The sequence below is a fragment of the Mytilus galloprovincialis genome, chromosome 8 (assembly GCF_965363235.1).
Source record: "Mytilus galloprovincialis chromosome 8, xbMytGall1.hap1.1, whole genome shotgun sequence".
NCBI classification, from domain to species: domain Eukaryota; kingdom Metazoa; phylum Mollusca; class Bivalvia; order Mytilida; family Mytilidae; genus Mytilus; species Mytilus galloprovincialis.
This window is the reverse complement of record NC_134845.1, coordinates 13,499,570-13,787,927: the sequence shown is the minus strand read 5'-3', so window position 1 is coordinate 13,787,927 and position 288,358 is coordinate 13,499,570. Positions and strand designations below refer to the sequence as shown.

Sequence of the window (288,358 nt, the reverse complement as noted above, 5' to 3'; positions counted from 1 at the left end):
CATCACAAATAGAATACGCAAGAGGTAGAAATTCTGAAGAAAAAAAAACTTGCCGCTGTTAAGGCCAACCGAGAACAGCGCTGCAATGATGAGCATATTATCAAATGGCGAGAAGTAGGGCAGGACTCACCCTGGATTGTCAAAGACATTAAAGATGTTGACACGAAGTAAAGGTCTGCAAAATTATTACCTTGTGCTGGAAAGTGGAAACTTTTCGCACATGGGGATGTGAGAGATTAAACAAGCAACTGACTACCGTCTTGGCAAAGAGAGTGACCGATGGAGCTGTGCAAATTGTGAGCTACGTTTCACGACTTTCTTATTTTTCATAAGGATTGTAGGATCGGAAGTGTTAGGATATGATTTTGCCATGTGATTATGGACTTTCCGAATTGATTTTCCTCTAAGTTCAGTATTTTTGTGATTTTACTTTTTTGTAGACCCGAAAACTGGGTCTAAAAAACCAGTGAATTGGGGTGGTGGTTTTGGGGTGACCTAAATTGATTTTTTTTTATTTTTAGGATAAAGACATGGATCCAATAGTGAACATGGAGTTTTTAGTTGAAAACGTCAAAGCCCTGAGAGGTATAGCCAACATGAACCACCTTCGAGGGTACTCCCGGTTGAGGAAAGATCAGTTGGTTGAGAGTTGATAGAAACGAAGACAAATCTTAAATTTCATCGTCGTCCCAAACCCAACACGAGGAAGAAGATTATCACCGAGGCAAAACAATTTGGGTTGAAAGAGGTTTGCAGGCTGTCGATAGATCGACTGCTAAAGAAGGTGCAGGAAAAGATTTGGGAAGATAGGAAAGCCATTGGGGATAAAATTGAGGTACATTCGCCGAAGAAAGCCTTTAAATTTGTATTTACTACCTGGAATATGACCCCCATTATTGGCATGCATGTGCAGACTTCCTTGAGGTCTCTCGGATGTCACGGGTGGAACTTATAGAAGATTGGGATTGAACGAGGGATACTTTCACTCGGGAAACTAGATTTTCACCGCGGCCACGGACTTGGTTGAAACCCTTGAGGAGATGGATGAAAAGATCGTATAAAAGATTGCCCGGTGTCCAGCGGGGGTGTATCCCTTCTCGAATGTACCTTTCTTCTTGGTGATTCGGAAAATTGCGGTGGTTTCATGGGAGGTATGCTGCCGTAAAGGTTCCAATATACAACTTGTTTTCATGCTCCTTATGACTTGCGGCAACAGGGGCCATCTTGAAAGCGGTGTTTGGTGGTATTGTACTAGCAAACAAGATCGTCTAGGACATCGATATAGGTGTGTGTGGAGTTGGCTGAAAAGTATTTGAACATTTTCTCTTTCATGGTGCGGTTCCAACGATTAAAAATACTCGACTTCTCTTCGTTCCCGGTGGAGTAGAGATCGATACCATGCTTTTGAAGCAGCTGATTTACATGTTTGTTTTAAAACTCAGTTTCTTTGTCTGTCCACAGCTTCTTGGGCACACCGCTTGGAAGGCATCCCGCACCGTCACCCCTTTCTTGTTCTTGAGTGGTATCAGCCAGCCATATTTGGAGAAGACATCGATAATGCTCAAGATAAATTTATTTCCCTTGGTGTCCCTGGCGAAGTCACTCATATCAACGAGGTCGGACGCCCTGGTCTCATCCACATCACCCACCGTTTAATACACAGCGTTTATGAAACTAGCGTCGAACTGGTTTGTGCAACTCCTCAGCTAGCTCATCGGTCCAACGAACATTTTTGTTAACACCCAAACCGAATCGAACTTTGGTACCGATGATGAGTCCGACGATGCTGCAGTTCAAGCGTTCGCGTGTGGTAGAGTTGGGAATGGTGTTAAGCGAGGCTAGCATAGCTTGGTCACATATGGAGTTGTGTGCGGTTGCATCCATGTGCTGGGCATAACAAAAATCGTGGTTATATGCTGCCTGGTCAACTTGATTAATGGGTTTTGACCAAGCCTTCGGGTGCCATCGGAAAGTAGTCGCTTGCTAAGTTTAGTCCCTGGCCCGGTGAAGTTGTTTCCAGGTAAATGCATTTCCATGGGCAATCGGTTGATTAGATTGTTCATGAACCCTGTACCGGTTGTAGCAACAAACTGAGACTTCTTGGCATCGCACACCTTGCAGTTTCCAACCTTTCTCCGTCGCCCGTTGCTGGTCATTACCTCGCTGATGTTAACTGTGTCCGTCTTCCTACGACTTTCATGCAGAAAATCATCGCTATTTTCTTTTAATAAATGAACGTTGAAGACATTTCCTACAGTGCCAACGCCCCCACGAGGAGTAATCACTACCTCCTGCCTCAGCGATCGATAAGACGGTTGATCATTGGGAAGTCGGACTGTGGTAAGACGACGCTGCTGAACACCCATTCCTGCGTGATGGATGGCTCCGACTACAATCGATTGTACGTCTTCGGACAATCGCTTCACCAACCTATCTACCAGCTGTTGGAGCAAGCGCTGGAAAAAAGCTTCCATAAAGAAGATATCCGAGACCTCCTATAGCGCAAGGGCAAGTCACCCTACTCGTTGATAGATGTGGTCAACACCTTACCACCACCACGACACCCGAGTGGTATCGACACTTTTTTCTTCGAGCAAGGGAGCGATGTACCAGATCCCGAGAACTTGATCCCAGCCGCAAGAACCTTAAAAGGAACCCTTGGCCTCTGGGAAGTCATTGTGAAAAAGAAACCAGAATCGTTCGAGCTCGACGACCTTGACGACTATGCAGAGATCCTGAAAAGTTCCGGTTCTATGTATAAAGGCAATTCCATCCTTTCAAGAAACCGGGCCTGAAGGCGAATACGAATTACAAGTGGAAGGAAATCGTGTCCCACATCTACCAGAAGTATAAGTTTGACAGTGAGCTGCAAACCGTGTTTTTTTTCAACTTCAAGCAGCTTCTCGATCGCTTGGAACTGTGTGCTGCAGCATACCGAGCAGGAAATAATGGTGTGCGCAACGAAATTGTGTCGATTATCCATACTATGAAAAAGGGTAGACATATCAGCATCGAAGAATATATGGCGCTTCATCATAGCATTTTATAATTAAAGTTACGCCAGAAAGTACGCATACATGGTAGAGGACTGTTTGACACAATCGACAGTTTGGCTTGACGCATGTTTACTTCCTCTGCCACCCAAACTATAGGAAGGGTCCTAGCAGTCAATTCCATTATTCAAAATATCCATTTCATTATTCAAAATTGAATGTTTCTTATTTTTCACGCGTATCTTGTCATTTAGGTCCCCCGTAACCCCTCTAATGGTCATTGCGGCACATATTGTTTATTCTCAGTTTATTCCTCTATTAATAAGCTTTGTTGTGGTGTATAAATTATTCCTTAATTAAGAGCTGACGGGTTGGATCAGTCCATTATATTATTCAAAATAAGCTATTTCCAATGTTCACGCGTATTTCGATAATTAAGTCCGTCGTTACTCCTCTAATATACGTTGCCAAACATATTAACTATATACATTTTGTTCCTTTCGTAATAAGCTTTCGAATGAGGTATAAGGTATATCTATAATTAGGGCTAAAGAGTCGCATCATTCCATTCCATTATTCAAAATATATAATCATTATTCAAAATTGGCTCTATCTTAATTTTCACGCGTAATTTGTCATTTAGGTCCTCCGTAACCCCTGTAATGGTCATTGGGGCACATATTGTTTAGTCTCAGTTTATTCCTCTATTAATAAGCTTTAATTTGGTGTTTATTTTTTGCCTTGATTAGGGAGTGAAGGGTTGCAGCAGTCCATTCCATTATTCAAAATAAGTTATTTCTCAATGTTCACACGTATTTAGATATTTAAGTCCTTCGTTACTCCTGTAATATCCTGAATTGAGAGCTGACGGGTTGCAGCAGTCCATTCCATTATTCAAAATAAGTTATTTCTTCATGTTCAAGCGTATTTCGATATTTAGGTTCTTCGTTTGTCCTCTAATATGCGTTGCTGAACATGTTGACTATATACCTTTTGTTTCTCTCGTAATAAGCATTCGAATGAGGTATAATGTTTATCTATAATGAGGGGCTAAAGGGTCGCAGCAGTCCATTCCATTATTCAAAATATCAATTTTATTATTCAAAATTGGCTATTTCTTAATTTTCACGCGTATTTTGGCATATAGGTCCTCTGTAACCCCTCTAACGGTCATTGCGGCACATATCGTTCATACTCACTTTATTCCTCTATCAATAAGCTTTAATTTGATGTATAAAGTTTGCCTTGATTAGAGACTGAAGGGTTGCAGCAGTCCATCCATTATTCAAAATAAATTATTTCTTCATGTTCAAGCGTATTTCGATATTAAGGTCCTTCGTTTCACCTCTAATATGCGTTGCGGAACATGTTGACCATATACCTTTTGTTCCTCTCGTTATAAGCTTTCGAATAAGGTATAAGGTTTATCTATAACTAGGGGGTAAAAGGTCGCAGCATTCAATTCCATTATTCAAAATATCCATTTCATTACTCAAAATTGGCTATTTCTCAATGTTCAGGCGTATTTCGATATTTAAATCCTTCGTTACTCCTCTAATATGCGTTGCGGAACATATTGACTATATACCCTTTGTTCCTCTCTTAATAAGCTTTCGATCGAGATATAATATATATCTGTAATTAGGGGCTGAAGGGTCCTGCCCGTCCATTCCATTATTCAAAATATCCATTACATTATTCAAAATAGGCTCTTTCTCAATGTTCAGGCGTACATGTATTTCGATATCTAAGTCCTTCTTTACTCTTCTAACATGCGTTGCGGAACATACTGACTATGTACCTTTTGTTCCTCTCTTGATAAGTTTTCGATTGAGGTATAATATATATCTGTAATAAGGGGCTGAAGGGTTATAGCAGTCCATTCCATTATTCAAAATATCCATTTCATTATTCAAAATTGGCTATTTCTCAATGTTGACGCGTATTTCGATATTTAAGTCCTTTACTCCTCTTATATGCGTTGCGGAAGATATTGACTATATACCTGTTGTCCCTCTCTTGATAAGCTTTCGATTGAGGTATAATATATATCTTTAATTAGGGGCTGAAGGGACCTGCCAGTCCATTCTATTATTTAAAATATTCATTTCATTATTCAAAATTGGCTATTTATCAATGTTCATGCGTATTTCGATATTTAAGTCCTTCGTTACTCCTCTAATATGCGTTGCGGAACATATTGACTATATACCCTTTGTTCCTCTCTTAATAAGCTTTCGATCGAGATATAATATATATCTGTAATTAGGGGCTGAAGGGTCCTGCCAATCCATTCTATTATTCAAAATATCCATTATATTATTCAAAATTGGCTATTTCTCAATGTTCAGGCGTATTTCGATATCTAAGTCCTTCTTTACTCTTCTAACATGCGTTGTGGAACATATTGACTATGTACCTTTTGTTACTCTCTTGATAAGTTTTCGATTGAGGTATAATATATATCTGTAATTAGGGGCTGAAGGGTTATAGCAGTCCATTCCATTATTCAAAATATCCATTTCATTATTCTAAATTGGCTATTTCTCAATGTTGACGCGTATTTCGATATTTAAGTCCTTTACTCCTCTTATATCCGTTGCGGAACATATTGACTATATACCTTTTGTTCCTCTCTTGATAAGCTTTCGATTGAGGTATAATATATATCTTTAATTAGGGGCTGAAGGGACCTGCCAGTCCATTCCATTATTCAAAATATTCATTTCATTATTCAAAATTGGCTATCTCTCAATGTTCAGGCGTATTTCGATATTTAAGTCCTTCGTTACTCCTCTAATATGCGTTGCGGAACATATTGACTATATACCCTTTGTTCCTCTCTTAATAAGCTTTCGATCGAGATATAATATATATCTGTAATGAGGGGCTGAAGGGTCCTGCCAGTCCATTCCATTATTCGAAATATCCATTACATTATTCAAAATTGGCTATTTCTCAATGTTCAGGCGTATTTCGATATCTAAGTCCTTCTTTACTCTTCTAACATGCGTTGCGGAACATATTGACTATGTACCTTTTGTTCCTCTCTTGATAAGTTTTGGATTGAGGTATAATATATAACTATAATTAGGGGCTGAAGGGTCATAGCAGTCCATTTCATTATTCAAAATATCCATTTCATTATTCAAAATTGGCTATTTCCTCATTTTTACGTAGATTGTAGCATTTAGGTCCTCCGTAAACCCTCTTATGGTCATTGTGAATCAGGATATAGCTAAAGTGTCACAGTCAAATTTGTTTATATATATTTCACTATTCACCGCTTCAATTTGAATAATGAAACATACACTATTTCATTATTCATTATTGATTTTTAATATTGAATAATGAATAGTGAACTATTTCATTATTCATTATTGAATAATGAATAATGAACTATGAATAATGGACGTACTTCAGCGCGGTGGTAAGACCTTCAGTGAATAGTGAAAACTTTTTAATGGCTCTATTGGTCCTACGACTCCTATGTAAGCATTTACTCATACATAAGTGATTTTCACGTTTAGGATTTGAATGTTCCTAGGTATGTAAATTCAGTAGTGCAACTGAATTAAGTGTGTGTGGTTTTTTTTTATTTATGCTATGGAAGTGGTATTTTGTCGTTTCAGTTTCAGTCGGTATTTACTATTGCCTTTTCCTTTACACCAGAACCTGAAAGTTAACCAGTCATTGACACATATATATGAAGACAATTTAAATGAACTCAATGTGAGTTAAGAATAAATTGGTGTACGTTATAATTATCCGTGTAATCAAAATATTTATTTAGTAAATGTTCGTTACCATCTTTTAACCTTTTATGTTAAAGAACTATATTTTCTTTTTCAGCTTAAGATCAGTGTAAAACATGTGGGAGTAAATGGAAAATGACAATGACAATATATTGATAGTTCACTTATTAATAAACAGTAAGCTGTACATTTATACTCGCACCATACATATAATATAACTTTGTATGCAATGTAAAGGAATACTATAAAACAGTAATGCTGAGGCATACACCTTTCGTTTACATACTTTTACAGTAATTTCATTTCTACTTTATTAAGTCTATTAAGTGTATTGATTCATATGAAATTTCATTTGTTAAACTACATAACTCTTTTGGGAGATACACAAGACACTCCGTTTTTTTTTTTCTACCTGCTGTTCCAAGGTTTGATCCCCATGCTACATCTAACAACTTTTTCAAGCTTATAAGTATAAACTAAGTCACAGAGAAGCAGACACATTACATATACAAAGAAAAGGAACACTTACTAGGCAATTGTATTATGTGTCTTAATTGTTTCCACAAATGTGACCTAGAAAATTATACTTATCACCAGGTTTTAATACCTGTATTAGCAACACAAGGGGTGCCACATGTGGATCATCGTGTTGCTCCATCTTTAGTTTTCTATGTTGGGTTTGGTATACTGTTGTTTGTCTTTTGATCTTTTACGTTTATCGTCATGGCGTTTTCACTTTATTTTCGACTAATGAGTTTGAATATCCCTTTGATATCTTTGGCCTCCTCTCTATTCGGAAATTACAACTTTAACAAGTACAATATGTTTCATGAAACCGAATGATATTTATTTCCACAATAAAATCACAGGCAGTTGTCTCTAGACTAAAATTACCTATATACCTTAATAAAACACGTGTTATATTAAGGTATGCAAGTTTTTTATTCAGTCACCAGTGTCATGGAATAAAATTCGTTCAATTCTTAATTCTGAAAGGGGCATTGGACAAGCTGAAATTTGTTATAGATACAAGAACAAAATTAAATATCAGATCAAACTATCATCGGTCATTTTAGTTCGACCGATCGGTGAAAAAATTGCTCAAATAATGAGGAAAGCACCAATGTTTGCATGATGGTACATTTTTGTGTACTGAGCAATATTAGCTATGGACCCACCCTCAAAATTCAATATGGCGGCTTATTTCAAGATGGCTGCCGTACGTTCTAAAATATTTTCCAGTATTGCACAAACCACAGTGGATTTGATGCTGGGTGCACAAAAATCAACATATTTGAATGACTTGGTGTACTTAGCAAGATTTTGTTTTGGCGGCTATTTTCAAAATGGCCGTCTTGAAAATAAGCAAGTATTCATTATTGAGAATTGACCCGAATATAAGCATTTTATTGATGTATAGTGTCATTTGGTATCTGTCCCAGTTCTGTCCTTTCTGATTTTGCCTTGCTTGTCATTTCATACACAAAGTAGTAGCTTTCATAAAAAACTGCAGTAGTAGCTTTCATTAAAAGCTGCACTATTTGTTGTCTTGGGTCACACATAAAAGCTGTGATTGGGATTTATCTGCCTTAAGATATTTTTCAGTGCCTCTTGGATCGCAATATTTTGCAATTTAAAACATTAAACTGTGAATTGAGAATCAGTTAAACACATATCAGTGAAATGGCAAGAATTGAGGACAAGAAGGACAAGAACATTGAAATGGCAGAAACTGAATCACTTGGGGATATGGAGAAACCCACAGCTGAAGACGCTTTAACAGAGGACAGCTCAGAAATGACTATTAAACAAATGTACCAAGAATATTTAATAGATAAAAAATCAAATGCTCAAAGAACAGCTGAGATTTACCGCAATATAAAACAGAGCGAAGCGCGAATATATAAAATATGTGTTGGTCTCATTACGTTTCAAGTTGAACAGAAAGAGGCAATGAATATTGATAACAAACAGATGAAAGCAATAATTCAGCAACTTCAGCAGTCTGAAGACAGGATATACCACAAGGCTAGTAATAATTGCTTGGCGGAATTGATGGTCAGACCAATAAGATATTCAATGTTGTGGTGAGACGAATGGACAAGCTGACAAAAACTGAGGAAGTAGACACAGTTCTATTTAAAAGTGCATTTGAACAGCAGGGTACCTTCCAACAACTGGCATCTGTTGTAAATGAATCAGTGGACAATCGAAATAAAGAAGTAAATATTTCTGCAATGGACACATGATCTAAGCCAAAATTTGACCTTAGCCAGTACAACGCAAGTTTACCAAAAGTACACAACAAAATCCATGCCGTGGGTCTTTTCCCAATTGTAGTTCGCATGATCCATAAACCGCACCAAGTCTGTTGAAGGTGTCTTCACCTTAAGTCAAAATTCCTATGTCTGGGCCCTTGGCCCTGCATAAAACAGTTCAAATTATTCAACAACAATGTCCATTTACGCTGCCGTACGTTCTAAAATATTTTCCAGTATTGCACAAACCACAGTGGATTTGATGCTGGGTGCACAAAAATCAACATATTTGAATGACTTGGTGTACTTAGCAAGATTTTGTTTTGGCGGCTATTTTCAAAATGGCCGTCTTGAAAATAAGCAAGTATTCATTATTGAGAATTGACCCGAATATAAGCATTTCATTGATGTATAGTGTCATTTGGTATCTGTCCCAGTTCTGTCCTTTCTGATTTTGCCTTGCTTGTCATTTCATACACAAAGTAGTAGCTTTCATAAAAAACTGCAGTAGTAGCTTTCATTAAAAGCTGCACTATTTGTTGTCTTGGGTCACACATAAAAGCTGTGATTTGGGATTTATCTGCCTTAAGATATTTTTCAGTGCCTCTTGGGTCGCAATATTTTGCAATTTAAGACATTAAACTGTGAATTGAGAATCAGTTAAACACATATCAGTGAAATGTCAGGAATTGAGGACAAGAAGGACAAGAACATTGAAATGGCAGAAACTGAATCACTTGGGGATATGGAGAAACCCACAGCTGAAGACGCTTTAACAGAGGACAGCTCAGAAATGACTATTAAACAAATGTACCAAGAATATTTAACAGATAAAAAATTAAATGCTCAAAGAACAGCTGAGATTTACCGCAATATAAAACAGAGCGAAGCGCGAATATATAAAATATGTGTTGGTCTCATTACGTTTCAAGTTGAACAGAAAGAGGCAATGAATATTGATAACAAACAGATGAAAGCAATAATTCAGCAACTTCAGCAGTCTGAAGACAGGATATACCACAAGGCTAGTAATAATTGCTTGGCGGAATTGATGGTCAGACCAATAAGATATTCAATGTTGTGGTGAGACGAATGGACAAGCTGACAAAAACTGAGGAAGTAGACACAGTTCTATTTAAAAGTGCATTTGAACAGCAGGGTACCTTCCAACAACTGGCATCTGTTGTAAATGAATCAGTGGACAATCGAAATAAAGAAGTAAATATTTCTGCAATGGACACATCATCTAAGCCAAAATTTGACCTTAGCCAGTACAACGCAAGTTTACCAAAAGTACACAACAAAATCCATGCCGTGGGTCTTTCCCCAATTGTAGTTCGCATGAACCATAAACCGCACCAACTCTGTTGAAGGTGTCTTCACCTTAAGTCAAAATTCCTATGTCTGGGCCCTTGGCCCTGCATGAGACAGTTCAAATTATTCAACAACAATCTCCATTTAAGAACATACTATAAACCTCTAGTACTAATCAAGGATACCAGCAAACGGTTTATGTGTCTTCTTACGCACACCAACCATCTACTATGAGTCAATAATATTTGGTTCAGATCAGCACACCATTACAGAAACAATTGGCAGCAAGTGGCTTCTATCAAGTTTCTCCAATGCTGAATGCAGTGCCTACTTACGGTATCATCCCCGTCGAGTCAATGGCAAATCCCACATTTATCACTCCAATTATGACAACCTCGTCCGCTTCTGGAGCTCTTATATGCTTCCCATAACAGCAAGTTGACTCCATTGACCGATCCAGGAAAGGGCAGAGGAAAGAAAAAAAGTGTGACAACACCTCTTCTTCAGACTCTTCATTGGAGAGAGAATATACCCGATGGCAAGAAAATCTTTGTGCAAGGGACCGGAGCCGAAGCCCACAGCTGCCAAAAATGCAAAAACTCAATTGAAGAGGATCCATCACTTGGGAGGCGTTCATTTACCAATTTGAACGAACTGCCGGTAGGTGACAATGGGAAATTAGGGGAAAATGTGTGTAGGCCCCAGATTGCCAGGCCGATGTTGGCTTTGAGTACGCTCGCATGGTAAACACAGATGATGATTCCAAGGCCTTAAAAAAGCATTCATTTGGAGCAGCGCTTCAGCAAGAAAGACGATCAAACCAGATTGGAACCAAAACATTCCGTCGAGGATGTAAAGACAAAGATTCTTCAAGGCATGTAATAGAGAGGAACCCAGAAACATTCAACAAGGCGTTAAAACAATTGAAAACCTCAAAAGCAAACCAGATGGCGATATATGGATAAAAAAGTGCCAATTCTGACCATCGACAAGTCTACTTTGCTAATGGCGCAGTATCACCGACCGATAAAGAAAATATGAAAAGTCCTTCAGATTATGAGTTGCATAACCTCACACAAATTGTCACAAAACTAGGTGATGTTATGCTTTCAACTAGTCAGCATAACTTCGGATTGGTCGATCAATATAATCTCGGTTCTTCTGATAAAAAAATCATGGAAGATCACCAGTTCAATGGAAGATCACCTGATCAATATAAACGTGGAAGATCTCTTGAGCAATACAATCGCGGTAAATCGGCAGATAGAAGTACACCCAAGCTTAATGCCTATCGATCAGCAACACCCCCACTAAGCTAGAGATCATATAGTCCCTAAAGACAACGGTTAGCATCTCCACGGACAAACTCCAGAAATCCCGAATATTTCAGACAACGGTCACCTTCACCAGGATACGGAGCAAATCGAAGTTTAACCCCAACAATGGAGCAAAGGGTCGGGTCAGTAGGACAACTCAGATTCCAAAGTCTATTGGCCATGAAACATCACCTTATCACAAACTCAAACAGATGCCCACTGCCTCGTCCAATATTGTCATCATTTGAACCATTTGAAAGAGCTAAGTAACTACAAGGTACTATACATGACCAGAATTTGAGCATGATTGTGGACACTGCTGCAACGATAACATTAGTAAATGAGAAATTAATTCCGGCAGAAAATGGAGATTTGGAGAACGTAACGCTACGTGGTTTGGGTTAACAGCTTGTTATTGGGAAGATTATAAGGAACGACTCTCGACATTGATAGAGTAAAAATACAATGGGATGTGTGCAAAGAGCCATTAACAGACGATGTTATACTTAGGCTAGTTATTTTGGACACACTGATCGCAGTGATAAACCTGAGTACTCCCACAATTACATTTATACCATCAACAATAAAGTGTTAAATGTGCCATTTGTTAATAGTAGAAACGAGATTTTAACTCAGCTAGTTTGCATAAAACGAACCATCACAGTTCCACCAAATTGAAACATGACTGTTACCATTAAAACTAATAAAAGTGCTGACCAGGAGTGCATTTTAAGACCATGCTCGCTGAAATGTTGCAAATTGATTACGCACGTAGTTAGAAAAGGAAATAGTTGCCCCATAACCATTTTAAATGATGACAATCGTCTAATCCGCCTGAAGAAAGGTACACCTGTTGATTACATAGAATAATTTGACGATGTAGTGGGTACGGCAGATGAAAACGCGATAAGTGACGTAAGACGTGGCATTGAAGAGACACGAGACAAGGTGCCCTCGGCACTGCCTCAAAGTTCAGATGAGTTACCTAGTATTCCACCACCTTTAACCGACCTATATTAACGTCAATCGACTCGTTTCAACCTATTTCAGTCCAACCATTAAAACTGAAAGCGTTTAAAGAACAATTACAATAACATGTAACATATTGATTAACATTTTGAATTTCACTATTTGTTTTTGTATATGTAGCTATATTTGCAAATGTATGTGTTATGGAAATACCCAAATTATTTGTTTTATACTTTAGAATTAATTGATAACAAATTCAAGAACATGAAGTCCATTTTTAAAGAATCATGCAGTACTTTAATGTCAGAAATTATATAGAATACCTTTAGGACAATCTTGAATTTTATACTGTTTTTCCGCCATCTTGAAAATGGCAGCCATATTGGATTTTTCAGAGTGGGTCCATAGCTGAAATCAAAGGGTATATAACCAAGAACTACTATGCAAAGTTTCATGCTTTCCTCATCAAGTGAGCAATTCTGCTCTATATCTGCACCAATCGGCCGGACTATTTTAACAGTAAGCACCACATTGTGCATTGTTCAATACAAATACTTAAGTTTGAAATGCTGTATCTTTTGTAACCTGCTGAAATTTGAAGATGCCCATTAGATTCTGTATAAAATAAAAATAATCAATGGGCTATACTCAATCACATTGTTACTCGCATATAAATATTATTGTAAATTATGAAAGCACCGAAATTACAACTTTATCAAGTACAATATGTTTCATGTATCCGGATGATATGTTTTTATAGATTTTAAACGTTTAACTTGCCCAAAAGTACGATACTACAATCTAGAACGAACGGCGCAAAATCTCACGGAAACATCGGTATATATTAGTCTTGAATATATTTGAATAGATGTATTTTTTATCAAATGTGCACCAGTTGATGTCTCATTGATTTAATCACCCTTTAATACATATCTAAGCAGGAAAGTCACACAAAGCGTGTAATGCATGGCAAGTAGGATCATTTAACTACGACAATTCAATTACATATAAATTGAACAACTTTTTCTTCATAAAAGTAATATAAACTGTTGACACAGAGATATGTCTCGCCTTTGTGTAATTTATGGACATTAAATGTGCACTGTATACCAAATATCATTGACCTTCCACTAGTAATTCCCTTAAACTGATATATCACAAGTTCATACGTGTCATACATTGCTGGCGTCGCCGCTGGAACAAGCACGCATAAGTCTCGCATTCTCGACTTATACAATAAATATATGTATTGAGTCCAAAATAATGTTGTAAAACAATCAAAATCATTATAGATTGACTTCACGAATTATCATTTTATTAAATGATTAAGCATTGATTAACAAATAAAAAAATATTTAAAAAAGGAGACTGTAGAATGTTCGTACATTCAAAGCAAATTAACAAACACTCTAATAAAGGAACTTTCTGTAAGGTAGGTCAACCGGGTAATAGGGAGAGAAATTAAGACTGCCACGAAAAAAGATATTTGATAGGACAGACAGATTTAGCTGTAAAACAGGCCGTCTACGGACCATTCACAGAATTAACGTGCACAGAGATCGGCATTCTCCCAACAGCGTGCATCGGATTTAACGTTCCCATTCTGACCAGAGTTGACTGTGTATCTAAACACTCCGCACAGCCAAACGGGCAACCCCTTTTCACATGAGTTTGACAATCACTTAAAATTTAACATACAGTATATTGCTAGTATTTTGAACACAAAATAATAGCCAATTGCTGCACATATAGACCTTAGGGAATAATACACTTAACCCCCTTTGTACTTTTTTTTCTTCGTATCTACTTTATTAGCATGGTTATTATTTTAAGAATTTTTAAAATGTCCTGATCTTATTATTTTATACTGAGAATGTTTGAATACCGAACCGTCTGCTTGTTGCCGGTTAATATGTATATACCTTATTCATACAACAGTAACTTTTATTCGCTGTGGTTTTTATACACCCGTCAAAATTTTGACGGGACGTATTATGGTATACGAATGTCAAGCGTCCGTCTGTCCGTCCGTCTGTCTGTCTGTCTGTCTGTCTGTCTGTCTGTCTGTCTGTCTGTCTGTCTGTCTGTCTGTCTGTCTGTCTGTCTGTCTGTCTGTCTGTTTGTCTGTCTGTCTGTCTGTCCGTAACTTCAGAACCGCTCATCCAAATTTTTTGAAACTTAACATAGTTGTTCCTTATGATGGTCAAACGATCTGTATACTTTTTGGTCAAAATAGGATGTAAACTTTTCGAGTTACGGGACTTTATAACTAAAACAGGGGTATGTATTTTTCACATGTCGCGCTGTATCTCAAAAACGGTTTCTGATTATTGCTTTAAAATTCACACACTTCTTAATTATATTAATCCAAAGATCTGTATACTTTTTGGTGATGATTCAAAATTGATTTTAGAGTTATTGATTTTTTTGTAAAACTAGAGGCTCTAAAGAACCTGTGTCGCTCACCTTGGTCTATGTGAATATTAAACAATGGACACAGATGGATTCATGACAAAATTGTGTTTTGGTGATGGTGATGTGTTTGTAGATCTTACTTTACTAAACATTCTTGCTGCTTACAATTATCTCTATCTATAACAGTACTTTCTGTGGAAAATGTTATTGAAAATCTTCCAATTTTAAGAAAATTGTTAAAAATTGACTATGAAGGGCAATAACTCCTTAGGGGGTCAATTGACTATTTTGGTCATACTGACTTATTTTTAGTTCTTACTTTGCTGTACATTATTGCTGTTTACAGTTTATCTCTATCTATAATAATATTCAACATAATAACAAAAAAACAGCAAAATTTCCCCAAAATTACCAATTCAGGGGCAGCAACCTAACAACCGATTATCCGATTCATCTGATAATTCCAGGGCAGATAGATCGTGACCTGATCAACAATTTTACTTCCGATCAGATTTGTTCTTAATGCTTTGGTTTTTGAGTTATAAGCCAAAAACTGCATTTTACCCCCATGTTCTATTTTTAGCCATTGCGGCCATCTTGGTTTGTTGGCCGAGTTACCGGACACATTTTTTTAACTAGATACCCCAATGATGATTATGGCTAAGTTTGGTTAAATTTGGCCCAGTAGTTTCAGAGGAAAAGATTTTTCTAAAAGATTACTAAGATTTACGAAAAATGGTTAAAAATTGACTATAAAGGGCAATAATTCCTAAAGTGGTCAACTGACCATTTTGGTCGTGTTGCCTTATTTGTAGATCTTACTTTGCTGAACATTATTGCTGTTTACAGTTTATCTCTATCTATAATAATATTCAAGATAATAACCAAAAACAGCAAAATTTCCTTAAAATTACCATTTCAGGGGCAGCAACCCAAAAACGGAATGTCAGATTCATCTAAAAATTTCAGGGCAGATAGATCTTGACCTGATGAACAATTTTACCCCGTCAGATTTGCTCTAAATGCTTTGGTTTTTGAGTTATAAGCCAAAAACTGCATTTGACCCCTATGTTCTATTTTTAGCCATGGCGGCCATCTTGGTTGGTTGGGCGGGTCACCGGACACATTTTTTAAACTAGATACCCCAATAATGATTATGGCCAAGTTTGGTTAAATTTGGCCCAGTAGTTTCAGAGGAGAAGATTTTTCTAAAAGATTACTAAGATTTACGAAAAATGGTTAAAAATTGACTATATAGGGCAATAACTCCTAAAGTTATCAACTGACCATTTTGGTCATGTTGACTTATTTGTAGATCTTACTTTGCTGAACATTATTGCTGTTTACAGTTTATCTCTATCTATAATAATATTCAAGATAATAACCAAAAACAGCAAAATTTCCTTAAAATTACCATTTCAGGGGCAGCAACACAACAACGAAATGTCCGATTCATCTGAAAATTTCAGGGCAGATAGATCTTGACCTGATGAACAATATTACCCTGTCAGATTTTTGAGTTATAAGCCAAAAACTGCATCTTACCCCTATGTTCTATTTTTAGCCATGGCGGCCATCTTGGTTGGTTGGCCGGGTCACCGGACACATTTTTTAAACTAGATACCCCAATGATGATTGTGGCCAAGTTTGGTTAAATTTGGCCCAGTAGTTTCAGAGGAGAAGATTTTTGTAAAAGTTAACGCAGGACGACGACGGACGACGACGACGGACGAAGATGACGGACGACGACGGACGACGGACGCCAAGTGATGAGAAAAGCTCATTTGGCCTTTCGGCCAGGTGAGCTAAAAAGGGATGGGTTTTCACATTTCGCGCCATATCTCATAAACGATTTATGATTATTGCTTAAAACTGTACACACTTCTTAGTTATATTAATCAAAAGATCTGAATACTTTTTGGTGATGATTCAAAATTTTATAATGGAGTTATTGAGTTTTTTGTAAAAAAAAAAAGGGGGGTTCACATGTTGCATCGTATCTTAAAAACCATTAATGTCTATTGCTTGAAACTTTAATACACACTTCTTAGTTATATTAACCTAAAGATCTGTGTACTTTTTGGTGATGATTCAAAATTTTATTTTAGAGTTATTGAGTTTTTTGTAAAAAAAAAAAAATCACATGTCGCGCCGTATCTCAGAAACTATTTACATGGCGCAGCTGTTTATTAGAGATATTAAATACATTGACCTTCTTCAGTACTTTACAAACTATGTATCATTTCACCTTTTTATGTTTTTCTCCACGCTCTCCATTGTTTACATTGCAACACATTAACCCATATATTTTGACTGCAATTGATATATATATATTTAAGTGCTCTCTTTCTCTTTAACGGTAAGTACACACAAATTGCTGGTACGGATAGCGTATACACAGTATAAATTATATATATAATTGCAGTTGACTTTGCATATTCTTAAAGAGGTCAGTTAAGTATTTTATAAATTTTAGTTGATGTAAAAGTTAAAAAGATGCGTATTCAACATGTTCAAGCCTTTGTCGAATTTTAACATGATTAATGTAGCAAAATTATTTACAAATTAATATACATGCACACTTTTATAACATGTATAATAGATCGAGACTCTGCTATGGTTTAATTAAACGTATCGATAGATTTTTTTTTATTTCAAAGAGCACAAAACGTTTTGCAAATAAATGTATTATATATTCAATTTAAAATTTAACTATCCCTAAAATTCATTAAAGAGGGGGCGGAAGGAAGGGGCGAACACCATAGAGCTCAAAATATTTGGTAAACTGGGAGTGAAGGAAACAGTAGTCATATTTCAAAAGATTTTATATTCTTGTAATTCACTCCAAAGTCTTCTTTTTAATTTATCGAGTTTGACTTTATTACTGCATGGCTGCTGTGAAAACTACCCCGCCAATGTTTGAATTCAATTTAAGTTTTGCCAGATGGGGGACAGTTGGTTTACGAGATAATGAAGGGTGTATATTGCTGTTTTATTTCTTATTTAAAGCAAACTAGCGGTTAAAATTTATTTACACAGTCCATCTGTTTTATTACGGATCCTTCTTTTTTATAAATTGTAGCACACAGAAAAATAATTTGTAATAAATTTTCCCCTTTTGCTTTCCCTTTCGATTTCTATGGGTATTTAAGTCATTTGATTTATGTATAAATAGCGGCCTTATAATTATTAGGACATAATCAGTATCATAGGGATTTTCTTCGGAATTGCTTCGTCCAAAACGCAAGCAAACCTATCTCACCATTCCTGAAAACAGATGAAAGGGCTATTGTCCAACCACTCTGTCATTTAAAGTTACATATTATAATACTATTAACATGCTTGGAAAATCCATCTTATTTCAACACAAATATAATTCCTTGTTTTCAAAATTCCAATAGGGAACATACCTTTTATAATTGTATAAATAAACCAATTGTTCAGACGTTTCGGCCATTGGCCTTCTTCAGTTATTTATTATTCCTCTAAACTACATGGCTGACATTTCTTTTTTCAAACATTGAAAAGATGTTATAAATAAATGTCCTTGGAAACATCATGACGTCATAATACTCTAACGTCATAATAACATGACGTCACAATACTTTTGTATGAATGAAAGTTAAATTATATAAGTTTTGATCAATTAAAGTCATTCCTTTTTAACGTTAATTCCAAATGGTCTAATTGTATTTAATTTTTGCATCCATTGTGCCTCAATATATCTCCTGTAATTTGCGGATTTATCGTAAATCTGTTGCAGAACCTGAACTGTGATGTCCTCTTTATGATGATCCTCTTGGTTAAAATGTTCTGCCACAGCTGTATCTCTATCATGTCTGATATCTGCTAGATGCTCTTTTATTCTTTCGTTGAGTGATCTTTCTGTTTCTCCAACATAGACATAGTGGTTACATTTTTCACAGTGAAGTCCATAAATAAGGTTCACCAGTTGACATCCATGAATGTTCTTTTTGAGGTTGAATGTTTTATCTCCGAGTATAATTTTTTCTTCATGTCTTTCAATATCGCAAACTTCACATTCTTCTTTACATGTTTTGTTGCTGTTGTAGTTAGTACATTTTTTGGTGATCTTATTTAGTTTTCCATGTACAATTATGTCTGCTAAGTTTCTATCTCTTCGATAAGCTACTAGTGGTGGTTCTGGAAATATTTCTTTCATCAAGTTACAGTTATGTAAAATATTAATTCTTTTTTTCACAATGTCATGAATATCAGGTAGTAAATCAGTAAAGGTTACAACAAGAGGTATGCGTTCTGATGTTTTTTTAATTTTATTCTTTCTCTGTAATAACTCTTTTCTATTTAAGTCGTCTGCTCTTTTTAGTTGGTTTTCAATAAATTTTCCATTATAGCCTCTTTTTCGCAGTTGTAATTTTAGTTCTTGTCTATGTTTTTGATAGTCATCTTCATTTTCACAAATTCTTCTTAATCGTAATGCTAAACCGTAAGGAATTGCCTTTTTTACATTTTTTGGATGGCATGATTTGCTGTGAACATATATATGTTTATCAGTTGGCTTTGTATAAAGGTCTGTTGTTAATTTACTATTTTTTATTTTCACAAGTGTATCTAAGAATTCAATCTGATTGCTGTTGTACCTAAGTTCCACCTTTATTTTGTCATTTATTGAGTTTGCAAAGTCCATAAATTCTTTGAGTTTTTGTTCGCCATGAGTCCAAATTCCAAAACCATCATCAATGAAGCGTTTATAAAATAATGGTTTCTCTTTGAATTTTTCCAGTGCTTTGTCCCATTGTCGCATATAAGTACAAGCAAAATTTTTTCCTAGTTTTGACCCTATAGCCACCCCTTCATTTTGCAGAAAATCTCTGTCAATCAATTTGAAGTTATTCCCCTCTAAAACTAATTTTATCATTTCTAGGATATCATTGGTTGGTATTTCTTTATTTCTTCTGGTGTCAAGAGCTATTTTACATGCTTTTATTCCTTCTTCTCTAGGAATAGATGGGTATAATTTTACAACATCGAAACAAAACAATATGCTGTTTTTTGGTATTGGCTGTTTTACTTTTGAAAGTTTATTTAAAAAATCGGTAGTATCTCTAATATAACTTGGTGAGTTGATAACATAGTTATCTAGTTCCTTTTCTGCTATTTCTGCAATTTTTTCAGTGGCAGTACCTATCCCATTAACTATTGTTCTGTATGGTTTGTTCTGTTTGTGGATTTTTGGGTTGCCTTTTAATTTTGCTGGATGTGGATGTTTTGGTATCAAATAAGTTTTCATTTCCCCAGAAATTGATCCCTCTTTTTTCATTCTATTTACTAATGATTTTACCTTTTTTGTAATTTGATGTGTCGTGTTTTGCTCTGTCTCAGAATAAGTATTATTGTTTGTTATTTCCTCTTCTAGTTTCTTAAAATATTCTTCTTTGTTGATAACTACTATTCCTGATCCTTTATCTGCCGGCCGTATAACTATATCATCATCTTGTAAAATATCTTTAAGGCGAGGTGTACGTAATTAAACTACACAATGGATTTTTTAAAAATTTTACATGTAGATTCTGCTTGTAAAAATAAATCGGAAAATAAAATAAAAAAAGGGGGTAACCGTTTTCGTTTTTGAGAAACGAGCTGTTGAAGTTAACAGCATCATACACCAAAATTACAAAGGATATATAGGGAAAATCGTGAAATTCGGCAGGAATTGTTACATTTCCAAGATTTTCTATTATATTAGGCAATCGATTTTGTTTTAAATTTATGAGACGATTCTAAAATGTCTGAGGAATCGATTGGTGCAAAGAAAGTCCTTAGCAACCGTGCTACTTTTCAAGCTATACCCTGTTAAAGTTGAATCTTGAGTGTAAAAAAAACAAAAAAACAACGACAACGTTATTGACGTCGCCGCAACAGTTACGACGCTTCATATAGTTCTATACTTGTATGAAATATATACCGTTTTGTTGGAGTTCGTGTTGCTCGGTCTTTAGTTCTTTATGTTACGTTTTGTGTACTATTGTATTGTATTTGTCTATTATATTCGGGTGCGTGCAGAGATCGCCAAGCTAGAAAACGGTTGACATTTTCTTCATTATGATTACGACGCTTCATATAGTTCTATACTTGTATGAAATATATACCGTTTTGTTGGAGTTCGTGTTGCTCGGTCTTTAGTTCTTTATGTTACGTTTTGTGTACTATTGTATTGTATTTGTCTATTATATTCGGGTGCGTGCAGAGATCGCCAAGCTAGAAAACGGTTGACATTTTCTTCATTATGAACTAGAACTATTTTCGACCTTGGTGCCTTATTTTTGTTAAAATCTAAACACTGCGACGTGTTTTCAAAATCTTTGTTCCCATAAAACTTCATTTCATCAAGGTCTCTTTTCAGAATATCAGCCATCTGTCTGGCACAGGATAACAAATCAATATTTAAGTAAATTTAAGTTGTGTGGTAATTCTTAGTACATTTGGGTAAATTAATCTTATCTTTGTGCCGCATAAGCATCTCTATAATTCAACACATTCCTGACCCACGACATTATATATTTTATGCATTTCATGCGCTTCTTTTTATCACAATCCAGACCGGTTAGTAACCGTTGTACTTTACACGTCTGAAGACGAATATTTGCGTGAAACATTTTTATTTCTGGAAATCAATCTGAAATCTACAACAGTCCTTTCCCGAAAGTCGGGCTGGACCTTTACTTTTATGTGCATTCGGGATTTACACAAATTGTAACCCGAATAATTCAGTCGTATTATTCAGCTAATGTACGAATGCTACATTTCTCATGTTGGAGAAAATCGGACATGGAAAGGGCTTGAATTATTCGAGTTACTCAAATTGAAACTCTGGAATATATTTCTAGCTGTACGGAATTCGCGGAAACAAATGATTGTTTTTCGGCATTACGGTATTGAATCAATATGAGAGATACCAATTTTTTCTTTTAACAAATTCGAATACCAGTCAGTTTATAGGACTTAAGTTTGAAATAGGGGCGGTAATCCATTCATTTTATCCAATCAATTTTGGGGGGGGGGTCAACATTGATAGTCAAAAAGCCTTGAAATATTCGATAAAAAACGTTGAATGTAAATTATATGAACTCCAAAGTCTCATATTATAAGACTAATATAGTAAACCACAGGCTTCTCAATCCTTGTATGATCATGAACTAGGGGAAAACCTAGAGCTGACCGAGTGCGAAATCCTCATGGATAATCATCGAAGTCGATAAACACCCCTTACAGTAAACTTGGGTTAAATTTAAAAAAAAATAGAAATGTAATAATGTCTGAACACATTTCACCTCTCATTCCACTAAATATTAAATTACAGTTACAAGTATTACAAAACTTCCCTGACCTCTTTTCTTTAACCATAATAGAGGGAGGAGGGACGGAGGGATCCAGATCCCGAAATCCCGGGCTTAAAAACACGACATCCCGAGGTACTGAATTTAAAAAATTTTAAATCCCGACTACCCGAAATTCGGAAATAGAATTCCCGGATCCCGAAAGGGTCAATCCCGAAATCCCGAGCTTAAAAAAACCGATCCCGGAGTTCCGATAAAGGTCCTACCCCGCCCCCCCCCCCCCCACCCCCCGTAATTCTATATTCTATTCATTCATAATCCTGAATTGAGACTTGATACTTCAAAATTACATTCTCTAATTTTGAATGATGCACACAGGCACAATAAAAGAAAACAGATTTCGCTATATATCTCTTCGAAATTGGAATTTGTGAAAGAAGAAATGACATGTTATATTTTATCTTACATGTGTACTTTCAATTTCAATATGGTTCTAAATTTAGATTTAGTTTTCCCATAAATTGCGGACGGAATAGAAGACACCTGTTTTTCTGCACATGTAGAAAAAGTTGAAACTGGGAGTTGAATGACATAATTTTTACTTACTTTTAAGATAAATGTTAGAGTGAGACAACTTTTAAGTTACTGAATAATTTTTGGGGCCTAATTTGTTAATTTTTTGTTTGTTTTCCGTCTTTGTTCTTCCGACTTGTAAGTGTTGCACTAGTGGTCAAATTATTCTCTTGGTATCGTCTGATTTCTAATATGAATATAAATCATGTCCTTAAATTTTCAATTGCACAAAATACGAACATTTCAACGTCTTTTTAATTACTAGTAAACAATTAAATTCACACGTCTTTCATTAATTATTTGTAACCTATTATAAAACTTTACGTTGAGTACTGTTTTCCGTTCAAGACTACGGCTTTTTAAAACGATATTGTTGGGTCAATTCAGGTTTCATTTTAATTAATTTGATATCAATAGAAGAAAAATTGTTACATGTTTATTTGTTTATTTGTGTATAATTTTGTTGTGAGGCGTTTTTTCTTTCTGTTGATATCATAAACACGAAATGCCTTCTCCTACGCGTCTAAAACAAACAAAAAAACAGTGTTTTTAAGTCAGGCTGCACACAGAACAACGTACAGAATGCTGTGATTTCTAATTGGAGTTATTTAGATAATTTCTATGAGGTTTAAGACAGTATAGGAGTGCTTGTTGGATTCATTATAGACCGCAGAAAGTAGTTTCTCTTTCGTGTGTCCTTCTTGGAGTAAGGGAGATAACTTGCGTAACTAACGACGAACGTTTTTAATCCCGTTTTCCGCTAGAGGCGTGCAATTACGTACACTTCGCCTTAAGAGCGTTTTCTTCTTTCGTTGTAAGATTTATTGATTTGCGCTGTTTCAGACCATTCATGACATCTCCTTTAACTACCTCTATGTAAGTATCTAACCAGATGTTTTTTCCTGGTTTTGGTGTAAAATCTTTATTTTTTCTACGTGTACTAACTACAACAGCAACAAAACATTATTATGACGTTAGAGTATTATGACGTCATGATGTTTCCAAGGACATTTATTTATAACATCTTTTCAATGTTTGAAAAAAGAAATGTCAGCCATGTAGTTTAGAGGAATAATAAATAACTGAAGAAGGCCAATGGCCGAAACGTCTGAACAATTGGTTTATTTATACAATTACAAATATAATTTGCAAAAACGCCATGTGAGTTATAATTTATGAAGCTATTCGGAAGTTTTAGTTTAAATGATGTCAACCATAAAAATGTTTATTTTATTTTTTCGTTTCAATACATTTAAAGTACAATGATACACTTAAAAAAGTAATTCAAAACCTCAATTTTTGAAGGTCAAGCTGTTATATTGGATTTCATGTTAACATTTGACGTAAACACAAATTGAAGCCATGGCAGATACACAATCAAAGGTAGGTGTTTCAAATTAATCTATAGATTGATATATATTATCAGTATTATACTTTAAATTGCGCCATCGAGATGATGTAGAGTCTGCCTTGTTGTATTGATGCTTTATTGTTTCATTGACGTATATTATTTAAGAAATAATTCATGGGGGCTTGAATATATCGTATGGTGGCCGGTTAAGGCCATTTCGCGTTTTCGCGTTTTCGTGTTTTCGCCCATCATATTATATAGGGCGAAAACGCGAAAACGCGAAATCGCGAAGTCGAAAACGCGAAAACGCGAAGTCGAAAACGCGAAAACGCGAAAACGCGAAGTCGAAAACGCGAAAACGCGAAAACGCGAAGTCGAAAACGCGAAAACGCGAAGTCGAAAACGCGAAAACGCGAAATATTTTTTCTTTCCGATTTCGCGTTTTCGACTTCGCGTTTTCGCGTTTTCGACATCGCGTTTTCGCGTTTTCGCGTTTTCGACTTCGCGATTTCGCGTTTTCGCGATTTCGCGTTTTCGCCTTTTCGCGATTTCGCGTTTTCGCGTTTTCGCGTTTTCGCGATTTCGCGTTTTCGCGTTTTCGCGATTTCGCGTTTTCGCGTTTTCGCGTTTTCGCGATTTCGCGTTTTCGCCTTTTCGCGATTTCGTGTTTTATATACCAATACATATTCTTAGTATTTGACTTTATTTCATAATCTTTTTTGTTCAATTCAATATTTTATCATAAATATTTGTTGTTTTTTAAGGTGTTTCGGTTAAGGTTTAACTACCAAGGCTTTTCCTCATCAGGTATCCCAAGCCTCTAACTAATAAAATAATCAGTTTCAAAGTAAAGTTCAAAGCATCCATACGCATAGAATTTAAAAATTCTGCATACCGGGATACGACACCTGGTAACTTTGTATTGATGTATTGTATTCTAAATTAAATCAGTTTATGATTTGATATAACCATTGTCTTTTATGTTGTGATTTATCCTATAACTTGGTTTATCCTATAACTTGGAGGATGTAAGTAGATCCTTCAAGTTTTTGTGTCTTTTATATGCTATGATCGGAGGTTTTGGAAACATGGTTTTTGTGCTATCATTTTGTTCAATTAGGTGCCAATGTTTTTTAATTGCTTTATTTAGTCCATTGAAGGAAGGATTAAATTTGGTGGCTAAAACAAATGGAGGCATTGCTCTTTTGTTTTTAAGCTTGTACCTTAGACAATCTTTTCTTTCCTTATGAAGTGCATTTGTTATAATGGGGTTGATATCTTTTTCCGAGTATCCCCTTTGGAGAAGTTTTGTTCTAAAAGTTTCAATTTCTTTTAGTGTATCTTTTATGCATTTTTCTACCTAGTTCGTCAAAATCTCGTAAGAGATTTTGTTTAATGTATTTTACATCAGGACTGGGAATAAATTTTAATCCCTTTGCAAGAACTAATATTTCATAGTTTGTGAGATTCTCACGTGAAAACACTTCTATATAGTTTAAAGCTTTTTTTACATTTTCATGAAAGTGTTTTGTGCGTTTAAGATGGCCTTTGTTATTATTATGTATACGGAGTTTACTTTTGTATTTTATTAATCGTTTTTTCTTATCCCTTTTTCTGAGAGATCTTTTTCTATTACTCATAGTAATTTATTTGTATAAATTTGTTTTGTGACAAAACTATTTTGTTTGTTTGTATAATTATTTCAACTCTAATTGAGAGATGAAATGAATATATATGAACTTCAACTCTATTTGAGAGATGAAATGTATTTTATTAATTCTACTCTATTTGAGAGATGAATTGATTTGTATTTTGTTTAAATCTATTTCAAAAATTATACATTGTATATGTAAACTCTGTTGAAGTGTTTGTTCACTTGTATCCCGGTATGCAGAATTTTTAAATTCTGTGCGTATGGATGCTTTGAACTTTACTTTGAAACTGATTATTTTATTAGTTAGAGGCTTGGGATACCTGATGAGGAAAAGCCTTGGTAGTTAAACCTTAACCGAAACACCTTAAAAAACAACAAATATTTATGATAAAATATTGAATTGAACAAAATAGATTATGAAATAAAGTCAAATACTAAGAATATGTATTGGTATATAAAACACGAAATCGCGAAAAGGCGAAAACGCGAAATCGCGAAAACGCGAAAACGCAAAAACGCGAAATCGCGAAAACGCGAAAACGCGAAAACGCGAAATCGCGAAAACGCGAAAACGCGAAAACGCGAAATCGCGAAAACGCGAAAAGGCGAAAACGCGAAATCGCGAAGTCGAAAACGCGAAAACGCGAAGTCGAAAACGCGAAAACGCGAAGTCGAAAACGCGAAATCGGAAAGAAAAAATATTTCGCGTTTTCGCGTTTTCGACTTCGCGTTTTCGCGTTTTCGACTTCGCGTTTTCGCGTTTTCGCGTTTTCGACTTCGCGTTTTCGCGTTTTCGACTTCGCGATTTCGCGTTTTCGCGTTTTCGCCCTATATAATATGATGGGCGAAAACGCGAAAACGCGAAAACGCGAAATGGCCTTAACCGGCCACCATAATATCGTGATTTTACCACGGGTTGGCCCTTTATGACAAATATTTTACCCCTGAGCGATAGCGAGGGGTAAAATATCGGCATAAAGGGACAACCCGTGGTAAAATCTAGATATATTCAAGCCCCCATGAATTATTTCGATTCTGATAGGACACATACGGCAATTCTTTTGGATCGAAGCGCTCTAGGTGTAGGCAAATATTTGCCGTTCCCATAAATAAACGCACTCATAAACTAGCGTAAAAGAACGGAGCAAACTGCATTAGTGACATGCTTAAACTATTTAAAATAATGTATTTAGACAGTTTTGGATGAATTTGAATGATAATTTATTTATACTAGAACACACCCGTGATATCACGGGTCCGTGACTGAATTAAAGTATATAACTATGCGCAAGCCTTATTTTAGTATTAGTATTGTCATCTGATAAAGTCATGCCGATTATAAAATACACAGTTTTTCTCTGCTTTCAAGTCTTTCTGTTTGAACCCGTCGAACTGAAACAATAATATTAATTATTTGGAAAACAAAAGGTCCTGGAATGTAGTATTTTTTAATCAACAGCATTGTCCTATATAAGTTATAAATAAAGTTGAATTCTTTGCTTCGCTGTTTTACGTCATGCCCACTAACAAATTGAAAACTGTACCTATACGCCTTATTTTTAGTCCAGATTTTTAGTATTCGTATTGTTATCTTAGAAAGTCTTACTGATTAAAATACTACAATAGGTAACAATTTGACAATTTAGTAGTGTCAACCCTGTGGTTATGACCCGTGTATATAGCATATTAATCCTGAATACAACGTTTGGTGGTGCGCCTGTCAGATGCGGAACGTACAGATAAGGTAATAGGTAACAGGTGAATATACTATTGGTATCGGTAGCGGACTCGACCCGGAACTTCTTAATTATTGGCAATATTAATTACGTGGAAAACAAAAGGGCCTGGAGTGGTGTAATTTTTAATCTACACCTTTGTACTATATTAGTTATATATAAAGTTGAATTCTGTGATTCGTCGTTTTTACGTGATGACGGCTGACAAATTGGACCTCGTAATTTTAGTATTATAGATGTCTTATATGATGTACAATATTAAAGGGCTTTTGCCACATTTTAGCATCATTTGTGTATGTTTCCTTGTGATGATTTTCGGATTCACAAGCGTGTATTTTCCCGTAAAATGCTTACATTCTAACGTCATTGTTCTATGACGTCGGGTATCTCGTTCATAAAAAAGCATATGACGTGGGAGTACAATCGGAACAGCACTGGCAATATATTCATATTTTACCACGGGTGTGTACTCAAAGCGTTTGAAGGACGTCATGTTAGAATTACAATCATTACGCTCTACCGCGAATATACTATATTATCACAGCTTTAGTTCTTTCAAGGAATTGTATAAAATATACAATTCCTTGGTACTTTATTTCGACCCATGAATGTGCGAGTAAACAGTTATTATTATAGTATAGGCTATATACTGATAAGCTTTGGTACTTTCGACCCATGAATGTGTATAGACAAACAGAAGCATGTACATGTACAGTAATCATGAAGTGCGACATTTAACCTGAGGATTTAACTGCATTCAATTATTGTATAATAAACTAAATTTATTTATTCATTGTTATTTCATATCGGTTCAAAATAAGCTTCTCTTATTGGATAAAAAGGGACCATATGCCATTCATTGTTCTTCAGTAATAAATTCCATCGGTCATTAACAGAACAAAACGGACCAGAAAACCGGTCGTTAATGGACTTTTGCATGATAATGACCGATGGGGCGTGGTTTCCGTCTATTAATGACCGTTGGGGTGGGGTATTCATCTGTTTATGACCGTTGGGGAGTGGTTTCTCTGTTAATGACCGATGGGGCGTGGTTTTCCTGTTTTTAACAATGTCACTTTAATAAAACATATTCCTGTTTTCAATATTATATTTAAGTTGTTGAATTGCTTACCATATGTTTTCGTAAATAATAAAATTATAGAAACTTGATTAAGTATTTGTATTCTGAAAAATTGCACTAAAATTAATGACAGTATTACTACGACTTGTCTTCAATCTTTCCCATAGAAATCGATCGTTTCCCATAGAAATCGTACAACTACTCGAGTTTGTTTTGGACATTTTGAATTTATGAGAATTTTCAAAGACATGGTTCTTCAATGAAATAAACATTATATAGTTCTTGAAAACTGGTCATTATCGTGATACATAGACTGCCCGTAGGACAGTGATATTGACTGTGGCAGCGATAATGACATCGCCTTCGACTCAGTCATTATCACTATCTCAGTCAATACCACTGTCATGTGGGCAGTCCATGATATATCACGATAATGACCATTTTTTTTGTCAAGAACTATTATGTATTTAGTGTTTAACGCCACTTTCAGCACTATTAGCTATTTCGTGACGGAAATATTTGTTGGCATGAAAACTGGTAATCCTTGTCAATTAACAATTTAACCACCTGTCACGTACGGGTTTCCAACTCCCAACCTCGGTGTTGACATTACGGGTTCCAACTCCCAACCGTGGTGTTGACAGGCTTGGTATACAGTAGTTGAACTACTTAGACCACTCAGCCACCGAAGCCCCTAAAATAAATTTAAATGTAATATACACAAAACATATTCGTAGCACGAACCAATGAGACTTAATCCAGCTATCAAAAAAGTTTTACTTAAGGCCAACTTTGTCACAAAGAACTATTACTCAAGTGAAATTACATATATTTCAAACAAACGTATCATTTAATTTGTATCAGTGGTCAGTTTTCACACATTTACAAAAATCTATTTTGTTTTTTTAACATAAAGTAATCCTTAATTTTACATTACAGCCAATACAATGTAAAGCGGCTGTTTGTTGGGAAGCTGGTAAGCCCCTCTCCATAGAGACTGTCGAGGTGGCACCACCAAAGAACGGGGAAGTTAGAGTAAAGGTATTATGGCTTTTTGGAATATATTATATTACTTTTATAAAGCAAACACAGATATTTCAAAAATGTATTAGATTAAACTATAATAGGACAAGAACACAATAAACAATACACGAAGAAAAATGGTGCATGTACATGTATTAAAAAGCAGATCGACCGTGATGAAATGCGAAAGCTGAAAGGGTCTGATTAAAACTACCATTGGAGAGAATTGGCAGTTTGGATGATCAGAAATATAGTTTTGGCGATACAATGTAGCTCATTTACGAACCCCTAAAAGCATTATTGCAAGGATTCCAAATCACAGAACGTGCTACGTATAATACTCTCTTACTCATGAATATTCATGAATATATCAGATAGTAGGCATTTTGTCTTGTAATAAGTCACTAACAAATACATGTACCTACAAGAATTTTTTTGCAAGAGTTCGTTGACGTGCTGATGACATGGTACTCTCTTCAAACGTGTCATTGGATGTCAATCGGACGTGTGTGCGTATTTATACATCCTGATAGTAAAGTTTGGGTTTTGGTCTTTACAGAATTTGTGCTCCGGCTCGTTTAGTAGTTTCTACCTCACTATTGTCATCCGTCATGCTTCTTATTGTAACGTCCGGTAATTTGAAGAAATATATTTTTCTTATCCTACCATGATAGGAAACATTTTTGTTATATGAATAAGGAGATGTGGTATGATTGCCAATGAAACAACTATCCATCAAAGTTTAAATGAGGTGGATGGAAGCAACTATAGGCAACTGTAGGTACAACCTTCATCATCAACCAATACCATATAGTCAGATATAAAAGGCCCCTACATGAAAAATATGAAACATTTCAATTGAGAAAACTAACGGCCTTATTTATAACAAAACAATTTACGAAAAACAAATATCTTTCAAGATGGTTGAAATGCCTTATTGTGGTTTGTCAAATTATCCTTATTTGTCAGAGGTGTCAATCATTTAATTTAAAACGTTACCGTTATAATAATTGGAAAACATATATCATGATTCTTCAAAATCAGTTGATTTTTTTTATCGTCATCGAGAAATGAACAATATGTTTTCTTTGTGGAGTTTTTGCCCAGCGGACTTTTATTTGTATTTTCGTCGTTTTAATTTTGCCCAAGGTGGGGGTCTTTTTTTTTTTTGTTCTTGATTTATGGGTTCTAAATGCCCCTTTTCACCTTTTTCTTTTAAAAAAAAATAAAAGTAACTTGAGTTGCATTAAACATATACATTTTAAATTAGATCAAGCATTTCAAAGTATAGATCCCCAAGAATTTCGTTTAAATATTCTTAAAGCACCCAAGTTGTCTTTTAAAGTACGCGGATGTCTGTGAACCCAAATTTAGATTTATTGCAAGTCAAAGCACGTAAGTTGTCTTTTAAACTACACGGATGCTAGCTGTGAACCCAATTTTAGATTTATTGCACATCAAAGCATCCAAGTTGGTTTTTTTTTAAAGTACACGGATGTATGTGAACCCATGCACATCAAGATTTAGTGCAAGTCAAACAATTTTCTTAAACGATGATTTTTTTTTATATTTCTTTAAATATAAACATGATAAATTAGTAATATGTAATCACATAAAATTATATTACTTCATTCTTGACTTAAATGCTCTTTGCTTGTATAGATATTTGAATGCACACGAATATTAAGTGGATCCGAATCTTAATCAAACACATAACACATCATTTATAACGAGATATTTTCATATTTCATTAGGAATAAATTATAAGCTGATATTTAAAAAAAAATCGCCAACGCGTTATTTACTACGTCAAAAACACGTCAAAAACAGTATAAAAATACCGTTTATATTATTTGGCAAGATTTGAACGTTTTTGTTAAAACAAACATTCACTATTTAAGTCGTTTAGGAAGCATTTGTTTGTAGATACAAAAGTGTTATCGTATAAAAGACGAACGACACCTTTTTACAATATACCGCTTGATTTTTAAAGCGATTGAAACTATTAATACGGAAAATGAATAAATTATAAGTGTATTTCACGCATTTATTTTATTTTCCTTCTTATGAAGAACACAGGTTTACCATCATGGCAGCTTTACCTGCCCTGATGCAGACTCCACCAGATAATACACATTTCACTCGTCGTATGATTCTTATCCTGGTAGTCCTAGCTTGATCAACGACCAATCTTGTACAATCAGGGAAATATTATAGGCAATGAGGTACACTTTTGGACTGGGAGAGATGTGTTGGTCACTTGTTTTGCAAGCAACCCCGATATTCCTTTTATAAGTGAAACTCCTGAAATGTTACTTCAAATTGAAGCGGATGTTAATGGTCTTTTACGACAGAGAACCGGTCGGGGTCATATGCTTTTCCCTGGATTCACATTTGTTGTGACCATACGTTTCTGCATTTGTGTGTCGTCGAAAAGACTTTACATGATGAAAATATTATTTTTTTTATTTTACTTTGTATCTCAATTGGGATTTTTTTTAATTTTGAGAGGACCCCTTGTTTTTTGTCAACTGTAATCGTAAGTCTTAAGTGTAATCATAGGTATAGACCTTGTTTCCGCAAATGTCTACTATTAGTTGAATTAAATAGTATTATTCTTCCAAAGATGAGATTGATCAAGTATTTTATTTTAATATGTTCGATGATACATACTGTTACAATACGTCTTTTGTTTAATATCCAACTATTATCCCTCCGTTAATCATATATTTTAATATATAGTATAAATTGAAAACTTATTTTATTATTTCCTCGATCATATTCACTTTTAAACTGAAATCCTCTCACTATAAAATGCCAAACTGATAAACAAGACACTTCAACAGTTTCTGTTGACCTCAATAACCTGGTGTGATTAAGTACATGGGTGAATGACCATTAATGTAAACATGTCAAGTAGTTCTTATCAAATAATGATTATTTCAACCTTTTATTTTTTATTAGGCTGTACTTAAACTTTTAAGTAATATTCATTTTTGATAAACTTATTCATTTATAAATGCTTTTATTTCAAATTATTTTGTATTACATCAGGACAGACTGCAAAAAATAAATTTGCCTTGCTAACAAAGAAAACTACGTCTGATCGCTCCAACAGGTAAATTAGACTGAACTGATTACCGATCGAAAAAAATTGCCGGATTTGAAATTAACCAATATTACAATTCATGAACATTCTGCTATATAAACGCTGTGAATTGCGGGGCTCGTACAGTCTTATCGATGACATTCTAAAGGTGAAATCAAGTTTACCTTAACAGTATCTTAACGATTCAAAGGTTTGTTATGGCTAACAATTTGTTTATTTTAAACAACTTTTAACGTTTAATAGTAAAGGATTGTATGATATAAATTAAAGTTTTCTTGATAATTTTATTTTTAAATTACCAACTAATCTAACGAATAACAAATAAATGGAATAGACATATGCTTATTTTCAAAATAATGGGGAAAAGGGGGGGATACCGTATTTTAATTTTAAGTTCTTGAAAGTTTGAAGTACTCTCCTGCACTGGTAAGGTGTACTGACTTAGGGCAGTGTCATTTAGCTAACAATGGAGAGGAAGTGTCATGTGGCATGCCCCGCTATAGTCAAGAAGACCTCTCCGACCAAAACCTTTGCAGTCTTGCTTAACTGCGAGAGCAGCTCTGTTTCCAGTGATGGAAATGTTGACGGGTGGTGACTACTTTGGCGACAGCCTTAGTCAAATATTCTTGAATATCAATCAGATCTTTATTCATATCAGTATCAAGACTGGGAACCCATACGGTCGGTAGACAGAGGAGTCGTTTTTCCGACCCGTGGGTGAGTACCAGTGACGATAGGCTCCTTTGATATGAATAATGTCTGGTTGTCCGTATCATATTGTTCAATAAAGAGATCCACATGTCTACTATGACACAGATCCGTTCATATGACCATACGTTATATAATATATCAATCAACAAGCTGGGCTTATCCCCTTATGATGATAAAAGATACTTACTAGATGATGGAATACAAAGTTTGGCCTATCGACATTGGAGAATATAATCAGGATGAAAATCAATATTTTAATCACTCTACGTCTATCATTCGAAGGAAGCGGACGTGTTTAGAGAGCTCTATACGATGTCAAATATTTGTCTCGTGTGTAAGATAGGATTTTCAAGAAAAGATAATATGTTGTGACATCATAGAAATAAACATGGAATTAGTCAATCATATCTACAGAGCAATGGTGTATATCCACAGCCGATTCCATCGCCTCCGCCTCCTCCGCAAAAGGAAAATAGCATGCCTCCTCCTCCTCCGCCGCCGCCTCCGCAAAAGGAAGATAACATGCCGCCTTCTCCTCCTCCGTTGCCTCCGCAAAAGGAAGGTAGCATGCCTCCTCCTCCTCCTCCACCGCCGCCTCCGCAAAAGGAAGATAACATGTCGCCTCCTCCTCCTCCGCCGCCTCCGCAAAAGGAAGATAACATGTCGACTCCTCCTCCGCCGCCTCCGCAAAAGGAAGGTAGCATGCCTCATCCACAGAAGGAAAATAGCCCACAGCTGCCACATAATGTGATGCTACATCATCCGTTCACTATGATGCTGGCTGGACCTACTGGTTCAGGTAAGACGTTTTGGATGAAAACATTATTGGAGAGAGCACGGACTATGATTACACCATCACCAGAGAGGATAATATGGTGTTATAAACGATGGCAGCCATTATTTAGTGAAATGCAACAGACCATTAAAAACATTTTGTTTGTTCAAGGTTTACCTGAAAATTTGAATGATGAATCATTCATAGACTCTAGATTTCCAAGTTTAATCATTCTAGACGATTTAATGAGAGACGCCACTTATAATAAGGATGTGTGCGAATTATTTGTCGAGGGAAGTCATCACCGAAACCTAAGTGTAGCTTGTATAATGCAGAATGCGTTCTCGACGGGAAAGAAGAGTCGAACCATGAGCATCAATAGCCAATATATAGTCTTATTCAAAAACCCACGTGATCAAGTTTGCCCAGCCATATTTGCTAGACAGATGTATCCTAAAAATCCGAAGAAATTTATAAATAAGTACAGAGAGGGAACACAGCGACCATATGGGAGCTTATTCATTGATCTGAAACAGAATACACCGGAAGACGACAGACTAAAAATTTATATATTCGAAAACAAGAACATGGTTGGTGGGGGTGTTTCTGAAGAGTTTATAAGCAGAAAAGAACCAAATCCACCTTAGTTTGAAGAATCATTTCAAAGTGAGCAGACGTACTTACCAGACGAGAAAGAAATCATGCCTTCGTGTGATGATTGCGGTGTAGTCTTTGAAAGCGTTCCTGATTTAGCTAGACATATGAATAAGTGGTGCCCGGAAAATAATGATTTAAAAAGAAAAAGGGAGATTGAGGATGAAGACATACCCTCAAAGAAGCCTCGTGTAAACGAAATTGATATAGAAGGTGGAGAAGATATGGCTTTTATAAAATTAGCTGAACTTGCTAGAGAGGCAAATGTAGATATATGGGAAGAAAAAGTTGATAAATACATCGATGGTGACATGAATGAAGACCATGCCATAAGTAAGGCCAATCGCAAACTAAAAGACGAGGATATGGATCAGTTTTTGATCAGATATAGCAGTTTAGTTGAATATTTACTACAGTTACAAAAGGGTAAACTACATGGTAAAGTCATGAAAATGATTACAGAATTAGTTAACGATGGCATGGACAACGAGAAAGCCATTAAAGTAGCCATTAGGAAACATAAACCTATGTTGGAAAGCTATCTAGAAGAAGCTATTGATAACGAAACATATAATGATGGTTCTGAAAGTGCTAATAGCATTGATGACGATGAAGAGGAAGAAGAAGAGGAGGAGGACGAAGACGATGAAAGCTCAACTATATAAATAAAAGAACGTTTGAATCTGTATATCATTCTATAGTCATCATTCCATATGTAAAGATGGCCTCTTGGGAAAAGTACTTGAAAAATATTTATTACAATCCAGCTAACCCAGCAAGTTTTGCAGGGCCTGATAAACTTTACAGATTTGTTCTAACAGATGGATAATTCGTTCTTAGTAAATATAAAATACGAAAATGGCTACAACGACAGGAACCATACAGTTTACAAAGACCCTTAAAAAGGTTGTTTAAGCGGAACTGAGTTATCGTTTTTTGAATAGACGACCAATGGGATGTCGATTTGATGGACATGTCGAAATTTTCCAAATTTAACAGTGGATTTAATTTCATATTGGTGGTGATTGACATAATCTAAATACGTAAGGCTAAGACCTCTAAAGAATAAGAAAGGCGAATCCGTGGCAAATGCTTTGAAACATGTTTTATCAGAAGGAAGATCACCAAATAGAATAAGAACAGATAAAGGACAAGAGTTCAGATCAAGATTAGTAGAATCTCTCCTACAACAGAGAAATATTCAACATTTATTTGCACAAAATACAGAAATCAAAGCTAATTACGTTGAAAGAGTTATCAAGACGATTAAATCAAAAATCATGAGATTTATCACCAGTAAGCAGTCATATGATTATATGGATAACTTACAGAATTTTGCTAACAGCTACAATAAGACCTTCAATAGAACGATTGGCACGGCACCAGATAAAGTCATCATATCTAAAGAGACAAACCTGTGGTGGAAAATGTATTGGCCGAAAAGATTACAACCTAAGACAGAGAAAGTACGAAAACCTTTCCGTTTCAAAATCGGTGATAAAGTTCGGATTACATACATAAGAAATCCTTTTCCCAGGGAATACGATGAGAAATGGAGCGGAGAGATATTTAAAATATCTCAAAGAATATTACGTGGTGGGCTTCCAGTTTATCGACTTATTGATCAAGACGAAGAAATTTCAGGAACCTTCTACCAATCATAAGTGCAGAAAATGGATGTTCGAGAAGACGATATGTGGAAAGTTGAAAACATCATCAAAACGAAAGGAAAAGGACCCAACAAACAATATTATGTGAAATGGTTACACTGACCAAAGAAATTCAACTCTTGGATTAAAGCTCGCGATTTTTCTGATATTTGAGAGAGTTAACTACCCCGGAAAGACTAACTTCAAGTCTCGACAGTTTACACCCCTGCACGAAAGATAGCATACTGTTGGCCCTTTCGTGAGGTTAGAGATACTGTTGAGTGGTAGACGATTCTCTAATTCTATTATCTCGATGTATAAAATAGTTGTATATAATTTTGTTATATTGTAAAGGCATCATGTGGATGGCTCTCCGACCCATGTTTGTCTGAATTGACGGGGATATTAAATATTGTACATACTAATATTGTTATTAGTATTACTAGTGTGGTACCAAGAAGCCACAACTTAAAAAAAAAAAGGGGGGGGAATCAAATTGGTTGATTCCTTGCTTATATCAACATGAGCAAAACCTTGAATTGATACATACAAATACACACACACATACACATGCACATACACATACCCATACAAATACAAATACATCTGTATGTTATCCAATAAAATAAAACGTAATTAGTAACACTTTATAATGACCTTATCTAAAGAAATTAATTAATTAGTGTCGTAATACTTATTGATGACGTCAGAGGGTATCCTCACTGGGTATCCTCATGGGTATCCTCTCCCATAGGGTTAACATTAGACAAAGTGGCCCAGAACCCCCACTTCCCCTACTACTCAGGCACATACAGAATGTGTGTGATCGCGTAACACTCCCCTCAAGCTGGGACAGTGGTATAACAGCATAATATAAGAACAAGTTATAAAAGGCAGTTCAAAAAGGCTTAACTCGTCAGATCGATACATCAAAAAAAAAATCATGTTTGTGAGCGCTCAACCCTCCCCTAACCTGGGACAGAAGTGAAACAGCACAACATAAGAACAAACTATCAAAATAAGTTGAAACAGGCTTAACTCATCAGCTTACATAATATCAAATTGCAACATTCCATCGAAAATCATGAACAGGGATGAAAATATCAACATACTGGTACCCGTATCAATCATATCACATGCTTACCAAAAGTATTTGCTCGAACAAAATAAAGCAGGTGATCATAAAAGAAGAAAGAGTGAGGAAAAACTAGGACAAAAAACACAGTCATTCATTATCTAAATTCAAATTCATTTACTAATAGAAATGCTAACATAATAAGTTTTGTGTTCTGTCTGATGTTGAAAAGAATGTAAGGAATATTCCAAATGTAAATGTGATTTTTCGCTTCGATTTGAAGATAAAGGGTTTGCCTTTAAAATAAAGGTGTATATAATTCTGTACTTTTTGGCTGTATTGTGTAAACTGGGTTTATTCCTTGTCAACAAGTGTTCTTTTGATAAATCATTATCTCTCTCTCTATATATATATATATATATATATATATATATATCCACGCACCACTTGTATTTTTGTCCATCTGATGAGTTAAGCCTTTTTCAACTGATTTTTATAGTTCGTTCTTATGTTGTACTGTTATACCACTGTCCCAGATTAGGGGGAGGGTTGGGATCCCGCTAACATGTTTAACCCCGCCACATTATTTATGTATGTGCCTGTCCCAAGTCATGAGCCTGTAATTCAGTGGTTGTCGTTTGTTTATGTGTTACATATTTGTTTTTCGTTCATTTTGTTTTACTTAAATAAGGCCGTTAGTTTTCTCGTTTGAATTGTTTTACATTGTCTTATCGGGGCCTTTTATAGCTGACTATGCGGTATGGGCTTTGCTCATTGTTGAAGGCCGTACGGTGACCTATAGTTGTTAATGTCTGTGTCATTTTGGTCTTTTGTGGATAGTTGTCTCATTGGCAATCATACCACATCTTCTTTGTTATATACATGACATTTAAAAGAATGGCCACGACATTTAATTTAATGGATACTTATTGCTTAACTGTAACCAGTGACAAGATCACTGAAATCTGTATTAATTGCCTTGCCTGTTATTTACCATGTTTACATGGGACTGCGGTTAAATATTCACATAAGTCAGAATAGATGGTTAGCTATTGGCCATCTATTCAAATATTGTTGCGAAGGGTTATAAAGAGCACGAGTGGACGGAAGGTTGACAATCACAGCTTCTGATAATAAACAAACACATTCGTTCATTAATTCAAGGTTACCACTATCATAAAATATGAAAGTAGATGCATGTTTTTGAATGAAAATGAGACTACTTGCAATCAAATATTAAAAGGAAGATGTGGTATAATTGCCAATGAGACTACCAGCAATCAAATACAAAATGGAAGATATGGTATGATTGCTAATGAGACTACTAGCAATCAAAGACCTGATGGTCAATGCTGTAAACACAATATTCATGTTTATGCAGGTATCTAGATGAGACAACGTTTCACCTTATACATTTACAGGTGCTGTACACAGGAGTCTGTCATAGTGATCTTAGTATCCTAAATGGATCGTTAAAAATCGGTCAGATGCCTATCATCCTTGGACATGAGGGTGCTGGTATTATAGAGAGCGTGGGTTCTGGTGTTACTGATTGTAAAAAAGGTGAGACAAACTTTTTTTCAAATTCACAAATGTGGTACGACCATGTGTGAGTCGAAAGGCTGAGAGCCAAGTAATTTGTCCCTACAAGAAGAACTGTACACTTCATGCACATGAGTTTATAATTGGTTACAACAGTTGTTTCTTTTCTCTAATAAAAAATGTATAGTATTACTGTAAACAATATCGTTTTATTTGTATGAAAATGTTAGTGGTCAATCATTGGTAGACGTATTTCTCAAATTGTTTAATTGACGGTTTCTCTCAAGGTATAAAAGCTATATATAAAAGAGAAGATGTGGTATGAGTGCCAATGAGACAACTCTCCACAAGAGATCAAAATAACATATAAATTAACAACTATAGGTCATCGCACCTCCTTCAACAATGAGCAAAAAAACCATACCGCGCAGTCAGCAATAAAATGCACCGAAATGACAAATTTATGTAAAACAATTCAAACGAAAAAACTAGTCTATGAGAAAACAAACGGCCTAAGTTATGTACAAAATCAAGTTGTATATATAAATCTTATTTTTGTTTTCGTTATTCAGATATAGTTCAGCGAGTTCTAAAAGCATACACAATTTCATCAAAATAGAAAATATCGCCCAATTACGTATACTTTGCATTAACGCACAGGTTAACACGGAAGTAAACCCGCGTTTAGTTTTTATGTCTACTGAAATTGTGACTCATTGCAGAATAAAAGATAACATGAGGTTAACGCCGCATTGACTTTTTGCGTCCGTATACATGTTATGCTTTGTCTTTACCCAGCTTTAAGTTAGAAGACAGTGCATGACGTATCATGGTATATATATATATGAAACAGGGAATAGAACAGGGAATGTGTCAAAGGGAACAACCCGATCAAAGAGCAAAAAAAAAAAACAGCCAGAAGCCACCAATGGGTCTTCAATGCAGCGAGAAAATACCGCTCCCGGAGGCGGGCATCAGCTGGACCTTAAACAAAAATGTATACTAGTTCAGCGAACTGGACGCCACACAAAACTCCGAAACATATGGAATACTTTGCAATCTTAACGAATTGTAAACTATCCACGCAGTCCAACAACATATTTTTATTCCATACGTCAAAACACATGACAACTGTAAGACAAATATTCTTAAACTGATCGTCTAGAGTTATATATATATACAGTGAGAATTAACACCGTTCTAAAGATATACATGTACTACGTTTTATATTTAACCGAACAATGTTAAATCTATTTGATCTCCAACTTTGTGGTAGCAAAGTCTTCTCTTCTCTCTGGGGGATATGAATCCTGTTTATATGATAATATCGTATGCAAAGTGTCTAAATGCATCAATATAGATACATGATATATTTTATATGTGACGGGTGCCACATGGGAGCAGGATCTGCTTACCCTTCCGTAGCACCTGAGATCACCAATAGTTTTTGGTGGGGTTCGTGTTGCTCAGTCTTTAGTTTTCTATGTTGTTTCTTGTGTACTATTATTTGTCTTTTTCTTTTTTTAGCCATGGCGTTGTCAGTTTATTTTCGGCTTATGAGTTTGTATGTCCCTTTGATATCTTTCGCCTCTCTTTTATTAAACACATGTACATTCCCTACTTCCGATTGCTCCAGTTTCAATTAATGACTCTGCTGATTGTATACATGAACGTCACAGGAACATATCCGTTATATGTACGAAGTTATATCTAACCAATCATCAAAAACATTTAAATCAAAATTTACAAAAAATAAGTTTCTGAATTGCATGAACTCCAAACAAATAAGAACGACTGTGTCGACATGGTAACCGTCTCCTACGATGTATAACCCGTCGTGCGAATTTACATTAAGTCAAAGTGTCACAAAAGGAAATAAGACACAATCTGTATATCTTCCTATCGGGCTTTTATGGTAGCTAAAAGGTTAAGACTGTGTATCTTGTGAGTCGTATGTGTCGAGCAATTCGCGATGATGAACGCGTAGAACGTAAGCAGTGTCAATGTCAGTAATTCTTGAGCATTGTTTTGAGTCAGGAGTTCTTACAATAAATAATAAAGGATACCAGGCTCATTCTTTAGTACGCTAGGTACACTCTTCCTCTACACAAGACCCATCAGTGGTGCTAAAATTGAAATAGTCTGTACGCCAAATCAAATACGAAGTTGAAGAGTATTACAAGCCAAAAAAATGTCGAAAAGTTGTGCTAAATACGACTAAGGTCATCTATGATTATGGGTTGAAAAAGCCATAGTGTTTCGAATAATCAAACATTTTATGACGAAACTGAGAAAATGAACTCTTTTGAAATCAAGTCACTTAGCCAAACTCAAAGGGACGTTATGCGGAATTAGAGGATATCGAACATACATTTGCAATAATCGAGTTAACCTTACTAAATATGCGTTAAAATTTACAATTTTTAAAACATTAGTGTAACAAGCTTCGGATAAATTTTGCGAGAAAGAGAATGTGTCAGACAATTTGTATTTGCACTCATAGGATAACACAATAGAACAGATATTAAGGATCATTAAAGGGGGGATTCCTAAATAGGAGTTTATATATAAATCAAGTCTGACTTTAATCTAGCGTTATTGCAAGTGTTATGTTTCTATTGTTGTCAACTCAACTCAATAGTTATCCGACTGATGTATGATAAACCCCAACCCGACCCCGCCCCTAGATCCGCCACTGTGCTACAAAGAAATGTGGACTGTTCGCTTCTGAAGCTTATTTTCATTTTGTCAGGAGATCACGTGGTTATGTTATGGCTTCCACAGTGTAATCAATGTAAAAGTTGTAAGAGCGGCAAGACAAACCTATGCGATGAGTTTTTAGGGTAAGATCGATGTTTTAGATTTTTATGTCACGTCTCTGTATGGTTTTGCTACTTGTATCCATTACCACTTATCTGTTTTTCCATTATGTTTCAATTATAAACAATAAATAAATGTGAGCCATAATATATGAGTATAAACGTACCGAACAAACTGAAATGCGAATTAGGCAAAATATAAATGGTAACAAATAAACTTCGGAATGATTTTATTCATTTCAAATGTAATGCCTTCGCCTATTATACTGTACAATAACCGCTTTCATAGGCCGACTTTCAACTTATTCCGGGGTAAATTATAAAGTTTGCTTTTCCAAAATGGTTACAATTATATTATGGATTATGCCAAATATATTTCTGACAAAGAGCAAATATAAAATTCTACATGGGTATAAAAGATTGTTTATAGTACAGAAAATGCAAAAGTTTGACTGCAAATGAAGCAACATTTGTCTCTATCATTACTTAGAACAAACTTTGACACACAACGAATTAAAAATATTTTTTGTTCACAAAAACCGATTTCGGAGAAAAGAGAGACGAAAGATACCAATGGGATAATCAATCTCACAAGTCGAAAACGAAACTGCGAAAACTTAAATGAATAACGATCCTTTAGAATTTAGTTTGTCATCTGCATGGCATTGTTTTAAACTTCAATCTACATATAACAAGTTTTCATGACAGAATGGTGCGACTTAATCATATGGAAGACTTATAATAGGAAATCAGTCAGATGCAATTAACTTCAGTGTCTTAATTTACTATAATTTATCTTGTTTTAGAGAAATTTAATTTTATCCTACGGGATACCTATGTAACAAACATTCTGTACCTTATGGATTTAATTTATTTGTAGTGGTACTCACGGCTTGGGAACAATGTTGGATGGAACAACTCGTTTTACTTGTATGGGGAAGCAGATACACCATTTTCTAGACTGCAGTACATTTAGTCAGTACATTGTAGTACCTGAGATGTCTGTTTGTAAGGTAATATCATTGTCTGAAATATGACCTTGTTTATTTAACCTGGGCGTGATTGGTTACTATTCGCAGAATCTGATATCGATGCCAAATCAATTTCATTTTGAACGGGAGCTCAAATATATTGTTTTCCGTTGATGATATCCACGAAAAACTAGATAGATAAGTAACTTGACCACGTTCTACAAAAACAACAATAATGGCATGTGATGGATTACTTTGAGATAGTTATAACTATTATGTCCATCTGTCCATCTGTATGTCCGTCCGTCCGTCCCATGTGTTAACAGGCTTCATTTGATATGCAATGACTATTTAGCACAAGTCATGATCACAGAAAATAACAGTAAATTGGTTATAATACAATTTCTTTAAAACATAGATATAAGAAGATGTGGTATGAGTGCCAAATAGACAACTCTCCATCCTAGTCACGAATTGTAAAAGTAAACCATTATAGGTCAAAGTACGGTCTTCAACACGGAGCCTTGGCTCACACAGAACAGCAAGCTATAAAGGGTTCCAAAAATGACTAGTGTTAAACCATTCAAACAGGAAAACCAACGGTCTAATCTATATTAAAAAAAAAAAACGAGAAACACTTATGAACCACATCAACAAACGACAACCACTGAACATCAGGTTCCTGGACAGGTGCAAACAAATGCAGCGGGTTTAAACGTTTTAATAGGTACCAACCTTCACCCTTACTTGAAACAATAGTGTAACATCACAACATAGAAAGACACACTATAAAATATCAATTGAAATGGCTTAACTCAATCAAAAGACATATTAATTATTCGTAAATTTTACGGACGCCATCACGAGTTGGTTGACCGTTATGGAATAACCATTTCACAAATGATATCGGATATGTTCCTCACGTCGTAACTACAATCCCCTTCCCTTTCATGAATTTGACCTACCGAATTAGACTATTTACCGGATTTGTAATCACATAAGCAACACGACGGGTGCCGCATGTGGAGCAGGATCTGCTTACCCTTCCGGAGCACCTGAGATCACCCCTAGTTTTTGGTGGGGTTCGTGTTGTTTATTCTTTAGTTTTCTATGTTGTGTCATGTGTACTATTGTTTTTCTGTTTGTCTTTTTCATTTTTAGCCATGGCGTTGTCAGTTTGTTTTAGATTTATGAGTTTGACTGTCCCTTTGGTATCTTTCGTCCCTCTTTTAACACAAGCAATTGAACATAATATACACTGAACGAATAAATTAGATCTATGACACAATGTAAATACAAAATCAATAAAATAAGGTGTGAGATGTTAAACAATATCAGACAGACAATCATAACCTTGGACAAAATGCCGCCTAATAAAATAATGTACACAGGTAAATGACAATAATTTTGTTGTGAAGTATACAGTAATGGAGAACGGTAATATTTTTTACAAAATAAATAATTTTGTTGTTCATAGTACGAGAACAGAAGTAAAAATTTATAGTCGTACCAAACACTTATCAAAGCTGGTATATATTAAAAATAGATAGACGAGATATAGCACTAAATAAGTTAACATTAAATAACAAAAAAGCATTACAAATTGTATCAACAGGTCAAATTAACACCAAAGTACGATTTGAGAGTACTCGCAGTTACTGAAAGCTAGTTTAAAGCCAAAAACAATTAATGATAAAAAAAAAATCATGCTTCAGAGACTGATATCAACAAAAACACATCCCAGGGATTTAGTATTTTAACGTCATGGACAGTCAAAGAAGACATGACTTGTGCCATGCCAAACATAAAAGTATCCACAAGCAGTAGGATAGTTAGGAGTTAACCTTTTAATAAATTTGTATAATGTAATGCATAGATAGAGCAATCTCTATACAAAAAATGAACATGGATGTGTATTTATACATTAAAAAAAAAGAACGTTTGAAAAGAATACAAATTTAGTTATGTTTTAATTTGCCATGTTTGCTGATGACAAAATCGATATTTGTGCCAATGCAAATTATATTCCAAGATCTAATTACAACATTGGTAAGATAACCTTTACTAATAAGTTTGTTGAAAGGTTCGATAAGTTAACACCGATCACATAGTGGTTTCCGCGCTTTTAGTACAATATTACCGTAAATTTTAGGATGTGAAATACCGTTTTTAATAAGTTTTCTACAGGTACAGCCAAATTTACTAATCAAATCTTTGTATCTATGAAAGAATTTAGTAAAAGTTTGAAGTAATTTATGTTAACGAAATCCCTGACTTATTAATTTACCAGTGATGCATTGATTACGTTCGGTAAAATCTATGACATCACTACACACACGGGCATAACGAACGAGTTGGGATATATAAACATCGTATGATGAAGCCAAAGTAACATCGCCGTCTAAAAAAGGAAAATTAACAATGCATGTTTTATGTTGTTTTAAGATTGAAACATCAGCTCCTTTGGACAAGGTATGTTTACTGGGGTGTGGAATAGCTACAGGATATGGATCTGCCCTCAATACAGCCAAGGTAAAAAATTATTATTTTACAACGATTTATATTTTTTTGTAGGTCAGAATATTTGTAGCGAAACACCTCATTAATAATATATTGCTATGACTGTTTGCAATTGTTGAAACATAAAAACAGTTGTATCGACGATAGAAATCATCAGCAGTGATACAGCGTAAAGTCTGCTGAAACCTCTTTCAGATCTTATGACGTATATCCAGATAGTTCGTTAGGCAGCAACCATTTGATTTTCTGGGGGGGGGCTATGGTTTTTTATTCTGTGCAAACTTTTTTTTTCGCCTGCGGCGAAAAACAATCTATTTTTTTCGCGACAAGTCGAAAACAATTTTTTTCTTTCAATTTTAGCATTACATATAGTGGCAGCTGAGGGTGAAACAAACATTTTTTTTTTCTCAGAATCAAAAACAAATTATTTTTTTCTCCAAAAACTGGAAACAAACTTTTTTTTCCAAAAAAAACCATAGCCCCCCCCAGAAAATCAAATGGTTGCTGCCTTATATAGAGGTTCACCATAAGTAATGTAAGACAATTCCCCACTCAAACACCGCCATAATCTGCTACGGATTATAAAACATTCCATAGTTTTGTTTGAGTTTTTCCTTTCGATAAATTGTTAACATCATCAAATATCGAAAAACGTATGCTCAAGAGGAACATAGATTTTGTAAAATTTGTAAGTTTTTTGATAGAAATAAAATTGAGAATAGTTGTTGATTGTTGTTGATAATTTTGGAGTCAGACAGAAGTCCGTCATCAGTGCTACTCTCACCACCTTTCTCTTCTTGTGATATAACAGGAGAATCGATCGATCGATAAAGTTCATAATCATAGTGTCAAGTCACAATCATAAATATCCAGTCAGGGATAAAAATATTTTGGACGTCAAATTAAAAGTAAACGTTGACTACCTGAAAAAAAGAACTAACAAACATCAGTTACTGACTCCTGCAAAATTGTTACTGCCCTTTATGTGAACTAAATCGATAAATGTTTCTTCAGCCAAAAATAACCGATTAAAAAAAAAAGTAAAACGCAGATTCTTTTTCAGCTTTCTCTTTTTCCAATATTATAACAATGAGAAAATTTAATTTTGTGTTTCATTTCTTCTCTCCGTTTAAGCTTTCAAATACACCTGATTTATTAATAGGTGTTGACACTACACGTTAAGTTAGTCCCAATAATTTGTTTTGTTATTCAAGTTTTGTAAATCTATATTAATTTTTATTACAAATTGTCTTTGTTCTTAGTGTTTTTATTTATTTAAGTATCTTTTGATCAGGTCAAACCGGGTTCCACATGCGCTATTTGGGGCTTAGGAGCAATAGGCATGGCAGTAATAATGGGTTGCAGAAAAGCAGGCGCTTCCCGTATAATCGGTATCGACATAAACCCAGACAAGTTCAAACAAGGTAATACTGTTGGCGCTCATAACCAAAATTTGTATACATTTATGTTATATGATAGTTATAAATGCCAAACAACTTTAGTGCTTAAATACGGATATTGTGTTACAAAATTATACTTTGTGTCCTTTTAGTTTGAATGACGATCCTTGGCTAGCGAAGATTGGTTTATAATATTTTCTTTCTTTTTTAACTAAATTTTTGATTTTCAATTAGTTTGGCCTTTAGCATCACTGAAGTGTCATTTATTGTTAAAATGCGCATCTGGTGCAGTTTTGGTTTTTAACATTAAATTGTAACCAAGATGCCATATTAAAATTCTTAAATGGCTTTAAATGGTGAGACTGACACGAGAAATGTAATGATGAAATGGTTGAAATTAATCTGCTATTACGAAAAGGTTTTTTTTTTGTGCTAACAATATCCCAGTTAAATCTGTCCAGGATTTGTATTTCATAGCCTATTGCTCGTGATACATGAATTGTGCTTAAAAGGAAGCCATTGATTCCGATTAAGGGTTCTAAACCGAATATCAGCGTCACAAATGTTTACGGATATATTCCACCCAATTGTAAAACACAATTCAATCCTCTTTTCTATGTTTATGTTATCACCGAATGGAACGTGTTTTAGTATGTGTCACTGTTTGTCATGGATAAGCGAAACAATTGGTGTCACTTATGGATCACAAATTGCTTACCATTCTATTGTCCCTGAGTTCATCCGTTGATTTTTGGTGAAGATTTCTCATGTTCTTCTGCCTTTCTGTGCATGCAGTATGTGAAATATCTTTTTTACTGACTTGCGAGTTTTGATTAACCCTTTTGTACTTTCTTCCTTTAAACGGAAATAAGAATATCACACCTATCATATGTTTCAGGTAAAGTTTTTGGTATGACAGAGGGCGTTAACCCAAAGGATCATGACAAACCACTCCATGAAGTACTAACAGAAATGACAGGAGGTGGCCTAGATTATACATTTGAATGTATTGGTAACGTGAAATGTATGGTAAGTCTTATTTAAATGTGTAGTATTGTTTTGAAAAGATCAAACTCTCAAAAATATATATTGTATTATATCATAGAGATTCACTAATACCTGACAAATTTCCATTTCAGCAAACCGCCTTTGAATCGACACATAAGGGCTGGGGTAAAACCATTATAATTGGCGTTGCACCGGATACGGATGAATTTTGCACCAAACCATTTAATTTTGCAATGGGTAAACGAATTCTTGGATCATTTTATGGAGGTAAGGCATTTTGTTCACAATTCACGAGTTTAATAACAGTTTGTTTGTATAAAATGTGTAGCATAATATGTTATTACAAAGCTGTATAGTTTCCCAGAGCCATAAGGAGATCGAATTAATCTCAAAAGTTGTTGTAGCATGCCTATTTTTGTTCAAGAACGCTATTTTGATTCGGAAAGTTGAGTTGAACTTTTAAAGATGTGAGATATTCTTGAGATCATATATAATTGGTACAAACGCTAACTATTTTCATTTCGTCATTGAAAGTATTACAGACCAAAACACAGGGAAATAGGCTACTTAACCAGAATAAACTTAATGAAAGAACATGTTTTCCTGGATTAGACATATCATGTAATGCAACATTAGATGGTTATCAAAGTTAAAAATAAATCTCGAGTCACCCAATTATGCGTTGTATCAAAACTGTGTTATTAAAAAGTGAAACTATTGAAAAGCTACAATTTGTCTATTCATGTCACTTGTTCATATATAAAAACACATTTTGTCTAGGTCTTACAAAAACCTAATATCTGAAATTCATGTTTAAAATAAAGGGAAAATCAAAGCTTTAAACTCGTCAAAGATACCATTATTATAATATGTAATATATGATTACAAGTTGATTACGAAATTCAACCAACAAAACCTTCATTTGAGCTTTGGTTAGCAATAAGGTCGAATGGCAGCAGAAAGTAACTTTTTTATTTTTTATAATTCAACTTTCTTGTCACTTCTTGTGTTCATTTGAATAAAACTTAAGCACCAAAGAGTGGCTGGGATAATAATATAATTCATAAGATACCCTTGATTTCATAATGTAATTGCGTGAAATCTTTGTTGTCGACAGCCAGTTTTACACAAGATCACGTTTAAATACCACCTGTATCATCAACGCTGTTATTAGTTTTATACTTCTTCGATGTTATAAGCAATTGCAGCTTTTGCGTATCCTTCAATGCATGCATTTATCATACTTAGAGTAAATAACTTATAATTTTTACAGTATGATAACACCAAGTAATTTATTACTCTAAATTATAGGGATTTTCTGGTAACTTAACGGAAAACCCTTGCCGTTTTTGGCACAACCTTTTTGATCTTTTGGTCCTCGATGCTGTTCAACTTTGTACTCGTTTCGGCTTTCAAACTTTTGTATCTGTGCGTCACACATAGGTCTTGTGTGGACAAAATACACTTCTGGCGTATTAAAATTTTGAACTTGTTGCCTTTTGTTGACTGTTGTTCGTGTGATTCTTTGTCAATTGTGTTCTCCAATTTATTTATATTGTAGTCCTGTGTTGTCATTTTGATGTTATATTTCACATGGCCATAAAAGTGCGAGGTTTGGCATGCCACAAAACCAGGTTCAACCCACCATTTTTTCCTTTAAAAATGCCCTGTACCAAGTCAGGAATATGGTCATTGTTATATTATAGTTCGTTTCTGTGTGTATTACATTATAACGTTGTGTCGTTTGTTTTCTCTTATTTTTGAGTGTAAATTCACATTGCGATAAGACGTGTCACGGTACTTGTCTATCCCAAATTCATGTATTTGGTTTTGATGTTATATATATATGTTATATTTGTTATTCTCGTGGGATTTTGTCTATATGTGTTACATTTTAGTGTTATGTCGTTGTTCTCCTCTTATATTTAATGCGTTTCCCTCGGTTTTAGTTTGTTATCCCGATTTTGTTTTTTGTCCATGGATTTATGAGTTTTGAACAGCGGTATACTACTGTTGCCTTTATTTATGTGAATTCCATATTTTCCGAATTGGTGTTCGGGCTGATATGAAAAATTTATCACATGCTTCAGCTATTATCACATGCCTTTCCGTAACGTTATCATATGCCTTTCCGTAACGTTATCGCATGGCATACCGGCGCTACTCGGCAATTTCCGGAAAATACATCACAACTGTACGTTTTCAGTGAAAAAAATAACAAAGTAGGCTACAAAACATATATTAGGAAACCAAAAAATGTATTATGTAAAATGCCAAAAAAACAAATGATACAATAAATGCATTAAATTTTCTTTTACATTTCCAGCATAATTTAGAAAGTTACTTTACAAGATTACTGTTGACCTTTCCAAACAGTGTTCTTTATATTATGTTGAATATTTTTTTATCTATAATATAAAAATATATTATACTGATGTTTTTCTCCTCTGTTGATGTATATGATGGAAAGATCTCATATCGGGTGTATTATATTTATCGTCCGACGTCCGTAAACGTTTCACTTTTTTAACTTATAAGGATCAATACATTAAACTGTTATTTTTCTCCATTGTTGAAGCATATGATAACAAGATCATAACATGTCATTTTTCATATCAGATGTAATATCAGCCCTCGGTCAATATCAGCCCTCGATCCTTCGGCTCTTGCTCTGATATTGAACCTTGGGCTGATAATACATCTGATATGAAAAATGCCATGTAATATGATATTATTACGTAAGTATTGCTGTATTGGCCTGAGGCGAAGCCGAAGGACAATACAGCTGGCCGAGGACCAATAACAAGGCCAATACAGAAATACAAGTAATAGTATCTTTATTAATTAACTACAGTGTTACAATATTATTTTTATTTTATTTCACAAGAGATAAATATTTTTACCTTGAAGTGGAACTATCCAAATCTCAGTTTCTTTTTATGATGCAATATATAATGATCTGGTGCTGTTTCCAGGTGTCTTCAGCATTTTCTCATCTGATGAATTTTTCTACCCTTGCCAGTCACTATAAAGTGTTACAATTAAATTTAAACGCAACACATAAATAGTAATTGGAAAGGTACTGCCATTGCATGTGTTATGCAGAAACTTATTAAATATATTTTTTTTTAAATAATGTAGGAATTGAAAATGATACAACTATCCATAAGCCAAATGACCAAAGAACGAAGATTTGCATATTTACAGAATGCATATGCCTGGTTCGGGTTTAAAAATTAATGATAGTTTACAAAATAAGCGAAAGTAAACAGTTAATCGATTTGTAACATCGGCATCGTGAAATTTAATCCGAGATTACTCTGACGTCGAACGACTGTTTTGCCAGACAAGCTGGGGCCGTGGGACGTCAGAGCTCGTCCCATATCAAAAAGTGGATATTTGCCCACCCAAAATAGATGCGCTGCTTCGTCGCTTCTGGTGCCGACTAGCGTCCTTGGAATTATATAAATCGGGCATCAATCTGTTTATTTTTCATTTATCTCTTCATTTATGTAAGTTTCACCTACCTGCCACCCTTTATTTTCTCATATTTAGACAGATTTCACAGTCACCCATTGATTCAGACATTTTTTTATTTTATTTTCAAATGGACTTCAAGTTACGAGGGATTTCGCGACCTCGAGACTCAACTATGCAAATAATTATACTTTTATCACCTCCTTTATAGGAGATCGATATTTAACATTTTGTAACCAACCACGATTTTCCCCCTCCTTTACAGGAGATCGGTATTAAGCATTTAGTGCCAACCACGATAACAATCGGAAGCTCTCGGACATTTAGATTACTTGCATCGTAAATGAACGAGGTGTTAGAATACGGTCATTTGCATAAATCATCACTTGTTTTCTCGTGGTCACGTGATAATCTTTGAAAATGGAAGTCAAAATGCAGAAATCGACTGGTCTCTGTGAAAACTGTTAAAATATGGAAAAATAAAGGTTGGCAGGTAGGTGAAACTTACATAAATGAAGAGATAAATGAAAAGATTGATGCCCGATTTATATAATTCCAAGGCCGCCAGTCGGCACCAGAAACGACGAAGCAGCGCATCTATTTTGGGTGGGCAAATATCCAATTTTTGATATGGGACGATCTCTGACTTCCCACGGCCCCAGCTTGTCTGGCAAAACAGCCGTTGGACGTCAGAGTAATCTCGGACTACGTGAAATTATGAGGTCGTCAAGAAACGAACTTTGTGATAATCTACTCGTTCCCCAAACCTGAAATAATTTCAACGTCTGCTTTCAAAATGCTTTTTAAATGAATGTGACCTTCTTTAGCCTGAAATATATGCCATAGTGAACTTTTCAGCATGTTAATGATGACTAAATGAAAACTGCGTCTTCCAAACAACTATATACTTTATGTTTGTATTTATCGTGACTTTCGATGTAAAAACTAGAGACCTTCCGAAATCCTGTATTTGTGTCAACTCGGCCAATATAGAATTACTCGGCCAATACAGAAAAAATTCTATATTGGCCGAGTTATTCTGTATTGGCCGAGTTTACACCTTATATTGCATAGGCAGTTTTCATCATATTCTTTTATTCACAATATATACAATGTATGTGGATTTTAGCTTGATTCTGACCAATGCTTATATTCCAAATATATATGTATATGCCTCTATTGTTGTTGTTACCAATTATGTAAATCAATTGTATCTGATTTTATGCCCTTTATGGGCCCTGTAATTTGGGAAATAAAAATATTCTATTCTATTCTATTCTATTCTATTCAGTCCAATAACAGTGTAGTTAATTAATAATATTCTGATATTATCATACCATGAATGTATAATGACGTTGTCCTCCTCAGTCAATATACTTATTTTTGGTACAAACAACCATGTATTGACCTTATCAAAAAGGTATAACTGTCTGTTATTTGCATTTCCTTGTAGATTATAAGGGTAAAGACGATGTTCCTGGACTTGTTGAAAGTTATAAGAATGGCGAAGTGTTATTAGACGAGTTTGTAACACATAAAATGGCATTAGATAAAGTAAACGAGGCATTTGACCTCATGCAGGAATCTAAAAGGTGAGATACATTTCTAAGGATAAAATAATCAAGTTCTTCCAAAGATGTTAACATGTGAAATATCAGAAAATGTTTGTTTGAATATTGAGTTCTACGCTTTTAAAAGTCATTCAAATTTCATGTATGTGAGGAAAAATTGTAAACTTTTAGATCTTTCTATTTACATTTAAATGTGAGCAACAGTCTTACCAAAAAACGTTTTTGTCGCATTTTTACAAATTTGTTAAGAAGCATGTAGTGTTACTTATGATTTGGTGCTGCGATAGGGTCACCGATTCATGCTCCACATGTGGCACGTAGAGTGTTACTTATGATTTGGTTCTGCGATAGGGTCGACGATTCATGCTCCACATGTGGCACGTGTAGTGTTACTTATGATTTGGTGCTGCGATAGGGTCACCGATTCATGCTCCACATGTGGCACGTGTAGTGTTACTTAGGATTTGGTGCTGCGATAGGGTCGACGATTCATGCTCCACATGTGGCACGTGTAGTGTTACTTATGATTTGGTGCTACGATAGGGTCACCGATTCATGCTCCACATGTGGCACGTGTAGTGTTACTTATGATTTGGTGCTGCGATAGGGTCACCGATTCATGCTCCACATGTGGCACGTGTAGTGTTACTTATGATTTGGTGCTGCGATAGGGTCACCGATTCGTGCTCCACATGTGGCACGTGTAGTGTTGCTCATACAAGTACAAATCCGGTGATTTTGAAAAACAAGCTATGAAATATCGTATCAACTGGGAGATATATATTCCTAGTGACACATAAAAAAACCTTTCTGTACTCAAATGACAAGAATATATTATCATTATCATTAATCACAAAGTTAACTTTTCAAAATACTTTTGTAACTCCAACCGTCCAAGTATGCAGGCTTCACCTCCTAGGCGAATGAAGACTCAGTATAAAAGGTTCACTATTGGGAATATGACCTTAACAAATAAAGAGAACATAGCATGTACCAGCCGTACATCGCCAAGATAAAACATAGTGTGGATGAACTAGGTGTTCAAATCAGATATAAAAAATGCAGATAGTAGTGTCTAAGACTTGTCTGACAGTTGTTGTCCATTCGTTTGATGTGTTTGAGATTTTGATTTTGCCATTTCTTTAGGGACTTCCGTTTTGAAGTTTCCTCGGAGTTCAGTATTTTTGTGATTTCACTTTTTACTATTGCATTTTCATTTACACCAAAAAAATAAAGTTAACCAGTCATTGACACATATTATAATATATGAAGACAATCTAAATGAATTTCAATGAAAGGTAAGAATAAATTGGTGTACGTTTTAATTCTCCGTTTTATCAAAATATGTATGTAGTAAAAAAATTATGTTCGTTTTCACCATTTCATCTTTTATGTTAAAGATCGTTAAAGAATTGTATTTTTTTTCAGCTTAAGAACAGTGTTAAACATGTGGGAGGGAAGTGAAAAATGAGGAGGAGAATGACAATACATAGATTGTTTACTTATTAATAAACACCAGGCTGTACATTTATACTCACACCATATATATATAATATAACTTTGTATGCAATTTAAATAAAATCATCATAGATACCAGGATTGAAAGTGTATATTTGTGCCAGACGCGCGTTTCGTCTACAAAAGACTCCCCATTGACGCTCGAATAAAAAATGTTAACAAGGCCAAATAAAGTACGAAGTTGAATAGCATTGAAAACCAACTATTCCTAAAACTTTTGCCAAATACGGCTAAAGTAATCTATTCCTGATGATTACTACAAAACAGTAGTGGTGGGGCATACACCTTCGTTTACATTATTTTACAGTAATTTTAATTCTACTTTATTAAGTATATTTTTTTCTACTTTATTAAGTACTAGTATATTGATTCATATTTAATTTCATTTGTTAAAATACATAACAATTTGGGAGACACACAAGACTCCGTTTTGTCTACTACTATTCCAAGCTTTGAATCCAATACTACATCAACAACTATATCAAGCTTATAAGTATATCTAAGTCACAGAAAGGCAGACACATTTCATTTGCAAAGAAAAGGAAAACTTACTAGGCAATTATATTATGTGTCCTAATCGTTACCACACTTGTGACCTAGTAAATTAAACTTATCTCCAGTTATATACTTGTATTAGCACCACAACGGGTGCCACATGGGGGCATCGTGTTGCTCAGTCTTTAGCTATCTGGGTTAGGTTATGCATACTGTTGTTTGTCATTGGGTCTCTTACGTTTTTCGCCATAGCTTTGTTAGTTTATTTTCGATTGATAAGTTTTTTTATATTTAGTCGTCAGTGTCTTGGAATAAAGATCGCACAATTCTTTTACCATTTTTACGGCAAATATATAACTAATAGAGGGGCGAAAGATGCCAGAGGGACAGTCAAACTCATAAAATCGAAAATAAACTGACAACGCCAAGGCTAACAAATAAAAAGACAAACAGACAAATAATAGTACAAAAGACACAACATAGAAAACTAAAGAATATGCTATATTGTACATCATTGTCTATTGACTTTGATAAATTTAAGAATAATAATCCCGGTACGTGTATATTGAAAAAGATATGATACGATATCAATTAAAAATTAAATATATTGTTTTGGAAGTTGAATAGGTTTAAGATTACTTTGAATATATGATTCAGGCTAGCTCTTCATCGATTATTTGCGCAAACAAAATATATGGTACATGAAAGGTTGGCAGTTTAAATATATTGTTTTGGAAGTTGAATAGGTTTAAGATTACTTTGAATATATGATTCAGGCTAGCTCTTCATCGATTATTTGCGCAAACAAAATATATGGTACATGAAAGGTTGGCAGTTGTCTCGTACATTTTGTACTATGCTTTTTACATCGCGATGACCTTGAAGTCATTTCGATGAATTGCTATCGCCTAAATTTCCATTGTGCATTAATTATGCAAATTAGTTTTAGGTTTTCAACCGATCTATGAAAATTATAGATCCGCGGTCATTACAAGTGAAAACAAAGTGCATTTTTATACATCCGATTCCGTTCTCCGCTCATACGATGTTTCAACAAAATACGGAATCATTTCAGTTGTTGATTTAGAACTGAAAATTTGATTGAATTATCTCTTATTAAATACGGTTTTATATGTTTAATTGGTGTTTAAGAAAGAGGTCAAGTGTTCTTGTTCATTCATAAAATTATCGCTCATTCATAAATTTATCGTAAAATAAAAATCACTACGCAGGTCACACAGGTTATAAATACGTAGTGTCAAATGATTATCTGTAATCTAAAAATAGACAAACTTACAACAACAAATGGAAGTTTTTAACGACCTTGACTGGATATACAGTCCTTGCACGGCCGGTTGACAAACTTAACTGACTCCCCTTACAAATAAAATGGATCTGAAATTTATTTCACATGTTTTCGAAATATTGAAGATAATAATAATAATAATAATAATAAAATTCTTTATTGAACGAAGGTAACACATTTAACAAGATCATTTTTCGCAATGTTTCCTGAAAATTGATAAATATCAAAGCAGCATAGTGCTGCTTGTTCTTGTTCGTATAATGACGATTAAATGTCACGTTTGTCTGCGATGTTCCCCCTTTTCGGGATTGCATCAGAATTATAGTTATCTCGTATCGCATGAGGATGACACATATCAACTGAGGAATTATGTTTGGGACTTAATTAGTTTTAAGAAATGATGTCAAAGTAACATTATGAAAATATTTTTTGTAAGCGGAAATATATATTTATTTTTTACATGTTTAAAGTCTTATAAGATATTTTATTTTTGTCCCGTTTTTCAACATTTGCGTCTGGAAAATTGAAATGTTTTAACTGAATGGTTAATTTAAATTAATTATGAAAATTGTTAAAATTAAATCAATAAAGGAGATTATTGCCCAGTTACAAACACCACTACCAGGGGATAATCCATAATGATTTCTTTTTGAGTTATATTTTTCCGCACATGTATAATTAACCTCAACTCTAGCCTGGTAAACTTGTTGTCTCTTTGTGAAATATAAAAATGTTTTTCTTCTAAAGTCTTTTATTGATATAAAGTTAAAACCTTCTTGCTTCTTACTAGACATGCACACTTCTGTCCTGTCAGGTTTAATTCTTATATATGTGGATGAAAAATAAAAGTCCCCAAAACATTTACATGACAGCAATTGCTTTTACAGCCTTTAAGGCTTTGATTTTTTTTACAGAAGAGTGTCCACCACGCACTTGCACTACACTATAATAATAGTAGAATAGAATGATGTACAAATAGATGAAAATTATATATATATTCATGCAACCGTAAAATTAATATAATATATAACAACAAACTAGTGTATTCTCTATATCATTATGTCATAGTAGGTACTTGATGAAAATGAATATACATTTTTATAGTTCGTTCTTATGTTGTACTGTTATACCACTGTCGCAGGTTAGGGGAGGGTTGGGATCCCGCTAACATGTTTAACCCCGCCACATTATTTATGTATGTGCCTTTCCCAAGACAGGATGCACGATGTATATTCAGTGGTTGTCGTTTGTTTATGTGTTACATATTTGTTTTTCGTTCATTTTTTACATAAATAAGGCCGTTAGTTTTCTCGTTTGAATTGTTTTACATTGTCTTATCGGGGCCTTTTATAGCTGACTATGCGGTATGGGCTTTGATCATTGTTGAAGGCCGAACGGTGACCTATAGTTGTTAATGTCTGTGTCATGTTGGTCTTTTGTGGATAGTTGTCTCATTGGCAATCATACCACATCTTCTTTTTTTTATATTAGTATAATAGTGCAAGGTATACAGATTTGTATCACTACAATATAATAGTTATTACGGTAAGGTTGAATTTCCTGTCATTTATTCACCATCCGAGCACAAACTTGTATCAGACAAAAATATCTCTGTAAATTAACCTCAGTTTCAGGTATAGAGATGTGATTTGTTTCTGTGACATGTGGTTTTGACCATCCACAATCCTGCGATCATCCGATGTTCAGTACTTCAGTACTTGTATTTAATATTACAGTATTATACTTGTAAAATATAATGGAATTCTATGCAACTGTCATACAAGTGAGAGCTTAAGCTATTTATTCCACCAGGTTTATTCAAGATTTAATTATACACATGTTTGTTTACGGGCCAACTGAGGCTCGACGTGCTGGGCTTCGGTTGTTTTCTGCTTTAGTTGGGTTGTAGTCTCTTTGCATATTCTCCTGTTCCATTTCCATTCTCAATATAATTTTAATTTTCCATCATTTTCTACATAAGGTATTGCATGTACCAAGTTAGGACTATGACAGTTCATTGGGCTGTTTGATCTTTTTATTTTGCTATTTGAAAAGGGACTTCGTTTTGAATTTTTTTTTTTTTTTTTTTATTTTATCACACCAGTCATTTTACGGACTTTTTTCATTGTTAGCCTGTCAAAATACCATTATCCTCTTAGATTGGCTTGAATTGTTTTAACCAAAATCCTGATTATTTCCCCCGATAGCGACTTAACGGGAAAATATTCTCCATCGAAATTCAAGCAGCAGAAAGAGTTTCGCATCTGAAACATGATTTATCATATACTTAGCATTGATATGATAGCTTTTGCATATGTGTAATGAGCGGAAGTACACGGCAAGCCATAATTTCCCACCCGGGCTGATAACCCATATCAGGGGCATCTCGTGCACCGAACTCCGAAACAGCGGTTACGTCCTCTTTGCAATACGCAGGTGGCAGTTAGGTCCGCTGCTGTATGCCCTGAGGTAATCGGTGCCCTCAGGTAATCGTGGCAATAGTGCCCATTATGCGTAGTAATAACATGATCTAAAAATAAAATAAACTAAAAATACATCATTGTACTTTCTATTTCGACTGACAGTATATGTGCGAAAAATAGGAGAAAACAGGAACACATACAACTTTTGACAATAAGTTACGACAAATAATTCACGAAAAAAAACCAGATATTTGGTTAATTTGTGATCTTTGCAACGTGAACAGATATTTATTTAGTGAAACGTAAATGACTTAAAATAATTAAAAAGAAAACCCTTTTTGAATGGCGATTTAAACTTTTATAATAATAGTTGTCAAAAACTGGTTTCATAAAGATTTATGTAAATAAATGTATACAATTATTTAAACTAACTATTAAAGAATAAAAGTTATCCACACATGCCTAAGGCAGCAAACATTTGATTTTCCGGGGGGAGGGGGCTATGGATTTTTTTCCTTCGGCAAAAGACAATATTTTTTGGAGACCAGTCGAAAACATTTTTTTCTTTCATTTCAATTTTAGCATTACATATAGTGGCAGCTGAGGGTGAAACAAACATTTTTGTTTCCTCAGGGTCAAAAACAAATTATTTGTTTCTCAAACAATTAGAAATATACTTTTAAAAAAAATCTACAGCCCCCCCCCCCCCCCTGAAAATGAAATGATTGCTGCCTAAGTTTCGTGAATGTCCTGTTGAAACTTTGACTATCATTGTGTTTGGTAATATATGACACTTACATATGGACAGATAACGCATATATTGATTTTGGTTACTTCTTTTAAAGTAACATAAGTAGAAAATGATAACATTTGATAGATAGGTTTTTGAAAATCAGTCCATCTTGTCCGACTGCATGAGGGGCAGTGGCGGATCGATCCATTTAAAAAAAGGGGGGTTTCCAATCCAGGACACAAGGAGAGGGTTCCAAAAAAAGGGTTCCTATCCCCAGAACACCCTGGACCCGCCACTGTCCATTGTTCAACTACTAAATTGTCTGTTTTACTTATTAGCACACTTGGTACAATAAAAAACCAGATAATAAATTGTTGAAATAAGGCCTTTGAAAATAGTGGAATTAATTACTTTTGGAGTGTCAAAAACTCGTTGGAAGTACTTGATAAATTGCATGCATATATTGGTGATTTTGAATCTGTTCAAAGTTTTGATTTTTTACCCTATATACCACTTTGCCTCATATTCTTATTAAGAAAAATTCACATCCCTAATTAACTGGGCATTTAAAAAGTCGGAATGCGAGTACATATGTTCAAACTCTTTTTGATCATTTTTTAGTAGCAATAAACAAAAGAACTATGTCAATTGAACATGCTTTGATACTACTTATGCGCTTGAATTTTTACTTGATAACATTTTTGTTCGCTTTGGAGATTCCGTATATCGTCAAGTTATTGGAATTCCAATGGGGACTAACTGTGCACCACTTATTGCGGACCTGTTTTTGTATTGTTATGAGTTACAATTTATGACTAAAATTAGCAAAGACCCATCAAAACAACATTTGATACAAATATTTAACAATACTTTTAGATATTTGGATGATATATTGGCTCTCAATAATGACGACTTCCGTATGTATACTAAAGACATTTATACTGTAGAACTTACTTTAAATAAAGCTACACATGTAATACTAACAATGACCACTGCCCATTCCTCGATCTTGATATTTACATCATAAACGGGAAGCTGAATACAAAAATTTATGATAAAAGAGATGATTTTTTATTTCCTATTGTTAATTATCCGTTTTTAGATGGTGACGTATCATTGTCACCATCTTATGGTGTTTATGTATCTCAACTTGTACGATTCGCTCGTGTATGTAACAACGTATTAGATTTTAGCGAGAGAAATTTATGTATTACTGAAAAATTATTACACCAGGGTTTTCGATATTACAAACTGGTCAAAACATTTACTAAATTTTATCACCGGTATAAGGAAATAATTCGTAAATATAACTCAACATGCAGACATCTTATACGTTCAGGTATTTCACATCCAATTTTTATGGAAATATTTTTTTGTAAAGCACAAAAATGTCAGTATTCTTCTCAGAAACTAACAAAACCTTTAAATAGACTTATTAAAAAGGGATATAGTTACGATACTGTTGTCAGGTCATCAAAGATTGCATATTTTGGCTTTTTTATTGATTCTCTGATAGGGTCTTTGCACCGGAACTAAACACATTTATTTCTAAAAAACAGTTGTTGGCATGACACGGGTTATGTTCTTCTCATATATTTTATGATAGTATGATACTAAACCCCTAACGGGAGGGATTGTGCCTGATATTCATATGATGAACACATAATCTTTCAATCAGTTTAATTGAGGTCTGGAGCTGGCATGTCAGTTAACTGCTAGTAGTCTGTTGTTATTTATGTATTATTGTCATTTTATTTATTTTCTTTTGTTACATCTTTTGACATCGGACTCGGACTTCTCTTGAACTGAATTTTAATGAGCGTATTGTTATGCTTTTACTTTTCTACATTGGCTAGAGGTATAGTGAGAGGGTTGAGATCTCATTAACATATGTAACCCCGCCGCATTTTTGCGCCTGTCCCAAGTCAGGAGCCTCTGGCCTTTGTTAGTCTTGTATGATTTTTAATTTTAGTTTCTTGTGTATAATTCGGAGTTTGTTTGACGTCCATTATCACTGTACTATTATGCATATTTTTAGGGGCCAGCTGAAGGACACCTACGGGTGCGGGAATTCTCGCTACATTGGAGACCCATTTGTTGCCTTCGGCTGTTGTCTGCTCTATGGTCGGATGGTTGTCGCTTTGACATATTCACCATTTCCTTTCTCAATTTTAATAACTATGTTTGTGATCTAATTTTGTATTCTATAAACGGCATCTACAAATCTACAACTTTCAGTCTATGACTTCACGTGCTGATCTTATCTATATTCATGCATACTATTCATTAGCTGTGTATGCGTATCAAAATCGCATCATACGCGATGATGACCAGCCAGTACACACTGTAAGGATTTTATTCACCAGTATTAAAAAAGAGAAACATTACAGTACGAACAGTAATCTATATTTTTTTCATTTGACATTACTTTGAAAGTAACGTAGTAACAAGCACAGGTTATATAGTATATAACTGCTTTTTTAAAATGTTAATTGTCTTAATTAATCTTATTTGTACAGATGTTGGATATTTTCAAGAAAAAACCTCACATCTCCAGTGTACTTTTGTACATGGTCAGATAACCTTAGTTCATCTCTAAATAACTGTGTCTTGCCTGTATCTCAGATCATATCTATGATTGCTCACATGGTGAGGTTACCTCAGGTCACCTCTGTATGATTGAACATTGTGAGGTTACCTAATATCACCTCTGTATTGCTGTACTTGATGAGGTTACTCTGTATTACTGCACATACTCGTATTACCACAGTTTGTATAAACTTTACAAAACACTATTCTTTTAGTTTTCCTCAGGGCACTTCTGCATTTCTATACATGGCCAAGTGCACATGTTAACTAATGTCATCTCTTAACTACTGTATATGAATATGTAACCTCAGAATACCTCTGTATGTTAGAATATGGTGAGGTTACCTAAGGTCAAAACTTCATGGTCATTGTACGAGCTGCATGTTACCACAGATAAACTTTGCAAAACGCTTATTTTCTGGAAACCTCAGGTTACCACAAATGAATGTTCATAACTCCCTTCGTCAGCTTAGTCCAGATTATATCTATGTTCTTTTTTTCACGGACAGGCTACCTCAGGTCATCTGTAAATCACTGTACATGACCAGGTTACCTCAGGTGATCTGTAAATTACTGTACATGACAAGGTTACCTCAGGTCATATGTAAATTACTATACATGACCAGGTTACCTCAGGGAACCATTGTACTACTGTGCATGGTGAGGTTACCTCAGGGAACCATGGTACTACTGTGCATGGTTGGGTTACTTCAGGGAACCATTGTACTACTGTGCATGGTCAGGTTACCTCAGGGAACCATTGTACTACTGTGCATGGTCAAGTTACCTCAGGGAATCATTGCACTACTGTGCATGGTCAGGTTTCTTCAGGGAACCATTGTACTACTGTGCATGGTCAGAGTACTTCAGGGAATCATTGTACTACTGTACATGGTCAGGTTACCTCAGGGAACCACTGTACTACTGTGCATGGTCAGGTTACCTCAGGGAATCATTGTACTTTGTGCATGGTCAGGTTTCCTCAGTAAACCATTGTACTACTGTGCATTGTCAGGTTACCTCAGGGAACCATTGTACTACTGTGCATAGTCAGGTTACCTCAGGGAACCATTGTACTTTGTGCATGACCATAATACCTTAGGAAACCATGGTACCACTGTGCATGGTCAGGTTACCTCCGGTAACCATTGTACTACTGTGCATGGAAGGTTTACTCAGGATATCATTGTTCTACTGTTCTTTGTCAGGTTACCTCAGAGAACCATTGTACTAATGTGCATGGTCATGTTATCTCAGGGAACCACTGTACAAATGGGCATGGTCAGGTAACCTCAGGGAACCATTGTACTACTCTGCAGGGAACCATTGTACTATTGTGCATGGTCAAGTCTCCTCAGGAAATCATTGTTCTACTGTGCATGGTCATGGTACCTCAGGGAACCATTGTACTGCTGTGTATTGGGAGGTTACCTCAGGGAACCATTGAACTACTGTGCATTGTCAGGTTACCTCAGGGAACCATTGTGCATGGTCAGGTTACTTCAGGGAACCATTGTACTACTGCGCATGGTAGGTAACCTCAGGTAATCATTGTACTACTGTGCAGGGAACCATTGTACTATTGTGCATGGTCAAGTCTCCTCAGGGAATCGTTGTTCTACTGTGCATGGTCATGGTACCTCAGGGAACCATTGTACTACTGTGTATTGTGAGTTTACCGCAGAGAACCATTGTACTACTGTGCATGGTCATGTTATCTCAGGGAACCACTGTACAAATGGGCATGGTCAGGTAACCTCAGGAAACTATTGTACTACTCTGCAGGGAACCATTGTACTATAGTGCATGGTCAAGTCTCCTCAGGAAATCATTCTACTGTGCATGGTCATGTTACCTCAGGGAATCATTGTACTACTGTGCATTGTCAGGTTTCCTCAGGGAACCATTGTACTACTGTGCATGTTCAGGTTACCTCAGGAAACCATTGCAATACTGTGCATGGTAGGTTTAATCAGGGAATCATTGTAATATTGTGCATGATCAGATTACCTCAGGGAACCATTGTACTGTTGAGTATTGAGAGTTTACCTCAGGGAACCTTTGTACTATTGTGCATGGTCAAGTCTCCTCAGGGAATCATTGTACTACTGTACATGGTCAGGTTACCTCGGGGAACCATTGTACAACTGTGCATGGTAAGTTACCTCAGGGAATCATTGTACTACTCTGCATTGTCAGTTTTCCTCAGGAAACCATTGTACTACTGTGCATGGTTATTTTACCTCAGGGAACCATTGTACTACTGTGCATTGTCATGTTACCTTCGGGAATCATTGTACTACTGTGCATTGTCAGGTTTCCTCAGGGAACCATTGTACTACTGTGCATGTTCAGGTTACCTCAGGAAACCATTGCAATACTGTGCATGGTAGGTTTAATCAGGGAATCATTGTAATATTGTGCATGATCAGGTTACCTCAGGAAACCATTGTAATATTGTGCATTGTTAGGTTACTCAGGGAACCACTGTACAACTGTACATGGTCAGGTTACCTCAGGGAACCATTGTACTACTGTACATGGTCAGGTTACCTCAGGGAACCATTGTACTTTATGCATGGTCAGGTTACCTCAGGGAACCGTTGTACTACTGTGCACAGTCAGGTTACCTCACGGAACCGTTGTACTTTGTGCATGGCCATGTTACCTTAGGGAACCATGGTACCACTGTGCATGGTCAGGTTACCTCAGGTAACCATTGTACTACTGTGCATGGTAGGTTTACTCAGGATATCATTGTTCTACTGTGCATTGTCAGGTTACCTCAGGGAACCATTGTACTACTGTGCATGGTCATGTTATCTCAGGGAACCACTGTACAAATGGGCATGGTCAGGTAACCTCAGGAAACCATTGTACTACTCTGCAGGGAACCATTGTACTATTGTGCATGGTCAAGTCTCCTCGGGAAATCATTGTTCTTCTGTGCATGGTCATGGTACCTCAGGGATCCATTGTACTGCTGTGTATTGTGAGGTTACCTCAGGGAACCATTGAACTTTTGTGCATGGTCGGGTTACCTCAGGGAACCATTGCACTAACGTGCATGGTCAGGTTACTTCAGGGAACCATTGTACTACTGTGCATGGTAGGTAACTTAAGGGAATCATTGTACTACTGTGCATGGTCATGTTACCCCAGGGAACCACTGTACAACTGGGCATTGTCAGGTTATTCATAAAGATAGACTAGAATGAGATTTACAGATAATTTGGTAGACTGAATTTTTTTCTGAACTCATTTTTTTTCTGTTTGTTTTAGATAGGTTTATGGTGAATGGAAACATAAATATAGACTTTTTTAAAAAATCTTGCATCTTTTGGGGATATCATTCCAGGAAAGTGGAAGGATATCATGTTTACTTGAAGTGGTGAGGTATAGTAAAAATAGCAAACAGAAAGTAGAAAAAAAATGAGTTGACTTCAGGATTGCGTAACTTTTTATTCTTCGTGGCAAGACCCCCTTTTTTCAATTAAATCACAATTTCACTTTGGTACATACATGATATGAACATGAAGATCAGCTGTTTTGCATGTAAGCCTATGGAGCAGTCAATAACAAGACTGCAACCTTATGTTAATTTGATTTGAATCGATTATATTTGTTGTTATTATAGTGCTTTAAATTAGTGCTTTGTAAAATATATATACTATTAAAATTATAAAAGATAAAAAAAAAAAAAAAAAAAAAAAAAAATATTTGTTGTTATTTTTGGGGTTACCTGAAGTAATCCTGTTATGAAAGAATACTTCGTAGATACTTTGCTGGTATATGCATTTCTGCTGTAATTACACAATTTCTTAATTTAAAATGTAGGACTTCATAGATTTGTATTGTTTATGCGATTATATGTAAATGTTACCTGAGTTCACTTGAGTTAAATGGGTTGTATTTGGTGTTATAATTGGGGTTACCTGAGGTAACCCTGTCATGAATGAAACTTCGTAGATACTTTGCTAGTCTTTACATTAATTGTAATAAACCAACTTATTCATTTTGAATGTAGGACTTCATTGAAGTTATATTGTTTATTGGATATACATGTAAAGGTGATCTCAATTAACTTCAGTTAAGTGGGTTATATTTGTAATTATATTTGTGGTTATCTCAGGTACCCCTGTTATGAAAGAATGCTTATTAGATAGTTTGCTAGTGTAAACATTTATGTTGTAATCAAACAATTTCTTTATTTTACATGTAGGACTTCACAGATGTAAATTGTTTATGTGATATTTAGAAAATGCAATCTGTCTTAACTTGATTTAAATGGATTATACTTGTAGCTATTTTATGGGTTACCTGATGTAACCCTGTCATGACAGAATACTTAGTAGATGCTTTGCTAGTATATGTATTTATGCTGAAATAAACCAACTTTTTCATTTTCAATGTAGGAATTCGTTGCAGTTATATTGTTTATGTGATGTATATGTAAAGGTGATCTGAATTAACTTGAGTTAAATAGGTTGTAATTGCTGTTATTGTTTGGGTTACCTCAGGTAACCCTGTTATGAAAAAAATATTAGTAGATACTTTGCTAGTGTATACATTTGTATTTTAATTACCCAATTTCTTAATTTAAAAATGGAGGACTTCATAGATTTGTATTGTTTATTTGATTTATATATATTTAAAGGTGACATGAGTTAACTTGAAATAAAAAGGTTATCTTTGTTGTTATTGTTATGGTTACCTGAGGTTATTCTGTCATGTAAGAATACTTTTTAGATAGTTTTCCAGAATATACATTTAAGTTGTAATAAACCATTTACTTTTTTTATAAATTTGAACTTTATAGATGTGTGTTGTTTATATGATATTTAGGAAAGGCGACTTAAGTTAACTTTATTTGAATTGATTATATTTACTGTTACTTTTGGGGTTACCTTAACCCTGTTATGAAAGAATACTTCGTAGATACTTTGCTGGTATATGCATTGATGTTACACAATTTCTTAATTTAAAATGTAGGACTTCATAGATTGTATTGTTTATGCGATGTATAGATATATGTTACCTGAGTAAACTTGAATTAAATGGGTTGTATTTGTTGTTGTTATTATTAGGTTACCTGAGGCAACCCTGTCTCAGGTAACCCTGTAATGAATGAATTCTTCGTAGATACTTTGCTAGTGTTTACATTAATTGTAATAAACAAACTTCTTTATTTCAAATGTAGAACTTCATGAAAGTTGTATTGTTTATGTGATGTACATGTAAAGGTGACCTCAGTTAACTTCAGTTAAGTGGGTTATATTTGTAATTATGTCGGGGGTTACCTCAGGTACCCATGACATGAAGAATGCTTTTTAGATAGTTTGCTAGTGTAAACATTTATGTTGTAATCGAACAATTTCTTTGATTTAAATTTAGGACTTCATAGATGTGTATTGTTTATGTGATATATCAGAAAGGCGACTTAAGTTAACTTGATATGAATGGATAATACTTGTTGCTATTTTATGGGTTACCTGAGGTAACCTTGTCATGACAGAATACTTAGTAGATACTTTGCTAGTATATGCATTTATGGTGTAATAAACCAACTTCTTCATTTTTAATATAGGAATTCATTGAAGTTATATTGTTTATGTGATGTATATGTAAAGGTGATCTGAATTAACTTGAGTTAATTAAGTTTTATTTGTTGTTTTTGTATTTGTTACCTCAGGTAACCCTGCTATGAAAGAATTCTTAGTATATACTTTGTAAGTGTATACATGTATATTTTAATTACACAATTTCTTAATTTAAAAATGTAGGACTTCATAGATTTGTATTGTTTATGTGATGCATATATATTTAAAGGTGATACCTGAGTTTACTTGAGTTAAATTGGTTGTATTTGTTGTTATTATTGGGTTACCTGAGGTAACCCTGTAATGAATGAATTCTTCATAAATACTTTGCTAGGGTTTACATAAATTGTAATAAACAAACGTCTTTATTTCAAATGTAGGACTTCATGAAAGTTGTATTGTTCAAGTGATGCACATGTAAAGGTGACCTCAGTTAACTTCAGTTAAGTGGGTTATATTTGTAATCATGTCGGGGGCTACCTCAGGTACCCATGTTATGAAGAATGCTTTTTAGATCGTTTGCTAGTGTAAACATTTATGTTGTAATCGGACAATTTCTTTATTTCAAATGTAGGACTTCATAGATGTGTATTGTTTGTGTGATATATTTAAAAGGCGACTTAAGTGAACTTGATATGAATGGATAATACTTGTTGCTATTTCATGGGTTACCTGAGGTAACCCTCTCATGACAGAATATTTAGTAGATACTTTGCTAGTATAAGCATTTATGGTGTAATAAAACAAACTTCGTCATTTATAATGTAGGAATTCATTGAAGTTATATTGTTTATGTGATGTATATGTAAAGGTGATCTGAATTAACTTGAGTTAAATAGGTTTTATTTGCTGTTATTGTTTGGGTTACCTCAGGTAACCCTGTCATGAATGAATACTTTAGATCATTAATTGAACTTTTATAAAAAAAAAAGTTTATAATTTTACCAGCCATCCCCAACCTACACGTACATACGAAATGAATGATCGGTGAATACAAATAATAAAATCATTTGGGAAGTTTGTTGACATCTTTGGTATTTTGTCACATTTAAATTTGGTATTAAGATCTATCTAAATAAGAACTATATTTTCGTGCGTATTTAATCAATGACGCATTACCACGATTACCTCAGGGCACCGATTACCTCAGGGCATACAGCAGCGGACCTAACTTCCACCTGCCAGGTAATCTTTAATACGCTACGTTCACTTTAACCACGATGATAGTTTAGCGAAGCAACGTCACCACTGTTTCGGAGTTTGCTCGTGCACAAAACCCATAATAGTGCCTCTCGTGCAAGTAACTTCCGGTATTTCCGGTATCGGTTGTTTACTTTTCCATTGTGACGTCAGATATTTTTTATGACGACGTCAAAATTTACGGGAACTTTTGAAGGGATAGTTTAGTACTTGCTAAAAAATGCCATTGACAATTATGAATCATTTTATAGTACAACAAACATGGAATAATAATGATCATAAAACTCTTTCAATTTTTCAATGTTTCAAAATGCCTATATAGGAAATAGTAACATACATAAATATAGAGGTAGTGATGTTATTGTTGGGCAATTATTGTGTATTTGTTGGATTCATAATTTAACTTTTTTATAGATTTTGACTGTTTTATTTATTTTATTTGTTAATTTTCCATACATAAAACAATTGTCGGAAGTATATGATAAAGAGATTAATACATGGCATTTTCCATATCGGCCCGTTTTTGGGACTCGTATTGCCTTTGCCTCTGGTTTGAGAATTTTTGTTTTTGGTCTTGTTCGTCTTTTTGTCTTCGTTTTTATGGTACATTAGTAGAATATAACTCAAAATACAAAATGTATTGTTTTGTTGTAAAATTTATGTCCCGGGTTAGAGGGAAAGTCTGGCACCAGCAAACATGTTTATCCCCACTACATTATGTACATGTATGTGCCTGTCTCAAGTCAGTTGTCTGGAATTCGGTGTTTGGAGTATGTTGTACATCCAATCTGTTTTCCGTTTATTGCTTTGTATAAAATTCAGCATTGGAGATTTCCTGTTTGAATTGTGTTACATTACAGTTTAATGAAGTTGTGTGTACTATCTCGAAATATAATGGTAAATTACAGAAACTTATATGTTGTCGTGTAATGTCATTAATATTTAACGCTGAAGTGGATTGGTAATATATGAATAAAACTCATTCACCCGAAAGGCATACTCAAAGTGCCTACTAAAAGTTGCAAATTGTTTTCTACGGAAACCCATTTCAAACCAATAAAACAGCTCGCTATTTAAGTTCAGATAGTATACAGCTGATCGGTGGGATATTCAAACTCATAATTAGAAAATAAACTGACAACAACATGGCTTAAAAAGTCCAACAGACAAACAATAGTACACAAAAAACAACATAGAAAAACTGAGCAATATGAACCTCTGAGTCACCAAATAACTATGGGTGATCTCAGGCATAAGGTTTTACTTTTTATACTTCACACATTAAAACATGATAGCTTATTTAACAAATTAACAAAAATATCTCACTTTTAAGAAATCTAATGTCATTATTATCCTTTATCATATACTTAGTACAAAATACAGCAATTTTGTATATCTAATAAAGGGTCTTTTTTCCAGTCTGTACCACATACCCTGTATCGCATACCCCGTATCGCATGGCTAAACCCGTATCGCATACCCCGTATCGCATGGCAAAACCCGTATCGCATACCTGGCGTGACGTCATAATTTGAATGACGTCAAATTTTGACCTATGACGTCCAGTTGATGTATTTGCTGGCATGAAAGGGGAAAAAAAGTTCAAACTAACAAAAATTTTAAAATAAAATCGATATTTTCCAAAAAATTAGTACCCAGTAACTTTACGAGCGATTTTTATCTATATAATAAAAAACAAAATAAAATGAAATTATCTGAAGTTTTATTGTTTATTTGGTCTTATTTTTTGTGAAGTGTGTTTTCATTACCTAATGAGTTAAACACAAATGGAAATTTTTACGAATTTAATTTGATTAGAAATTTTAAAGATAGCAAACTTTTCAATAAATATTTTTCTTGGTGTTCACCTCGTCAGAAGTTAAAATGAACCAGATCATGAATAATAGCATCGCCAAATAAACTAGAAAACTTTAAACATTTCTACACATCGTACAATATTTATTTTTTAAATATTAATTTTTGTTGAAATAATAGGACAGTGTCGTTTGTTGGTGCATTTTAAGACATTGTCTCAAACTTATATTGAGACGATTTAAAAAAAAAGATATCCCATGAATCTGATTCTATTAAAATATATGATAAACAGAATAATACATGGCGAAATCCGTATCACATGCCGTATCACCCTCGACCAATATCATCCCTTGGGCCTAAAGGCCCTCGGGCTGATATTGTTATCTCGGGATGATACGGCATATGATACGGATTTTGCCATGTATTATTCTCTATTTATCATATGTTTAGTACAAAATACAGCAATTTTGTATATCTAATAAAGGTTCTTTTTTCCAGCCTGTATCACCTACCCTGTATCGCATACCCCGTATCGCATGGCTAAACCCGTATCGCATACTCCGTATCGCATGGCAAAACCCGTATCGCATACCTGGCATGACGTCACAATTCGAATGACGTCAACGTTTGACATATGATGTTCAGTTGCTGTATTTCCTGGCATAGGAAAAAAATGAGTTCCGAAAAAAAAATGTCCTATCATTTCCAAAAATTATTACCCAGTAACTTTACGAACGATTTTTACATATAAAAAAGACACAATAAGATATAGAAATATATGAAGTTTTATTTTTTATTTGGTCATAATTTTGGTGAAGTTTGTTTTCATTACCTGATGGATTAAACACAAATGTAAATTTTTACGGTTTAAATTTTGGTTAGAATACATGTAGATAGCAATTTTTTCAAGAAATATTTGTCTTGCTGTTCAACTCTTCAGCAAATTAAAATGATCATGAATGAGATCATCGCCAAATAAACAATGAAACTTTTAACATTTCTACATCTTATATTTATTTGATAAATGTTAATTTTAGTTGAAATAATAGGACAGTATTTTCAGTGGATGCATTTTGATACATGGTCTTCAACATATATTGAGAATGTAATAAGATTATAGGGGGCATTACGATGCGGATATTAAGCAAATAAGGATGTCTATAAAAAAAACCAAGTAAGCTGGAAAAATACAGGAAAATCATAATAAAATTGAGAATGGTAATGGGGAATGTGTCAAAGAGACAACAACTCGACCATAGAGCAGACAACAGCTGAGGTCCACCACTGGGTCTTTGCTAACTTATAATTTCAGACGATTTAAAACAAAAAAATGGATATCCCATAAATCTGATTCTATGAAAATATATGATAAACAGAATAATACATGGCAAAATCCGTATCGCATGCTGTATCACCACTCGACCAATATCAGCCCTCGGGACCTTCGGCCCTCGGGACTGATATTGGTTTCTCGTGGTGATACAGCATGCGATACGGATTTTGCCATGTATTATTCTATATTTATAATGATAATATTAACACTTGTAAATTGCGTGTGTTCGAGGCTCGGTTCGAGGCGTTTCTTGTATTAATTAACTTCATCAAACATCATTTCATTTGAAATGTATCGACGTATTATAAATAAGTAGAAATAATATGAGCTATATATAACTATAGCGGACCTTAAAAGAATAGCAACACGACGGGCCACATGTGGATCAGGATCTGACTACCCTTCTAGACCGCTTGAGATCACCTCCGGTTTTTGGTGGGGTTCGCGTTTCTCAGTCTTCAGCTTTCTTTATTGTGTCTTCTATACTGTTGTTTGTCTTTGTGTCTTTTTCAGTTTTTGGTATGGCGTTGTCATTTTATTTTCGTATTATGAGTTTGAATGTCACTTTGGTATCTTTTGCCTCTCATCATTTAAGGTTAATTTTGCATGAAGGAGTTGATTTCTTACAATTTCTTAATCGATATAAGTAAACTATGAAAAAAAGAGATAACATTCATGAAGCAAAAAACACAAAAAGTGTATCTTCATGACAAATATTTCTTTGGTAAACTATTGTAAAAGTTGAAATTAATACAATCTAAAGCCTGAAAAACTGCACCGAATATACGGATCACTTTCGAGCGAGTTTCCACCAATAGCATTGCCTATCCTTGCCATAACAACATCTCCAGCTTTGATGGTCAGTGGTGTGGAAGTTGTGGCAAACGCACGGTCGTCATGGTCCATTGAATCTGCCCAGGAGACATCTTTAACTACACCATTCAATACTAATTCTACACTGGCATGAGACCTATCAAGTGTACCAGTTGCAATACCAAAGACATAAGTTCCCGGAAGAGGCGCAGTGAACAACCCATTGGCGTTATTATATGCGTTCCCAATGTTTAGGTCAACTGTGTTATATATTATTGTTTGGTGTATTTTCATACCAGAAAGTGCCAGGTTTGACTGTAGATGTGCGTAGAATGCTATCGGTGTGTTCTTTGTTTCCAGGTCTGCAGCTTTATATAAAAGAAAACTAAATCAAAATTAACGAAGAAATGACATATAACTGAAAATAATAAGAGCCGCCTAAAAGAATCATTGTATATCGATAAATATTAAGATAAAGGAGGTATCTTACAACATTTGCTTTACTACAGATACCGTTTAGTTATATAACCACTGCATGTTTGCAATGACGCTGATGCATTAGAATGAAAATAGCATAAAGTTTCGATAAACTTATATAAGGGACAGTGATATAATTAATTTGTGAACACTTTTATTTACTAGATTTATTTGGGAAGAGCAGACATTCAATAAAACAAATGCTAATACACATTTATCATCTCATATTTATAAAGCCAAAACAAATCTAGGAACTGTTCTTGATATCAAACTTTAGAGTTTGGAATATAATTTAAAAATTATGCTAATTGTTGAAGGCCACAAATGGACCCGAGTATATCTTTTTGTTTCATTGCCGTTGTTCTTTTCTGTTGTTGTTGGTTTTTTTTTTTTTTTTTTTTTATCTCATTGAGATATATCCCACATCTCCTTTTTACATATGTAAAATATCTTCTTTTTATTTAAATTGATATGAATAAAGAATATAAAGATAATTCAGTACCAAATTTCATTGTAAACCAAGTATGTTATTTGATACATTTCTAAACAAATAACCAACTTAGCATCCTATTTTATTTCATGTATCGTACCTTGGTTTTGTAAACTTTGGACCAACCCAGTGAGGTTTTGGATCTGTGTCGTCTTTTCGTCTAAGGAAGTTTGTAGTGCTGTTACCTGTAACAATGAGTTTATTGCAAAATGCATACGAAGGTATACTTTTATTAGCTCATTGGGATATTCATATACCTGCATAGAAGAAATTAACCATACTTTAACTAAATAGCAAAACAAATTTTCATATATTCAGTTAGTCTATGAGATTGCAGGTCGGAGATAAAAGTATATTTGAGGAACATTTTAGCTTGTTGTTTTAAAGAGAATATTATTTCTCGTTTAGTGAAATAGTTTGCATTTGGAAAAACGACTCAGATTTGACTCACAAAACATTTTCAAAGGTTTTATAAGAAACCACAGTTGAAACTGTACTTTTAATTATATCTGTACCTGGTTGTCTTTTTGGTTAAGTCTATCAGCAAGCCCATGCATGACGTTTTGCATCTGTATCAGATTAATATCTTTCTCTGCCAGCTTTGTCTTTAGGTCCTGAATATCAATATTTATCTGATGAAGTTGTGATTGGACATAGCTTGGGTCGTCTATCAAAAGTCGTTTGCTCTCAGTTGCTTTACAGCAGTTTAGAGTAAGAAATGAAAATATTCCGAACCAGAAAATATGAGAATTAATGTATGCGGCCATTTTTGTTTACGATTACTGAACACATCCAGAAGTGGCATACAGATAAGGCATGAACCATGTCTTTGAAAATTACTAATTATAGTATAATGCGAAAAGAAAACTGATTTAGTAGTAACCTAGTCTGAATTATCTATGTAAACATGGTCAAGGATATATCTATTAATAAAAGCTTGTGCAAGTATCAAAGTAAATGAAGCAATATTGTTAAAAAAATGACTAGAAATTAAGGGAACAATGATTGCATTAAATTACACATTTATGCAAATTACACAATGTCTGTACCATGTGTACATTCGGATAAAACTGCTGATTTTAAATTTCAGAACAGTTACTTATTTTTTTTTTCTTTAATTTAAAATAGCTTGATAAAAAAAATGTGGTGATTTTGGATTGGATTTAAAACGTACCCAAAATTATAACACTTGATTACCCATTTGCGTAAATATGTCCTTTCTATTTGTGTCAATTTATTAACGTTACCATCAATATTTTTAGTTTCCTATCAATGTGCTATATACTATCCGGGACTTTTCAGTATCAAAATAATAATAAAAAAATATTACAAATAATATATCTGCTAACCGACCTTGTTTGTGTGTGAATTTAAAAACCTACGTAGTCACAATAAGATCATCGATGAAAGGCACCTAACAAGATAGGGAAAGACACAACGGGCTACAAACTAAACACAGAAAATAAAGACAGAGGAAGAAGAAATATAATTGACTAAAAATGTGTCATACATGTATATACCGATTATCAGGTTGTCTGCATATTGATATTATAATTTTTAAAACATCAGCTACAAGTAACAATACGAAGCTTTTTGTCGGGTAAGCGCAGCGAACGAGTTCAAAAGGACTTCATATTGCATGTGTCGAGTAGATGGTATTTTACAATATAAATATGCAGACAAAAAAAATAAAACGTTCAGTCAATACTGTTGTGAATGGTGAGATATAAATGTACAATATAAACAAATGTATTTACTGTTCATTTACATAGCATTAAAAAGATGTTATTGTCCAAAAAATGACTATAACATCAATCTACTCTGTATTTTCCAACTTAAAAAAGAAAATTGTTATATTTTAGAGTTTGTAAAGGTGTCTTATTTTGACATGATATTTGGAATTTTTGGAGTTGGGACATGCAGTTTGGGGTTATTTTAGAACTTTGAGCACGCTGCCTAAGAAAAAAAGGACAAACAAAAAATCAAATGATAATGAAGCCGTATTTCAGTTCTCACAGCTCATCCGTACAAGAATATGGGCGGATTCGAAAATGACCCGGCATAGATAGGTTTGTTCAAAACTGATGTTCGGAAATGCATGCTCAACGGTTTCTTTTTAAATCATAAACCTATGCGACTGTAAACTTCAGTAAAAAAATTAATGACTTTAAAATATTCTTTATCCAGACAAATTTGAGCACAAGTTTATTATCTTACTTGACCCAGGGGCAAATAAGCAAGTTTCTATCATTTTGGCGTCCGTCATCCGACCCGTCATCCGTTAACTTAAACAAATAACTTATCCATTTAAACTACTGGGTCATATTTAAACCATATTGACCGCAATCATTATTGGGGTATATATAGTTTATGTAAAAAAAAAGTCTCCAATGGTTCCCTTGCCAAACTCAACATGACCAAAAAAGCCATAAAACAGAAAACATAAATTAGACCGTAAGCTTTCTCGTTTGAATTGTTTTACATTTAATATATAAAAAAAGAAGGCCTTCAACAATGAGCCCATACCGCATAGTCAGCTGTAAAAGACCCCGAATGATAATGTAAAACAATTCAAAGAAGAACTTTTGAAACTAACAGCGGCTAATTTATGTAAAAATGAACCGCGAAAAACAATTTTTTAACATATAAACTCAAACAACAACCTCTGAAATATAGGCTCCTGACTTGGGACAGGCACTTACATAGAGAATGTGACGGGGTTAAACATGTTAGCAGGATCTAATCCCTCCCTAACCTTGGACAGACTGACTCTGACTCGGTATAACAGTACAACTTGATAATCTTTTCTTGTTGACTGTGACGAACTATTAAAATCAACTGAAAAAGGCTTAACTCATCAGATGGATGAAAAAAAATGCACGTGGACTTGTACTTGTGCATCCCAACAACAAAAAGACACTAGACCTGTACAGATCTGAGAAAACTGACAGCTAGTTCAAAGCCACTATAACAACTTATAAAAATATCATGCATCTTTAAGACTTAATTATCAATTTGTCATTTTGGGGCCTATTATAGCTTACTGTATAGCATGGGCTATATCAATGTAGAAGAATATTTTGTCTATTATCTTGAAAACCGCTTTAGATGTAATCCTTGCTCAGAAACTCCTGTTTTTAAATACACTATTATTCCGGAATATAGTACTGACCTATTCCGAGTTTGTTTTCATTTATCGATTTCTTATCATTTGACAATTTGTCAACAAAAAAATATAATGGGACAACTTTAAAGTAATTTAGATCTGTAAGTTTTTTTTAGGTCAGTATTCTAACTATCATTAGCCAACTAGTCTGGTCTTCTTTTGCCCAACTGCACTTATAAAGAGAAAAACCGATCTGGTTAACACCTGACCAGTCTCTGAATGAAAAAGGACGAAGTCCGATCAGAGTCGGACGTTTTTTATTTTTTTATTTTTACTGTATATATATTTATATATATATATATGATAATAATCGGCTATTATAGTCGGATCCAAGGGAGAGGCCTGAGGGTTCAGATCCCCTTGTTTGAAAAATATAGTTGATTATATACATGATCATGATGATATAGGGAATCAATGAAGAATAACTGGAGCAGACACCCCCTTTAATACACCTTATCGCTAATCACGGTTGACCCAGCTGCTTGAACTTTTGACGCATACAACAATCACTTTCCCATTGTGGGGTCAAATGTTTTGTTTTATGAGTCAAAATTTTACGGGAACCTGCGTGATATCCAGCAATGGCGGACAAATAGCGATAAGGTGTATGCAGTCAGTCAGTGGGCCTCTTACATGTAGTCTAAATAACTATTCATGAGGTCTTGGAAGGCTATTAATTTTTTGCTTTGACGCTTTCCTGTTAATGTAAGGTGTCAAAGAAAATGTAATAGCCTTTAAAGAGGTCATAATTATTTGGACAACCGGTTACACACCATTATTCCGACAGCCCATTAATCCGACAGCCCATTGGTCGGACAACCCACTAGTCGGACAACCCAATAGTCCGACAACCCATTGCTCCGCCAGCCTAATAATCCGATAACCCATAAGTCTGACACTTATCAGGGTAAAATAAAATGTGTCTGTCTGTATTATACCCAGGGGGAGGGGTTACTGACTATCCTTTCGGGTATAACTGTGCAGATAGCACAAGTTTGCCAAATCATACCCTGCTCTAACCAGAAAACAGTGAAAAACAAACCCTGTTCTATACATGCCCAGAAAATGTATACCCTGTACTAACTAGACCGTATAAAATAAGATGCAGTTCTAGACCAGAGTTCTAGACTGTATCTTCAACCGTTGAATAAGAGATACTGTTCTTCTAGACAAATACTTTTTGTTAAAAAAAAATGTTCTCACCAGCAGGGCATAAAAAGCAACCCTGTTCTAACCAACGGGACTTAAAAAAGAAACCCTGTTCTAACCAGCAGGGCATGAAAAAAGTGACCCTGTTTTGCGGCACACCTATACCACTATATATAGTAAGTAACCCCCCGGGGTATTATTACGTTTATGTTATAACATATTTTAAGAAATAACTAGTTCATGAGAAAGATGCAACAAAAATATTCATGGAACGGACGGACGGACGAACGAGTTTACGGACTTACTAACGGATTGGCGGACAGTACCCCCGCCCCCCCCCCCCCCCACCACCACCATCACCACACACACACACACACACACTTTTTTAGAAGCGGCGGTATAATGATTGGGTCAACATTAAGACATTCATGACATTACAATACAAGTATGATATAATTATCTTTATAGCAGCATAAATAAGCCTCAGTCAGAATCGGAGCCAAAACAAAATAGAAAAAAAAAAACTAACACATTGATATCTAAATATATAATAACAGTCAGTATTAAGACCTGTGCTTCATAATTCAAAAGAGCTAACAATATATAATAAGATTTTTTCCCATAATAATAAAGTTTTTATTGTGTCAACATCAAAACAAATTTCGAAGATTCATCATGTTTATTTAACTTTTTAAAGTTCTAATAAGTGCTAGAAATATGCAGAAAGAGTTCATCCCTCAAATATTATAAAGTAAACATGCGATTGAAAAATGTCGATTATCCTCAACTTTATCAGCTGCACTAGTTTTTGAGAATCTGGCAATTTTAATTCCTGATGTAATGGGTGAGCACGATTCTTAAGTAACGTTACATATGAACTGCCTTGTTTAAAATCAATGATATCTAAATATTTTGCTTTTTGAAAACAATCTTTAAATGAAATAAGTGACAAGTTTGCCTTTGTCAGTGTTAATTGTTTGAATTTTTTAATAGATGATACCAATATGTATATTTAACCAAAATGCATAATTTACTAAGTTTTTGATTACAATTAGATAATTCAAGGATTTGTATAGTTATATAATATACTCAGACAAATATCCTACATGAAAAGAATATTTGGAATCAAAATGGACAACCACAAATAGTATAGAGAGCGGAGTTGCTCTTTTTAAAGAAAATTTGCCCATACACATAAGACAGATGCATTTTGAAATTATGAGCTGTCTGAATAATGAGCTGTCGGAATAATGGGCTGTCGGAATAGTGGGCTGTCGGAATAGTGGGCTGTCGGAGTAATGGGCTGTCGGAATAATGGGCTGTCAGAATAGTGGGCTGTCGGAATAGTGGGCTGTCGGAATAATGGTTGTCGGACTAATGGGATGTCACCAGACAACCAGGGCCCCTCTAAATTTTATGTAGAATGGTCTGGATGAAATATTAGTATTATATACAATTTAATCGACAGCAATTTAGACCCTTATGCTGGGTAAATAAGTGAGACATGCTTCAAAACTGCACCTGTTAATCATTTGGTCAATTACATGTATAGACATCAATATTTTGATGGAGTGCTAAAACTGATCGATGATAGAAAGACGAAGTAGACATTTATACAATAGTATTTGCATGTAGCCTCACTAGCTAAGATCACGATCTCTTCTTTTGCAATTCTGTCACTGAAGAATTCATGTTGTTTACAATAACACATGCATGATTAATGAAATTTATAATAATTCATTAGTATATTTGCCAATTACTGATTAGATTCTGTTTTTACACACTTTTAAACAAGTTACTTCCCTTTGTCAATCGTAGACTGTTTCTATACTGGACAAAATTGGCTTTTGCCAATGCAAAGTATGATGAATTGAAAGTGATGTATCTGCAGTTTAACTAATTTTTAATAAAAAATAATTTCTGATGTCAAAAGTGTTTAGATCAACAACAAATTAATGTAATTAAAAGATTTTGAAACCTTAAAGATTACTCACATTACGCACAGGCAAATTTGCTGGTTCTGCTAGCTCTTCATTATAAATGAAAATTATAGGGTGCGCTCGGTTGGTGTGTTCTGAACAGGTCCCATCTGTTCTGAATCCAGACGTCAATCTAATAAATTGGAACCGGATGCATATATCTGTATCTAACTGAGGTAAACTTGGCCTTAAGGAACAAACTCTGCATATCGAAAGCTTGTATCATAATAAACTGGGCCTGCTAGTATGAAAAAAAATGAAGTGAACAAGTTGGCATTGTAGATTGCGTTTAATCTTTTATTTTATTTTACTTAATTTATAACCATGTATAACATGTATAACAATATAAAAATAAACAGCTGCGCCATGAGCGCATGATACGCCCGACGTCTTGTGTGGAAGTTTTATGCAATAATCATAAATAGTTTCTGAGAAAATTTAAAGCAATAATCATTTAAATTGTTTTTGAGACACGGCGGGACATGTGAAAAACCCCCACCCACCCAGTTTCTTTTTACAAAAAACTAAATATCACTAAAATAAAATTTTGAATCAAACCAAAAAGTATACAGATCTTTAGATTAATATAACAAAGAAGTGTGTAAAATTTCAAGCAATAATTATAAATTGTTTTTGAGATACGGCACGACATGTAAAAAAAACCATCCCCCTTTTTACAAAATACTCAATAACTCAAAAATAAAATTTTGAGTCATCACCAAAAAGTATACAGATCTTCAGATTAATATAACAAAGAAGTGTGTAAAGTTTTAAGCAATAATCAAGAATCTTTTTGAGATACCGTGCTACATGTGAAAAAAAACACCCCTGTTTTAGTTACAAAGTGCCCTAACTCAAAAAGCTTAAATCTTATTTTCACCAAAAAGTATACAGATCATTTGACCATCATAAGAAACAACTATATAAATTTTCATGAAATCTGGATAAGTTGTTCTCAAGTTACAGTGCGACATGTTTACACCGGACAGACGGACGGACGGACACCGGACATTTGTATACCATAAAACGTCCCGTCAAAATTTTGACGGGCGTATAAAAATTAAGAAATGATAATCTGATAATAAATAATTTTAATATTCGAGTGGCAAGACATAATGGCTTCACTTTTCTATAGGCTGAATCTTTAGGCCTTTCTGAACAAAACATTACATTTTTAGTGTCCAAATAAAAAAGACTGACTTCAAAGTTGTCACGATTATCATTATAAGAAAAAGACATCACACAGCCACTACGAAGTGTTATTCTTACAGAAAAAGATAGTTTTATTGCATATTTCCCTAAAAAGTAATGCTTATATGATCAAGTACGCTGAAATACATTGTCAGAACAAATGATTTGTATAGTCATACTATACAGATCCTTGATTGAACAGATTATTAATTTGCAGTCTTTATTTCACTGAACATTTTTCTGAAAGCTAAAGATTACTGTATCTTTATCTTTCAGTTCCCCATTTTGTTCCCTTCTCTGCCATTGTTGTTGTTGTTGTTGTTGTTGTGTATCTTTCCTCCACTGTTTGGAGAACTGTAGTGTTGAATACTCAGCACTACATATATATATGCACTGTCCCACAATTACTACAAAACTAAAAAGAAGTCTATATACACTAAGAGCGGGATGGTTTCTACTGTGTTTCAATCACTCTAGAAACCATCCCGCTCTTAGTGTATATAGACTTCTTTTTAGTTTTGTAGTAATTGTGGGACAGTGCATATATATATTTTGAATTCTGTCAACACTTGGAACTTGTTCAGAGCACCGTTCTGTCTTGTTTTATTGAACTTCCGGTTGATTCCGTGCATTCTGAACATCTGGAACTCACCAACTGAGCGCACCCTAGGGTGCGCTCGGTTGGCGAGTTCTAGACGATCTGAATGCACGGAATCAACCAGAAGTTCAATAAAACGAGACAGAACTGTGTTCTGAACGAGTTCCAAGTGTGCCGAAAAAATAGTAGGTGCAGACAGAATTCAAAATGGCGGAGAAGGGAACTATAAGATAAAAATACAATAATCCTATATTAGCTCTTTATGATAAAGAAACAATAATCCTATAGTAGCTCTTTATAAAGTTTTTTTTTTATATTTTGTTTTTACCCCATGACGGCTGACAAATTGGACCTCCTTATTTTAGTATTATAGATATTATAGATATAAAACAGAACTCTTTTTTTTCTGTGAGAAAAACACTTTATAGTGGCCGTCTGAATTCTTTTTATTATAAATGATAATCATGAATACTTTGAATTCATTGTTTTTTATTTGGACACAGAAAAATTTAATGTTTTGTTCGGAAAGGCCAAAAGATTCAGCCTACGTATGTCTTGCCACTTGAAAATTAATATTATTTATAATATTTTTTTTATTTTCTTTTATATTGTTATAATTTAAGTAAAATGAAATTAAAGATTAAACGAAAACAATAAGAAAGGCAATCTACAATGCTGATTTGTTCACTTCATCTTTTTTTTAATATATATATATATATACATAAATACTAGCAGGCCCAGTTTATTATGATCCGAGTTTTCGATATGCCGAGTTTGTTCCTTTATGCCAAGTTAACAGCAGTGAGATACATCCGGTTCCAATTCGTACGATTGACGTCTGGATTCAGAACAGACGAGACCTGTTCAGAACACGCCAACCGAGCGCACCACTAGATGTCCCTCATAAGGGAGACAACTGAAAGAGGGATCTTTAATTACAGGATCAAGTACAGGAATTGGCAAATAGCCTATTTAACTGTAAATAATAAATGTTTACGCAGATTGGGATTAAAAAATATAACTTGTCACAGGTACATGTTTTTGATTGACATGTTTGATAATATCTTTCATGTCCATCCAATAATGGCTTCAGAGATTACCCAATTTAATTAATGTGTTTGCAATTTTTGATGAGCCTCATGAACTGCAAAGTAACAATGTTTGTAAACAGTACAGCTTTGGTACTTATAATGAGTTAAAACTAAAATTTTCTGAACACCATTTTCAGGATTTAAGCTTACATGTATATATATCATAGGATTTAGAAATATTGCCTAACATCATTTAGGCAATAGTCTTAAGCCTGCTGTCTAAGCATTAGCTATTTGCCCAAGATTTAAGCTTATTGCATAATTTGACTTGCATACATGTACATGCCATGGTACAGTTTATCATGTGTTTGTATGAAATTTATATACCGTATATATATATATATATATATATATATTTAGGTATGAGGCCTCGGTGGCTGTGTGGTTCAAATGATTGATCCACAGTATCATGAGTATCAATGGTCTGTCAATGCTGCATGATATGAGTTCAAACCCAACATATGGCAGGTTTGTTGGACTCTGAGATCTTAATTGACTAGCTTCTCTCCATGCACTTTATTTATTATCATTATTATTTACAATATTTATGTTTATATAGCATGTATAGTGCATTTTAATTAAAATTACTCTAAGCGCTTAACATAAAACAATAAATGCATTTAAAAGTGGTGTTTAACATTATTAAGAATAATCACATGATAATAAATGCAAATTAAAGCATGAAATAAAATTTTGAACACATACACATGACAGTCATATAAAAAGGAAAAAGGACAATTAAAAAAATAGTAATTAGAAAGGCATTAAATACAATGAACAGAACAAAGATAAAAAGTCATTGTCATTATAAGAAGTTAAATGTAATCGCTTAAAGCAAGGCCTAAAATAAAATATTGTTTGTTTCCCCAATCCCAACCGACCCTGAAAAATGGTGCTACTCATGAAATTTTATTGTCAAAACTAAGTCAAATATTATTTTATTCATTTCTGATTTTCAGGCTTGTTGGATCGTCCAATAATGTTCAAGCTTTTTGGAAAAATAAAATTATTTCCCTACCTACCTACCCACACCTGGCTCAGCAGGGTCGGGATTGGGGAAACAAACAATATATTAATCTAGTCCCAAGCTGTCTAAAAGATTGTGTTTTCAATTTTTCTTGAAAAATTTGATGGAATGTTCATGTCTAAGATTTCTCCATATACCAATAAAAACTGGCTATGACAAATTAGCCAACAGTGCTTAAAGTGCATTAAACATTGTTAAAAACAATCAACCAATCAACTTATGTCCAAGCATATACATGTATACAGATTGTAATTGCTTTTGAAAGTTTTTTTTATATTTACATAGAATTTTACAATAAAACATAGTCAGATATATATTAACATGTTATATTATATATGTTTTCAGAGAGAAAGAAGAGAATACTGAAAGATTAAGAAAATAGCAGTCGATCTATTTAGTAACATTACCACAATGTATAGTAACATTAGCACAATACTTCCAGTTACTTCAACAGAACCATCATGGATTTCAATAGAGACAACAGCAGCTTCACCACCAGAAGAGATCCCAGAACTATGGGGATTTATTACTGCAGGGATTGCTATTTTATTTTTTGGCAGTAATTTTGTTCCTGTTAAAAAATATGAAACTGGGGATGGTAAGCTTATATCATCTATGTACTTGTATTATATCTAATTGATGAGGAAAACCTGATCCAAAAAAATATGAAAACCAGTGTTCTCCCCAGGACCTTTTTGCCTCTTGGTAAATTATGTAAAATGATGATCGTAAATGTGATGCTACATGCACAAAATGTATTTGAAGTTGTTTTCTTATAGATTATGTTATTGATGTGATGAAACAAGATCCTACATTTGTATTTCAATTTCCCCTATTTACTAGGAGGCTAAATGAAATAACTGGGGAGAACACTGAACCAGATCCAAATAACTACTGCCTGTCTGTTAAATATTAACAACTGTAAAAAAAGGAAAAGTATTCATAAGATAAATTTTGAAAAAAGGAGGTTTTAATTGTATTTCTGTGTCGAAGACCATACTTTGACCTACAATGGTTTACTTTTATAAATTTTGACTTGGATGGAGAGTTGTCTCATTGGCACTCATACCACATCATCTTCTTATATTTATATAAGCATATGTAGTTAAAATATCAATGAACATGTATACACTTTTGAAGAATTGATTACAAAACTTAATTCTGATTTATTTCTAGGTATGTTTTTTCAGTGGATAGTTTGTAGTGCTGTAATGGTGGTCGGTATAATTGTACAATTAATCAGAAAGCAGCCACCATTCTTTCCTATTGCTATGATCGGTGGTGTTGTTTGGGAATTAGGTAGGTCACAATGTCAACTTTTTATTGTACTGTTACACCACTGTCCCAGGTTAGGGTAGGTTGGGATTCTGCTATCTGGTTTCACCCTGTTGTTATTTCATTAAGTAAATAATTCATTGCTACCAATATAACTGTTGATATATCTATTGCAATGTATTACATACAGTAAAATCAAATGATTCATTCCACAAAAGAAAATTTCAATAAAAATGACCAATTTAAAGTGAAATGTAAAATAAATCAGAGATGTAACTGTAAGCTGTGTTCAGATAAACAAAATGATATCAAAAAATTATAGAATAACTAATCGAAGAATTCAAATAGATAAGAGAAAAAATATTCAACAAGTGACCGAACAACACATTAATTCACAAATGTGCGTAGCGCATGAGTTAATTATCAGTGTTGTTCGGTCACGAGTTGAATATTTTTTTCGATATTTGAATTCTTTAATTAGTTATTCTTTTTATTACATTGGCAAATCACTTTTCTTTAAAAGAAACTAATGTAAATCATGTAAGGAACCATATCTTTTTTCTACGCATTCACAATTTGTATTGATCCGCCGTTATCGACGCCTTGACAATGCCTATTGTTGTATGACTTTAGAGAGTTAAATAACCACATTTATTTCACATGTAAAATTATTGGTTTTTATTTAACTGGGAAATCAATGTAATTCATTGCAACCAATGTAATAATTGACAATTCATTTAATGAATTGCTTCTTTTTATAGGCAAACCAATAGTTTGGAAACCAGAAAATAAATTTCTTAATCCTGAAATTCAAAGAAGTGAAGCTTCTATTTTCTTTATTTGTAGGAAATGTTTGTGTGGTTCCTATAGTCAAGACAATTGGTTTAGGGCTAGATATATGTATTTGGGGAATGATAAACCTATTTTCTTTGTTTGTAGGAAATGTTTGTGTGGTGCCTATAGTTAAGACAATTGGTTTAGGGCTAGATTTATGTATTTGGGGAATGATAAACCTATTTTCTTTGTTTGTAGGAAATGTTTGTGTGGTGCCTATAGTTAAGACAATTGGTTTAGGGCTAGATATATGTATTTGGGGAATGATAAACCTATTTTCTTTGTTTGTAGGAAATGTTTGTGTGGTGCCTATAGTTAAGACGATTGGTTTAGGGCTTGGTATATGTATTTGGGGAATGGTTAACTTGCTGAGTGGTTGGTCCACAGGAAGGTATAGTACATAGTATATATTTTATTGCTATTTTTTTGTAAATCCTATCTTGACTTAGTTATGTTCTGTGAGCTTCCTCTTTTGAGGTAAAGTTTGCATTGAATGCAATCAAAACCCTATGGGTCTGACTTGATATTTAAAATTCTAAGGTTTATCACTACTTTTGAGATACACAAAACATAATGCATTGATTATAACATTCTATATACATGATATATACATCCCATCCTTGAACATTTCCAGAAAATTATCAGTTATATAAACAGATATTCAAGTCACAAAATGATGTTATATTTTTCAAGAAAATGACATAACTTTTGTTATTGTTAAAGTCATCTTTAAAAAATATCAATGATTTCATTGTTTAAATCATCTTTAAAACTTAAAGTTATCTTCCTTTTTCCAGAATTGTACTTGAATCAACCACAACCAATGCTTTATACAATACAATATTTTATTTGACTTCCCATTGATAATTTAGAGCAATCTTTTTCTATAGGCTTTATGCAGACTTTTACTCTTCATGTATGTACATATATCAGATTTAATTTTGTAGATTTGGCTTCTTTGGACTTACAGAATCTGTTCCTCATAATGAAGTAATGAATTATATTGGTGTTGGAATGTGTGTATTTAGGTAGGTAAAATCACGATATAAAGAATAGATAATTTTCATCTCCATTTACAACCCTGATAAAAAGGGGTAATGGTAAGAAAATAGTGAAAAAGCTGTAGGACTAGGGTTAAATTCTCTATACCACATACATGAAATTCTTCATTGACTAAATGTCCACTTATATTTTTGTCCATCTGATGAGTTAAGCCTTTTTCAACTGATTTTTAAAGCAATTGCTTTTATGCTATCGCGTATGGCCATCTTTGTGACCCAGATCAGAGACTCCGCCCATACCAAGCCATAGTATTTTGTTAAACAGGCTCCTGGTCTGTCATTCTTTAACACCTATGTATGTTTTCTAATGCAATACATAGCTTGAAACTTTAAAAAAACGTTAGTGGATTTAAGAAGTTTCAGAATATGTTCTTGTAGATGTATTTTTGTATTTAAAGGGTCAACCGTTTGACTATCAAATAACATAGAAGTCCGAGTGAAAAAAAGTACATTTTTATAACTGTGATTCCGTTTTCCGCCGTTCGTACGATGTTTCAACAAAATATGGATTCATTTCAGTTGTTAATTTAGTATTGAAAATTTAACTGAATTATCTCCTATTAAATACGGTTTTATATGTTTAATTTGTGTTTCTTTAAGAGGTCAGGTGCTCTTGTTCATTCATAAAATTATCGTTCATTCATACATTTATCGTAAAATCAAAATCACTACACAGGTTAATGCGTAGTGTCAAATGATTACCTGTAATCTAAAAATAGACAAACTTTGTTTGCGCAAATAATTTAGCGGAACGAAACCCTTGTTGAAAACAAATAACAATAAGTTCGTTTTCCTTTTCTGTCAAACTCCGTAATATTTATCGATCACCTTACTAATGAAATGGACCCGTCCAAACGTAGTAGATGCCAAGCCGGTCCAGATGAAGAGATATTTCAATTTGGAATTTTCTAGTTACATAGATTGAAAAAAAGTACGTCTTTTTAAATATCATGATCAAAACTGGGAATGCATAACAAATGTCAGATGAAACCATTATCCTCGTCTTTTCAGTGAAAAAGTCTACTACGTTTGTTGACACTCGACGGTCCATCGTGTTAGCAATTTTATTTCACATGTTTTCGAAATATTGAAGATCATTTTTCGCAATGTTTCCTGAAAATTGATAAATGGCAAAGCAACGTAGAGCTGTTTGTTCTTGTTCGTATAATAAAATTGAGAATGGAAATGGGGAATGTGTCAAAGAGACAACAACCCGACCATAGAAAAACATACAACAGCAGAAGGTCACCAACAGGTCTTCAATGCAGCGAAAAATTCCCGCACCCGGAGGCGTCCTTCAACTGGCCCTAAACAATACATCAGTGATAACGATTTAATGTCATGTTTGTCTGTGATGATCCCTGCCCCCCCCCCCCTTTTCGGGATTGCATGAGAATTATAGTTATCTCGTACCCACATGTACTTGTTTCTATCCATACGAAGGTCGGCTATCCATATAAAACTATTTTGGATAGAAACAAGTGCCTGTGCTCGTACCGCATCAGAAGGACATAAATGTATATCAACTGAGCAATAATGTTTGGAACTTAGTTTTAAAAATGATGACAAAGTACCATTATGAAAATATTTTTATTAAGCTGAAATATATATTTATTCTTTACATGTTTATGTCTTGTAAGATATTTTATTTTTTTCCCGTTTTTTAACATTTGCGTCTGGAAAGTTGAAATGTTTTAACTTAATCATTTAATTTGTGTTAATGGTTAAATATAAATTGATAATGAAAATTGTTAAAATTAAATCAATAAAGGAAATTATTGCCCAGTTACAAACACTACCAGGGGATAATCCATGATGATTTCTTTTTGAGTTATATGTTTCAGCACATGTATATTTGACCCCAACTTTAGCCTGGTAAACGTGTTGTCTCCTTGTGAAATATAAAACATATTAAAAATGACTTTCTGCTAAAGTCTTTTATTTATATAAAGTTAAAACCTTCTTACTTCTAACTAGACAACACTCATGTCAGGTTTAATTATTATATATATGTGGATGAAAAATAAAAGTCCCCAAACATTAACATGACAGCAATTGCTTTTACAGCCTTTAAGGCTTTGATTATAGTTCGTTCTTATGTTGTACTGTTATACCACTGTCCAAGGTTAGGGGAGGGTTGGGATCCCGCTAACATGTTTAACCCCCACCACATTATTTATGTATGTAGCTGTCCCAAGTCAGGAGCCTGTAATTCAGTGGTTGTCGTTTGTTTATGTGTTACATATTTGTTTTTCGTTCATTTTTTTACATAAATAAGGCCGTTAGTGTTCTCGTCTGAGTTGTTTTACATTGTCTTATCGGGGCCTTTTATAGCTGACTATGCGGTATGGGCTTTGTTCATTGTTGAAGGCCGTACAGTGACCTATAGTTGTTAATGTCTGTGTCATTTTGGTCTTTTGTGGATAGTTGTCTCATTGGCAATCATACCACATCTTCTTTTTTATATGTTCTACCAAATTAGAGATAAACATAAAGCACTCTTTATTTATTGGTTAAATATATCATTCACATGTCAACATTTCTCAGGCAGACAATTTTTCATTTTTTTTCAAATTAACTATTGGTAGATAAATTTTCCTTCTCTTTACTAGTAAGTCACAGCTTATACTATAATAATTAGAACAGTAAAGAGAATAATGTGGATTAATTCAGTTTTGTTGGTTCCAATTTGATCAGAATTATGATATTTAGTGTGAAGGTGTATTTCTACAAAATAGTGTGTTCATATCATCATGACCTCAGTGTGACCTGGACAAAATGGACCCAAGGAAGTCGAGGGGACTTTAGATTTGCACTCTGTCCGTATGTCTGTCTGTCCATCCGTTAGTCCAGCAAATCAGTTTTCCACACTTTTTTCTCCATGCTTTAAGATATTGCTTTGATATATTGTTCATCATCATGACAAGCTCAGATCAAGTTCATATTTTGTTCCAGTCTGATAATTTTGTGTAGAGTTATGGTCCTTGGAATTTGAAAATTCACTCAAATGATCAGTTTTACACACTTTCTTTCTTTATGCTTGTTTATATTCTTTTAATGTCCCATTTATGGGCTTTATGTTTTTTAGGTCTGTGTGTCCGTTCATTTGTCCGTCTACACCGCTTCAGGTTAAAGTTTTTTGTCAAGGTAGTTTTTGATGAAGTTGAAGTCCAATCAACTTGAAACTTAGCATACATGTTTCCTATGATATGATCTTTCTAATTTTAATGCCAAATTAGAGATTTTTACCTATTTTCACAGTCCATTCAACATAGACAATGCTAGTGTGGATGGGGCATCCGTGTACTATGGACACATTCTTGTTTAATATTTAATCTTAAGCTGACATGGATGTGTGACCTGACACAATGATAGATCAAATGCCATGGCTCTATAAGTACTCATATAATCATTTTATGTCAACATAAATATTATAAGATTTTATCATAGATATATAAGAAGATATGAGTGCAAATGAGACAACTCTCCATCCAAGTCACAATTTGTAAAAGTAAACCATTATAGGTCATATTAAGGTGGTCAACACAGAGCCTTTGGTTCACACAGAACAGCAAGCTGTAAAGGGCCCCAAAAATTACTAGTGTAAAACCATTAAAAAGGGAAAACCATCGGTCTAACCAGCTTTTTTGACCATGTTGATGCATGCAGTTAGCACCTCAATGATATACATTTTCAAAATTGTTTTAGTAAAGCAAGTTTTCTTTTCTTTCTCACAGTGCTATAATATTTTCCTTTGTGAAGAATGAGGTAACACCTATAAACAATATAGAGAGTGAACCTCTAATTTCACAGGTAAGTACACTTTAATTGGTATGTGCAGCGTCCAATATCAGGTGTAATACCTCCGTTCTTTTTCTCCTGTTAGTGTTTGTTAAATTTGCACTTTTCAAGGGAATGTGCAGAATTAATCATTATTTTAAATAAAGAAGTACTTGGCAAGAGTAAAGTTTTATTTTGTCCAGTTGAGTTCCATAGTCAAAACTTCAAATAACATTTCACTGCATATAAGAAAAAAAAAATCACTGGAAGTTAACCAATCAAATTTCACCTTTTTTTCCCCTGAGTACAAGCTTTAGTAACCATGTAACCTCAAGTTTGATAAATCAAGAAAGACCTGAAGTATACAGAAACATGGACAAGGATTTATTATTTTATCTTTTATTTGCTTTTCAATAGTCAGGATTTTACATACCCCATACACTACCACCTGACAAGGGTAACAAGGGGGTAAATACAGAAAAATAATGCAATATACAACATGTATCTCTGACTAATTGTTTTTAACAGTAAGAATATTTATGTTTAGGCTACATATGAATTGTATTTGATTAATCACACCTCTCTCTCTCTCTCTCTCTGTGACTTTATTAGATACAACACTAATACTTTCACCCATCTGTTTTACTACAATATTTATCATGACTTACTTTTTAATACAATTATTTTAAAGACGAACATAAATTTGCTCATAGTAAATAACTTTTCTCTTAATTAAACCATAGATAATATGAAAACAAGGAATCTTTACATAAGGGAGATATATTATCATGCATTTTTTTGTTTGTCATGAATATATAGAGAAAAAAACTTTGTATATGATACATTTTTTTAAAGATAAAATCATTATATGAAACATGATTACTTTTTAAGAAAACAGACTTGAATACCCAGGGAAGTGATACATTATATAGTTCTACAAACAACCATGATGTCTTAGTGTTTAGCAGGAGAAGGGTAATATTGATACACATTTAGTTATCTCTTTGTAGCTGGCAATGTCAGCTTTTGCCATCACTTGACATGAATAAAGGTTGTCTGTCATCCTAAACCTATATAACATTAATACACAGATTTTGCAAATCAATAAAAGAATTAAGCAGAGTATGACATATAGACATATTAAAATTAAAAAGCATTTGAATAATTAACCATTACATGCTTTTCCTGCAGAAAATAAATATTTTCCCAGGTTGTTTAGCTCTTTGACATTTCTCAGACATTAAGCACCACCAGAACAATTTGAAGATTTGTTTCACAAGGATATATTAAGAAAAAGAAATAATTTGAAAATCTCTTCATGTCTCTGTTATTCTCTCCTTCTCTCACATATATTCTATCAAACTGCTGTTACCTAATTTCTAGATGTATGTTCCTTATGGATATCTAGTTAAAAAAAAGGTATACAGAGATTAGATCCAACAACAAAAAATGGCAGCTGTTTTTAAAATAAACTATAGCGGTGAAATGCAGATTTTGGCTTATATTTCAAAATCTAAATATGTTGCAATTCAGCATTGTTTGGAGCAGAAATTGAACATCAGAACCAAGGTGGACCATCCTAGAATTTCCATATGTATTTTTCATTATATTATTAAATATCATTATGGTCTAGGTTGGTGCTCATATTTCAAAATGAGAAGAAAATTAAATATCGTGGCTGTTGTTATGTTGAATGAAAACTTTGTAAAATGAAGAATGATAGAAAGTTAGATTACAACAATAAGTTTAATATGTATAGAGTAACACCATCGACAAAAAACAATTCTCCAAAGATTGCTTAAATTATATTTCACCTAACGAAAACACAACCAAATTTTTTAATGTTTCTAAACAAGATTTCTGTTGCTAGGTTCTTCATAAGCATTTTTAAAATATTTAACTATTAAATTGGACTTATGATTCATTTTAATACAACTAGTCATCCTTGTATAGACATTTTGATTTGATTTTATTGTCAAGCTTTTTTAATGTTTCTAAACAAGATTTCTGTTGCTAGGTTCTTCATAAGCATTTTTAAAATATTTAACTATTAAATTGGACTTATGATTCATTTTAATACAACTAGTCATCCTTGTATAGACATTTTGATTTGATTTTATTGTCTTCATAAGCATTTTTAAAATATTTAACTATTTAATTGGACTTATGATTCATTTTAATACAACTAGTCATCCTTGTATAGACATTTTGATTTGATTTTATTGTCAAGCCTGCAACTTTTGTTGCAGAAAGCTCGACATAGAAATAGTGATCCGGCGGCGGCAGCGGTGGCGGCTACTTCTTAAAAGCTATATATTTTAGAAGGTGGAAGACCTGGATGCTTCATATTTTGTATATAGATACCTCATGTTACGAAGTTTCCATCAGTCACATGTCCATTGTCCTTGACCTCATTTTCATGGTTTTAGTGACCACTTGAAAAAAAAGTTCAGATTTTTTGTAATGTTAAATTCTCTCTTACTGTAAGTAATAGGATAACTATATTTTGTATGTGCGTACCTTGCAAGGTCCTCTTGCCCGTCAGACAGTTTTCACTTGACCTCGACCTCATTTCATGGATCAGTGAACAAGGTTAAGTTTTGGTGGTCAAGTCCATATCTCAGATACTATAAGTAATAGGTCTAGTATATTCTGTGTATTGAAGGACTGTAAGGTGTACATGTCCAACTGGCAGGTGTAATCTGACCTTGACCTCATTTTCATGGTTCAGTGGTTATAAAATTGAGAATGGAAATGGGGAATGTGTCAAAGAGACAACAACCCGACCAAATAAAAAACAACAGCAGAGGGTCACCAACAGGTCTTCAATGTAGCGAGAAATTCCCGCACCCGGAGGCGTCCTTCAGCTGGCCCCTAAACAAATATATACTAGTCCAGTGATAATGAACGCCATACTAATTTCCAAATTGTACACAAGAAACTAAAATTAAAATAATACAAGACTAACAAAGGCCAGAGGCTCCTGACTTGGGACAGGCGCAAAAATGCGGCGGGGTTAAACATGTTTGTGAGATCTCAACCCTCCCCCTATACCTCTAACCAATGTAGTAAAGTAAACGCATAACAATACGCACATTAAAATTCAGTTCAAGAGAAATCCGAGTCTGATGTCAGAAGATGTAACCAAAGAAAATAAACAAAATGACAAAAATACATAAATAACAACAGACTACTAGCAGTTAACTGACATGCCAGCTCCAGACTTCAATTAAACTGACTGAAAGATTATGATTTCATCATATGAACATCAGGCACAATCCTTCCCGTTAGGGGTTTAGTATCATACCATCATAACATATATGAGAAGAACATAACCCGTGTCATGCCAACAACTGTTTTTAAAAAAAAAAAAAAAAAAAAAAAAAATGTGTTTAGTTCCGATGCAAAGACCTTATCAGTGACTCAATATTAACGCCAAAATATGCAATCTTTAATGACTTGACAACAGTATCGTAACTATATCCCTTCTTAATAAGTCTATTCAAAGGTTTTGTAAGTTTCTGAGGTGAATACTGACACCTTTGTGCTTTATAAAGAATATTACCATAAAAAATTGGATGTGAAATACCTGAACGTATTAGAAGTCTGCATGTTGAGCTATATTTACGAATGATGTCTTTATACCGATGATAAAATTTAGTAAATGTTTTGACTAGTTTGTGATATCGAAAACCCTGGTGTAATAATTTTTCAGTAATACATAAATTTCTCTCGTTAAAATCTAAAACATTGTTACATACACGAGCGAATCGTACAAGTTGAGATATATAAACACCGTAGGATGGTGACAAGGGAACGTCACCATCTAAAAACGGATAATTAACGATAGGAAATGAAAAATCATCCCTTTTATCATAAATTTTAGTATTCAGCTTTCCATTAGTGATATAGATATCAAGATCGAGAAAAGGGCAGTGGTCATTGTTAGTATTAGCTTTATTTAAAGTAAGTTCAACAGGATAAATTTCATTAATATACATACTGAAGTCGTCATTATTGAGAGCCAAAATATCATCCAAATATCTAAAAGTATTATTAAATTTGTTTATCAGATGTTGTTTCGATGGGTCTTTGCTTATTTTTGTCATAAATTGTAACTCATAACAATACAAAAACAGGTCCGCAATAAGTGGTGCACAGTTAGTCCCCATTGGAATTCCGATAATCTGACGATATACGGAATCCCCAAAGCGAACAAAAATGTTATCTAGTAAAAATTCAAGGGCATATATAGTATCAAAGCATGTCCAATTAACATAGTTTTTTTGTTTATTGCTACTAAAAAATGACCTAAAAGAGTTTGAACATATATATTCACATTCTGATTTTTTGAATGCCCATTTAATTAGGTGTGTGAATTTTTTCTTAATGAGAATGTGAGGCAATGTGGTATACAGGGTAGAAAAATCAAAACTTTGAACAGATTCAAAATCACCAATATAAGCATGCAATTTATCAAGTACTTCCAACGAGTTCTTGACACTCCAAAAGTAATTTATTCCACTATTTTCGAAGGCCTTATTTGAACAATTTATTATCAGGTTTTTAATTGTACCAAGTGTGCTGGTAAGAAGAATAGACAATTTAGTAGTTGAACAATGGCTTGAAGACGAAATAAATCTATATTTGTAAGGGGTTTTGTGTAGCTTCGGAAGCCAATACATAGTTGGGACTTTCATTGTATTTGGCTCTGCTTGTAAAGCGGTGGCTAAAAGTTTATGTTTGTTACAGATTTCGTTTTCTGAAAATGGAGTCAGTTGGAATGTTGGTGAATTGGTGATTTCCTTTTTCAGAACCTCAATGTAAAATTTACGTCAAACGATAATAATATTATTAGCAGCTTTATCTGCCGGGACAAAAACAAATTCCTTGGCTAGTTCTTTTAGTTTATGTTTGATACGAGAAATAGGTTTATTGTGGTTATTGTTTATAGTAAAATGTTCTTTAAAATGTTGAATACGTATATCAACTATCTTCATTACTGAATTAAAAAAAGAGTCCAAAGATTTTTTGTCAGCTTTTTCCCGTTTTATCCATTTCATACAGTAAGTATGGAGTGAGTCGTTGATGATATTACGACACTCATTCCAATTAATAATTGACGGGGGACGATATTTAGGTCCTTTACTGAGGAATGATTTTAACTCTCGGTCTTGAACGATGTTAAGATCTCCTGTTATAACATGGGAAATGGGTCCATAAATATATTCGGAATTACTGCAATTACATGAAGTAGGTGTATTTTCACTGATATTAACATCTTTACACAATTGACTATAATTAAACACAAATTTCCGGGTAGATTTCTTGTAAATATAACAAATAAGAGGTAGCTCAGTATTGTCAAAATATCCAGGAATTTGTTCTTTAACAGAATGGTCGTTAAATATACCGGCAATATTTACAAAATCAAAGCCTTTATTGACATACTTAATTTTAATAAAATGTTTTTTATGATCTTCAGGGCGATCAATTTTGGGAAATAATTTAGAATAACAATATGCCATAATAATTTGAACAATTTCATACTTAGGACTGCTATATGAAATTGTGTTGCAATCCTCCAAAATTTTATTTAACTTATTAACCTGTAACGAACAGAGTTTTGTTAACAGATAATGTCTGCCGTTGTTTTTTGAAATAGAAATTAGGTCCGAAATATTGGTATGATTGGCCCGAAATTTTCTTTGATTGCGATTTGTTCTACGACCGTGAGAACGTTTTTTACGAACAGTTTTAGAAACTATATCCAAAATGTTAACGGAATTGGTTCTAGATATATTACCAATTCCCATGATATTATCATTTAGACCGAGAGGGTAAACTGTCTGTAATTTTTTAATCCAATTTAATTCAATTATTTTCCGTGATCGTACAAACTTTGAATGCGATTCACCAGGCTGCTTATTTACTACTTCTAAAGGTTGAACTGCTAAATATTTAAAAGGATGGTTGTGCTTCTTAAGGTGTTGGTAAATGATACTTTTGAATTTATTGGGTCTTTTAAAACGATACAGATGTTCTTGAGTGCGTTTAGATAAATATCGTCCAGTTTCTCCTACGTAGTTAAGTTTTTGTGTTTTGGTCTGTTTTTCTCATACTTTATGCAATAGGTTTACTATATTTGTTGTATGGAATGATTGTAAGGTGTACATGTCTAGCGGGCAGATGTCATCTGACCTTGACCTCATTTTCATGGTGCAGTGGTTATAGTTAAGTTTTTGTGTTTTGGTCTGTTTTTCTCATACTTTATGCAATAGGTTTACTATATTCGTTGTATGGAATGATTGTAAGGTGTACATGTCTAGCGGGCAGATGTCATCTGACCTTGACCTCATTTTCATGGTTCAGTGGTCAAAGTTAAGTTTTTGAGTTTTGGTCTTTTTATCTAATACTATATGTCATAGGTCAACTATATTTGGTGTATGGAAATATTTTATGATCTATATGTCAGTCGTGCAGGTTTTATTTGATCTTGACCTGGTTTTCACGGTTCATTGCTCAGTGTTAAGTTTTTGTGTTTTGGTCTATTTTCTTAAACTATAAGCAATAGGCTCAACTATATTTGTCATGTTTGTTGTATGGAAGCATTGTTAGCTGTACATGTCTGCCTGGCATATGGTTCAACTGACCTTGACCTCATTTTCATGATTCATATTAAGTTTATGTGACAGTTGTAATAAAGCTTTATATTTAGGAGTATCAACATAATATCAATGATCAGGAAAAGAAGGCAAGACATTTCAGTGTGTGCACTCTTGTACTTATTTTGTATATAAAAATTCACTTCTTCATAAGTTATATTTTTTTTCTATAGCTAATTCAAATCAGAACTTACTGAATATCCCTGATATGACATATGGTTATATTTGTGTTTATTAGGGAAGCAGTGGAAATATACAAGATATGAATGAAGATGAATCCTTTATAGATAGGATGTCACCTGGCACAAAAAGAGCTTTGTAAGTTTTCAGATACAAGACATCCTGTAAAATTGTGATACCTTCATTGATTTTAGATAACATTTAATTTTTAATGTGTTTACCTCAGAGATGACTTCATTGAAGGAGATGCAGATTAAACATCAATGAAACAGCAACCGATCAACAAATATAAGTTAAAAATATCCAAAGTCCAACAATCATGACATAGTTCAACAACAGAAAGTTATATATTTAATTTGTTAAACTCTGAATCATCTATTAAAGCAAAGAATAATTGTTAGCAGAAACAATCATTGATCTTGTTGTTTGTTTGTATGATGGACTAGGTCCGAGACCACAATTAATTCGTAGTGCAGTTCTTTTAGAACATAAATGAAAATTTAAAAAATCCCACCTGCGCTTTCTCAATAATATTTTTACAGTGTGTTGTACTACTTTTGGGACAAATTATATCAAAATTATAGAAAACTTCATCAGCTCTAACTCAAAATTTGGACAATTTTATGTTTAGGGCGTCCTGAAATCTTTTGACAGCTTACGAAGTGCTAATTTTTAACCTTTTCCAGCTGGACCAAATCACTACTTTCCTTTAAAATTCTGGACCCAAATTTTTTTACAGTGTAATTTCACCCCCTTTCTTCCAATTTAAGGCATAAAACATGGAGAAATAAATTTGGAAGGGGTATGAAAAACATTGACAGGTAACCCACTGTCAACACTAGGGACTATATTCGTGAACAACGAAAATCAAGGGACGACAATTGTGGTCCCGAACCACTATGTGAAAAGTAACAGAACAATTTGTTGTTTTTCCCCACTAAAACATGAAATATATTCGGTATATCATTACCAGTCTTTTAGTGCATGAGCATGTTCACTGATACAGCATAATAATAGTGTTCAAGAATTCTTTGAGGAAACTAAGAATGGAGGTTTTGATAGTGTATTTAAGATTACAGATTTTTATGTAGTTTAAGAAAAAATTGCATTTAAATATTTGTTGGAGGGTTTGAATACTTTATTGATTTTGATAATTCTTCAAGCGTTAATATTGGAGATTAATCTATATAAAAACATGTTTGCATTGAGGTACATTTATGTGCCTCAAGCATTGAACTATATGCTTCTAACATAGAACAATGTACATACACTTTTAAAGAAAATATAAAGAATGGTGGTTTGAGAGTTTGTTGGTTGAGAGTATTGCATTTTTTGTCTTTTTTAGAGCTATGTGACTTTGCATTTTATAATATAAAAAACTAAGGTTTCATAATTTCTTATAAATATTTAGGTTTTATATTTTTGTCACTTCAAAAACCTGTATAACATCTGTAATTTTTCACTTTAGATCTGTTTAACATATGAAAAATTCAATTAAAAACAAGTAGTAAACAGTAAATATATTTGAGAGCAAGATTATTTCATGTACATTTCAGTCATTTTCCTCATTTTTCTCTTTTATCTATATTACAGGGGATTAATATTATGTTTATTCTCTGGTGTGATGTACGGTCAGATGTTTACTGGTGCCACATATATTCAGGACCATCCAGACAAGTTCCCAGGGGCTACAACAAATGGTTTGCATTTGTTTTATTATACTTAACATTAACTACATTTATCATACTTGAATTATGTTTTTTTGTATGTTGAGTGAATAAAAAAGTTTAAAATAATCAGTGAAAATGCAATACAATTTTGAAACGTTTTACAGTATTCTTTTAAAAATGTTTTAAGTAAATAGATTTTTAAGGACCTGAAGTTGAACATATTATAATCCTGATGCACAGGGAAAGTCACTTTGTCTATTCCATTTTGCAAATGATTTAGGTTTTTAAAGTATGAAATAATGATAATCTTCTATGGGTGGATAAAAAAGATGGACGAAAGATACCAAAGGGACAGTCAAACTCATAAATCTAAAACAAACTGACAACGCAATGGCTAAAAATGAAAAAGACAAAGAAACAACAGCACACATGACACAACATAGAAAACTAAAGAATAAACAACACAAACCCCACCAAAAAACTAGGGGTGATCCCAGGTACCCCGGAAGGGTAAGCAGATCCTGCTCCACATGCGACACCCATCATGTTGCTTATGTGATAACAAATCCGGTAAATAGTCTAATTCGGTAGGTCACATTCATGAAAGGGAAGGGGATTGTAATTACGACGTAAGGAACATATCCGATATCATTTGTGAAACGGTTATTCCATAACAGTCAGCCAACTCGTGATGGTGTCCGTAAAATTTACGAAGGGATGATTTCAACTTCACCATTTGGAACTCTTGGTTTAATAGCTTCCTTGTGAGCAGCAACCCTCTATCAAGAAAGTCATGATAGGAAATGCAAGCACGGGAATATCGTATCAATTGGGAGATATATACCCCGTATGCAGGTGCTGCTGGAATGTTGCTACTTAGAAATGGAAAGTTCACAATTGGAAAGCTGAAATCATCTCTTTTGTCGTAAAGTTTTGTTTTCAACCGACCCTCATTGTCAATTTCTAAATGTAAGTCAAGATATGAGGCCGACTTGACTGTATCTGTAGTATCCTTTATCTCTAGCTCGGTTGGATAGATGCGTTCCACATAGTCACCAAATATTGAATTATTTAGTGAAAGAACATCATCTATATAGCGAAAAGTAGAGTTAAAGGATATTGCTAACTTCTTATCTTTCTTCCTAATAAGTTCCTGCATGAAGTCAGCCTTATAATAATAAAGAAACAAGTCGGCAAGTAGAGGGGCACAGTTTGTTCTCTTTGGAATGCCGACAGTCTGTTAAAAAACACGTCCTCCGAACGTAACAAATATGTTGTCAATCAAGAAATCAAGTTTCAGAGAATTTATTGTTCGAATCAGAGTGATCCTTTACAAAGTAGGATTTATCCCTCCCTAAGACAAGATACTTGTATCTACGTTGGCCATTCTTTTTTACGAAGCAAAGCAATACCAACTCTTTCAATTTGTCTTTTAGTTTGGAATGTGGAATACTTGTGTACAGAGTAAGCTGTTTTTGTGGATGGCTTCAATTGAGATGTCTTTCATATTTTAATATTTCAATAAAATGTTAAAAATGTTAATAAAGGATTCTCGAATTGGCAATACTTAAAACAAAATCATGTTACATTTACAGATAAATCAATAAAGTGTACATGTATTGTGATTTCAGAAAAATATGATAAAAAGGGGTCTCATTAGGGGGTTCTGATTAGGATCCAGCTTACTGTTTTGTCAGATTCCCTTATCCCGCTTACACTATGTATGTAAGCAATTCTTATTTTTTTGTAAATTACTGTGTCCCGCTAGATTTCATTTCCTGTTTTCACGGCACAATAATTTGACTATCATGTGTCACGCTTACTTAAAATTTGCAATCCTGCGTCACATGTAGACCCCAATGAGACCCACTACACATATATAAATAGCATATATCAGAATGCAAGTAATTGCTATTGCTACACTCACCCAGTTGCATTATTCACATTGATACAAAAAATCCCTATAATTTCTGCATAAAAATGATCATGGAACAAAAAAGAAAAACAGTTAACTCCTTTAGTTTATTCCTGTATAAAATTTATGTATATTTTTGTAGGTTTAGACTATGTGTTTTCCTGTTTCTGTGGTATATATTTAACCAGCACAACATTTTTCTGCATTTATATTGTTATAATGAAGAACAAGCCAAAGATATACCCCAAAGTTATACTGCCTGGCATTGCATCGGGTGTTATGTGGGGCATAGCAACCAGTTGTTGGTTTGTGGCTAATAGGTCTTTGTCTATACCAGTGGCCTTCCCTATAGTAACAGCTGGTCCATCCGTTGTAGCCTCATTATGGGGTGTTCTGGTATTTAAGGAAATAACGGTAAGTTGACCTAATTACATATTTGAATAAATATGGACTACCTAATGAATATTTCTAAATGAAAACTTTTGGGTAATGACTCAAAATATGGAAAGCGAAGTACAGTACATATCAATTATTTTGTATAAAATAGAGCATTCATTAAAATTGACAGTTTGTTGCAGTAAAATATATAGATAAAAAAAAATAACGCTTAAGAACAGATTTAGAGATATTTAGGAGCACTTTTCAGTAAAAATTGTTAATTGACTAGTGCACTGTAATTCTTATAACATATATTTTAAAATTATATGAGAGCTGTGTCAACAATGAAGGGTTCAGTTAGGAACATTTTCATATACCTTTTCTACAAACCCAGAAAAGTAGAATATTGAACATTCCAAATTTCATTGCATTTGTCAATTTTTAAAAGAAATTGTTTAAATTTACACACATTACATCATAACAAAATTATTAAAATTGAAAGCATTAGGTAGTTGAAAATTTCTTAGCATATCCAAATTTATTTTTTGATATAAAAATGCAGAGACAAAGTATAATTACCAATGTTACAACTGACCACTAGAGTTTAAATGAATTGGACTTGTCTGTACCCAGGTATCTGAACTATTTTTTCCTTTTTTTTTTCTTTGTACCTCCATTTTCTCAAAAGATGTCCGTTGTTTAGGTCTGCTGTTTAGTCAAATTTAAATTAATTACCCGATATATATTATTCAACAAGGTGTGTTTATTGTATGTGTTGAAAAATTGAAAATTAGTCCTTTTAACTCCTGTTTTATGACTATATATATATTCCATTCCTTTTGTAGGGAAAGAGGAATTTATTGATTTTAATGTTTGGATTCTCTATAGCCATTGGAGGAGCTGTACTAGCAGGAGTATCTAAAAACTAAAACTTTATTGGGACATTACATTACCAGTGCAATAAGATAATGATTTACCATATTTAGTTTTCAAATTGTCTCCCTTAACTAAATAAGTCACAGTAGATTCATAGTTAACTTATATTTGGTTGATACATTTTATGTTATATATGAAACATTTATTTTCATGACAATATAGGTGACAAAGTGGTACACATTTTTGGTGTAAAATAGAAATTATTTAATATGCCAGTGATTATACATTAGTAGGAATTTATTTGTATGAATATAATTGTCAATATTTAAACATTCCAGATTTTGTGATTAAAATATACGGCTAAGTAACAAATATTTAGCTTCCTGATTCCTGTTGATACTTGTATAACCTTTAATTTGCTTTTTTCAAAATGGGCAGATGATATTTGTTTTAACAGTTATAATAACGGTAGAATTTTTATATTATTTAAATTTTTAACCAGATGATCGATTTTGAATGTTATATGTACCCGCATGAAGTAAGGAAAAACATTTTTTCATATAAAGTAAAAAAATGACACTTCATATTTTGATATTATAATCACGAATACTTTAATGCTTTTATATTAGTCTGTGATACCATTTTTTTGTTCATGTCTCTTTATTCTACATATTTAGTGTATGTGTGTTGTATTTTTCTCTTTCAATCAAATTCATTTAGGAACTTAATTTTTCCTAAACAATATTATCTTCTCTTAGTTACAATATTTCTGACATTTCACTGCATATATACTCATTAGTTAAAGATATAAATTAGGGCCATATATCTTCTATTATTCATCTTACATACATGTTATGTAATCAACTATGTTCATACTTTGAGATTATACTGTAATACTTATTATTACTTATATGTTATTCCTTGTAAATTGAGATTTCCTTATAGTATTTATGATTGTCCCCAGCACATAGTGTTGAGATGGTAATGGTGTCATTTTGAAGTAACTCATTTTAAGGGAGTTATCAGACTTTGACATTTTTATACTTATGTTAGTTTTGTACCTAATGACTCTTTGTGAATTCAACTCCTTTAACAGCTGTTGACATCACAGAAAGCTGTTTACCTTTATAGGTTGTTTTTGCCATCATATTATGTTGTTGACTATATTGTATTATCATTTTGATATGACCATTATTATGGGAGTTATGAAAGTTTTACTATATTTATGACATTCATGTCACAATGACACATCAAGACACACAACAATTATCAATTCACCTATGAATAGAGGGGTGCAAGACATTTAGCTACAGCAAAGTAATCTTGGAGTTTCTCAAACTGTGACAGTCCTTTTATTGGGCTAATATTATAATAGCACACAGGTTTAAATTCTGAGGACATTATTTATATGTAGAATTATATTTTCTCCAATTAGGGCCTGTTTACCTATATTTACATTAATAATAAATGTACCAAATAATTCATAATTTATAATACTCTGCCCAAACAATGTAGAGAATTGATGATTTCCATTCCAATGACATGACTTTTGTTCTTTGGTCTAGTAGTTTTAGCTTCTACAAAGTCTCAAGTAGTATCAACAATGCTTATATTTATTTATACACACGTACCTTACACATGTATCATTGTAAAAATTGAATAGATATATTTTAATGTCAACCACTGACAACATTCCTGACTTTGAACTGATGTTTGAAGTTGAAGCTCTCAATCCTTATGCTATGTCTAGCAGAGTGCACATCTGGCTTATTATAGGGACATTTTTTGAAGGTTGATTGATGAGATGCTAGCATAACAAATATTTATGTATTCTGATCAATCTACATCTTTCTACTCAGAACCTTCAAACTTCACAGAAAGATTGCTCACATATTGAAGTTTTGCACCTGCTATTATGGAATTGTTTGATAAATATATGTTCCATTTTCCTAATTTGTGAACATATTAATTTTTCACTTACATTATTTCTATTTATTTATATGTTCCTTAAATATCATTCTCCATTGTTGAAGAAACATTCCATACAATCTATGTAATTAACTCTTTGTTCAGCATCAATGGAATAACACAAGGTACTAAAAAAACCTTCAAAATTTGGTTTAAACAGAACTTTATATGAACCTCATAGCTACTGATAGCAAGCTCAATTATGCTGAATATAAAAATCTTGTTAGATTATACTCTGATGTTTCATAGTAAAATGTATTCTTAAGAGTAGATTTCACACAGCAGCATCTTGAGTTGTCCAGAAAGAGAGAACCTGTACCAACTCTTATAGTATTAGTCTGTTAAATCACACACAAATGATTGTAGGTCAGTTACTGCAAACACACTCATGTATGCTATTTGCTAAGCTTTGTTAAAATTGTAAATCTTAAGAAATAATTTATATTTAGAGCAAATTACTGTACAAATAACACCTCTGCATGACTTATATTTTAAGATTACGATGTTTTCATGGTTTAAAGTAACAGTCATTTAAAAATGAAATTTAATAAGTTTTATGCCAGTGATAAGAACAAGGTTGTATTTATTTAAATGAGATTAATACATTGTATATTCATGAATTGTTTATATAATTGAAGTGTTAAAATATCATTCAGGAAATATTTATAGTTTATATTTGCATTACATAAAGTTAATGGAAACTTTTGTTATGTGTGTTTCAGTTTTTCAGTGTTGAATATACTGTATAAATAAGAAGAAATATGAATGATTGCCAATGGAACTTGCATTTTATCCACCATAGACCATACATAGATGTTAATAAATATATATTGCTGAATGACCTACATGTTACAACATCGAGCTAAACCCATAACAAAGCTAAAACAGGCCTCAACGTTACCACCTATTACATAGTTCAAACTAAACACTTACACCTGATGTATTAAAAACAGAAACCAATAACTACCACTGAAAACATTCTCCTTTATTGATTGAAAAAGAGGGACGAAAGATACCAGAGGGACAGTCAAACTCATAAATAGAAAATTAACTGACAACGCCATTGCTAAAAATGAAAAAGAAAAACAGACAAACAGTAGTACACATGACACAACATATATAAATAAAGAATAAGCAACACAAACCTCACCAAAAAATGGGGGTGTTCTCAGGTGCTCCGGAAGGGTAAGCAGATTCTGCTCTACATGTGGCACCCTTCTTGTTGCTCATGAAACAGGCACATACGAATTAGGCAGTCAAACAAGTCAAACATGTCTGTAATCACTCAACCCTCCCCTAACCTTGGACAGTCGTTTTGTAGCACAATACGGAAAAAAACCTAAAAATAAGTAGTTGCAGCATTGTCAGTTGATTTTAGACTATAGATATATGAGTTGGAATGTCCGTTTGGTATCTTTCGCCTCTTTATTTTAAACATAGCTTGTGTCATCAGTTCAACCCAAAGTACAGAAAACAACTAACAAATGACGCAAAAAAACTAATCTTAGAGTACTATTAAGTTATCGAGAGCCAATTACAACTGGTAATTATTATATCATGTTTCCCAGACTACGCTACTCTATTCAAGACCTAGTTGAAACTATGAAGAATGATATATTGCGTTTTGAGACTGTCCCTGGTACTAGTAAGATTATTCCCTGCAAAAACGAAGGTTTTTATCTTCAGTTACTATTAGTTGATTAAAGTTGCATTAGATAAGCTTTGGTTTGGGTCCGGATTCGTGCATGGGATCTTTTTAACCAGCCAAAGCTTATCCATTGCGTCTATAATTTAAACTATTACCGAGACATCTTTTTAAAATTACAGTTCTATGATTAATTAGACACTATAATCAGTGAGTTAAAGTGTTGGTTACTGTAGATCTATGTAATTATGAACAAGATATCTTATGTAGGAAAGTATTCCTAATTGAAGCTTTGTATTGAAGGCCTTCCAATCCTTTATGAATACTTTTTGCAGGTCTTAATGAAAGAAGATATGGTTTGAATGCCAATTACCATTCAAGTCACAATGTATGAAAAGTTAGCAATTATAGCTTTAAATTCGGGCTTCCAAACGGTGCCTTTGCTCACACTGCATAGCAAGATTTCAAGGGTCCAAATATAACTAGTTAAAACAACTAAAGGTCTAATTCATATACGAAATATTGTCTCTTTAACACATTCCCCATTTCCATTCTCAATGATTCAAACACAGTTATAATTATCTTACCTCCTATAAACTTCAAGGGATATCTTTAGTTAAAAGGGAACACGTTGAGACCCTATATATCTTGTTAAGTGCTATTTGGCGTGTTTTATTTAATACAGGTTTGAAGATGTGTTACTTATCTTTATAAAAAGTACATAATTAGGGGGTAAATCTGAAATGTTAAGCATAAACAGCAGATGATTATATTGAAAGATTGAAAATATAAGATTTAATCACTATCATAGGCCACTAGTTTATAAGCTTCATGTTTAGAAAGTCGGTAAGATAAATGTGTTGCACAGTTTACTAGTGACCTAATATAATTCATGTATGGGGTCTGTACATTCTTTATTGGGTTCGCTCTAACCCCATATGTATTGAATTTACACACTCAATGTATCGTACTAGGTCGATAACACACTAACTATTATTATATCTCCTTGTTATTTTGATAAACGTTTATACTAGATATGCTTATATCGGGTATTGTCACAAACTTATTATAGATAGACACACAATTATCTTTTGATTGATAAAATAAACCTTTCACCTTAATACTACTTTTAAAAGAAGGTAAATATTATAACTAATTACACGTATTATAAAAGGAATCATATTAATGAAACCTCTTTTTCTTTTTGTTTTCCTTAAAACATTTATAAAAAAAAATCGAATAATATAACCTTATTTGAGGTTTTCGGATATTTTATTAATTATTGTAAAGATAAAAATAAGAAGATGTGGTATAGTTGCCAATAAGACAATTTTCCACTAATACCAAATGACATGAAAGATTACAATCAGAGGTAACCGTTCGGTCTGCAACAATGAGCAAAACCCATACCAAATAATCAGCTATGAAAGGCCTGGAAATAACAATGTAAAACAATTCAATGATAAAAACTAACGGCCTGTTTTATGTATAAAAAAGAGAAAAATGAATATGATAACCAACAGCCAACGAAAAGCACTGAATTACAAGCCCCGGACATGTGACAGGCTGTGTTTTTGTAAGATGTGTTTCTGCTTTGTATGATGATTAGGTCATTCAAATAAATTTGAAAGTTGAAATCATCACGTTTGTGACGTTGTCATTTGTGTCATCATCTACGAAAGGATCATGATTTGAGGTAAACCTTCTAATCTCTGTAGTATTCCGATTAAAAATTCCAATCTCATAAGAATGCAATTACTCACTACGATAATTGGTTATTGAGTTACAGGATGTCATTAATATACATGCATATGAAATTGTCATTATTATATAATGAAATCAAATACCGGTACTAAGTTAGATATTTGGTTATTTTTCTTAGTATTTGAGAAGGTTTTGTATGAATTCTTCTACATAAGAGTTCAACAAAAATTCATCAAAGATTGTTACACATAATTAGAATATCGAGATTGATTTGAAATATCAATCCACAAACCTAATACAAACATTGTAGATAAAAAAAAATCTGCATTTTGATGATATCATTGACGTCATATTTATGTTTTGCGTGACTTTGGTTCTTCACACAGTAAACTTTTTGATGATACAATAAACAAATTGTATCTTTGATTCCCAGTTTATTAAAATAATTTCTAAGCTGGTAATATTTTTCGCAAGAAGTAAAAAAATACCAATGAGTTGATCCCAAACCATAATTCAATGCCAGACAGATTTCCAGTAAAAAAATAGCATCCGGTAATAGACGAGAAAAATGTGAGTCCTATTTCTCAAAAATAAAGCTAGACCTATATATAAATCATAAATGATTGTATATGTACATTTGCCATTGCAATACATTCCGACTCCACAATCGACCTTTCAGTAAGATACATCACTAATACCAAGTTCACGCTTTGGGAAATGACTTTTATGAATAGTTATTTTGATGTTTTAATATTGTTGTTTGCAATCCCTTGCAGAATCAGCAATATGCCCATGATTACATTAAAAAAAAATGGGGAAGATAATATACAAATTAATATGTTAGGCTGGAAAATCCATTTTTTTTTGAATTTTTATTTAGGTGATTAAATTCTATATTGGTTATCCTGCAAATCGACGATCTTTCTCACTCTTGATAAAAATATATTCAACGATGGTACTATTTTATAGTTTCATAGGAGTGCATAGTTTAATGTTTTATGGATTTTTAATACAACACTTTTAAACAGGTCAACATTAAAACCTATATGTTTTATTTTCGAAATTCATCTATATCATATACATTATTTTAAAGACATATGCAAATTTATATTAATTATGACATAGAGAATGGAATCATAATAATACATCAACACATTGGACTTCTGATATGGCATTGAACACTGCATCTTCAAATATTACATCATGGCAGAGCTCACACATCCCATCGACGTCATCAGTGCCATTGCATATGACATCCTTTTGGACGAATTCTACAGAATCATATAATACAACATATACTCATACAACAGCTGTGCCATTTACAGATGATACAATACCCGAATACTGGGGCTTCATAACAGCTGGTATTGCAGTCTTATTTTTTGGCAGTGTTCCACTTCCTGTTAAAAAGTACGAAACGGGTGATGGTAAGCAATCGAAAGGAATTACATAGAATATTATTGCAGTACAAACTTTTAGATTTAATTGTAGTTTAATTTGCTAAAACAATTGGTGATGATATTAAAAAAAATAATGTACACGATAAATGGTTAAGGCATAATTTCTGACACCAAAGTCTTAAGGCGATTGCAAAAGACACAAACAAATCATGTTTTGCTAAATACCGGATCAAGATTTACAGATATAACCACAAATAATAGTGCTATATAGTCAAATTTCGAAGAGTAAATAAACAACCTCTATTTTGCGTGCTTTTTAAATGATATGACCATACTATATCGTGTGTAAAATACAAACGTTATGGTTTGTTCAGTTTCTTTTTGATTACTGTTATTAATTAGATATTCTGTTATTAATTGTATATTCTGGAGGGGAGGGGGGCAAATAGGTTCAAAGTATAAGACATGTGTGTCATGAAAGCTGTCATTGTCTTTTCACTTCTACAGGTTTGTTTTTCCAGTGGATATTTTGTAGTGGTGTAATGCTGGCCGGAATTGTGGCTCAGTTAATTCGACAACAACCCCCGTTCTTCCCAATAGCAATGACTGGAGGAGTTGTCTTTGCATTCGGTAAAATTATTTTCTATTTTTTTTTTAATTTTAACTTTATTTCCTTTTTTAGTTCAAATCGTTTTAGACATTATTAAAGATTCAATATTAGTTATTCAAAGATAAACTAACAATCATATGTATATATGCATGTGTGTTTTGCCAGTTTCAAAACGAAATTATCTATTCTAATTGTTTTACAATAAAGTGCTAGCTTTAACCCATTCTATATACATCACATTCATTGCAAATATATATATATATATACATTCAATTCCACTCATTATATCCTTTTTCTAAGACGGATGTTTGTCCTTTCCTAAATTTATTCACCACTTTGCCATCCATCAACAATGCTGTTCGGATGTAATATTCCTCGTTTTTTTTTACTGTTACAGGAAACATATGTGTAGTTCCTATTGTGAAGACCATTGGATTGGGCCTTGGATTTGGTATTTGGTCTATGGTATGTCTCCTTAGTGGATGGTCTACCGGAAGGTTTGTAAAATTCTATAAAGAACTAATTCCTTTTAAATTTTACCACATGATTTCAATTGTCTCAGGAAAATTGGCTATATATACTTGTTACATGCAGGTCCTTTTTTATTATGTAGCTCCGAACTGCTCAGCGTATTTACTACGCATCACTCACGAATAATAAGATTTGATCATACAAACTTTAAGTATTTACGTAAACCCTCATCGAAGATTCCAGCTCAGGTTTATAATTTGGTAAGCCAGACGCGTGTTAGATATTCATAAGACTGATCAGTAAACACTGGAATCAAAACGATTGAAAGGCTAAAACCAAGAAGTAGTGAAAGCATTAAAAAAAGAAAGTTCTGATAAGGTGCGTCAAATACGGTTTAGGCAATCAATGCCTTCGGGAGAGACATATATCAACAATTTTGAAACAATAAATTCACAGAAGATGTATATATCAATGCTTTGTCATTGAGCTGAATGGAACCTCTATGGGTTTTATTTATCGCGTTAATATTCTTATAATAGCAAGTACATTCTATTAGTTTTATTAAATCATTTATATGTGGACAAACCTTTCTGTTTGGATCATTTTCAAAAATCGGTGATCAATATGTTCTATGATTAATATAGTAAACATTGATCTTGACAAATTCAAAAAATTCTGTCAAAATCTTTAAGTCATCCCGGAATTCCTGGTGTAACGATATTTATTTAAAGAAAAGCATGTGACAAATATTTGCATTCAAAGCATTTATAACTAGCGTCTATCTTTTCAATTACACTACGTAATTTTCATGAACTGCTTGGGATGGACTTTTTCGTGCCAACATACCTTTTAAGTAGAATTACTTTCTTATTTTATTTCAAGTTCTTATATCATCAACATCATCATCAATAAAAAACAAATCTTTTTTTCAGATTTGGATTTTTTGGTGTAGACAAATCAATACCAGAGCATATTACCATGAACTACCTAGGGGTTGCAATTTGTGTGTTAAGGTCAGCTTAATTACAACACAAGAGGTTATTACAATGTGAAGGGGTTTTAAATCATAGAAAATGTCATGTCTAACGTGATAAAACAAAACCCAATGCACTTCAAACTTTGAAGTAGGCTGAAATTAAGCACAAGCAACATGGAACTCGGGTAGGATCAGCACTGTTTAACATATTTCAATCGATGAAATGAACAACTGACGAAACTCCCGATTTAGACACATTTACATCTAGTGTGTGACTTCTCGGCTTATGTGAATTACAACGATTCATGAAAATCAAAATCATTTACACAAACAAGATCGTGTTATGTGGTATGGTCTTTTTGGTTTTTTTTTTCCCATTCGTTGAATGTGTTTGAGTTTTTAATATTGCCATTTCATAAAGGATATTTTGTTTTGAATTTCCTTGGAGATCAATATGTTTGTTATTTTCCTGTTTTATTCGTATTAGAATTGGAACCTTATACAACAACACATATAAGCTGCTACCATTAACGCACACAGAAATCATGAGAACAATTAAATCCTTTTCACATGTACTCGATCAGCATAATACATTTGTATACACTACTGTATCGGTGAAGTTGGTTTTTGTTATGAAACTCGTCCTCTCTTGGTGTCTTGTAGTGCATTTGTATTCGTTATGGTGAAGACTGAAGTAACACCAGTACAAGACGAAGAGACAGAAGCTTTGTTGGTAACTGTAAGTTATGAAACATAGACTTTTAGTATTTGCTTTTCTAGTACTTGTTTCAATTAAGCACATTGATAGCCAGTTTATAGTTACATATATTCTTGGTCTTTTTCCAATGTTTCTGCTCTTCAAAATCTCTCTTATGTTCAGGATTAATAAATCATTGCTATAACATTCCAAAAAAAATTACAGATTAATCTGAATTATTTCATTCAACGTTGCTAATAAAAAAAAGTCTATTTATTTTCTTAACAAATGAAAACAAACAAAGTATAACGCTATAATCGTGATGTCAGGACTCATCTAAATATCGACACAATGTCTGAGCATTGTATCTTTAAACGATTTACATCAATTTAACTAAATAAAAAGTTTTTTACACATCAATATTTTCAGGAATATCCAAAAAATGTCAGTAGCATAAACGTTGACACTGCAATTGACGAAATTTCCTACTTTGACATGCTCTCTCCTTGTATGCGAAAAATTGTGTGAGTAAATATCTGAATGAGCAGTTATGTTATATTTTGCATGTACATGATTATGGAAGTATAATTAACGCAATTACATCACTAAATATTTACACCTGTTTTCCATGGCGTGGCAATTACAAAAACACAACACATAGTATTGCAACTTAACCGAAAAATTTGTGTCTTAAATATATCACCCAGCATTGGAGAATGCACGAGTACAATGGCGCCTTTAAATCTGCCCTCCTAAATCTATTTACCGTGTACGCAGCTGTATATTAAAGTTTTAAAGAGGCTTGATCAATACATATAAAGCAACGGTACAGTAACTGAAACATGTTGGTTTGATAAATCTTTGAATCTTTTGCTAGTACATCTTTTTAGTAAAATGCTTTTATTTACTACTATATCATACGTTGCAAATTCTAATGAAAGTGATGCAATGTTTATAACTCTGACTTTCTCATTTCAGAGGACTGCTTCTATGCATATTTTCTGGTCTAATGTATTGACAAATGTTTACTGGAGCTACGTATGTACAAGATCATCGATATCATTACCCAGGGGCAACAGTAAATGGTATCAATTTTAAAACAAAATTTATAAGTATTTACAGCCTGCAAAATATTTGCATTTACAAAATCTCGAAAAATTGTACAGTTAATAGAATACAGCTATCTATATATCTAGTAGATGCAAATTATTACATTGGTAGAAAGGAATTATAGTTATAAAAACAAAATTATGTACCAAAGTAGTAACAACTAAATGCATTCAACATATAAACTACACAAAATGTACATCCATAGCAGAAGGTAGTTTGAAACATATTACAACATGTTAAATAGATCTTAAATTTTTTGTGCACGAAATATAAATATTTCATATATTGAATATATTCTGTAATCGTACTGCTTTGATTTCATTTAAATGAATAATATGTGATGTTAATAATGTTAGCTGCATATAGAAATAAGTAAGATGCAAAGAAATAACAGGCGAGTTCCTTACATTTTATTTTTAATTTAAATGTACGGTAACATCAAAAGTAATAATAAATATTAATAAAATCGTAAATACATATGTTGTTCGATCAATCGTGTTGAAATAAGTATATCTATCTTATTGCAACGACTGTTTGTTAGTTTCAAGTTGATAACAAATGTCATTGGTATAAATCAAACATTTTATATTTCAGGTTTGGATTATGTTTTTGCTGATTTTTGTGGCGTATATGTGACAAGTACCACTTTTTTTGTTACATACATAATAGTTATGAAGTTTAAACCAAAGGTCTACCCAAAAGTAATTATACCTGCTTTGATATCTGGTGTAATATGGGCAATTGGAAACAGTTGTTGGTTTATAGCAAATAGAGCATTATCAATACCAGTAGCATTTCCTATTGTTACAACTGGACCATCGATTGTAGCTTCTTTATGGGGCGTTATTGTCTTTAAAGAAATTAAGGTATGAAGATACTGACGTGTAATACATTGATTATCCTTTTGTAACATCTGTGTGCTTCTGAAACAGAATACGAAATAGCGATGTCCAGTTAAGCTGCGATATGGTCACCCACAATTGCAAACTTCTACCTTATCTTTCCTATATAATTGTCTCATTCGCTATTATTTACATTCCCTTTTAAATGGCCCTGCCACTTTGCAGTTTGGGATATATAATTTTATACTTATCAGTCATTTTGTCATTCCGTCATTCTGCAACAACCAATTATACGGATTATTTTTCTAAACGCCTTCACGTATTGAGGGATTTTTGGTTAAATGGTTCTACTATGATAAGATTCTGATCAAGTTAACGTTTTGTTCCTCTCAGTAAAACAATTACGGGCTTTGTGCTTTGAACATTTTCTTTTGCGATGGGGGTCATTCCTGTCGTTCCGACACATCTAGTTTATTATAAAAACCTATAGATAAACGACATCTGTCTAATGATTAATAATGAAGATGATGAAATTTGATTTCTACATGATCAACACTATGACGACCAATAATATCAATACTGATGTTATCACGTGGACTGTGTATTTTTTCCTTTATGACTCTTGACTGTCAGACAATTTAGTCGGGCATATACATTGTAGATAAATACATCATATTGTCATAGAAAATCTTCATACGATGTAAAGTGAAGTTCTACGTTGATATCTGGCAAATTATCTCCGTTAATAGAGTAACTCAGCTAGATGAAGGCGTTTAAATATCATGTAGCGACATGACGCAACACTGCATAAGAAATATTCTATCATTTTTATTTCAGGGTACATATAATTTACTGATCCTTGTGATAGCATTTACAATGGGCATCACTGGAGCAATTCTGGCGGGAGTATCGAAGAACTAATTCTGAAAGACAATACCATAACGAGCGAGTTATTTTCAATTTCGTTTTGTCACGCACAACAACTTACGAAGGATGCCTTCATTTTGAAAGAGTTAGTTATGAACAACGAGGCTTTTATGTCTTCTATATACCAGAATTTTGATAAAACCGAGTTGAACATTGTCACTGATTAAAGGATGAAGCAGCCAAAATGTATATTAAGTCTGTAAACCTTGAATTAGAAAAAATGATTTCTGCTGACTTGTCATTCATAGATGAAATAAATAAAAAAAATCATGAGAACATACTTATTTTGTTTTACCCTCAATTTGTTTGTTACTCTGACAGAGGCAAAACTTTGTTTCAATGTGAAATGAATTGTTTAAAATGTTTACGGTCGGCTTTATTTTGTGTATTTGACACTGTTCGTATAGCGGGGCTTTAGTTTGAGTGTGTACGGTTTACATAGTGACTTCTCATTTTTCGAATTTATCTATCCAGGATCGAATAATCCACATTTTACAGCGGCGTTAGCATATGGGACATGCTATAATGTATTATTTTCACAATCAGCTCGCTAATATCAACCAAACGTTGAGGTATATTTGTCCATTTTTCGTATCTGATTTTCTCAAATAATTACTTACAAATATATTTTTTTCTGTTAAACATTGTTATGTTTTTATTTCAAATAAGGCTGTGAAAAGTCTAATTGATTTACTGTTATGAATTTTGAACATGTGCAATACAAATTTACATATCTATCTATTTTTATAAGAATTTATCTGTGTAATGTTAAATATGTACTGTAAATATTATAGTCGAATATCTATATTTATTTTATAGATATACTCATTACATTTTGATACACTGAAGTATCATATGATTATCATGATACATGTATGTTACATGTATTTGTTAACTAATAATATTGACCTCTTTTATGGAATATTATATCTCTAAACTTGATTTATGTAACACTTTCAGGTGAATATATTACACGCATTCTTATATAAAAAGGATTTAAGTTTGTTATAACTTTTTTGGGGGTTTGTTTTCCACATTGCATGGTTGTGTGAAATATAAACTAGAGATAATTATTGTGTCAACTTAAAAAAAATTCATTAACTTTCTTTTCTTCATATAAACATTATTGAACGAGATCCATTCTCATTCTGCACTCATGTAGCTTTACAATTCAAAACGGAAAGTCTCTAATCATAGTATCATTTTAAATCTTCCTTTTATATGTTGAATGAATGGTTAATAAGCTTATTTCATGTTTTGATATGATAATTAGCAAAATATTTATTTTGATTCCAGTGCATAAAAAATAAATACTATAACGTAATTCATACTAAAAATAACGTCATATGTATCTTCATTTATTGAGTTTGTATCGATTTTAAAATGGTTTTTTGTCCTCTTTTAAATAATCATACTGAAAATGTTCAAACAAAAACAAATGTTTGGTTGTCGGCTTCCTGGTGCAACATTCACAGATACTTATCAAATGGTAACGTACTGCCGAAAAGATAAAGAATTGATTGTGTAATTTCCTATCAATTACTGTTGATATTGCAAAATATTTCATGCGTATTCATAACAAGAACAAAATAAACAAAGATAATTAAATATAGGTGTCTTTTCTAGCAAAGTGACTGATCAAAATTAAAGCGGGGCTGAAAGAAACCCCGGTACATAGGATAGGGAAGATATTTGCAAAAGATCACATACAGAGCACGTTTAAAAGCCTAAAAAGAGAGATCAATCTTCCAAAACGGGACATCAAATTCTATGTCATAATTATTTGTGTTATATACACACCGCACTAACAAAAGGAAGTGCTCTCACCGAGACTAACTCTGGGACAGAGATAAATACAAGTGACCATTTGTAATAACTATAGGGGACGGTAATGTTATACTGCTGATTCTTTGTTATTCCCATGATACAATGGAATGCGAAATGACGTGCAGATTAACACCACGCATTTTATTTGCATTCATTCAGCATATAAATGATATAATTATTTTTTGGTCCCTTCTATGTACTAAGTAAAATCTCAACAGGTAAAAATACATCACAAAACACATATCGTCATGGTCATCATTGCCTTTTTTCTATCAATTTTCCTACAAATCATGAATTTAGTTTAGATAAATTGTACTAAAAAATACATACTCCTGTTAATTTTGTGTTGGCTATTGTATATTAGGAGAGAAAACTACTTTTTGTGTTTTCATTCACTATAATATTATTTTTGCTTTGCAAAAATTAAACTAAAGCTAAATAAAAATATAAAATCAGAGGGTTGAGTTTTTTTTAAGTTGATTTTATCGGTTTATAATATTTTAACTGCCCGTTTCACTAACAAAACAGTTTCATAACATTGAAGAAGTTCAAACAACAGTGTAACGATTTTTATTGCACTTAACTGTAACAGGTGTATTTAATGAGAAAATACAATAAGAAATACAATAAGAAATACACAATTGCATTTAAAATCAATATGATTACATAGTGTACATAGTGTATAAAAAGATGTATATAAATTTAAGCATCTATTAGCGGAATATGAACAAATTAAAGACCATATTTTGATTTAAGGTAGGTATGTGATATTTTGGAACCTGAACTAAAATATAAATGTCCCGAAATCAAGTTATATCAACGACATAATGACATCATAAACGATGAAATTACGAAACTCTTTGATATCAATGGGAAGGTCGTAAAGAGACAACTTCAATTTCTGTTACAAGTTCCTGATGTATCTGTGATTTTTTCTCAGAATTTTTCTTTCTAGTTTTTCTTTCTTGGTGGTCTTTAATAAAACAACTAATGACTAGACAAAATATTAAGTCATGAGCGAGACAAATTACATGTAGTTTTCACTAGATAACCAGCATATATTTGTAAATTCGGGAAAACAATAATTAACAGTTCGCCGAAAGTATCCTTTGGTTTTTATAGTGAGGGTTCCTATTTCTCACCGCTGTGCTCAGACCAGAGAAATCTTGATCGTGTATATAAATCTTTCTGCAAAATTGATTGATTGTTGAGTTGCGAAGGGCGCTCAGTCTAGAACTTTAAACATATATATGCAAAAACAATATATATATATAAAAAATATATTATAACCAGAAGTAGGTAATGATAAAACTCTTATAGAAGGTGAAGTGATCTGGTTATCTTTTGGTATAGTAAGAAGCTCTAATACAAAGAGTCCTGGTTAATGAAGCATGTCAATCACAATAAACAAGATAAGGTTAAATAATTATGACATGTCATTGAGCAGTCCTTTCCGCAAAAGCATGCTATTTAATGATAACATATGTAATTAAAAAAGAAGATTGCAGATTTTGAGCTTTGTATACTTTCTGGGTTGTCTTTATAGTGCATCAAGATACAAAGCTAGTAAAGGATAGGCAAAAACACTCGTGAAACTATAGGTTTGATTTCCCGTGATTGATTTATCGTTAGCAAAACAAGTTTCTAGATTATCCCCAGTATTAACGACAATCACTTCATATCATCATTTCAAGAAGATTTTGTTTGTTTCTTTTTGTTTGGTATTCTATATTTGGAATTTCATTTTCCAATGACGTGCAAACAGTTTTGTTTTTCATTAACTGAATATGTTATCATTACAGTTACTTGTGATATATGGATTGATTTTTACTTGGTCTAGATAAAAAGAACCAAACCATGGAGCATGCAACACCAGACATGATAACGAATAACACAACTCATTTCACAACTTTCAACCAATCTCAGAACATAACATTTTGGCAAAGTACACAAGTTCCGATGACATTATGGACAAATTCCACAGATTTCCAAACTACAGCTCAACCGTCACAAGGAGAGATCCCAGAGTACTGGGGATTCATAGCAGCTGGTATTGCAATTCTGTTTTACGGAAGCAATTTTGTTCCGGTAAAACAATACGAAACTGGAGATGGTATGAAGTTTTAATATGTACATGTATATATTGTCAGATCATGCCTATTTTAAATGAATTCGTTATTCAACATTAAAATGAAAACACAATCAAAAAAAGTTTTTACATAACGGTGTTACAAAATCGAGACATTGAAATATTGATGACATACGAAGAAGGAAAAATTTAGTTATGTTATAGTTAGAAATAAAGCAGCGTCAATCTGAAAGTAGATTCAAGAATGCATGTTGATTAAAAGCTAACCTTCCGGAGTAGAAATCATCTTCCAAATGGACATACGACTTTAACAATTATTCATTTCATAAAGACACAAATGTTCACACGTATTGATCAGAAAACCAAAAGGTACATACTTATATTATATTCCAGACTGTGGCACCTTCATATAAATGATTTGGTATTACCAATGAGACAACAACCAAAGGATGCAAAAACTCAAAAGTTAAAAAAACAATATTTTACCAATAAAAGGTGTTGAGATAATTCAAATAAATAGATATTTTGATTACATATTTGTTTTTCTAGTTGAAATGAGTGTCAACCTACATGACAGCAAACGATTTTTGGACAAAGCTTTGTTTTAAAGTTATCCTTTACATTCAGGTATTTTTACTTAATTTATGTACATACTTTACATTCAGGTATGTTTTTCCAGTGGATAATGTGCAGCGGTGCAATGCTAGCAGGCGTTGTTGTGCAGTTAATACGAAATCAACCACCGTTCTTTCCTATGGCAATGATTGGGGGTGTGGTTTGGGAGATAGGTATAAACATTTGCTATTATCATTTTAAATATTTGTCTACGGAAATGTTATGATAAATGTATAGTGTGTTTGTTAAGGGCATACGATACAGTTACAGGGGAGGTAGTGACGTTGCTAACGTAAATTGTTATTTTCGCGACGTCAAACTATGACTTGTCAGGAAAAGATGAGGTTTTCGACTGATTGTTATCATTCAGACTTATTTAACTTGAAAACAAGCTCATGGACCCCTCTTTTTCAAAATGTCATTTGGTTTGATTCCGCGGGAAGATTATGTGTGCCAATTTTCTTGAAAACGTAAATAGTGCATCTTTTTTTTTTTTAATTTGATAGATATACAGCAAAAAATGATGTTTTTTTCTACATTCATGAACATTTAATAAATATGAGTTATTTCTGAATAAAACATGTATAAACTTTTAGGATACTTATAACATACAGAAATTACAAATTATTTAACAAAAAACATTTTTGTTTATCTTTTAAAACAAAAAAGTTATGTCTTTCTTTCGAAAGGAAAAAAAAAAACCGGCCATAATTCCAAATTTTGAGCAAATATACAAAACTTCGACCTCATTTTACTCAAAAAGTAGCACATGAAGGTATATTTTTTTATCACATATTTGATTTAATTAAGAATTGAATGCTTCTTTTTGTAACTTCATTGGGGTGTAAAAGCGTTGACCGAAGTACATTTTGTATGAAGCGCTCATACTAAAAATGTGCGAACGGCTAACGCTTTTACAACCCTATGAAGTTATAAAACGGAGCATTCAATACTTATAATTACATTTTTTTAGCAATGACCATGAAGACACGAATTTTATTATTGTTTTATTTAATTCACCTGTGCACTTTGTTATGGGACAACGTGTTATCATGAATGGAAAGTTTTATTGAGCAATACAATTGTTTACGGAATAACACGTGATGTGCATTTAGCCAATCAGAATAAAGTATCATACTGAAACATACATCTAATGTAATTATTCAGGTAAAAAATAGTCTATATGGAATTTTTTATCAAAATGTAAATACGGGATCAAGCCTGTATCGTATGCCCTTAAGCTCAAACATCAGTTTCCAAAATGTAAGAAACGGCAACAGCATGAACTAAAGTTGACAGTCTATACGATTTATGATGTATCTAAGCTAATACGATATCGAAATGGACATGCAGTCGATTATTCTTGCATTTTAAGCAAACCACAGTTTAATTTCTGAAAAATGTGTTTTTCTTGTAGAGCATGACATAATAGGAGCCACCAGTGTAAAATCCGTTTTTGTTAGTCACGTCACCTTAACTGCTTAATGATTTGTAGGTTGTTGAGCGTGTCACTGTCAATGACACCACATTGTTAATATAATATTGCATTATGTATCGACTTAGCATCAATTACCTCTTTTGTAAGGCTGATTTTGTGGAACTAGGACACATGACGCTTTTCAGTATGTACGCGACATGGATAAATGATAGTGAATTCTGGTCGTCTCGAAGACTTATTTATTTGAGAGTAGGATTACATTATACTATTATAAATTCCTATTCTTTTGTTAGCAATGGACAAAGCTATCATTTTTCTTTCACATATAAATGTTTATCATTCTGGATCTGCATGTAATATTTTACGGCCGACGGTAAGCGCCTACCATCCTTTCGCAGTTTTATTATTGGTATACACATATTTATATGCATTATATTGTAGGTAACATATGTGTTGTACCAATAGTAAAGACGGTTGGTTTAGGTCTTGGACTATGTATTTGGTCAATGGTCAATCTTCTCAGTGGATGGTCTACTGGCAGGTTTGTGTTTATGAATCAAAAGAGTACAGAGGTAATATAAACCTGGACGACTTGGGGAATATAAAATGACGAGCAAAGGTAATATTGCTTCATTACATTCTTATATTTACTGGACGACTTGGGGAATACAAAATGACGAGCAAAGGTAATATTGCTTCATTTCATTCTTATATTTACTGGACGACTTGGAGAATATAAAATGACGAGCAAAGGTAATATTGCTTCATTTCATTCTTATATTTACTGGACGACTTGGGGAATATAAAATGACGAACAAAGGTAATATTGCTTCATTTCATTCTTATATTTACTGGCCGACTTGGAGAATATAAAATGACGAGGAAAGGTAATATTGCTTCATTTCATTCTTATATTTACTGGACGACTTGGAGAATATAAAATGACGAGCAAAGGTAATATAGCTTCATTTCATTCTTATATTTACTGGATGACTTGGAGAATATAAAATGACGAGCAAAGGTAATATAGCTTCATTTCATTCTTATATTTACTGGACGACTTGGAGAATATAAAATGACGAGCAAAGGTAATATTGCTTCATTTCATTCTTATATTTACTGGACGACTTGGAGAATATAAAATGACGAGGAAAGGTAATATTGGTTCATTACATTCTTATATTTACTGGACGACTTAGAGAATATAAAATGACGAGCAAAGGTAATATTGCTTCATTACATTCTTATATTTACTGGACGACTTGGAGAATATAAAATGACGAGGAAAGGTAATATTGGTTCATTTCATTCTTATATTTACTGGACGACTTGGAGAATATAAAATGACGAGCAAAGGTAATATTGCTTCATTTCATTCTTATATTTGCTGGACGACTTGGAGAATATAAAATGACGAGGAAAGGTAATATTGCTTCATTACATTCTTATATTTACTGGACGACTTGGAGAATATAAAATGACGAGCAAAGGTAATCTTGCTTCATTTCATTCTTATATTTACTGGACGACTTGGAGAATATAAAATGACGAGCAAAGGTAATATTGCTTCATTACATTCTTATATTTACTGGACGACTTGGAGAATATAAAATGACGAGCAAAGGTAATATTGCTTCATTTCATTCTTATATTTACTGGACGACTTGGAGAATATAAAATGACGAGCAAAGGTAATATAGCTTTATTTCATTCTTATATTTACTGGACGACTCGGAGAATATAAAATGACGAGCAAAGATATAGCTTCATTTCATTCTTATATTTACTGGACGACTTGGAGAATATAAAATGACGAGCAAAGGTAATATTGCTTCATTTCATTCTTATATTTACTGGACGACATGGAGAATATAAAATGACGAGGAAAGGTAATATAGCTTCATTTCATTCTTATATTTACTGGACGACTTGGAGAATATAAAATGACGAGCAAAGGTAATATTGCTTTATTTCATTCTTATATTTACTGGACGAATTGGGGAATATAAAATGACGGGCAAAGGTAATATAGCTTCATTTCATTCTTATATTTACTGGACGACTTGGAGAATATGAAATGATGAGCAAAGGTAATATTGCTTCATTTCATTCTTATATTTACTGGACGACTTGGAGAATATAAAATGACGAGCAAAGGTAATATAGCTTCATTACATTCTTATATTTACTGGACGACTTGGAGAATATAAAATGATGAGCAAAGGTAATATTGCTTCATTTCATTCTTATATTTACTGGACGACTTGGAGAATATAAAATGACGAGCAAAGGTAATATAGCTTCATTTCATTCTTATATTTACTGGACGACTTGGAGAATATAAAATGACGAGCAAAGGTAATATTGCTTCATTTCAGTCTTATATTTACTGGACGACTTGGGGAATATAAAATGACGAACAAAGGTAATATTGCTTCATTTCATTCTTATATTTACTGGACGACTAGGGGAATATAAAATGACGAGCAAAGGTAATATTGCTTCATTTCAGTCTTATATTTACTGGACGACTTGGGGAATATCAAATGACGAACAAAGGTAATATTGCTTCATTTCATTCTTATATTTACTGGACGACTTGGGGAATATAAAATGACGAGCAAAGGTAATATTGCTTCATTTCATTCTTATATTTACTGGACGACTTGGGGAATATAAAATGACGAGCAAAGGTAATATTGCTTCATTTCATTCTTATATTTACTGGACGACTTGGGGAATATAAAATGACGAGCAAAGGTAATATTGCTTCATTTCATTCTTATATTTACTGGACGACTTGGAGAATATAAAATGACGAGCAAAGGTAATATTGCTTCATTTCATTCTTATATTTACTGGACGACTTGGAGAATATAAAATGACGAGCAAAGGTAATATAGCTTCATTTCATTCTTATATTTTCCACTGTATCTATAGTTTGAGCAGTACACAGAAAAAAATCACTTTCTGTCATCCTCAAGGAAATAACATAATTTCTGTATATAATGTAAATGCAGAAAAGAAAATCAAATCAAAGATTCGATTGTTGTCTTTTTACAACTCTCAAGATACTAGACCAATTATGATACTATTTTTGGTGCAATTAAAGTTCTATTCGGATTTTGTTTTTCATTTGAACAACTAAAGGGTCAAAATTGTGGAAAATAAAAACATTTAATCTACATTTAAAACATTTCGAGACAAAATTAGTCCAGCATATATGTAGAGAAGGGATATCTTCGTTTCTCCCATTGTAAATACTATAATTCTCCCTTCTGATAGGGTTTTCACTATCTCATATATTTGGTAGATTTGGATTTTTTGGCGTGACGAAGGCAGTACCAAACAACAAGGCCATGAATTATGCTGGTGTCGCTTTGTGTGTTGTGAGGTCTGTATAGTAAAATAACATAGAAAAGAATGCCATGACATGCATAATAATTAATTACACATATTGTCAATGAAAAGTAAGGATAGTTACAATACTTATTTTCTTAAATGACATGATAATTTACCTTTTAATTATGGAAAAAAAATATTTGGAATAGGTCAATGAGACAGTAACCATCACCAATAACCAAAAGACATTTAGAGGGCAGTTTACAACATTCAACAATATATATGCCTCCATTCTATATATGCAACGCTAAAATTCGTTTCGAGATAACAGAACCTTGTGCATATTTTATCTAATTCTTTTTTTGTTGTAGTTTTTTTGACAATACGTCGATCTCAAACAATATAAATGTCTCAACACTATATAAAAAGCTATTCATTTATCCATGATAATGATAGTGTATTTCATAGATCAATGTCGAAAACTGTAAAGGATGAAGTGCAATGACCAGACCAATTTTGATTTTGATTAATACAAAATAACAATTTAGTAATGGTTCAACGTATAATTGGACGATTGCAGTAAAACAATCGAACTAAAGGGCTTATATTTTCACTGCCATCTTAATAAATTTATAGCATTGGCATCATTAGGTCTTTTTCTACAAGTGTACGTCTTGATTTTCTAAGTACACCTCTTGTATTGTTCCAATGCTATTTTCATTTCAGTGCTGTTGTCTTTTCTTTGATAAAAAACGATGTAACACCTGCTGAGATCGAGAATGAACCATTAGTATCAGAGGTATATTCCTTATAAATTAATTTCTCTTATGGTTGGGGCCTGTTATCTAACTCCCACGTGAATAGATATTTTTCGTATCACACCGTACGGAGTGTGATATGAAAAAGTGATATCAAAATTACGTTAATTTGATTGGCTTATCTCGTAAATTTCCAATATTTTCATTGGCCGTTGATCAGGTCATTATTCACTGGAAAAGGTCATGCCGGGACTACTTTTTTTCTTGACAACTGATTGTTTACTTCCGGTTTTCGCGATTTTCGTCTGATTTATCGTCTGCATAATCTAATATAAATCTTATCATGGACGAAGAAATAAAGAAAGGAACCCGTGTAAGGTTATAAACGGAGCAAAGGGCATTATAACTGGTACAACTTCCAATTTCAATTTCCCTCTGTATGCGACAGTAAAACTACCGATGGACGTCCGCAAAGCTTCAAATACAATACAGTTATCTCTATTCTAATGCAAAACAAGTTCATAATTAAATTTCAATCACAATTTCAGTGTAAAATCTTCATTAAAGAAAATTCCGCGAAAAGATGTTATCTTCTTTGGTCCCAACACTACGTGACGTCATAGGTATGCTTTCGGTGTCATACATAAACACCGGGCGTTTTCGGACTTCTGTGCCGCTTCAGAATGCAATAAATTTTGATAAAAAGAAGATTTTAAGGCGCAACAAGTGAGTTATTTGTTAATTATTGTGCAAAAGCGTGTCAATACACTTGTTACAAATTAGATAACAGGCCCCAACCATAAGAGAAAGATCAGTACGCGTTGCAAAGAAAAACGGCCGTAGCAACACAACTCGCAACAAATAGGCCACGCACATACAACTTTTTGCCATCAGAGAAATAGGTTTAATTTACAACTTGTGAGAATAAGATATCGCTTGATATCAACTCTCGTTATTTAATTTCAATAATAATAAACTCGCCATAGGCTCGTTTATTATTATTGAAATTAAATAACTCGAGTTGATATCAATCGATATCTAATTCTCACTCGTTATGAAACCTATAATTACACTCTCAATTCATGGAGACTTCTTAGGCTTATACTTCGCGTCAAGTGAATTTACATGTAATGATGATTGTTCTGTGAGTTGTGGTTTCTTAACTTGACCGCTGATTTTAATTGAATCAAATATATATTAAATGGGATAGATCATTCGATTTCATTTGTGTACGCCAGACGCATGTATCGTCTACAAAAGAGTCATCGGTATTAATCGAATTTAAAAAATTTAACAAGGCCAAATAAAGTACGAGTTTGAAAGCATTGCGAAACATACAACCAAAGATACCAACTAAGCTCTAACTGTTGTTTAAATTATTGACATAAACAACAATTGCTTTATTGTAGGGTTTTTAATTGAATAGATATATACGTATACAAATAAGATAAAATTTACTCTCATTGAAATATTATATAGAAATTTAAAGAAAAAAACGTAGTCAGCTGTGTGCAGCGAAAATGTCAAAACAGATGAGTAGTTATATTAATATTTTTCATTTGTGATCACGAAATGCAACACACTCTATTGTTATTGTATCAAATAGTCAACGAAGTTTACACAGAAATAAAACATTACACGAGCGTACATGTACATACTTATATGTCTATACCTAGAATTAAGAAGAATGTGATGAAGCTGACAATAAGTAGAATAGCTTAAACTAGCATTTGATATATCACTGATACACCAACTTAAATCAAAGTGTAGCAAACAGTTAGTATCTCATAATATTGTTTTCATGTGTTTTATTTAAGGTATTACAACAAAATTATGGTTCAAAAAGTAATGATTCATCCTACCAGTCGAAAAATAACAAGGTAACATTTTTTTTTCATCCCCGACACAAATATACGCACATAAAATATTTTACGGACATCTATATTCAGAGGTGCTTGTAAAGGTTTAGTTTACGGAAGATCAAAACCATTATAGAGATGCTTCCACCTACCGATTGTTACTGCAAAATAAATCTTTGTTCTTAACTAAACTGTTTATATACAATTTGAAAACGAAAAAACGTTATTAAAATCAAAATAAAATATAGTATAAACGTTTAGCAAAAATACTGAACTCAAAGGCAAATTAAAAAAAGAATAATATAAAAACTGACAAAATCGAACGCTATCATTCAACTAAAAAAAGTGAATAACAACTGCCATATTCCTTTAAATGGTACAGGCATTTTCAGAAGAAAGTGGTGGGTTAAACCTGGTTTTATAGCTAATTATAAAACGTATTAGTACAGTCAATCAATACAGTGCTTTCAAAACGTAATAAATGGTCATGTAAACTCTAAGTTTCAATGTTTTCATAACGCTTAAAAAAAGTATACCGTTATTGAATATCCGTTTCACAAATGACAAATATGTTCCAATGGCCGTCACTTTAATTCCGTCCTCTTTCACCCGAAGGTGACCTACCTACTGAGCTGGACTTATCATCGGGTTTTTACATACTTGTCTTTTTGTCATTTTCTTTTCATCTTTTTTTTTTACAAGGCATTGTCCGTTTATTTTCGACTTCTGTGTTTGAATATCCCTTTGGTATCTTTCGCCTCTCTTTTACAGTTTTACATAACAGTTACAATAATTGTCAAGCAAATAGAATTGTTATATTCGTTACAATTACCATTTGCAGGACAAAACTATAAATATGGATGATCAAAGTGATGAAAAATCCTATATAGACAGACTATCGCCGGGTATGCAAAGAATTGTGTAAGTAACTTGTTTGTAAACATTTTAAGAGGGTAGTATAAAGTATCGTGTAGATTGGTTTGATAACGTGTATGAGTTTAGTTAAAAGCAAACAAAAAGTATACATTTTTTCTTACTTAATTTTAGACGATGGAAAATATAAAAAAGCTGCATTATTAAATGTCACTAATTAACTTATTTGAAAGCTAAATGATTAAAAACAATTAAAAGGCATAAGTAAGAAAATCGAAATAAGAAAAGAAATTCCCAGTTGCAATAGTGCAAAACTGAAAGGAATGGTCAAACAATAAAGCATTACAGAAAAAAAATTTATCAAAGGTACCAGGAATATTATTTGATACGCCAGACGCGCGTTTCGTCTACATAAGACTCATCAGTGACGCTCCGATCAAGATTGTTATTAAGCCAAACAAGTACAAAGTTGAAGAGCATTCAAGACCCAAAATTTCAAAAAAATGTGCCAAATACGGCTACGGTAATCTTTTCCTGGGATAAGAAAATCCTTAGTTTTTCGAAAATTCAAAGTTTTATAAACATGAAATTTATAAAAATGACCTTTTATTGAAATTCATGTCAACACCGAAGTGCTGAATACTGGTCTGGTGATACCCTCGGGGACAAAACGTCCACCAGCAGCAGACATATGCTTATTCATAGGATAGTCTATTTAATCTCCATGTATGATTTAATTTTAATTACTTTTTTTGCATTTTAGAGGCTTGGTACTGTGTATATTTTCCGGTGCTTTGTATGGTCAAATGTTTACTGGTGCTACGTATGTTCAGGATCACCCAAAACTCTATCCCGGTGCTACTTTAAACGGTAATAGAACTATATTTTGTCAGGATGGAATGAATTAACAATCAAATAAATTATGTACATGTAAATAAAGTTAATAAACTCATCATAGATACCAGGATTAAATGGCGCATTTTTTCCCTCAAATAAAATAAAGAGTTTGTTGGATAACAGTAAAAGTTTAACGTACTGATCCTATATCTAGAACGTTTTGAATTTGTTGAATTTCTTTTTATTTTAAATTTCACATGTTTAACTGACTTCTATCCATTCGTTTTATGTGTTTTGTCATTTGATTTTGCCATGTGATTAGGGGCTTTCCGATTGAATTTTCCTCGGAGTTCAGTATTTTTGTGATTTTACTTTTTATCTTTATCTTTTGTAGGTCTTGATTACGTATTTGCCGATTTTTGTGGTTTATATATAACAAGTACAGCATTTTTCGTTATATATATTATATTCATGAAAAATAAACCAAAGATATACCCGAAAGTGATTTTACCTGGATTAATATCAGGAGTTATGTGGTCTGTTGGAACTAGTTGTTGGTTTGTGGCAAATAGGTCATTATCAATACCAGTTGCGTTTCCTATAGTCACAACAGGGCCATCGATTGTAGCATCTTTATGGGGTGTTCTAGTTTTTAAAGAAATTCAGGTAAGTATGAATACGAATTAGATCTAATTTCGATGAACAATGAATAATGATGACATGTACTTGATTTTTGCTTTCGTTCATTTGAATGTTTAAATTAATAATGCAATACAGAAATTAGAACAAAACCTACCACAGGCTGTTTACACACATTGTTAGCGGGAATAACTTCACGGCCGACACTCGGCTAACCGAGAGATTGGTCGGTTAATCTATATTGAGTATGCGGCTATATGGACGATTGGTCTGTTAATCGGGTTGGTTATACGTCTGTTAAGAGTAAAACGCTTAATTTAATGTTAAACTCTATCAAATATACAGATTTTTGACATGTTATAAGAACCAAATCATAAAAAGAAAAGTGTCTGACAAAATGATATCTATCATAGAACATTTTGCACTTGTAAAAACATTTCTTAGTCTGCGCAGTTTTCAGTAAAACTAAAAGGCGTTGCGCAAGTATGTAGTATTTATGCTTATATGCATAGCAATTTTTTTAATAAAAGGCGAAACAAACAAATTTAGATATCATTTAAAGGACAAAAAATAGTACTGTGGTTCTAAAAAATAAATTGACATTAGTAAATATTTCATAATTGTAAAATAACGTGAATAATACCACGTTTTAGTGAAAATTATGGGAATAAAGTCTGTTAAGGGTTGGACAATTGAAATTGTGTCAGTTAAGAGTTGTTTAGCCACGACAATAATTTTGCTACCTTTGAAAAATTTAAGAATGAGATGTTCCTGAGTAAACAAAAATGACAATACGGTGCCACAGTATCCTAGAAAGAGCATTTTTAGTTTGACTTTCTTTGCATTTTATTGAAGGGTGTGTCACTGCAATATAGCGTGATATGGATTGGCCCCTGGAATATGCATGAATTTGTTATTGACGTTTTCAATCAGCCTTAATTTTTGTGTCTGTTCGAAGTAGCACGTTCTCAATTCCGACTGAAAGTGTCTTTCTAATACAACACAGGGTACATATAACGTGTTCTCGTTCACATATGAACATGATATTTGTCACTAAACGTTAAACCCTAATTCGTCAGCATCATCCAATTGGTTGTCCATGATGACCGGTGAAGCCCATTTCGCGTTTTCGCGATTTCGCCTTTCATATTCTATAGGGCGAAAACGCGAAATCGCGAAAAGGCGAAATCGCGAAGTCGAAAACGCGAAAACGCGAAGTCGAAAACGAGAAATCGGTTTTGCGTTTTCGCGTTTTCGACTTCGCAATTTCGCGTTTTCGCCATATAGAATATGTAAGGCGAAAACGCTAAAGCGCTAAAACGCAAAATGGCATTAACCTGCCACCATAGTTGTCCGCATGTAAACTTCTAGAATTTGTCACCAATATAAGTACATCGCAATCCGTTACTGTTTCAACAGCCATCGGTGTTTCATGTGTGTATTCTTAAACAAGTATTATTTTTCTCCCCTTTTTTTAGCAATGTATCACTCTCTACTGTCTTTATATATTATTCTATATTCTACGTTTCCATCCAGATTCTCGTGTATACCATGAGGGTCCGGATTGGGGGTATTGTTTATTTCTGTATTCTTTAAATTGTTATGTCATTTTTTTCTACATTTTATTTATCTTCCTCATTATTTTTTCTTTATTTTTCATATTTTGTCATCCCAATATATTTTACTTACTGATGTTTAGTTACATTACGACGTTTATCTCTGATTTATATACTGGTTACCAATGTAGATGACAGATTTGTGTCATTCAAGACAATTTAACAGAATCAACATGATATATGCGATCATTATTGGATGAAATTAATATTACTTTAATATTACACTTTTTGAAACCATTTTCATCAATTTTCAATTTCATGTGTTGTTTCCGTATACTGTGGATTCATTTCTTTTCGTGGGTATCAATTTTCGTGGATAGAGAAAACAAGACGTTTCGTGGTATACGTAAATTTGTGGATCGCTGATTACAAGAAAAAAATCAGATACGTAATTCTTGGATTTCTTTTTGATTTAGGAGATCATATAACCTCCTTGCTTTGATCAATAATAAAACAAACTAAAAGTAAGGAATTCATTGAAAAAGTTTTGAATTGTCAAAATCCTCGCTTGGTCATTTTAGGTTAAAGTGTTATTAAAAACTTCTTTTACAATAATGGACAAAGACAACTAATTATTTGTTTGTTTTACAAATGCTTGTCGGAATTCTATAATGCAATCAAAACTTTATGATTGAAAGCTCATTTCCCTAATCACGATATAATAAACAGTCATATAAGTAAAAGGTGTGAAAATAAATGTTCCTGTCATAAACAATATTACCTACGGGCAATATCCCCGTACTTAATAATCCCATTGATTTTCGATCACTAGTAAACCAAACTATGACACGGTAATTAACAACTTGCAGTTTTTTTTTCCAAAAAGTTTAAATCAATTTTAAAAAGTAAATTATCACTGATATTCGATATATTTATTATTGATTTAATTAAAATACTTGTATCTTCTTTCAATAAAAAACACGTGTTATGTTACAATGTTTATCGCTAGTCAACACTTTACAAGAACTGCATAACGTAACCGGAAATAAACATCCAACTTCATACATATTTATCGGGATTATTCTTCGTTGAATTCTTAAATTCGTGGTTCGCTATGCCCCACGAAACCCACGAACATTGGTATACCACGAATAAAAATGAATCCACAGTATGTTATGTTTCATTGCTCATGTGTTATTTTCGTATATTTTAGCCACTCGTCTTGAGCCTACTCATTTGATCCGATAACACCCAATATAGCAATAAAATTATACTTTTATTGCCATTCATAACTCTTAACAGACCAATTAACAGACCGGGTTTTATACATCCGACCCATTAACAGACCAGGTTTTAAATAAAGATTGATTTATGTCACCAAAATACAGATTTTTTCAATACGGTTAACAAACATAATGCCTGTCTTTTTTCGATGTTCAAAATATTGAATGCAAGTAAATTTAACCAATGTGTCATTTTGTGTACATTTTATGTGTGTAAAATGTGTATAAATTTATTGATGAGTAACCCGCCTTTTCATTTTATAGATTGTACATCGAAGCTAGAAAAATAATAATTAAACCACTGAATTCAGTACATTGAATTGTTTTGTTAGACATGGATACTTTTTATGATGAAAATATAATTAGAAAGTTATACAATGAAACATGCTGAACTTTCAATGATTTTCTCGATAACACCTGATTAACAGACTTTAGCCAACCCGATTAACAGACCAACCGCCGATATAGCCGCATACTCAATATAGATTAACCGACCAATCTCTCGGTTAGCCGAGTGTCGGCCGTGAACTTATTAAACAGCCATATATCCTTATTTTGTAAGTGTTTGTCCTTTTTAACTTTATAAAATGAGATGCAAGGTAAAACTTAACATTGCAACCTCATGAATAAAAGTAAAATTTTCATAATTTTCCCAATCTGTGTAGTATGAAAAACTATAAATTTGGTTTTAAACAATTTATTTAGTTTTTAAAGGAAATAAGGTTTAACTACTTAAGTATCACGTTTTAATACCATATGTATCCTGACCAGCTTTCTTCAAATATGTTTTCCCATTTTGATTTTGAATAAAGTTGAGAATGGAAATGGGGAGAATGTCAAAAAGACTATAACCCGACCAAAGAGCAGATAACAGCCGAATGATTCATGTACATCTCTTCAACAAATCTTTCAACATAACAATTGAAAAAACTAACAAAACGAAAATCTTGACAATTAACATAAATCTAACAATTTTCTTCTTTACTTTTCAGGGCACTCGTAATTTACTCATACTTTTCCTAGGATTTGGTATAGCCATTACAGGAGCTATTCTAGCTGGAGTCTCAAGACATTGATAATTATTTCTAAACATGGATATAAATAAAATAAACTTTTATTAGATTATCAGTAATTCAGACAACATAATAATAATGTTTTATATTAATTATGACAAGAAGTAGTAGTAGCAATATTAGTAGAAGTAGAGGTAGATCATCTATATGTTAACGTTTATTTTAGTATAACTGAAGTGTCAACTGCTGCAAGAAAGTTGTTAAGTTTCACATATTTGTCTTTACAATTAAAAGAAATTGTTAAGCCCTTAAAGATTTGTTTTGCCTTAAATGTTCAATGAATGATCCAAATAAAGAGCACGTGTATATTGACTTGAATATGTTGAACCGAGGTCAAATCAAAATGCCAAGTCATATCAGACTAATATTGAAGAGTTAACACTCTAAATCCAATAAATTCAAAACAGTAAGACAACTGGTGCAATCAAAACACTTTGTATTAAATCAGTACCGATACATACGTACCAGGATATGCAGAATAATTCAACATATGGACGCCCAGATTAAGACTGCTTCGGGCCCTTCAAATTCGTTCACTCCATGGAATCTCCAATAGTATGTATATGTTTAGAACTATCCAACAAACCTGCCCAAGACTGTTCCCACTAGACAACGTCTATCAATCATATTAGCGTTTTATATAGGGCGGTTTTATATAGGGCGCGGCATGTTGGGCCGATTCAAACACAAATCGGTGTTGATTCGATGCAAGTGAAGTATGTGCTACTTTATGCAAATATTTCTAAATCATATCTTTTGAATATATAATTAACAAACGTCAAGTCATACTTGGGTATATAGTACTAACTTTAAATGGATAGTAATGGTCATAGAGTTGAAAACTGATATTTCAGCATGCAAATAGTCAGTATTCCAAAAAGGCTTTTAATCACTGCTAGGAAACTGGTTGTACTCATATGAAGCAGAGCTGAATTCTAACAAAAATGTCTAAAGCCCAAAATAAAAAGTATCTTGTAAAGTTATCTAATTCCACTTTCAGATATAATTGATGATGTTCAGTCACTCAATATAACCCACTTTTTAATGAGTTCTTATATCTCGTGTATCTAATTGCTTCATTTCTCAATCTTCTCCTCGATATTGATACAAATTGTACGAGTTCAAAATAGAATATAAATTATGACAAACCAAACGTAATGATATCAATTTTCCGATTGTTAAATTTCCCATTTCTCAGCAGTGAGATACCCCTCTGCTTCATCGTTTTATATGTCTTGTGATTTTGTTTTTGTGTTGTTGGTTTATTTATTTTTTGTCATGGTGTTGTCGTTTTCGACTTGTGAGTGTCATTTCCGACGTATCTTTCGCCTCCTATAGAGTAGGTTAATTTTTTGTTATTAAAGTGAACGTGATCGTGCAAATAATATTTTTAAAAATATTTAAATCATTGTTGATTTAAACTTGTCCTTTATATGTCCCTCGGTGAGATATTGTTTTGCTGTTTCCATTCATGGCCCTTTACAACTGACTATGCGATATGGGCTTTGTTCATTGTTGAAGGTCGTACGGTGACCTATAGTTGTTAATATTGTGTCATTTAGTCAGTTGTGAAGAGTTGTCTCAATCAGACTTGGGGTTAATTACATAGGAATGTAATTAATTAAATTACACATTACATTGCAAAAATGATCAATTACACTAATTACACATTACACAGTTTTTGAAATGTAATTAATTAAATTACAATTACTTTACTAAAGTAATTAATTAAATTACACATTACATTTCATCATATTTTTTATCAATATTATACATGTGTAAAATATTCATGTAACCATAGTTTAAGGGTTGCAATTGATAATCATTAGTTATTTTAATGTTTTGTCATTTAGTCTGAATCACTCTTGTCTGTACACTTTGACAGCAATTCAAAATAGTCTTTCGACAGGAACATATCTGGCAGATATTGCTTGATCAGAAGATCATGACATTGATAGGAGAGGGAATTTGTTCCTATTAACTTGTCAATACATCAAGGTGTATTTTGACATCTCAAGTGAAGTCATTTAAATTAAACATAATTCAATAAAGAAATTATAAATAAATAAAAAAAATTTTTTTTTTACTTTAAAAATATTGAAAAGTGTGCTTGTCACAATATTGAAACTAGTTTTTAGTACAAACAATGTATATATAAATGTCTAAATATTAGCAATATTTTGCTAATTAGATGAAATACATGTAATAGTGGCATTGCCCCTGGACATTTTAATCTGATTAGTTGCTGTTTGTTTTCATAGCTGTTAATTTTTATTTCAATAATCCTTTTGTGTATACTAATTTGACAAAATGATTGTGTGCAGTGATTTTAAATTCTAAATGAAGTATCTAGGAATGATTTTTCAAAGTGACACATTTTTTTGTTTTTGTTTTAGAAGGTGATTAATTACTTATCAATCTATTTAGTTAAAAGATCTTTCTTAAAAACTGAACAACACAAATATTTGATCCTGACTTTTTTTAAATTATAATTTTAGTCTATTCAAAATAATTCTGTCATGTATGTAGGTCAAATAAATAATATAAAAACTTCAGAATGAATTACAGACTTTATATATTAAAAAAGTATATGATATCAATATTTGAAAAATAAATATAATTTTACAATTTATATTATTAAACACAAATCCTTACCTTTAACACCAATAAAGTACATTTAATTGAAATGTAATTCAAAAGTAATTGAGCATTACATGCTTTTTTCAATGTAATTAATTAAATTACCATTACATGTAATTAAAAAAATGCTTAATTACACATTACATTCAATTACATGGAAAATTGTAATGCATTACACTTAATTACCATTACATTTTCAATTACCCCATCCGTGGTCTCAATCCTACAACATCTTATTATTTTTTATTTACTCAAACATAATATTGTTCGTTTTTGAAATCGTTTTTTTGTTATACGTTTATGCAGGCACTTTCTTTACTAACTTTTTATAGAAAGCTCCTGGCTTATGAATCTGAAGTAAGTAAGCAAGTAAATTTTGTTTAGAGTCCAGGGCCGTAACTAGGGTTCGAATTTAGGGGAGGCAGGGTTTGGGGGCCGCCGATTGAGGCCCCCGTTAGATAGGGGGTTGGGGGGCACAGCCCCCGCCGATTTTTTTCCCTCAGTCATTGGCTAAAAATGACCTGTTTCCCTTCGATTTCCTTACTTTAAGAAAGATCAGTTTTGCTGGATCTTTGGAGCAATTTTCAAGCAAACAATTATTATCTGTATTTCTGTATTTAGAGATATTTTTTTTTTAAAACTGGTAAGTTCAAAAAACATCTAAAGCAAGATTATAGAACGCAAGATAATTTTTTTTATCGAGGATCTTGAATTTCAATATTGTTGAAAGCTGAACAGACATGTATATAACTACAACCAGGGACTTTCTATACTAGTCTTGTATATACTAAGTATAGAAAGTCCCTTCAACAACGAATGGGAGTGTTTACCTACTAAGGCATTGACCATAAATTATGTTCTCGTACGATCGGGCGACTTAAAAAAAACCATCCAACAGCTGATTCAGTCGGTAATGAATTTCCGATATCTTAAAAGATTCTCAATACAAAAGGAACTTCCTCTGCTTAATTGAGCCCCCAAAGAAATGTGAATAGTTAAGTTTTTATTCAAAATTATCGAAAGCAAAGTTTTATATGTGTTCTCGTACGAATACTGACCCCCCTCAATACTGAATAACAGACGGACGGCCACACGAAAAAAAAAAAAAAAACGGTTCACTTTCGAGCAAAAATCAGAAAAATGACAGACATACCACGCACGTATCAAGATAACACTGTTAAAACTGTAGTGTAAACTTGTGTTGTTTATAATATAAATTCAATTTCTTCGTGTACGTATACTTAAAAAAAAAATTGGTGTAGAAAATTCAGGGGAGGCAGTTGCCTCCTCTGCCTCATAGGTAGTTACGGCCCTGGAGTCGGCATATATAAATATGTTACAGTGAATTTGTATAATCAGTGAGTATGTAGAATCCCTAAAAATTTCAGGGATTATGTAGAATCACTGGCTATAGTTTAGGGATTATATATAATCACTAAAAATTTTAGGGACTATGTATTATCACTAGAAAAAACGTCAGGGATTATATAACTGAAATGAAGAAACAGTTTTATTTATAAAGAAAATTAATAAAAGTCAAATAATGTATTCTATTAAATCAAATTCAAACATCATTATAAACATAAATTGTTAAATATTGGGCACAATATATTAAAATGTTAGACACAATATATTAAAATAATATGCTTCACATCTGCTTCTATCACAATATCCACATTCAAAAATACCTTTTCCTTCACATATCGAATCAAATTTTTCGACACGCCTACGAAAAATAAAGTGTTCTGTAAAACCATCTCAAGGTATCCCGAAAAAAAAAGGAAATTAGCAGCCTCGAACCTGTTCGGGCAAAATACCATGTTTTGTGGCCATGCAGGCAATACTATAGTATTCTTTTTCAGACTTTTTGTGAACAATTGCCAATGATTATGTTTTTTGGGTTTCCCTTTTCTTTTTTTACCTGCGGAAATGCTATGAGAATATTACACCAAATGCCAGCTGCTTCCTCTAAAATTTTGTTCTATTTATCAATCTTAGTTCTGCCTGTTTTATCATCATGACATATAATAGATGTCTAAGTTCTCTCAGTTTGAATTCTTTTTGTTTATTTGACCAAAAATAAAAAAACAAGAAAAAAACAAAGTCAATTTAAACCATAAAACAGGTGTTCCATAACCTTCTATACCACAAATAACAAGCTCTGTGGATTTACAAATAGAACATGAATAACCATTTAATGGCGGCTTTTAAGCAACAAACATGTATTTTAGTTATCGCTATAAAGGGAATGTTGATTATTATGAATTTTGAAGTCTTCCAGCTTTATCTCAAAACCCTGTGTTGGTTATCTTTAAGATTATCCTCTGTGTTTAAAAGTAAACTTATTTCATCTGGCAAGGAATATGAAATAAAAAAAATGATAATTTGTCTATACTATTTATTTTTTAACAAACAAAGGATCCTAAAATTATTGATAATCCCTGAAATCATATTAGGAAATATGTAGAATAATTATTAAAATGTTCATTGATTATGTAAAATCTCTGGTCATTTTCAGGGATTATATATATACTAATGATTTCAGTGATTCTACATATTCCCTGAAAAAAAACCATGATTCTACATAATCCCTAATTATACAAATTCACTGTAGCATATATACATAATAGCAGACAAAACATGAGCTCTAGTGAGCTCTTTAACCTACTATGAAAATTTCTGCTTGTCAGAAACAATGAAAAAAATGTTCTTCAGGTGAGTTTTTATTTAAAAGTATTCTTGGTGGATCTCGTGATATTTCGGATTGTTCAATAAGGGAACAATCTAGGTACTTCTCTCTGCCTCGTTTTGAATCAAAGATGTCAGCCCCCATCTCCCTTGGAAATGTCAAATAGAATACGAAGCAAATTAAAGTTATTTTGATATATTTGACGGAAATATGAGCAACATTCATTTAGAATTGAATAACTTTCCAAAAACAACATCAACATTACATCGACAATGATGTTTTTGTGGAGAATTCCAACTTTTTCCTCGACTTGTCGTATGTGCAAACGATGCGAGCAGAAAATATTTAGCATAAAAAGAAATTCCAGGCATGTCTTAACATTCATTCACATATTTCAGAGTATATTATTGAATTTTTATCTCTATACGCTTCAAGTGCATAAGAAGGATTAGTTTTGGAATTTTGGGACTGAAAAGGTACATGTTCAGTTGTTCATCATGTTCATTCTCTTTGGCAGAAAATAACTCAACTTTTTTAGGAATATCCTTCTGTAGCATGGTAGTCTGTCTACATGTTGTACAATCGGTCATCATTTTGGTTCGTTTAGACTTGTAGGTTGTTGTACTTTTCACATAGGAAACATCTGCATTGAAGTCACTACGCTTATACCGGTCCATTGTACACCAGCTTACAAAACTAGTGCAGAATACGTTTTTTCTACTAGGAAAAAAAATATTGATTATTCTAAAGATGTGTGTACATTGTTATTCTTCAGTAATGTGTAACAATGCAGATATTGTAATGGCCATTTCATACCTGACTTCTGAATGTCTTAAATCATTTCAAACTTCCAAAACATCCCATTTCGGCATGTCGCAAGTCCATTGTTTTGTTATTTTACATTCCATTAATCATCATCAATCTTAATGGCAGGCCAATCAGGCCGAGCAAATCATATTTAAAAAAACAAAATGACAAGCAACTTATCAGTCAGGGGACTTACTGAAATAAGTGATTTTTAAATCACTTATTTGAGTAGCAAATTTGAAGTTTTGTCACAAATTGTGATTTTGTAGTTTTACCTGAATTTTAAACACATAGGTTTAAATAATATCTTTTCATTAATAAAATTGAAAAAAATAAACTTTTTGCTTCTTTTAATTATGTAGCAAGGTTTATGCCTTTGATGCTATCATTTATCTGCAAATTCTATTTTAGTTGAAAAAATGCTATAATAATGGCTTTACATAATGAACTGATACTTTCTTAACAGATTTTTCCCAGCAGTGGGAGTATTTTTCCTGTTAAGTTCAAGGTTTCATCTTTTAGATTATGTAATAAAATTCTACTGTTCGCGATAAAAATTTCACTGTTCGGGGGTGTTGAAATTAGTGGGGGTTATTAAAATAATGATTCTTAAATAAGTGTTTTTTGGGAAGGAAATTGAGGTATGATACACAAGTGATTTTTATGTCATTATCCTACATTCAGTACAAGTTCATCACCTGAAATGACCTGGTCATACTAGACAACACAGATGTTGGTTTAGAAACATAATTAGTCCCTGGATCGTTAGTATTCTATATTTAAAGCTACAGTAAAATTAAATCACTTCTTCTAGTAATTAATTTGTACTACTTAAATAGGTGATTATTAAAGAAAGACAACTCTTACTTCCAATCTTTATGGAAATAATGTTACTTAAATCAGTGATTTAGAAAATCACTCATTTAAGTAAGTCCCCTGACTGCTTATGTCTCTTTGTCTGCACATGATTTTCCCCAGAAAAAAACCAATCACACATTTCCCAAAATGAAAGTAAAACTTCGAGAAACAAACAATATTAATGCCATATTTATGTTCAAGAATATAGAGCAGGTTAATAAAAAACAATATTTACATATACATGATATATATTTCAAGACAAAATAATTTTGTTTCAATATAAACATGATAAAGAGATCGATATTCTGATCATAAGCTGGGACTATTATACTAATAGTACTAAGTATAATAGTCCCAGCCAGAAGCATGATAAGTGAATATTCATTATAATTTCATATAAAATTCCAATGATGTCAAATTTCATGGCTAATAATGAGGTTTCCTGTTTAATGAACCCTTATAATAATTTAATAAGATAAATGTTAATTTTTTCCAGAATTATTTCACCACACAGTAATAGTACACGAAATCTTTTCACTTCTCTTGGACTACAGACTAAATTGGTAAGATTTTGTATTTTTTTTAAGAAGTTTTTGACTTAAAAGGCTTATTGCACTATTTGAATAATGTACAGTATTAAAATCAAGTCCGGCTACACATTGCATTTAATGTGGAAAAAATAAACAACTGTTCATGTTCAAAGCTATGGCAACACTGATTTGAGAGCAAACACAATTGCGAAAAAAAAATTATTACATGATAAGTGCAAAAATCTAAAGAAATATTTAAGTTCTTCCACAATATTATTTTTTTTTACATAAACATTTCTTTCACATACTGTAACATCACTTGAACCCTCCTTTATACATTAATGACCCTTTCGAATTCACTATAAGATATATCACACATCATCTTGTTTATACAATTACAGGAGAAGATAGATTTACTACAGTTCCCAGCAGATCTTATCAGAAATTTCAGTATTATTGCTCATGTAGACCATGGTAAAAGTACACTAGCTGACAGACTATTGGAAATTACAGGTAAAAGACAACCATTATACTACTTATGTTTAAATCAAGTCAGTCATAGTAATTGATTAGGCATACTAGGTTTATAGATCTTCATTTATTTTTATCCTAATACTTTAACAAAGTTATTATGTTTATAATAATTATAGACTACTGAATGTTGTTAAAGTGAATTCTAACAACATACACATAAGAAATGGAAATGTTGTTACAAATGAAAACTAAACGACAATTAAAATAAATCACACTTAAAGAGCTTGAAAAAAAAATGAATTGATATGCTTCTTGCTCAATTGCTCGTATAAAATTCTGATGAATATTAATTTGGAAAAATTGACCACAAAACACTGGTTGTCCAATACCAACTTTGGTTCATTAAATTCTTGATTGTATTTTTTTCAATTATACATGCAGACCGCTTTAAAAGCAGTTTGTTTTTGTGATTGTAATACTATTTGGAGCAGCTGATATTTTATGAGCTTTCATCTTGCATTCCTTTATTATACCCCATGCAACAAAGTTGCGGAGGGTATAATGTTTTTGACCCGTCCGTCCGTCAGTCTGTCAGTCCTGTTTCTTGTCATCGCAACTCCTCTCAAACCACACAACAGAATTTCACGAAACCTTTTCAGATAATAAGGATATACTATGTAGTTGTGCATATCGACGGGAAATTGCGATTCAATTTTTTTTCTAGGAGTTACGCCCCTTTGAACTTATTTACTTTAATGTACTACTGCAACAGTATGTCATCGCAACTCCTCTCAAACCACACAACAGAATTTCACGAAACCTTTTCAGATAATAAGGACATACTATGTAGTTGTGCATATCGACAGGAAATTGCGATTCAATTTTTTTTCTAGGAGTAACGCCCCTTTGAACTTATTTACTTTAATGTACTACTGCAACAGTTTGTCATCGCAACTCCTCTCAAACCACACAACAGAATTTCACGAAACCTTTTCAGATAATAAGGACATACTATGTAGTTGTGCATATCAACAAGAAAATTGTGATTCAATTTTTTTTCTAGGAGTTACGCCCCTTTGAACTTATTTACTTTAATGTACTACTGCAACAGTTTGTCATCGCAACTCCTCTCAAACCACACAACAGAATTTCACGAAACCTTTTCAGATAATAAGGACATACTATGTAGTTGTGCATATCGACTGGAAATTGCGATTCAATTTTTTTTCTAGGAGTTACGCCCCTTTGAACTTATTTACTTTAATGTACTACTGCAACAGTTTGTCATCGCAACTCCTCTCAAACCACACAACAGAATTTCACGAAACCTTTTCAGATAATAAGGACATACTATGTAGTTGTGCATATCGACGGGAAATTGTGATTCAATTTTTTTTCTAGGAGTTACGCCCCTTTGAACTTATTTACTTTAATGTACTACTGCAACAGTTTGTCATCGCAACTCCTCTCAAACCACACAACAGAATTTCACGAAACCTTTTCAGATAATAAGGACATACTATGTAGATGTGCATATCGACAGGAAATTACGGTTCAATTTTTTTTCTAGGAGTTATGCCCCTTTGAACTTATTTGCTTCAATGTACTTCTGCAACAGTTTGTCATCTCAACTCCTCTGAAAACACACAACAGAATTTCATGACATTTTGTAGATAATAAGGACATACTATGTATATTGACAGGAAATTATTATTCAATATTTTTTCTTATACAATTTTTTTTCTTATACTTATTTAATTTCTCCAATGACAATGTGGGGACATGGGGTATGTGAGCGTGCTCACTAAGGTTCTTTAATTGTTTATATTTACAGGTACCATATCAAGTAACACAAAGAATGAACAGGTGTTAGACAAACTACAGGTAGAGAGGGAAAGAGGAATTACAGTGAAAGCTCAAACAGCCTCATTATTTTATGAATATAAAGGACAGACATATCTCCTTAACCTAGTGGACACACCAGTAAGTACAGATTGCATATACTATCTAATATGTCTAACGGAAACAAATTCTAGTATTAGCTGCTTATACATTTAATATAAGAAGGAGAAGATGTGAAATGATTGCCGACTATCCACCAGAGATCAAGTTTTGTAAATGTTAGGTCACCATCATGACCATTCATACTTCAACAATGAGGAAAATAAATTAAAAAAAAAATGTATTATAATGATAATAATAGATCAGCCAAAAAATAAAAATGTCCTTTAAAAATTTTATGTAGTCATAATATACAATTAATAAACTATTTACTTACTTACTTACTTTATATATTATTTTCCAGGGACATGTAGATTTTAATTATGAAGTATCTAGATCACTAAGGGCATGTGAAGGTGTTATACTACTTGTTGACGCTAACCAGGTAAGGTTTTATTGCAAATGGTTCTTTCATTAAATTTTCTCCTTGAAAAAATATATAAATGACAACTTCCATAACCGTAACAGTATCAGTTTTTTCACTGTCAGAGGAAATATATATATTTTTTTTATTTAAATAGGTAACTATGTTCATGATGTTTTCTTTGGTCTTTTATGTTATTTTGCACTATACATGTGTATTATGATTTTTGGGGAAAATCCTTAAAATCAACACTTGAATAAAATTGTTATATAAATGTAATGAAATGATAAGCTTAAGATACAAATCCGGTTTCTAAAGAAAGATAACTATGTAAAAAAACTTTATTCTACTTTTTCGTTTTTGGAAAGTTGACTCATCAATTTAAGGGGGTTCGCAGGTCTAAATCATTTATATAGGATTTGTCTATATTTTTCTATAAATAAACTTTATCTTATAGTTAATAGAAAAATAAAATAAAAAAGTGGGGTCACCGTTCATTTGCGCTCACAATCTGCCTTCGAAAGAAGCATACATTTTTGTAAAGGTGGGTTTTTTCTGTTGAAGTAATAGGAGAAATAAAGATAATATCGAAATAAAAAAAGAAATTTATAACAGAAATCGCTCAAATTTTACAATAATTTAGTTTAAGTACAGCTTATATGGAAATTATATTAAAAAATATAGGTCACCGATGAGTTAAAAAAGATATTTCAATTTTAAAGCCAAAAAATGGCATTTTTCCACCAAAGGGAGATAATTTGGAACTTTTTCAATGATCTATACATTTTAAAAGTCATCTGGGGCCAACATGAAGTGGTTGTTTTGAATGATTTTTGTACCATATGATAAAGTAACAACTAACAAAAGGTAACAAATTAAATTTGTAGTGAAAATCAAATGTTTAATTTTTTTCTGAAATTTTTATACCCTCGAGCCTCCTTAAGATTTTTTTAGTTATTTTAGCATGTGCCTTTCAATTATATCAAACTGTTTTGAGTAACTGTTCTAAATGAAGTAGAAATATTGAAATGTTATGTAAATTGTACTCTATTTATAGGGTGTACAAGCTCAGACTGTTGCTAACTTTTTCTTGGCATTTGAGGCAGACTTGACAATTTTACCTGTCCTCAACAAAATCGACTTACCTGGGGCTGATGTGGAGACAGTACAGAAACAAATGAAAAATGTATTTGATATTGAACCTCATGAAATATTACAGGTGAATTGTTTCTTGTGGCTTTATTCGTCAAGGTTTGCAAAATAAAATTCTTATTGGAGATGAAAAATTAACTAGTACAACCCGGTAGATGAATGTATATATGTCGTTTTAATGGAAAAGACATCAAGGTTGAAAAAAGTAAACAACTTAGTGTATAGTTGTACAACAAAAAGAATTCTGAGTGGTCTTAAGTAATGGCAGACAAATTTGCATTCAACTGTATATAAGTCTTATTATAAAATAGTCAGGGATTAAACTTCATTTAAATGGTTCTTTACTAAAAACTAAAAAAATCGGCTTGCTTGGATATATTGACTAGTATGCTACAAAACAAAATGACTACTAGTAAAATATGAAAACTGCAAAATACTTCAATTAATTTGACTTTGTGTTATAATTATTGATAAACTCTCAAATTTGATTTACTGTAAACTTTATACTGTGTCAGATAACAACTTGGACTTTAATAACCACCTAGCTATTTTAGATTGAAGAGGGTTGCCTTGTATGAATTTTATGATTTTAAACAATTAGACGTTTTATTATCTCCTCCCACTGTTCCCTCCTTTGTAATTTTTGGAAAGTTTGCTATAGCTTGCTATTGCTACTTTCCTTAGGCGTCGGCCTCAACTTCCGGTGAGACAGACTATCCCAATGTTCTGCTCCAAGATAATGTAGTACTAGTGTAAGACTTCTGATTCTTGGATACTTTGAGTTGCTACTCTTTTGAAAAGATTACAGCTTGAATAAAAAAGGAATGAATGTTCAACGAAAATTTAGATGAATTTAGGTTCATATTGAAAATAAGTTTCACAAACACTACTTTGCGGATCGGCCATTGGCTGAAGAGAAAATCAAAGAAATCTACGCGAGACAGCGTTTCATTCATGAATATTTCATGAATGAACATTTTCCCGCACTATTTTTTACTATGTACGATATTTACAACTGTTTATTATTGAATAAGTAAAAGCCCGAGTGCATCAAAAGAGTCCGGTATGCGAGAACAAGTTGATATTTGACAAAATTGTCGGATAATTGACAAGTGATAATGGTTTGATTTATTTTAACAATACACAGGTGATAGAATATAAAATAATCGATAATTATATGGCTTATGTCTCACGCCAAGGACGATTAAAGGTAAATACCGGCTTATAGAAATAAATAGAAAAGTGCATTGTTTTTGTCAATCTGACATCGATCTGAAAGTTTTGATGCCAAAAATCATTTGAAAACTTTTAATTCGTTAAGTACTAGCTGTTTCACATTCCAATGTGGATATAAGGACCTTCACTCGTTCAGCATGTTCAAGTGGATCATACTGACAACAGAAAAAACATTGTCTTAATGACCATTAGTATCATAGCATCCGCATATAATGTAAGCAACTGAGTCATCAACTACTTTCTAAGAATATTATAGTTCAGTGTATCAAGACCGAGATCAAGCTAAAGACAAGTGCTGTAGAAATTATTAAAATGATTTAATAACATTTGTCCATGTACTAGCAAAATGACTTTCTTAGTGCTTAACAATGCAGTGGCGGATCCAGAACTTTTTATCCTCACTTTATTCCTGGGGCAGTATGAATTTTTAAGATTGACCTATAATTAATAATGTGTCCCCACAGAGGCAATGATTAAATAAATGACTTAAAACAAAAATCTCAAATGTCATTGCCTCAAAGGCAATTACGCAGCAGCAACTAAAATGTGTTACAGAGTTATAAGCACCTCAGATCAACATTGTATGAATCTAGTGTATATAAACTTTTTTATTCCTGAGGTCATACTACTATTTTTATACCCCCACCATATTGAGTTTTATCCTTGTTTTTTTCTGTAAGTATGTACGTCCCTTACTTGTACATACGTCCATACATCCCAAAATTGATTTCTGTTCTCTTACTTTAGTTTGCCTGAACCAAATTTTATGAAACTTATACGCAACCACAAAACACAAGTCAAGTTTGAATGTTATTGGCGTCACTTTTACCATTCTAGATGTAAAGGGATGAAATTTTCAGTATACCCTATCAAGTATATATACCTTTATTATAAAGGCTTTATATATAAAACATAAACATAAAAACGGTCTTTAGATTTAGAAGTATAGATATATAAGAATGTGTCCCCAGTACACGAATGCACTATCATTTTCTATGTTCAGTGGACCGTGAAAATGGAGTAAAAACTCTAATTTGGCATTAAAATTAGAAAGATTATATCATAGGGAACAACTATAATACTAAAATGACGAGGTCCAATTTATCAGCCGTCATGGGGTAAAAACGACAAATCAAAGAATTCAATTTTATATATCCAATATAGGACAATGGTGTTGATTTAAAAAAATTACAGCACTCTTCCACATAATTAATATTCACCTGTTACCTATTACTTATCGGTACGTTTCTCATCTGACAGGCGCACCACCAAACAGTGTATTTCGGATTTTGCCATGTACACGAGTCATAGTCACAGGGTTGACACTACTAAATTCAATCATTGTCAAATTGTTCCCTATTGTAGTATTTTAAGCAGTAAGACTTTCTAAGATGACAATACGAGTACTAAAAATCTGGACTTAAAATAAGGCGTATAGGTACAGTTTTCAATTTGTTAGCGGGCATATGACATAAAACAGCGAATCAAAGAATTCAACTTTATTTATAACTAAATTAATAAATATAGGACAATGCTGTTGATTAAAAAATACTCCATTCCAGGACCTTTTGTTTTCAATTAATATTACCAATAATTGATAAGTTCCAGTTCGACTGGTTCAAACAGACAGATTTTGAAAGCAGAGAACACTGTGCATCTTATAATCGGCATGACTTTATCAGATGGCAATCCCAATACTAAAATAAGGCGTAGGCATAGTTATATACTTTAATTCAGTCACAGACCCGCGATATCACGGGTGTGTTCTAGTGTGTACTAAGTTTCAAATTGATAGGACTTCAACTTCATCAAAAGCTACCTTGACCAAAAACTTTGACCTGAATGGGACAGACGAACGGACGAAAGGACGGACGGACGAAGGGACGCACAGACCAGAAAACATAATGCCCATAAATGGGGCATAAAAAGTGATTTTTGGAAATTGCTGGCGAGACAATGGTTTAGTTTAAAAAATCAAAACAGTGATTTAAATACATATAATAATAAAAATAATACACGTCAATAACCTATTTGAAATAATACACATATACAGTTGCAAACTTTCCAGAGGTGCTTTCCAGCACTTTGATTATACTTCCCAGTATATCCTGATAATATGTTATTGTAATATGTTGATTATTGTAGGTATCAGCTAAGCATGGTACAGGTGTAGAAGATGTGTTAAAAGCTGTGATAGATAGAATCCCTCCGTAAGACATACAACAAGTAAACTGTGTATTACACTTATTATGCTAATTAATGTATATCCAGATGCATGTGGTTTTCTTAAGTAGATTTTGATGACTTTAGAGTTTCATAGTTATGACAAAACAAACAGTATCTTAGGAAAATAAATTTATGTGTTTCTGAATCATTTTTCTAGAACCTTCATCATGATTGCTCAAAACCACCATTTGAAAGCTAAGGATGTCTAAATATAAAACATTATCGAGTTTCTCTGTATACAGAACAGAACTATAGATATTGACCTAAAATGAGCCATGCATGGTATCACAAACTAAAGGTTTTTGGAGAGAGAGAGCTCAGAGTTTGAGCCAATGACATAGGCATATAATGAAAAAATGATTACTGCAATACTTCAGTACCCACAGAATTTAAAGTTTTATCCTCTGTTTTTTATAACAAAGCATACAACATGCAGGTTTTACTGTTTAACAAATTTCCATATAAATCATCAGAAATGATGAACAGAAAATCAAATTTTGTAGAAAACTGATTTTTAGTGGACAAAATCATTGTAAAACAAATAACATTTTTGTGGGGTAAAGGACAATGAAATAGGAATTCATTTACACAATATTACACAAAATATATTTTAGATATATAGTAAAACCATAAACCTTTAGCTGTATGTGCATGTCTTGCAAATACAAAATTAGTTCTATTAAAACAACTTACATTTAAATTTGTAGAGAAGAACTAGTTCTGCCAAAGACACCACATATCTAACATTTTCACCATTTAATGTTTTTCTAGACCTACTACAGATATCAAGAAACCATTTAAAGGATTAGTTTTTGATTCTACATATGAGAAGTTTAAAGGAGCTGTAACTAATGTTAGTGTCAAAGATGGAGTGGTTAAAAAAGGTTTGTGTGTTATTATATATAAAAATTATATATTATAGGACTTACTGTGGATTCATTTATTTTCGTGGGTAATGGGTATCAATTTTCGTGGATAGAGAAAAAAAGACGTTTCGTGGTAAATGTATACGTAAATTCGTGGATTGCTGATTACAACAACAAAAAATAGATACGTAATTCATGGATTTCTTTTTGATTTAGGAGATCATATAACCTCCTTGGTTTGATCAATAATAAAAAAAAACAAAAAAGAAGGAAGGAATTCATTGAAAAAGTTTTGAATTGTCAAAATCCTCTCTTGGTCATTCTAGGTTAAAATGTTCATTGATAACTTCGATTACAATAATGTACAGAGACAACTAATTATTTGTTTGTTTTACAATTTATAAATTCTTGTCTGAATTCTATAAGGCATTCAAAACTTTATGATTGAAAGCTCATTTCTCTAATCACGATATAATAAACAGTGATATAAGTATAAGGTGTGAAAATAAATGTTCCTGTCATAAACACTTTACCTACGGGCAATATCACTGTACTTAATCCTATTGATTTTTAATCGCTGTTTAACCAAACTATGACACGGTAATTAACAACTTGCAGTATTTTCCATAACAGTTTTAATCAATTTTAAAAAGTAAATTATCACTGATATGTGATATATTAATTATAGATTTAATCAAAATACTTGTATCTTCTTTCAATAAAACACACGTGTTATGTTACAATGTTTATCGCTAGTCAACATTATACTAGAACTGCATAACATAACAGGAAATAAACATCCGACTCCATACACATTTCTCAGGATTATTCTTCGTTGAATTCTTAAATTTGTGGTTCGCTGTGACCCACGAAACCCACGAAAATTGGTATATCATGAATAAAAATGAATCCACAGTAAATGTTTATGCAAATGAACTGCATTGTTGACTTTCATATTTTTGCAATTTAAAAAAAAGAGTAATAATAAAATTGAAAATGGAAATGGGGAATGTGTCAAAGAGACAACAATGCTACCAAAGAGTAGAAAACAGAGTAAGTCCACCAATGGGTCTTAAACACAGTGAGAAAATCTCACACCAGAGGCGGGCTTCAGCTGGCCCCTAAACAAATTGTATATTAGTTCAATAAAAATGGACGTCACACTTATCTCCAAAACTGTATAAATAAATTTATATTTAATTATGTTTATAGAATGATGTGCTACCTGCTCAGCATTAATAGCTTTCAATGGAAGACACAGATATAAAGTTGAATGTAATGAACACCTCTTAAACATAATCATACCTTGACTCTTTTCAGGAGATAAGATAGTATCAGCTCATACAAAGAAGAGTTATGAAGTTCAAGATGTTGGCATTTTATACCCAGAACAAACATCAACAGGTTGCTTGTATGTGCAGATTACTTCAAATTAGGGATTTTTATAACATTAACTGACAATATAGAGACTAAGAAACTTATTGCACCAATGTCTTGTTGTCACCTTTAGGACTCAGCCAATTTTATGTGATACATTAGGGTTGTGGTACAAAGAGGGAGAATTGGAATATACATACATTTATGAAAAGGGTCTCAGAAAAAAGTGCCAGTAAATGAGAGCTTTCATTTTGGATTACATACATAAAATGATTTTAACAAAGACATTTTCATATAAAACAAAAAAGTAAACTGTTTCTGTAATAAAGATCTTGAGTTTCAAGCTACATTTTTTTTTTACCTCTTTTAACATTCAAAAACTAATAGCCGACCCTTGATCATGTTAATCTTATAAAAACTTTGTAATTTTATCTAATCTCATATTTTAAAGAATACTTAGGCCACACCAATTTGATTCCTTGTTCGATGGACCGGCCCGCACCTATTTTTTCAAAACAGAAATTTTAAATTTTTTTTATATTCCCGCTTCCCGCATCTGGAAATGTAATCATGTCCATTTCCCGCACTGTTTTTTGGTAAATATTATAAAAAGATATCAACATTTGTTTTTAAAATCACAGTCTAACCTGTATATAATGATTTTAAACATAAAAGCACCCCACCACACTGTGTAAATATCTGTGAGAATATTTGTTTCAGCATGAAACCTATTTATCCAAAGTGGGAGTGCTCTGATATAAATTTATAACAGCGGAAATACCTGAAAAGAACAAAAAATTGGTTTCTTTCCCCCTTACTTATATTTCCTATCAAAAAATGTTCGTTGTTAGAATAAAGTACAAAGAACTTCTGAAGGATTTGCCTTCAACTGCAATTATATTGTATGCTGGCGAAACAAAACTATCCATAGCCGCTGCATGTTTATGCACCTGTCCTTATTGATTCAGGGGCCTGTCGTTCAGCAGTTATCGTTTGTTGATGTTGTTCATTGGTATTTTCCCGTTTGATCGTTGGTTTCTTGTTCGAATTGTATACGCTAATAATTTTGGGGTCCTTTATAGCTTGCTGTTTGGTCTGTATCAAAGCCCTGTGTAAAAGGCCGTACTTTGACCTGTGTTTGTTTTATCAGGTTGAGAGCAACCCTCCCTCAGACAAGGGGTCATTTTACTGATGTAGAATAGAAAATAGAAATACCAAGGATTTGTCTAGTTCTTCTATACAAAACCTTTGAAAACTTAGAAAAGAGGAGAGTTATATCATATTTTAAACAACTTTTTCTAAAAGAGGGGTCCACTTATTTTGAATAATATTAAACTGTTAAAGTAAATGTGTTAATTTAACATGGTTAAAGTCCAGGAATATTACAAATTTCTTGGACATGTTTTGACCATTTAATACGAGATAGATATATAGTTCTTTAGGGATATTTATAACATTAAGGAGTTGCCCCCAAACTGATTATGACTTGGATGGAGAATTGTCTCATTGTCAGTCACACATACATAGACCAGAATTAATTATTTCTTGGTGAACAGGGAAAAAATACTTCAGAAATTAAAGAAATGTCAAAGTACAAGTGATAAATCAAGTTTTGATATTGTCAATCCTACTATTATATGTTTACAAAAAAAAATTACAATGGCTCGCCTTTACTTTTCAAGCTTCGCCTCAAAAATTTGCAAATTAAATATTTTTTTATTAAAATTTTCAAATTGCTCGCTCGCCCCTAATTTTGGAGTCAAAATATCCATAGAACAAGAAATTAAATTGGTGTGGCCTTACAGTGAAATAGGTATAAAAACAAGAATGTGTCCCAAGTACACGGATGCCCCATCCGCACTATCATTTTCTTTGTTCAGTGGACCATGGAAATGGGACAAAATCTCTAATTTGGCATTTAAATTAGAAAGATCATATCATAGGGAATATGTTGAATTTTCAAGTTGATCGGACTTCAACTTCATCAATAACTACCTCGACCAAAAACTTCAACCTGAAGCGAGAAAGACAGACAGACGGACAAACAGATGGACAACAGACAAACAAATGAACGGACGAACAAATGAATGAACAGACACACAGACCAGAAAACATAATGCCCATAAATGGGGCATAATAATTACTTAATAAATTCAATCCTCCAGTCATGCTAGTATAAGTTTAATGTTTTTCTTGCCTTTTTATGTATGCTTTATTTTATGAAAGGAATTTGAACTTTAAGATAGTTTATGCCATTCAAACTTTTTTTCAAAGAAAACAATTCTGCTGCAAGCTGGATTATGCACTAAATTTAACATTAATTTACTGCAAACATTTGACAACCAATAATATATTAAAATATTACTTAAAAATGGAATTCCCTAAGATGACTTAATTTCAATCTCTTTTTAGATATGGAGGCCAGGTGGGATATATGATGGCTAATATTAAGTCTATGACAGATGTGTGGATAGGAGATACATTATATCATGAGAAATCTCCTGTTGAAGCTCTGCCAGGATTTAAACCTGCTAAACCAATGGTAAAAATGTGCTCTGTATATTGTTAAAATGATCACTTTATTTAGTGTTAATTTGATTTGTTCTCGATAGTTGTGGATCAAGGATTATAAAAGGTGCAGCTAACCAAGGTAACTTTAGGATTGTCCTTGTAAAATTATATGAATTACCCATATATGTCGCTCAATATGGGACACCAGCCCATAAAAAAAAAGTTATGGAAATCAACCTCTTTTAGTTTACAGGTGCATAAACAAAACTATTTTCTGTTGAAATGAATTCAATATGATTGCATTTTAAACCGTTTGTATTTATAGTTGGCATATTATCTCACAATTTTTAGAATAGCATTTTACCCTGATGTACATATAACAGTTAACCTCTGTATAACATACCTCTGTATAACATACCTCTTTTAAAAACATTCAGCTCATTACTTTGAAGTCTTCAAACATACAAATAAAGAGTCAGTTAGATATACCCCAACATCTGAAATATTAGCACTCCTGCTTTGAAATAGGTATAATGGTTTAATTGTATTCTGTATATCTGTCCCTTACACCATTCATAACATTTTAATGAGAACTACAAATTATAATCATCTTATTTAGAATCAAATATGTCAAATAAATCTGTACTGTCTGAAGAATTTTCATGTCACTTGCTCAATTTTAGCTCACCTGGCCCGAAGGGCCAAGTGAGCTTTTCCCATCACTTTGCGTCCAGCGTCCGTCCTCGTTAACTTTTACAAAAATCTTTTCCTCTAAAACTACTGGGCCAAATTTATTCAAACTTGGTCACAATCATCATTGGGGTATCTAGTTTAAAAAATGTGTTCAGTGACCCGGCCAACCAACCAAGATGGCCGCCATGGCTAAAAATAGAACATAGGGGTAAAATGCAGTTTTTGGCTTATAACTAAAAAACTAAAGCATTTAGAGCAAATCTGACGGAGTAAAATTGTTTATCAGGTTAAGATCTATCTGCCCTGAAATTTTCAGATGAATCAGACAACCCGTTGTTGGGTTGCTGCCCCTGAATTGGTAATTTTTATGGAAATTTTGCTGTTATTGGTTATTATACTGAATATTATTATAGATAGAGATAAACTGTAAACAGCAATAATGTTCAGCAAAGTAAGATCTACAAATAAGTCAACATGACCAAAATGGTCAATTGCCCCCCTAAGGAGTTATTGTCCTTTATAGTCAATTTTTAACAATTTTTATAAAATTTGTAAATTTTTACTAACATTTTCCACTGAAACTACTTTGCCAAGATCATTATAGATAGAGATAATTGTAAGCAGCAAGAATGTTCAGTAAAGTAAGATGTACAAACACATCACCATCACCAAAACACAATTTTGTCATGAATCCATCTGCTTTCTTTGTTTAATATTCACATAGACCAAGGTGAGCGACACAGGCTCTTTAGAGTCTCTAGTTTTCTTTGCTGATGTCAATGTAAAAACATGTAAAGAATATTAATCTATTTGTTTGAGTAACTATACATCAGATGATTTGATCATCTTGCGATTGGTTCAAAACTATATCTGGTGAAGCTTTAAAGTGTGATGCACTTTCAGATCAATTAGATTATGCATCATATTTTTACAGGTATTTGCTGGGATATATCCTATGGACCAGTCAGAATATCAATCTCTAAAAATGGCTTTAGAAAAACTAACAATGAATGATCCCAGTGTATCAGTCAGTAATGACAATAGGTAGGTACTGTATGTTAAGAATGCAATAAAGTATTGAAATATCAGTATCAAATGAGGAGATGCGGTTGTGATTGCAAATGAGACAACTATCCATTAGAGCCAAAATGATGTGGATTTGATAATTGAAATGGAAATGTTTGAATCAGAAATGAATGTATTTGCTTTGCAAGGATATTTGGGTGTCTCCAATCTTTTTTCATGCACTACACAATTGAAGAATTTACATTGTTTAAAGTTATGGTATTTAAGGAGGTTAGGTCTAGAAGAACTTTAAAATTATATCTTCTCCATTATACAAAAATCAATATGGCAGTTATTCTTGATTTTACTCTATGACACTATGTTAACAGTTTTATTTAAAATTTGTATTATTCTTGCAGTTGTTTGAGATTGAATTTTTCATCAATGTTTAATTTTATCTGTGGGTTAAACCCTGCATGACCTTGACACATGCAGCTATACAGGTAGATATGCTAGTGTATAACTTATGAATCCTTTCTATTTACAGTGAAGCCTTAGGTGTAGGATTCCGTCTGGGATTTTTAGGCTTGTTACACATGGATGTATTTAACCAGAGATTAGAACAGGAATATGATGCATCAGTTATTCCTACTGCTCCTAATGTTTCATATAAAGGTACAATTACAGTACAAGTTATCCATTATGGATTTCCAAAATTATAAGCAAAGGGGGCATTGGGTGCTATTTTTTCAGACCTCAACCACCCATAAAATTTTCTTTTTACATCTTATATTTACAAACTTGTAAGGACAATTCAACTATACATAGTATATTAATTTGAGTGCCTCAAATTCCTTCCACCATTATCAGTTTTAGAACAGCAGTAAACACATTCAAATCTTGAATGTAATCAATAAAGTCTTCTATCTCTGAAGCTTGTAGATATAATTTGCATAATTTCTGACAATGTATTTATATTGTACTTGAATGTCTGTGTTTTTATATTTATTGCTAATTTGGATGATTAACTGGACAGAACATTTAAGCTTTATAAATTTTACATAAAAAGTGCCTCAGTAGTAATGTAGTGTAGCTAAATTTTGGTCCTTCATATGCATAAATATAGATACTAGGTTAAAAATATATATTTTTATTAAAAAACAATCATTCATTCATGATAACACACACTCTTTCAACATAGTGAACAGTGTTGCAGTGAAATTCAGAAATCATTGTTGTACCTAGAAAATTAATGTAGTATGGAAAGAAAGACAACTCAGAAAATCTCATAAACATTAAATTCATCGTCAATGCAAAATCACTCACTTTTTTGTAAGGTATAATAATCAATTTGATGATAAACATGATTTAAAAATATGCAGTCATTGTAAGTTTTTTAAAAATTACAGTGCTGGTGTGTAAATTAAATGATATATGATGATTATTCAAACTTTATTTACAATTAACTGTACATATTTTGTAGTAAAAATAAAAGGTGACAAGAATATTAAGTTTTATGGTGCTGAGGAGATAATTATACTTAATCCATGTAAAGTAAGTCACAATATAAAGTTTTATGGTGCTGAGGAGATAATTATACTTAATCCATGTAAAGTAAGTCACAATATAAAGTTTTATGGTGCTGAGGAGATAATTATACTTAATCCATGTAAAGTAAGTCACAATATAAAGTTTTATGGTGCTGAGGAGATAATTATACTTAATCCATGTAAAGTAAGTCACAATGAAGGATTTATATGTTGTTATTGTTCTAAAAGTTGTATTCCCTGCAAATATAGACAGCTTTCATATTAGAGGTCATCCATAACTGTCAACTATTTTCCAAAATGTATAAAAAGCACACTTGGAATAGGGGGTTAAAAATTCAAGATTTTTACCATACACTTTTTTTTTCAGAACTTTTTTGTGTTTTCTTTAATTACAGCAATGAAGCCATTTATCATCTATTCGTTTGAAAATAACATGAAATTGTACATTTAAAGTAGCATGTTTCAAAATATATGCAAGCATCACAGATGCATGTCATAAAATAAAACAATTAGATATGTTTCAGTTTATTTTCAATGCAAATTTCTATATTAATCTAAACTATAATAGAAAAGATATTCTTTTTAAGAAGGATTGATTCTCATCTTGAAATCTGAAAATAGTTGATTTACACTTTTTGAGGGAGGGTGGGAGGTCTGAAAAAGTTTATGTTTTGTACACTTTGGAAATGGTTGACAATTATGGATCACTCCTTAGTGGTCACCAAATATTAATTGTATGATGATGTATACAGTTGGACATCTTGAGATGCTGCTAGCGAACTTGATTTGCTTTCAAAGTTGATATTGACACTATGGATGCAAGTTATAACTCATCACATCGGTTACATTTAATTCTTGTCTCACTGCTTGAAGGGGAGACTACTATTACTATCAAATACACTTGTATAAATCATTTAATCTATCTATTACAAATCCACCAGTTTATTGTTCTATATTTTTTTTTGTGTAAGAATAGTAAAAAAATGTACCATTCTACTACAGTGTAATGTAATCCCACTTACTAACATATGAATAATAGGAGAGTTTTTTTGGGAAACCAAATTGGTAGACACCCAAAGAATCAAATCCACTAAAGTAGACATCTAGATGTCCTTTTAGGGTAATGTTTGTTATTTCTATTGATGGGTCTGTGTTGCATAGTATTTACTTTTCTATGTTGTGTCATGTGTGCTGTTGTTTGTCTGTCTTTTTCTTTTAGCCATGGTGTTGTCTGTCTTTTTCTTTTAGCTATGGTGTTGTCTGTCTTTTTCTTTTAGCCATGGTGTTGTCTGTCTTTTTCTTTTAGCCATGGTGTTGTCTGTCTTTTTCTTTTAGCTATGGTGTTGTCTGTCTTTTTCTTTTAGCCATGGTGTTGTCTGTCTTTTTCTTTTAGCCATGGTGTTGTCTGTCTTTTTCTTTTAGCCATGGTGTTGTCTGTCTTTTTCTTTTAGCCATGGTGTTGTCTGTCTTTTTCTTTTAGCCATGGTGTTGTCTGTCTTTTTCTTTTAGCCATGGTGTTGTCTGTCTTTTTCTTTTAGCCATGGTGTTGTCTGTCTTTTTCTTTTAGCCATGGTGTTGTCTGTCTTTTTCTTTTAGCCATGGTGTTGTCTGTCTTTTTCTTTTAGCCATGGTGTTGTCTGTCTTTTTCTTTTAGCCATGGTGTTGTCTGTCTTTTTCTTTTAGCCATGGTGTTGTCTGTCTTTTTCTTTTAGCCATGGTGTTGTCTGTCTTTTTCTTTTAGCCATGGTGTTGTCTGTCTTTTTCTTTTAGCCATGGTGTTGTCTGTCTTTTTCTTTTAGCCATGGTGTTGTCTGTCTTTTTCTTTTAGCCATGGTGTTGTCTGTCTTTTTCTTTTAGCCATGGTGTTGTCAGTTTTTTTTCAACATATAAGTTTGAGTGTCCCTTTAGTATCTTTCGTTTGTCTTTTAATGAATTGAAACTCTTTGGACTAAACATTATATAAAGGAACATTCTTTTATAATCTTATTTCCTTTTATGGTGATCAATTATAAAGATTGAAACATATACAAATACTGTACATACAAAAGAACTATAACATGTTTATCTTACTTACAGTTACCAGATCCTAGTATAATAGAAGCCCAGTACGAGCCTATGGTGTATAGTACTATAATAGTACCTGTTGATTATATTGGTGACATTAATCCACTTTGTATGGTAAGGTTAAAAACTGTTTTTGTTTATTAAATGTGATACTTATAATCAAAACTTGATTTGAAAGACATTCATTATAATATTGAATCAGTAAAAGTAGGTAAATCATTTTAATCTGTGCACTTTTTTTTAAAAAAGATTTAGCAGTCTTTCTTTCTATTTCTTTTAAAAGTACACTGTATACGTGATATATGTGAAAACAATTTTTTTATAAGCTAATGTGCTGTTTTATTGTATAATTGAGTATTACAACTCACAGCAAATAATAATTTTTTTTAAGATACTATTCTTGAAATTTTAGATGTCATTAAATACCACTATTCTATCAGGATAAGGAAAAGAGAACATTTTAAATTTGATTTTGTGTTTCTGAATAATAAACTTTAATTATGTTTTAGGAAAGAAGAGGTGAAATATTAGACCAAAGTTATATTGATGATACAAGAATTATGTTTAAAGTTATTTTCCCATTGAATGAGATTTTGATAGATTTCTATGACGAATTAAAATCTGTTTCATCGGGATATGCAAGGTATGCTATAACTGCAAATGCTAGAATTTCTTTTGGATAAATGGACATGGGATAAATATGATGAAATGATAGTTTTTTCATTCATATTACCTGTGTTTTTGTTTGGTCTTGTTTATCATTTTTATGACTAATTTAGGACCTGTCATAAATGAAAAAGTGTGAACTGCATATTTTCCACACACATATCTGTTGATCTCATTAATATTCTGCTGTAGGATTTTGCCTAAATCTTTTTAAATAATCATTATTAGATGAAGGGATTCCTACGCTATATCTGATCATATATTATGATAATTATCAATTATCCCTACCAAACTGCCTCTGTAGTACATGTATATATATATCAATTGTTATTAAAATACATTGGTAGCAGTAAAGTTATGTACTGTTTTGTCATTCTTTGAATTTTACCTATATTTAAATTCTTGTATTTGGTATTCTATAAATAAATGTTGGTAGAACAAAGATTTTATCATGAAACTTGTTTGGTAGTTAGTCTCTTCAAAATGTATAAACTTTATATTTCATCCCATTTGCCAATTTATAGACGTTTTTCAATTTCCCAATATTTGGATCTTGGAGGATTTCTATTGTTTTTGGAAAATGACGCAGTCATTGTTCCATAACTGCCGACCTGAACTTCATTACATTTCTCTGCCTACCGCGCTTGGTTTCGTATTTACTATTTTCCATACAAACTGGAATCTGCTTGTGTTATCATTATGCATGATCATTGTGTAGTTATCAGCCAGGAACCAGTTTACACTCGGTTTCATATTTACTATACAAACTAACTGGTTTTTGCTTGTATTCCACTACACTCGAACAAAGTGTTGTAGTTTGACGGGAACCAGCTTAGAATTTGTAAACTACAAAAGGTAATCGGTTATTGTTCATTCCGTTTTGGTGTTTCATACCGACTTATATGGTTTGAATAAGCTTAAGACCCTTCAAACATTAATGTGATAGGTATATTAAAGACTGTTTTACAAAAGGATGGAACTGTTTTACTTTCAAAGTCGTACTATAGTGATATCTGTCATGTACGGATTTCCACTCTCACCGGTTAATTTCTTCTTTTACATGTGCTTTTGAAACTTCCTGTTTAAACATCGCAAGTTTCAAAATTGTTATTTGAGTGAATTAAACTTATTTTTACAATCATGAAGCGTTCCAGAATCATTTTCAAGCAGTTTCTTCTTCTCTTTGATGATGGAAAATAGGTTTTCTCAAGAAAATACCGCAAACAATCGCAGAGGAGTTGAAACGTACAAGTCAAGTCGGCACCTGGTGGCATCTAGTCAAATCGGCACCTATTTGACGTCAATTCGGCATCCAGTAATATTTGTTATAATATTTTCTATTCAATTAATTAATAACTGTTACCAAGTACATAGTGAATATGTTGTTGTGTATTTACGTAAACAAGGAAACCAAAGTGAATATGTTGTTGTGTATAAAGGTAAACAACGAAGCCCTTACCCAACTGTTGTTCTAACAATTAGACAATTATTAAAATAAAATAGAAAACTATGAGTCCCTTTCAATAAATCAAACTTTCATGCCAAATAATTAGCAAATTTAAGGTGTTTTTTTTCCAGTAAAGTTTAAACAGCATTAAACCAAAAATCCCGTAAAATGCTCAACTGGTTAAAATAATGCATAAAAATATCCAATATCTCATGTATTAGTCCAAATAATTATGACGTCTGGCAAGGATATTTTTTTTTTTTTTCTGGGACGCCTTCCTACAACGCTCGTAGGAAGGCGTCCCAGAAAATAATTAACATAGCCTTGCGGTCATAGGAAGGTGTCCCAGAATAAAATTAAAAAAGCCTTGCCAGACGTAATAATTATTTGGACTACTCATATTATTACATTAAAAATACACCAAAAAAGTCATTTAGTTGAGAAAAATAAATAAATATACAAAATGTACATGAACACCCAAAAATGTGAAAGTTAGTATTTAACTCTTTTTGGTTAAATACTGAAAAAATTCTGGCAACCCCTTTCTTATTTTTACTCTTTTTGCTTAAAATACTGTTAAAAATATATATTTAACATGGGTGACGAATTGACTATATCAGGTGTCGATTTAACCAGGTGCTGATTTGTCCAGGTGCCAATTTAACCAGGTGCTGGTTTGACTAGAATTCTTTGACAAATGTTTGAAATTACCTGAGTTTCATTAGACCTTTGATAACAGTAACAAAAAGATTATTTACTTAATATTTTGTGGGAGAAGGGGGTTCAGACTGTGGTATCAGGTCTGTTCGCGCCCAATACACTTTCGCACCCTACACGTTCGCACCCAAGGTCCGTTCGCACTCTACTCATTCGCGCCCAATTTTAATTCAAATTCAAGTTGAATAATTGGAAAATCATGATTGTTGTTTTAAATTGCTTTGGTGTAAATACTGAATGTATTTATAGCTTGGTATGAGTAAAACATTGAAGATTTTAAAGGAAAAACACAAAAGATAATTGTTTTTAACAGCTTGGTCCCTTTGATCTGAAACAAAGAAGCAATAAAATATAGGAACCAAAATATAGCAATCCACTATTATAACCAAAACATGATAAAATTTATTCAACACACAGAAAAAAACATAGTCAGAATCTCACTTCATTTTGAAACAAGTCAATGAAACAAAGTTAAAGCAATACATTAACCAAAACATGATTAAGAGTTATTCAACACAAAATAAAACGTTGACAAAATACCACTTTATTTAGAAAGGATTATTATTATTTTTAACAATACCCTATCCAAAACATGATTAAGATTTATTCAACACTTTATTTTGAGACAATGACAACAATTATACTTATAAGAAAACACTTGCTTACAGAGTTATTAAACACAAAACCAATTAAGATTGGGTGCGAACATGTAGGGTGTGAAAGTGAAAGGGGGCGAACATGAGTGGGCGCAAACGTGAATGGGGCGCAAACGGACCCGGATTCAGGCTATGTACCAGTGAGAAATATACAAGCCTTTCTACGGTATTTATTTGTACAAATTCAGGTAGTCTTGACCTATTCATTTATCTTAAAAAAACAGCCAGTTGTCACCTTCACTACACACACACACATATACAAGTATCAATTATATGCTTACGAGACATGTTGCATTGTTAAACTAATTAAGGTATGTGAAAATCAAGACTTGCATAAAAACTATCCCAATATTAGAGACAGTGGCGTCATTTTTCTTCAGAGCTTTCAGCTCTTTGATTAATGTCTACTTTTTGTTGGATGCTTCAGATATGACATACATTTATAAAATGTTCCTCTTCAGTTCTTTTTCCATAATTTTGAGCTGACTAATTTAAAAATTGCCAGACTTAAGCTTTGAGAAATGTTTGAACTATCTGTTTCAGTTTTGATTATGAAGATCATGGATATCAAGAGTCAGATTTAGTGAAGGTTGGTAGAATAAGAAGATAGTTGTATTTCTAACATTATACCATTTTAAACAAACAGAGCATAAACTTACCATCAAAAATATGTGAGCAACATGAATGGTGCCACCAGTGGAGCAGGATCTGTTTCCCTTTTGGAAGCACACATGATCACTCCCAGTTTTTGGTGTTATTTGTCTTTATGATAACTCAAGAATTTTTTAAACGTTATGTAATATTCATTAACAATTATTTAATCAACTTGCAATGCCTGTTTTGTCAGTCTTATCATGATCTTCAGGTGAAGCTGCATACTTTTTCTGTTTCTCCTAAAAAATCTTCCTTCAGCATATTATGAAGAGTGACTTAATACATTAATAGCACTGTCATAAGAGGGATTTATTAAATTTGAGCAAATGTAGGTTAATTTTAGTAACATTTTGGCAAAATTAAAACCAACGACAACCACTGAACTACACTGTTTTATTGAGAATTTTCAGTGGCTTCATTGCAGTATGATCCACTGAAAAGGGTAAATTATGAATTAAAAGAGCTTTGTTTGATTCTGATAGTTTGTTATATATATTTGATATTACACCCCAAATCATACCCTATGCTTTGCATATGTTAATACAAATTATGCCCATTATATAACCATGAATGTTTTTTGTAGATAATCTATTTATTAAATGGAAAAGAATTAGATGAACTTACAATGATAAGTCATATAACTAAAGCCAGACAGAAAGGAAGAGAGATTGTAGAGAAACTGTGTAAATCTATACCAAGACAATTGTTTAAAGTATCTGTACAGGCATGTGTTGGTGGTAAAGTGTTAGCTAGGGAAGATATTCAACCTTACAGGAAAGATGTTACGGCAAAATGTGTAAGTTGATATCAAATCTGTAGTCTCAAAGGCATATACATGCTTAAACACTAGCTCATTGTTGTTTTGTTCTGTTATCTAGGCAGTGGCTTAATTTTGAAGGGTTTAGTACACATCTACCTTTTAGTGTCGTTAATATCATTGTTACAAAATATATTCTGGTGGCAAAAGCTCTTTATTCACAAGACACTTCATTTGACAGATTGCTTAATTAATTAGAGAGAAATAAAAGTATGGATTAATGTAGTTTTACTACAATGAAAACACATGTTATTTTCATTTTAATGTAAAACAAAATTCCTCATCATCAGCTTGTGGAAGATTTTTTATGTGCCATATAGTTTTACCCTTGTTTTTCTATATTTTTTAGCTATTTAAAGAAAAAGTTTAGTCTTTCATCAAGAGATGAATGCTGTTTTTGCAACCAGTTATGCTTTAGATTTAAGAAATTTAATGTTTATATGAAAACACGTTTTATGACAATTTTTCAGTGCATATTATGTACAAAATGTCCATATCTCAATGTGTGAATAAGGGTTGATCATATTAAACAGATATGCATTGATTGAATTACACATTTCGTATTTATATATATTCCAGTATGGAGGAGATATCAGTAGAAAGAACAAGCTATTAAAGAGACAAGCAGAGGGGAAAAAGAAAATGAGAATGATAGGGAAAATCAGTGTGCCAAAAGACGTATTCATCAAAGTTTTGACGAAATAAATTATTTATGAATAAAAAACTACCCTTGCTTACATTTAATATTATGCAAACAAGGAAATTTCACAATAATTTTGTTGATCAAAATTTGGAGGATTAATTTATCCACCAAAATCTTTTCTCTATACACTTTCTATAAGTATTGTTGATTTCCAAGGTGGTGTGTTTACGGCTATTCAAATAAAATGTATGTGGGATGGTAGGAATGGAAGTTTGGTAATGAATGTGGGTCATGTGTCTCCTTTCAGTATATATATATATATCTATTTCCATTATGCAAAATTATCTAGAAAGTAATTCTTAGTTGCAGGGATATTATAAAAGTCCCTTCCTACCCTTCCACATACATTTTAATGGAATAGCCCTTAACAATTCTTATACCTTAAAGTTATCTTTACTAATATGTTTGTGATGTAACTGATTGATTTTTTTACCAAATGATAGTTTGTTGTCCATTATCTTGAAATATAGATCTATTAATGAGAAATTTAGAAAAAAAATATGATCTGTTAGGCCCTCGATGTAGTGGAGGGGGAATTAAATTTACCCTTGTCTGTACCTACGTTCAAACGTACGTCCCAAAATTGGTTACCTTTCTCTAACTTTAGTTTGCCTAAACCAATTGTTATGAAGTTTATACACAATGCTTATTACATGTATCACAAAACAAAGATCAAATTGAATTTTGGTGGCATCACTTTCCATTCTAGAGTTATGCACCTTTTCAAATGAAAAAATTGTTGAAATCTTAGTTGCTGTACTCTAAATTAAGTTTGCCTCAACCAAATTTTATGAAACTTGTACATATGCTTATTACCAATAAGCACAGATCAAATTTTATTATTTTTGGGGTCATTTTTTCCATTCTAGAGTTATGCCCCTTTACAAAGAAAAAAAAAATATATTGAAATTTTAGTTTCCATACGCTAACTTAAGTTTGCTTCAATTAAATGTTATGAAACTTATACACAATGCTTCATACCACAAAACACAGATGAAGTTGGAATTTTGGTGGAGTCACTTTTACAATTCTATAGAAATGCTTCTTTACAAATTGAAAAATTGCTGAATTATTCATTTCTGTTGTTAAACTTAGTTTGACTCACCTAAACATTATGAATGAGACTTTGTAGACGAAAGCACGTCTTGCTGAATACAAAATTTAATCATGGTATCTATGATGAGTTTAATTATACATAGGTTTTATTACCACAATACACAGACCAAGTTTGGAATTTGGTAGAGTCACTTTTACCTTTCTTGAGTTATTTCCCTGGATAATGTGACATCATCTGTGTCTTATGGACACGTTCCTCATTTATTTTGTTCCATCATTTATGAAAGTGAAATAGTAAGTTTATTATTCGCTTTAAGCAGCCAGTATGGTTCGATATGGTAAGTGAATAATTCGACCTCATTCAATCCGTATTTGTGTGACCTTTAATTGAACCCCCCAAGCTAGAGGTGGATTATGCATGAATAATGCATGTTCAGCTATTAAAAGGAAAAGAAATATCAAAATTGAAATTAGTGAAACAAAGGTAAATCATTTGATTGACTGATTTGGTCCACACAAACTCTTTCTTAAACATTGTACAGGTAAAGCGATAATTAACATATATTTCAAACCTATAATATGAAATCAAACAAACAGAAAAATCCAATTGCACAAGGTTGCTATCTATTTATATTTATGTTTATGTTTAGATTGTGTTATGTGACTTGTCAGTTTTTCCGAGGTCAACTCAATAGTTAATTAGATGGCGTCTAGACTTATATAAACAAAATATTCTGACATATAATATCAATTGTACGCATTGTTGACTGTTCATATCAGACTTATTGTAATTTGGATGTGTGTTTTAGAATGTTATAAATCGAATATGATAATATTAGTCAATGATTTTGACACCTTGTGCCCCTTTAAGAAAAATTCTTCCAATTTATTTGTCTTTTATCATAGCAAAATGTTGCATATTTGTCTATTAGTATGAACAGCAAACTGACATATATACACTAATGACAAATATCCCCCCATGACAGTAAAACAGAATAAATAAAAATTAAAACAAACTTGGTTATAAACTATAAACATATCAATCACTGATATATAAAAACAACTCAAAAGGATCCAAAGGATGGTGTACTCGTATAAAAGCCCTAATATACAAAGGATGAGCCGTGATGCCTAGCAAACCGTAACTGATCCAAAGGATAAACACTACCTTCAAGGCCGTCAATCATACGACGATTCAGTCACAAGTAAGGGGGGTTTAAATTTCTAAATTGACATCTAATGTTACTGACGCATGCGCATATAAAGCCCCACACAACATCGTGTTTGTGTGTAAATGACATTACATAAAGTGCTTGATAAATGAATTTGGTATAACTGACAATTCACTTGGAAACTCAACATACCCCACTACACTAACTAAAGAGGAAAACCTTGATAGCCATAGGTCTGTTCTATGTTCCTTTGGAATTTTAACCATAGATGAAGAAATGGCTTTTCTATCACTGTATACTATTGGATACCTAAACTACATAAGTGTCATGACCAACGTAGATACAAGTATCTTGTTTTGGGGAGGGATAAAAGCATACATTGTTCCAACAAAACAAAACACATAAACCAAAATAAACAAGTATGCAGACTTCTCAAAAGCGTTGGATAACGTTCCTTATACCAGATTGTCAAACAAACTCCATCATTACGGGATAAAGAGTAATATCCTAGATGGATAGACAGTTTCCTGAAAGACAGACAATTGTTTTTAGTAAATAACGCAACATCCTTTACGGCGCCAGTAACATCCGATGTTCCATGGGACTGTGCTTTTATCCACGTACTACTTCAAAAAGACCTGGAAACACTAGTACGATGACGCGAAACATGGCAGATGGAGTTTAACGCCAATAAATACGCAATCCCGAAGTTTGCAACATCAACAAAGGAGAGACTGTACCAATACACCGTGAACGTTGAACTATTAGAAATTGCACACGACCATCCGTACCTAGATGTTGAGTTTGGGATACCTTAAAGTATCATCCGCACAATGAAAATATCTGCAAAAAGTCTTCAAGTAAATTGGGATTTTTTAATCTGAACCTAAGAAATTGTCCACCAAAGGTAAAGGGAAGAACATACCAAAGTCTAGCTCGGTCGAAAGTAGAGTATGCATCATTTTTTTGGAATCCACAAAAGACAACTCAGACTAAACAGATACAGCGGAATACTGCCAGATTTATAACGAACCAACCATACAATCAATGGCCATGCCGAGAAAGTTAACTAACATCAATTGTTCAAAAACCCAACTGGAACAAAGAAGAACCATTGAAGATGTCACCCCATGTACAAGGTAGTCCACCAACTAATGGATGTACTAGTACGCTATATTCCAATACCAGCTACTGTACTATGTCAAGATATGAGGCAGACTTCATTGTGTCCTTTATCTAAAGATCGATGGACATTATAATTTAGTGAGAGAGTTGCTGCCAAAGGGGAGCTTTTAAACCAAGTATTTCAAATGGTAAATTTTACCGACACCGTCACGAGTTGGTTGACTGTGATGAAATATTCGTTTCACATATGATAGCGAATATGTTCCTACTGTCGTTGATTTCGATTGATAAGTACAACATGGATTATTATTACATTGTACGTTGTCCTTTATCAACAATATATCGGATATAAAAAGATATGGTCCCTTCGTCCCAGATTATATTGTATATATATATATATATATATATATATATATATATATATATATATATATATATATATATATATATATATAATAAGGCCTTATTATTTTTTTATGTAAAGACCTATTGATTTTGTTCTGATTATTATTTCTTTTTTGTTACGCCACATTACATGCTTTTGCATTCGCAAAATGTTGCTTAGATTTTTTACTTATGATATCGAACATTTATTTCGAAACGTTGTTTTCTTGTGTGCGCATCTCCTTCGCAACTGTAAAAGATTACGACCAAATTATTTCACCAGCTTGCTCGTTATATCCTTATGATCTTAAGAAAAGTTTTGACCGAAGAGGTCCAGAGCCTCCACATGAAAGTTATTTCCCCTTAGTATTTAAAATAAGTGAAATGTAATTGAAAATTGTAAACCTTAAGTGATAGAGACCTAGGGAACTTTTATTTAGTCTTTTGTTCAATCAAAAGAAAATTAGGTCAAGGTCATGTTCTTGATTTTGATGTCTTTTCAACAATCATGAGGTATTAACAACATATTTTGCTAAATTGTTAGTTGTTCATGTCGTAACACATTATGGTTGAAGGTTACGTTGACTTTAAATGTCAGTTTCTCCCACTAATATTTGAAATTATGCGAATGGTGATATAACTCATTTACCATATATAATAAAGACCTAGGGTCTTTTGATTAGAAATTCTTGGTTTATGACCTTGAAATTGAGGTCAAGGTCAAATGTATTTTTGAACCTCTAGATTTTGACTTCAAATGTGTACTTGGTAAAGCAATAGGTTGCTAGCCATATGTCCTTGAAAAAGCCAACCGGTAATGACCTGGTGTAAACTGGAAGTATGTTTTGTTTTGTTCTTTTTTAATTTGAAAGTATATAGAATCATTAATTTTTGGAATTAGTGTCAAGTAAACTATCAGATAATACTGAAAGTGACATTTTTCAAACCGGAAGAAACAACTTATCTCCATGTATTTCATAGAAACCATATATATTTTAAAATCAGCTACACTTATCTATCATTTTGCACTGGAGGTGACATTTCCGAACCGCACTTTAATATTTTCCATATCATAGGGTGGAAAGAAAGTGTCGGTGAATAAAAACAAAATCATGAATTATAAAACACAAAAAGGACAAAACAATTAAAATTTTTATAAAATGAATCGACTGACAACATGAAAAATACTTACAATATATTGAAAGTGAAACAAGTTATATAAACTAATGTATAGCTACTAAAACCGGTTTAAGGAGGACAGGAAAATGTTTGATTTTAACAGGTTTTCATTTACACATGTATGTAAACAAAACTGTTAGTCAAAGTATGAGGCCTTAAAGCAAGTGATTATGTACAAAGGATTTTTCTTGCTGAATTGATAAGAGTGTCATTTACAAACAAAAACACAACTTAATTTCTACTCCGGTCAATCAATACACCAGAAAAAAATAAGTATTCATTGTTGTTAAAGATATTGCAGGTGTTTATGAATAATTATCATTGCCATTTTTTTATATAAATATTTTAATGCAGTCGAACAAGTTACAACATACACACAAAAAAAAAACAACAAAAAAAAAAAACAAACAAACATACTCACACATACATTTTACTGAAAAATTAAAGAATGATAAAACAGTAAACTTTCATGCCAACATAAAATATTGCCTAAAAAAATCGAAAAAAGCCAAGAATATATAAAACGAACTCGATTTTAAATGAAAAGTACAATTATTTTGTTAAGAAATTAAAGATTAATAAAAGATGAAGTGTGGTTAGCGTCAAGCCAACTATATCCTTTTTCACGATCATCTTTTCTTAATATATACGGGAATTTTGCCTGTAGTATAAATCGAAAGCAGACAAAATGTACAAAACTTGATTTTATAAAATGAAAAATATGACAATTAGTATTTGTTTATTCCATGTTCATGTTGACAAAAATAGGGTCATAATAAACAGGAAACTTGAATTAACATTCATCAAATTATAAACCCAAACACATGAAGGTATGTTTTTATTACGTACTATTTAAATTGACTAGGTGAAGAAAGATTGCATGATGCACTCTTATTTAAAACAACACTGTGGGATCAAAATTGTATTGTATATGCCCTGAAATATCTGTCAATGGACATTAAGAATAGTCCTGTTTTCTCTTTTATTGAGATTTATTATACCAAAGAAGCAAATTAATCATGTTTACAACATAACTTCAACTTAGGCATTTTGACTATGATCTTGTCAAAAATGTTTACTCAAACGTTCTGTGTTATCAAATGATATGATCGGTGATTTAAACATTTTAAATAAGGTGGGCTTATTCGAATCTATTGATCCAATTCAGAACTAATCATAGCATAGGTATTACAAAGCAATCTATTTTTATCATACGGGAAGTAAAATGGTCGTTTGCTGTGTTTCTTGTTACCAAGGTATGCTAAAAGTAAAACTAATATTTCTTCATATTTTCTAATATATGTAATATTGTATTGGTTAAATTATGCTAACTTTAATTCACTATTTTCTACAACAAAAAATACGCAAATATTAGTTTATTTGTAGTCGAGATAATGTCAGTGTTTTACCTTTCTGGAAATCCGTGATCTAGTTCGGAGTTATATCAGTTATAGATAACAGTATAATTGTAGATTTCTGGGCCTTGCCACATATTGGGGATTATTCTCTACCATTTTACTATGACTTTGTGGGAAGAAGATTCAATCACCTCCCCAATGATTGCCGCTACGTTTTAATGACAGGTCAAACAACTTCGTATATTATTAAAAGAGACAGTTGGGAATGGTTTATAATTATGGTCATAATGATTAATCCTGTCAAATTACAGCGGTATATATATTTTTAGTCCGTAATATCGTATTCCGATTTATTCTTAAACATGCTTAAGTTGTTTAGACATTACCAGTGTATATAATTAACACATATATCGAAATGATTTCGTGTTCATGTCAAGTTGTATATTAGTGAGTTAAATAGCTCAAGTTTGCGATTGCTCTGATCGGCTAGTTTTGAATAAAGTAAGCCTCTTGAACGCGGAAAATTTACCAAAAGCATAAGTATGTCCCTTCTAAAAAATTTAATCATCAACCTTTTGCAAATCTTGAGATTGTCGTGTAGATAAGAAGTTTTGGGTAAATCTTTAGCATCTTTAGAAACTTAATTGGTATGTGAACGTTACTTCCAAAAAAGAGGCCGAAGATACCAAGATGACATTCATAAATGATACGTCGAGAGAAACTGGAAACGCCATGGCAAAACGAAAATGACTAAAAGAAAAGCAAGATAATGAAACACTGTAATCGTGTTAATAGAAATAGACACAACCTCACACAAAACTATGGGGGATGTTAGATGCTCTAGTGCTTACCACCAAAAGCAGTAACACTCCGTTTCTGTGTTTCATCCGTTGTATTGCAACAGCTTCATATACTTATATAGAAGATATTGCAACCGAACTTTGGGTAGTTGCAGTTAAATGACTTGTCGATTTAGTAATTGCATGAAGTGTTTGCTCGTCTGTTATACCTATACTTACCCCAACATTAAATACATGTATGTTATCCTTTCTTGCTCTATTTACCTATTTCATAAAGCTAAAGGTTGGCCAACGTATTAAAGATTATACTATATACGTTTTCTTTTCGAAATACAATGTATATGTTTATATATGTTTCAGAGAAATTGGAGAATAATGTGAGTGTTTGAGGCGGCTAATTCCTTGTATGGTGTGATGGGCAATTCATTTGGCGTGAGTACTAGTATGATGCAGTAAATCAAATTAACTGAACTCAGAAATATCAATCATAATCATTATATAATATGATAAAGAATGATGCACTGTTCATTTCATATATAAAAACGATGAAATATAATGCAAGCTTTAAGTTGGTCTGCTATTAAACCCAAAGTCAATCCCTCTCTGACTATCACGACATGCCAAGTTACTTTCATTTCCATGAGAGGGAAGCACTGTTTAACTGTGACAAGATATTTCATTTACATACTTCAACTTTTGTTGTGTTTTAATAAGGTGCATTCAATACTCTCCCACCAATTTGATCATTATTCCGACGAAGCGGAATATATTCCGACATCTTGAAAATATATTTTTTTGTGTACGGGAGATAACTCCCATAACAACAGACGTCGATTTTCCCGTTTTTCCGCTATAGGCGTTCATTTACGTACCTCTCACCTTAAACAGTTTTATGTAGCTATGATGATATCGTCATTTAAGTAATTGCTTAAGCTAGTCCCTTTTAAGCTGGGTTTTCAATGAAGGAAAAAGAAAAATATAAATTCTGTGTTTTTCGTAAAAAAAAAGGATGTCAATTCCTTTAAACAATCGTCCAATACAGTTATGTGGTGGCTAACCGCTAAATCTTTTTAAAATATTTTGTGACGAGTCAACCGAATTGGTACTTATATATGGGAGCAAAATAAAAATTTTCCCATTTCCAGGGATTCTCCGTGGGAGAAGAGGACTTATTAGTTGTGTCTGAAATAAGATTTAAGATAACATAATGTGTTTCACTCAACAGTTGTATTCTGCGACTTGTCATTAGCAAGACTGTTAGAAAGGACTAGGCCCAGTAAGACCCCTTTTTGGCCCCAAAATATAGCAGTTTTACAAAATTATTAAAATGTAAACTTTGAGATATTTATTGGAAAGTGGAATGCTTCTGCTGCAAAAATATGGACTGTTTTTGACAAAACATTGCACATATATCGGGTACTAGCATCATTAAGTCATGCAAAATTACTGAAATTTTCACAATTTTAGCATTTAAGTTTAAAATTTTTAGACGGTTTCCATCTTAAATGAAAGGGGCCGCATTTGTGTTCATTCTTAATATTGAAATGTAAGTTGTATTTGATGATAATACATAACATATATAAAGGTTGAGGATGAACACGGATGCGGCCACTTTCATTTTTGACAAAAAAAAAAACCATCTGAAAAGTGACATATTTGATAGATTTTTTATATTTAAGCTTGAATCGGAGCGTATTTAATGACTAAATCAGTTAAAATCTTTCACATTAACTTATTGAATCAACTGAAATATACACTTAAGTGTTTAAAAAAGTGTCCAACTTCTTTCGTCAGATGAACCTGGAATTTGAGTCCAAAATCGGCCCTTATCGGATCTACTCCATTTCACTCAAAGAACTGAAAATTTGAACATAAGTGTTTAATATCTCACTTTTTGACACTCCGTTCTCCGTTCTCCTCCTCCTCTTACTTAACAGTTCTAAATCAACTGATACAATAATGATGCATGCATTTAATTTCAGAAACAAACCCATAGTAGCACGTAAGTAAAATTAATTAATAATTTTTGATTGCTTGTTTTACTATTTTTTTTATGAAAGACAATTGGACAATTATAAGAAGAATCAATGCAATATATATTCTATCTCTTTTATCCAGTATGACGGATTTCTAGGTATACCATGTCTACTGTGGTAATATATTTAGCTCCTGGTGTATTCAAATTACTCATCTTGACTTTGATTTTTTTACTGTCCCCGATGAAGGTTTCAGAACGCTTCGGCTTGCGATATACATATAAAATGGAATAGTAGGGAAAGGATGATTGTACTAATTTCTGACATATACTCAGTTATAATAGCTTGATTTACTCTCAAATATATTTAACTTCTGTTTGTTTGCTTCAATGGCTTCCGCTGATTTTTGACAAATTTTGTGATTTATTTCTCTTTTCCTTACTTTTATGACAACCATTTAATTTATTCTGAATTATTGCAGGGATCCAATAGAACATTTGTACTGCACAGATGAAGATCCAAAGAAATCATTTTCACAAAACAAAGTGTAAGATATATATATTTGTCACCGCAGCCATTTATCATACAAATTGTCATAGTGTTAATGGGTTTTTGATTCTAAAAAATATGGCGTTGATATAATATATATAGTGACGATAATATGTAGCAATCTATTTATTTACACTGAAAATACATAATCATAATACACATTTATCTCAAATACTAACTTGAAGTTTCCTATGAATATGAACTGTAAATTTGATAGAAGTACATATATATTATAAGGTAAGTTCTGCAAAGGACTAATCCAGATCAAGGACAGGAACTTCGAGAAAGTGTTTCCTTACATGCAGCATTATTATTGCTGCATCATATTTCAGGTCCCCTTGAATTTATACTTCCATTTAAACAGCCACGCTGATACCCCTTATAGCATGGGTTTTGGCATACAAGGAAGGTGTTAGGTCGCTACCATCTAACGAATTCACGCGACAGTAATAAACCTCTGTGAAAATCTCAAAAACCTAAAAGGGGTAGGACACAATCTCGAAAACCAAGATGAGACAAATAAGGTCTTTATATATAACTGTGTATGCACTACCCGCCATAAAGATGCAAGTCAGCCTGATCATGCTTATGTGACGTTGAATCTGTACGGACAACAAAGATAAAGAAGATAGTCATGTATTTGGTTTTTGCAAAACCAATTGTTGATAGAACGTTTGCGTTTTTTATCAGAAAAAAGTATTTCCAAAGTTGCATGTGTGATGATCCGGTTTTAACTAAATGTGGTTACGCAAAAGATGTAATGAGAAATCAAATCAGGATAAAAAGCATTTTACAAATAAGAAATAATGACGGAGTTCAGTATTTGTGTGAATTTTTAATAATTCAGTACACTTTTATTTGATTTAAACTTTTAAGATACTACATATATCTGCAACATTATCATGATTTATTTATCCAATGAAAACATGTTTTGTTCAATTCTTTTTTACCCAGATTTTGTTAAAATGTCCTTGAATGATATATTTGCTCTCAATAATGACGACTTCAGTGTGTACGCTAAAGATATTTGTCCTGTTGAACTAACTTTAAATAAAGCTCATACTAACAATGATACTGCTATTTCCTGGATCTTGATATTTATTTTATCAACGGGAAGCTTAATAACAACATTTATGATAAAAGAGATGATTTTTCATTTCCTATTGTTAATTATTCATTTTTAGAAAGTGGTGTTCCTTTGTCACCAGCTTATGGTTTTTAAAAATATCTCAACTCGGTCGATTCGCCCGTGTTTGTAATAACGTATTAGATTTTAACAAAAGAAATATAAAATTAAAACACATGGGTTTTCTAGACAAAATAGTCATAACAGTAACTAAATTTGATCTTCTGTATATGGTTAAACAGACTTATTAAGAAGGAATATAGTTACGATACTGTTGTCAGGTTATTACAGATGACATGTTTTGGCTTTAATATTGATTCATTTATAAGGTCTTTCCGTCGGAAATAAACACATTCATCCTAAAACCAGTTGCTAGCACGACACAGGTTATGTTATTCTCATATCTTTTTTAAGGGTATGTTACTAAACCCCTAACTGCAGGGATTGTGTTTGATATTAATATGATAATGACATAGTCTTTCAATCAGCTGAATTCATATATACCATGGTCATTGTCATTTTGTTTAATTTGTTTTGTTACCTATTCTGACATCGGACTCTGACTTCTTTTGACTTGAGGTTTACTGTGCGTATTGCTGTTTGTTCGTTTTTTCTACTTTGGCTATAGGTATAGGCGGAGGGTCGAGATATTACAAAACATGTTTAACCCCGCGGCATGTTTATGCCTGTCCTAAGTCAGGAGCCCTGGCCTTTGTTAGTTTTGTATGATTTTTAATTGTAGTTCATTTATATATTTCGGAGTTAAGTATGACATCTATTATCACTGAACTAGTATACATTTCTGTTCAGGGCCAGCTAAAGCACGCCACCTGGATGTTCTCGCTCGGGCTGTTTCCCAGTTTCCATTCTCAATTTTATTCGGTAAAATAATTGAGGCAATTTGTAAAGTACCTTTCAATTTGTCAAGGCATTTTATAATTTGATTGAAAAAAAAAGTCAATTTTACAAAATGTTTAGTTGAGAAAATGATTGTTACATTGTATATTATTATACTGATTACATCATATTGATACACGGTATATACTTTTTACATTCCAGTAACGATGAACCTGATCAATTAGATGGGGCCCACGGTAGTACTCCAGGACAATTGGCACCTGTTAGGTATATGACCATATTATTCCTACTTAAATATCCAATACATGATAACATCTACGAATTTGTCGAAAACAAATCCAGATGACCTCCGACTTCTATTAAAATATAAAGATGACAGTTAAACATATTTAAAAAAAAACTATTTCTACAAACACTCATTCAACAAGAATTTATTTCAACAAAAACTCATTTCAACTAAATTTTATTTCCTCTAGTAATATGCTAAATAATAACTAAGTCTGTTCATTCAAGTAGTCAGGATTCAATTTTTAGGAATTTGAAACTGTTTTTTTTCTTCATTGACAGCTATGATTTCTCTACTTTGAGTATAATGCTGCAAAAAATCTGATTAAACACTGATGCAAGTTTGAAAAGCAAAAAATTGAATGATAAAAGCTAAGTTTTTGTGAAGATAAAAAATACCGTCAAATGATTGATTTTCAAAGTCGGACTAACAGTGACCCTTTCATCTCGAAACATTGTCATGTAACTATAAAGCGAAGATAACCCGTTATTGTGTGTAATATTTCTTTTTTTTTTTGAGAACCTCTTATAATTTTTTCCAAGATAACGGTTGAAGAGCGTAAGCCGTTAGTATTGATTCTGTTCAATTTTCATTTCTTGTATGATTCAGTAAACAAATGTTTCTTTTGAGGTTTTTGGTAAAAAAAACGTGAAAATGTGTAATGATGAACTCGTTACTATTGAATCATGCACCTCGTACTTTTGATAGGTTTCTACAGCTATACATTATACATTAGAAATTTGATTATTGTATTTCACACATATTTCATTGTGTGATGGTTTCATTTATAAAGCAAAGTATCGGAATTAATCATTTCATCGTTTAACAAATAATTGAGAAACAATTTATGGGGGCTAAAACTTCTATTGATGTTACCACGACTTACACCTTTATACTAAATATGTTACCTCGCGCAACATCAAGGGATAACATATCAGCGTAAAGGTCCAACTCGTGGTAAAATCAAAATAAATTCAAGATTGACTTAAACGACAAAGAAAATGAAACGAGGGATGTTCATAAACGATATATAATAACATACTGAGACAGATTTGGATGAATTTAATTGACAATCTTACTTTATTTCATTGAATAAGATATGGATATTATCTAGAGTTGTACAAAGATCGTTGCGTTTCTTGTACATTATAGAAATTTAAATTAAATAAATCAGTGAACTTCAATACTAGTATTTAAACCACAATGTTGATTAATTTCAGACGTTTGTTTGCTTGATATATATTTTTTTGAGACTATCATATAATCTTGAAGGCTGTTTTGTTGACATCCTAATGTATTTTGGTTTTTTCTACCACGGTATACTTTCTTTATGACCACAGTCCCAAGATACATTTATCTTTTTCCATTTGAGGTCAAGCAAAAAAGTAAAGTTTCATTGAATCTTTATTAATGTATCTAAGTAGAAACATTTTAAGAGTCGTGTTCTTCTAAAATGGTAAACACAGGCAATATTTACATAATGCACTTGTTCTTCTACATTTCAGGACTAATTCTAGTCTTGACCAGCGGCAAAAAGACCATGTAGACAAAGAAGGAAAAACAAGGAGTAATAGGACTAAAAGTTCAAGTGGCAGTTTGTAAGTTTTGCAGTCGTTGTAAGGCCAAATACCATTTGCATTTTTACACGGACATGTATATTCGTTCTTATGTTGTGCTGTTACACCACTGTCCCAGGTTAGGGGGAGGGTTGGGATCCCGCTAACATGTTTAACCCCGCCACATTATTTATGTATGTGCCTGTCCCAAGTCAGGAGCCCTCAATTTAATGGTTGTCGTCTGTTTATGTGTTACATATTTGTTTTTCGTTAATTTTTGTTTTTATATGAATAAGGCCGTTAGTTTTCTCGTTTGAATTGTTTTACATTGTCATATCGGGGCCTTTTATAACTGACTATGCGGTATGGGCTTTGCTCATTGTTGAAGACCGTACGGTGACCTATAGTTGTTAATGTCTGTGTCAATTTGGTCTCTTGTGGACAGTTGTCTCATTAGCAATCATACCACATCTTTTTTTTTTTTATATAAATCGTAAAACTGATTTAACCCAGTAGAATTTCAAAATTAAAAACGCCATGACTATTGTCTGTCTGTTATTTAGATAATTAAGATACATTTAAATGGTGTTTTTTATGAATCAATAAAATGTAATGTAATCTTTGCAATGTTTACTTTTGCAGTTTAAGTATACTCTCAGTTATGATCATATCTAATATCAAAAATTTGTTAAAAAACAAAACATTTTCCAGTATTGATTTGTTTTTTGAAAACTGTCTTTAGTATTAATTTTGATCTAACCTCAGCCAGAGTCAAAATTGTTCAGAATATTAAGAACTACCTATCATCTTGAAAACTAAGTAAATACAAGATCTAATGTATAACATGTACGTAAGGTTAATTTTTTTTTCTATAAAAAAAAATCACGACCAAGAGAAGTGCAGTTTTACTGACTCATTCTGAAACGATATATTCAAAATGTAAATTCCATTTTTGAAAAACATGCGATGTTTCAAATGTAACACATTGCAATATCGACAAACATCATCTGTTTATTACCAACCAAAACAAAGTTTTTCTCTATTGAAATAATGTTAGAAGATAAATGTCTCTTTTTAAAGATCACACTTATCATAGTTTTTATGGATAGAAATAAAAGAACATTTTAAAAAATCACTAATCTGAATCTAAATTCACTGTTGACTATAATACATAAAGATATCTTAATAATCTTATTGTTTTATTGATTGTATATGACATGACATGGTGGAATCCATTTAAACATTCCAGTCTATAATTTTACTTTTAATTTAACGGAAAGATTGCAACTTCCCAATTATAAATTTCCCATTTCTCAGCAGTAACATACCACAGGCTCCGTTGTTTGATGTTTGCATATCTCAACTGATACGTATTTACACGTGCGTACACATTTACAAATTTGATCTATTTTTAAGCTTGTGGTTTACCATTTACGGTACCTTGTGTGCTTAGTAACGAACGTGGACTATTCCCGTGTATGACTGTTTTGACTCTTTGTGAATTCGCATTGCTATTCGACGTATCTCGGTATTTATATATCCAACATTAATGCATTAAGTTATGATGTTTTTTTGTAAGTACGGTTGGATATTTTGTTACGTCTTATATTCGCTGTTGCAGACGGCGTGTTTTGGTATTTAAACAGTCCGCGGTCGGTCATTTTGTGTTTACTTTCTTATACGTGTGGGTTCGGTTGGTCATTTTGTGCTGAGTTGTTGTCTTTTCATTTCGATTGTGGTTTGGATTCTTTTGGTACAAGTTATTTGTGGCTCGTCTTTTTTATTTTATGTTTTTTTTTCATGTCGGTTTACTGTTTGGTCTTAATGATCTTGCCTTCCATTACAGTTATTTCATTTTTATGTTTATTTTCTATATGTATGTTAAAGTGAGGATAAAACATCAGCTCTTTTATTTATATGATTTTAGTTTTAAAGCAAGTACATGTATATATATATATATATATATATATATGCATTGGATTTCCTTGTTTTAATATTAAACAATTTAGTTTAGAAGAAAGAAACACTGAAATGGTTATAAAATACAAATAATAACACCGTTATAATATAATATTCTTGTACGCATCTATAGATAAAAAAACCTGTTTCATTTTTTTGAAATTTGCCTGCGAAAATAAAAACGTCACAAAAACTACGTCACTTTCTAGGGCATTGATCAGTTCATGTAATACGCTGTTTATATTTCGTTTGTAGTGTCCTTGTGTGCTGTAGTAAATTCCTGGGAGATGTCCGTTGTTATTCTGCGGTTACATGTTTTAATTTTATTACAATTATATTATTTATGAATGTATTTCTTTGTTTTGTGTGTTCTGGTGATTATTTTTACTGTATTCCTTTCACGTAGTTTTGATGTTTAGCGGTTTTTTTAACCTCTCCACATACGAGGGAGGTTTGGCTTGCCATAAAACCAGTTTCAACCCACCACTGTGTCTTAAAATGTACTCTACCAAGTCAGAAAAATAGCAGTTGTCATCTTCAATCCGTTTTTGTGTATGTTTGATGTGTTTCCATCGGTTTTAATGGTTTTTATATTTTCTTTTTACCCGGATTTGTTAATGCCTTATCAGATTATGACTATTGAACAACGGTTTACTACTGTCCACTCTATTTAATGTGTCTTAATAAATGAATGGCAAATATTTACCCTAAATAATGCTTTTTAGATTCAGCGGTTCTAAATTTGATAAAAAGACAGTTGCACCAGCACCTGCTAAGAAAGAAAGGTCAGATATGAAATATTTTCTTTTATTGTTAAAATCATTGTATAGAGTAAACAAATATATTCTGTACAGATTTATTATTAGTATGAATATAATATTTGGAATATAAAAAAAAAGATTTTATAGAAAACTGTTGGCGAAGAATTTCGAGCAAAACCTTATACCTGTTGCGGACCATATGAGTATTTGGACCATACGCGTATGGTCATAACCATATGCGTATACTCATATGGTCCGACCATACGCGTATGGTCCGACTGTACGCGTATGGTCAGACCATATGAGTATAAAACTCGTTTGGTTATTTACGGGCCGGACCATATGAGTATTTGGACCATATGGGTATTTTTTTTAAATTACATAATAAAAGTTTCAATAACACAAAAACTTTATCCAACAAACCAATCACATGACAATGTATTATTTTATAATTCGAATACTACGAAAAAATTAGATATTGATGCCATATTTAGTTTTCATCACTAATTACATTCTTGCGTGTAGGCTTGGGGTGACATTTACTTCCACACGGTATCATAGCTGTTTTCCATTAGCAAGTCTTTGTTGTGCATGATCCTTTTCATTTACACCTTTTGTTTGCGATTGAAAAGCTAGCCTTTTTATAGCTGTGTACAGTGATACCGAGGTCTTAGACCATTCCTATATGTCTTCGGTGTTTTTAAGAAGCTCTAGATCTCAAATATTGTAACATGACTGCAATACACCATATTCACAAGACAACTTAAATAAACTATGTTACTTTCCAGTGATTTCTTGTGTAACAGTTCATTAAGAAATTTTTGGAAATTATTTTTTAAGTCGACATATTGCCATTCACGCGTAACAACAAATCGGTAATGGCCATCGGTAAAAAATATGTTTATTATAGTTTTGACAAGTAAGTAAAGTTAACTATGTGAAACTTCTAATTTTTATTTAGCTTATCTTTTTATTATAATATAATAATAAAATTACCTATATGATAGCGTCTTTTTAATGAACGAACCAAACATTTGAAATCCTAGGATGTGCAAGTACCAAAACCGTTGAAGAGCTGTATGACAAAAATACCTAAAATAAATAGCCAAATTCATCTAAAGTCAACTTTGCATGAGGCAGTTGAAAAAAAAAATTATACAACAGACAATTTTAGTACCGAAGTACTGACTACTGACCTGATGATACCCTCGGGGACTGATAGTCCACCACCAGAGGTATCGAGCCAGTGATGTAAAAAATTGGAAACAACATGTTTAATAATTTCATGCTTCCGAAGCGCTTTTCTTGATTTACCATCATCAGGAACTCTCAAAGCCAAACATTTGAAATCTGGAGATGTGTAAGTACAGAAACCGTTGAAGAACTATATGACAAAAACACCTCAATTAAATAGCCATGATTGGATTTGAGTGATTACATTTATTGACGACGATATGCTTACAACTATATTATTACAATATCATAAAAGACTTGTTCGAAGTTTCATTTAAAATGACATAAGATTGTTTCAAAGTTTTTTCAAAAGTTAAGTTTTATTGAAAAACTATACACGACTGGTTCAAAGTTCGACTAGATTGATGAAGTGCGAGATAATAGGACATTATATTTCATACGTCATCTGCACTATGTATTCTATTTAATAGTTTGAATTTCTACACACACACATATATATATATGTTGTGTACATGTTACTATTTTGTACAAGTAATTACCTGTACAAAAACTTTGTTATAGTAATTACCTGTACGATGCCATCATACATTGTCAAGTTATTACTTGTACAAATATAATTGTACGAGTAATTACCTGTACAATTTTTGTTGAGAAAAAGATAATAACTTGTACAACACGCTATCGTTGAGTTATATTGTTTTCTTCCTTCTGCTTTTTAAGGAAATAACCTCAGCCAACATGACACCTTGAGCAAATTGGACTTAGCAACTAATTGCAACTTTAAAGGGTCACTAGCTATGAGATATACAAAATCTAATATATGATATTTTTTGGTAAAAAAACATTAATGAAAGTGAAATAGTGAAATAATTATTCACTTTTAGCAGCCAGTATGGTTCAATTTTGTCAAAATAAACGAAGAATCAATGATGATAAATTATTCACTTGCAAGTGAATAATTCGACCTCATTGTTGAATCTGTTTTCATGTGAACTTCAATTTAACCTATTCGATAGAGATGGATTACACGCGAATTGTATGTGCAAAGTTATTTAAAGGACAAGAATGTCGACATTGAAAGGGAAACAAAGGTATATCATTTGATTGACTGATTCGATCCACAAAAAGCAATCTTAAATAGGTAAAAACGAATATAAACAAATATTTTTAATCTATAATATGAAATTAAACAAACCTAGAAATATCATATAGCACGAGTTTGCTTAATCATTTATATCTATGTTTATGTTAACATCGCTTATATGTCATCAGATGACTTTAAAAGTTAATTAGTGTCGTCTTAACTAAAATACACACAAAACAAAGCTATGTATTATTATGCCTATGCCCGGATAATTGTTTATTTGAGACTTTCAAATTCAAGCCGTTCACACATCTGATTGAGAATCCGGATCATTTCTCTGCTGATGGCTTGGCAAATTGTGAACTCCTTATAAGTTTTGAGTATGCCTCCATGACCAACTCTAGAATGTGATGTTCTAATCAGTAGGTAAAGGTCATCAACTATACAAATAATTTCGTCTCCTTTGCAAATGAGTTTTTTTTTAATTCCTGCTACATTCAAAACGTCTCAAGAATTATTTTAAGTGCTGTTTTTGGAACTTAATTTTGCTTCCTTTACATTCCTTATAGTCTATCTGCATCCTTCACGTGTGAATACTGAATTGCATTATTACAAGATCTTATTGTCGTTTTTTTAAATTTATTTATTTCATCATGGAATTTCTTTTCTACGGTGTTTTCCATCTTTACACTGTAGTTGTGCCTATTAAACTGAACAGATTTGCTAACACATCTATTATATAAAAAGTACTCAAATGTTTTAAGATTATTCTTTTGCATTTAGTAATGAATTATTTGTTAAAAGGAAAATTTTTGTGAACAGCAAAAGGGCCTAGAAAGAAAAATGATTTGTACAAGTTATTATCTTTTTCTCAATAAAAAATGGACAAGTAATTACTTGTACAATTGTATTTGTACTAGTTATAACTTGTATGATGGCATCATACAAGTAATTACTTGTACAAATTTTTCGTACAAGTAATAACCTGTACAAAATAATAAAATGTACACGACATATATATATATATATATATACAACTCGTCTAAACTTCAATCCAACAATGTTAGATTTGTAAATTTGCTTTCGCAATTTTTTTGTTCTTCCCTCGCCGGGATTCGAACCCATACTACTGAAATATCGTGACACCAAATCGCCTGTACTGTAACCGGCGCGCTAGACCACACGACCACCTGGGTTTCATAAAAATAAAGCTTTCGGTGGCCGGGTGTTACCTTTCCATGTTAGTTTTAATCTAGCGTCGTACTACAGTACATGATATATAAGGCATGAAGATGTTATTTTTACAGATCAGCTAAATTATCTATAGTAAAGGATCCTACAAATTAATGTAAGATACAGTCACAGAAATAATTATATTTTATAAGTACGTCTGAACAAATATATATATATATACAACTCGTCTAAACATTAACTCAACAATTTTAGATCTGTGAATTTGCTTTCGCAAATGTTTTGTTCTTCCCTCGCCGGGATTCGAACCCATGCTTATGAAATATCGTGACACCAAATCGCCTGTACTGTAAAAGAGGGACGAAAGATACCAAAGGGACAGTCAAACTCATAAATCTAAAACAAACTGACAACGCCATGGCTAAAAATGAAAAAGACAAACAGAAAAACAATAGTACAATGTATAGTACACATGACACAACATAGAAAACTAAAGAATAAACAACACGAACCCCACCAAAAACTAGGGGTGATCTCAGGTGCTCCGGAAGGGTAAGCAGATCCTGCTCCACATGTTGCACCCGTCGTGTTGCTTATGTGATTTCAAATCCGGTAAATAGTCTAATTCGGTAGGTCACATTCATGAAAGGGAAGGGGATTATAGTTACGACGTAAGGAACATATCCGATATCATTTGTGAAACGGTTATTCCATAACGGTCTGTAACCGGCGCGCTAGACCACACGACCACCTGGGTTTCATAAAAATGAAGCTTTCGGTGGCCGAGTGTTACCTTTCCATGTTAGTTTTAATCTAGCGTCGTACTACAGTACATGATATATATGGCATGAAGATGTTATTTTTACAGATCAGCTATGGTGATACATGGTTTTGTACATTCTGTATATACAACTCGTCTAAACATCAACCCAATATATATATATATAAATATATATGTGAAATTAAGTAATTTAGTTTAACATGTATCGTTCATCTGATTGTATAAATATTTTGTACTTTTTTTTTAAAATGGTTACATACAAATATATTTATAACATTATGTACACATTTTTAAATGGTCATATCCATCTTTATTACAATATTGGTTAGGCCATCTTCGGCAGACTTGCTTAAAGTATCCACAGATGAAAAGAGAACTGCTGCCTTCTATGATAATGGAGAGAATGATTCTAGAAGCTCTAGGTAAATGAATCAAGATATATTACAATATTATATTTGTTAAATAAACACTATTATTTAAATGCATTAATTTTTCATTCAAACAATTTTTGATGTTTTTTTCATCATATAGGAACATCGAAATATTTGGTAAGAGTTGAAATGCATGCATGAATTTATTTGTTAGTCATTTAATTATAGAATAAATACTTAAAACATGATAAATAATTTATAGATTACATATATGTCTCTTTATAAATTGATGCAGATGACACGCTATGTATTTACGCCACAGGGAACTCCTAACACAAAACATTCAAAAGATATGTTTAAAGATTCAAATTGTATAATCTTGCTTAAGGTTCGAAAGAACCTGACATAGACGTATATAGATAGTATTCATAACAAAAATGCACAATAGCGATCAAAATGAGGCCACTGTGTACCAATAATTATTTCAGACAAAACGCCTTTTACAATGTCTCAACAATCTAAAATTAAACAAAATAACCTGTTCGTATGGCAATGTGCAATTATAAAATCATTTGAGGATTTTCGCATTAATCAAATCTTTTTAAAGATATGACAATTTTTTTAAAAAATTTTGAATTTGGATTATGTGCTGAACATCTCAAATTCTCCAAAAATGAAATAGCTCCTTATCTTACAAAACTTTTCAATAACATAATAGAAACTCTAAAGACTCCAGGCACTTTCAAGACTGGCATTCTCTTCCCCGTTTTAAAAAAGGACAAGGATCCCTCTGATGTCAACAGTTACTGTGGTATTACAGTAACCCCAGTCATGGGAAAAGTTTTCGAATACTGCATTCTACCTAAACTCAATCTGCAAAACATTACGGACTTACAATTTGGCTTCACTAAAGGCCTAAATCCTCTCATCTCTAGCTTCATTATATCGGAATCAAAATATGACCAAACAAGGAAAAACAATGAATTTTATATGGGTTTCTTGGATGTTAAATCAGCTTTTGATGTGGTACAGCATGACATTATCCTAGATAAATTATTAGACTTAAATATTCCTTCTTTCCTTTGGCTGGTAATTAAAGATCTATATTCTAATCTCTCAACAAAAGTGAAATGGCAAGGCGATCTTAGTGAAAAATTTTCGGTCCACCAAGGTGTACGACAAGGTGGGATTTTGTCTACTCATCTCTACAAAATATTTGTACAAGACCTACTTTTAGAACTAGAAAGAAACTCTCTAGGTTTAAATACTGGAAATATTTTTGTCGGTACTCCTACATGCGCTGATGATATGGCTTTTATTGAAACAAATAGAGACAATCTTCAATTATGCTCAACGTTTCGGAAAGATATTCTAAACAACATCACTACAAAATTCATCCTACAAAAACAAAAATTGTTACATGTGGAAAGGTTACAAATGCTGACTGGACTCTATACGATACTCCGGTTACAATATCAAAAGAAGCAACTCATTCAGGTATAACTAGAAGTTGGAAAAAGGAAGGAGAAATAAATGTGGCCAATAGAATAAAGCTCGCAAGACGAACTTTGTATGCATTAATGGGCTCTGGGGTGCATGGAACAAACGGCTTAGATCCAGTAACATCTTATAAAATCTACAACACATATGTTCTACCAAGACTCCTTTATGGTTTGGAAGCCATTCCTCTAAATAAGACTAATATATCACCGCTGGAATCTTTTCATAGAAAGAATTTAAGACATTTTCAATCTCTTCCTCAACGCACGGCTATAGCTGCAATATATCTTTTAATTGGTGGATTGCCAATAGAAACTGAACTACACAAAAAGCAACTGTCTTTTCTACATAATCTACTGTCTTCAAATGTTCAAAGAGTTGATGATATCATCATCAGACAAATGTCGGTCAACTATGACAACCCAAACAGCTTCTTCTCAACAATTCGAGAAATCCTGTTAAAGTATGGACTGCCTCCAATTCATCTTCTCCAAGAAACTCTTCCCTCAAAATTGAAATGGAAATCTCTTGTAACGAAGCATCTGAACACATACTGGCAAAATACACTAAGGGACGACGCAGAATCTAAATCAAATCTAAAACATATGGATACTAAACATCTTCTTGTTGGCAAAAATCATCCAGTATGGACTATATTTGACAAGACAAAAGCTGAAGTTCGAAAAGCTATTATTAAAGCTAGAATAATTTCAGGAACCTTTATCCTGAATTCTGATCGAGCGAAATTTAATCAAGCACCTTCTTCAGTATGCCAATTATGTAATCTTTCTGAGGAAAATATCTTTCATTTTCTCCTGGAGTGTCCAATTTTATCAAATATTAGAATTACATACTTTCAACCAATCAAGACCTACGTTACTCAACATATAACAGCTGAAGTCTGGCACAGTGTCTTTCAATCTAAATCAAGTATCATCAGGCTAATTATAGACTGTAGGCATTTCTCACAAACACTAAGAGACGACAAGATAATGAACATGATAGAAACCAAAACAAGGGAGATGTGTTATAAACTATATATCAAACGCTTAAAGTTGCTTGAGGCAATGGATGGTTGACGGTCTGAAACAAACAGTTTTTATTCCGTATAAGTTGTGTTTTAACGTTTATAAAAGACACTCGGATTTTATGTGTAAATAGAAGAGTTTTTCTTTTTTTACTGTGTATTATACTGGTTGATATTAACTTTTAAAATATATATAACATATATATATTTTAATGTGTAAATAGTACTTTTACTTGGAGATAATCCTTGGTGTTCCTTATAAAGGAAGCTCATACGGAGAGAAGAAGAAGAATAGAAAGAAAGAAAAATATTTAATATAAATTTATGTAAGCTGAAACATTTAGATTGTATTAAATGAAATTATTAAAATCGGTTTATTAAAAACTATCGAAAGGAAAATACTGTCAAAAGAATAACGCCTCAATATTAAAGGGAACTGTCATAAAAAAGAGCAAAACTACAATTGATCAAATTGTAATTTAGGTTTGACTAATTCGTTGATCTTACTCAATAGCAAACACTTATTTTAAGTCTTCGAATCCTCGACATTCTGCACTTGAGGCAAACCAGCTACCACCGAGGCAGCTATGGAAAAATCATCAGTTATAGATCAGTATAAATGATACCACCGATTACATTCAGCGACTCATGTTAAGCTCTGGCGGTGGTTTTGTTAAACCAGATGCGGAACAAAACAGAGCCAACGATTTCTTATTGAGGTTGTGCACCTTTGATAATTGAAATGTTTACCTATTTTTATTTTAAGAAAATATTTCTTTAAATTGGTGTTATATTTCATATGTTGCAAGCTTCATTTTAAATATAAGTTTGTTTATAATATTGCGAGTTGTTTACATTTGTATGATCTAGAAGAAATGAAATTTGACTAAAAAATGTTTTGTTAGTGAATCAACTGAGTTTTTGTATGATATGATAAGTGGAAACAATTTATTTTATTAAGTAATTTACGACTTTTATCTATTAATTGTTAGAAATATACAAAAGATTACTACTGTCATATGTTTTATTAATCTAAGTTGAAATTTGTTATACTGTATAGATTACAGATTATTCAAGTCACTTGCAATATATATACATTAAATTTTATATTAAAATGACGCATAGAAACACGTTACGTTAATTTTAAAGTTTACAGTTGGATTTTTTCAGTTGGTTTACCACGATTAACTATTGAAATCCATATAATGTATATTCAAAGTTAGTAATTATATGGAATAATGAATACCTTCAATCCTCTATGTATCGACTTTTAGCACAAACGTTATATTTGAAATAGTATTATCAAACATATCTATATTTTTACCTTTTCAAATTTGACTGACATGATTGCATTTTAAAAGTGCTGAATATTTAGCTCAATTAATTTACAGTTATTCTGAAGATGAAGCTACTACAGTACCACAGTCAAGGTTAGATGTGTTATTTATTTCATTTTCTATTATTTTGTCGCTCAATGAGACGAACAAACCTAATACGTTTACAGATTGTGTTTTGCATTATGATAAACAAACAACATCACCAGTGGAATATCAATCAAAACACTTTTATTTGTTAATATGTATTATCGCAATTTCTTGCAGTTTTCCTATGATCTTTTTTTTGTGATAATTTTTCATATCATGCTTCTCGCTTGAGATGGAAAATTATCGCTAGAAACTAAGCAGGCACATGGTGTTTCTAACGAAATTGACATGAAATTGATAACGTCGTCATAGGTAAAATAGCGATAAACAGATAATCATTGATCATCTCAACTCGATTGCCTTTTGACACATCCAACGCGTTTTCAAAGAATAGATCTGATTTTGGTTTTTGTTGTTTAAACACCACTTTTAAGCACCGCATTTAGGCTATTTTGTTGTGGTAAGTTTTTATTGGTGGAGGAAGCCGGAATGCCCGGAGAAAACCACTGACCTTCGGTAGGAAAAATGACAATCATATTCAATTAAGATTGTAATATAGTGCACCCGCACGAGAGGGATTGGAACTCACTACCGCATTGTTGACTGGCTAGTGATAACAGTAGTAACTATTTAGACCACTCGAACACCGATGCCCCTTCAAAGAATAGAAAAATTCCGTAACTTGTCAACGTCATTTCAGAACTTACGAAATACTTTAGGGAGGTTATTTTAATCAATAAAAAATAGTCACCAAAGTTTTATTAAACCCCATATATTAGAAACATAAATCTAAAATTTATAAATAAAGAAAAGAAGCTCACGGCAAAAGATATAAACAAATCGTCGAAGGTTCTTGTACAGAATTATGCCGTTAGTTTTCTCATTTCAATTGTTTTACATTTGTCATTTCGGTGTAATTCATAGATAATTTGCGGTATGGGCTTTGCTCATTGTTTAAGGGCGTATGGTGACTTATAGTCATTATTTTTCTGTGTCATTGTGGTCTATTGTGAAGAGTTTTCTCAATGGCAATCATGCCACATCTTCTTTTTATACGAGCGCAAACATTTTTGCGGTCGTATATAGGTATCACGTCGTCGTCATCGTCGTTCGAAGACGGATGGTTTCCGGATAATAACTTTAGTATAAGTAAATAGAATTTAATAAAATTTTAACACAATGTTTATAACCACAAAAGGAAGGTTGGGATTGAATTGGGGGTTATGGTCCCATCAGTTTAGAAATAAGGGGCCCAAAGGGTCCCAAAACATACATTTATCTAGTTTCAGGACAATAAGTTGTGTATAAGTATTTCAATTACTCTGAAACTGTACCACAATGTTCATATCATTAAGTAGAAGGTTGGGATCTATGTTAAGAGTTCTTGGGCAAACAGTCTAGGAATTGGGGGCCAGCAATGGGTAAAAATTTTCTCATTTCAGATTTCAGAAATTAAAAAAAAATTCTTTAAATATTTTTGTTTGAGGGGATTTATATTCAACAGCAAAACAATTTTTTTAAGTTAATTAGAACATTCATTCTGTGTCAGACAACTATTTAATCACAATCCAAATTCAGAGCTGTATCAAGCTTGTTTAAATTTAGATTGATTGATTTTTGCAATGAACATGTAAAACGCCACAACTATTTCACATACAAATGATTGGTAAAAAGGATAAACATGATCGAGACAAGATAGGAATAAAACGAAAATAAATGACCTAATATGTGATTTTATGAACAATTATTGCCCACGTTACTGACCAATAAGTATAAATATCGCTTCAAACAGTAATCAAATAAAAAAATACAAATATAACAGACGTAAACAAAAGAATGTGCCTCATTCGTGGATAAAAATTACAAAATACACAGAAAGAGTACACTATTTATATTTTTTGGTGGAATGATGACAAAGAGGGTGTCTGAAAGCGCAAAATATGAATAAGGAGATGTTATATGATATTCAATGAGACAAAAATCCAACAGAGTTCAAATGATCGTATTTAGACATTGTTTGATTAAATAATATATACATGATATATCATGTGCATATTGCAATTTAAAGATATTTTAAAGACAGAAGCTGGAAATTCAAATACAAGCGATGACAGATGAAGTCGAACGGCTATGGACTATTCTAACACAACAACATTTAACACATATTACCCCAGATCAGAGTGCGTCAAAATGTCCCATTGGATTTATGGAGCATATACATGATATTGAAATTTACGCAGATGATCTGAAGAGAAAAATAGACGCCATTCAACGTGAAAAGAATACATACATCAATAGGTAAAGTAGTGAAGGATTTTATTTTATAGAGCTGTAGACACTATGGCGAGGGTGTCCAATATACTGCTGACAAAACACTGTGATATTTTGAACAGTCGTCTTTAGCAATATCTTATTTATGATCAAACATCATCTATACACTATTTGAACGTATATGTGCATGGTTGAAATAAAAAAAAACCGTTAACTAACCTAATGAAACGACTCACTTACTACTAGAGTTTTTATACGCCCGTCAAAATTTTGACGGGACGTATTATGGTATACAAATGTCCGGTGTCCGTCCGTCTGTCTGTCTGTCCGTCCGTCCGTCCGTCTGTCCGTCTGTCCGGCGTAAACATGTCGCACCGTAACTTGAGAACGACTTATTCAAATTTCATGAAACTTAATGTAGTTGTTTCTTATGATGGTCAAATGATCTGTATACTTTTTGGTGAAAATAAGATTTAAACTTTTTGAGTTACGGCACTTTATAACTAAAACAGGGGTGTGTTTTTTTCACATGTCGCACTGTATCTCAAAAACGATTCTTGATTATGACTTAAAACTTTAAACACTTCTTAGTTATATTAATCTCAATATCTGTATATTTTTTGGTGATGATTGAAAATTTCATTTTTGAGTTATTGAGTATTTTGTAAAAAAGGGGGAGGGTTTTTTTACATGTCGCGCCATATCTCAAAAACTATTTATGATTATTGCTTAAAACTTTACACATGTCTTTGTTATATTAATCTCAATATCTGTATACTTTTTGGTGATGATTTAAAATTTCATTTTTGAGTTATTAGTATAAAAAAAAGGGGGAGGGTTTTTTTTACATGTTGTGCCGTATCTCAAAAACGATTTATGATTATTGCTTAAAACTTTACACAGTTCTTTGTTCTATTAATCTAAAGATCTGTATACTTTTTGGTGATTATTCAAAATTTTATTATTGAGTTATTGAGTATTTTGTAAAACAGGGAAGGGTTTTTAACATGTCGCGCCGTATCTCAAAAATAAGTTATGATTATTGCTTAAAACTTTACACACTTCTTTGATATATTAATCTAAAGATCTGTAGACTTTTTGGTTTTGATTCAAAATTTTATTTTGGTAATATTTAGTTTTTGTAAAAAAAACCAGGGTGGGGGGTTTCACATGTCCCGCCGTGTCTCTAAAACAATATATGGTTATTGCTTAAAACTTTCTCATAAACTATTTATGATTATTGCATAAGACTTCCACATAAGACGTCGGGCGTATCATGCGCTCATGGCGCAGCTGCTTATTACATATACGTACACGTATGGACGTAAATGCATACGTATCGGGCATATTTGTATAAAATAATGATTTTACCCCAATTTCAATTAAAACTAAATTACTATATCTTCATCTGGTCCAACTTGAATTAATTTATTATTTCCTTATCATGTTCCCTAATTATGTATATATTTCGTAAAGTTTTGGTTCGACTTGAAGCTTTATCCGATCAAAATATCATGTATTTCAGTAGTAATTATTCTCACTTAGGCTTACATAAAAAGATAAAGGTAAATAGGATTTTCTTCTTCCATCTTGGATTATGTAGTAGCAGATAACAATAGGTCTAGTGTTTTAATGAAATGTTCATATTTCGAGAGTATTATGCAATTCATTTGTTTGTCATTTCTTTTGTGTTGATATAGAAAGATATGTGTCTTAAATCTGTATTTACAAAGTATATTGTTGTTTGGTTCGTTTTTCAACTGTGCCATATAAGAGGGGATAACTTATTTCAATTAACTTTAACTAAAGACTCTGTTATGAGTTTACCTATTTTATTATGTATCAAGAAAACTAGTCCGGTTTCCCCATTTTTCTTTTTCTAAACTTAAAGCATATTATAAGAGCGATTTTCTCTTTATATCTAAAACATATATGGATCAGTTTTCATTTTATCACACAAAATTGGATTTTCAATGCATAATCTATCCAACATCTGACAATTTTGCACAACCTGTGAAACGAAAAAACCTTGCATCCCATACTTTTTATCATGTTAAGGAAAAAAACAACTATATTTTTACACATCATAAAAAAATCATGCATTTTAATTTAGCTCCCTCCTCTAACTTAAACCAACATATCGGTAATCATGTACACTATTTCCATGATACAATCTGTGTATACAAGCAACGGGTTACAACACTATGTAACGCTAGTAGAGAAATGTGTAAATGTCTTTTAATCTCATCAGAATGCAGTTTTACTATACGTGAATGTGTGAATTGAAATTATGATTTGTTTTGTTTTGATACTGACACAAACCATGTATGTTTAACAGATGACGATACATGTTAGACCATACGGGTATATCAGCTCTTAAACGATAGAACTAAATTTTTATATTGTCTACTTGTTTCCACACAATAGAGCGAGTTTTTTTTATATCTTAAATTCTGTCACCATGTTATTGTCTATCGTTGGCAACAAATTTATACGACTATATTTGTTAAAGGCTTAGTAATGTGGCAGGTTCTTTACTGACTGACAATAATCCAAACATAACAGATTTGAATGATCCAAATCGACCGGTGAAGTTAGCTGAAAAGTTGGCTAAAATTTATGATGATGAGTGGACAGATGCCGTTCAAGATTTAGAAAAGAAGAAATCCAAGAAAAAAGAAAAGAAACACGAAAAAATAGTTTATCATTTATATAGTTTAATTAAGGTATGCAAGTTTATCTTTTAATGCATACAGAAAATTTTAAAAATATGCATTGTCATCACCTAATATACATCGTTCATATCAAATATATATATATAACTTTGTTCTTTCCGAATTCAAATTTTGGTTACTATGTTGAACGCAGCTATTTTATAATGGTGTACAACATTCATTATTTGTTTATTACAATTTTCATGGCAACCAACTGTGCTCCTGTTCTTGCCGACTTTTATTCACATGAGGCTGAGTAAATACAGAACCGTCTTATAGGAAGATTTAAAAGAAGCTAGCATTATCATCTATATTCACTTTCCACTATATAGATTGTGGCCTCATATCTGGAATAAAAACCTGTCGGTTGAAAACAAAACTTTTTAACACACGAGATGATTTCAGCTTCCAAATGGTATCCTTTCAATTTATTTGTATCAACATTTCAGAAGCACCATTATATTGAGTATATATGTTCCAGTTGATACAACATTCCAGGGCTTGCGTTACTTGTTTATAATTTCTTTGAAAGATTGTTGCCGTTGCAAGGAAGCTATTTAACCAACAATTCAAAGGTTTGAAGATGAAATCATCCCTTTCAAAATATTAAACGCGCGCCATTACGTTCTGGCTGACTGTTATTAAATATCTGTGACGACATATAATTTTCAATAGCCTTTATCACAATCAAGTTCTCTTCTCTTCGAATGTGACCTGTTTTCAGAAATGTAAAGTCTGTTTCAAGAAAAAAAGAAAAAAAAAAAACGAACTCCGAGGAAAATGATAAACGGAAAGTCCGGAAGCATATAGCAAAATCCTAAGCTCAACTGAAAATATGAATCGATACTAACTGCCATATTCCTGACTTTGTACTGGCATTTTTTTTTATGTAGAAAATAGTTGACAAACGCTTGGTTTTATAGCTAGCTAAACCTCTCAGTTGTATGACAGTCAAATGAACTTTCATTATATTGAGAGCGATGTTTGAACAAAACAAACAGACGTCTAAATAGATGTACAGCAATGCAATAAGTTTTTACAACAACTTCATGGAAAGATGAAAGTCAGCATTTCTGTGTTGGTATGCAATTGCATTGATCCGTTCATTTTGATGAATAAGTTGTGTATCAAACTACGTAGTATTTTTAAGAAAATAAGATGGATTCTTGTTGATATTCTAAAGTTCTTGAATTTCGTACCTGAACAGCATTCAAACTTTTAATACTAGAACGTCATTAATGAGTACGTTGCACGCAAAAGCACTTAAACATTAACTTGGTGATAGATTATTATAGACAAGGCCAACAATTTGAAAATTCCAAAGTTATTAAAAAATTAAGAGTTTAAAATTATGACAAAACAAGACATGAATTTTGTATAGTTTTTGCAATTATGTTCTTTTGTTTCGTTTGCTAAAGAAAATCCTTTATATCAGATGCGATTTTTCATTATACTGCCGAATTGTTAATTTCCTCCATTTCAGAAAAGTTTTGTTATGGTTACGTTTTAGCTGAGTCTCTACGTTTCAATTTTAATCTTTAACAACTACTATTAAATCTACGATCGCCATTTATTTCATTCAGTATAAAGGAAAATCGATTTTGAGTTAATGATAACAAGACAACGACCCACTGACACACAAATAAAAAGATATTTGGAAATAACTAGCTATTTTTTAATCTAACACATGCATTGATTTGTTTTCTGTTCAAGGTTCTGTATACAACATGTAAAAAGAAAGCTGAAGAGCAAGTTGGACATTTTTTATTGTTAAAAGATCCATCCCAGTATCAGGTTGGTGATCAACATTGCCAGTATACTTATTTTTTCTAACACTTTATAATTCCACAAAAAAGAGATAATAATCCAAGCTTGATTGAAATGAAGATGATAGAATATCCGTATCAAACCAGGTTTAATCCACCATTTTCTACACAACAAAATGCTTGTGTCAAGTCGGGATTATGAAAGTTGTTTTCCATTGATTAAGACATAATTCATGGCAACCGTAGATTTGTTTTCATTTAACCATGGGTTGGGCATTTATTTTCGATTATTTAACCCTGCGCGTTAGCGAGGGGTAAAATAGGAAAATAAATGCCCAACCAATTGACTCGTGACGTCAACATGTTCTGTTGCCATGCCAAGATAATACCATCATTTCGCGGAATTTTCGTTTAATAAAATTTTACTTTGAAAAATTGATTGAAATGGACTGATTTGTTTAATTTGCTGTATAATAAAGATACATATATTGTAAATTAATCTTGGCCTTCGTAAACTTTGGGTTTTGATGTCGAAAATTGAGGATATTTGGTGTTTTTGTGTATTACTGCGTTTGCGGTAAAGGTAGATGTATTGTAATTATACTGGTCGACGAAAGTAGGTCGTCATATTAGAATTTTTGATATTTGATGAACTTTTGGTTTTGCTATTTGATATTCGGTATTTTTTGTTATTAGGTCTTTCCACTTTTCTTTGGAAAGACCTATTGTATTTATTCTGATTATTAGGTCTTTCCACTTTTCTGTGGAAAGACCTATTGTTTTTCTTCTGATTATTTTTTTTTTGTTTGTTTTCTTCCGCCTAATTTTGTTCTTGCGATAAACATTTGTTTCGCAATATGTCGCTTTGATATTTGGTATATGATACCGAACAGTTTATGCACTTTTGAAATTTACCCTGCGTAACCGAATACTTTTCTTTGTAGGAGTTATCTTCCCAAATACTGTTTTCCTTGTGCTCACAACTCCTTCGCAACCGTAAAAGATAACGACAAATTTATTTTACAAAATTGCTCGTTAAATCCTTTGCATGATTTGTCCTATTTTGACCGAAGCAATATGACCGCTCCATATGAGAGTTATTTCCCCTTATGCATCTGATATAAGTGATATGCATTTCTATCTTATAAACCATAAGTGATAGAGACCTAGGATCTTTTGATTTGAGGTCCTTGGTCCAAAAAATGAAAATTAGGTCAAGGTCAAAGGTCAAGGTCATATTCTAATATTTGAATTTGGCTTATTTTCACTTATATCCAAAGACCGTATCAGATATCAACAAATTATTTTTACTAAATTGTTAGTTACGACATGTCGTAACACATAAATTGTTATTGCAAGGGCACGTTGAACTTAAAGGGAGTTTTCTCCCCTCTTGTATTTAAAAATACGTGTTTGGTGATATGAGTCATTAACCAAATATAATTAAGACCTATGGTCTTTTGATTTGAGGTCCTTAGTTCATGACCTTGAAATTGATCTCAAGGTCATAGCTTAATTTGACGTTCTAGATTTTGACCTTTGCTTTTATTTTATATGTATACATGATAAAGCTATGAAACTTTTGGAAAAAGGTATCAAACCATTTAACCTTGAAAGAAACAACCGGAAGTGACCTTTTGTAAACCGGAAGTAGCTATTTTTTGTACTTTAATAATATAAAAGTATATAGAACCAGATATTTTTGGAATCAGTGTCAAGTAAATATTCAAATATAATCGTAAGTAACATTTTTCAAACTGAAGTAACAAATTATCTCCCTTATTTAAAAAAAATGTATGGAAACCAAATATTTTTGGAATCAGCGTACTAGAAGCTATCATTTGACGATTGAAATGACATTTTAAACTAAGTTTCACAACTTTCATATCAAAATACATTGTTTTGATGGGAAGACCTTCAATTGTTCTCTGAACAATTGGTTTTTAATTATTATTATTATTTTTATTTTTATTTTTTTTTCTTCCGCCAAATTTTGTTCTTGCGATACATTTTTGTAAATGTTTGTTTTGCAATATGTTGCTTAAATATTTCTTATATTGTATCGTATAGTTTATGCGCTTTTAAATTTCACGCTGCTAAGCCGAACCATTTTCTTTGTAAGAGTTATTTCCCTATTCACTGTTTATCATCATTTCTTTCGTAACAAAAAAAGATATCGACAAAATTTTTTTTACAAATTGTTTGTTACATCCTCAGGAATTTTTGACTAATTTGGATCGAAGCGATTCGATGAAAAATGACAACCGGAAGTGACCTTGAGAATACCGGAAGTACATATTTTTGCACTGTTTTCATGTAAAAGTACCCGGAATCCGTATATTTTGTAATAAAGATACATAAACTTATCCTTCAAGACTAGAAATAACTTGCGATTAACTGGAAGAGGCCAATTATCTTACGTTGTACACAAACAAGTATATACAAACTATATATTTTTGGAATCAGAGTGAAGTAAGCTATCATTTGAGACCGGAAGTAGCACATTATCTCCTTTAGTTCACTTTAAAGCATATCAAAACTATTAGTTAAAGTATAAGCTTGAGAAACAGGCTTCTTTTCAAAATTTCTTTGATGTGGAAAGACCTTCAATTGTTCTCTGAACAATTGGTTTTTAATTATACTTGTTTTTTTAACAACAAAATCAGACTCTCGACTAAATTGAAAAGGCGACGAATCAAAAGGAGCTGTTATTACTTATTTCCTGACTATGTGGTTTAAACGTTATTTAATTGCTAGCTTATCCTCTAACTTGATTGACAGTTGCTTATAGTTCCGTTATATTGACACAACAACATAATATATACAACAAAAATCCTGCAACTACATTTTGCAAGTCACATAAGTAGTACCGTTGCATATTCAGACCTCTATTTTATGGATAGAACATGTACAGCTTTCTGTCGGTGTACGCCAAGGCTCCGTGTTGAAGACCAGACCTTTGATTGTTAACTTTTTATACATTGTGACTTCCATGTAGTATTAACTCATTGACATTCATACCACTTCTGCTTATCTATATATATATATATATATGAATTGTTTTCATTGACTGTAACCATAAGTATTTCTTTCAACAATAACTATTAAACAATTTGACCTCTATAAACGTAGTAAAATAATAGAATTAAGTAAAATATATAAATATAAAATGAAAAAAAGGTTATTTGCTCAGTAACGTACAAGTGACAAAAGTGTCTTTCGTGACAAGTAATAAATAACGAAAACGAATATTTACAGGTAGAGGCTTCATGGTCTGAAATTCCGGTAGAAAGTCGTAAAAGTTTTACAGAAGACCGAAAAAAGATAGCTGTGGCTAATATCGAGATGCTTCAAAAGGTACGTAAATAATATCGTCAGTTTAACGTCGACTCATGGGTTTGGGATCTCCACTTGGTAACTACCTCTTTTTTCATACTCTTAGTAAATGTTTATGGATGAAATAGTTTAAACAATGAGGACCGTGAATTAAAGAATGCTACACGAAGATAAAATAATTGAAAGAAAACATCTTCGGAATCCATGACTCATGGATATGATGATGATATGACGTTGATCAACACCAGAGTTATCTAATAATGTTAATAATGGTCTTATGGCAACATGATGTATAAGATTGCATTTTTTCAGGCATTCATTCTTTTGTTCTTCGGTAGTTCGAATTTCCGTATGAACTATTGAAAAAGGTTTTTTTTTGTAGAATAGTTATCATCATGGTAACTGCAGAATCAGATGTAGATTTCTTATTGATTTTACATGGCATATGTTTTACTCACAGTGTTTGACAAAAGATAGCAGATGTCGATACATGATATATTGCAGGCATATCAACTTGTCTATTTGTCTTAAAAATTTATTCTAAATAATAGTATGGTATTTTAAACATGTGCACCATGATACGTTGATTCTCAAATGCTGATTCTTGGATGATAGTTTTATTTATTAACAAGGTATCACAAAAAAACGGGAGAACAAATAAGAATACAAAAAAAAACCAACAACAATAAGGCAACAAAGGAGAGAGATTTTCCCCCATGGAGAGAGATTTTGACTATACAAGAAAAATACGATATGTGCCTTTGCAATTGTGACGCGTTCTAAATTAAATTTCTATGACACATTTATTCGTCAGATTAAAGAAATTGCAATTGATTTGATTTGATTGATTTCAAAATATTAATAGAACCATTACTTTAAACAAATTCAACACCTACTTGTAACGTTCTTATAAACTAAATATTTTCAAATGACAGAAATTCTTTAATAAGCTTTCAAGTTGTCTTTTTCGCGCAGATTGTCAACATACTCACTTTAATTGTTTATATTTCAACAATTGTTTTTCGTTTTCAGATTATAAAAGACGATGACATATATAAGAAGGAGATTAGTTCTCTATCTCTTGATGATAAAATACTTGAATATCTGCAAAACAGTACGTATTTCAAAAAATGCTTGGAAATATGTTGGTACTTTGTTATTCAAGATCCACCACTATATCTCGACATAAGTCCATTAGAAGGAAATCTGTTAGATAAAGATACACATAAAGAATATACCAAGTCTGGGTCAACAATTAAATATGCCGTATGGCCTGCTCTTTATTTACATTTTAAAGACAATGAAAAAGGACCATTGTTAGCAAAAGGTGTGGTACAACCTAAAGCACGAAAACATATTGATACAATATCTGAAGAAGATTTACTTCACAATCATTAATTTAATTCATTTACTTGTAGAAAGCTATATGTATGTTGTATTGCTTATATATTAATCATCGTCATTCTTAAATATCATTTTAAGAATTATGTCCTTCAAATAAATTGATATATAGCAATGTAGTTTTGTTTACATATGTAACATAAAAATATCATTTTATAACTTAGTTACAGGAAAATAAACCCCTTCTGAATTTTACCGGCAAAAACTACTGTAACAGTAACAGTGATTTAAATATATTGATGCACGTTATATATTTATTCTTATTATACAGCATACTGTAAATTCAGAAATTATTGCGTGCATTTATTACTGCGATTTTGTTATTTTAGACTTGAATGCGATTTTGATTTTTACGATTTTGAGAAAAATCTTGTTCAATTCATATCAAACATTTCAAAATGCGAGTTTAAAAGATTGCGTGTACAACTCGATTTTTTCGCAACAATAAAAACCTCGCAATAACTTCTGAATTTACAATACTCTTTTTTTTACATTAAAAATTCCTGTAAAGAATGTTTTCATAGCAGAATCTTTTCAAATTTCCATTTTCCAGTCTGAGAAAAATCAGTTCTTTTCCCTTTACCAACTGTCTTTGTCGCATAAAGACTCCACTAAGGATGCATGTTTTATTAAATTTTACCTAAAACAATTTTCCGTATATTTTACTTTATGTAACACGGTAGTGTGATGCGATCTGTAAACTTGTTCAAAATATAGACGGACATAATATAATCAAACTATTGAATAAGTTGACGTAAAGCATCGACGTTATTTTAAACATTTAGCAAATTAGCAAAGTAGACTTAAAAGTAATATTATATATAAATCATTTAATGTATCATAAATCGTTAGATAATCAAACATTAAATTGTTCGAAGGATATAATTGATTAAATTGTTTTTGCGCTTGTAACTACTCCCTAAAATGAAAGCATGGCGTTCAAGCACAATATAGGAATAAGCTTTAAAAACAGTTGGAAAGGGTTGTAATCGGCAGATCGACATGTAACTAATAAAACACGTACAAGGTGATAAATCAAAATTAGAATGTCTTTACATCTTTATCTAAATGGGGAAAAAGACACGGTCGTTTTCTTCTAACTGTTTTAATTATGGGCAGGGAGGAGGGTGTTGATAAAAACCTGAAGTGGATAATTTTTGTTGAATATATGGAATACTACTTATCTTGATAGATATCTCATAAAGTAATTGATTAAAATTGCAATTTAACATTGTTGCTTAAGATTGACGGGTTTGTTGATTAGGACACATACTATAATTGCCTAGTAAGTTTTCCTTTCCTTTGCAAATGAAATGTGTCTGCCTTTCTGTGACTTAGATATACTTATAAGCTTGATATAGTTGTTGATGTAGTATTGGAATCAAACCTAGGAATAGTAGTAGTGCTTCTCCCAAATTGTTATGTATTTTAACAAATGAAATTAAATATGAATCAATATACTAGTACTTAATAAATTAGAAAAAAATATACTTAATAAAGTAGAATTAAAATTACTGTAAAATAATGTAAACGAAGGTGTATGCCTCACCACTACTGTTTTATAGTATTCACCAGGAATAGACTACCTAAGCCGTATTTGGCAAAAGTTTTAGGAATAGTTGGTTTTCAGTGCTGTTCAACTTCGTACTTTATTTGGCCTTGTTAACATTTTTCATTCGAGCGTCAATGGTGAGTCTTTTGTAGACGAAACGCGCGTCTGGCACAAATATACACTTTCAATCCTGGTATCTATGATGATTTTATTTAAATTGCATACAAAGTTATATTATATATATATGGTGCGAGTATAAATGTACAGCCTGGTGTTTATTAATAAGTAAACAATCTATGTATTGTCATTCTCCTCCTCATTTTTCACTTCACTCCCACATGTTTAACACTGTTCTTAAGCTAAAAAAAAAATACAATTCTTTAACATAAAAGATGAAGTGGTGAAAACGAACATAATTTTTTTACTAGATACATATTTTGATAAAACGGATAATTAACACGTACACCAATTTATTCTTACCTTTCATTGAAATTCATTTAGATTGTCTTCATATATTATTATATGTGTCAATGACTGGTTAACTTTATTTGTTTTGTGTAAATGAAAATGCAATAGTAAAAAGTGAAATCACAACAATATTGAACTCCGAGGAAAATTCAAAACGGAAGTCCCTAAAGAAATGGCAAAATCAAAATCTCAAACACATCAAACGAATGGACAACAACTATCTGCATTTTTTATATCTGATTTGAACACCTAGTTCATCCACACTATGTTTTATCTTGGCGATGTACGGCTGGTCATATCGTACATGCTATGTTCTCCTTATTTGTTAAGGTCATATTCCCAATAGTGAACCTTTTATACTGAGACAGAGTCTTCATTTGCCTAGCAGGTGATGCCTGCATACTTGGACGGTTGGAGTTACAAAAGTATTTTGAAAAGTTAACTTTTTGATTACTGATAATGATAATATATTCTTGTCATTTGAATACAGAAAGGTTTTTATGTGTCACTAGGAATATATATCTCCCAGTTGATACGATATTTCATAGCTTGTTTTTCAAAATCACCGGATTTGTACTTGTATGAGCAACACTACACGTGCCACATGTGGAGCATGAATCTGTGACCCTATCGCAGCACCAAATCATAAGTAACACTACATGCTTCTTAACAAATTTGTAAAAATGCGACAAAACGTTTTTTGGTAAGACTGTTGCTCACATTCAAATGTAAATAGAAAGATCTAAAAGTTTACAATTTTTCCTCACATACATGAAATTTGAATGACTTTTAAAAACGTAGAACTCAATATTCAAACAAACATTTTCTGATATTTCACATGTTTTAAACATCTTTGGAAGAACTTGATTATTTTATCCTTAGAATTGTATCTCACCTTTTAGATTCCCGCATGAGGTCAAATGCCTCGTTTACTTTATCTAATGCCATTTTATGTGTTACAAACTCGTCTAATAACACTTCGCCATTCTTATAACTTTCAACAAGTTCAGGAACATCGTCTTTACCCTTATAATCTACAAGGAAATGCAAATTAACAGACAGTTATACCTTTTTGATAAGGTCAATACATGGTTGTTTTTACCAAAAGTAAGTATATTGACTGAGGAGGACAACGTCATTATACATTCATGGTATGATAATATCAGATTATTATTAATTAACTACAATATTATTGAACTGAATATGATGAAAACTGCCTATGCAATATAAGGTGTAAACTCGGCCAATATAGAATTTTTTCTGTATTGGCCGAGTAATTCTATATTGGCCGAGTTGACACAAATACAGGATTTCGGAAGGTCTGTAGTTTTTACATTGAAAGTCACGATAAATACAAAACTAAAGTAAACAGTTGTTTGGAAGACGCAGTTTTCATTTAGTCATCATTAACATGCTGAAAAGTTCACTGTGGCATATATTTCAGGCAAGAGAAGGTCACATTCATTTAAAAAGCATTTTGAAAGCAGACGTTGAAATTATTTCAGGTTTGGGGAACGAGTAGATTATCACAAAGTTCGTTTCTTGACGACCTCATAATTTCACGTAGTCCGAAACTTGATACACTTTCGTCTAGAACGCTAAAACTTATTCATTCGAGATCAAGAGATTGACACATAAGCAGTAACAGGAGTTATATGACCAGAGGGGACATAAAAGCAATAGATATATGAAAGTATAATCCTTTGTTCCTAAATGTATTATGAAATTATGAACGGAGAATTTCAAAAATGCCTGAGTGCTTCACAAAACCTCTTTTAAAATAATCAACGTCTATTTCATACGCAATCAAAGCAGTGTAACAGTGTAATTGCGAAACTATATATTAACTCTTGTTTACAAATGTGACGTGCGTGATAAAATTTTCGATCAACGTACATACACACATCATCTCATTGATATGTTCAACAACTTTATGTTAGTATTCCTAATTCCAAACACATATTTATTTTCGTTCATAAAAAGGGCAACATCTATGTTTCTGATTCAAACATATTTTTTTCTGAAGCTGATGCATCAACATGATTTGTGTTTTGAATAAAGGCAACAGTAATATACTGCAGTTCGAAATTCATTATCGATTGAGATAAATAAAATACGGGTTACTAACTAAAACTGAGGGAAACACATCAAATATAAGAGGAGAACTACAACACAACAAAAACACAACACTTAAATGTAACATACACACAAACTATATAAGATAACAGTGGCCATTTTCCTGACTTGGTACAGGATATTTTAAGAAAAAATGGTTTTGAATGAAAACATATATTTTTTGATAAGAAGATATGTTTTTAACAGGTGTTCATTTTCTCCAAGGGAATAAATAGTACTCCTCTTTTTGTCGACTAGTTCCTTTATTCATACGAGGTTGCAGAGAAACAAACAGAAGCTAACACTATCCATAGAAGACCTATATAAAGGCGATGTAATCTCACTTCATCATTTAAAGTTTGGTGACTATGCTGAACGTACCCAACAAAAAATCTATTGAACTTTTATTGTTCCTAATGAAAGAAAACATGGTGTGTACTTTTGAAAGCTTTTCAGACACCATACAACATGAGTCGGTAGACCGTTAGGAAATATTTGTCTTATAGGACCATTGGTTTCCTCAAATTGTTAAAATTAATATATTCCATTTTTGTCGAACTACGACCTTAGTCGAAAAAGCGAGACATAGCGATCCTAAATTCCGTTGGCGTCGTAATCGGTGGTGGCGGTGGCGGCGTCTACAAATATTCACTCTGTGGTTAAAATTTTTGAAATTTTAATAACTTTCTGAAACTATACTGGATTTCTACCAAACTTGAACAGAAGCTTGTTTATGATCATAAGATAGTATCCAGAAGTAAAGTTTTTTTAAATAAAATTCCATTTTTTCCTTATTTTAATTATAAATGGACATTAAATTGGGCTTAGTTTTTTTTCTGCTGGTAAACATTACATTCACTCTGTAGTTAAAGTTGTTCAAATTTTACTTTTAATAACTTTCGTAAACTATTCTTGGTTTGTACCAAACTTGACATAAGCTTCTTTATGATCATAAGATAGTATACAGGAGTAAATTTGGTAAAAAAATAAATCCCTTTTTTCCGTATTTTACTTTTAATTAGACTTAGATTTTCTTCCAGGAAACAACACATTCACTCTGTGGTTAAAATTTTTAAAATGTTAATATCTTTCTTCTACTGTTTTTGATTTATATTAAACTTGGACAGAAGATTGTTTATGACCAAAAGCTACTATCTAGAATGAAAATTCAGAACTAACAGAAGAACAATGTTTGTGCGTTATTTGTATTCACAGGTGGTTATGACGGCAATTGACGGAAATCCTTTAAATAGAACATGAATAACATGAACGAGGAGAACAATGATGATATAAAATCACTTTTATTTATTTATTCAATACATCAAATTTGATTTGACAGTCTCATGGCTATTTAAAAAAAATCAAAAATCAACAAATTTAAATAAGATACTCATGTTTTGATAGCAATGTATGATCAAATATTGCCTTATGGGCATACGATATAGTTACAGGGGAGATAATGACGTTGCTAACGTAAAATATTATTTAAAACTATAACTCATCGGGAAAAGATTCAGTTTTCGACTGAGTTTCATCATTCCAACTTATTTAACTTGAATATAAAACGAGTTCATGGACCCCTCTTTTTTTAAAATGCTATTTGGTTTGATTACGCGAGAAGATTATGTGTGCCAATTTTCATGAAAACGTAAATTGTGTAATTTTTTTTAAAATTTAATAAATATACAGCAAACAATGATGTATTTTTCTACATTCATAAACATTTGATAAATATGAGTTATTTCTAAATACAAAATGTATAAATTGTTAGGAAACTTATAAAATACAGAAATTACAAATTATTTAACAAAACACAATTTGTGTTTATCTTTTAATACAAAAAAGTTATGTCTTTCTAATTTCGATAAAGAAAATACGGCTACAAATCCGAATTTTGAGCAAATATACAAAATTTCGACCTCATTTTACTCAAAAAGTAGCACATGAAGGTATATTTTTTATTATATATTTGATTTAATCAGGTAAAACTTAGTCTATGTGGATTTTTATTTATCAAAATGTAAATACAGGACCAAAACTGTATCGTATGCCCTTAAGGATGTACTAAGGTGAATTAAATCACTTAAAAACTTTCAGCCGGAAAAATATAAGGTATGAATCAAAATAAGCTAAAATTATTGATAGGTCATGGAGCTCCTTTTCGAGATATTTGATCTTTAAAATATGGCGGGAAAAGGCTGACTCGGACTTTTACCTTATATTTGCATTAGTATTATTTTGGGGGTTCAAATCAAAAGAAAGAAAATCAAGAATTGTTTGTCTTTTTTTTTTTTAATTTTAAATTTATGAGTTTGAATGTCCCTCCGGTGTCTTTTGCCCATACTTTACGATGTAGTACAATTCATGTTTTGCAAAAAGGAGTTTAAATGATATATACCGTTGTTCATTGAATAACACAATTTTAACAAATATCACCAATTACAGGATTAGTATCGAAAATATAAAACATGATGGTGCTAGTTTTTATTTGGTTTTAATAGGATTGCAATGTTAAACGTAAATATCTTGGAAAAAGTAAGAACAACAACAAAAACAACAAAATACCAAACTCTCAGGAAAATTCAAAATGGTTATAGCAACTGTTATACAAATAACGACCAAGAGAACCATTACAGTGTGACTACCGCATGTCAAGATAAGAACATCTTACTGATGGAGATTATTAGTTACCTGAAATATTTAATATTTGTTCATGGTTTAATTTTTCATTGGTGATGTTGTATTCTTTTAAACTTTCTGATGATTCTGAAGATAGAATTGTTTTGAATTACTTGTTGTTATGTTCTTCTTTTGCTTTTCTCAATAAGAAAAGACCCCTTTTAATTTTGCATACTATCTAGAAAGCTAAAACAAAAACTTTAAAAAAAAAAGTTTCCAAAGCACATGGATTACGTATTTTTACACATCCACTATCACATAAATTTTCTACCAGGCCAATTAAGAACTTCATGTGGCATTTAAATTCCTCACAGGTGAAATTGGGTCAACCTATTTTTAAAGGCAAGGTCGAACACCGACTGAAAATAGACAATAAAACAACAATTAGTACAATGTCACAATATTATGAGATACACATTAATAGCATAGTTTACAGTTTGAATATGAATTGCTTACATAATGTAATATTTTTTATTAAATTAACAAGTATATGTAGAAGGTGTATAATATATGGATTTACAAAAATGCTTATTGACTTTGAATTTATTATTATTATGTTGTTAACATTAGATTTGGGTAAACATTGTATTATTATTAAAACACTCATGACAAATAATGAGTGAAACTGTACATATATGTTCATTGAATTGTCAGGGACTAGGATCAAAAGATAAAAGACAAAGACTTCATATGTGGATGAAGCATCAACATTGTAATATTTTATTTATACAAGAAAGCCATTTCACTGTTAATTTAGAGAAAGATTTGAATGAAGAATTCAAAGGTGATATATATAATAGCTATGGTAATTCACATTCAAGAGGGGTGTCAATTTATATTAATGAGCAAATAGAATATAAATTTATTGATAAATTTCAAGATAAAGAAGGGAGAATAATTTTGCTTAATGTAGAAATTAAAGATAGCATTTATACTTTAGTGAATATTTATGCTCCAAATTTACCAAAGAACAGAAATGTTTTTTTCAAAAAAGTAAAGGATATGATATCAGAGAATAGCTTAGGGATGGTAATTGTTGGTGGAGATATGAATGATACGCTATCAATTATTGACAGCACAAATAAAAAAACACAAAAACCAGTTAACAGTTTAAAAAATCTAATTAAAACACTAAAGTTGATAGACATTTGGAGAGAGACACATAGTAACAATACACAATTTACATGGAGACGCAAAAACAATATAAATGAAGCCTCTCGCATAGATCTCTTTCTTATATGCCCAGAAATAAGATCACATATATACTCAGCAGATATAAGACCTGCACTTATATCTCACACAGACCACCAAGCTATATCACTAAAGTTGAAAGGGAGATCACAATCAAAAGGGAAAGGATATTTTAAAATTAATAACAGCATTTTGGATAATATTGAATATAAAAACATAATAAATGGCCTAATTCATAAATATAAAAACAATCCAAAACTTACCAAAAATATTGGACACCATTGGGACTTATTCAAAATTGAGGTCAAAGAATACACCATTGAATACTGTAAAAGAAAAGCAAAACAGAATATAAGTGAAATACATGTATTGGAAAATAAAATTAAAAAATTAAATGAAAACATTAATAAACATTGTAAAGATGAGGTAATAAAGCATTTTCATGAAGAATTAATTAACAATGAGAATAAATTAAAGAAAATATATGAAATAAAAACAAAAGGAGCTCAAATCAGGTCACGAATTCAATGGGTAGAAGAAGGGGAAAAAAATACTAAATTCTTTTTAGGTTTAGAAAAAGCTAGACAAACAAGAAAAACTATAACTGCACTAAGAGATAAAGAAGGAGTGATACAAACTGACTCATCCAAAATTTTACAATTAGAGACAGAATTCTATAAAGATATTTATAAAAGTACAAATCCAGATATAAAATCTATAAATGATTATATTAATGATACAAATATTGATCATAAATTAACAACACAAGAGAGTGATATTATGGAAGGAAAATTAACTATAGATGAATGTACAGATTCACTATTTAAGATGAAATTGAACAAAGCACCTGGAATTGATGGTTTAAGCGTAGAATTTTATAGAACATTTTGGGAAGAATTAAAAGAATTCATTGTATCCACATTTAATTTTTCATATAAAAAAGGGGAGTTAACAACTTCTCAGAAATTAGGAGTTATCTCTCTTATCCATAAAAAAAATGATCCACTGAGTTTAGATAACTATAGACCAATTACTTTATTAAATATTGATACAAAATTAATAGCATATTCATTAGCTCAGCGCATTAAAAATGTCTTACCAAAAATTATCCATGAAGATCAAAATGGGTATGTTAAAAATAGATATATAGGTTATAATATTAGACAGATCCAGGATATAATTGATTATGCAGAAAAATTTAATATAGAAGGAGCATTATTATTTTTAGACTTTTCAAAAGCATTCGACTCTTTAGAATGGGATTTCATGTTCTCAGCATTAAAAAAATTTGGCTTTCAAGATTCTATGCTCAAATGGATAAAAACTATGTATACAGATATTAAAAGCTCAGTGATCAATAATGGGTGGATATCTGAACCCCTCAACATTTTTCGAGGGATTAGACAAGGATGTCCGTGCAGTGCTTTAATTTTCGTTATTGCTGTCGAGATATTAGCATGTAGAATAAGACAAGACAATAATATTAAAGGATTTGAAATCAAAATAGATGGGAAAACACATTCTTTAAAAATCAGTCAACTTGCAGATGACACCACACTTTTTTTAAAAACAAAACAAGACATTTCAAAAGTATTAAACATGATTGAAATTTTTGGCACTTTGTCAGGGCTTAAATTAAACAGATCAAAAACAGAAGGAATTTGGTTAGGAAAACACAAACATTGCAAAGAAAAATATGAAAATATCAACTTTACAAACAAACCAGTGAAATGTTTAGGAATTTTTTTCGGTTGTAACAAAAATGAATGCCAAAAACTAAATGCAGAAAAACAAATAGAAAAGTCTGAAAATATCATAAAAAATTGGGAGAAAAGACATTTAACAATGATCGGTAAAATAACAGTTATCAAATCATTGATCATACCAAACATTACCTTTTTAGCGTCTGTTTCACATATTGAAAAAGAATATATTGTTAAATTTAAAAAAAATTATCTATAATTTTTTATGGAAAAGCAAAAGAGAAAAGGTTAAACGCACAGTACTAAGTTTTTGTGAACTAGATGGGGGTTTAAAAATGATTAACATAGATAAATATATAGAATCTATCAAAATTGGGTGGATCAAAAGGTTAATTAATGGAGATTTAAAAAATTGGAAAATTATTCCACTTTTTTATTTTAATAAGTTTGGAAAAGATTTCCTTATCTTTCACATGAATATTGATAACACTGACTCTATTCCAGAGTTAAAGGAGCTGCCAAAATTTTATTTCAACATTGTAAAAGCATGGATAAATAATAAAAAAGTACAACAGCCAAAAAACTTTAGATCTATACGTCAAGAAGTTATTTGGGGAAATCGTTTCTTAAAGATAAAAAATAAATGCCTTTTATTCCAAAACTGGATAAATAGTAATTTTATCTTTATTAATGACATCATTGATGAAAATGGTAATATAGAAGAAAATTTTATTTTACAAAAGCTTAAAATAAAAAGTAACTGGATGTCAGAATTTTACCAATTAAAGAAAGCTTTTCCAAGAGAATGGTTAAAGATTTTAAAACAGGAAAACTCAAAGAAAACTAAAGTAAAAACGCCCTATGCAATACATATTATTGATAATTGCAATAAAAAAGAAAAATTAGAAAATGTAGATACCAGAAAAATTTATAATATATTAATTGAGAATGAAATTGAAATACCTGTTGGTTTTAATAAATGGAAGACAAAGCTTAACCTTGTATACATTAAGAGTCTTTCATGTAATATTTTAAAGTTTGTTCATTATTTTTTAAAAGATAATAAATACAAAGTGTTCCGTTGGAAATTGCTACACTTTATTTTACCTTGTAAAGTTTTATTGAAAAAGTGGAAGATATGCGATATTTCAAATTGTCATTATTGCAACACCACAGAGGATTATGATCACATGTTTCTAACATGTCACTATCTTGATAATTTCTGGAGAAAAGTAAAAACACTCTTAGAAAAACTGAATATTAATAATAATATTCTAACATTAAAAAATTTAGTTTGGGGTTATAAAATAAATGATGAACAATACTATGAAATTAATTATTTGATTACAATTATAATGTTTTGTATATACAAGGCAAACTATATGTCTGAACAGAAAACCAAATCTTTAGATGTATATACTGTATTTAAAACAGAATTCATGTACAGCTACAAAATGCAGGCAACTAGTAAACATACTAAGAATAAATGTCTACTTGATAACGTTGTCAAATTGTTGTAATAATTTTTATGTTTGCAAATGTATAATCTAGCAAAAAATAAGAATAGAAAAAGATAAATAATTTAAAATGTCTAGATCAGGAACTGATTTCGAGAAATAATTTCACCTTTCACCGATAAGCGTGGAGATAACGGTATTGCTCTCCACTTTTTTTATCGTTAAAAAAAATGGGAAAAAAATTAATTACATTCTATTTTTATCAGAATCGATACACATATATTGTAATATTTGTTTATACATACCTGTGAATTGCTTATATTAATCATAAATCATTATTAAAACTGGTATTTCCAAACCAGGAAGAGATATCAATTCAATAATAGGAAACCGATAACGGCAAGTGTGAATTATTTCCGGAAACTTTTTATTTCTAAACAGACTAGATATACATATTGATAAATTAGAATTTCATATATAATTATTTATTTTACGGTTGAAAATGAATTATATACACTATAGTCTAGATAAATTGTACTTTATCATTGTTACACAGAGAGAAATGATATTAAAATGCAGGTACTCTTCACTAGGAGGCTGGACTTGTGGAGTCAATTGTTAACAGCAAGCAATATATATTGTTGAATAAAAAAAAAAAAGAAAAAAAAAAAAAAAAAAGAAAAAAAAAAAGGATCAACTATAACAAATCCACAAACTGAATTTATTAATTGACTACATTGTAAGAGCAATTGCCTTAAAGTAACAAGTGCAACAAATTTAGGTTTTTTTTTCTCTTGATTAACAGTTTGTATCCAAGAAAAAGTGCGATAAATTCTTATCGTCAATTTTTAAATGGGTAATGAGGTAATAAGAACAACAACAGCAACATACATGCCCTAAAAGTAGGACGACAATTAACAGTCCACCAACCCTCCTTCCAAAAAAAGGACAATACAAAACAAACAACAAACACAACCAAACACAAACACAACCAAACACAAAAAAAAAACACCGAAAAAACAAAACAAAAATAACAGAAAACACAATGAGACAGTTGTTCTACAATCAATCGCGTTTACCTATGTAGGTTGCAAATTGACAGCTTAGATATCTTAAAATCATTATATGTGTATGGTATCAACTTGCAACATTAGTTTTAAAGGTACAATATACTTTCAATTCATCGTGTTACGATACAAACAAGTAAATGAGTATTACCAACAGCAAAACAATATATCAACAAAATAAAACCTGTAATAAAAATATTACACACATGAGAGTTCGTCATTTCCAATCTGGAAATCAATCAGAACTTACATCATTTTTAGTTTCCGTTTTTTCACATGATTATGTATTTTGTGTAAGAACAAATAATCAGACAATAGCTGTTGAGTGAAACAAATCTATAAATTGATATCTAAAAGAGGGTTTGTCTGAAAATGTTATCCATTCGGAATCAAATAAAACGTATATCGATTTCTCCAATTTCATTGCAAAGGCTTTTTCTGGTGTGCCAACTAAGATAACATATGGTGATACCCCTTAATGTCACTGGTAATATTTTGGTAATGTTTTAAAGAAAAAATGGAGGCCACAAAATCTTAAAATCCATAAGTGACCTGTTCTTTAGTAGCATATAATTACCACTGGAAATTGACATATAGATCCGGTTAAGAATTAAGCTGAACGACAAAAGTGATTATTTCAATTTTCCAATTTTGAACCTTTCATTTTTATGAAGCAGATTTGACTTCAACATAAAATCTTTAATGTTTTTCAAAATAAGGGTTCAATCACCATAATTATCTGTTAGAACTATTAGGTATACAATTGTCCAATTAGTTGATTTCTTCAAATTTTTATTCTTTAGTTTTCTATGTTGTGTCATGTGTACTATTGTTTTCTGTTTGTCCTGTTCATTTTTAGCCATGGTGTTGTCAGTTTATTTTCGATTTATGAGTTTGACTGTCCCTCTCGTATCTTTCGTCCCTCTTTTACATTCGATCTGTAAAGTATCTGTTTTGAAAAGACAGATAACACAATTTGCTTGAATTTACTTGAAAGTATTGTTCAACAGTTTATACAACTATAGAGAACATTCCAGCTTTTATGATGATTCAAAGTTTGAGATTGCGGCTATCCCAACTGTGATGTCTTAAATTGAATTATTAACCTGGAAAATATTGTTCATATGTTTTGTGTGTGTGTGTGTGTGTGTGTGTGTGGGTGTGTGTGGGTGTGTGTGTGTGTGTGTGTGTGTGATTGTGTGTGTGAAAAGTAGGGGATAATCTTTTTGCAATTGACATTGTCGTAATAAGAGTCAAAATGGAAAACTAGTTCTAAAATGGAATAACATTATGCAAAGTGGGTACGTACATGGTTATTAGTGAAATTAATAATTGCATGACCAACTATTGACAGACTCATCTATGAAAAAATATAAAGTACTTCCGTCTGTGTGTTCTGATGCAATAAATTTACAAAGAATTATTTCCTTAATCCGTTAACGCAAAAACTATTACTCAGATGGAATTAAAAAAAAATTGTTCTGGGTTTATTCTACTATTCGGGATCTCTTGTCTCTCTACTGCTGTTAAATTGTGCACAAGAATCAAAAGGTATTCAATTTTATGAATCGTGCAAATGTTACTTTAATTACAGATCACTTAGATTAAAACAAAACGTTGATATGTTTTTTTTTATATTTTTTTCAGCGTACTCTTTAGTACATCGTGTATTACTGATGTGACGATAGCGAAGTAGAGAAGAACGGGAAGTGTGTTGGTAAGTACAGAAAAGTCATGCAAAAATATCAGTAGACATAGAAGATAGACAAAAATGATACGTTAAGGGCATACGATAAGTTACAGGGGAGGTGATGACGTTGCTAACGTTAAATGTTATTTTCGCGACGTCAAACTGTGACATAGCGGAAAAAGATGTTTATTTAGACTGATTTTTATCATTCAAATTGATTTAATTTGAAAACGAGTTCATGTACACCTCTTTTTTAAAATGACATTTGTTTTGATTACGTATGAAGATTATTTGTACCAATTTTCAAAAAAGTGTCAATAACGCAATTTTATTTGAATTTTATAAATATGCAGCAAACGATGACGTTTTTTTTCTACATTCATGAATATTTAAAAAATATGAGTTATTTGTAAAAATAAAATGCATAAATTTAAAGAATATTTTCATGAAACAGATATTACTGATAATTTAACAAAATACTGCTTGTGTTTATCTTTATCTTTTAAAATAAAAAAAAAGTTATGTATTTCTTTCGAAAGGGAAAATACGTCCACAAATCCGAATTTTGTGCAAATATCTGAAATTTCGACCTCATTTTACTCAAACAGTAGCACATATACAGGTATATATTTTATTACTTATTTGACTTAATCAGGTATAAAATAGCCTATATGCAAATTTTCATCATCATTTCAATATGGTATCAAAACTGTATCGTATGCCCTTATAGGTTGGTTAGAAAAATGTTTGTTGAGAGGAAAACAACTTCATTAATACAACTTGAATTATATAATTATGCATTCAAATAAAACGCCAGATGATTGCCTCTTAACAAAAAAATATGATCTTGCCTACTTAGTGCATAGTAATATTCAAAACATTATGATATCTGAATAAAATTTAAAGTTGGTTAAAATGTTTCTCCTTTTGCTAGTATTAAGTTCGCATGAATCTCATGATTACAAAATGAAGACCATTTGCGAAAATGATTTGCTCACATCGAACTACTAATAAATGTACTGATAAGTTGTTTTTGGATGTTTTTATGCATATATTATTAAAAATCTTTGGAAATGTTTTTGTTAACTTGTATTATGTATATGTTTTATGCATTCCTGAACTAGTACACATTTATGTTTAGGGGCTAACTTAAGCAAGCCACCGGTTGCGGAATTGTTTCGCTGTATTGGAGACCCATATGTGGCCTCCGACTGTTTTCTGCTCTTTTGCCGGGTCGTTGTCTCTAAGACACCTGCCCTTTTTACATTGTTAATTTTATTTCTTCAAATGATGATAAACAGTATACTTATACTACTCCTGATCACAACAGGATATACATAAATAAAAATAATAGAGTCTTAACCTCTTTTTTTTATTTGACTTTTCTCAAGTTATTATGGAAAAATAACTTTTGCTTTAAATTATTGTAATCAATACATGTTGAAATTAGGCACTGACCTGGTTGATAAATATTCCGTATCAGCTTTATAAATAATACATGATGGTCGTAAAGTGTAGATTTTAGGTACTTACGTTATTTATCATCTTATTTAAATGTTGATGTGTTCTTTTATATGTCTTTGTATCTTATTAACCTTTACTGGTTTGTCCATTTTTTTGTAAAATCATTTGGCATCCGCCAATATGTTGTTGTGCTATGGTATTATTTTGTATTTTTGTCTTTCATTTTTGCTAATGTGATAGGTATGCTATTTTGTTTTCTATGTTGCCATTTCTTTTTAAGCAATTATTTGTTTGTCATACAATACGTCATAAATTTCAAATAAGGCAAATTTCAGAGTCATAAAATAAAAAAAAAGAATTAAAATCAATACTGAACATACCTTTTATGCCTACTACAATAAAACAAGACACAGCTATTTAAAAACGAAAGGGACATTTATTCAAAATTAAGCAGAATTTCTTAAATGTAATTTATACAAATTATGTTTTCATCAAGCCAGTCATATGTAAAATAAGAAATAATATGAATTTGTCTTTCTCTTATTTTGAAAGATATAACAAAATTAAAAATACATTAATAATAATGCCGGGTTCGGGTCCCGAAAGATACAAAGATGATTTTGTATGATGAATCATGCTCCCGCTTAAATATGCATGCACGGTATTAATCGTCTTGGTTTTTTTTTTTTAAATAATAATGATATTTTATTTCAAGGAGAAAACCAGCTTATATGCGTAATATAATAAAGAAATACACATAAAATTTTAATGTAATAAACATGACCTTTATACAATGACAGTGAAAAATTTTGCACACAATAACACAAAAGTTAATATAAAACGACAACACTTAAAAGAAACTATGGAATGAATAGAGATATCAATTTGTGATTTCAAAATCACAAAGATTCATAATAAATAAATTATATAAAATGCATTTGTCCTGTTTTTTTTGTAGTGTCAAGAATGAACGGGTATACTGAAAATACAAATGTTGCTCCAACAAATTATGATGATGGTAAGTAATTGTAAAAAAAAGAGGTAGTCATTACAAAAGTTACAAAGTTATGAATATCGACTACTTAGTACTATAAATAAAATTAATTATGAATTGGATAAGACAAATAATTTGTGAGTGTAAGGTAATTTTTGGTCCCTAAATATCAGTTGTTATTAATGTTTAAGGTGACTAGGGTGTCTTCCTCCGTCTTGGATTTTGAAAAAGTATATCATTACAATCGGTCCAGATCTGAAATGAAATCTGCAAATTTTTGTGTAAGACTTTTCATGTCGATATACAAAAATGTGTTTTATCATATCATATCATATTTACGGCTGTATTTCACAACAACAAAAAACAGAATATTTTGTGCGATTCGACTTTTTTCAACATTGCCAAATAACTCATAAGGGGAGGTAACTTTGATATAAGGGGAGATCCTCAGATGAAGTGATTTTTATAATAGAATGTGTTGTGAATTGATATATTTTATTGTGTAGCGAGAAAACGAGCGTAGGAACACCTTTTTTCTTTTTTCTTTCTCTGAATGCATATCATTAGTCTTGGCTATCTTCTTACATTTTATCTTTAAATTATAAAGTGTAGTTTTCTTTTCATCATACTAAATTGGGGTTTCCATGCGTAATCAATACAAAATCAGACAAATTTTGCACCACGCATAGCATGAAAAAAGCCCGGTGACCTATACTTTTATTATATTATAAAAAAAGCATGTTGTATTCTAACTTTTGACAAATTATCAAACAAATTCTATGGATATATACTTAACCCCGCTTTTTTCCCACACACCTTGATTAAATAAAATGTATACATTTTCAATATATATATATAATGTTTTGAAAATTACTGATCAATAATTAAATTTGTTTATAACTAACAATCCGGTGTTTTCTTTTTGTAGTGGCTAGAACAGATGAGTTTACAAAAAATACAAATTTTGCTCCAACAGATTTTGTGAATGTACATAATGGTAATTAATTATGAAAAATATCGCATTCATTAAGAAAATTACAATGAAATAACACTACATGATTAAAATAAAAAAAAAATTAAAAACAAAATCAATCAATCAAATAACCTTAAATGGAACCGAGAAGATATCAAATACGGACAAAATAATCAAGTAAAAGTCTCTGAAGTTTAGAGTTTAATGGAGCATATCTCACGGCTGTAAATCTGGATGATGACAGAGTAAACATTATATTATCATTTTAGACCTGTTGTAGAGTTATCCTGCGTTCAGTTTGTTTTGTAAAATTGCGATAAAGAGTGGCTTTCCGATTTTTCTATTCACAAACACGGGAACGCTGATAATTAATTCCTAATGAAGATAACAGCAAATATTTGCTATAAAATAAGGAGTTATCTATCAGCTTTCATTCAAAATCAAAATTACATCTTATAGGGAAATACATATGGAGTAAATTGGAAGAATTTCAATTACACGGGACATTTTTACAAATCATCGTCGGTCATAGTATATTAAACTACTTAATTCCTTGTCTTTCATTTTTGCAAATGTGCTTTGTCTATATGTCTTTTGTGTTTCTTTGATACGTATGGCGTGGCTCTGTATTTATACAACCCGTCATTATGTTATTGTGCTATTGTAAATTTTTGTATTTTTGTCCTTAATTTTTGCTACTGTGCTTTATCTATATGCTTTTGTGTGCTTCTTTGTTACATATTTGTTTGTTTTAAGGATGTTCGCTCGTCATGTTTTGGAATTTTTGTTAGATTTTCGAAATCCTCTGGTTTTATTCATTTGAATACCTTAAAAAATTTAGCCCATTTTTCTTTTTATAAATCTTTTACATGACTTTTTTGTACAAAATGCAAGTATAAGCCATTGTTAAAGTCTTATAAATTCTTATTTATTTTTTAATAGTTTTTGAGAACTTTAACTTATCAATAATAAAGCTATGAAAAATCTATAAGAGACCAGATGACACAGAAATGGAAAACTATAGGTCACTGTACGGCCTTCAACAATGAGAAAGGTCATACCGCATAGTCCGTTATAAAAGGCCCCGAAATGACAAATGCAAAACAATTCGAACGAGAAAACTGACGGCCTAATTTATGTAATTTAGATAATATGTCTGTTTGATTTCTTCACGCATCGTTGTCAATATAATGGAATTTGATGCGACCGTCATACAAGTAAGAGGTTTAACTAGCTATGAAACCAGGTTTATTTCACTGTTTGTTACATTAGAAACAGTTGTTATCCATTCGTTTGATGTGTTTGAGCTTTAGGTTTAACTTTTTTTATTAGGGAATTTCCGTTTTGAATTTTCATCGGATTTTTTTGGGGTGATTTTACTTTTTACATACATCAACCGTAGTCGATTTTGACATAAAAAATTAGTGTTACAACCAATACTTGAAAAGAATTTTGTTACATCAACGTTTGATAGAACATACACCTCAATTGTTCCAGCCTTTAAAAAAACCCTCATATATAACTTTAACTGTATTCAATATTCACCTTAAAAAGTCATGTTAAACTATTTTTTTTGGTATTTTCCCTTTACTTATAAATTGACGTTTTCCAAATGAATAAAATGTTTATTTTTTTCAATACATGCAAGAATAGATATGTTTATCAATGGTTGTATTTAATTGTTTGACTTAGTACAATGTTAAAAGGTAAATATTTTTTTTTTATTTTTTATTCTTGTTGAGTTTTTCGAATAGACTAAATAAAGGCAACAGTAGTATACAGCTGTTCGGAATTCGTAAAAATAGATTGAGAAAAAAACAAATCCGGGTAACAAACTATAACTGGGGGAAACACATCAAATATAAGAGGCGAACTGAGACACAACAGAAACACAACATTAAAATTTTACACACACAGAAACAAACTATAATATAACAATACTCATTTTCCTGACATGGTAAAGGACATTCTAAGAAAAATATGGTGGGTTGAACCTTGTTTTGTGGAATACCAAACCTACCACTTGTATGGCAATGTTAAATATAACATTGAAATGACAAATTTACATGACAGGACCACAATACAAATAAATGGGAGAACATATATGACAGAGAAACACACGAATAATAGCTAACAAAAGGTACCTGGTTTAAGATTTAATACGCCAGATGCACGTTTCGTCAACACAAGCCTAACCAGTGACGATCTGATGAAAAAAGTTCGAAAGCCAAATTAAGTACAAAGGTGAAGCGCATTGAGGACCAAAAGTTCCAAAAAATTGTGCCTAATAAGACTAGGGTTTTCTGCTTAGGATAAGAACATCCTTATTATCATAACTTTAAGCCACATTGGATCACATCCACATTAATTTGGAAAATGTTTTTCAGTGCTGATTTCATTTAATAAGAACAAGTATAGAAGCATATGTCGTGCACACTCAATTGAAGGAACCACTTGGCAAAAAAACTTTATTCAACCGACAAAAAGATATACTGCATATACATGTACGAGAATAATCTATTTCTATACATTTGAATTATGAAAAAAAAACAATGCTAAACAGAGTGTTATGATAATCAACTTGCTTTAAAACAATCTCCATGTCATATTACCATTATACTGGTCCAAATGTTTATTCTGCAGACAAGAGACAAAAACACATGCCACGAGATTTGCAATTAAGTTAAACATGTATGAAAATTTCTTTTCGATAACTACTTTCATTTATACAGTGTTACAGTTACTGTGACGCGTTTTCTTCTTTGAGGTTTGTAATCAACATCTGGTTGTTGCTTGAATCAAGCATTGTGTTAGATGGTTCCTTCAATTTAGCAAAAAAATTAACAAAGTGAAATAAGCTGTCTATATAGAGTAGTCAAATTGTACCCAAAATTCAAATCTACTGTTTAATATACCGCTCGGAAGGATATTTCATACTGTTCAAAATATTTCCGTCCGTCCGTTTCATGATTTTTCAATTTCTTTTTTGACATAAACAACAAATCGCAGTATCCGTACATTTTATACCGAGCTTCATGTAACCTTGATATACCGTGCGACGCGTTATTATATGTATATGCATTGCCTATCAACGTCAAGTCATCGAATATTTGCCTTTCCTTACACATATTTGCCATGTATTGGTTACCACCAAAGATTTACTTTAAAGTTTTTATGGCAGTCACACCATGAACAATACTAAAAATGTATTATATACCGCAGTGTTTAAAATATTTTTGTGAACACCATTTCAATGATGTCAACTACATGACAGTCAATAAGGTGTGTTTATATTTGATACGACAATAAATCAACAAGTAATACGCAAGAAAACAGATTTTGATTAGTATTTCATTCGTTCATGAACACAGCGTAAATAAATACTGCTCTTTTTCAGGTCAGTTTTTAAACAGTGCTTTTCTCCCGCAAATTATAATAATAGTGATCGGTAGTACAATGATAATTGTAGTAATTTTTCTGATATTTAAGGAGTATCTAAGCAAAAGTATTCATGTTAACGTTATGACTCATACTGCGGAGACCGAAGTAGTAGACCAACGTATCAATATGCTAAATGAAAAGACAAATAATTATGAGAATATTAATGAATCTATCATTATGCAAAGCGACATCAATGTACAACTGGATCTCAGATCTTGCTGTGGCGAAAATTGTGATCCATATTCGAGAGACACGGGAAATTACCTCAATATCTTTACTGCATCACTCTATGAAAATGCTGGAAAAAAAGAAGAGGAAAAATGGTATGAAAACTATTCAACAAGTAGTACGAAAGGTGTAGATGATACCTCCCAAAATCTGTATGAGCCTCTGCGAGGACAACGCAATAGTACTGATGATTATAGCTCATGTAAATCAGTGCAAACCGATGAAGAAACTGAGACTGAATATGCAACCATTGTTGGAGAAATATGCCTATATAACTTTTAGAGAAAGAATGCAATCACCTTTTAATGTTTAAATAATTATGAATTTTAAACGGTTAATGAAAAATAGAAATTAAATGTTGTTTACGTTTTTTAGAAAAGTTAAAATAAAGATGACAATATCGACTAGATACTTTTATATTATAGATTCAAACATGTATGAATCAATGCCAATCTTGAAAAAAGAAGCACAGGGTCATTAACTCAGGACATCGATCCGTAGTTTAACAGACATGCATACATGCTTGTTTGATCTTTATATTATTGTTAAAGGTACTGATAGGTTGTAATCATATAATTATTTCCTTATGACATATATAGGGAGTTATATTTGCTTTTAATCTTTACATTTAAAGAATAATTGAGAAAGATAGAAACGTTAAGAATACTTAAGTATTCTATTACACTTAATCGGTAGGAAGCATGTTATATCAAATTGTTGATACCTTTTCTGAAAATGTTAATCAAGAGATCAAATAAAAGTGACATGTCTGTCGTCATACTTTTTGGTAAAATGCATCAACAAATTTGTGTAAAAGATTTAAATATCTTTGTAAACATTACATTATTTCTTGACCTATGGCCGATTTATCTATGAAAAAACGGACAGTCAAACATAAAATAGCCTATAAAAAATTCAGGAATAATCATGATGTTCTTATAATACCACATCTTCTTATATCTATTTGCTGTTCTCATCAACCCCATATGAAGTTTAAGTTAATTATCAGATGTCTAAAAATGAAATTTTATTGCACAATGACATTCATATTAGAAAAAATCACCATGCGATAATAAACTCATCATAGATACCAGGATTAAAATTTTATATTTACGCCAGACGCGCGTTTCGTCTACAAAAGACCCATCAGTGACGCTCGAATAAAAAAATGTTTAAAAGGTCAAATAGAGTACAAAGTTGAAGAGCATTGATGACCGAAAATTCCTAAAAGTTTTGCCAAATACAGCTAAGGTACTACACTTCTAATTGTGTATTACTACCTTATGGCTTCCAAAAATATCTACTACATCCGAATATTAATCCGAGAACACGAATGGGGAATGGAGATCACGGATTGAAAATCCAAGACCACGGATTTGGAATCCAAGATCACGGATATTGAAGCCTAGATCACGGATTAGGGACCGAGATAACGCATTTATTATCCAAGATCACGAATAAAATTCCAAATCATGGAATGATTTTACTTATTATGTGTCTCTTTATGACTTCCGTAATGACTTCCGTAATGACTTTTGTAATGACTTTCGACTAAAATTGGTTACTTTTTGTTGTGAAATGTCATTAATAAGTACTCACACTCCTTATTCAATTTATTCAAATATGCAGTAACATACCTTTAAGATAATCACGATCAGAAATCCGAAGGACAGACAATTGCTTTAAAAAAGGAAAAAGAATTTAAGACAAAACAAAAGTTCACAAAATACTACCCAGAACAATTAGAAGTCTGCAAGTAAATTTATGCAAAGTAGGGCATTGAATCAAAATCATTCAATTAAGGTAGCACAATACAAAGATTTTTTCCCTCCCAATCAGATAACTTTAAACTGATGTAATTCGTTTCATCCTTCTTTATATTTTATAAATGAGGTACCAAAAGAAAGAAGAAAGATTAATCTTTCAAATTGTGATAATTTCATTATGACATAATTATTACATAATCAGTTGTTATGTAATTAGTTGCTATATTGTGATGTCCACACTTGAATGAATTTAGCGTCGTTGTTCTTCGTAGCATCCCAACCTATTTTATAGATTCTTGTACAACACAGCTTGACCTCCAAAACCGTGTCTCAGATTTCCAAAAACATCAATAGAACAAATTTTATACCCAATTGAATTTAGTGATCTCTTATGAATTGATGTTGCAAACTTTATTGAAGATTTATGAGAGAATGAAATACAATAGAAAAAATCTGAGACACAGTTTTGGAGGTCAAACTGTGTTGTGCAAGAATCTATAAAATATTTTGGATGCTATGAATAACAAAGAAGCTAAATTCATTCAAGTATGGACATCACAATATAGCAACTAATTACATAACAATTAATTATATAATAATTATGTCATAATGAAATTATCACAATTTGAAAGATTAATCATTCTTCTTTCTTTTGGTACCTCATTTATAAAATTTAAAGAAGGATGAGTGGAATTACATCAGTTTAAAGATGTCTGATTGGGGATGAAAAATCTTTGTATTGTGCTACCTTAAAGACAGGAAAAAACAACACAAGTACCGGTATATTGCATCCAAATCTGAAAACAAATACCGCTTATGCTCAACGTTGATGTTTGAATATTGCAGCATAGACAAAAACTTTGACAATGATAATAATTATCAAAGATACCAGGCTTATAATTTAATACGCCAGACGCGCATTTCGTCTACATAAGACTCATCAGTCAAGCTCAGATCAAAATAGTTCGAAAGCCAAACAAGTATAAAGTTAAAAAGCATTGTGGACCCAAAATTCCAAAAAATTGTGCCAAATACGGCTTAGGTAATCTATGCATGAGATAAGAAAATCCTTAGTAATTTGAATAATTCATACCTTAGCAAACAGTTATGTATAAAAATGACCATATAATTGATATTCATGTAAACACCGAATTGCTGACAACTGGGCTGGTGATACCTTTGGGGACGAAACGTCCACCAGCAGTGGTTTGATTCGCTGTTTTGTCGTCAACTGTAGACACATCAAAGAATTGTATAGGCAGAAGAAAAAAATATAAAACATTTGGAATATCAATGGAAATTAATGTCTCAAGTTTAACATATGTTCTTCACCTACATTATATTCAATTAGCATTCACTACAAATTCATCTAATAATGAAATTACCATGAGGCTAAACAAGTTTACTCTGTATAAAAAATGTCCGGAAATGAAGATTAGAAAGTTTTTACATTTTGTTGGAAATCGATTAAGTATTTTCTTTGCCTTTGACTTACAAGATTCATTAAAACATTTGCCACAAATTAGGAAAAATAAATAAGTACATGTACATGTATGGTCTCTAGCAATCCTTCTTAAAACTACTGTTTTATTTCAGTTCAAGAATTTAACAAAAGAAATTATTTTGTTTCAATGTATTTTAATTATTTGACAATACATACATGTATATAATAAAAACAATAACTTTTTAAAAAATGTAAATTTGGTGCTGTTAATAAACTCCGACAACAAATCAGAACGAGGAAAACATAATAAGAGTCATATTGTCCCCTGACTGTTTTTGTTTTGTCAATATATTCAATCGCTAAAATAATATTTTTATAATGGAACACCTTTTTCTCTATTTTGTGAAAAAGTCATTTACGACGAGGTCATAGTATTTAAAATTTGAGGACACAAACTAAAAGGAAATTAAAAGTTTAACAATCTTTACAAGTTCACCAGATTTCAAATTGACAAACACGATTAACTTTCTATGAAAATAGTTTCGCATTTAGCAAATTCAGTATGTAGATACATACTTTGAAGGATCTATACAATACTTATATATATATATCTAGAGATGAATATCAAATATTTTCAATGACTTTAATTTTAAACAATATTTTTTAAACTTTATTCTTTTCTTTTTCTGTTACATTTCATCATACAAAACAATGCTTCAGACTTCAGGTAAATGTTGGGTTTTTTCTATAGCAGAGTGACACATATGAAAAACTTAAATAGGTTAACATGGTAATTTTGTCTGAAAATCAAATGATCAACCCCTTAAAAGTCTACAAAAAGGACCTTTAATAAAAAAAAAACTTCTTGATCTTGCTTTGGCTTGCATCAATTTAGATTGAAAAATAACCTGTCTCTTTTAAATATTTTCTTTGAATAACAGCAGTTCATGTTTAATGTGAAAAGGAAATAAATAAAGTTAAGTCCTTCTTTGTCATATTGAATTTGGTTTACAAAGAGGATTTCATGCTAGATAAAATCCATTTTTTCAAAATCCTTGAGCATGTATCTTTCATTGATGTCTTCATATACGTTTTCGCTTTTCCTTACAAAGGCCTTTTGTTTCAATTCCTCATCAGCATTAGACTTTCCTTGTAACCTTGGAAACCTCAGATTCCGACTGTTTAGTCTTTTCTTTATCCAATCCTTCTGTCTCCACAGTGCTATTGCAATGATAACAGTTGCACCAACCGTGGCAATAGAGGACATGTAAATCACTACGTAATTACTTTGCGGCGTACCTTAAGGAGAAATATAAAAAATTGTGTTAGTATAATACCATTGAACTATGTCCAGTCAGACTACAGAAAATTTGCTTGCATTTAGTGTATATATTGCACTTATATTTTGCTTTATGGTATACGTTGTGTACAATTATACCTTGCAGGTATCAACATAATTAGAATCTTGACCTAATTTTTTTTCCAAATTCAAATTAAAGAAATAGTTGAACTTTTCATGAAATGTTTAATTCGACTGACAAATATCGAACTTACTGTTTGCGGGATCTCTCTCTTTCATTTGTGCAATGGTTAACTGTGCTGTAAAATTATAAATTATAAAAGTAAGAATATCTACCAATATATACGTGCTTTTGGCGTACTAAATTATAATCCTGGTACTTTTTATAACTATTTACACCACTGGGTCGATGTCACTGCTGATGGACGGTTTGTCCCCGAGGGTATCACAAGCCCAGTAGTCAGCACTTCGGTGTTGACATGAGTATCAATTATGTGGTCATTTTTATAAATTTCCTGTTTACAAAACTTTGAATTTTTCGAAAAACTAAGGATTTTTTTTGTCCACTAGATTTCCTTAACCGTATTTGGCACAACTTTTTGGAACTTTGGATCCTCAATGCTCTTCTACTTTGTACTCGTTTGGCTTTATAACTATTTTGATATGAGCGTCACTGATGAGTCCTATGTAGACGAGACGCGCGTCTGACGTACTAAATTATAATCCTGGTACCTTTGATAACTATTGACATGTCTGTTTAAACCATACAAATTAATGCAAATTCAATGATTTTTAAGAAAAGAACAAAGTAAACAAACAAGCTATATAAACGATTGATTTCATATAATATATATCCTGGAATCATATTTATTTTCCCAGATATATTTAGAGAAATTGACGTGCTCAAACCATCAGCTATCAGCTTCTCAAAATTTTAAGAAAAAATGCAGATGAATTGAAAAAAGTAAGAAACACAAAACAAAAAACAACATAAAATCACACGAAGTAAATAAAAAATACCCATAGAAAACAATAAAAACGGAAACGATAATAACACTATCATATAACCTTCAACCCCGACCAAGTAGAGAACAAGGCAACGAACTTTTAATCCCCTCATACTCCTCGACAGACACTTGTCTTCAAAGTAGTTTGAAGAGAATTTGGCGGAAATATATGTTTATATATATATATATATATATATATATATATATATATATATATATATATATAAACATATATTTCCGCCAAATATATTATATATATATATATGTCTCGTTATTATGATATATACCGGAACCAACAATAGGGTTTTCAGACATTGAGTCAAATTCAGTCTTCAATGTGTCAGTGGACTGAACGAATATGCGTATATCTAGAGTAAGACAAGTGTCATCTATATAACGGAATAGGGACTACATAGCATTCCAGATTAATGAATCATTTTGAAACGGGAACGGAAGTTTTCTGAATGTTTTTTTTTTTTGTTGCTGTTATTTTACCTAATGGGCGTTTTTGTCGATTCTATCTGTCTTTGGTCTTAAATTAAATTTTTAGGAAAGGTAGGGGGTGTCTCTTAGGTTGGTGAAAAATAGAAGCTAGGATGATAAATAGGTTTAAATTCGATTTTTCAGTTTGACCTTGGTTGGATTTTACTATGTTCGTTATTTTCCTTCAAGTATTTTATACGCTCCTTTCTTTTTCAACGTTTGAAACAGTCTTGGCTTCCAGATGATAAGGTTATTAATATAAAAGAAAGGATATGAAATATCTATTCATTTAGGTATAAATCGACATATGGCCGCATGTGCTATCCATGATATCATTAGAGCGACGAATAGAAGAAGAACAATCAACAAAAAGGCATGATTTCATTTGTTATTGTATGGTTGTAGCATAAAAATGTAATTTTACGAATTGTGTGTTTGCCTGTACCCAGTCAGGAATATGGTAGTTGTTATCTATTCGTTTGAGTTTTTGATTTTGCCATTTGATTAGAGACTTTCCTTTTTGAATTTTCCTCGGAGTTCTGTATTTTTGTGATTTTACTCTTCACTTTGTTAATAAAAGAGAGTTTTAAAACAAACGTTTAACGTGTGCACACTTTTAAAGTGAAGCGCAGTAATACAATTCTTTAAAAATCACCAGGGCTCAAGTTAATATCATATATTTGTCAAAATATTTTGTTTGTTTTACTTAAGTAGTTCTTTTGTTATTAAATACGCTGTCTTACAAGAAGTACTTACAAGAATGTTCAGTACTGGTGGTGGAATTAATACAGCCAAGTACATGGTCACAGCTATAAAAGAAAAAATATAAGATTTAACTGTTTTAATGTTACGAGGGTAATATATTGTATGTGTTGGCAAATTTGTCGGTGTCTGTCTGTAACATTTCTGCTTTTGAAATCTACTATGATACATATTGTTTAAAAAGTTAAAGTGCAGGAATTATATCTTTAACATTAATTTTGCGTAAATTAGCAATAACATTAGATGGTTACTGGTACTGATGTTGTATGACCAATAATGTTTTATCTCCGTTTTTTTATGGTATCAATTGGGGAACAGTCTGAACAGCTGAGATCGTTTTGTCCCATTTACATAGACGAATAACCAGAGATGTAACCAATGGACAATCGACAAAAATATCTTAGAGATATCTATTCGTAGACAATATAAAGTATTCAAAATTATACAAGTCAAAAGTCCGGAATGATTATAGACAGGTCAAGTGTTAACCAAATTTTGTCGAGTCATTCTCATAGAAACATATTCAATAAAACCTAAGTGTTCCAATTATTGTCAAAGCACTTAGAAATAGGGATAATACTTCCCCATTATTTTTTTAAAGATATGAATACAGTACTAAACCAAATTCGGATATACACGTCTACTGCCATTGTTGTTTAGTATTATAAGACATCGCTTTCATTTCAAACACAGGTATATAGAACTAAAGGACAAACTAAAAATCTCATAAGAAGAAGTCAACAGAATATCATCATTAAGGGAGGTAAACTTAACAATACCAGATACCAGAGGGCCAATCAAACTCATAAATCGAAAATAAACTGACAACGCCACATGTGGCTTCACGGATATGAAATTAATCACGTTACTTTTCACAACTTGACCTACACGTTGAGTCGGAACTTCTAATTGCTAGTTCAAAAGGTAACCGTCAACGGAAAGGTCACACTACCCGTACACACTGATCTGAGTCCGAGATAACCAGTGTTTTTCTTACTTAATAATGCCGCGTGATTATCGGAGACGACGCAAATACAAACTCTAAAGTCTTGACCTCTCACACTCAAAGCTACTACGCTACAAGACCACCAATGCGGTGAAATATGATTGAAGTCCACTAGTCAGTCCCGTCAGATTATTTGCCACACTGAAACAATACCATTCAATAGATAAATAGATATGCGAAAACTGTACACAGCATCAAACACAAAAGTAATGGAACAGCGAGTATATTTTTTTTTTATTTATTATTTATTAATGGTAATTTTAATAGGTATTGTAGATTACCAAAGGTTACTCAAAAGGTTATCTTAGACATATTAACCTTACCGTTCATTTGCCTTGCAGTCACATTTAAATGCACACCTTTCTCCATAAAATTCTTTACACGGACGGCAACGACTGTTCTCGCTAGTGTAACCAATTGGACATGCTATAATCAAGGATATTCAATTTCATTCATTAGTAAACATGCATTTTGGTTTATGCATTGAGTTTAAGGTACAGAGCCTTTTCATGTCATTGATCGGAAAACCATGTATTAGGTGCAGGAGGCCACATGTATATCATTTCTTTGTTCATTGATGGACATTGTAATTTAAAAAAAAAAAGAGTCTTGTCCTTTTCAACTTTGATTCTTAACCCTTTATATATTTAGTGACCTACAAATTATACATTGTAACACATATGGGTTTTTATTCAAGGACTAACATAATATAACATATGTTTTTTTTTAATTCTGTTGTAACGAGATTAATCCTTTTCATTCTAATTGTCAGTAATTTAGTCAATAGTAAAATATAAATGAATCCCGGAGCCTTCCCCCTCCCTGGATCCACCAATAAAAAGCCCTTGACGCATGCTAAATAAAAGAATTGTAACACACAATATGAAATTGAAAAAATTAAATAGAAGAAAACAACCAATCGCCAAAATTAATCTTTGTCAAAACCAAATGGATGGCCCTCCTAGAGTGACCCTACCAGCGTAGGCTGCAGTGTCGGATAAGTTCGTTAAGGTGACGTTTTTCACACCCAGTCAATCTTTGAGCCTTATTACCGAAAATCAAAATGTAATAATTGTAATAGATAACAAAGTTTGCAGAAATGTATTGTGCATATTTTGTTACAAGTATGAGGATTTGTAGTCCTATAACGTACAAGACATAAGTCAATATTTTCTATTTCTGTTTCCGATATTCAATTATTTGGTTTTTATTTGCTGTTTTTACTTCAATGTATTATCGGTACAGTGCATTCCATGATAAAAGTATACATACTTTCACATCTTCCATTCATTAAATAGTAATTAGCGCAGCAATAGTATTTTGTTGAATAAGTTGTTGTTCCTTCAGACACAAAACTACAAATATTGAAAATACATTTAAAACAACAGATGACGAGTTTAAAAAGAGTAGTCTTTCTAGTGATTTGGTTATGTACGTACCACTTGGATTCTTAAACACACATTGACGTTCCAAATCTTCAGCAAAATGCTACTATCATTATATCATTATCTTTCAATCTTATTACGCTATATTTACATGTATGATTAATAAATTTGATGAATATTCAGAATTTTATAAATAAATATATTTCACTTTCTCATAATTGAGATAGTGTGATTGATATGATAAAATTCTTACAAATGTCTATATCAAGTTACATCTGGGATTCGGCAGGCCAGCATCTTAATCCGTTGGATTATACTAACTTATGTATATGAGTATTTGTTTTAGATAAATACATACTGGACAAGATAAATAATTGTTTTACGATTTAAATATGATTATGCTAGAGTCAACCAACTGCACTTAATTCAAACTACCTAGAACACTTTCAAAAATCAACACTGAAAAACAGACGACTACTAAGTGCCCGCCTGCTGTTACAATACATACTAAATTAGATCTGTTGAAATGGGAAAAACGATGACGCAATTAAAAATTGACTCTTCTTATGAAAGGAACGGCAAAACTAATATAATATATATACTCATCAAAAAAAATTTAATTTTATTACAAAAGCTTAACAGAATATGATTTTATTAATAACAAAATGCAGTTAGAAGCAACATGAACGTATATCAATCTCATTCACTAGGAATTTCTTCATATGGAGCGCAGTTGGGTCCATTCTCGTCCTTGTACACGTGCATTTAAAAAAAAATTATTCTCATAAACCAAAATCCATGGTACAGAGATATTATAAACATTTATAATATAACATAAAGTCAGAATTAATACAAATGTATTATCTACAACTGGAAAAATATTTCCAGCTACATGTAATATAACAAAACACATTATGCATGTATAAAATATTATATAATATCTCTATCATGATTAAATTTCGAACAATTAAAAATATAGTGGAATTCATCCCCAATATCTCCTGAATTACAAAGTTTACAATTTCGATTTTCTCTAGGTATATTTTTCCACCATCCAGTTTCAATAGGAAGTTTATGACTGAGTATCCTGAATCTACAAAAAGTAATAATATTTTTATCATCTAGTATCTTAAAATAGTTTTCTCTTTCAGCATTATCTTTGAGTAGACGATAATTAATAGCTTTTGGCGATTCTAATAAGATAGAGTGCCAATTTTGTTTGAATTGGTCTACAACACAAACTTTAACCTTATGATATAACCATGTTTTACTAACAAAGTACTGTGCATTCCAAACATATGACAGTCCACAACTATCTAGAATATTTTTTATATAATAAAGCCATGGAATACTCATCCCATTCTTTTTATATGCATATTAATACAAAATAACAGGAGGTTTTTCTTGTTTTCCACACATAAGTTTCGACCAGTAATTTAAAGTCCACAACTTGATATCCGTTTCAAAAGGATTTCTTCCCAGTTCTCCATTAATCATGAAATCTGGCGTTGACTTCTTTACATTTAACAAAATTTTACAGAATTTAAGGTGGACCCTTTCAATAACAGAAATGTTGCCGACTCCCCAAACTTCACTTCCATACAATAAAATAGGCTTAACAATTTTATCGAAAAGATCGAGTTGGCATTCTATAGATAAATTATGTTTTCGACCTTTGCGGATAACATCGTACATAGCGTGTGTGGCTTTTTCTGCTTGTGCCTTTTTTGCCTTAGAAAAACTTCCTGTTCTAGAAAAAAATAACACCAAGGTACGTAAACTCATTTACAATTTCTAAAACAGTATTATTATATTTAAATTCTATATTTGATAATGGTCTACCTTTTGAAAAAAACTACAATTTTACTTTTATTTACATTAACCTTCAATTTCCAAAGTTCACAATAGTTATACAAAGTGTCAAGCTGCTTTTGTAAGTCATTTTTTGACTCTGCCAAAAGAGCTGTGTCATCTGCATACAGAATCAGAAACAATTTTAAATAGTAGTCTAGCTCAATTTCTTTATCATCGGATACTGTTTTAACCCTTCTACATCTTGTTCTTTTAAAAAATGTTCAAGATCATTAATATACAGAGAAAATAATAAAGGTGAGAGGCTTTCGCCTTGACGTACACCGACATTACACGGAAAATACTCTGAAAATACACTACCATCAAAAATTCTTGATTTAATGTTAATATAATTTCTTTCGTTTGAACGTAGTGAATAAGAGTGAAATTATTTTCTCTTGTTTGTTCATGATGTATGTAGGTGTCGTGCTTATCGCACTGTTATTTTCCCCCGCCAAAACGGGGGGTTTGGTCATTCAGCACGACAGCGCCGAACCGTCAACACACATTTATTTATCTAAAGTTTAATTCTTAAGTAAGTTGGTAAATTTTTTGTAATGTCGGACCCTGAAGAGAGGGAAACCCCAGAACAGGAGGTGTCTCTTAGAGACGTTATGAAAGCTGTTAAAACAGAGGGTGAATTTAACGAAAAACTTAGGAAAGACATTTCCGATTTAAGACATGAAGTTCACGGGTTTACCGTTTCAGTTGCTTCCCAGGTTAAAAAGTTAAAAACTGAATCTCAATATAATTGGAAGTATGAGGGAAATAAAGTTCAATTTCTACTAAAAATACTGAATTTTTAGAAGACCTGACACAAGCTATTTGGGCCATTGATAATTCAAAGAGCGACTACGCACGGGAAACTATTACTGAAGTAATTGACAAGATTAAAAGACGAAATAAACTTGTTAAGATTGCCGATAGTAGTGAAGGGGGTTGGGAGACTGTTAGGCAATATGAAAGTAATCCAGTGGCCAGTGACTCCGACGATGAGAGCAAAATTAATAAAGCTGAGAGTAGGGCGATACGTAAACGTAATGCAAAAGGAAAAAAGTCTGCTTCTAAGAAGGCTAATTATTCTGCTCCTAGTACTCCTTCTCAATTTGTTGATACTTTTCAAACACAAAATCAGCCCTTTCGTGAACCCCAGTCATGGTACAATGGTCAAGCCTTGTATCAAAATCAACCCAGCACGAGCGGATATCAACGACAAAATAGACAAGGTGCATGTTATGGTTGTGGATCGTTCCAGCACTGGAGAAGCCAGTGTCCCTTCAATCCCAGACCTATCCAGCCAAAATCGAAATAGTACAGACTTTATAAAAGATGAGTATAATTGTAGCATAGATTATTTAATTGAAAATAATACAACGTATTTACTATACCAAACTAGATATACCAAACATACTCAATGTTGACTGACCAGTATACCAAATACAAATTGAACTATACTTCAAACTATATAAATCTAAATAATAACTCAACAAATATATATATTGCATTTGCCGTACGGACGAACTAGCCGGCGTTTAATATGATATAATCTGACATTATGCAACCATACATATTTATTACAATACATCAATCCAAAATGATAAATTAGACTAACAGATTTGTCTATTTCATAAACAATATAAAAGATTCTATTCTTTGAATCTTCATCTCCGTCATTAGTGATGAATGCCACCCAGGAAAAACCATAAAAAATAACTTAATTCATGGAAACCTGTGACTCGAGGTAATGCCGACACCACTTCCAGAGAAAGCGTCAAGTCCAGCGCTTAAAAAACCAAATACAAAAATAAACAGCCACTGCTTATAACATACTTCTATATAAATATATACACTTGTAATTTGTGGTTTACTATCGAACGTCCACGGCTAGAATGAAGACCTTAACACGGACAATACATTTGGCGCCAAACCATAAAAAACCTTGACCATTGGTCATTCTGAACACGTGACTACACTTAGTCTTGATGAACCGTGCAATACATTATTTTTCTACTATACTACGAAACGCAGAAAAATATACGTATTTACTATACCAAACTAGATATACCAAACATACTCAATGTTGACTGACCAGTATACCAAATACAAATTGAACTATACTTCAAACTATATAAATCTAAATAATAACTCAACAAATATATATATTGCATTTGCCGTACGGACGAACTATAGAAATCCACAGAGAACGGGCGCAGAATAGTTAGTACAAAATACTAGAAAAAACATTTTTTCCTAAAAAAAATCAAATACCTAAATGCTTGGTCACTTCTAATCTATGTTCTAATGAATCAGCGACATACCCGTCTTTTGCCGAGTCGCTTTTCCAACGACCATGACGTTTCCAACACCTGTCGCTTACATTGGAATTCGCTGCTTTTGTAGCACCACTAGCTCTCAGTGAATGCAAACCAATATTCAAATTTTTACAAACTTCTTTCAAACGATTGACAATACATTCTCTGGCCCTAGTGTAACTAAGTGGTTTGTTTTTATATATCAAACTATAATATCTGCCTGATCTAAAAATAGGTCTGAATAGGAATTCATCTGACGAACTAATTTTAGCTAAATTTAAATACTTTTTTAGTAAAATAAAAGGACATGCTGCGGATTGACCTTTGGCAATAACTATCGAGTCACCTAATCTGTATTGATCGGTTTTACTCTTTTTTATAGTAATATCGATATGTGATTCACAAAATTTAACGTCTTTGTATTTTATATTACTGATTTCACTAAATCGTAAAAACCCAGAGTAACCAAGCACTATCATAACTAAATCTCTAATTACACCTATGTCCTCATTATAACTATACTTTTCACAAAGCTTAACTATATCAGCTGAGTCAATAATATCTTTCTTAACTTTTGGACTATGCTCTTGTCTTTTTGAGGATTCTAACAAATTTTTGGCGAAATTATTATCTGTCGGATCATCGAAATTGTTTATATTATGCGTCCACTTAATAGCATAAAAAGCAGTTTGTAAAACACTGTGTGAAGAACCACTGTCTAAAAGTTTGGTTAAATACAATGACACGTGAATAGGTTCTGCTGGAATTGCCACTCCGCCTTCAGAAATGATGAATTTCTCGAATCTCCGAAAAGCACCATGATATAATTTAGTTGTATTGTCACTTCTAGAATGTAATAAAAAATGTACCATTCGATCGGCTAAAGTTGAAAAGTTATCTGACGTCACACCAGCTGCCAATATTTCGTCTTCTATTGTTTGTCCTAGTTGAATCCCTGTCAAAATAAATTAAACAATAAATATCTATTTCGTTGCATACAATAATTGTTCCAATTCGTAACAGCTGTTATGTTCTATACACATGTGTTTTTAAACGAATTAAAAACAAATTTTTAATGCCATCATGTCAAATACAGATTTGTACCGTTTTTTCCCCTTCCTCGTAAAATATGATTTGATGAGAAACCTTCTGACTCTACAATAAAAGTTTTCAGTTTCCCCCCCTCAGTCACCAACATTGGCCAAAAGGCTGCTGAGGTCCATTTGGGAATTACTAATGTACATGTAACGTGTTCTTGTAGTATCTTTAAAATACATTTTGCAATCAAACTAGGAGGTGGAACAATCCAATTGTTCTCTCCTGTCCATGTATAATTAAACGCATCAATACCTTCGGTACCTGTGCACCAATGTTTTGAATTAAAGCGTATGCATTTTTTATTGTAATCTGACGCGAATCTGTCTATTGAATATCTACCCCACTTTTTATCAAAATGGTTGAAAATATATTCTTTGATTTCCCAGTCATCACAATCTGACGTTTTACTGAATAAATCAGCTTTTACGTTATCAGTTCTGGGTATCCATTGTGGGCTTAACTGAATTTTTTCCCTAGTACATATGTCTGCAATATTTATTGCGATTGTTTGTAGATCTGACTTGACACTACCTTTACATAATATGTGTACAACGTTCTGATTGTCAGTTCTCCATAGAACTTTTTGACCCTTCAAATAGGTCAATTTCGACATAAGCATTCTATAAACTGCCTCAAGTTCACGCCAAGTTGAACTTTTTACTTCTTCATCAGGTTTCCATGAACCTATTACTTCGCTTTCTTCATACTCTACTATATACCCACCGAAGCCTGTACCAGAGGCATCGGTGTACACCACACTGGTGCAGACATTCTCGTCTAACAGTTCCTTACCATTGAGGAACTCTACGTTTTCCTTCCAGAAAACGACTTCATCAAATGCCATTTCTTTAATTAAAACTGGCGAATCCCAACTAGCTTTTTGCATTATGCATTCATAAAGACTCCTAGTTCTCAATCTAACCACACTACCCATAGCTGCTTGCATAGAAATTATCTGACCTACTAATGAAGCCACTAGCCTCGCTTTAAAGAAGCAGTTTCCTGAAGAAATTTTCTCGAGAAAATGTTTTAAAAAATTTCTCAGTTTATCTAATCGTTCAGGTGACGCATAAACCTTACCAACACACATGTCCCATATTAAACCTAACCATTTAACTGTCTGAGAAGGTTGCCAACTGCATTTTTGTTCTGCTATAAGAAACCCAAACATTTGCAATTCTGTGTGCACTTGATTACTTATTTCTAATGCTTTCTCATAATTTTCCCCTCCACCTATGCCATCATCTAAATACATGATGATTTTTATACCTTTTTGTCTAAAATACTGTACTACCGGTCTAGTAACTTTAGTGAAAATGTAACCAGCTGTTGAAATACCAAATGGCAATACATTAAAAACATAATAGGAAATCTTTCCTGAAATTTCCCACGCAAATCCAAGATATGTTTTATGTTCAGAAAATATCTCAATATGATGGTATGCGGATTTTAAATCATATGAAAACAGATAATCTTGCTTGTTAAACAAATTTGCTGCATCACTTGCATCTTCATACTTAAATCTAAATTTATGCAAGTGCGGATTTACATGCCTGGCGTCTAAAACTAATCTCAACTTATTCTTATTTTTAGCTACTGTCAAAGGATTTACTACTTTTGGTATGAGATCTACTTTTGACACACAACCTAAATTAATTAATTTTTCTATCTCACTATGTACAAATTCAGGATTATCTAATGCCGATCTGTTGTTTTTTAAAAAACAAATGCTTGGTACAGTGTAAAAAGGTAGTTTATACCCGTTCTTGATCACGTCTAATACGTGATCATTAGCACCTGATTTTGTCCAATGATTAAAAGCCTTTTTAAGCATGCCTATCGGCGATCTATTATCTACTTGTTTACTTATCGACATGTTGTTTTCGTTTAGAAAACTAGACTTGTTTAAACAATCATACTTTATATTTTCAGAATCGGAAATACCGAATTCTTCGAAATCTTGACAATCTGATAAATATTCAAAGTCAATACTTATCTTATCAAAGCTCTGCTTCATTGCAGCGTGATCTTTACGCCAATTACCTGATTTTCCACATTCGTAACATTTCCCTGGTCTGTGTACAGGTAATGATGTCTGAACAGGTATGGGTGCACTCGATCTGGTTGATGTGGGGTGCGAAATGGGGGTAAATCTACTCTTCTTAGTCTTTCTCTCTGCCTTCATTTTCTGTGCAGCTCTAACATCAGCTCTGCGTATTCTTTTCTCGTCTTCGGAATTATCTGCTAGACTGTTCGTCTGGTATTCCTCTACCGTCTTCCACCCGCTTTCTGATTGATCAGCCATCTTCACAAGTTTTTGCCTATGTGTTAGCAAATCTATACCTTCACCAATTCTTTGGGTTGCTGAATCTATCTGATCGTTTCGCATTGGACTGTCTTGAAGGTTAGATTGGGCTTCTTTCATCTTCTTGATAATTTTGGTATTGATCTTGTGTTGTTCTTTATTACCCTTCCGTTTGAACTCGTAATTGTCTGTTGTCAATTCTTCTATCTTTGCAATTTGGCTATCGGATAGCTGCCTCTGGGATTCTTTCATGGAACTTTCAAAAGAACCTAGCTTGTTACTCATCAGATTGTCGATTCTGGAAAGCATGGAATTCTGAGAACTCTGGACAGCGTTATGCACCTCGTTTGCTATTAACTGTTTAATCGCCGGCTCGTCCATTGTGTTGTTTACTATCGAACGTCCACGGCTAGAATGAAGACCTTAACACGGACAATACATTTGGCGCCAAACCATAAAAAACCTTGACCATTGGTCATTCTGAACACGTGACTACACTTAGTCTTGAGGAACCGTGCAATACATTATTTTTCTACTATACTACGAAACGCAGAAAAATATACTAAAGTATCTTCGATAAGTGACTCGGATAATCTCACTAATGATTACTACGAGTATGAACAGGGACAGGCACATATTATTGTGAAGGACAGGCTTAAAAGTCACTATTCTTTTTGGAAAAATATTGGTTGTTATGATTATATTTTAGATACTATTTTGAATGGTTACACAATTCCTTTTTACAGTACCCCTCCTTCTATATGCTTAAAAAACAATCGATCGGCAATCATCCATAGCGAGTTTGTTACCGAAGCTATACATGATCTTCTTATAAGGGGTTTGATTGAGGAATGTGAATTTCAACCTTGTGTTGTAAATCCTCTTACAGTTTCAGCGTCGGACGGTAGGAAAAAACGCCTTATTTTAGACCTCCGTCATGTTAACAAACATCTTTGGAAATCAAGTGTAAAATTTGAAGATGTTCGCATAGCCATGCAGTTTATCACAAACAATTCTTTTTGATTCCAGTTTTATATTGTGTCGGACTATCACCATGTTAATATTTTTATGCCACATACAGAATTTTTTGGGTTTTCCTGGAGGCATGAAAACACCGAAAAATGGTATAAGTTTTTGGTTCTCCCGTTTGGACTTTCGTCAGCATGTTATATATTTACTAAGATCACAAGACCACTTATAAAAAAGTGGAGGGGTGAAGGTAAACAAGTTTTAATGTACCTAGATGATGGTTTAGGCACTCATACGGACGAAGAAACTTGCAAAACTATGTCCAATCAAGTGAGACAAGATTTAATTCAGAGTGGATTTGTTCCTAAAAATGAAAAATCAAAATGGTCACCTATGGAACTTTTGGTATTTTTGGGTTATTCAATTGACACAAACCGTTGCACTATAGCCATTCCAAACGAAAGAGTGCAAAAGGTTTTAAAAACTATTGCTGACGTTGAATATTATGTATCTAAACATGGCAAAGTCCATGCACGATTGGTTGCTTCTTTAGTGGGACAAATAGTGTCCATGTCATACGTCATTGGAAACGTTGCTTATATCATGTCTAAACATTTAAGCATTGATATTTTAAGTATGACTTCGTGGAATAGTTGTATTGTTTTATCAACAGAAAGCTTGATACAAATTAAATTTTGGAGAGAAAATTTAGAACACGTAAATGTTAAAAAGTAATCTTCAGATGTGTCATGTCAATCTGTAGTTTTTAGTGATGCAAGCAATACAGGATATGGTGGCTATGTTGTAGAAACACCTTTTAATATAGCACATGGTATGTGGTCCGAATGTGAGGCTTCAAAGAGTTCTACGTGGAAAGAGCTAAATGCTTTTAGAAATATGCTATTATCTTTGATCAATGTATTAAAAGATAAACGAATTAAATGGTTCAGTGATAACCAGAATGTAGTTACTATTGTGGAAAACGGTAGTATGAAACCTGAGTTACAGGATATTGCTATGTGCATTTTTGAGAATTGTTTGATACATAATATATCTATCGATGTAGTTTGGGTTCCTAGAACCTTGAATGAGAAAGCGGATTTCATCAGTCGTATTATTGATTATGACGATTGGGGTATTGACGAACAGTTATTTATGTAGGTAGATTCCCTATGGGGACCTCATGAGATAGACTGGTTTGCAAATGATGACAATCATAAGTTAACGGTATTTTATTCCCGTTATTGGACGGTGAACTCGATGGGTATCGATGCATTCACTATTAACTGGCAAGGTGCCAATGGTTGGTTTGTACCACCTGTATGTTTAGTGTCTAAAGTAATAAGTTACATGAGGCAATGTTTTGCTCATGGGACACTTGTTTTACCTTTATGGAAGTCGGCAAGCTTTTGGCCGATGTTATGTCCTACGGGTGAAGGGTTCATTAAAGAGGTGAAAGGCTGTATAGATTTACCTACTAACAAGAAATTCTATACTTCTGGTAAAGGGAATAAATCAGTATTTGGAAATATTGATTTACCCTTCAGGGTGTTGGCTTTGAGACTTGATTTTGAACCATTTTAACAACTAATATAAAAGTTCTTGAGTTGGTGGCGGTATTGTTACAGTAGGCCTGAGGGGCTGTGGTGGTGGTTTAATCTTAAGTGAAATGCGAGACGAGTTATGTGAACATTAGATTGTGAAATTGTTTATATACACATTGTATGTGCTTTGTACATTATGTTTTAATGTGATTTTTATTTTTACATATGTTTTTGCAGGCTTTCCAAAGCGATCTGTTGGAATAACCTGATACTTTGATTGAGAAAATCCATTTACTTCCTGGTCTGTTAACCGAAAGTAAATCTAACAACACCGTTCAAAATTATTATTATGGTTTTTTGAGATGGAAAAAATGGGCTTTATCTAATGGAATATCTAGTGAATTTATTTTACTGGCCAAACGAATACATGTGGCTATATATTTAGCATGTTTAATGCAACAAAATTGTACGCCCAGTCCTATCAATCAAGCGTTTTATAGTATTAGATGGGCACATAAAATTATTAGTGTTATTTCTCCTACAGATTCTGATTTAGTGAAAAATATTCTTGAAGGAGCTAAGAGACGTCTATCTGTTCCGATTAAAAAGAAAGAACCGATCACTCCAGATATGCTTTCACAGATGTTCGACAGGTTATATTGTGAAAATAACCTTTACAACCAGCGTACTATTTCTGCTTGTTTGTTATCTTATTCTGTTTTTTTTCGTGTTTCTGAATTGCTGAATTTGAGAACCTGTGATATTCAATTTTTTCTAAGTCTATGTCAGTATTCATACAGAAAAGTAAAACGGATATTTACAGAGATGGTGATCGAATAATCATTGCGAGAACCGGGAATAAATTATGTCCTGTGAAGAACTTGGAGAGTTTTTTTTTTAGAATGGAGCAATAATCCACTTGATACTGATGTTTTCGTATTTCAGAATTTGACAAAAACCAAGGAAAATTATGTGTTCCGAAAAGAAAACAAACCTCTTTCTTATACAAGAATGCGAGAGCTATTTATAGAAGGATTTTCTCCGATTGTGCCAAATATAAAATCTTTTGGCCTTCACAGTCTAAGGTCTGGTGGAGCTTCTGCAGCTTGTAATTTTGGTATTTCTGATAGACTTTTCAAAAGGCATGGACGTTGGAGGTCGGAGACAGCAAAAGACGGTTACGTTAAGGACTCGTTTTTGGACAGAATGTTAGTTTCACAAAATTTGGGTCTTTAGTATATTTTTTCAAAAATTAATTATTAGTCCTTTTTTACATATTGTCCCTTTCTTTGGTTCAGCAGCGGCGTTGTCGTGTGGCTTTTCACTTTATTTATGAGTTTATTGTTTTCTTCATACTGTTTAGCAGTATGTCATTTACATTTTCATCAATACGAAGAATTTGTGGTATATGGTATATGAGACCAATACGAAGTATTTGTGGTATATGGTATATGAGACGGCATTGAGTAGTAATTCTGTTTTTTGAATACAGAATGAAGTTTGTTACAAGAGAAATATAATTTCTTTCGTTTGAACGTAGTGAATAAATTATTTTCTCTTGTTTGTTCATGATGTATGTAGGTGTCGTGCTTATCGCACTGTTATTTTCCCCGCCAAAACGGGGGTTTTGGTCATTCAGCACGACAGCGCCGAACCGTCAACACACATTTATTTATCTAAAGTTTAATTCTTAAGTAAGTTGGTAAATTTTTATTTATAAGACCCCCTTTTTATCGTCATTATATGATTGATAGGACTGGAGGGTAGTTTTTATGCTTGAAAAAATTAGAAATTATATTGTTGAAATGTTGTATTGTGTATACAAGTTATATGAATTGTTTCATATCTTTAATAAACTGAGCAGCGGCGTTGTCGTGTGGCTTTGCACTTTATTTATGAGTTTATTGTTTTCTTCATACTGTTTAGCAGTATGTCATTTACATTTTCATCAATACGAAGAATTTGTAGTATATGGTATATGAGACCAATACGAAGTATTTGTGGTATATGGTATATGAGACGGCATTGAGTAGTAATTCTGTTTTTTGAATACAGAATGAAGTTTGTTACAAGAGAACTATACATATTTACAATGGTATCAAACATTTTTCCACAGATAAAATTCTCCAGAAGTTTTTGCCATAAACAAGATCGCCAAACTGTGTCAAAGGCTTTTGCAAAGTATATAAAAGCACAAAAAAGTTTTCTCTTTCGCATCTTCAATAGTTCAAAAAGAATATGTAGGACAAAAATACTATCTATGGTTGAATAGCCTTTTCTAAATCCTGATTGATTTTCATTTAACAGTAAGTAATTTTCCAAAAAAGTGGATAGTCTTGAATTCAAAACTGAAGTAAATAACTTTCCCATGCAGCTAAAAATTGTGATAGGTCTATAATTTTCTGGTTTTTTTGTATCACCTTTATTTTTATAAAAAGGAATAATGTTACCAACTAACCATGCTTCTGGAATTTTACCAGAATCGAAAACAATATTAAAAAATTGAACATATATAGGCATAAAAATATGACATGTGCTTTTAATATATTCGTTAATAATTTTGTCATCTCCACAAGCCTTTCCATTTTTTAAATCTTTAATACAATTAAATATTTCTTTTTCTGTTATGATACTATTAAGAGTTTCATTGAACTGGTTTGGTACTTGCCAAACAGGGATATCGTCGACTGAATCCGACGAATTCAAGTCTTTAAAGAAATCAAAGAGATCATCGATGGAAATATTTGGACTACGTTTTTCTCTTTTTTCATTTAAAATTTTCCAGAACTCCTTAGAGTTACTGTTTTTTAAATTTTGCATCTTTTTTCTAAAAATCTTTCTATACATTAGAACAATCCATCTGCTTTTTATACTTTCTCTCTGCATCTTTCATTTGAACATGATTATCTGATGTTTTGTTGTTTTTATATCGTCTTTTTGCAATTCGTGAGCACTTTCTTTGCTCCCAGCATGTTTTATCAAACCATGGTTTGCTTTCCTTTGTGTTCTTTTTAACCTTCGTGTTATAAGTAATGGTACCTAGTACCTTTTCTGCTGATTCCAAAAGTATATCATTTATATGTTCGAACAATTTATTTACAGAATTTTGCGACATAACACTTGAATGCAAAAACATTAATTCATTTTCTAATTCTGTAATCTTATTTCCATCAATGTTCTCAATGAAATCTTGTTTTTTTTTTCATTATCCCACTTTTTTAAGTTTATATTTTCACTACCACTTGTTACATCATTGTTTTCAGCTTCAGTTACAGCATTTTGCTCCTTTTTAAATTTTAACAAAAGTGTCAATGGACAATGCACATCTGAGTAAAGAGACGAAAACGTATCTTCATGCATATTTACAACATGATTTAATAATTCAAATGAGCAAATAAAATAGTCAACAACACTAGAACTTCTACATGTAAATATTCCCTCTTTATCACCATTCACTCTACCATTCAAAATGAACAAATTGTTATTTTTACAAATATCAAGTAAAGCGTTTCCATAAGTGTTTTTCGATATATCTTTACTTTTTCTAATACTTAACATATTTAACTCTTGTAAAGCATTTGAGTAATCATAGCATAAATCTGAATCACTAACTATATCATGTTTGCTATTTACAATATTTGAAAAATCAATATCAGAAGCAGTTCTGCTATTAAAATCTCCGACAAGCATAATGTATTTATAGTTAACTGAAAGTTTCAACAACTCTTGCTCTAGTTCGTTTAATGAATCGGTTATTTTGTACAGCGAATTTTCAGGAGGGATGTACACGTTCCCAATCACCAAGTCTTCATCAGTCTGTAGGAAATCTGCAGATATCTTAGCCCATAGCACTAGGCTACTCTTAGTCTCAATGATATGAATATATTTAGACATTTCATTTTTATACCCAAAAGCTATGCCACCTGATTTTACTCTTGAGTGTGACTTTCGATTTTTAAATTTAAAAGTATATTCTGGTATGTTAATATTATCAAAATTATCAGTTTTTGTTTCAGTCAAACATATAATATCATGGTCACGTATCAATTTGATAAATTCAGGATACTACGATTTTCTCACTACACTGCAACAGTTAAGGTTTAACATTTTTATGTCTTTCAGTAAAGCTTCGGTAACAAATGACTCTCTATGGGGTTGCTAATAGTGTTTTGGCGTCGTTGTACGTTTGCGTTTTTGACAGGGATTTTATCTGGAGCATGCGACATTTTTGTGTGAGTCTGTGTGTTCGTAGCTATATCGTCTTCAACATTGCGTTCTTCATTATATATTACCCCATCGACATACAAGATGTCCCTCACTAACTTGACCTGGCAACCTTCAGCTCGTTTTTTCTTCATGAGCGGGTAAAGACTCTTTCTAGCCTGCTCAATTTCGTCCGGGAATTGTTGGTTGACTCCGAACGATTTACCTTTCAGGCGGTAGGTGTTAGATAGTACCCTTGCAAGATCTTTATAGAAGATAAATCTGGCTACGATTGGTCGCGGGCGGCCTCTTTTTCCTGCGCGAGCTCCACTGCCGAAGCGGTGAACATTTCCCAGTTCTATCCGATCTGAAATATGCAATTCTTTGCGTATAAAGTCTTTCACTACCTGTTCTGTATTTTTGTGCTCCGTCTCTTGTATTCCTGTGAATACCAAGTTATTTTTCATCGATCTGCAAATGCAAATCGATTACTTTGTTGCGAAGTTCTTCATGTTCCTCTCGCGCACCACTTAAAGCTGATTTAATTTCTGACCTCAATTCGGTTGTTCGGTCTTCTAAGTCGTTAGCTACTCTACTTACAGAAGATCTTATTTGTTTTACATCTTTTACATTCAAATTGTTGTCATGTTTTACTTTAAAGTCGTCCATAAAATCACTTAAACTCTGTAAATTATTTTTCACTTCTTTATTGTTATCATGTAAATTCTTTAATTGTTTATCTAGATTTCCATGTTGTGTTCTAATTTGTGATATTTCGGACTCACTTTTTCGCATCTTACATTTATTTTTTTGAACTTTTGATTCAACTTCGTTAACTTTTGTTTTTAACTCGCTAAATTTTTTAGCTAAGGTTGTTAATGTTCTGTTAATTTGGGTGACTTGTGTCATTCCCGTTTCAATAGAAGTAAGTCTGCCATTCATGTTTATTAGCAGTTGATAGACGTTTTGTAATGTTATGTCTTGGCTAGGATCTCCGTAAAGAACATCCCTACTTTCGGTTAATACTGTAGATGTCTCCGTTTGGCTTGACTCCATATTTTAACCCACTCGTATAGAGCCTCAATATATAACTACTGTTCACTTGCAATACAATACACCCCAGGGTACAGGTGATAAACAAATAAATAAAAATGTCTCTCGGGATTCTACTTATTGTTGATACTGGATTTCAAAAAATAAATAAATCAACAAAAGAACCAGCGTCTTTACCATATTAATAACGGGCGAAAGGTCCCAATATACCAATCAAACACTTGAAAGTTCTTATTTCCAAAAATTTCCATTTCATAATCAAATAAGATGACTTATCTTAGGAGCGAAAAAATCAACACCTCCATTCATGCATTCGTAGTCTCTCTCCTCTCCCGCACGTCTGAGCCGAAACACGCAATCCAGTAGCTACATGTTGACGTAACGTGGAGGTAGCGCTACTCCCTTGCATGTATCAGTTATCAGTCTCCAAACTGGAAACAAAAGCGATGTCCGCATGACTCACTCCGGCACCAACCATCCCGATAGCTCTCTAGCTGTCATTTTCGGGGAGGCATTGGCGACGCCTCATGCAATTTTTAAACGTTTATATATATCTTTGTTACCAACACTGTGTCTCTGAACGTCGGTGAAAAATAATTTTTCAAATTTCGTTTAAAAAGAACATGAGTTTTGTTAAGAAAGTAAAACCTCGGTTTATACATGTGCAAAGTTTACATAGAACAAAATCAATCACCATAAAAAAAAATAAAAACTGTTTTTAAATAACAGGTAGATCTAAGGATTATAAACTTTTGCAGAAACGAAAAATAAAATTAAAAAAAAAAGTTTGGCTCAACTTTTTTCGCTCAGAATAGATGATTATACATGCATTTATTTCATTGGTTGTAAGTTTGCAATAATATCAATATCCTATATATAATTTTTTATTGGTGGTAAATAACTAAAATCGCCCTTTAAACACTTCTACAAAAGACCGACAATTTCACAGAAAAAAACGAATTACAGAAACTGAATAATCATATTTTAAAAGAAACAATTGATACCACACTTGAAATAAGTACATGTATCCTCAATGTATTGAAATAAGTTTGAGAAAGGATGTTCTCTCTGTAGTATGAGGAATTAATTTGTACTGACAAGTTTTAAACATTACCAAATTGAGAATATAAACTAAAAGGAATATATTTATTTTCAGAATTCGAGGAGAGGGAAAAGATCAATAGATTGTACAAATTATTGAATAAAGGAATAAATTCTGGGTCATCTACGGTATTTTAAAATATCTTTTAGATAATATTAGTGGATCTATTATATTCTAATTATTAGTAAGATTCGTCGTTGGGCATTGTTCAAAGGCCTCTCAAATAAAAAATCATATTTTTTTCATATTTTTATAAAACACCAATTATATCTCTTTTAATAATTTAATTTAACATTCAATTGAGTGTATCTAAGAAATTTTCAAATAATTCAACAATCAGATTTCAGTGTTTAGGAATTTGTTTGTCTTTAAACTCGCACACATTTTTATATTTCTGAATGTCAAAATACTTGATTTCTGGCATGAACGCCATAAGCAATTCAAGAAATTAATTTTTTTATATTGTAATGATCAATGTTTGAAATTTACCCCTAAAACAATACGCACATATTTAAAAAATAACACAAAAAAAACAACAAAAACAATTACATCAAATGGTGTTTGACAAAATTGAAGACATACCTCAATACACGCTTGCTGCAAGTCTTTGATTGAATGTTATTGATGAGCAGAAATTGAACAGAGACAAACCAGATCCATTGCGAAACCATTGTTACAGTACTTAAAATGATAAGGAAGAATTCATATGACATATATACATGTATATTGAAAAACTTATATACAGGAAGTCATATTTATAAAAAAAAACTGAGGCTGTTCATATACATTATTTATTAATGTTGATGCTTTCATTGTCAATGCTAGTATACTAAAAATAATAAAGAATAGGTCAAATTTGATCTGAATCTAAATATAAATTTAAGGCCGCATAAGATCGACGGTTAAAAGAGTATATTTTCTAAAAATGATTGAAATATTTAAAAAATAACTAACTGCACATGTACATAATGAATCGATTCTAATAAAACAAAATGATGGATGTAAGGGGCTTTGTTTTGTTTAGACAAAATTAAAAGTAAATTTTTAACATTTTATAAAATCTATTCTGTTTTAAATTATCTAAATGAAATATTTGCTTACATAACCAGGATTTTTATAACTCATAACCATCCCCCCCCCCCCTGAAACGGACTTTCAATGAAGTTTAAATAAACAGCATTAAAGACTCAGAATAAAATTCGAATATCACGGCCCAGGCCATGTGTAAATTTCCAATAATCTATGATGGCTTCCATGAATTATTTCTTAATTAATAAATAGATATAGGAAGATGTGGTGTGAGTGCCAATGAGACAATTCTCCATCCAAATAACAATTTAAAAAGATTAAACCATTATAGGTCAATGTACGGCCTTCAACACGGAGCCTTGGCTCACACCGAACAACAAGCTATGAAGGGCACTACAATTACTAGTGTAAAACCTAAAGTGCCTAGAAAATCAACCTTACGATGTTAGAGTAGATTTGATTATTCACGTCTCGTAATATCTTTAATCAGGTAGCAAGACAAATTCACGCACTAATTGTCCATCGTTCAATTCTTAATATCGACTCCTAGGAGGCGATAATAAAGCTGAAGCATTGTATAGAAAGTGTAAGCTATGTAAGAACGCAGTTGAAGACGAATTACATTTTTTTTAAAATGCCCTGTTTTTTTAATTATACTAGTTTTAATTACAGTTCGCAGGGATGTGTAAATACGCAGCCACGTCCTATTACTTATCCTTAGTGAAAAAAAAAATTATTACTCATTTTTCTTATAATCAAATTACTATCATTTTTGGATGTTTGAATACGCAGTCTCTGTTACAACTGCTCTACCGTTGTCATATTACTGTAAAAATATAATACCAGCTTAGATCGATCAGGACTGTTTATTGAGACTGTATTCCCTCGCAGTTGTTTGACATCTCAACTGTCATCACCTTTGGAAATTAAGAGTTGTGCCACAGTTGTGTTCATATCGTAAATAACTATTTTTTTATTTTGGCATATCTTTGTAGTCTTTGCGCCGTGTTTGGAAATTTTATAATTGTTCCAGCGTTCGCTTAAATTGTATAAATTCAAGATTTTGAAAGAGACTTAAATTGAATTGACATGATTCATTTGTCATCGTGCAATTACCGAGGAAGGATATCTGTTATCCGAAATATCTAACATATTGTTCGTTTTATTGTGTTTTTGGTGATGTTGTACCCTTTTAGACTTGTCAATATATATAACTCGTCTAAACATCAACCCAACAATGTTAGATCTGTAAATTTGCTTTCGCAAATTCTTGGTTCTTCCCTCGCCGGGATTCGAACCCATGCTACTGTGATATCGTGACACCAAATCGCCTGCACTGCAGCCGTCCCGCTAGACCACACGACAACCTGGGCTCTACAATAATAGAGTTTTCGCTGGCCATGTGTTACCTTTCCACGTCAGTTTTAATCTAGCGGCGTATTACAGTACATGATATATAAGGCATGAAGATGTTATTGTTACAGATCAGCTAAATTATCTATAGTAAAGGATCCTACAAATTAATGTAAGATACAGTCACAGAAAATAATTATATTCATAAGTACGTCTGAGACAGTGACAACTCTACAACAAATGTATCCATCGGATCGCCATCAATGATGGTGATACATGGCTGTGTACATAAGGCAGCAACCATTTGATTTTCTGGGGGGGGGGGGGGGGGCTATGGTTTTTTTTTCTGTGCAAACTTTTTTTTTCGCCTGCGGCGAAAAACAATCTATTTTTTTCGCGACAAGTCGAAAACAATTTTTTTCTTTCAATTTTAGCATTACATATAGTGGCAGCTGAGGGTGAAACAAACAATTTTTTTTTCTCAGAATCAAAAACAAATTATTTTTTTCTCCAAAAACTGGAAACAAACTTTTTTTTCCAAAAAAAACCATAGCCCCCCCCCAGAAAATCAAATGGTTGCTGCCTAATGTATATACAACTCGTATATGAGACAATATCTGAAAAAGTCTACTTTCCATGTCCCCCACTTCACCAGCAATTATTTTTTTATTCAACCATCTTTACATAAAAGGGGCAATCAGTTCTATCGTTCTTGCAACTTTCTTCTTTTCATAAATCGATTGTAAGTACAATTTACGTATTAATATCAATTTTCTAAAAATACAGACAGATGTAGATACATATTAGTCATTTCTTAAAATAGATTTATATAAATTAACCTCTCAAGTTATTTATTTTTAATGTTCCCTCTTAGATTTATCGTAGCATAGTAATTACTGATTTTCAAATGGTAAATAATGTCAATGCTGTCATAAAAAAAGCAAATAGCATGCATGCCATCGAAAGCATCTTGGTTTCCCTCAATCACTTTTTCAGAAACTCTAGAAATCGATCCAGTATTAATTAAGGGAAAATCCTATTCTAAAAATAGATACAGGTATGACCCGGTTGACAGACAGGTAGTAATAATGGCGTTAACATTGTGTTTGAAATGATGATTACTATTGTATGATCATTTCTACTTTTTGAATGCAAGGAAATATGTGAAGTTCAATAACCCGTATACTATCTCAAAATTAGTAAGTATGATTTCATTATTATTATTTTTACATGATAAATATGGTACATCATACTAACACATGTAACAGTGCGGATGTAAGCGGCGAATGCATGCGCTGTAAATGATAATACTATAAATGGGTCGGAAATGTCTGCGATGCAGAGCTAAGGAGACCATTATGCCTAGTGACACGTCATGCACTGAAAAGATGAGAATGTACATGTATAGGATATAACCTTGCCATTTTACAGTAAAAATATTAAAATAGCACTGATTATGATATATATATATAGATGATGTATTGATTACCCCTGTAAATAATCTTGTAGACCCAAAATTGTGTTGACAATGCAAACTCTACTGTTTCATTTAAAACTAATTTCTAAAGTTTTTTATTTTTATTTTTATCTTTTACCATTTTAGATTTTAAGTACATACAAACATAATATGAAACCACACTAGTGCATAAATTTACCCATTACTAATACGGATTAGTAATTCATATCACTTTCCTTTTGCTAAGAGAAATTTAAACAACTGAGAAGTTAGTATTTTTATCCGTTTTAAAATGTATAGTGATCTAGTGATCTATATTGTACATACAATTAAGTTCCTGTTTTTAACTAATTTTTAGTGTGACCCTATAAAAAGTGTTACGAACAGATATACATTGTACATGTAATAATGATGAATAATGAATAGTAAATAAGCATAATCATATTTATAGTCAGTATATATCACTGGGATAAAAGCTGATGACCGTAACTGCATTCACGGTCATCCCAAGATGTCGGATGAAAAATTAGGTCAGTGTGAAAGTGTTTCTATATCATTTTCTTTACAATGCATACATTGGTACGATGTTAATTTATAAAAGATTCACACGGAAATCACAAAGTACTACCGAGAAATGTGTATGAAACATGAAATTGGTGAGGAAATTGGATTTGAAAAGAATCCGTGTGACTCTTTTATAGATTTACATCGTACCAATGTATGTTTTGTAAAGTAAATAACATAGAAACAGACGATACAGATACTGACCTAATTTTTCTAAAGATGACCGTGAATGAAGTTACGGTCATCAGTTTTGTATGTATTTCTTATGGAAGGAATATTCTATGAGATTTTTTTTTTATGTAAATGAAAATTATGAATTCCATAATATGTCTCGATCATTTGGAACACTGAAAGGATGAACAGATTACAGACCCTCATTACAGAAAGAAGAAAGCCTTATGGATTCTCTAGAGAGGATAAAAGGGGAGCCGAGAGAAAGGGGTTGGAGATTAGAGAAACATATAACCCCTGTCAAACCTTTAAACTATTATTAATACTTGGTATTTGTAATTTTCGCGTTTGTTAAATCAATTCTGTCGGACCACTTAAATCAAAAGGGGTTAACTCGAGGTCCAAACGTTTGAACTGATTGTACCCAATGCAAAACTGTATATAAGATGACTAAGTCCATCTTTCGGGCGTCCTGATGGACATTCAGACGAGCATAAAAAAATCTGAGTCATTTTGTGCAATGAACTCCGTCAACACTTTAAAGCTTTAAATTCAAACTTTGCACAATATGTTCGCTGTATTCATAGAACATGTGCACTCCATTAATAGATTAATTTCGCATATACTTTGCATTTTTGATTTTAGGTTAAACTTCATATTTTTTGTCGGCAAAAACAGACGTAGGACCATCAAGACAATTCTTATGCCCAGGCAGACTTTATAAGACATTGCAAAATTATGATATTTAGTTTAATTAATCTTTGTATGCCTTACCTACAATGAACCAGAATGGAAATAGGAAATATGTCAAGGAGACAACAACCCGATCAAAGAGCACATAACAGCCGAAGGACAACAACGTGAAAATCCCGCAACCGGAGGTGTCCCTCAACTGGCTCACAAATAAAAAATGTAAACTATTCCAGTGAAATAGACGTTATTCTAAACCCCAAAATATATAACTGAACTTGAATTATAAAAACTTAAAAGGCTAATGAAGGCAAGACCCTAAATGCAGCGCTTTTTGTGAGACCTCAACTCCCTATACCTCTAGTCAATGCAGAATAAGAAACGCACAGCAATACACACAGTAAAAATCAGATTGTTTCCATCGACTTCATGTGTTAATACCCTCAAGTTCGACTGTGGTATTTCTTCTAATTGAAAATATTACATTACTAGCAGACAGTAAAATCAATGTATTTACTATTGTAATGAAATGATAAGCATGGTTGTACACGTTCAAAGTATTTTTTGTATGAATGCTTTGCTACACATTTTCGTTGGCAAAATAACATAGTATGTGTGGTTCCAGATACATCTTCAAAAAAGTTAGGGTAGGTACACAAATGTAGGTAGGGATTATTCATAATATTTGTTTATTTTACACATGGAGTCTATGGCGGCAGCATTCTGACTAAAACAATGCTTAATGAGAAATGACTAAAAAATCTTTACGGTAGGCTTTTGTTAGGACAAAAAAGTAGGGTAGGTAGGGTAACTTGAACCTCACATATATTTTTATTTGGCCTTTTTGTACTGTTGATCTCATTTACACTGTCTACTCAGCATCAATTAAAATGTATGCTAGACAAATATAATATAATTCGTTTCTTGGAGTGTACATCTGGAATTGCCTTTTACATTTTTTTTATAACGGATATACAAATAAGATTTTGTCGTCTCATACCTTACCATTATACCTGACCATTCAGATCTCTTGAGATTAGATTGACATAGCTTACAGTTGTACCTGATCATACAGATCTCTTGATATTATATTGACATAGCTTACCATTATACCTGACCATACTGATCTATTGAGATTAGATTGACATAGCTTATCATTATACCGGACCATACATATCACTTGAGATTAGATTGACATACCTTACCATTATACCTGACCATTCAGATCTCTTGAGATTAGATTGACATAGCTTACAGTTGTACCTGATCATACAGATCTCTTGAGATTAGATTGACATAGCTTACAGTTGTACCTGATCATACAGATCTCTTGATATTATATTGACATAGCTTACCATTATACCTGACCATACTGATCTATTGAGATTAGATTGACATAGCTTACCATTATACCGGACCATACAGATCTCTTGAGATTAGATTGAAATAGCTTACCATAATACCTGACCATACAGATCTCGTATGATTAGATTGAAATATCTCACCATTATACCTGATCATACAGATTTCTTGAGATTAGATTGATATAGTTTACCATTATACCTGGCCATGCAGATCTATTGAGATTAGGTTGACATAGCCTACCATTATACCGGACCATACAGATCTCTTGAGATTAGATTGACATAGCTTACCATTATACCTGACCATACAGATCTCTTGAGATTAGATTGACATAGCTTTTAATCATACCTGATCCTACAGATCTCTTGAGATTAGATTGACATAGCTTACCATTATACCTGACCATACAGATCTCTTGAGATAAGATTGACATAGCTTAGAATTATACCTGACAATACAGATTTATTGAGATAAGATTGACATAGCTTATCATGATACCTGACCATACAGATCTCTTGAGATAAGATTGACATAGCTTACCATTAAACATGACAATACAGATCTCTTAGATTGGATTGACCTAGCTTAAAATTTTCCTAATCATACAGATCTCTTGAGATAAGATTAACATAGCTAATCATGATACCTGACCATACAGATCTCTTGAGATAAGATTGACACAGCTCACCATTATACCTGATCATACACATCACTAGAGATTAGTTTGACATTGCTCACCATAATACCTGACCAAACATATCTCTTGAGAGCTTACAATGATACCTGATCATACAGATCTCTTGAGATTAGATTGACATAGCTTACCATTATACATAACCATACACATCTCTTGAGATTAGATTGACATAGCTTACCATTATACCTGATCATCATGATCATACAGATCTTTTGAGTTTAGATTGCCATAACTTACCATCATACCTGATCATACAGATCTCCTGAGATTAGTTTGACATAGCTTATCATGATACCTGACCATACAGATCTCTTGAGATAAGATTAACATAGCTAATCATGATACCCGACCATACAGATCTCTTGAGATAAGATTGACACAGCTTACCATTATACCTGATAATAAACATCACTAGAGATTAGTTTGACATAGCTCACCATAATACCTGACCGAACATATCTCTTGAGAGCTTACAATGATACCTGATCATACAGATCTCTTGAGATTAGATTGACCTAGCGTACCATTATACCTGATCATACACATCTCTTGAGATTAGATTGACATAGCTTACCATTATACCTGATCATCATGATCATACAGATCTTTTGAGTTTAGATTGCCATACCTTACCATCATACCTGATCATACAGATCTCTTGAGATTAGTTTGACATAGCTTATCATGATACCTGACCATACAGATCTCTTGAGATAAGATTTACACAGCTAATCATGATACCTGACCATACAGATCTCTTGAGATAAGATTGACACAGCTTACCATTATACCTGATCATAAACATCACTAGAGATTAGTTTGACATAGCTCACCATAATATCTGACCGAACATATCTCTTGAGAGCTTACAATGATACCTGATCATACAGATCTTTTGAGATTAGATTGACCTAGTTTACCATGATACCTGACCATACAGAACTCTTGAGATTAGATTGACATAACTTACCATTAAACCTGACCATACAGATCTCTTGAGATTAGATTGACATAGCTTACCATTATACCTGACCATACAGATTTCTTGAGATTAGTTTGACATAACTTACTTTGAAACCGGATCATCAAGATCTCTTGAGATTAGATTGACATAGCTTACCATTCAACCTGACCATACGGATCTCTTGAGATTAGATTTACATAGCTTACCATTATGCCTGACCATACATATCACTTTTACCATTATACCTGATCGTACAACTCTCTTGAGATAAAATTGACATAGCTCACCATTATACCTGACAAAACAGATCTATTGAGAGCTTGCAATGAGACCTGATCATACAAATCTCTTGAGATTAGATTTATATAGCTTACCATGATTCCTGATCATACAGATCTCTTGTGTTTAGATTGACATAGCTTACCATTTTACCTGACAAAACAGATATAGAGTGTTTAGATTGACATATCTTACCATTATACCTGATCATACAGATCTCTTGAGATAAGATTGATATAGCTTACAATTATACCTGACCATGCAGATCTCTTAAGATTAGATTGACATAGCTTACCATTTAACCTGACCAAACAGATCTATCGAGAGCTTACAAGGAATCCTGATCATACAAATCTCTTTACATTAGATTGACATTGCTTACCATTATACCTGATTATACATATCTCTTGAGTTTAGATTGGCAACACTTACCATTATACCTGACCATACAGATCTATTGAGATTAGTTTGACATAGCGTACCATTATACCTGATCATAAACATCTCTTGAGATTAGATTGACATAGCTTACCATTATACCTGATCATCATGATCATACAGATCTTTTGAGTTTAGATTGCCATAACTTACCATCATACCTGATCATACAGATCTCTTGAGATTAGTTTGACATAGCTCATCATGATACCTGACCATACAGATCTCTTGAGATAAAATTAACACAGCTAATCATGATACCTGACCATACAGATCTCTTGAGATAAGATTGACACAGCTTACCATTATACCTGATCATAAACATCACTAGAGATTAGTTTGACATAGCTCACCATAATACCTGACCGAAGATATCTCTTGAGAGCTTACAATGATACCTGATCATACAGATCTCTTGAGATTAGATTGACCTAGTTTACCATGATACCTGACCATACAGAACTCTTGAGATTAGATTGACATAACTTACCATTGAACCTGACCATACAGATCTCTTGAGATTAGATTGACATAGCTTACCAATATACCTGACCATACAGATTTCCTGAGATTAGTTTGACATAACTAACTTTGAAACCGGATCATCAAGATCTCTTGAGATTAGATTGACATAGCTTACCATTCAACCTGACCATACGGATCTCTTGAGATTAGATTTACATAGCTTACCATTATGCCTGACCATACATATCACTTTTACCATTATACCTGATCGTACAACTCTCTTGAGATAAAATTGACATAGCTCACCATTATACCTTACAAAACAGATCTATTGAGAGCTTGCAATGAGACCTGATCATACAAATCTCTTGAGATTAGATTGATATAGCTTACCATGATTCCTGATCATACAGATCTCTTGTGTTTAGATTGACATAGCTTACCATTTTACCTGACAAAACAGATATAGAGTGTTTAGATTGACATAGCTTACCATTATACCTGATCATACAGATCTCTTGAGATAAGATTGACATAGCTTACAATTATACCTGACCATGCAAATCTCTTAAGATTAGATTGACATAGCTTACCATTTAACCTGACCAAACAGATCTATCGAGAGCGTACAATGAATCCTGATCATACAAATCTCTTGACATTAGATTGACATTGCTTACCATTATACCTGATTATACAGATCTCTTGAGTTTAGATTGGCAACACTTACCATTATACCTGACCATACAGATCTATTGAGATTAGTTTGACATAGCTTACCAGTATACCTGATCATACAGATCTCTTGAGATAAGATTGACATAGCTTACAATTATACCTGACCATGCAGATCTCTTAAGATTAGATTGACATAGCTTACCATTTAACCTGACCAAACAGATCTATCGAGAGCTTACAATGAATCCTGATCATACAAATCTCTTGACATTAGATTGACATTGCTTACCATTATACCTGATGATACAGATCACTTGAGATTGGTTTGACATAGCTTACCATTATACCTGACAATACAGATCTTTTGAGATTAGATTGACATTGCTTTAAATTATACCTGACCAAACAGATCTATCGAGAGCTTACAATGAATCCTGATCATACAAATCTCTTGACATTAGATTGACATTGCTTACCATTATACCTGATGATGCAGATCACTTGAGATTAGATTGACATAGCCTACCATTTTACCTGACCATACAGATGTCTTGTGTTCAGATTGACATAGCTTACCATGCTACCTAATCATACAGATCTCTTGAGATTAGATTGAAAAAGCATATCATGATACCTGATCATACAGATCTATTTAGATTAGATTGTCATAGCTTACAATTTTACCTGATCATACAGATCTCTGGAGATAAGTTTGACATAGTTCACCATTATACATGACCAAACAGATCTATTGAGAGCTTACAATAATACCTGATCATACAGATCTCTTGAGATTAGATTGACATAGTCTACCATGATACCTGATCACAAAGATCACTTGAGATTGGTTTGACATATCTCACCATTATACCTGACCAAACAGATCTATTAAGAGCTTACAGTGATACCTTATCATACAGATCTATTGAGATTAGATTGAAATAGCTTACCATTTTACCTGATCATACAGATCTCTGGAGATAATTTTTACATAGTTCACCATTATACCTGACCAAACAGATCAATTAAGAGCTTACAATAATACCTGATCATACAGATCACTTGAGATTAGATTGACATAGCTTACCATGATACCTGATCACAAAGATCACTTGAGATTGGTTTGACATAGCTTATCATTATACCTGACCATACAGATCTCTTGAGATTAGATTGACATATCTTACCATTATACCTGACCATACAGATCTCTTGTGTTTAGATTGACATAGCTCACCACGATACCTGATCATACAGATCACTTGTGTTTAGACTGACATAGCTTACCATGATACCTGACCATACAGATCTCTTGAGATTAGATTGACATAGCTCACCATTATACCTGATCACAAAGGTCACTTGAGATTGGTTTGACATAGCTCACCATTATACCTGACCAAACAGATCTATTAAGAGCTTACAGTGATACCTGATCATACAGATCTCTTGAGATTAGATTGACATAGCTTACCATTATACCTGACTATACAGATCTCTTGCACGTTTAGATTGACATAGCATACCATTATACCTGACCATACAGATCTCTTGACATTAGATTGACATAGCTTACCATTATACCTGATCATACAGATTTCTTAAGATTAGTTTGACATAGCTTACCATGATACCTGACCATACAGATCTCTTGAGATTATATTGACATAGCTTACAATTATACCTGACCAAACAGATCTCTTGAGATAAGATTGACATTGCTTTAAATTATACCTGACCATACAGATTTATTGAGATTAGTTTGACATAGCTTACCATTATACCTGATCATACAGATTTCTTGAGATTAGATTGACATAGCTTACAATAATTCCCGACCATACATATCCCTAGAGGTAAGATTGCCATTGATTTACATTATACCTGACCAAACAGATTTATTGAGATTAGTTTGACATAGCTTACCATTATACTTGACCATACAGATCTCTTGAGATAAGATTGACATTGCTTTACATAATACCTGACCGTACAGATCTCTTGAGATTAGATTGACATAGCTCACCATTATACCTGATCATACAGATTGATTGAGATAAGTTTGACATAGCTTACCACTACACCTGACAAAACAGATCTCTTGAGATTGGATTGACATAGGTAACCATGATACCTGATCATACAGATTTATTGAGATTAATTTGACATAGCTTACCATTATACCTGACCAAACAGATCTCTTGAGATTGGATTGACATAGGTTACCATGATACCTGATCATACAGATTTATTGATATTAGTTTGACATAGCTTACCATTATACCTGATCATAAAGATCTCTTGAGATTAGATTGACATAGCTTACCGTTATACCTGACCATACATATCTCTTGTGATTAGATTGACATAGCTTACCATGATACCTGATCATACAGATCTCTTGAGATAAGATTGACATAGCTTACCATTATACCTGACCATACATATCTCTTGTGATTAGATTGACATAGCTTACCCTTATATCTAATCATACAGATCTGTTGAGATTAGATTGACATAGCTTATCATTATACCTGATCATACAGATCTCTTGAGATAAGATTGACATAGCTTACTTTTATACCTGATCAAACAGATCTCTTGAGATTAGATTGACATAGCTTACCCTTATACCTGATCATAAAGATCTCTTGAGATTAGATTGACATAGCTTATCATTATACCTGATCATACAGATCTCTTGAAATAAGATTGACATAGCTTACCATTATACCTGACCATACATATCTCTTGTGATTAGATTGACATAGCTTACCATGATACCTGACCATACAAATCTCTTGCAATTAGTTTGACATAGCTTACCCTTATATCTAATCATACAGATCTGTTGAGATTAGATTGACATAGCTTACCTTTATACCTGACCATACAGATCTCCTGAGATTAGATTGACATTGCTCACCATTATACCTGATCATACAGATTGATTGAGATAAGTTTGACATAGCTTACCACTACACCTGACTAAACAGATCTCTTGAGATTGGATTGACATAGGTAACCATGATACCTGATCATACAGATTTATTGAAATTAATTTGACATAGCTTACCATTATACCTGACCAAACAGATCTCTTGAGATTGGATTGACATAAGTAACCATAATACCTGACCATACAGATTTATTGGGATTAGTTAGACATAGCTTACCATTATACCTGATCATAAAGATCTCTTGAGATTAGATTGACATGGCTTACCATTATACCTGACCATACATATCTCTTGTGATTAGACTGACATAGCTTACCATGATACCTGATCATACAGATCTCTTGGGATTAGATTGACATAGCTTACCATTATACCTGACCATACATATCTCTTGTGATTAGATTGACATAGCTTACCATTATACCTGACCATACATATCTCTTGAGATTAGATTGACATAGCTTACCCTTATACCTGATCATACAGATCTCTTGAGATTAGATTGACATAGCTTACCATGATACCTGATCATACAGATCTCTTGAGATTAGATTGACATAGCTTACCATTATACCTGACCATAAATATCTCTTGTGATTAGATTGACATAGCTTACCATGATACCTGATCATACAAATCTCTTGAGATTAGTTTGACATAGCTTACCCTTATACCTGATCATACAGATCTGTTGAGTTAAGATTGACATAGCTTACCTTTATACCTGATCATACAGATCTCTTGAGATTAGATTGACATAGCTTATCATTATACCTGATCATACAGATCTCTTGAAATAAGATTGACATAGCTTACCATTATACCTGACCATACATATCTCTTGTGATTAGATTGACATAGCTTACCATGATACCTGACCATACAAATCTCTTGCAATTAGTTTGACATAGCTTACCCTTATATCTAATCATACAGATCTGTTGAGATTAGATTGACATAGCTTACCTTTATACCTGATCATACAGATCTCTTGAGATTATATTGCCATAGCTTATCATTATACCTGATCATACAGATCTCTTGAGATAAGATTGACATAGCTTACTTTTATACCTGATCATACAGATCTCTTGAGATTAGATTGACATAGCTTACCCTTATACCTGATCATACAGATCTCTTGAGATTAGATTGACATAGCTTACCATTATACCTGACCATACATATCTCTTGTGATTAGATTGACATAGCTTACCATGATACCTGACCATACATATCTCTTGAGATTAGATTGACATAGCTTACCCTTATACCTGATCATACAGATCTCTTTAGATTAGATTGACATAGCTTACCATGATCCCTGATCATACAGATCTCTTGAGATTAGATTGACATAGCTTACCATTATACCTGACCATAAATATCTCTTGTGATTAGATTGACATAGCTTACCATGATACCTGATCATACAGATCTCTTGAGATTAGTTTGACATAGCTTACCCTTATACCTGATCATACAGATCTGTTGAGATTAGATACACATAGCTTACCCTTATACCTGATCATACAGATCTGTTGAGATTAGATTGACATAGCTTACCGTTATACCTGATCATACAGATCTCTTGAGATTAGATTGACATAGCTTATCATTATACCTGATCATACAGATCTGTTGAGATAAGATTGACATAGCTTACCTTTATACCTGATCATACAGATCTCTTGAGATTAGATTGACATAGCTTACCATAATACTTGACCATACTGATCTCTTGAGATCAGATTGACATTGCTTACCATTATACCTGACCATACAGATCTCCTGAGATTAAATTGACATTGCTCACCATTATACCTGATCATACAGATTGATTGAGATAAGTTTGACATAGCTTACCACTACACCTGACTAAACAGATCTCTTGAGATTGGATTGACATAGGTAACCATGATACCTGATCATACAGATTTATTGAAATTAATTTGACATAGCTTACCATTATACCTGACCAAACAGATCTCTTGAGATTGGATTGACATAAGTAACCATAATACCTGACCATACAGATTTATTGGGATTAGTTAGACATAGCTTACCATTATACCTGATCCTAAAGATCTCTTGAGATTAGATTGACATAGCTTACCATTATACCTGACCATACATATCTCTTGTGATTAAGACTGACATAGCTTACCATGATACCTGATCATACAGATCTCTTGGGATGAGATTGACATAGCTTACCATTATACCTGACCATACATATCTCTTGTGATTAGATTGACATAGCTTACCATTATACCTGACCATACATATCTCTTGAGATTAGATTGACATAGCTTACCCTTATACCTGATCATACAGATCTCTTGAGATTAGATTGACATAGCTTACCATAATACCTGATCATACAGATCTCTTGAGATTAGATTGACATAGCTTACCATTATACCTGACCATAAATATCTCTTGTGATTAGATTGACATAGCTTACCATGATACCTGATCATACAAATCTCTTGAGATTAGTTTGACATAGCTTACCCTTATACCTGATCATACAGATTTGTTGAGTTAAGATTGACATAGCTTACCTTTATACCTGATCATACAGATCTCTTGAGATTAGATTGACATAGCTTATCATTATACCTGATCATACAGATCTCTTGAAATAAGATTGACATAGCTTACCATTATACCTGATCATACAGATCTCTTGAGATTAGATTGACATAGCTTACCCTTATACCTGATCTGAAATCTGTTGAGATTAGATTGACAGATATTACCTTTATCATACAGATCTCTCGAGATTAGATTGGCATAGCTTACCATGATACTTGACCATACTGATCTCTTGAGATCAGATTGACATTGCTTTACATTATACCTGACCATACAGATCTCTTGAGATTAGATTGACATAGCTCACCATTATACCTGATCATACAGATTGATTGAGATAAGTTTGACATAGCTTACCACTACACCTGACTAAACAGATCTCTTGAGATTGGATTGACATAGGTAACCATGATACCTGATCATACAGATTTATTGAGTATAATTTGACATAGCTTACCATTATACCTGACCAAACAGATCTCTTGAGATTGGATTGACATAAGTAACCATAATACCTGATCATACAGATTTATTGAGATTAGTTTGACATAGCTTACCATTATACCTGATCATAAAGATCTCTTGAGATTAGATTGACATAGCTTACTATTATACCTGACCATACATATCTCTTGTGATTAGATTGACATAGCTTACCATGATACCTGATCATACAGATCTCTTGGGATTAGATTGACATAGCTTACCATGATACCTGATCATACAGATCTCTTGGGATTAGATTGACATAGCTTACCATGATACCTGATCATACAGATCTCTTGGGATTAGATTGACATAGCTTACCATGATACCTGATCATACAGATCTCTTGAGATTAGATTGACATAGCTTACCATTATACCTGACCATACATATCTCTTGTGATTAGATTGACATAGCTTACCATTATACCTGACCATACATATCTCTTGTGATTAGATTGACATAGCTTACCATGATACCTGATCATACAGATCTCTTGGGATTAGATTGACATAGCTTACCATGATACCTGACCATACAAATCTCTTGAGAATAGATTGACATAGCTTACCATTATACCTGACCATAAATATCTCTTGAGATTAGATTGACATAGCTTACCCTTATACCTGATCATACAGATCTCTTGAGATTAGATTGACATAGCTTACCATGATACCTGATCATACAGATCTCTTGAGATTAGATTGACATAGCTTACCATTATACCTGACCATACATATCTCTTGAGATTAGATTGACATAGCTTACCCTTATACCTGATCATACAGATCTCTTGAGATTAGATTGACATAGCTTACCATGATACCTGATCATACAGATTTATTGAGATTAGATTGACATAGCTTACCATTATACCTGACCATACATATCTCTTGAGATTAGATTGACATAGCTTACCCTTATACCTGATCATACAGATCTCTTGAGATTAGATTGACATAGCTTACCATGATACCTGATCATACAGATCTCTTGAGATTAGATTGACATAGCTTACCATTATACCTGACCATAAATATCTCTTGTGATTAGATTGATATAGCTTACCATGATACCTGATCATACAAATCTCTTGCGATTAGTTTGACATAGCTTACCCTTATACCTGATCATACAGATCTGTTGAGTTAAGATTGACATAGCTTACCTATATACCTGATCATAAAGATCTCTTGAGATTAGATTGACATAGCTTATCATTATACCTGATCAAACAGATCTCTTGAAATAAGATTGACATAGCTTACCATTATACCTGATCATTCAGATCTCTTGAGATTAGATTGACATAGCTTACCCTTATACCTGATCATACAGATCTGTTGAGATTAGATTGACATAGCTCACCATTATACCTGATCATACAAATCTCTTGCGATTAGTTTGACATAGCTTACCCTTATACCTGATCATACAGATCTGTTGAGTTTAGATTGACATAGCTTACCTTTATACCTGATCATAAAGATCTCTTGAGATTAGATTGACATAGCTTATCATTACACCTGATCATACAGATCTCTTGAAATAAGATTGACATAGCTTACCATTATACCTGATCATACAGATCTCTTGAGATTAGATTGACATAGCTTACCCTTATACCTGATCATACAGATCTGTTGAGATTAGATTGACATAGCTTACCTTTATACCTGATCATACAGATCTCTTGAGATTAGATTGACATAGCTTATCATTATACCTGATCATACAGATCTCTTGAGATAAGATTGACATAGATTACCTTTATACCTGATCATACAGATCTCTCGAGATTAGATTGGCATAGCTTACCATGATACTTGACCATACTGATCTCTTGAGATCAGATTGACATTGCTTTACATTATATACCTGACCATACAGATCTCTTGAGATTAGATTGACATAGCTCACTATTATACCTGATCATACAGATTGATTGAGATAAGTTTGACATAGCTTACCACTACACCTGACTAAACAGATCTCTTGAGATTGGATTGACATAGGTAACCATGATACCTGATCATACAGATTTATTGAGATTAATTTGACATAGCTTACCATTATACCTGACCAAACAGATCTCTTGAGATTGGATTGACATAAGTAACCATAATACCTGATCATACAGATTTATTGAGATTAGTTTGACATAGCTTACCATTATACCTGATCATAAAGATCTCTTGAGATTAGATTGACATAGCTTACCATTATACCTGACCATACATATCTCTTGTGATTAGATTGACATAGCTTACCATGATACCTGATCATACAGATCTCTTGGGATTAGATTGACATAGCTTACCATTATACCTGACCATACATATCTCTTGTGATTAGATTGACATAGCTTACCATGATACCTGACCATACAAATCTCTTGAGATTAGATTGGCATAGCTTACCCTTATACCTGATCATACAGATCTCTTGAGATTAGATTGACATAGCTTACCATGATACCTGATCATACAGATCTCTTGAGATTAGATTGACATAGCTGACTATTATACCTGACCATACATATCTCTTGTGATTAGATTGACATAGCTTACCATGATACCTGATCATACAGATCTCTTGAGATAAGATTGACATAGCTTACCATGATACCTGATTATACAGATCTCTTGAGATTAGTTTGATATATTTTATCAAAAATTATAAATTCTTATTATATATCTTCTTTGGCACAATGTTAATGTACAATTTTTGGATTAAAATTTTATTTTGTGTTTCAGATTTACAATTATGGGTGAAAAATACATTATGTATAGCTTTAAATGGTTTTTGCTACTCTTTGTAAGTATTTTAACATATGCTTTAGAGCTAATAGACCACCTTGGTCATGTACAAGAAATATGAATATTCATTACCAGACATGGTCGGGTGGTTGTTGCTTTGACATATTCACATTTCCTTTCTCAATTTTATACAATGTATTTATTTGTATAATAGTCCATTGCGTTTAACTGTTGAAACGTTTACTTTGAACAAGTTGAATCACTGCTGTTTGACCCATTTATATTTATGAAATTTGTTTAACTATTGCTTTAGGCGAAACCAAGCATAACGTGTTTACAATCATATAGACAATCATATCGCGTTTCCTTATTTTTATCCTAAACTTTTTTTTCTTTTTATAATTTTTTTAATCGATGTATTTTTTTTGTCTGTTTGTAATTTAAGTTTTTCTATTTGAAGATTTTTGTAACAACACCAGTGTTAAGCTACCCTGAGTTTGAATGTCCATCCCGAACTGAATGGAAATTAAGAGCTGCCAGTAAATGTAACATTTCTGAGGGTTATCACTGTTTATTTGATGAAAATACTGATGAGTTTGAAGAATTTTGTGACACGAGATCATATAATGATCCAGCAGGTTGGTTACCTGTGTTTTGATTAAAGAAACTGAAATATTATCAGTCACACTCTATATATGTTAATATATTGTATATTGAATACTAATTATATACTTTACGATGTTCGCAACGTGTTAATGTGCTTCTACGAAAACAATCATCGACACGAAATAACCTGTGTGTGTTTTTTCTTGGAAGAAAACTAATACAATTTCATCCATATTTTTTTATTCGAATATACGTATTGCGAATACGTAATTTAAGGTTATGTAGATTTTTTTGAACCTGTCTATATGCAAATTAAACATCAAACGAACAATGCACGAGCAGGAGGTGATCACATATGATAATTTACCAAATACGGTATTTTTTAGATAATATTTCGTACACAGATATATAAATTGCACACACAATATCTTTATCAAATACATTTTGAAGCATCACATATTTTTTGTTGAACCGGTAGCGTCTTTGCCTTGATTGAGAGACTTCGGGTCAAACCAAACTTCAAAATGTCATTCCCTGCTCTCCCGCTAAGCATACGACATTAAGAAGTTAAAACAAGGACTGGTCAGATCTGAATTCAATAATGAGCATGAATTAGATGTCATTGCTTCCGGTGAACTGATACCTTGTAAACTATCAGCTCGATACAAACGGTCTAGTACACATAGGTTAATACTCATACCAAATTTACATAAACATGAGCTGGATTTCCATATGTTTCAATTTGATGCTTTTTTTCATTGTTTGAATTTGCAATTTGCAATTTTTGTCGAGCTTGCAACTTTTGTTGCAGAAAGCTCGACATAGGGATAGTGATCCGGCTGCGGCGGCGTTAGCTAACTTCTTAAAAACTTTATATTTTAGAAGGAAGAAGACCTGGATGCTTCATACTTTGTATATAGATGCCTCATGTTGCGAACTTTCCGTCAGTCACATGTCCAATGTCCTTGACCTCATTTTCATGGTTCAGTTTCTACTTGAAAAAAAAGTTAAGATGTTTTGTAATGTTAAATTCTCTCTTATTATAAGTAATTGGATAACTATATTTGGTATGTGCATACCTTGCAAGGTCCTCATGCCCGTCAGACAGTTTTCACTTGACCTCGACTTCAATTCATGGATCAGTGAACAAGGTTAAGTTTTGGTGGTCAAGTCCATATCTCAGATACTATAAGGATTAGGTCTAGCATATTCCGTGTATGAAAGGACTGTAAGGTGTACATGTCCAGCTGGCAGGTGTCATATGACCTTGACCTCATTTTCATGGTTCAGTGGTTATAGTTAAGTTTTTGTGTTTTGGTCTGTTTTTCTTATATTTTACGCATTAGGTCAACTATATTTGGTGTATGTAAATATTTTATGATCTATATGTCTGTTACGCAGGTTTTATTTGACCTTGACCTCATTTTCAAGGCTTATTGCTCAGTGTTAGGTTCTTGTGTTTTGTTCTGTTTTTGTATGAATTTATAAGCAATAAGTAAACTATAAAAGGCGAGACATTTCAGCGTGTGCACTCTTGTTTGAAACAAAATTAAAAAATGTAAACAATGGTGTCAGTCAGACCAAAGTCTTATGAACAGAAGGAGTACCTGTGTAATATTGATCAGAAAAATGTTTGTTTTATCTTAGGACTCAAAGCAAAAAAAAAACGATACTTGATTACCCTTCTTCCCTTTGTTTACAAATCCTTAAGTTATGCTATACTCGATCTCTCAATATAGCAAACACGCTTTTATGTTTTGTAAGCATAAGGTGTTATATATGGCCTTTATAACTGCAAAATTTTGCAAACCTTCCAACGAATATTAATTTAAGTGATGAACCAGTTTATATCGTCTGGAAACTTACAATGTAAAAGGTAATGTGTGATTTCACTATCATGTTATTTCTACATTGTCTATAAAATCAAGGAACTTTAATGTAAGGGTTCGCATCTAATAACAAACAATGTGATGTTCGAATCACGTCTTCTTTGCAGTGCTCGAATGACCTTAACCTCATATAAGGGGATAAACATATTATTAAAACAAGAAAATTAAACCATAAACAATGATATTAGTTATATAGTATTATATTTCTTTATGGTAGGACACAAACTAGTTTTTGTTGGCGATCTTGATCGAAGAGATTGCGAAGGTACCAGATATCAGCCATTTTCATTTTCTACGAATGGAATGTCAGCTTGTATCTTTGAAAAGACATATTGTAAAGAAGAAGGACAAGTTATCCATACTGAGGGAACAGCTGATTCTGATAGACAGTGTCGCTGTGACTACACAAGGAGTTATGCCTTTATTATAAAGCCAGAACAAAGTTGTTACTGTGTACCGTCAAAGGAAGACTGTTCGTGTTACAAAAAACCATGTCCTCATGGTTTTATCATGACGCCTGGTAAATATCATCGGTCATTTTGTGTCTTTTAAGAATGCTTTAATGCTAATAGAACCCTGATTGAGTAGTCTTGATAGTTATCAATTTTCCAGAATATATCATTATTTTTAGATAAAGAAAGAGCATTCAATTTGAACCATATATTCAATACATTTTACCAATGAACATTTCAATAATTTTTTTCAATGAAATATATTTCATGGTGATTGTTGTGGTAACAGTGTAATTTATATGCTTGCAACGATAACCTTTTAATCAACTATTAATTTATTACATTTATTTTGCAGAGTAAACGCATCTGGTATCAATGAGGGTCTGGAGGGAGGGTCTGTTATTCTGTAAATATTTATTTTTTCACCCCTTTTTTCTCTAATCTTCAAACAAATAACCCCTTTATTCTCTTATCTTCAAAAAATTAACCCCTTTATTCTCTAATCTTCAAAAAATTAGACCAGGCATTTATCTAATCTTCATTTTTTTTGCCCGTTATTCTCTTTAATTTTTCCGGACATTATTTTTTAATAATTTGTCCCATCTACACCCTCATCTATTTAAAATATCATTGAGTTATCCTCCTTTGTCAATAATTGTAGTTGAACCAACTCAAATTATTGACAAAGGAGATAGCTCCATTTTCTAGTATTCATTGTTTTCCAATGCTTAATAACATGCAATATTACTTCTCACTTCAAAATGAATGCAATTGTTGCCCTTAATAGTTCTGTGGCATTCTTATTTTGCCTTTAATATGAGCTGCGTGGGAACTGAATGAAATTCTGGAATTTTTATTTTGTTCATGGAATATATCGTTTTCCCTTTTTCTCATGCTCAAACTTGTATTTGTTATGCTCTTGCCAATAAATGTCGTATGAAACTTTTATGATAATTGTTCATCTTGTGAAAACGCATGTTGATTAGATTGAAAAAAGTAAAATATAAGTAATAAATGTACAATAAAGTAATATTAAGGTGCTCAAGTATAAATTAGGTGGTTCCACGTGTACTGTTCATGAATTTTGCTTCTTTATGAACATATAAGTTGCTTTAGTATTCGTTTTTAGTTTTTCAACTTTAGTTTGCCTCACCCAAATGTTATACAACTTACACACAATGCTGTTTATCACAAAATACAGATCAATTTCGAAATAATGTGGCGTCACTTTTAAAAGTATTGCATTGACTCATGCATATTGGCAAGCGATGGACTCTATGGCCCATATATCATTCTGCATTAATTTTATATATATCTTTCAGATTACGAATGTATAAACAAAACAGTGTGGACAGGAACGTTTACTTGTGCTTTGATACATTACAATGGGTGAGTCACGATCAACATTATGCATGCATTTTCGATATGGCACTGTTCAAAGTAAAATATGTCTGTTATACATATATATATATATTACGAGCTTAGTCTTTGGTTACTAGTACATTTTTTGTCGATTACAGGGCACTATATTGTTTGCACATCAATGTTTACTTAATTAGCATTATGTTAAAAAAGTTTGGGAGTCTCTTCCATCTTTGATTGTAAAAAAAGAAGAACACAAAAGGTATTAATTGTATATGTTTATCGTCTATTCAAATAATGATTCTTTCTTTCTGTATAAACTACCCAATATGTTTGTTTTTTACAACCTCTAGCATGTGTTATCAATTAAACAAAAAGAGCCCTGTAATCGACAAAAAATGTACTAGTAACCAAAGACTAAGCTCGTAATATATATATATGTATAACAGACATATTTTACTTTGAACAGTGCCATATCGAAAATGGTATGGATGAGAAAGAATTATTTATTTAACAAACAAGTCTAAACTTATATAGTATATTCATTATTCCGAAAGCAATATATGTGATAAGTTTCAAATACAGTACAAATAATGTTATATTAGATATTATCATGGTTGTAGTGAGCATCCTATTGTGCGATATATAATGGTAATATAGCAGGATATTTATTAGCTTTGATGCAAGCTTAGAGCATTATATTAACCGAAACAACTTAACAATCTACAAGCATGATATTAATTGATATTTTTAACAGTCATATGGAGAGGTGTCTCATTGTCAAACAAACCACATCTATGTCTTTTTACATGAAACATGATATACACATTCAACAATTACGAGTTCTATCTAAAAGTGTGAACAATTTCTGATATTATAATGTTAATTTAACTACGAACAAATAACAATTTTATACGTTTGGACTGAGCTACAGAGAAAAAAGCGTCACCATTACCGCATATATGGGAAATTAATTGCGTATATTGACCCATATTTATACCTTTAAGTTTGATAAATTTAAAATAATATTATCCAAACTCTTCATAATACAGTTGCACATATAACATATTTAAGAGTTTCGATTTATAGTTTGATCCTTTTGATACACTATTGTTTCAGATAAGGGTGAATGTTGGTACTTATTATAGTTTTTAAACCCGCTGCATTTGTTTGCATCTGTTTTAAGGGGGTTCGCGGGTCTAAATCATTTATATAGGATTTCTCTATATTTTTCTATAAATTAACTTAATCTTATAGTTAACAGAAAAATACAATAAAAAAGTAGGGTCACCGTTCATTTGCGCTCACAATCTGCCTTCGAAAGAAGCATACATTTGTGTAAAGGCGTTTTTTTCTGTTGAAGTAATAGGAGAAATAAAGGTAATATCGAAAGAAATAAAAGAAGTTTATTACAGAAATCGCTAAAATTTTTCAATAATTTAGTTTAAGTACAGCTTATATGGAAATTATATTAAAAAAGATAGGTCACCGATGAGTTGAAAAAGATATTTCAATTTTAGAGCCAAAAAATGGCATTTTTCCACCAAAGGGAGATAATTTGGAACTTTTTCAATGATGTATACATTTTGAAAGTCATCTGGGGCCAACACGAATTGATTGTTTTGAATGATTTTTGTACCATATGATAAAGTAACAACTACAAAAGGAAATAAATAAAATTTGTAATGAAAAACAAATGTTTTATTTTTTTCTGAAATTTTTATACCCTCGAGCCTCCTTAAAGGAATCTGATGTTCTGTACTTGTCGTTTGTTGATATTGTTCATACGTTTCTCGTTTTTTATATAGATGATACCATTGGTTTTCCGTTTTAAATGGTTTTGTAATATTCATATTTGGGGCCCTTCATAGCTTGCTGTTCGGTGTGAGACCAATGCTCTGTGTTGAAGACAGTACTTTGACCTTTAATGGTTTACTTTTACAATTTGTGACTTCGGTGGAGAGTTGTGTCATAAGCACTCATACCACATCTTCTTATATTTATTTATAGGCGTACTAAGATTTAGCTGCATATTTGGCTTTCTTAGACATGTATGTATTTGTAAAACTGACATTTAGGAGAATACTAAAAAATGATATTATTTCTTTAACAAATTTATCAGTAACACGCTCCAAAACATCTTCTTTTAGAACATCTTGTGTCATCCATACATAATGAATCTCTTATTTTGAATGTCTTACTCAATTTAGTAACTTTTTACATAGCTAGTCTCCTGTAATTCTGCTGAAGATGTGTTTTTTTTTTAAAATACAATCGTTAGTTTGTAATTCTGCTGAATATGTGTTTTTTTTAAAAATACAATCGTTAGTTCGTAATTCTGCTGAATATGTGTTTTTTTTTTTAAATGCAATCGTCAGTTATTAAAAATTTACACTATTATTGAATCATTTTACAACACCTCTTTACATACAATAGAACCCTACCTAGTTGCAAATGTCCATGTGATTTGATGTAAATCCTAAGTGGAAACTTTCAAACGTTTTGAAACCTTTCATATAATTTCACATTCTGCGAAATTCTTACATTTCACGACTCTTGGTCGTGGTTTAACTGCATCTTTTGTTTCACCTGTACGTCCTAAACGGTAAGCATGTTTATTTTATGTTGTTGTGTATGCATTTTCAATAAATATACTATATAGGTTCATCAGTTGTTCCTCTTTCACTTCGTTCATCGGTTTCTATTTGGTTTCCATGTCAGTACTGTATTTGTATTCTAACACCGGCAATTACATCGTTCATATTACTTTCATACGATATTGTTGTTTCAAATGTTTTCATCAGCTTGTGAAGTGTACTTTTTATTGCTCTGTGCTCGACATGTACGTTTGGAAACAACATTAACTTCGTTCTAGGACACAAATTATTTCTTTACAAGATACGACTTCTATATCAATAGTTTTAAATTTCGACTCAAAAGTGCATTCCGTTTTGCTGTCGAGTCAGGTTTTATAGAATTTGTTTCTAAAACGTAAGGTATATTGTTCAAAGATTCAAATCGAGAGAAGGCGGATCGGATGTTTAAAGCACATTGTACCAAATTGTATTTCATATATTACGCCAAATGTATTTTTATCTAAATGTGGACTTTCATTTGTACTCGCCAATGTCCAATTAAAGTAATTAAGTATTTTGATATTAGAGACGACAAATTACAACTACTGTACATAATTTATTCCTATATACATGTACATCGACAAAAACCCAGATATACCTCATTTAGGATGTTTTAACTGAAAATAAAGGATTCGGTACAAAAAATGAAAATTATAGAATATAACGTTTATAAAGAAAAACTGATCAGTCAAAATATCTCCTTAAAAAAGAGGAATGGGGAGAGAAATACATGTTATGCGACTATATATTGACCAAACATACACATGTAAATAGTTGTTATATTTTAAGCTAAATATCTCAAACAATCAGGAATCTTATATCGTCCCTTCAATCCTCTCCGTGTTATTTTTGGTAAGACGAAGGCGTCGACAATCGCAGGTAGAAAAAAATATATAAGCATTTTACTTTTGAGCTTTTGTGTTGGGCTAGTTTTAAATCCTTAAAATTATGAAGGTACCATCTTAATATGAACCCATATCGGTAATTGGTCACACTATGTTAATTGTGATGCATACTAGTATCGTTTTCACAAGAGAACACTTTCTTCAACGACAATTAGACTTGGATATCTGAACAATATTCCTTTTGCTATCACATTGTATAGAGTGTTTAATTATGGAATCTGGTTTTAAAACAATTCAATGTTATATATATATAATGATATTAACCTTATGACCCCAAATTCAACCAGTGTTCAAACAAACAAAACCACTTGATAGCTATGCTAAACCCTTTTTTTCTTTAAATTTCTTCCATATTTTCGGAATGAAATTATAAAGGACGCTTCACCTTTAATAAAAAAAACCCATCTACATTACGTGTTTATCGGGCAGTCATCATTACTAAATATGCCTGGCATGTTTTAAATAATTATTTCTTGGCAAGATTCAAGCCCTTAAATAACATCTGCCAATTTTGAAATTGTTAATATAAATGTTTGATCATCTATTTTAACAGTGACAAAGACAGTAAACCGACTACATCATTTATTCCAAATAGCAAAGAGACAGAAAATATAGGTATCTATGTCTAATATAATTGCTGCGTCAATTTATACTATTCAGTAGCATGTTCAGTAAGAACACAACACATTTAAAGTGTGAAAGCAAAACTAACTTTATTTAAAGGTAGTGTATTTTCATGTTGAATATAAATTATTGAATGTCAGAAATCTCTGAAAAAGCGGTACATTTACTGATACAAGTTAATACTCTAAACAATTCTGGAATCAAATTTAACATATTGATTTACTGAAATCAAAGGAAAAAATGACTGCAGACATAGTTACTAGGTAGACGTGTTACAGACCGTAAGCGAATTATAACCTTCACTTTTTTTCAGCACACAACTCGTCAAACGAATTTAAAACTGTCTTCACTGTGTTAGTTGTGGCTGTAATTTTGTCCGCATTAGGTAAATATATCGTATTGAATTGTATATTTATTCTGAGATAATACTTAACGACAGTGTATGTGCATAATCCATCGGAATCACAACTCCAACAAGTTTCTAATTTTTAAGAGAAGAATAGTAACTAACTGTTGTCTATGGTTTCAACATAATGTTCGAAAGTTATATTCGTCATAAACATATCGCACAAATTCTGACAATTGCTTTCAGTTATTTTTGTTTTGCTTGTTTTTGCATATATTTAGTTGATATAAGGATAGTCTTTCTCCCGCGAGATGTAAATACTGAATAACATTTTCTCAAAACTCACAATCAGCGCGGAACTGTCTGCATCCAAATCAGAATTCACATGGCAAATGTTTTTTTTTTGCATGTTTCAAAATAAGATAATTTTGATGTGAAATTCGACGCTTCAGTTGATCTAGACTTTGTAAAATAGTGTTTCATGTTCCAAATACTTCTTGTAACAATAGTCATTACACTAGTTTCTAACCCATCTCTCTAATTTAGTGTGGATCCGACACAATAACGGTCTTTAAATCATAGAGAACCTACAATGGGGTTTCTCAAGCTCGTCGGAGGATGCCTTATTCATTCAGCAGTGTTTGCCCTTAATGATACTTTAACCGAGTTTTGAATATTTAGCCGGAAATGTAGCAGATTAATTAAAACTCATCACAAATACAATGACCATCATGACAAAATCTACAAGTGTCTTATAATAGAAGTTTTTTTGTGCTGGGCTCCTGTAATCTTTTATTATCCGTGCTGCCCATTTGATGAAAACTGTAACATATATAATAGAAAAAACGCACACAAAACGACTCAAAGGAATAAGTCTTGGTGACAAATATTGGCATTTCGCTCATATGAGTAAGTGCACTTAAATGAAAATGTTCCTGTTTTGCATTTTTGTTAAAATCTGTAATAGATAGAAATAACCAAACACGAAAATATGGTTAGCTAGTATACAAGGACAGCAAGTTAACATTTTTGTTCATGTTTTATATTCTAATCTTTAATATTGAAGACTTGTAATCGTTGAACATGTACCAATATCACGGTGAGAAACACAGGCTTTTTTCAAAAAGCCTTTCTCTTATTCCGTTCGATAATTGATTAAAACCAGTACAAGTACGATACAGTGTTTCATTTTTGGTTCATCCAGGGAGCAAAATTAGCCCTCAAAAGTTTTACTTATTACTAAGTTAATATGGGGTAAAAGAGGGACGAAAGATACCAAAGGGACAGTCAAACTCATAAATCTAAATCAAACTGACAACGCCATGGCTAAAAATGAAAAAGACAAACATTAGTACACATGACACAACATAGAAAACCAAAGAATAAACATCACGAACCCCGCAAAAAACTAGGGGTGATCTCAGGTGCTCTGGAAGGGAAAGCAGATCCTGCTCCACATGTTGCACCCGTCGTGTTGCTTATGTGATATCAAATCCGGTAAAGGGTATAATTCGGTAGGTCACATTTATGAAAGGGAAGGGGATTGAAGTTATGGTGTTAGGAACATATCCGATATCATTTGAAAAACGGTTATTTCATAACGGTCAACCAACTCGTGATGACGTCCGTAAAATGTACGAAGGGGTGATTTCAACTTCACCATTTGAAACTCTTGACATCAGCTTAACTTCATGAAGTGAATGAACAATTCTAAATAAATTGCGATCGAAAGGTTTTGATATAATTTTTAAACTTTTTCAATTTTCATGTCTTAAAATTATCTGAAAACATTTTGCCGACTGTGTTAACGATTATTCAAGTTAAAGCTGGTTCTTTTTGTCAAAACCCTAGCATGTTCGTCTTATTAACGATATCCAACATACAAATTTTGTAATAAAATATATATGGTTTCCCGTGCTCATATTTGTAATTATATCAAGCAGATAAAACATGGACTTCAAGTAAACTTCTTTTAATTGTCAGTGGTGAACTACAACCTGTGTATGAATTGGAAATTTTTTTACAGGGGTTTTAATATCACTCTTGGAAATTCCATTCGCAAACCCATCTGGATGAAAGGTTCATGAAAATTGCGTCCATTTAGTTTTCGTTTTGAGACATCAAAAACTAACTGCAAAACAATGAAAGCTAGGTCTTCAACTGTGTTTAATGTCATTTGAACTGTTTGTATTATTTCTTGAATAGTCTGGATTTACTCTCAACTACCCAACTCGTATACTATCAGATACAAAAAACAGTACATACTATACATAAATCAATAATGTGAATTTTGAAAGGATGGCAAAATTCGTCTTTAAACTTGGCAGTGATTTTGCAGACGTCGTCTTATAAGATACATCTGGAAAACACTGAACTTTGATTACATAATTTGCAAGTACTAGCTTTTTGATATGTCTTATTTGCAGTTTGTATGATGATTGTGCTCTTCCCGGACAGATCTCTGAGTGGTAAGTTAGTTTACAAGAAAAATATATGCTTTACTACAATTCTAAAATTATAGAAATCTGAACAATTGTTTTTAATTGTGGAGAAACAAATCTCTTCACTCAATGTGTTTGAAGTTTTTGTAGTTTGATAAAACATATCCGGTGCCGCATGCTTATGGAGAATTATCTTTTTACATCATTATTTCATCATTCAATTTTCTATCAAATTAAGGAAATATTGGTTATTGATTTGGAGATGTACTGCCGGCGGGTGGGCGTTCGGCTGCCAAGCAGTGTCCGTTCATCTTCAACATGAAAACGCTTGACGTTTTTTTTTAAATTTAGAGATATTGTTTCCTGTGACTATCTAGTGGACACATTCAATTTGCATGACTTCAGCTTTAGAAATCAAAAGATATTTTAATGTCTTATTAACTCATTGAGTTATTGCACTTTGAACATAAATTAATAGGTTTATCTGGTCAAGATTTGTCAACAATTTCTTCATAACTATTTTGTTAAGTCATGTGTGTTTTTGACGTAGAAGTTACAGTTGTTATGTTGTTGTTGTTTTGTCTGTTTCTTGTGTGTTTTTATTATTGTGGGTCCAGAGTTCCAAGCATCTTTTCAATATATGTTGTTATTAGACTATATATTTCGTTACTTAATATTGTGTAGATAAGTATTTGTTAGTGACAAATGAAAAAAAAGATATTTTGAACTATTAATTATATTTGATTATAATTTGAAAACATCATATTTCATTTTAGAGAACTATTTTGCTAGTAGTTAAAGCATATCTAATATAAGATGGACATAGCTGGTTCATGTAAATAAGTTTGAGTTATTTCCCTTTGAACAGAAAATAATATAAGTATACATTTCATCAACAATTGAATTTTAGGTAACATTTTCCAGTATTTTGACTACATAGTGTCACAAACCTACGTTGTATCAAATATTTAATCACAATAACAATTCAGAACTGTTTTAAGCTTAAATACTGTGCTAACTCATGTTTAACTGTTCAGGGTTCGACATCTGCATGCGGTGTGCTTCACTCTGACAGCCTTTTGTAGTAATTTAGAATAATTGGGAAAAAAAAGATTTTTTTAATTTGATAGTTTCTGCATTCGGTTAACTTTATTTCGAATAGGCAATGTTACTTTTGTAGAAAATTAAATAGTGTCTTTATTCTTTTTCGTGTACTAGATCATGACTTTTCAATGCAGATGGTCATAAATAGTCTCTCTAGATAATAGCTTTTATTTTGTTTAGAAATCAATGTCAATTTTAGTGAACAGAAGTTCTCTGTTTTCATATCAAAGCAAAATGATAAATGTTTGTGCAAGGACTTAGGTTTTAATGGAAATGAATTACACAGACAAAACCACTGACGTTTATTTTGATGATTTAAAAAGTACTTTGTAGTGGTTATATACAGTATCACACACTTTATAAATACTATGTATTCTCGTGAAGTTTCACAATACCTTTCCAATTTTAGGCAGCATAAATGGACATATACAATTTGAAATTATTATGCGAGAAAACTTAGAATTAAAGAATAGGCTAGATAATCCAATTCCAGAAAACATCAAAGGTAAATCAAACTATACACAATAGATTTTGCTAATCTCAAATTGTTGGTCGGAATAGATATACTACAATCACTTTGCAGCTGTTGTCGTCTGTAATGCAGTTGCACGAGATGAAACAATTCTATTTTCCCACAAAACCTTCTCTACAAAAATTTGCTACTTTGTGAATATTTAATAACTGGTAAATTGAACTCCATAGTATTTACAATGAATCAGTACCAAAAAATAGTTATGCGCAGTCGGTAACTTAATATGCAACCTAGAAAGCCCTTTGTGGTGCTGTTTCCCAAGGTAAAAACATCCTCAGTTTCACACCAAACATTTCCTTGAAATTCAGTACCTTGTGAAAATTTAATTACTCCATAGTATTTTACAAGGAAACAGTACATTACAAAGAGTCATTAGTATGCTGCGTCAGTTACCATAAATACCAACATTAAAAGCCCTCTGTAATGAGGTATCTCTATATGAAACATCGCTATTTTTACACAAAACCTTCTCTAAAAATTAGGTATTTTGTGAAAATTTAACCCCTGAGTATTTACACTGAATCAAACAAATAGTTATACTCGGCCATTTGATAAAAATAACAACATGTCCAAAATTGCTGCATGTTTATGTAGCTTCTTGTGCACATTTTATTTGAGTTCTTAACTTTGAGGCGCATTTTTGATATTGACCCATATTGAAAACCATAGTTTTGATTTTACCAAATATTGTTGTGATCTAGGACTTTCAGTTTTTTTTTGTCCATGTCAATTAGTAAATCAGGTAATTTAAGCATTTAAAGACAATGACTCACATAACGCTAAACGTTATCAATTTTGAATACAATTTGTAAGCATAACATGTGTCTGCTAGTTTTTCTTCATAGGTTGGCATTTAGATTAGGAATCTTATGAGGACTTTCAATGTTGAGACCTATTAAAACATTAAGAAAAGTTGTCTACTGAATTAAAGTACATTTTAGTTGAAAAGCAATTTGATGTGATTAAAATTTTTTGAAAACCATTTAAAAACAAAGTCTGGTACCCACTTGAACTGTGGTGAGCATCATTCTTATGTAAAAATCACAATGAAGTGTCAAATTTTGAAAAACTGTTCTTTTCAAAACAGATGTGCACTACAAATTGGTAACACTAGTTATCAAAGGTACCAGGAATATAGTGACACTCATAACAACAAATCATATTTTTTTTAAATGTATGGATCATGAAAGTTTTAACTAAGATAATGTCAGATTTCTTTAAATCAGATTTAAAAATTAAAAAAAAAGATGAAAGAGATAAATTGAAAACTTTCGATTGTTAGTCATCAAACTACGAGATCAAGTTACATGCAAATTTCACCAACATCTGTGACATAGCTAAAAACGTTTTGTGTCAAGATAATTCTGAAAAAAACACTGGTATAATTGTTTTAATGAATTTCATAATTATTTTTAGAACTACAGAAATATGAAAAGAAGCAGTGGAAAGAACGTCTGGATCGATTTGTTGAAACCGAGGCATCCAGAATAGTATTGGAAAGCATGAAGACAGATCAGTGTATACTTGTTACAGGACCACATGGCTGTGGAAAGTCGTCTCTGGCATTTCACGTAGCATTATATATGGAGGAAACCGAAAACTTTGAACTATTGATTGTTACAAATCCAGATGACATAGTCAAATATGCATCTAAAGATAAGAAACAGATATTTATAGTTGATGATATATTTGGAAAGTATAATGTACACGAGTATGATACTATGTGGTGGAATAAGCAAGGTAATTTGGTTCCTACGCTTAAGGATAGAAATAAGGATTTTAAAATACTAGCAACTTGTAGGTCTTTTATTTATAATTCAGTTGACATTGTAACAGTGAAGTCAGCTTTTGTTCATTTCAGCCTTCTCGAAGAAGACTTGAAGCTAACCGAAAGCAATCGACGGACAATTGGAAAATCATATTTAAGTGCAGATATAATAGACAAACTGGGCAATGAAATTGTGATGAAATTTAGCTTCTTTCCTACACTGTGTACAGATTATTCATTCGATATAAAAGAAAATGTTGTAGACTATTTTTCAACACCATATAGTTATGTTGCCGCAGAGATTGAAAAATACAATAAAACCAAAGATTTGCATTACTTTTCACTTGCACTATTAGTGATTTTGAACAATAATGTAAAAAAAGAAAACCTTATCGATGATTACAATAATCGGAATCAGAATAGAAATTTTAATGAACTGATCCATTGTTTGGCAAATGAAATTGGTTTTACCCAAACGCCATCAAAACAATCAATACACTTTTGTCTAAATGCATTAGTTGGATCTTATTGCATTGAAACGGAATATGGATATTCCTTTATGAACGAAACGTTATTGAATATAATTGCGCATGTCATGAGTGAACATATTCTACGAAGTTTACTGAAATATGGTAAAACCCCGTTTTTAAAGGATAGAGTTCAGTTTCTGTCTTTGAATGGACATCATCCAAAACTGACAATTATGATTCCAGTTGTATTAGAAAGAGCATACTTTGATCGAATGTTAATTGATATCAAACAAGGGTTGTTCTGGGATGTAATAACGGATATGCAGAATGCCTTTCCTCAATTTAGAAAAGCCTTTACTTCGTATATGAAAACCATGTTAAAGTGGAATGACTTAAAGAACTCTGTTGACGGTTCAACAGTTGTGCATGCCGTATCCGTAGAAGGTTATGACGACTATGTTTTATTCTTCTCAGATTTAGACAAATCGTTGGTAAACAAAGACAATATGTCTGGTCAGATTCCGTTGCATTTAGCTTGTCTCAAGGGACATAGTCGTACAACACAGTTATTACTAGAGAAAAAATCATTTATTGACAAAACAGATAAAAATGAAAATACACCTTTAGATTTGGCATGCGCTGGTGGTCATACAGATACAGTAGATATACTTTTGTCAAGAAACGCTACAATAAAACAAAGACAACAAGATCTGAAGACGGCACTGCATATAGTTTGTAGAAATGGAAATAGAATGATAACTGAAATGTTGTTGAATAGAAATGCAAAGGTTAATATAAAGGATAAAGCTGGGCATACTCCCTTATACTTAGCATCACTAAAAGGAAGTACTGAAATTGTTGAACTGTTAATTCAACATGGTGCTGATGTCAACCTTGCTGACAATAAGGGTCGAACTCCGATATTTGTAGCTTGCGAGAGGAAACAGACAGAGATTGCTAAGTTACTTTTAAAATATAATGCTAGCACATTAATAGATAATGAAGATGGAACTCGTCCAATACATTGTTGCTGTGAAGTAGGAAGTAGTGAAATAACCGATCTGTTACTTTCTCATGGTGTTGACATAAATCAACGTGATTCACATAAATCTACTCCACTCCATTGGGCTTGTAAAAAAGGTCATGTGCTAATTGTTAAAAAGTTATTAAATAACAATGCAGACGTTTTTCTCCATAACGAGAATAAGAATACGCCGCTTCATGTTGCGTGTAATGAGGATAATGTCAATATCATCAAAATTTTGTTAGACTACAAGGCAAATGTCAACTGCACAAACATATACGAAAAGACTCCACTTCATCTGGCATGTACAAAAGGTCTACAGAAAGCAGTTTCCCTCCTTCTGTTAAACGGAGCAAATACTTGTGCTAAAGACAAAGAATCAACCACTCCTCTACATCTAGCTTGCTTCAGTGGAAATGAACAGATTGTTGAAGAACTATTTCAGCATGATGTTTCAGTTGATGAAACAGAAAAATATGGTAGGACACCTCTTCATATTTGTTGTGAACGCGGACATTTAAACTTGATACCAATACTGTTACAACATGGAGCAGATATGAATAAAATGGAGAAAGAGAATTTAACTCCTCTGTACATTGCTTGTCGCGACGGAAAGGTAGATATCATTAAACTACTTTTAAAGCACGGTACACATGTAAATGAACCGGATAAAGATGGATGGACGCCACTGTATTTAGCATGCAAAGAGAGTTACATAGAAATAGCTAAAATTTTAATACAAGAAGGAGCAAACGTAAATCAAGCTGCAAATGATGGTTTCACACCTCTTCATTTGACTGCTCAGGCTGGAAATATGGAACTTACGAAATCTTTGCTTGAAAGTAAGGCTTCTGTAAATATGGTAGAAAAATTAGGACAGACCCCTCTTTTTAAGTCTTTATCAGCAGTTCATAAAGAAGTTACTGAATTACTGCTTCAAAATGGTGCATCTGTAAATGTGAGTGACAAGTTCAACATGACGCCTATTAGATTTGCTCTTCAGAAAAAGGACAATGATATTATAAACTTGTTACAGCAATACAATGTCGTGTAATATGATAAAAAAATGTAATTTTTTTCTATAATAGGCAAACAGAAAGTTTAAATCGTAAAATTTCCCTTTAATTTGATACCATTTCATGTATGTGATGTAACAACATATATATACAGTCGTCCCCTAGTATGAATCAAATGTATGTGTATATAGAATAAGGAAAGAATCCTTTACTAACATTTTTTTCTAAGCTAATTTAGTTCGGCTGTGTTATGAATTGCCTATGCCTTCTATTTTTTCTATTTGTATTTTGGCAAGTAGAAACGGAAGTTAAGACATTAATTGATTACAATGTATTACATTTGGATGTAACTATCTTGCATATTTCGTATAGTAAACATCGTATATGTATGTTCCATGACCGGAAACCGTTGTCTTATAGGTTACATTGTGACAAATCAATTGCAACAATAATGCTGTATAAGTATAAAATTAGCCACTAATCAGCACTGCATTTGCTCAAAAAAATAATTCCTTGTGTCATGTGTGTAGTCAACACTTCTTTTCACACCTGAGCAATCACATTTTCTAGAAAGTATCGTTGTTTATCATTTTATGATGTGTATTACATTTTGTTTGCAGTCTTTCCAAATAAAAAATCACAGTAATTTGTTAGCAACATGTTTATATATATAAATGTTTCCTTTTATTTCTTCTGGAACATTGTATTTTAAATACATGCTATATATTTTTTACTGGTATTTCAGGGATTTCATTACCACACATTACTTAAAACCGTACCCAATTTTCAATACATAAACCACTTTGATTTGTAAGTTTGGCTGTACCTGTAGAAACTTATTTCAAACGAGAGATTAAAGCGGATGCTTTATTATTTGAAAATGTTGTTTACCGAGCATGGAAAGACTAATCGGTCATTGAAATGACTTATTCTAAAAAGGTTACCAATTTAAAAATCTAATTATATCTTTGAATATTTTTTTTTTAAATAAAAATTTGTACAATCTGTCGATTCCTGTATTTTGGTGCTGTACAAGGCATGTTATCTCAAACTCTGTATGACATATTTTCACCAAATTCATTAGATATTGGATGTGTACTGTATCTATTGCTTTTGAACTTTTTTGTTGTAATTGCTCAATACTCTCAATCTTAGGGTCTTTTGTTGTTGGGATAATTAAATAACCTGCCATTCTGAGTCTATGGTTTTATTATTTGTTTTTATACGACCGCAAAAATTGAAATATTTTGGGTCGTATATTGGTATCACGTTGGCGTCGTCGTCTGCGTCGTCTGAATACTTTTAGTTTTCGCACTCTAACTTTAGTTTAAGTCAATATAAATTTATGAAATTTGAACACGAAGTTTATGACCACAAAAAGGAAGGTTGGAATTGATTTTAAGAGTTTTGGTCCGAACAGTTTAGGAAAAAGGGGCTAAAAAGGGCCCAAATAAGCATTTTCATGGTTTTCGCACTATAACTTTAGTTTAAGTCAATAGAAAACTATGAAATTTTAACCTAAGGTCTATGACAACAAAAGCAAGGTTGGGATTGATTTTGGGAGTTGAGGTCCCAATAGTTTAGAAATTAGGGGCCAAAAATTGCCCAAATAAGCATTTTAGTTGGTTTTCGCAACATAACATTAGTATAAGTAAAATGAAATCTGTGAAATTGAAACACAAGGATTATGTCCATATAAGGAAGGTTGGGATTGATTCCGGGAGTTTTAGTCCCAACGAATTAGGGGCCAAAAGGGTCCAAAATCAATTAATTTTTGGTCCCGTTTTCAAATTTGTCTACATTTAGGTCCAAAGGGTCCAAAATTAAACTAAGTTTGATTTTAACAAAAATTTAAATCTTTGTGTTCTTTGATATGCTGAATCTAAACATGTGCTTAGTTTTTTCATCATGGGTCCAGTTTTCAAGTTGGTCCAAATCGGGGTCCAAAATTAAACTTTGTTTGATTTTAACAAAAAATCAATATATGGGGTTCTTCAATATGCTGAATCTAACCATGTATTTAGATTTTTAATATTTATGACCGGTTATCAAATTTGGTTAACATTGAGGTCTAAAGGGTCTAAAATTGAACTTTATTTGATTTCATCAAAAAATGAATTCTTGGGGTTCTTTGATATGATACATCTAACCATGTATACTGAGCCAAAAAAGTTTAGCAACACTTTTTTTTTATAAATTTTTTTTTGTTGTTTTTGGAAAAAAATATTTAAACATCATTGATATTATCCTTAGTTTTACCTGTAATTTAAAACAGTCGAACTTTTTTCCTGCTGATTGATTTCGCGCCATTTCAGCTTTGCACGTGTAAATGATGTTTTACCTTCTGTACCTGTACTTAAAAAACGATATTAAAAATTTCTTTTTCACTAACGTTCAGAAACACACCATTGGTAAGAAAAACACAAACACCTTTGAAAAAATTGCATGGGGCGTCAACCAGGCCTCCCCGAAAATGACAGTCAGGAAGGTCTTGAAATTGTTGATGCCGGAATGAGGGTTGCTGACACATGGCTCGATTTAATGTGCAAAAGACAACAGTTTAGAGACTAACAAACAGATATTGACAAATTACAACTGCACAGGATAGGTCGATATCTCGTAGACAAAAACACTATCGTCAAGGGAGGAGCGCATCCTTCGCTTTAATCAACACGTGACAAGTTTTTTTTCCGGCTAAAAAAGTAGTGCATTGACTAAGTGAAGCTGCTGATGTGCCTGCCAATCCTTCATTGGGGCACTTAGGGCATGGCTGGGAAATTGATTTTGAAAAACACTATACTCATTTACGCATTTTGAGCCTCCCGCGCTGCATACAAAGAAAATCCTAATGAATGTGAGTGATTCACATTCATGTTGCTTCTGACATATCATAATTCCATTTTTTATTATTAAAATTATATGTTGTTATGATTTTGTAATAAAATAAAATTTCACATTTTTGTTGCTAAACTTTTTTGGCTCAGTATATTTAGATTTTGGAAATTGGAATACCACAAAGGGATGGTAAGAATCGTCTTTGGAATTAATGGCTCAAACCGTTTAGGAATAAGGTGCAAAAAGGGGGAAAAGAGTTTCCTGGTTAAGGCGGCTCGCGGGTCTAAATGATTTTTTTAAATTTAATATAGGATTTCTCTATATTTTTCTATAAATGAACTTTATCTTATACTTAATAGAAAAATGAAATAAAAAAATGGGGTCACCGTTCATTTACGCTCACAATCTGCTTTCGAAAGAAGCATACATTTTTGTTAATGTCCTTTTTTTCTGTTGAACTAATAGGAGAAATAGCGGTAATATCGAAATAAAAAAAGAACTAAATTACAGAAATCGCTAAAATTTTATAATTATTTAGTTTATGTACAGCTTATTCGAAAACAACAATAAAAAATATAGGTCACCGATGAATTAAAAAAGATATTTCAATTTTAATGCCAAAAAATGGAATTTTTGCACCAAAGGGAGATAATTTGGAGCTTTTTAAGTGATATCTACATTTTAAAAGTCCGCTGGGGCCAACACGAATTGATTTTTTGGAATGATTTTTGTACCACATGATAAAGTAACAACTACTTAAGGTAATAAATAAAATTTGTAATGAAAATTTAATGTTTATTTTTTTTCTGAAAATCTTATACCCGCGAGCCTCCTTAATGGACAGTTACTTAAGTACAAAGCATAATTTAAAAGCAGTGTAAGGTTGGTAGTTGAAACTCATTTTAATATCTCACCTAAACTGCTCTTAAATTATGTATATTGGAAATTTGCCAAAAACTTTATTATTAATAAATTCCATTGGAAATTTGCAAAAAACTTTAGGTTAATGAACTTCATTCGAAATTTGCCAATATAAATGTTGCATTGAAGTTATCTTTCTTTGTCAAGAAAAGTAGTTAAACTAATTTAAATTATGACTGTATGACATTTTATATTTAATGATGTTTTTAAATGAGTAGTTATTGTTGAAAACTCCATAAGAAATGTGAATTGAGATCATTTTTGGAAAAAGGGAAAGGGGAAGGTCAAAAACATTGGTGGGGTTCAATTTTTCTTATTTCAGATTTCAGAAACGAAAATGAAAATTTCTTCAAATATCGAAGGATTAATATTCAGCAGCATACTGAATTGCTCAAAAGCAAAAAAAAACATTTTAAGTTCATTAGACCACATTCATTCTGTGTCAGAAACCTATGCTGTGTCAACTGTTTAATCACAATCCAAATTCAGAGCTGTATCCAGTTTGAATGTTGTGTCCATACTAGCCCCAACCGTTCAGGGTTTGACCTCTGCGGTCGTATAAAGCTGCGCCTTGCGGAACATCTGGTTCAAATTTGTATTGATCGGATGAGTTAAGCCTTTTTCAACTGATTTTTATAGTTTGTGCATATGCTGCGCTGTGCTGTTACACCAATGTCCCGGATTAAGGGTTCGGTTTGGTGTCGGCAATCAGGTTAAACCCCGCCACATTATATATGTTTCTTTCCAAAGTCAGGAGTCTGTAATTCAGTGATTGCCGTTTATTTCTATTCAACATATTTTTAGTTGTTCGTTTACTGTTGTTTACATATATCAGGCGTAACCTTATCTCGTTTGAACTTTTTAACAGTTTTCATTTTTGAGTCTTTTATATATGACATAGCGATATGAGTTTAGCTCATTGTTAAAAACTATACGGTGACCTACAGTTGTTAGCCTCTGAGTAGTTTTGTCTCTGGTTGTAAAATTTATCATTGCAATCATATCACATATTCTTATTTTTATGTTCAGGTAGTCTATGCATAATATAAACTGAAAGATAAAGCAGAACTAATTAAAGTATATATGCTTTCTTTTTTCTACCGTTTAGAGTGTGATATAGTGGACGTTATGTCGATAACAAATATCTTTTTATTTCATGCTATAATAAAATCATTCGATTACATACAATTGCTACTGTGTCGCTTCTGGATCAAAATGGTTTTACTTAGGCTGCCATTCCTAAATACTAATTAAGTATTAATAAAATTGAGAATGGAAATGGGGAATGTGTCAAAGAGACAACTGTTTATAAACGCGTTTTTAAACTAAATGCTAGTCCACAAAATATTTCTAAAAGGCAACTACCTTAAATCAAAACCAGTCAGTTGATATTATTTATGTTTTAATCACTCAATATGCCTTGAACTTGAACTCATTGATAATAACTACATACGATATCTACGCGACAAAACACAATTTTATAAAACGGCAATAATACATTTACACACATAACACTACAGTGGTTTCAGCAAAAAAGACCTAGAAGATTGTTCGCATATTTTAGTTACTTAAATGATAATTTTAAATTTAAAAATTTCGTTTCACTGGTTCATCAGTTTGATTTTGAACTCAAATATGAACGCAAGACCGATAGTGTGTATCCTGATAGTATAAAGTAAAAAAAATAATAATACCGAACTATGACAAAAATTCAAAACGGAAAGTTCCTAATCAAATGATCAAAC

General features: G+C 32.4%; 8 protein-coding genes and 2 long non-coding RNA genes across 13 annotated transcripts; 8 read left to right on the top strand and 2 right to left on the bottom strand.

Moving 5' to 3' along the window:
* The first annotated feature begins 17,386 nt into the window (after positions 1-17,386).
* Positions 17,387-54,623, top strand: LOC143085131 (alcohol dehydrogenase class-3 chain L-like). The gene is made up of 12 exons (XM_076261317.1): positions 17,387-17,469; positions 24,218-24,295; positions 29,674-29,775; positions 39,152-39,293; positions 42,025-42,115; positions 42,972-43,104; positions 45,508-45,594; positions 46,877-47,006; positions 47,881-48,011; positions 48,122-48,257; positions 52,921-53,059; positions 54,467-54,623. Exons 2-12 carry the CDS (start codon positions 24,275-24,277, stop codon positions 54,507-54,509), a joined length of 1,155 nt encoding a protein of 384 aa, XP_076117432.1. The 5' UTR covers positions 17,387-17,469; positions 24,218-24,274; the 3' UTR covers positions 54,510-54,623.
* Positions 54,624-72,749: 18,126 nt separating this feature from the next.
* LOC143085130 (uncharacterized) lies at positions 72,750-74,648 on the bottom strand. The gene is made up of 3 exons (XM_076261316.1): positions 74,346-74,648; positions 73,931-74,015; positions 72,750-73,231 (listed from the first exon to the last, which is right to left on the bottom strand). The coding sequence occupies exons 1-3, from the start codon at positions 74,595-74,597 to the stop codon at positions 72,798-72,800; spliced, it is 771 nt and encodes a 256-aa protein (XP_076117431.1). The 5' UTR covers positions 74,598-74,648; the 3' UTR covers positions 72,750-72,797.
* Positions 74,649-77,015: 2,367 nt separating this feature from the next.
* Positions 77,016-105,338, top strand: LOC143085129 (transmembrane protein 144-like). 3 transcript variants are annotated; one of them, XM_076261313.1, is made up of 11 exons: positions 77,016-77,097; positions 84,377-84,629; positions 85,208-85,330; positions 86,432-86,531; positions 87,088-87,168; positions 90,939-91,014; positions 91,873-91,956; positions 97,885-97,964; positions 99,420-99,526; positions 101,554-101,825; positions 102,635-105,338. In XM_076261313.1, exons 2-11 carry the CDS (start codon positions 84,443-84,445, stop codon positions 102,716-102,718), a joined length of 1,194 nt encoding a protein of 397 aa, XP_076117428.1. In that variant the 5' UTR covers positions 77,016-77,097; positions 84,377-84,442; the 3' UTR covers positions 102,719-105,338. The 3 variants fall into 3 exon arrangements, with proteins under 3 accessions (XP_076117428.1, XP_076117430.1, XP_076117429.1); XM_076261314.1 differs by having other exon boundaries at positions 77,026-77,112; XM_076261315.1 differs by lacking the exon at positions 91,873-91,956.
* Positions 105,339-107,368: 2,030 nt separating this feature from the next.
* On the top strand, positions 107,369-115,204 carry LOC143043132 (transmembrane protein 144-like). The gene is made up of 10 exons (XM_076215581.1): positions 107,369-107,417; positions 109,108-109,409; positions 109,890-110,012; positions 110,390-110,489; positions 111,396-111,476; positions 112,103-112,178; positions 112,566-112,660; positions 113,115-113,221; positions 113,841-114,112; positions 114,926-115,204. Exons 2-8 carry the CDS (start codon positions 109,151-109,153, stop codon positions 113,152-113,154), a joined length of 774 nt encoding a protein of 257 aa, XP_076071696.1. The 5' UTR covers positions 107,369-107,417; positions 109,108-109,150; the 3' UTR covers positions 113,155-113,221; positions 113,841-114,112; positions 114,926-115,204.
* Positions 115,205-115,867: 663 nt separating this feature from the next.
* Positions 115,868-133,516, top strand: LOC143085128 (transmembrane protein 144-like). Its single transcript, XM_076261311.1, has 11 exons — positions 115,868-115,975; positions 118,683-118,955; positions 119,597-119,719; positions 121,426-121,525; positions 124,298-124,378; positions 125,053-125,125; positions 126,902-126,964; positions 127,785-127,864; positions 128,580-128,686; positions 129,048-129,319; positions 133,124-133,516. Exons 2-11 carry the CDS (start codon positions 118,700-118,702, stop codon positions 133,205-133,207), a joined length of 1,239 nt encoding a protein of 412 aa, XP_076117426.1. The 5' UTR covers positions 115,868-115,975; positions 118,683-118,699; the 3' UTR covers positions 133,208-133,516.
* A 5,128-nt stretch (positions 133,517-138,644) lies between these two features.
* On the top strand, positions 138,645-163,939 carry LOC143085127 (translation factor Guf1, mitochondrial-like). Its single transcript, XM_076261310.1, has 18 exons — positions 138,645-138,900; positions 140,695-140,761; positions 141,130-141,241; positions 143,037-143,185; positions 143,508-143,588; positions 144,625-144,786; positions 148,101-148,165; positions 148,953-149,065; positions 150,368-150,458; positions 152,837-152,966; positions 154,563-154,672; positions 155,181-155,308; positions 156,117-156,187; positions 158,260-158,361; positions 158,757-158,890; positions 162,277-162,322; positions 162,971-163,183; positions 163,784-163,939. The coding sequence occupies exons 1-18, from the start codon at positions 138,806-138,808 to the stop codon at positions 163,907-163,909; spliced, it is 1,995 nt and encodes a 664-aa protein (XP_076117425.1). The 5' UTR covers positions 138,645-138,805; the 3' UTR covers positions 163,910-163,939.
* Positions 163,940-169,992: 6,053 nt separating this feature from the next.
* On the top strand, positions 169,993-200,227 carry LOC143085126 (uncharacterized). Of its 2 annotated transcripts, XM_076261308.1 has the most exons (14): positions 169,993-170,079; positions 171,342-171,413; positions 172,964-172,983; positions 173,439-173,504; positions 175,692-175,757; positions 177,282-177,374; positions 180,017-180,076; positions 184,632-184,724; positions 188,592-188,630; positions 190,704-190,922; positions 193,408-193,621; positions 195,323-195,403; positions 198,634-198,732; positions 199,744-200,227. In XM_076261308.1, the coding sequence occupies exons 2-14, from the start codon at positions 171,396-171,398 to the stop codon at positions 200,107-200,109; spliced, it is 1,434 nt and encodes a 477-aa protein (XP_076117423.1). In that variant the 5' UTR covers positions 169,993-170,079; positions 171,342-171,395; the 3' UTR covers positions 200,110-200,227. The 2 variants fall into 2 exon arrangements, with proteins under 2 accessions (XP_076117423.1, XP_076117424.1); XM_076261309.1 differs by lacking the exon at positions 175,692-175,757.
* A 1,630-nt stretch (positions 200,228-201,857) lies between these two features.
* Positions 201,858-211,739, bottom strand: LOC143085124 (uncharacterized). The gene is made up of 5 exons (XR_012981250.1): positions 211,583-211,739; positions 208,381-208,443; positions 206,939-207,285; positions 203,028-203,166; positions 201,858-202,023 (listed from the first exon to the last, which is right to left on the bottom strand). It is a non-coding gene; the product is annotated as an uncharacterized LOC143085124 (long non-coding RNA).
* A 2,045-nt stretch (positions 211,740-213,784) lies between these two features.
* LOC143043131 (uncharacterized) lies at positions 213,785-221,531 on the top strand. The gene is made up of 5 exons (XR_012968212.1): positions 213,785-213,895; positions 213,992-214,061; positions 216,457-216,516; positions 217,421-217,489; positions 220,863-221,531. It is a non-coding gene; the product is annotated as an uncharacterized LOC143043131 (long non-coding RNA).
* A 28,667-nt stretch (positions 221,532-250,198) lies between these two features.
* LOC143085123 (uncharacterized) lies at positions 250,199-283,854 on the top strand. The gene is made up of 10 exons (XM_076261305.1): positions 250,199-250,305; positions 265,680-265,740; positions 266,143-266,320; positions 268,395-268,697; positions 269,952-270,018; positions 274,086-274,147; positions 274,470-274,541; positions 276,929-276,970; positions 278,457-278,552; positions 279,996-283,854. Exons 2-10 carry the CDS (start codon positions 265,690-265,692, stop codon positions 282,893-282,895), a joined length of 3,771 nt encoding a protein of 1,256 aa, XP_076117420.1. The 5' UTR covers positions 250,199-250,305; positions 265,680-265,689; the 3' UTR covers positions 282,896-283,854.
* The last annotated feature ends 4,504 nt before the right edge of the window (positions 283,855-288,358 follow it).

What these genes read in the sequence shown, in the direction of transcription:
- LOC143085131 (XM_076261317.1), top strand. Translation starts at nt 24,275, where the DNA reads ATGGCAGATACACAATCAAAG. An exon ending in CTGCCCTCAATACAGCCAAG is followed by an intron (nt 45,595 to 46,876) that starts GTAAAAAATTAT and finishes TCTTTTGATCAG; the next exon opens with GTCAAACCGGGTTCCACATG. An exon ending in CTCATGCAGGAATCTAAAAG is followed by an intron (nt 53,060 to 54,466) that starts GTGAGATACATT and finishes ATTTTTTTTCAG; the next exon opens with CTTAAGAACAGTGTTAAACA.
- LOC143085127 (XM_076261310.1), top strand. Translation starts at nt 138,806, where the DNA reads ATGATGTTTTTGTGGAGAATTCCAACTTTTTCCTCGACTTGTCGTATG. An exon ending in AGCATAAAAAGAAATTCCAG is followed by an intron (nt 138,901 to 140,694) that starts GCATGTCTTAAC and finishes AATTTTTTCCAG; the next exon opens with AATTATTTCACCACACAGTA. An exon ending in TCAGTCAGTAATGACAATAG is followed by an intron (nt 154,673 to 155,180) that starts GTAGGTACTGTA and finishes TTCTATTTACAG; the next exon opens with TGAAGCCTTAGGTGTAGGAT.
- LOC143085126 (XM_076261308.1), top strand. An exon ending in AATGATTCTAGAAGCTCTAG is followed by an intron (nt 184,725 to 188,591) that starts GTAAATGAATCA and finishes ATTAATTTACAG; the next exon opens with TTATTCTGAAGATGAAGCTA. An exon ending in AAGAATACATACATCAATAG is followed by an intron (nt 190,923 to 193,407) that starts GTAAAGTAGTGA and finishes TATTTGTTAAAG; the next exon opens with GCTTAGTAATGTGGCAGGTT.
- LOC143085123 (XM_076261305.1), top strand. Translation starts at nt 265,690, where the DNA reads ATGGGTGAAAAATACATTATGTATAGCTTTAAATGGTTTTTGCTACTC. An exon ending in CAAAGAGACAGAAAATATAG is followed by an intron (nt 274,148 to 274,469) that starts GTATCTATGTCT and finishes ACTTTTTTTCAG; the next exon opens with CACACAACTCGTCAAACGAA. An exon ending in CCCGGACAGATCTCTGAGTG is followed by an intron (nt 276,971 to 278,456) that starts GTAAGTTAGTTT and finishes TTCCAATTTTAG; the next exon opens with GCAGCATAAATGGACATATA.
- LOC143085129 (XM_076261313.1), top strand. Translation starts at nt 84,443, where the DNA reads ATGTATAGTAACATTAGCACAATACTTCCAGTTACTTCAACAGAACCA. An exon ending in TGGTGTTGTTTGGGAATTAG is followed by an intron (nt 85,331 to 86,431) that starts GTAGGTCACAAT and finishes CTTTGTTTGTAG; the next exon opens with GAAATGTTTGTGTGGTGCCT. An exon ending in GTGAACCTCTAATTTCACAG is followed by an intron (nt 91,015 to 91,872) that starts GTAAGTACACTT and finishes TTACTTTTTAAG; the next exon opens with AAAACAGACTTGAATACCCA.
- LOC143085128 (XM_076261311.1), top strand. Translation starts at nt 118,700, where the DNA reads ATGGAGCATGCAACACCAGACATGATAACGAATAACACAACTCATTTC. An exon ending in GTCGCTTTGTGTGTTGTGAG is followed by an intron (nt 124,379 to 125,052) that starts GTCTGTATAGTA and finishes TTTTCATTTCAG; the next exon opens with TGCTGTTGTCTTTTCTTTGA. An exon ending in CCGGGTATGCAAAGAATTGT is followed by an intron (nt 127,865 to 128,579) that starts GTAAGTAACTTG and finishes TTTGCATTTTAG; the next exon opens with AGGCTTGGTACTGTGTATAT.
- LOC143043132 (XM_076215581.1), top strand. Translation starts at nt 109,151, where the DNA reads ATGGCATTGAACACTGCATCTTCAAATATTACATCATGGCAGAGCTCA. An exon ending in AGTGGATGGTCTACCGGAAG is followed by an intron (nt 110,490 to 111,395) that starts GTTTGTAAAATT and finishes TCTTTTTTTCAG; the next exon opens with ATTTGGATTTTTTGGTGTAG. An exon ending in CAGAAGCTTTGTTGGTAACT is followed by an intron (nt 112,179 to 112,565) that starts GTAAGTTATGAA and finishes CAATATTTTCAG; the next exon opens with GAATATCCAAAAAATGTCAG.
- LOC143085130 (XM_076261316.1), bottom strand. Translation starts at nt 74,597, where the DNA reads ATGGCCGCATACATTAATTCTCATATTTTCTGGTTCGGAATATTTTCA. An exon ending in TTAACCAAAAAGACAACCAG is followed by an intron (nt 74,016 to 74,345) that starts GTACAGATATAA and finishes TCATTGTTACAG; the next exon opens with GTAACAGCACTACAAACTTC. An exon ending in CCAAAGTTTACAAAACCAAG is followed by an intron (nt 73,232 to 73,930) that starts GTACGATACATG and finishes TTTTATATAAAG; the next exon opens with CTGCAGACCTGGAAACAAAG.